Genomic DNA, 265,595 nt, shown 5'->3' on the forward strand with positions numbered 1-265,595 from the left:
TGAAAAGAAGAAAATAACCAATTCAAATCTGATTAAGTTAGAGTAAAGTTTCTTAAACATTTTTACCCACAAACCTATCCACATTCAAAAGAATTCGGTTCAGTTATCGAAGATTATGATGACACTAATGTCGATAGTGAAAAGGAATTGTCTCTTGAACAAAAATTAGAATTAGCGAACTAAATAAGAAAATTTCAACGAACCAAAATACAATACAGAAATCATATATCTAAAACCATCCGACGAGAAATCGATTTATTTGAAGATGAGGGATTTAGAGATAAATACTTGGAAAAACTATATCGCGCATTGCTAACAGTACCACCAACTAGCGTAGATGCCGAAAGACCGTTTCCTACAGCTGGTAATTTTTACACAAAATTACTTTTCAGGCTTAATGACAGTACAATGGATGCATGATGTTTTTTAAGATCACATTTCAAAAATTTGTAATATTACCACAAACTGAATAGAGATATTTATACTTTTTTTGTGATTTAAATAAATAAGATGTTCCTTTACTTTTTTGCGATTCCTTATATACTGTTATAATTTATAAGTTACAAGTTATTTTTTGTGATATTTACACTCTCTAACAAAACTGGCAAATAAAAAAAGAAACACTTATGTTTTCTTTCTTTTTCCAAAATTTCTAATACCGGTATTAAAACCGGTATCCCGTTATTAAGATTTAAAAAATACCGAATACCGGTATTGAAATTTTGGTCCGGTATTGCAATCCCTAGCCGGGATTTACGGTCGCTAAAATTTAATTCAATATTTTACGCAACTCGATAGTTATGGCTTTCTCCTGCAAAATAATTAAGCTTCAAATTTTGATAGTAATAAATCTTATACTATTTTAAAACCTTAAACGTTATGTTGATTGTACTTTACACTTTTTTTTTATCTTCTCCCCTAAAATTATGTACTTATAAATACTCTTTTAATTTGAAAAAAAAGTGATTAAGCTTCAAGCAATTATTTTTTTTTTACTGAAACCAAACATGTTCGTAAAAATTGAGAGTCCAGAAAATAGCATCGTTCAGTTCTGACGTCTTATGTGTATAATAGAATATTTTTTTAAAGCTTATGCAGTTACTCAGAATTTCATAAATCAAATCAGTTTTTGTCACAAGAAGAATGAAGCTTTTATTACAACCTCAAGAATATTTTATTAATTATAACTCGTAAAACCGAGGGTTCGTATTAAAAAAAAATTGAAATTCTGTAATTCATCGGAGCATTTATCGAATCAAACTACAAAAAAAGTATTGTTTACATCATTTAAACCTTTATTTTTAGATGTGCATCCCTAACAATCCAGAAATTAGTTGTTGATTGCTAATTAATATGAATATCTTGTATACATTATAATACCATGTTTGCCTTAAACAATTTTAAATTATTGAATTTTAATACAATTATTTTAAGTTACAGTAACCGTTTTCTTCTATTTATTTTTCCAAACATTATGTTTCATATTTATTTTTTAATATAGGCACGTACTAAAAATGAACCTTTTCTAGACTTAGTTTACAATGAGAATTCACTTCATCTTTTACTTTGCCTTTGTCAGCATGATGGCAACGAATTCTAATTTTTTTCTATGCTTGCGTAATGTATTCGTGCAAGTCGCATTTTATTTTGTGTGAAATATATTATCAGGAACAATGCTTAAAATTTTTAATTAATGAAAATTTAAAAACAAATTATGATGCAACATAATAGTTTAAATAATTTTCGAATTTTAATGCGATGTAAAAATAATTCTATAAATTATAATTTATGTATAGCATCATTTTCGAAAGTTGTAGAAAAACGCCAAAATTTCAATTTTTAACTAAAATTTCAAAGTCAAGAAGGTATAGTTTACAGAGCACCAAAAGACATGCATTCATTTTTATTATAAGATTACTATGGCTGTAAGTGTACTGAAATCTTAAATATGTGCTTGTGCGCGTGTGTGGGTGCGTGCGTGCGTGCGCGTGCATGCGACGCAGAAAAGAATGATTTAAAAGAGCGGATATCATCGGAAATTCTGGAGCTTTTGATAATATTTGTAATATTCCTTAAGCAAGTGCTACATACAAGGTTCTAATTATTTCAAGTTTGGTTATATATACTTCCCATTTCAACGCAATACCACGACTATTTTGGAACAAACCTAACAATATTGAAACCTGGTCAGATGAAAACGCGCTTGAGCCAGTACCCACACTTTAAACTTCCGCTCCACATTAACGGAAGGATGCACTGATTTAGCGTGCACCAGAACTGCTTCAATAGCGGATCTTGTTCGATGTAATTGGATTTCGAATCTGGTCAAATTTGGCGGCCTGGAACCCTTCGACGCCGAAGTCATGACTTTACTACCAAGACAGATTCATGAATTTCACAATTCTACAGCACACTAGGTAGGATTTGCAGATCATTAACGCGTAATGTTGAATAAATATATCTCATGGATACAGAATAAATACATATCACGTAATGTTTGCCTTAGTTTTAAATAAATATTTTATATATCGATTACCGTCTACACTGAAATAACTCAAAACAATTTTCTTTAAATATTTATTAATTTTATGTTGGATATTTCTCGTATCATGAGAAAAAAAATCATTTTAACAAAGTATCTATCAATTTTCAATCCAGTTAAAATTTTCTTCCAGTTTGGAACAACTTGTAAAAAAGTTACAAACGATTTTTAAAAAATCTTTGCGACACGATTAAACTCACAAAATTTCATTATCTTCAGAACTGCATAGGAAACATCAGATTCACCTGAGATCATTTTACTAAAGCATCGTTAAAAAACACCCAATATAATACATTACTTACCTTCAAAGGGAAAAAAAAATGTTAATGCACCAATTAAATTTCACAATTAATAAACAAAGAATTTGTACAGAATCACATTCACAAGCATACACTCAAACAGAATCACATTCTCAAATATACACATGCAAACATGAGTTTTTAACACGGTTACTGAACTGCACATGTGTAAGCATAAGGATAATTCTGCTTCTAAACAATGCCACGATCCTACCGGAATCGCTCCCGCGTTCCTCTCGTGCCGTTGGGTTGGATTCATTCGACGCGACGTTCATCGGGCAGAGAAGCACCGATCCCGCACTGTTTGTCGAGCAAGGACTTCTATTCCTGCAACACGGTTTGCCGAGTGGGGAAGGTTGAAAATTTGATATTGCATAAAAGGTGAAAATTTGAATGATTTAGATTTTTTAAGCAACCTACTTGCTATGTTGCGTTACATAGCAGCTTGCTTTAGCTATTGGTATGCATGTAAAAATATTCGATACCCATCGCTGACGAAGCCAACATCGGCAAGTTTAAGGCAAGACGTAGAAGTCTTGCAGATTTCCAAAAGGGATTAAAAAGGTCACTGAACAGCATTCGACCTGACAATGAATTTTTTCGTGTGGGCTCTCTCCTCAGGTATATTACAGCTGTGGGGTGGAGGGAAAGGCAACTGATTTTATTCACCTCTTAGAAATTTGAAATTTATTAGGAGAGGTTGATATGAAATTTTAAAAATCCTTTTCAGCGGTTTATTATTCCTTCAGTTTCGTCATAAAAATCCCCTCCACCATGAAAGAATGTGAAACATGAAACCTCGTCACTAATAGGTTAATAACCACTAATGGTCCCACTAGTTCCTAAACACAGAAATGAAAGAGCCCAGTTATAATGACAAAAGCATTGGATTTAGAAAGCAACTCACTATATTCTTTTATATCAATTTTGTTTAAAATTTACTAACTATTAAAATTAAAATTTATCAATTTGTATATTAAATCCAGAAATATAATTTCTCACATTCGTTCAGTCACATTCTTATCTATTTAAACACGATTCTCAATCAAGAAATAGCGGAACTTATTGGAAATTGGCAAAATTTGTGCCATTAATCAGTTCCCTGAACTTTATTTTTTAAAAATATAATAGGGCTCCAGTATAACAAAATTGGATGAATTTGAAAAGCACTGACCAAACCGGTACAGGAAATCACATATCCAGTACTCATTTCTTTCGCTTGTCTTGTCCCCCCCCCCCACCGGCCAATACGTTTCAGTAAAACGGCGTCTATATTGTTAACAATCAGTTAAAAGCAGTTCCATCAAAAAACGAATATTTTGATGTATTCCCATATAAGTCAATACAAAGTAAACCTAAGAAAGTTGATTTTCTATTTTCCATTATAATTTTATTAATTCTAGAATCATTTTCGTAGATTAAAAAAATAACTATGAAAATAAGAGAAACTGTCATAAGATAATTTACGACACCATAGTTAAGAAATGCGTCGATAAATCCCAATTTCGAAATATTTTTCCATATTTCCAATGCCTACCGTGCTTTTTGTATCTCCGTTTCTAAACCGATAGCTATTTCCCTTGTAAACACTACTACAATTCTAAATCTGACGATAAAAAAAAAAAAAGGTAAATTAAACAGCCTTTTTCGATGTAATATTTTCATCTGACTTTTAAACGAATTTATTATTCAACACAATTAAAAATTCGTTCCTTTGTAGGAATTCGAAAAAAAAATTTAATCAAAATTTAATTAAATTTTTAATTAAAATTTAATTCAACAGATTTTATTTTTATAAGGTATACATGATTAAAATTTAATTTCTGGAAACCAACAGAATTAATCTTTCTTTGTACTGATAAAAAGTGCGACTTAAAGAACCAACTAAAAATTTTGAAGATCTAAAAATTAAACGAAATCATGTTTTTGTTTGAATTGCTGAGATAATTCGATGACTTTTTGATTTCAGTGGAGAAATTATACCTGATATGACACTATTTAGTTTAGAGGGCAACACTTGAAGACCGATTCGAAGTTCAATTTCAACTTCGTATAAATTTTCGTAAAAGACGGAATTCAATTTTTAATGTTTACGCTCGTAGTTATTTTTTCCGCTCATGCTAAATCAAATCAGCTTTATACGTTTCTCAATGATATTGAAGTAATGAAAATGATTCAAAACCCAAATAAATGTCTTCATATATTGATGGAATCGCGCTTTTAACTGTTTTGTCTCAATCAGTAAAAACTGTTTATAAAATCTATGAGGAAACAGCACAAATTACGTGATCTTTTCACTAACGCGAAAGCATCATTCTTCAGCTAAAGAAAAGGGGAGTGTTAATTCACTGCATATGTGCCGAAATGATGGCCGGCGATGACAAACCGTCTGCAGGTGTTTATTCACCGACACAGGGCCGCGAATACGAAACTATTTGGGGAGGTGTTTGTTTCGAAAGATGAAAGCCAGATGGAGTTTGGGGGATGCGAAACAAGAAGTCTAGGAGAGCACAGTTTAATCGAGTTTGTATTGAGGATTTTGAAAAGAATAAGGGCAGGAGGACTGGTCCTTTATTTCCTTCCATAGTCTAGGGATTTTTAACTGAATTAGATAATAGTAAATCGCTATTCTTCAAATCCTTGTCAGAAAATAATTTTGGTAGCATGTACCTATATTGATCACAGAACAAGAACTTCCACAACATAGTATAAATTATTTTCTTCTAGGTGCCAGTTGTGCATATTTATGTAAATCAAAACTCGCTGTCAATACTTGACACATGTCTACGAGAAACGATTTTCACTGATTTATTACTTATTGCGGGATTATACTTTACATCATGGAATTAAAAATAGTGGAAATCTGTTCTATTTCTTATCATTAATTTTCATAAGAATTTGCAGATATCCAGAACTTATGAAATTATCTCATCGGAAACTGAAATATCAAGAAAGCGACGTTAAAAACTTAAGCAAATTATTAAAATTTGAGTATTTCCATGGCCCAAAAAGACAATTTAATATGAAAAAAGATGAAAATACCGATTTTTAATTTGAATTCTTAACTATTATTTTTCTAACAAAAGTAAATGAATTACGTATTTCAGCGAAAAAAATATGCATTTGCGAATGACGTATGCCACGCAACGTACGAGAAAGTTCATTTTTGTCCATATGGAAAAGATTAATGCTACATAATAAAAGTAAAGTAAAAAATGGCTTACATCACTATTTCCGAGATTAAATGTTGCAAATACTTTTTAAAATTCAGCTTACATGAACATCACAAAAAACATGGAAAGGAAGAATGCACCTGAATTGCCAAATAAGAATTTATTGCTTTTCTCAAAAAAGCTCCATGACAACCAACGAGCTATCATAAATTTAAAAATGCTGAAGTCATGTCGTTTTTGAAATAAAAAATTTGAAATTTTAATATATGCCAATTTAAAAATCATACGAAAATCAATGCAAAAAAAAATCATGAATCAATCTTGAGCTCAAAAGTATTCGGTTTTTCTTACTATTACAGCCAAGTTTCCAATTCAAACAATAAAATTTAATAAACAATAAAATTTCCTACACTAATTTGACTTTAAAAGATATGCTCATATTTACTTTTCATATTGCGAAAGAATTTCTGTACAAAGAAATGTTCTCAACTAATTTTTTCATCCAACTTTCTCATTTGTCGTTATAGCAAAATCGACGATATCTGCTGACATAAAAAAGGCAGCACCTACAAAGACAAGGAATCGTTGGAAGTATAAATTTTTCTGATAGTTGAAGGCATTGTGACTGCTGAATGTATCAGAGTACGACATATTTCTAAAGTTAAAAAACGCAAAGAATACACTACAATGAGCAAAGTACACAATGAAGAGGTTATTAATACGCTCTTAGCTGGAAGAAATGCTAACAGCATTAGACACAATTTAATGAGAATGACAGTTTCAAGAAAATATTGGAGTTTTCGATTTTTACAAAAGGTGCAAAAAGGATTTTTATTAAATCTTTATAAAGCAGAATTGTGGGCTTTTCTTTACACTTTGGGGTACGTATTAGTTTTTTTCCTCTCCTTGTTTTGTTAACGAAGTTATTTAACGAATTTTCTTTTCAACGAAGTCTTTAAGAGAAACGATGAGATCTCTTTAAATACAGAGACGAGTTTAAAGATTGAATCAGAATATAAACTGCCTTCCATGGAATGACTTAACACCACCACCTTTAATGCCAAAGACCTATCTGATCTCATCTAACTCATAGCAAAACAATACTCTTTCAATATCTGAGGGGGCAAAATTACTTCTTTTAAAGCAACATCAAAAGAAAAGCCTCCGCATTTTTCTTCCGCTTAATTTAAAGTTCGTAAAGAAGTAAATGGTTATTGACAATGACCTAAATATTTTTCCTTCATTGCTATGAGAAACTAAGGTTAGAAGCCAGTCATCAAATGTTAATTTCATTGATAATTTTTCTTCGCGAATTTTATAAAATTACACGAGTTTTTTTTTTTTTTAATTTAACAAGTTTTCTAAATGCTAACACAAATAAATGTACACTTTCGTCTGAACATGGTATGGTCGACGGAATATAAGTTTTATTATGTCACAGAAAAACTTATAATCTTCTGCTTGTGAGATAAACAAAGGCAAGTTCAACAAATTTGAACCTTCAAATTTGGTTTTTAAACAAGAAAAATACGACATTCTAAAAATGGTGACAATTTAATTCTACAGACAATTTTAATTTTGAAAAATTTTTATTTAAAAAATCAGAAACTGCTTGCTTTGATAAATAAAAGTTAATTTGCAAAAAAAAGAAATTAACTTGAGCCTGGTTTTCCGACTACATATACATCTTCGTACCGTTAGGAATTAAAGCTTCAAAAAATATGTGGTGGACTCTAAAAACAAGAAACTTATAAAATATTCTTCTAATCTACATTTTACGTAAAATTTCTAGATCTCTAAAACCGAAGAAACTACATAAAGAATTTTTTTTAAAAAATATCAATATAAAACAAACATAATTGAAATCAAGTGTGCCTTAAGCAAAATCTTGAAACGGAAATCTTTGGGCCAAGCCATCAGAAATTCTGCTTGACTATTTGTGTATTTTATTTCCTCAAAAATTTTAGGAGTGATTAATTTATTAACCTAGAGAATGTTCAAGTTATGCGTGTAACGATTGGGCAAAATCATGCACTCGTATCAAAACCTCCAGTTTCAACGCAACCTGCTTCACAGAATTGAAGGGTAAAAGGGCATTTTTCTTTTTGTGCAGAGAAATTTTTTTAAGGTTTCCTCAACTATTCATCCAATATGTTATTTTGTTGCACCTATTTTACACGTTTCAAAGGAAGGCTTCTATACCTCTACGGCTAAATAAAAAAGAAGAATGTCTTATTAAATTTTTTCTCAATTTCTTTTAAATTTTTTCCATAATTTTTGTTTTAAAGCGCTTTTTTAGTACAAAAGCTGGTCGCATCTTCAGTAGAATTCAGTTTGCTTTACAGTGCCGAAGCTAATAAAACTGCAGAGTGACAATTTTATCATTCTCGTTGCTTTTTTTTTTTTGTTGTTGTTTCTCCTAACACGGAAAATATTAGCACACATTTTCTTTTATTCAAGTATTACTAAAGCAAAGATACAAATATTACATACAAAATAATGTCTTAGTGCCAAAATTTACAAACAAAATATGCTTATATAAAAGAATACAATCATTTACTAATTGAGAAATCTTTTTTAAATATCTCCATTATTTTTGAATTTTTATCTGTTTATGGGTGTTTTAAAATATTAGATACTAAATGTTCAAATTAAATGAAATCGTTAATTTTTCATTTTCTTCCTGTGAACAAGTTAAAGGCGAGAAGTGCTGCTAAATGCATATAAAATTTATCACCTTACAGGTTACATAAGAAAAACATCAGCCAGTTAAATAATCTTAAAAATTTTTTTCCTCCTCTTTTTTTCTAATATAAAAGAATATTTTTTTCTACTTTTATCTTTGAAATTCTGAACTCCCCTGTAAAAATAACGTTTAGATTTACAACTCAAATAGGATGCAATTGTTTCAAAAATATATAGAACATATTTTTATTACGTTTTGGGGGAAATAAATGCGTAGAGCTACACTCACAACCTCACATCAGACGACCTGAACTGAGCAAAGAAACGCTAAATCGAAGATGTAACCCATCTATTCTTTCATTTTGGTTTTCATACCAAAATGAAAGAATAGATGTGTGTGTTTTTTTTTTCTGTATTTGAGTAGAATAAAATTTAATCTTTCAAAAATTGGCTAACTGCTTCGCAACTCAGAAGGCTATATGCCGTACTACTTTGCTTAAAAGTTATTCTCATATTAAAGCACAAATAACGCAAGAATTCACTTGCTACAAAGCAACCGCATTTAAAATAACACTTTTCCAATGAGCATGGTATAGAGAAAGGTAAGTAGTAAATAAAAAAACCGGCTGAACTATTATTCTTCGAATAACACAAGTACAATAAAAGTGAAAGTGAAGTTCATAATTGTGCTGGAAATACTAGATTAGCTTTATTCCAAACATTAAAGATTTTTTTTTTCTTTTCTGCATTTTAATTCAAATGTTAATGAACTGCTAAATTATACAGAATATTTTTTTTAAAAAAACTTTCATTCTGACCAAAAGAATATTTGCTTACATGTTTCAAATTCCTAGTAAGAATTTCAGGTAGCTTTAAAAGCATACATGAAATTTGAAAATTACATATGACATATTTTATCCCTATAAATGTCCATATTATATTATATATATAATCCCTATTAAGAAAAAGGAATGATATTTACTTTAGCCATTTTAAAAATTATCGTTTAGAAAAACAGCCCTAGAAATATTTCAGAAAGCAAATACATTTTTTCCAAAAAAAATTTCTTTCATGTTTAACATATTTCAATATTAGACAATAAGGTTAAGGAAAATTTTCAATATATTTTATTCTTCGAAAAGCAATACATAATGAATATTTCTATTAGAAAAGTAGATTGGAAATCTGGTACAAGTTATAAAAAACTGATCCATTTAACGTTATGTAGTCCGACAACAGTTTAATCATCTGCAAATGAATCATTAAATTGTTCTGTATAGTTTTCCCCCAGATTATGGCAAAAGTTAATATTTTTAATATCAATTGCTTCTTCATAGCATAAGTGAAAGTCATTCTCATTTAACTGGTTCGCGCAACAAGTTCAAACAAGATTTATGTTAAAGTGTCAGAAGTGGTGCATCAAAAATAATGAATTTAGACATTAATAAATTTCTAAAGAATCTGGACAAAGGAGCGGAAGTCTAGAAATTTTTTTTACGAAGCTGAATTTCAAACTTTCAGCATGGAAAACCATTTTCAATCATAGCACAAATTATATTTTATTCGAAGCATTCTTTTAATAAAGCTTTGTACCATCTAAAAAGAGATGCAATTATAACTTCATTTTGCAACCTTTGAATTTATTAGAGCAAGAATATATAAACATAGGTAGAACTCAAACAGTAGCAAACTGTTGAATTTTCATTTGATGAAATTTGTCGCAAATTCATAAGCTCATTTTATGAAACTATTGATACAAAACATTAATCTGTTTAATACAAATGCATGTTTAATGAGTAATTTAGAGCAATATGCAATTATAATTAATGCATTCTTCTCTTTTTATAACTGCACATGGCGATTAATCCTTAATTCAGAGCCGTTCATTATGAATTCAACAGAATTCATTGCTTAAAAATTAAATAAGTTTCTCATGAACTAATTTTTTCATGAACAAAGTCGATTCAGTTTACTGAGAAACAGAATGAAGCATTTATACAATAGCGAGAGATGACAACCATTCTAAATGTTTTCACGATTCGAATGGCTTGAAAACTAGTATCGAATCCGGTTTCTACGAAGAAAGAATTTAAAAATCGCAATTTAGTATAGTAATATTTTTTAGTTTATTGAATCCAACTGATTTAGCAGTGAATTAGATGAATAACAAATCAAAGACCTCACAGAAAATTTGCCTTGCAGATAAATGCTGTTCAACATGCATGTATTCACAGGACAATTGAAGGTCCGATAAACTTCAATAATTTAGAGCGAGAAAAATGTTTCCTTCAAAATACACTAATTCCAAATATTTTCCTTTCAGCAACAGTTCGTTCAAGTGCAGTTGTTGCAAAAATAAGTTTATTTTTGCAGTGCTTTAAAGAACGGATACAGGCAGCTATCTCAGTTTTTTTCATGTATATATAAAAATTGCATTTCGAATTTAAGAAATGATCAGGTTGCTCAAGTAGTTATGAGAAATAAATCTGAATATTACCATTATAAAAATTACTTCAGAAAGTTGCTTGTTAATTTAAGTTAATATTACAAAATAGCTTTTTTTATTCAAATGAACAGAAATATAAGATTCATAATGAAAATGAATAAAATACTTTTTAATTCAATTATTTTTCTTAGGAGTTCTATCGCTACATTTCACACTTTGTGCAACTGTTAAAGAAATTAATTTACAAGATTTTTAAATATACTAAAGTAAGGAATATATTCAAATTTGTTATTATTCTTTTTCTTAAATACATGTTTGAACATTATGTTCAAATAATTGATAAATTAAGACTACAAAATTTTTTTTTCAATGAAAAAAAAATTGACTGCCATCACACAGATCTAGGCTCAATATATTCTGAATTTTCATTCTCTTAGATATGATAAAAATAGCGAATTTTTTAAAGGAAAATTTAAGATATTACTTATATTATAAGAATGTATTACTAAAATGACATTGATAAATGTAATATGAATTAAATTTTTAAAAACAAAGTAATCAAATATTAGTTTTCAATTACTACAATAAATTCTCTAACTTCTAGTTACCGAAAGGAAATCTATTCTTTTAGTTACTTTTTAATAAGCTTTAAAAATTATCTTAATTTATATTGTCTCTTGGAAGATTTTCAGACAGTCAATTTTTTTAAGAGTTAAATTTTTAACTTCTGTACACAAAACAAATTTTTCTTAGTATTGAACATATTACAAATAAAGTTTTTGAATTCCAAAATTGTACAATAAATAACATCAAAAAATTTATAACAAAATTCTTGTAACAAAATTTTTAAATACAAAATAAATACAAAAATTTTTGTATTTATCACTTATTTTTTTTTTCTCGTTTTTTTATATTTTTTTTTTCTTTCAATTTTTTTTTTCATTTTTTTTTATATTTCATTTTTTTTTTTATATTTCATTTTTTTTTTATATTTCATTTTTTTTTATATTTCATTTTTTTTTATATTTCATTTTTTTTTATATTTCATTTTTTTTTATATTTCATTTTTTTTTATATTTCATTTTTTTTTATATTTCATTTTTTTTTATATTTCATTTTTTCATGCAGTATTTTTTCCATTACTTTTTTTCATTTTCTTTTTTTCATTCTTTTTTTAATTACTTCTTTTCATTTTCTTTTTTTCATTCTTTTTTTAATTACTTCTTTTCATTTTCTTTTTTTCATTCTTTTTTTAATTACTTCTTTTCATTTTCTTTTTTTCATTCTTTTTTAATTACTTCTTTTCTTTTTTATTATTTCCATTTTTTTTTTTTTTAATTTTTCTTATTTAACAGACAAAACAGTAATATGCAATTATACAATTATTATGAACTCTTCTCCAGCACAATATTTAACAACATAATTACATAAATTTAATTCCTTACAAACAATATTTTTTTTCAATTTCAAAAATATATAACAAAAATATATAGCAAGTTATATAACAAACAGTTTTAAAGCAATCTATTCTTAAGCCTATATATAGTTCTGGCAAACATTTTGGTTGCCAGAACTATATGTAAGCTTTTAATTTGACCTTCATGAAATAAGAAAACTTGCATTTTCAAATTTGGTGCGAGTATACGTCTAAGTATTTCATTTTAAATGCTTTTCAAGAATTTAACAAAATGCAAATTAAAAATACATTCAATTATTTCGGATTATGCAGAAATATTTCTCGAAATAAAGGCTCGACAAGTTCTTATTTCGCAATAATGTCGGATCTTGCCCAGATTTGAAATTGGAGTGGTTATTCACTTTCTGGGAAGCTCGGTACATGCAATGAATCTCAAGCAATCAGATTCAGATTTTACGCAATATTTAACTTCGTTATCAATAAACTATAATTACAAACTGGGACACCAAAATGCAACCGCCTTTTATTTAAACAATTTGTAAATGATTTCATGTTTTTTCCCACGGTTAAAATACCTTATTTGCTTTTGAAATCAGCACGAATAATTTTTTTAAATGTATTTTAATATTCTTTCATGATAGTTTAAATAAAATTGCATTTCTACCGTTTAATAAAAAAAATCAATATTATCAATTGAAAACGCGCACAGAAATTTTACTGAAATATGCCGATTTCTTTTACAAACATAAATCTTAAATTTTTTTGCACCAATGCATATTTTTCAATAAAACAATGTTCAATAATCATATGAACAAATTTTAAAATTTCCTTCTGGGCGTTTTTTTTTTTTCAGGGTGAATAGTTTTAGAATTTCTTCAACATCATTACCAATTTATAAATGTTATATTCAGCAGAAAATACCATTTTTTGGAAAGCTGCATCACCATAAAATCGTTTCACAATAGAAAATGAGTAAAGGTCATTATACATTCTCTATTCAAATACTTCATATTAAACAGCTCTGCATCTTCTGAACACATTTTAGTCTTCAATATCAGTCACTAGGCATTCATCTCAGCACAATAAACACCAAGTTGAAGCATCCAAATGGAACGAATGAATCACCACATGAAGAGTCGATGAAAGTTCATTAGCATTTGTTGATAGATGACTTGATGGCAGATAAATAATCGTTTAAAGTCATTTTCAAAAGACGAAGCCGGTGAGTGTAGTAAGCACAGAGAGTTGATCTCTGAAGTGTCAACATTACTTTTTTTTTTTTTTTTTTTGAACTTCAGCAATGTTTCAGATTTGCATCTGGTGAGCATAATTTTTGTACAACATAAATTAGAATATCAGTCAGTTATAGTACATCAATACGCCTTCAACCCATTCATTACATAGGTGGAGAACAGGGCCACGTGTCAACGGAGGGAATGCATCAGTAACAGTCTAGAACAGTCGAAACAAGGCTATTCTATATCCAGCAAACTTGAGATGGACGACACAATGGACTAAGTTTGCTTACTTTTACTTGTCTTCCAAAACTGTCTTTGAAATATACTCTGCGAGATCGGCAATTCAAGTCGTTTTAATCTGCATGTACCAGTCACATCATAGGCAGGCAGACTATGGTTTGAAGAAGTAATTTCTTCAGCTCGATCTGTAAATATATTTTATCGATGCATGAATGGCAGACTTCTGATCCATTCAGAGCATACTGTTGAAAACGGTTTTCAACGCAGTAAATTTCTATGGCATAAAATCTCTCCACTTAAAGTTTTTCTCAATGGCAAACTTATTAGTTCCCACTCGGACGCTTTTGGTCTTAATTTCTGGAAAGACAAGAGAGATTTTCTTTGAAAGTATATTCAACTAAGAATTTACATTGGTAGACTGATGTATTCAACACCTTCCCAGCTGCCTTTGCGACTGCTGAGGCTCCAATTCTACAAGAACCTCATATCGTACGTTAAGCAGTCTATGAAATTTGTCCATTGTTCTGTAAATTTTCCAAACAGCCATGACGTCATCGAAAGATGCTAGTTAGTTTCATGGAATCTTCTTGCGGTTCAGGCTTTTTTTTTTTTTTTTTTTTTTTGCGCGCCTAAACACAAACCATGATCTAAACAGTTTTCGATGACATTAGAAATAAGAACAGGATCCAGTTATAGATTCTTGTAAGGCAATTGTTCCGATTTGGTTCGCGAATAGTGGGATCTCGATGTTAAGTTCTGTTAACAGTTTAACAGTCTTCACGTGAGAGATCAACACAATGCAGTATCTTTGCAGCTCTTCAGCAGCAGTGAATCCCTTCCAAGCAATTACAGCAAGAATGATAGAAAGTGTTTTGGCAAAGCACACAGAATATATCAACAGTCTTTCCTTCATGTTTTAAGAATTTTACAAGCAAATAAACTTTTGATGCTGCAGCTCTCGAAAAAAATAGTTGTTATAATTAAAAGCTGTCATATTTCAAGTTAATGGAAGACAACTTTCTATCAAATACTTGTGTGCGTATAAATTACACACTTAAAAAAACCGATTTAAAAAAGATTTTAGGATTTACAAAAATATTTTTAAGACTTTCTCCTTCTACACCATGTATTACGTAAAAGGAATATCTTCAAACATTCTTATAACATAATATCAATTATTTTTTGTAAATATATGAATCATATAATAAGATTTTAAGGAAACAGCCTAATTATAATACATAAAGTCTCTACTTAATTTTATAACATTGAGTTTAAAATTTCATACAATTTTTATTAATGTTAGACACGTTAAAAATTTATAGTAAGAAAATTTCAATACTGTACAAAATACGCATCTTCACACTTAGAAAATATACTGCTGACAAAATGAGCGTTTCTACATTATATTGCAATACAAATGTCATGTTCAACTTATTAAATAGTTTACTACTTACTTAAGCTTTTAAAACTTTAATAAGCTTACTAATTTCAAGCTCGGGATTTTCTTTTATTCGAGCTTTTTTTTTTTTTTTAATTCGAGCTCGGTTTTTTTTTTTTTTAATTCGAGCTCGGTTTTTTTTTTTTTTAATTCGAGCTCGGTTTTTTTTTTTTTTAATTCGAGCTCGGTTTTTTTTTTTTTTTAATTCGAGCTCGGTTTTTTTTTTTTTTTAATTCGAGCTCGGTTTTTTTTTTTTTTTTAAATTCGAGCTCGGTTTTTTTTTTTTTTTTTAAATTCGAGCTCGGTTTTTTTTTTTTTTAATTCGAGCTCGGTTTTTTTTTTTTAATTCGAGCTCGGTTTTTTTTTTTTTTAATTCGAGCTCGGTTTTTTTTTTTTTAATTCGAGCTCGGTTTTTTTTTTCTTTATTCGAGCTCGGTTTTTTTTTTCCTTTATTCGAGCTCGGTTTTTTTTTTTCTTCTTTATTCGAGCTCGGTTTTTTTTTTTTTTTTTCTTCTTTATTCGAGCTCGGTTTTTTTTTTTTTTTTTTTACTTTAATTGAGATTTTCAGAATCAATAAAAATTATTCGAATTTATAATAATTTCTGGGAATTTAATGCAATAATGCTTTCAAAACTTCACGGAAACGCTCAGTCTGCAAGCAACAGATAAAAATACCGAAGTTGAAACTACACATTGGTGCAAAAACTAGACTCAATTTTCAAAATTTCAAATATTGCATTTTGGATTCTCAGTCTTCAGAAAATTATACAGGCAATATTAATACACTTTTTAATAAAATTCTACAGTCATAAAATCTACCATCCTTAAAAAAAATTTTGGAGTCATTTCGTGGTTTGAAATAATTTTTAAGTTTCAAAAAATTTCTATCGCTTAAGATATCAAAATTATACATAATGTAGAATGGATTATAAAACGATTTTAATCGAAAATAAATATTATATATATAGATACATACTTAAATATGTAATATATAAAAATATATTTTATGATATAAAATTAAATACGTTAAAAACAGAAAAAAGTGAAAAGCAAAACTTATTGGGATCATGTAAATCAAATATAATTTATCAACAAATTTAAAAAGACTTATTAGCAAACTGATTGAACAGTGTATATTTGAAACAATGGTGTTACCGTTATATCAGTTCACAAACTAAATGAGCAACCTTGATAAGCATTTACCGAACAATAAACTGATCAAAATAGGCAATATTTATAATTATGATGCATTGATAGAATTGATACATGCTTCAATTATAAACAACTCAATTTTCAAGAAGGAAAGTCGAAAGATTTTCAAATACAGCAATTGCCTTTGAAATGGGACGATGCTTTTGTTCCCATGACAACGTTCAACCATTCATCCGATTACCATGTCATATTAATGCACTCATTAACAGTGAAATATATGATGCTAAGAACAGCTCAATTGATTTTTTTTAATTCTGTATTTTATACTGAAAATGAAATTACAAAATTCATCGCCATTATATTACTACTACATAAGATTAACAGTTTTTCTTAGTCTAAAATTTAGAGATTTAGTGGCAGCAAACAAATTTAACCGAGTTCGATAATACTACTTTTTAGAAATATTCTCGGAAATTTGGTTTGTCAGAATTAATAATTTTTCTCTTCACTAAACAAGAATTAAAAATGCAATAACGTATTAAAGCGCTTTTAAAAGAAAAATATCCGTATAATTCGAATATTATGTATATATCCCCATGGGTAAAGTGATGAAGTTAATTTTGCTAAAGATACTAAAATTTCAAATTTAAATACAATTCACTGCTAAATTAGTCTAAATTATCTTCAAATTACTTATTTTTATTAAAGAAATTACAACGAAATCGGTTATAGAGCATGAAAATTAAAATTCTGCTCTTCTAAAAAATGAAACTTTTATCCTAATGAAGAAAAAAAAAATGTGCTTATATAAAATTCAACGAAATTTCACGAAATTAATGATCTACCCTATTGTGCAAATATCAGTTTGTCCTGAATGAAGTGTTATATAAGAATTTCAAGGATCAGAATCAAAAACGCAGATTGTAACATGGGAAAATTTCACCTCAATGCTGATATGTTTTGAGTGAAATTGCATTTTCATATCTAACTACTTCAGCAAACTCTACAAATATTTTTACTTTTCATTCACAATTTAAACACGTTTTGAGTTATGGTTTAAAATTATATCAATTTAAAAAGAAGCTTCCACGTATTTTTTGCAACAAAACTTTAATAACGTAAATTACATTTAATGCAGTAGATATTTTCCCTAAAGACGACCGGTTAATCGAATAATTCGAAAGAGAAGAATGCATCGATATCATTCATAAATATTTTACGATTATAATATAGCGTCAGATTACTTTTACAAAAATGCAAAAACGTCCTTAACATATTTGTGATAAACCTGCATTTGAACTTAAAAGTTTGCTAGGGTAAATAAAATTATTTTGATCAAATGTAAACACCGATTTCCCTCCTTCGGGCTTCGGGATTTCATTGCTGGAACTCGGTTTAAATTAAACAGATTTCCGTTAAAACAATTTTGAAAACAAACTAAAAAATTGGATCTTTTGGAAGTTTAATAAAGAATGGAGAAATAAATGACTTTTCCATTAATACATTAAAAAACTGAAATGAAACCTTCAAGGAAGTATCAAAATTATAACATTTAAAGTAATTTAGATCCAAAGGCAGATGACAAATATTTGATTCAACTGTTGACGAAAACGGCCGTTTCCAAATGAATGCCTTTTTTTCAAAGGTTAAACATGTTTCTTATCTGCAAATGCAATAAAATTATTTGATTTAAATAAAATGTGGGAATATGCCTTTTTCCACCTTCTTTCAATCTAAAATGCATTGAGCATTTACAAGAAACCAAGGAAGAATTCAAATAAATGCATAAAATTTATTAAGTATTGCAATAATATTGACACAAAAGACAATGTTTATAATCTGAATATGAAGTTTCTGACATGGAGTAAAACAGAAACGAAGAATTTTAATTCATCAAAGGAATTTGAAACATGTTTCGCATCAGCTTTTTTTTTTTCCATTAAGGAGAGGATGCATTTTCCTTCATTAAATTGCAAATTAGATTTATTCAAAACTCATCTCTGCATTCAATTTAAAAAAGATTTTTGGCAGCATTTAACAGTTGCCGAGTCGGATTGGGATTTGGAACCGCCCGTTTTAATTCCAAAGAAGACTGGTTTCGCTGAAAATTTAATATTTCCCCCTATTTTATAATCTGAGAAAATTAGTTTTTGTATGCTTTTTAGAAATTATTCTTTAAAAGCAATTATTCAATTCTTTTAAAAATATTGCGATTAAGTAATAATTTATTGTTTTTACATCTCATGTATAAAATGCATTTTGAATCAATAAAATTGAAATTTGTTCAAAAAGCATAAGCAGCACTTCGCCCCTCCCCCTTTTTTTTTTTTTTTTTGAAAATCACTTATAAACAGCATATAATATTTCCATAATATTTTTAGTGTCAAACATTTTATAATACTGTAAGTTTATATAAAAATTTTAAAAGAATTTAAAAAATGAATTTTTAATTTTAAATGTAATTTTTAATTTTAAATGCAATTTTTGATTTAGAAGAAAACATTTTAATAACTTGCATATTTTTATAAACGAATGTTTTTGCTTTAAACTTTATTTGTAGGTTTACTGAAATATTAAAAGTGGTGCACGGATTCTAAAGGCACATTTAAATTTAAATTTACGATAATATTTTTCAGTACAGTAAAAATATTGCTTTCAGTAACAAATGAGAATGAGCAATGCCTCAATTTCTAGCTCGATCTATATATAAAAAAATCTATAAGCAACTGAATGCTCACTTTTTTTCCAATATTAAACAAGAACAAAAAAATTAACTTTTTTTAAAGCTTGAAATAAAGTAAAACCTAAAACAGGTGAATAAGCCATTTAAAATTCCATTTGCAAATGCATGCTATTTCTAAAGGTCTAAACTTCTGAATTATTAAAAGATGCATTTAATAAAATAAAAATCCAATTAGCCAATAAAAAGTCAATATTTGGTCGTTTCTAAATACGGGTTCCCTTAAATCTGCAGCAGAAGATAGGTTACATTAAGGGCAATCGATAACAGGAGGCGATGCTATCCTTTAGTTATTGTGTAGCGCACTATTTCACTTCCAACCACTTATCGTAATGCAATATATAGATTTAAATTTGAAAAGAAAACTATAGTTAGTTAAATCTCTTATTAGAGAAAATAAAAGAAGCATATCAATACTTTATACGAAAGAAAACAAGAGCATTTTGAAATTCAAGACTTGATGATTGGCCAGCATCTCACTTAAAACTGCATAAGACAAGTTTCTATAACACGTTTTGTATATTCTTGCATTGAATTTGCTTTTAAACTGGCGTTTTACTTTTTCCGAAAAGTTAGTTTTGTTAAAAATGTTTCAATCTGAATTTCATATTTTTCTTGTTAAATGTCAAAAAATTCAAAATTTATAAGCTATAAATTCTTTAAACAATATTCTAGATTTGTTAGAGAATCAATTCTATTTTAGTCAAGCTTATAGGATAATGCATTAAATTCCACGCTTGTGAATTCTTTACCTTTCCTAGATCGTGGAAAAGTTTCTTTCATTTCTTTAACCCATCATTTTTCATATTTATATAGTTGACATCTTTAATAACTTTCTGAACTGAAGAAATTTTCCGAAATCGGAATTTAAGAAAATTACTGTGTCGCGTACATGGCATTTTATTCCATTTAACTGTCCAACGACAGCTGCATTTGATCTCGTTCTATTCGAATAAAAGACTCCATTATTTTTATATCAAAGAATGTATTCCACTGTCCATGAAAAAAAGTATCTAAAGTGCAAAAACATTCAACTTTTTTTGCTACCGGTGAACTCTTATATAAAAGGAAGGGTCACATATTTAAGAGAGATACCTTCATAGATGGCAAAATGTTTCTCTTGAAGCTTTTCAGAAAGTTTAAAAAAATAGAACAAAACTTGATTCCGGATGCCTGACGTTTAAATCGTTTTGAGAGGAAAAGTTTTGAGCAGAACGATTTTGCATCATTGCAAAAATGCTAGAAGTTCTCTACAATGAAATAAAAACAAGTCGCACTTTTCTCCCATCAATTTATATATATATATATATATATATATATATATATATATATATATATATATATATATATATATATATATATATATATATATATATATATATATATATATATATATATATATATATATATAATTGGATCTACAGGACTATTGTGATAAGAAAAGCTAGAAAAGTTTCAACATTGTCCTCTGAAAGCGATCTTTTACCATAAATTATCCTGAGTGTCGGAAATAAAACGGAAATGATAGTACAACGTTCAATTTTAGATTTTTACGAAAGCATTCAAAAGAACAAATTCATTATTTTAACTGAAACAATAATCTTTTGCATAAAATAATGATTATTTTTTAAAATAAAGTTTTTGAAGCTACTGGAAACCGAAAGTTTAAGATTATTCTTCTGATATTTCCTCGGAAAATCTCTACAACAGTATTCAACGAAGAAATTTATTCTTACATTTAATAAACGGATACAACAAAAAATCCTTTAAATAAGCGAAAAACCTTTGTTTTGGGGTAAAATTCACAGGAATATGCTTTTGAGCTCAAGATGTTTTGCAAAGCAGTGAACAGACAATAGGAATGGAAATATGGAAAACAAAAAACATCGGAATAGAATCAACTTTGAAATATAACTGATTAATATGTAAAATAAAAATCTCGACTCAAAATATTAAAAAATTAGAGAAGGCTGTTTTTCCTTAAAATTCGAAGTTACTGGATTATCAATTTCAAGATTACGAAAAATATAAGAAGTTGGACAAAATAACATAACTGTCCAAAACGAGAGAAACAGAAAACATGACAATTTAAAAATATAGCATTTAAAAAATGATTCATAGTAGATTAGACTCATTACGTTAAGTTGTTTAATTTAAACACAAACGACGGATAATTTTGAAATTCTTCAAATGGTGGATAAAAAGTGATCAAATAGTGACTAACAAAATCATCGAAGCTAATCTAAATATGTTACGGGCCATATTTAAGCAAAGCGAATGATCTTTTCGATATTATTTTAAGAAAATGAATAGTCAGTGAAAATTACTTCAAAAGGAAAATTTTTCTTCAGCAATTTCTGGATTATAAAGTGTAATATATAAAATAACCCAATTTTGCAAGCCATTTGTAAAAAAAATTCATTGATTATCACATTAATGGAAATTAGTGTCGAAAGGCATTAGTTAAATAATCAGAAATAAAAGTGCGTCTGCTTTTTCCTTAATGGTCTAACTGTGCAAATATTCCACTGTACAATTTCGCCTTATTTGGACGAATTTTCTACGATGCTGATGCCTACGGAAAAACAATATATCAAGATTTTTTTTATATATAAATGTTTTTGAATTATTTAATTTCAATACGATTTTAACCATTAATACCAGCCATTGTCAACCATTAGTTTTTTTAAAAAAATGCCTTTCTCTAATACGTGGGCTGCGAAGTCCTGATAATTTTTACAACTAAGGAAAAATTCCGCCATATGTAACTCCTCTCCAGTCTTGTTGCACATTTGATTACTAACCCCATTTCTTTTTACCATTATTTGTTATTAATATCTTAGCCCATTATATATTTCGTAGGGAATCCAACTTTCGGGGGGAACGGGCAACATTTAGCACTGGACCTTGGTGGAACTACAGAAGGGGGAAACTACTTTGAACGAAAATACTCGATGGTTCATAAGATCTTTGAACATAGTTATCCTTAGAGCGTCGTTTTTTTTTTTTTGTTGAAAAATTTAATGCACTTCTAGCACTTTCGAAATGGAAAAATTTAGTATGGATTTCATTAATTACGAATCTTAAAATTATTATAAGACAAAACAAAAGCGCTAATTCCCTCTCTTGGAACTTGAAAATTGATTTATGCGAGATTTCCTAGTAGACAAAGGTTTTTGCATAATTAAATATTCTAGAAACTTTGCACCCTTCCTCTATAAAATCGGCGAGATAAATTCTTTATTACATTACATTTTTTGAATTACTCACGTCACCCAACGGCGATACTTCATTTTGTCTTGAAAGAAATGAGTACTCATATTTCCCTGCAAATTATTTCAAAATTTTAATCTTAAAACTTGCTTAAAATAATAAACCAACAAAAATATTTTTTTACGGAACTGTAGCAAAAAGGATAAGTATTATTAAAAAGGATCGTAATCGTGATTCTAAGCTAAAAAATTAATCAAATGGATTATAAATTGTTAAATATTTTTAAGCGGAATAATTGAAATCAATAAATTCAACAAAATTTCGGGGGACCATTTCTTTGATTTCACGGCGGACTTGCAAATGCTTTCAAGATTTCTTTCAAACCGAAATTTCTGGAAGATTCTCAGCCTTCAACAGCATTTATTGCAGCTTCGGTATTATTGCGAAAAAACTGAGTTGAAGAGCGAATCTCCTCTGTGTACGAAGCCAAATCAAATAAAAACTGTTAAACAACCACTAAAGCAAGCAATGTTTATGAATTACAGTCATGAGCAGAATGTACATTTCACCTCTCAATTCCAAACATTCAGATCTCTAAAAGGATATAGGAAAGAAATGGCTCAATTCCTTTAATGAAACGAATTTCAATGCATTGCCCTTTTACAAGAAATTCCAGGGTCTTGTATGATTTAGATTTTAAATTCAGGGAGAACTTTCAAAATAATGATCAATATTAGGCAAACTGATCTTATTTAAAGGTACGGCAAAGTAATGCTAATTCTTCACTTTAGTAAATCTCAAATTTCAAGAATGAGTTTTTTTTTTTAAATTCTGAATTTACTAACAACACGCGTTCTCTATGCACAAACTCCAGTAACTATTGAAGCTTATATAGATCTACTCGTAATATTCAAAGTTACTTCAGAGTAGTTCAGACAGAATTACATGGCATTAACCTCGATTTTTAAAATTTCACTTGCAATTTGTCAAACATTTTCACAATTTACAAAAAAAGTCCATTTTAATTCTGCATTTCCTCGATCTACGTTCATTAATCTTATAAGCAAATAGCTGATATTCATCCAGTACGATCCCGTCAGAGTTAAACTGAAAAAATTAAATTGGGCATGTGTTAAGTCTGTACCATAGGTTCCCAAAGTGGTCCATAGGAGACCACACGGGGGTCCACGTAGACGTGGAAAGAAAACAAGGGTTCACACGTTGTAAGTGGGGGTCCACGAAAAATTCTGGTTTTCATAATAAAGAACAAAAATTTTGGCTTGGATTTACCTATCAACGTAGGCAGGTAGCATCATTCACTAGGTAGGTACTCAAAAATATTCGAGACTCAGTTCAAACACAGAATTGAATAGAACAATAGATAATAGTACAAGTGGGGAATAGTAGGAAATTGCGAGAAAATTTTTGATAGCGTTTCCCTCGTCATAACTTGTCGAAAGAAGTTTTAGTGCCGTTACCAACCTGTTAAAAAAAAAAAGGAGCAGATTGAACATCACAGAACGGGGAGATTTGAGATTACTTCTTACAAAACTGAAGCCAAATATTGATAATTTGCTGTCAATTCATCAAGTACATCTGTCTCATTAAAAGTATGACTATTTTTTATTGTTGATTTACATTTCAGAGCTCATTGTTGATTTTTTTGTCAATTGATTGTTTGTAATGATAAATGTTTATAATTTTGTATAACCACAAGTATTATTTTAATAAATAGGACACAAAATGTGCTACTTTCTTTTCTTCTTAACAGCCCCAAATTAGGGTGATATTTTTTAGGAGTTTTGGGAATACAGTAGAAATGTAGCAGCAAGGGGCCTACCGAAAATAGAAAAACTTTGAAAGTGGTCCACGAGAAAAAAAAGTTTGGGAACCTTTGGTCTGTACAAACCCAAGCGCCCATTTCGATCATGCTGAAAAAATGCTTTGCCTTCAATAAATTGTTAAATATGAAAATAACCGATATCGGGACACAAATTATCTTAAAAGAAATATGCATCTTCATACAAGGTTCGGAAAGGTTCATCTTCATACAAGGTCTTACATCGGAAAGTTCAAAAATCTAAATGAATTGAGGAAATGAAAGACAAATCTAACGTTTTTAATATATAAGAATTAACGGTGCCTAATTTTTGATGTTTGTTTGCAAGACCTGATGTACTTTAGGGCACAATAATGATCAATGTTTTGATTAAAAACAAAGTTTAGCCACTATGCAGCGGAATTCAAACTTGACAGAAGTATCGATAATTTGTCATCTAATCTTAAGAAATTAATGCTTTTGATTTACAAACCAACAGCTTTTACAAAAGCGGTCCATTCCACAACTAAAATTGCCCATTTGTGGTATTTATATGCTTACATCATTCTAAGCAATTACGCACATAAGAAACTCCAAGTTTAACTCATTCACTGCCAGCTATCAGATCGATGACATTTCGTAGTATTTTCGCTTTTTGCCTGAGAAAAGTAATCTTAATGCAATATGCGTACAAAAAGATAATAGAACACTGCCATGCTGAAGGATCTATATTTTTATTACCGATATTAGCCAAAGAACTTAAACTCTGTGATGAATTCTCCTTCCAACTTTTCAGAAAATTTACCTGTATATTACTGCATGGACGAGATGAAATTTGCTCTTAAGATTAGTTTAAATACTTTAAAATATTACGCACATAGAGTGGTGGATATATTTTTTTTTTCAATTCAAAAGGAGGCGGTGGGAATCTTTTGCACCTCTTCTTCTAACACCTTTTGCTTCATAGCAGTACCTGTTACGTAATTTCCTTTCAATGCACCCATGGTTCTCGTTTAATCAAAAACTGCTGATATGCGTATAAAAACATGAAACGGAGGAACGATTTCGCGATAAACCTATTCGTTAAAAATTCATTTTAAATTTTTAAAAAGCCTTCAGATTCTTTCAAGTAATTAAAGTGAAATTTTTAAAAAATCAAATACATATTTCAAAACGTCATTCCTCTATTTTTGTTAATTTTCAGATGCGTAATAAAACTTACAGACTGAGAACAGCTAAGGACAATCAAGCAGAAATCTTTCCGATTCGAGTACTGCTTAAGTTCGCTCAAATCTCCCGCCTGGTTGGATTAGCCTTTCAAGGCCAAGCATTGCTCGATTATTTTCGCTATTTATCCTTAAAATAAATTCGAAACACAGAACGAAATGTGTTTCTAATAAAGATCTTAATTATTTTAGCGGATTAATCCATTCTTTTTTTTATCATCCATCTCTAGTTTTAATAAAATTAACTAAGAAGATTTCCAAAAATATTTATTCCGTTCAACAAAAACCTTCAGTAAAACCTTCAGGGACATACTGGGGGATGGGGTTGTATTGTTACACTTTATGTTTTTATATATGTTAGATATTGTGTCTTCATCACAAATTGTTTTTTCCTTATCCCCCCCCCAAATTTTGAAGTTCGTAAGGGGAGAAAATAGAGTCAGTGATCCTTAACCACGTCCAATTCCCCGGTTATTTTTGCATTATAAACATGTTTCGTAAATGAATAACTCAGTTAAACCTTAAACAGATTACCATATGGCTTAAAAATGAAACCATAACCGAGGCATCACAGAATTCGTATGTAAGGGATTCATATTTTTCTGTCAACTGCAACCGAATTTATTCACTTCATTTGAACTACCCAGTATGATCACCTCATGTGTCATAAATGGCGACACGTTCTTGATTTTTGATACAAATAAAACCCAAGTGAAACCAGAACTGCAGAATGCATTACTTTCTAAACTTAGCGAATGATTGCACACTTGTTAATGCATTCTCGCTATTACTGGCAGTGAATGAGTTAAAAATGTTTTAAAAATTCTGCTCTATGACTGCAGTCCGTCCTTTTAAAAATATATCGTTCAAATTTCCACCTTTTGTACAATATCAAATTCTCGACCTTCCCCACTCGGCAAACCGTGTTGCAAGGAATAGAAATCCTTGCTTGACCAACAGTGCGGGATCGGTGCGTCTCCCCCCGAGGAATGTCGTGTCGAATGAATCCCCCCCAACGGCACGAGAAGAACGAGGGAGCGACACAAGTAGGATCGTGACACTGATTAGAAGGAGAATTATCCGTATGCTTACTCATGCGCAGTTAAATAACTGCATTAAAAACTCACATCAGCATTATATATATATATATATATATGTTTGAATGAGATTCCATGACACACACATCAAGCACACAAAACTGAAAAGAAAAACCCTTTGCATTCCGATGGCCACTAGATATTAAGCGTATCCTATACAGCTGTAAAATAAAATACAAGGATTCTTAAATGCTTTCGGAAAAAGTTTTTGCATATAGGATTTCACATGTAATGCGACTGATTTACAACTACTCACTAATCACGTATTTATTCAACTATTCTATAAGTAGATAATGAATGCATGTGTACAGGAATTTTTTTGCCCATGTGCGTGTGTGTGTGTGTGTTTCTACCATACAATGATTATTTTGAGCTTGAAAGCAATTCTATACATTTAAATATTTCCTCCGATGAGGACCAATGATTTCATTTCAACTATTTTTTTTCTACCGCTGCTAATCATACAAATATCAACAAACGATATTTCTCGCAAAAAATCGTGGGCAGCGCGTTTCTTTTTAATATGGCGGTAAATAGTTCGTTTTCCGATTCCCCCGTTCATTAAAGAGATTAATCATTTTTTCCAGCTTAAATAAAAATGTCGACGAAAATCTGATTATACTTGCCTATTTTTCAACGGCTGTTCCCTAATATATACCAACATACCTTTCTGACTAAGACTGGTGTCACAAAAATATGAATTTGGTCATAACTAACCTCTCACAGCTCATCTATGCCGATATTTAATCACCCTCTAGATTTGTTTTCCACTGCATTAGCACAGTTTGTAGAAATCGGAAAATGAATTAACTCCCAGAGAGAATAAAAGTTCAAGCCTTTCTTCAGATGCCATGAAAGCAGGAAATGAGCATTTTCTTCGTTTTAAGCGCATGAAATCCGTTTTCAGAGAATATTCCAGATTTCTCTTATGATTTAAAAATGCACCGAGTAATTTTGTCTCCGTGACAGATTTCAAAATGGCAAAACAATCAAATCGGAAGCAGATACATTTCAAGAGTAATTTTATTGCTAAAACTAATTCACTAATAACTCATTTCAAGAGTAATTCAATTGAAGCTAATTCACTAATTCGCCAAAATTTGAACATACGATATGCTTTGTTAAAGACATAAGCTTACACAATCGCTTCATGAAAAGTGGGAGATAGATTTCAAATTACTCATTTTTGTAGTATGCTATGAATGAATTTACCTAACGCAGCAATAGACTGAACCTGGCAACGTGAATTTAAATTGAAAAAGCACAAGAAAAAGCCTAAACAGTGTTCCAGAATACTTTATTTCAAGATTTAATGAACTATCTCTGATAGCAATTCATTTATGTGATAAACTCATTTTTTATAAATAAGAATGGATTTAGAGACAGTGCGAAGTACTGAAAAATGTTCAAAATTATTAAAGAAATATTATGAGAATTATTACTGCAAAATATTTTGGGTTTCTGACCGTTAAAATAGCAAATTACTTTTTAATCATCCCAATACAAGATGTAAAATTTGTTAATTTTTCCAGTATTAAAAAATTTATACGTTTTTAATTTTAAAAGACAGCCAATTCTTCACCTTAATTTATTTTAGAACAAAAAATAAAGTTCGGGCTGCTACACAATTTCTGACGAATAGAAAGCAGGTCACATTCTAATAGATATTAGAATATGTTGCGAACACTTCTTGCAACACATTCGAATATGTTGCCTTTCACTTCTTGTGATATATGTACTTGAAAGCATAAAAATTTTTGAAAATGGATTAGGGAAAATATTGTAAAGTCTAAACTGAAGACATTAAAATAAATGTCTTAAAAACTTATGAAAAATTATCAACATATATTGAATGAACCTTGAAACAATATTCCAACGTGGTTGTCTTTTTGCATAATTAAGACTTAAACATGAAATTTAATTTTTAAAAACTCTAGAATTAAAATCATAAATGGCCGATTAAAATACATTCATCTAAACAGCCAAAGGAGGATTAAGTGAAAATATCGAAATATTGAAAATTAAGGAGGTTTTTAAAGTTATAATCCCTTTATTTAAAAAGTTAGGCGAAACTCGATTTAGCAGTCATTTTAAAAAGGGAATTAATATCTCATCTTTCAATCAACACCATATCAATTTGAAGACGATAAATGTACCAGGCAAACAAATGCAGGCCACCTAGGATAGAATTGAATCTAACTTGCAGCTCAATCCTGATGCGAAACCTTATAAGCATTCCAATGTTCACATTTCGGTGATATATTAGGTAATAAATCGATGTAAACTACAGTAACCAGAAGTTATTTCGGCGATATATTAGGTAATAAATCGGTGCAACTAGATGTGTTGTATGAACCACGTCAGTCCTAAATTTAGACTCAGATCAAAAGTTGTACATGTGTCCACGATTTGTCCCGACATTAAATCAAGATCTACGTTTCCTCCTTTTATTTAACGGTGATAATTCATATTAAACATCGACTTCCATTTTAAGGAAGTTAGTTCCACAAAAATTCAATTTTTCAACTTTTATTCAACACGGAATATTATCACCACGTTATGAGTAGTGCAGATGAACTAGATTGAAAAAATATTGCAAAATGGCAAAATATATCACGATTTTCTGTTCAAAATATCGATGTTTCTGTTCAATTTTATTATAATTTGTTCACTGCCTTCAACTTGGACCCTAAATCAAGGTACCGAATTAATGTTTAGAAAATTTAATTACACTAATATGAGCTATTTTCAATTCTCTTCGGATATAATTAACTTCAGAAATGTATTTTTGAGACCGTGTACTAATCATTACCGACAGACACTCCGTTTACCATTTCACAGTAGCTCTCGAATAAACAGAAACGGCTTTCAGAATTTTGTTCCGATTTCTAGCTTAAATGCAGTGTGAACATAACTTTTAAAAAGTGGATCATCAAATTGCTGTGTGCTTTAAATAAGAAAGACCGACATACAGTCTAAAATGTGCAACTTTAAAAAAACACCATTCTTTAATCCAATATTGTTCGAGGTTTATAGAAAAATTAATGAAAATATGTAGAAATTTTAAGGAATTATCATTAACTACATATCAAGCTATATTAATGCAATTTGGAAGTTTCGCATTAATTTCTTAAAAAGTAAAGCTCAAAAATTTTACATCAAAAATGCAAGACCCTTCAAACCGAGGACAAATAATGCATACAAGTTATTTTATATTATTATATTTGGTTTTAGAATATACTTTTAAATTTAATGCAAAATAAAAACATGCATCTTGTAATACCACATTATCATAGTGACCACAGAAATGCAAAGGGCATTAAAAATTCATCATATTACATATACGTAATCAAAGGTGTAATTCAAAATACTCACCTGATACCATAAACTACATTTCATATGGTTTTGTAGCATTTGCACATTATAGTACTCACCTTCACCAATTTCCTAAACTACATTTTATTTAATATCAATTCTTGAAATTCCTTACCAAATAAACGTTTCAGAAACATTTCAATAAATACTAAAATTACGTCAGACTTAAATCATAAAATTGATGTTACAAATTATGAAAAAATGTATTTAAGTTTCCCAACAAAAGTATTTTAATACGACTAGATTCATCAAAAAAATTTCACTAAATTTATTGAAAATATTTATTACTTTAACAAGTCATAAATGTTTCATTCAACTAAACTAACTTGTTAACTTTGGAAAGGTACTACAGGTAACATTTTTTAAAATGATGCGAAATTTGCAGTAAACACATTCGCGACTTTCAAAGCATAAAAACTACAGCTTTCATTATTTCATCTAGCCGTTAGTTAATATGCTTTCAAGAGCTTCTTCAAAATAACGAATAAGCTGTATTTTTTTCCTCATTCGTAATCTAAATTAAGAATTAGTGAAGATGAACCACATTATTACCAAAACTCGGTGAAACGGAAAAGTTAATACTTTACGCTTTCAAACTTTGTACATTACACAATTTTTTTCTTGAGTATATTTGGCCATCAAGTCAGAATGGCCAATTCGACAGATTTTACTTCGAACCTACTATATCTCTTCCTATACAGCTAAAAAGAATGTCTTCCCTAAACTTTCACACATTCTCTAAGGTATTAACCCCCCCCCCCAACACACACAAATGGGTGTAGTATTCTGATTTTTATATCCCGAGTCCTCACATGACCTTTTTGTGCTTCGTATTAAAGAGAATCAAGAATGTATTTTAGACTCTTTTTGACCGATAGTGAAAACAAAATTTATCAGAACTACATTTTTAATAGCAAATTCACATACGAAATTTATTTTTGATGTTGCGGTTTTTTTTAGTTATTACATTAATATGCAAGTTGCTGAGCAGATCGAACAGACGAAGAGGGATTTTATAAAAATCTTAAAATTCAGTTGCCACTTTGGTTCACCTACAAAATTTCATCCATCTAGCTCATATTACATGTTAATAGTTAACGTGCTTATTTGGACTCAGAGGCATATCCAATGAATGAATTGACTTCAAAATTCATCAAATCCAAAAATTTAGTGTAGAGACCACATACCAAATTTCATTCGTTTATGGTTTAGAACATTTATTAATTATCCAGTTCATGCAGACAACCAAAATGTGTTTTTCGGATTAGTGGAAATTAAAGCATGGAGACTGAAAATCCCGAGTTCAATTTTTTTTTCGGTTACAATGTTTTCTTTTTGCGTACTCCGTGTATGAAAAAGCGAAAAAGATCTTGCAACTCACTAGACAATAGCTACTCCAGGTAGGTTTGGCCCACCTGTCAGCCCTCCAGGTTCGAAGGTTTTTACCCTTGCGTAAAACTTTCCAAAACAAAGCCTGACATCTCCCCCTCGGTATTAGATTATTGTATTTAAAGCAAGCGATCACTCAAAATAAACACGCTTCACTGAAGCAAAAATAAAACGGATACATTTAACCAACTTCATACGGAATAATCAAAATAAATTTTGTAAAAAGAAATTGGAATAGTACTCACACTGGTGCAGAGATGAAATGGCGACAAAGAAATGATGAGCGAGCGAGCAGGAATGATGATGCCGTAACTCCCAAGTCTGAAACAATGAATTTCATAAATAAGAAGTAATATAAAAAAAAAATTTGAAGTCAATTCCTACTTAGGTCAACGAAGAAAAAAATTTATTTTAGTTACTTTTTATTAAATAATTACAATTAATATAAATATGTATATGTACAGAATCACAATATTAAATGGCAAAAGAGAAAGCGAATTTCCTTGCAATTGTCCATTTTCTTTTCTATATATATGGTGTTGGACTATTATTTTTGTTTGTTACTATTTATTCGCTTTCTATTTGTTTTCGTTTCTAATTTATGAAGCTGATGGTGGTCTATAATTTCTCATTCTATCCATCTCTTGTAATGCTTCATTATGGCAAGGAACCTTCCCAGCGAGTTTCGAGCAGTCCAGTTTTTCAATTAATAGTCCATCTAATGATTTCACACAACTGACGGTGACATATGCTTGACCTGCTGCGAAGAGTTTTCGTCCTAGATATATTACAACATAATCTACAGTGCACCTTGCATTTTATGTATTGTTGATGGCCATGATAGTATTGATGGTAGCATTCTTCGTTCAGAAGTACCATAGCTGCGTTTGGCGGGGAATTGCACTGACGGCTCGATTCTAATCTAGTTTAATTTATTGTTATCATTGAACTAAATTTAATTAATATTTGAAAGAAACTGTATTAACATCAAGTGTCATCCACTACAAGTTTAAAAAATGTATTTGAACTTGAGTAAAGAAATGAAAAGTATTTTGTTAACGATTGAAAATTTGAACAAGATATATAAATGTAAGCATTATTTTATGTGAAGTAGAATGCAGTTTGAAGACAGTGAAGATACTTTTAATTTCGTTTAATTTTTGAAGAAGCAGGCATATGTACAAGCGATGAGCACACAGAACGACACAGAAAAGGAATGAGGAAAAAGCTCTTGATAGGGAAAATATTTCTTTACAGTGCTAAGTATTATGAGATTTCGATAGGGATTTTCGTTACACGCGTGGACAGGTTAAAAAAATTTTATAGCGATCACTTAGACTTGAAGACGCATGTTGTCATTTATGGGGTTTATTGGTAACATCAACAACAAAAGGCACATGATTACGCCAAAGTGTAGAAGGCCTAGAGAACTACACAAAATTTCTCTATGGAGAGAGAGAGAGCCGAGATCACACTCCCCCTAGTACAGGAGTACAGTTCGCTTCTGCTGGAAAAAATATACTAAACAGGGAGACCACGTGATACATGATTGGCAGCTAGCTCCGCCCAGGAAGATCACGTGGTTAATTGAATTCTTAACAAATGATTTTAATTGAAGTTTTTACTTATCAAATATATGCTACATTTTTCACATCCTTACTAACAAACAGAGAATGAAAAAATCGTTAAAACTTATCTCCAGTTTTAACTTCGGCATATCAGCGAGAGGACATTTGATCTTTCGACATCAAAATTAAAGTGCGCTATATCCTCGTGAACATTGAATATTTCACGTAATATGGTTTCGAACCTGAAATTTTCGACTTTCGAAACCGAGACTACACCAATCTAACAGTATTAATAAAATATAATCAAAATACAATTCTAATAGTGCCTACGATTATTTCGCATATTGTTTTACTGCATTGCATTGCTGCGTATGTGTAAAAAATTAACCTATAGAATCCACACATACTTCTTAAAGCAAAGTTTAGATGATTTGAATAAAACAGATATTTAACTTTTCGCGCTTTAAAAAGTAACTCGATGCACAATTATACACTTCATTAAGAACTTAATTTCTCTGAAGATGTGTTGGGTTGAATTCCCCCCTCCCCTCCCCGAAAAATGAATCTACATTTTAACACATTAAGTATTTTTAACAACCAAAATTTAAAATAAATAAAACGTCGAAATGATGCGCAGTCGAATGGTGATCGAGAGGAAATATCAGAGTTCAAAGGGTTAAACAGTGGTGTAATTCCAATGCCATCAAAAACATAACTTGTAAAAAAAAAAAAGTCTCGCAACTCGGTTCTTCTATCGTAAAAAGTTGCGAGATCCATTTAGTACCAATTCGGTCCATTTATTCAGTCCCTACTTAAGGGTCCTTCTGTCTTAAGTTATTACGTAATTAGCTAACCTAACGACATCTTATAGTGACCATATCAATATTAAAAATCTTTTATGGTTTAAATAAATAGATTGACTTGGCCATCGCATAGATTGACTTGGCTTCTCGGTGAACTTCGGGATGAGACCCCATCGCATGAAATCACAATGTATCTTTACATTAAATTAGATTACATTAACATATTATATTAAATTAGATTGTTTAGTGCGATTGCCAAGTCAATCTATTTATTTTAACCATAAAAGATTTTTAATATTGATATGGTTACTATAAGATGTTGTTAAGTTAGCTAATTACGTAATAACTTAAGACAGAAGGACCCTTAAGTAGGGACAGAATAAATTGACCGCATTGGTACTAAATGGATCTCACAACTTTTTACGATAGAAGAACTGAGTTGCGAGACTTGGTTTTTTTACAAGTTATGTTTTTGATGGCATCTCATTTCTTTTTGTATGTAGTCTTCCTCTTTTTCTTTTCCGGTACTACTTCTTGAGCTTCAGCTACATTTTTTCTTAAAGCCCACTCCCTGTCTCTATGGGTTTTTCTCGTAAGCTTTGATGTTACAATTTTTGACAAGTCTGGACGGTACATGCTTCTTAGTCTGTTGTATTCACAAATTGAGGATTCCTGCGCTTTAATACTTCCAAAGTCGACATTAATTAGATGTAAGCCATCCAGACTTGTAACTCTCGAAAGTGCTACGTAAGCTTGACCGGATGTTAACACTGCAGAACCTATATCCATCAGTGCATTATTTAGACTTAGGCCTTGACTTTTGTGTATGATTATAGCATAGGCTATACATATGGAAAACTGTTCGCGATGAACATAAGCTCTATTAATAATTTCAAATTTAGTTTTGACCGGACTAAGCTCGTAAACATGTTCTTTATTAAATGTGATGTATATTTTCTTAATTATTTTTGTATTTTCCGGATCAACCTTTACTCTTTGCACTATACCGATAGAACCATTAACTAAACCAAGACTCACGTTAATATTTCGCCTTAACAGAATTTTTGCTCCTATTTTTATAATTATGTTCTCTTCGAGGCCTGCAGTCATAGAAGCATCGTCTTCATATTTTTTATGCATTCACGAGCTCTTTTTGTTAAGTATCTGGGGCAATCTATGCTATCTACAGCTGTAAGTTTAATTTCGGGATGTGGAAGAGATTTAGGCATTGCAGTATTTAATTGTTAACACATGTTTTTTGTAGATAATAAGCAAACGGTATCATCAGGAAGTTTCGAGAGGTGTTCAATTATTTCAATTAATATGTTTTCTTTTGAATTGGATTTGAGAGTTATTAATCTAATCGAGAGTAAGTCGCGGTCTTTCTGTAGTCACACCTAATCTTATTCTATTTAGCATTTCAACGAAGTTAGAATCATTGAGCTGTCGCATGTTAATTTTAAGTTCATCGTATATGAACAGTTCAATCGACAGATTCGGTATACTGAGGGAACCTAACAATTTGTTAGTTTCAGCAGTTGATAGTTTTTTAAAAGGTGACTTTTCTCTTACCGGCGGAAGCTGTAAGAAATCTCCGAAAAGTACAAGATGTTTTTTTCCAAACCACCCATTCTGATCATCACTTGTGTCGAATATTTCAGATAAGCGTAAATGAATATATGTTAAAGTAACATTGGATATCATCGACACTTCGTCTATGATAAACAACACTACTTCTTTCAAATCTGATCTCAGAACTTGGAGCACTTTATCAGAAAGTGGCTTGTACTTCGGTGTTTGCTTGTGTTCTACAGGCAGCTGCAATATTCTATGTATAGTCAATCCATTCACATTGAATGCAACTATTCCTGTTGGAGCACTAACTGCCACTTTTTTGTTTAAATACGTCTTAACCCAAACTTTCAGAGTTTTTATTAAAAAACTATTTCCAGTGCCCCCAGTTCCACTCACAAAACAGCGTAAAACGTCAGCGTTATTATCAGTTGTGTCCATTTTATTTGTGATCATATAGAAGACTCTTTTGATCGGCATTAAGTTTTGCGATCATACTTTGAAGATCAGTTTACTTTTCTTCTACCAGATTGATTCTCTGAAAATACCCCATTGCGTTTGCAGCTTCCACAGCTTCAAATTGAATTATTTCAAATTAGATATTGTTACAAGCCTGTAATTTTGCTTCCCAGCGAGAATAGTGTCATCATAAGAAAGATCGTTTAACAGGGATCTATCTGTATTGGATGCAGTCGGATGCCGAGCCAGTGATCCCAGAGCTTGGTGACAAACTTGGTGACCATTTGGCGACTTGGCGACGAATTTGCCGACAAAATGGATAATAGTCGAAACTTCGAGAAATTTATCGATCCAACCATTATTACACGCATATTTTAGTTTTTCCTTGATTTATACACTAAACACTAATTGTATTCTAAATTTGAAGCTTCTATGTCTGCTAGAAGTGCCTTAGAGTTTTGATGATCGGTCAGTCAGTGACAAAATTCACTAACTTTGGCTAGTTATAACTCTTAAACTACTGGTTCAAATTTAATGAAATTTGAAACATACTGTATTTATATAATGCCTGCTTGGATTCTGAAAATTCAGGCTTCTAGTTTTATTCACAACGAAGTTATAGGGGCTCAAAAATGGCCTGAACTGCTTCGAGAAAAGGATGTTACGGCGTGTCGCTTGTTTTTGCTCGACTTGGCGGGGGCACTGCCGTGCCCCCAGATAAGGTAAACTAGACAGTTGCCTAAGGTGGCTAAGCTGAAGGACCGGGTGCAAAGTATGTCGATTTAAAAACTATTTTTCTAATTGCTAAATAAGTTTATAAAAATTCAGGAATAATAAGACATTTCAGCAGAATTAATACTTAATAAAGTATAACTGATCAATTTTCTAAATATCACATTCACTTAATTATTCGATTTTATCTGCTTGAATAATATTGTGCACAAACGTGAACGCCAGTCCACATAAAAATAAACTTATTCAAGCTTAGTAAACAAAATTTTAAATATTATCCTGAAACAAATCATTAGTATGTTAAAAATAAGCTGAAGTGTGAAATTAAATTGACCATCTTAAAAGAAGGGTCCCCCAGTATACATTTCCTGCGGTCACAATATGCCCAAATCCGCCACTTGATACAATAGACGAAAATGTGAAAAATCTCGACTAAAATTGCGATTTTTGTATTTTTATCTTGATGAATGGTTAGAATGCGAGTATTCGCTTGAAAAAAAATATCTTCATTCGCTTATTTAATATTAGGCAGCTTTTTAATTATTAAGATTTAGATGCCATTCCCATTTGTTTACATTTCAACAGCTGTAGTATGACAGTTTCGTTTTCCTTCAAATGCTGGAGTTTTAACCCTTTCTAGGGCCGGGAGAAGTATGCTTCCCACCAAATTTATCAATCTTTGTATGAAATTATGTAGGTTGGCATACGTTCTGAGAAATTTTTTTAGAAAGACAGAAACTTAGATGCTTCAGTTCTTTAATTTGCACAAAATGATGTATCTTGATTTGTTACTTGATTATTAATTAACCAAATTAATTAATCAAATTAAATTTATCTAATAAGCTAAATGAACCCCTTTTTTTATTCTAATTTCAAGCCTAAAAATATTTTAACATAATATGACTAGAAAAAAATGGCCCTTTAAAGGGTTAAAGTATTTTAAAATCACACATCATACTTTTAGTTACAACCCTGAAATTTTCCTGTTAAACTGTATGAACATATGATATAATTTTGTAAAGATCTTAAAAAAAAAACAAATTTTATTGAAGATCTGGAGCAATATTAATACAATGATTTTTTTTTAGAAAATTCAAGAACTGAATTATTTCACATTTAAGTAAAAATTGTATTTTCAATAAAGTTAACCATTCAAAATATTGTGTAAAATTAAAATTTGTAATTAAAAAAATCTGAAAAATTTCGTAATACTTATTCTTTATTCTTTACCAAAAACTCAGTGAATTTTGATGAAAAAATTTTTACATCATTAGATATGATAAATGACATGAAAATTTCAGAACAATATCTTGGAATGAGAATTTTGGCTTCAACGTCCATTGTACCCTTACCACATCATTTAATACAAATGCCTTTAAGGTATCCAACTAGTTTCAGATGGGATTTTTCAAAAAACAAATATTTCAATGTTTATGATATTTTTTTATTAATCTATACTTATAATAAAGCTCAATGTGTGTGTGTGTGTGTGTGTGTGTGCGCGCGCTCTATAGGCCAGGTCATTTGACATACAGCTATCAAATTTGGTACATGTATAGCTTAGAGGTCGGGAATGTGCACCTGGGGTCCCTTTTTTTTGAAATTTTAATTATTAATTAAAAACTAACTTTCCCGCCAAAAAAATCTTCCATTTTCCCCTCCGCCAACTTTTCCGCCAAAAAAAATCTTCCATTTTCCCCACCGCCAAATGAGTAAAGCTTCAGTTTCTTCTTTCTTCCAACAGTAATGAGGCTAGGGTTAACATTTTTCGACGGATTATTTTAAACGATTCTGTTTATTTTCTTAATGTTTTATGAATTTAAAATTAAACATTGTTAATTAATCCATGTTTCAGATTCATTCTGAAGTACTTTTGAATTAAAATAACACAGAATAAAGGAAATTAAAAATGTATAATCTGCATAGCGTTACCCCAACTGGCGTAGAAAAAGTAACGCATTTGAGTTACCTAACTGGCGAAGAAAATTCACGCATGCGCATTGTTCTGATTGTTGTCATGACAACCACTTTCAACGGATGATTTAAATTATTTTTAGGTTAGTCGCATGCTTTTGTAATTAAATTGTATTTATGTTAGTTATATATTTTTTTGTATATGCTTATAGTTTTAAGTACATCGTTTTTAAAGTAGTTTTTTTAAACCTGTTTTCGACCGATTATTTTAAACGATTCATTTCATTTCCTTAGTGTTTAATGCATTTAAAATGAAACATTGTTCATTAATCGATCTGTTCATGATGAATCGGAGAAAATTTTGTTGACAAATTCTTGAGATATTACATAAATTAAGAAAGATATTGTTTAGTGCCCATAAAGTTTAAACGCTCAGTGACTATTATCAGTAATCATATTATTAAAAAAATGCTTTGTTTCAGTACAAAATATTATTAATTGTAGATTAATCATTTACACTTTAATTTAAAGTATAAATTCTACGAGGGGTAACAGAAAATTAGAGAGATACATATCACGTTATGACTGAAGGCCTTTATAATATTATGAGTGAATTATATGACTATCAAAATGTGAAGTTTTAAAATATTTTGCTGAAGAATCTATTAAAGTTGGAATTGCATAAAATATTTAATTATTAAAATTTTAACGAACATTAAGATTGGCGAACTGGCTGGTCGCCAAAGGCGGCTAGTATAAGGATAAAATGTTGAATAAAAGTGAAATTATTCAAACATCTATGTAGATTTTGAAAAAGGCCTATTTTGATGCAAATTGTAGCATTTAGAATAAAATAGGATTGTTCTACAGAAAAAATTTAGTTTTTCCATTTTTCTTTGTAACATTACATATGTAACATTTTAGAATATAACTTATCTAAGAATTATATTCAAAAATAAAATTTGCGTGTAATATGAAATTATCTATGAAGTTTAGGAATTTATTTCAACAATCATAAATCCACTTCTACAGCATTCAACATCAAATCCATAATTCATCACTTTCTGCATAATATAACGAGGACTAATTATAAATTTCATTAAGATATCTTGATTATTGTTAGATATGACAATACTCGTACAGTAGAATTATGAAAAAATTCTTTTCAGAAAATGCATTTAAAGTTTTTAAATGTTTATAAATAAGCATCACTTACACGTTAGTAGTTCGCTGTAACTTAGTTTTAATTGACAAAGACAAAATAAAGATATCACTGGAAATAGAAATATACCTTTTTTAATTGCAAAAAAATGCGAATTTTTATCTAAATTTATGTTTTTAACCTAGTTGGATATCTATTAGAAATGCGGACATGAAAAGAAAAATAAAATCTAAGAATATGGATTAAAGAACCAGATGTTGCGAATTTGCCGAAACTGACCCGAGTTCTGGCTAACTGGGATATAAAAAGTTCACCGAATTTGAATGAAATGTACTGCTTTTTAATTAGTGGCAGTTCATACTAAAAGAACTGATTTTATGCTAACATCTTATTCACTGTTCATAAGATTTATGTTTTTTCCCATCGAATTAAGTCTAGAGAGAATTAATAATAGAAATATAATCAGAAAATCCAAGCGTTTATAAAAAATTAGAACAAAAAGATGAATTAGAAAGAATCTCAAGCCTTCAAAAGAAAAAAATATTCTTGGCTGAAGGGTGTAAAATTATTGAAGTGACTCGTACACAATAGTTTTGGCTTCATTATAAAAAAACAATTTCAATGTGCAACCCAAAAAGTAAACTTGATCGCTTTCAAAAGTTACTTTTGAATATTAAACAGACTCTCCAACATTGCCCAGCTGTTTTGTTATTCCAACTTTAGAAACACTGCAGCTGTACTCTGACCCATCTGCAACTCAACTGAAATCAGGAGTTAAAACGAGCAATAAAAACAATGCAATGTCAGAAGTATAGCTATTGTTTATAACAGCACAGGGCACTCTCAGCCCTTCACGTCTGTTCGATGCAACAGTCATCATACAAGCGGTCCGAGAAATTAATTCGAATTTCATATTAACTTAAGGGGGTGTTAATCTAGTTCAGCGAAATGGCGCTTATCAAGCATTTTACAGAAAACAAGCTAAAACTGAATTTGAAATTTGATTTAAAATTCACAAGTGATTTGAAGTCACAAATAAAATGCAGTGATATTTGGGAAAATTTGTTTCTCTCCAGCAAGTGAAAATGCTTAAAAAATTTCATACGAAATTTTTACTATAGTTGAAATTATTTTAGAAGTTCGTAAAAAAAAAATCTAACTAATGACGTTCACCTAATTAGTTCAAAAAGTAATCAGCACAAACAACATTAGTTCAGAAAAGTTTGATGAAGAACAGACCCCAAAATTACAAGAAATAAATCCAATTTAATCTTCACTTTCTTTTATCTTCCAAGTATAATTTTAAGAAAGGTTTCATTTAGTATGTATTGTTTCAGTATCGCGCGGTATTTTGCAGTAAATATATAGAACTTTCGTATACAGCAACATAGCTAAAAAAGTAATGAAATTGAATATTTTAAAATATTTTCATACATTTCACCATTTAAATAACTCAATAATAGTTCCTTTATTAGAAACATGTAATTGTAACCTTAGCATTTAATTTCAAACTAATCTTAAGGTGCAAAAACAATTTTATAAGAAAAAAATTAGAAAAAGCTTATTTTTTATTTTATTCTTATTAAAATTCATATAAATCGTTTTAATTTGAATTTTTGGAAAGCATTATAAATGAAAAAATTGATGAATAACAAATATATTCAGCTTCCAGTATTATTAATTTATTGAAAATTATTTTAATGCTTCTACATTTTTATTTACATATTTTTTCAATAAATTACCTATTTTTCGGTTAAGCGCGATTCAATTCTAAAACTTTCTGGGTGGAATAAATAAAATTTAACGGAAGGTTGGGGGCTATATCACTCTAGACCCCCAACTTTTATTAACTCTACTTGGAAAACAATTCTTGCACTGTTCTTTATTTCTAATGTATTAATGCTACAGATAACGAAACATTAACAAGATACACTGCTTTGCTTTAAATGTGAAGGGAATTTCAACTAGCCAATGAAATGCAAATTTTCCAAATTAAAATGAAATGTTTTTCATTGCCAGAATCTGGCGCTTATTTGTTTATATATGAATCATCAGAACAGAAGGTTACAGGAGGCCAGACCACAGCTGCTGTGCATCAATAATTCGGACTTGAGCAGATGGAACGTCATTTTACAAAAATGCTGCTTCGAACAGTTTATATATTCAAAACTAAATAAATAAGAGTCCGAAACTTCAGCAGATTTCCCTCCAAGAAATGTGCCTAAATCCATTAGACATAACATCGTGATACGATGCAGCTGCACTGAACTATGCACAGAAACACTGAATTGATACCATATTTGGGATACTTTTATCTAGGAATGAAATAAATGGCTTAAAATGATGGATGAGTAAACAGGCTGAACTTTTTTTCTCTTTGGGAAAAGTTAATTTAGTATAGATCAACATTATTCTAGCCTGGAAACAAAGTTAAAAAGTTTATCTGCCTTTTGTAGCAGTTAATTGAGTTTAAACATCAACCGGAAATTTAACATATTCTGCATATGAGCAGTTTATTTTGAAAATGAGGCAAGTCCATTTTTTGTTATTGCGAGATATTTAAAGATTTGCTTTTCAATAAGTTTACAAATATTGGTAAGTATTAATAGATATATTTTTTGTATTTTGTGGTACCAGATAATGTAGGTTTAAAATCCAATAGTGTTTACAGTGCTGACTAAAAAATAAGAGTTCCATTATAACTAAATGAACTTGCCTCACTTTCAAAATTAATGAATTATTGCAATCATTCATTTAATTTTAAAATAATATTTCAATTGCATCAGCCTTTTTTTAAGAATAAAAACAAAATACTATTCAGATTTTTATAAATATTTATTCATTTGATAAAAAGGGAAACAAAACCAAGAATATTCTAGTAGAAAATATAACATAATAACAATCAATTCAGTTTTATTAAGAATTTCCATGAAATTATACATTTCAGTTTATACGTAGGTATAATCAATTTGAATTTTATTCAAGATTTAACATTTTTAAAAAATTCATGATGAACGGGAGGTATATGGTAATAAATCCATCATATCCTTGTATTTTTCAGATGTAATAAATCTTTTTTTCTTACATAAAAGATGATTTTATATTTCTGAAATTACTTGAAATTATTTACCTCCCTCGTTGTGTTGACAAATCGATAATTTTAAATTCAAAATCTCGTTCTATCGAAGTTTTGTTGAACATTTTGTATGTGCATCCCTTGTAAATCTGATCTAGCATATATAGTTAATCAATTCACGGTTTCTCCATCGGTATTTTTTTTTTCTTTTTAAAATTGCTTTTTAATAAGGTTGGGTTGAAAATAAATTTCCATGTTTAATTTCATGTACTAAAAATGTATTATATTTTCGACCATTTTGTATTACTTTAAAGTAATCCTGGGGAATATGCACGGAACTGGTTTCTGGATATATAGTTCCACTCCAAAATCACGATCGTTCGGTAGAAATGAATGTCCTGACAATAAAAATTTGTGATCAATGATATTTATTTCGTTGTCACTGGACTGAATAATCGGTGATAGAAGTAAACATTTTTATCGACTCACAAAATTAAGGTATACTTTTTATTTATAAAATATTGTACAACCACCGATTTTCAATATCAAAAATAGAAACACCCTAGATTTCAGACATGATGTCAAACGGCCACAAACGCCACATATGGTGAACATAAAGCAACCGGAGCTAAATTTTGTCGTAATATATTCGGTCAAATATATTACGGCAATCTAAGAGTGACTTGCACCACTTTCAAAATAAACAGATTTTCAATACTGTTAACAGCTAAAACTTCCATCTCCCAAATACTAGAATCTAAATATTTTACTATAAATATTTTATTCATAAAAAGATCATAACAAGTTTTATCTATAACTGCCATTATCTCCATTTTTTTCAAAAATGAACTTGCCCCACTTTCAAAATAAATGCAGAAAAAACTAGCGGGTGTTTCTCGCATGCACTCTAAAATAAAGGTTATCCCAGAAAAAGCCTTGCATAACATTAGCGTACACTAGTTACAAAATATGAACCTTTGGCGTGAGTTTAGCATTTTTACTCAATCTATCGTCATCTTTGGGGAGTAATTTGATGATCAATCCATGGCCAACAATTAATAGTATCCGAAAACCATACTTTCGCGTTTTTACCTGAGACATAATTTGATTACAACTGTAGTCACAAAATTAGAAACCAGATTTGATGCATTTAAATCACTGCGTCTTCGAGTTTTCGCATTTATGTTTATAAAAGTACAGACTAATTCTTTGTTGGATTTAATTCAGAAGTTGACAGGTGTCTATACTATAGATGTTAATTCTGTGTATCGAATTTTATCTGGCCCTCTTCGTTTTGTAATTACTCTGTTAACATATATTCGAACAGCTGGACAGACTTCTCAGAGCAGATTTTGCTCAAAGTTTTATAGAAATGCGCAAATTTGGTATAAAAATAGTATACAAAATTTCATCTGTCTAGATCAAAGCGTTTTTCTGTTATCTTTGTCAGACACATTTTCTAAAAAGAATTTCGAACTTAGGGAGGTCTAAAACGAAGATTCGTTAAAATGTAGAGTTTTAATTTTTTGACGATTACAATCTATCGTTTGTCTATACTTCATAAACGAGAGAGTAAAAAATGAGATGGAGAATTCTTCAGAAATCAATTTTTTTAAACTTAATTTGTTGGAAAACTTATATTTATTATCCACTTGTGTTAAAAATATAGGTAATTACATTCAAATCTCTAGACAAAAAGAAAACTGAAGTAATTAACGATATGCTGTTCAATTTACATTTTGCCTTTTAATCAGTAAATCATTAATCAAGAATTTAAATATGCTTAAAATTTTAGAACTAAAAGGGTCAACCTTTTAATAGATTATTCAATAAATTCCGAAAGTTTTTTTTAATCGCATCTAACTTCACAAAGAGTTCTCCTTTATATCTCACCCCTGCTATCAATTGCCCCTTAAATATCAAAATGATTCAGTTCATGGCGCAAATAAAATTGAAAAAATTACATTTATTCAGAATTGCAATTGAAATTTACATTTTAAAGACTAATACATATTTATTCAACATTAAACAAAATTATGTCGAGCGGTTTAGAACGTAGCCATTAGGCATGATTTGAGTCCACACTATGCATTTATGATAATTTTAGATAAAACCAAATTCAAGATGCACAGCATTTCTGCTGTTTAAATTTCCATGATAATTACTGGTTTTTGAAGAATTTTCCTTGGTTTTTTTTCCAGATAAATTTAATATCTTCAGAATGTCACTTTATTTTCTTTAATTACTGCATAACATGTTTTTAAATTTATTTGAAAAAATTATTCTAGTCATTTAACTAAAATCAATGCAAAATAAAATTTAATGATCAGGAAAAGAATCATTTTCACTTATTAAAATTTCAGATAAGCTTAAATTACATAAAATACTTTTTTTACAAATATATGAGCCAAAACCAGAAGATACAAGTTCATCTAGACTGGCTTTGAGCCAACAAATCATTTCAGAACTATGCCAAATTTACTTACGTATGATGCAGTACAAAAAAAAATATACACTATCAATACTTAAGAAAGGATTCATTTCCTTCCACTGTTTTCTTCCCTATTCATTTTGTTTACTAAATGCAAATCACAACTAAATAAAAATTCTAAAAAACTTACAAATAAAAAATGAAATTACTACATTAAAATAAGAACTTCTATAACAATATCAAAACCGCATTGACCTTTAGCGCATCAACTACAGTTAAAAATCGCCTGCTTATTAAGCCGTAAAGTGGAGGGAAAAAAGTGGGAAATTGATACTTATCAATTTTTCTGGGCATAAACATTTTCTGGGCATAAACATTTTCTGGGCATTCTCTATACATAAGAAAAATGTTATAGAGGTATAAGTTTCAGAAAAGATAGCATGAATGAATTGTGTAAATTTTTGTTGAAATCGGTTTCTATATACATCAAAAATATATAAAAAATGCTGCTCTTCTCTTTTTAAAAAGTTTTGAAAAATGTTAAAGAGAATATTAGCAATAACGTCCATTCCATGCCGTTCATAACATGCGTCCATATTAAGAATTTAGTAAATCCATACTCGTAAAGTTTAAAAATAAACAAAAAATGTTTATGAAAGAATGTTGTACAAATTAGCAAATGTACCCAATATTTCATAATTTAACAAAAAGATCTCTCAGAAATGGAAAGAAAATTGTAAAATACTAAATTAAAATAAATTACTTCGGAATTATAACAAATTTAAACAATTTTGAATATAATACTCAAAATTCATACTCTCGCTGTCATTACACGTGGCATAATTGATTTGACGTTTGAAGGAAGAAAAGGACAAAAACGGCAAGCTGGAAGGCAAAGGTAGATTCCTTTACATTAAGTTACTATGTGGCAACAAATGTTTGATGTTAGAAATAGTCAAAATTAGGACTTGAAAATACCTTTTCAGCTTATAACTTTCAAGTTATAGCAGTTTTCAAAAACCTTTAAACACAAAAGTTGTTTATCTTATGAGACTAATTTGATTAATTGAATTCATTTTTCGATTAAAGAGAGAAAGTTATAGCGAAAATGAGAATTTCACTCCCTCCCCACCATTTTCCACCCCCTTCGAGCTAGACGGGCCATTTAAGAACTCGTCCGAGATTTTGCATTTCTAATAACATTTCAAGTCAATTAAAATTTAAACAAAATTGCTAGTCATCCTATTCACAAGGTAGCAAGAGAAAGCGTTCTACGCATGTATATATGTAAACATTTGATCGAAGGGTGGTTTTGGGTTTCCCCAAACTGAAAGAACTGAAAAATTTTTCCCCGAAGTCTTGTCATAAGAACCATTGCAATAGGTAATCTGCCTATACCATAGGTTCCCAAAGTGGTCCAGATGGACCCCCAAGGGTCCATAAGAGACCACACGGGGGTCCACGTAGACGTGAAAAGAAAACGGGGGGTTCACAAGTTGTAAGTGGGGGGGGGGTCCATGAAAAATTCTGGTTTTCATAATAAAGAACAAAAATTTTGGCTTCGATTTACCTATCAACGTAGGTAGGTAGCATCATTCACTAGGTAGGTACTCAGAAATATTCGAGACTCAGTTCAAACACAGAAATGAATAGAACAATCGATAATAGTACACCACATGTCGGAACTTGCAAAGTGCCGCCCGTGCGCCCGGGATGCTTTTTTAGACCTGCAAAGGGATGAAATGCGACTTACGCTGTGCTACTTTTTTGAAACTGAAAATGTGCTACTTTTTTTTTTCTTCTTAACACCCCAAATTTTGGGTGATATATTTTAGGAGTTTTGGGAATACAGTAGAAATGTAGCAGCAGGGGGTCTACCGAAAATAGTAAAACTTTAAAAGTGGTCCACAAGAAAAAAAAAGTTTGGGAACCTCTGACCTATACGAATATAAAATTGCTTCATATATATATAACCTTTTAAATATAAGAGAACCATTAAAACATAAAATCATAACAGTAATAGAAGAGTTCTTCACAACTGAAGGCACTTGTATTATCGTCAATGATACATTTGACGATAATACATACGCGAAATTAAATATAAAATTTAAATATAAATCTTCCGCAGATATGGGGGGGGCAGGAAACAGCTACTGTTTTTGACTATCAGAAAATGTGATTTTTATTAGTTGCCAACGATGTCTCGTTTTACTTACGAAAAAATATCAACGCATCATCATGTTCGATAAGAATTACCGAATTTTAAAAAAATCGAGTTTCATAATAAATTTTCCGATCTCCCGGAATTCACTAACGATTTCCGGTCAGCTGTCCACCTTGAAATATCATCGAGCTACATTACAAGTCAGAGCACAACAAGAACGGATTTATAATTCGCTAAAAACATAGTACAGAAAAAACATTTTCCTTGAAATGCACATTAAGTATTCATACAAACAAATTAGAATATTTGATTTTAGACATTGTACATTAGAATTATTTCATTACTAAATTGTATTTGACACCAAATAATTTCCGACAAAAAACATTTTATAATTTCTTTTTACACGTAAAAATGAATCAATACGAATGCGTGATACAGGTTTTCTTGACAACTTTTACGGAAAAGTGATTTTAAAATTTTAAATTTTCCTCACAGCGCAATGAATTAACCGGCAGAACTGAAGAAAGAACAAGGTTTTACGTCAATCTGCCATATACTAAACAGAATACTCGTCAAGTATGAACTAAAAAATACAGTTAAATTGCCATATTTGGCAGATTATTTGGCTTTAAAAAATATACAGTCAGGTAGTTGTATCGTATTTTTAAGTTTAGACAATTCACTTTTTATAAAAATAGATATCGATTAAATTCAACCCGCAAAATCGTTAGGAATAGCAATAAAATTGCTTGATTCTAGTGTATGCCCTTTCGATTGGCGACAAATTTCAGCGATGAACTACTTCTGGTTTTCATAATGTTTTATTTTCATTGACGTTACTGTTGGGTTACCGATCTTGGCATTAAAAAAAAATCAAGGGGCACCCAATTGTAAACTTTTACCAATTGCTTCCAAGTGGATAACATTTATACAATTAGAAACAAACTCCGATGAGTACCTATGATTTTTTCGAAAACATTACAAACAATTCATACTCTTAGTGTTCCAAAATTACTGCATGGTCGGCATCTGTAGAAGGCACCGGGCAGAATTTTTTAACTTTAAAAAACATCCCACTGTTTCGCTAGCGGCGGGAGCGGGAACCTAGTAGCTTCGTTTACACAATGAACACAAGGACTGTGTGGATAACAGGAACAGTACATAACCAAAAGAAAAGAAAGAACGGAGGACGTTATAGGGACAGATTTCAGAGGGAATTTTAAAGAATTAATGCACTTGATTTATTTAAGACACTTAGAGGCAATCAAACCATTCTCCATACAAAATTTCAAACAAGCATCCTTTCCTTTCATCAAATCGTAAAAAATATACTATATATTCCACTCGCCCTTCATCCATTCTGCAGGTTCGAAATACTATTTTCCATTACATTTACCCGACATCCATTCTTGCACAATTGCCGACATAAATTATCAAGGGAACCAACCGTTAGAACACCAAAAGAATTACGAGAACTGCGAAGAATTCCATCGCAAAAGATTTTTAAAGTAAGAATGCAGACGATTTTTTTAAAGCGCATACTGACAATTAAAAATTGCAAAAAAATAAATATTTTCTGTTTGTATTCACTTTATAAATAAAATTGCAGTGTCTTATTAGTTGTAAAAAATTTAATTATAATAAAGAACAAAATTAATGTCTTTAATCGATATTTTTTTTTATTATTTTTAAGTTAACATTTTTCTTAAAATAGTTGTAGTTCATGTGCAACTCAACCATTGTAAAAAGTAGTAAACAAAACAGCATTAGGGTTGCTAAAAGAACGTTCCGTTGGGTTGCCATATTGGCGACAAACTCGGGGGGCACACTAATCTTCACTTCTATTAAACTACTATTAGGTGGAAGTTTAATTTCATATAGAATAAACACATTTCAGTGCAATTCAAAAATGTTCGGTAAAACAGGAGAATCTACTACAAAAAAATTTAGAAAAAGATTTAAACATTTCTCAACTTATTGTCTTAAAATTATAATTTAGCGCCATTCAAAGCCTACATGGCTAAACGGTGATTAACGGCAACCAAAAAATTTAATTCCAAAATAATTTAATTACAGAAATGACGACATTGATAAAAAACCATCGTCGATTTTATATTTCATTTGCACTTCATAAAGAGAATCAAAATTTGTGCTGAAAAAATTACGAATTCAGCTGCATTAATGAATTTTAAAATTGAAACAATTTTTTTTTAAGCATAAAGCAATTGCTTGGAAAAAAAAGTTACACGAGAGATCAGTAATAGAGTTAGAAGTTATTTATAAAAGACCAAAGAACAATTGTTTGATGTTAATTTAATAAATGAATAATTCAAGGAAGTATTCTTCCTTTTAAAGAAATAGTGGGCTTCAACAAAAAACTTCGAATTGTTTTTATTTCTATAACACTACAGAAAAACGATTCAAAAAAATTGGATCGATTCATAAAGTTGTACTTAACCACTAACAATCGGCATATCAGATCACAAATTTCAATCGCCAAATTATATAATAGCATGTGATTCGCATATGATCTATATTTATGCACATATTTATTGTGTGTGTGTGTGTGTGTGTGTGTGTGTGTGTGTGTGTGTGTGTGTGTGTATAAACACTAGAGTTTATTTTTATAATTTGGCGAAATTTTTTTCTTAGGGCTCTTTTTGGTAGCCGTTAAAAACCAACAAATACCTCACAATTAAATATTTAACTATGCATGCACATACAGTACGAAATAAAATATTTGGCACTTAAAAACTGCAATGAAATAGATTCATATTTAATATATTTTTATTGTGCTTTTACTTTACGTTTTTAATACTATATAAAAATGTACTTTTACTATCTGAAAATATTTTCAAATACCTTTTCATTATACAAGATTTAAAATAATTAAAGTACAATCGAAAAATTTATAAACATTCCCTGCATCTATAAGTCGCGTAATGTCCATCTTTTTAAAAAGGAACCTTCAAGAGGCACTCAATTGTACACTTTTACCAAAAGAATAACCAGTGTTTTGCTATATTATAAAGATTACTTTATCTTCAGTGCCAATGAACTAAAAATAAGGTTTAAATCCAGAATCGCCCACTGCTTGGCGTGATTTTTTGGGTGCGTTTTTGAATAGTCATAACTGCGATAATCAAAACACTAGAAGATGCGAGATCAACCATATTAACAATTTTGAAAATTACGCCAAGCAGTGGGCGTTTCTGTATTTTTAACGAAAATTACACATTTAATAAAATTTATTTCCTGGATAAAAAAACTAATAAATACACAAGCAAAATACTCATTTTGCGTTTGATACTTAAAAGTCACAAAATAAGACGTATTACTTCCATTAGCAGAGAACTTGGCAATAATAATATCGCTTAAATAAGTAAATATGAACTTACCGGAAACATATAGCAGAAAAGTCCAAATACACAGCAGTTCAGAAGTAGTTGTAGCTCGATTATAGGTGCGAATTCGATATTTATGTTGTTTCTTTCATAGCATCTCTTTTCTTTATAAATTTTCATTTTTCCTATCATTACTTTGGAGATACAAACGGGAGACTCGTAAAGCTCCGTTGAAATCCTTTAACAGAATAAGTTTGTAAATATATTCTTTTACTTGCATTTTAACAAGTTCAAAAATGTAAGAAAGAAGCAGCGGAATCCAATATTCACAGAAAGAATAAGTCTAAATCATTTTTTATTAAAGTGACGTCACAATCATCACCAATAAGCCTAATTTCACAGCCATATCTCCCACTCAAAGACAAAAACCAAATGAAAAACGACGCCAGAGAATAGGTGAAAGTGGAATGCGCGAGCATTGATGACGTCAAAATACTGATTAGCATAATATTTTCAAAAAATTAGCAAATGACTTTCAAGGATTAGAAAACGTAGTACATGTTTAACGCTTACAACCAATCAGGAACGATTCGTGTCTTTAAAGAATAATTTATAATTATTTTCGCCAACTTGAGTATTGAAAATCTCGCCAGTTGGCAAAGCTTATTTGCATTTAAGAGGTTTTCACATTTGATGATAAATATATTTTAGGCTCATGGCATTTAAAATTTATTAGTATGTTTAATGCGATAAAATCTTTATTAAAATCTCCATTAATACGAATTCTTAATTCTGGCCTTTTTATATCCAATTTTTTAGAAGAAGAAAAAAAAAAGGAAAGATGTGATTGAAATATGGAAGTTATGCATTAGCAATTGAGAAACGGTATTCGATTAGTATTAAATTAAAAAAGCGAATCATTGTATTTTTTCGGTATGATATCTTTTATAGTGTTTTCAAGCACAATTTATTTAAATTTTACACTGAGTATTCATATCAAATAATGCTAAAAGTAAATTCGTTATATATAGCCAATTATTTATTTAGAATACCAGATGAATCACGTCTCGGCTAAACCAAACTTATTCTTCCAAATATTTATTGTAATCGATGATCGTCCATATGAATGATTTTTTATGAGATTAGGTTCGAATTTTAAAACTTCGCAGGAACCAATAGGAGAGGTGAATTTGATAAAATTATATCAGTTTAGCCGGCGTCCTGGCATACGGGTAGCGCGTATTCCCCGTGATCTGGTCGTCCTGGGTTCGAGTCCCGGTTCGGGCATGGCTGTTCTTCATCTGTTCTATCTGTGAGATGTGTGAATGTGCCCCCTGTAAGAAGGGGTTGTGCAAGCGAGTGTGATGCGTGAGTATAAGACGTATTCTTGGCCCTAGTTGGCGCTATTAAAACAAGAGACGCTCCCTTGGCTTAAAATCCCATGTCCATGGCAAGTGCCATTATAAACAACAACAATATCAGTATAATTTTGGTTTGGTTTAGTTTAGTTTAGTTATATTAACGATCGATTCGGGAGTAGCGCATAAGGGCTATTTTGGAACGGACCTCATAATTTTGAATCCCATCAAATGACGAAACCTACATCATACCGTATACACGGCGGATCTTTTGTGGAATCTAGTTTCGAATCCGAAACTTTCCAACTCAACAATCGAAATTTTATCATTAGACTGTCGCAGCTGTTAAATTTGTACCGAGGTCACTTGACGAGGATGATACCACGGAAACATTTCATTTCCAAATTTTTAGCTTATAACAATGTTAAGACAAGATGTTTTCAATAGCAGGAACATATTCCACCAAAAATGCACTGTTCATGATTTTGAGGATGATGATGTATGATGAAGTCTCAAAAAAAATCATTCATAAAAATGACAAAAAGAACCGGTGAAAGAACACTGCTCTGAGGAAAGGCTTTATGAAGAGGACTTGTGTTTGAAATAGTATTTCGCCATCTAATCCTAAATATTCAGTCTTGAAGAAAGTTGTGCACCTATTTAGTGTTGTTGCCTGTGATACCAAGCTGGAGACATTTATAAATCCGATCATCAATAGGAACCGAGTCATAGTCGCCTTTCAAATCAAGGCTAATCCCAATAAAAAAATTTTTTTTGCTTTATGTGATTCAGAAATTGCTGAATAATTTTCGTATGTTGTTGTTTGGTTATCTCTCAATGGGATAAAACTGTGTTGGTAAGGATTGATTTTTTTTTTTTTTTTTACTACGAGTTAGACATTGAGTAATTCATTGGGCTAAGATGCGTTCAAATATTTGGAAAAAAACTAAAGTAAGAGCTATTGATCTATAAGAGGTAATTTTTGTTTTATCTTTGGTTTTGGAATTGGAACAATGACAACATGCTTTTAATTCATTAGCATAAAAGGAGAAAATTAATTATTGTTGAAAGATATCAAGGATTTTGTAGATAGCTGTTTCATCAAGTTTTTTGTACCAAACTGCACGGATTTTATATGCACTTGGTTTTCGAATGGCTTCTTTGATATATTTATACTATTATTTAATTAATTAATTTAATTTATTTATTAATTTAATTTATTTATTAATTTAATTTATTTATTAATTTATTTATTAATTTAATTTGTTTATTTATTAATTTAATTTGTTTATTTATTAATTTAATTTGTTTATTTATTAATTTAATTTATTTAATCTATTTATTATTAATATGTATACTATTATTTAAAAGTTCATTACTATTACTATAGTCCATAGGAATAAGTTCAAGTTGATAATCGTGCGCTGCAAAATGTTTTACAAAAAGCTTACTTTGAATTTTAGAACTGCTTACGTATCTATGTTATGAAAAATGATTCCATTGGTCATAACATTTGGATTAGTATGATTGGATAATTTATTAAGCATTTTAAACAGTCTAGGGTTGCGAGAATTTTGACACAAGTTTCTATCTTTAGATTTTTTTGACGTGAAATTTCAATTTGTTTCTGTATTTTTTTATAGTTAATCCTGACTATTCTTCTTCTCTACATGTGTTTCTTCAAACGATTGAAATTGTTGCAAAATGCATTCCACCACGGAGGATAATCCTTACTAGGTAAGATTTTATTTGTTGTATATTTAATATTGATTTCTGAAACTTTATTAGTAACAATGTTGATCGTCGGTTGTGTAACGGTGTTAACAATTTCGCTCGTTCCTTTTATTTTTTTTATTCCAAAGCACATTTTTAAGGTATTTAGATGCAGCATTGAGTTCCGACCATGAAGCGACTATAGGCCAATGATCACTCTCAAAGGAACAGTCAAAAGCAGAACAATCGATCTCTTCCTAAAAGTGAGTAGAGGATAATGTGAGATCGAGAATCGAATATGTGCTCGAATAGGGGAAGACGTGTTGAGAAGTATAAAATTAGAACTGTAGAGCCATTTAAGAAAATCATCGCTATGAGTAGAATGATGGTCTTCGCTCCATAAAGGGTGATGGAGGTTCAAATCGCCAAAGATGAAGGTTCGCGAAAATTTTGATCACGTTAATATTGAAACCGTAAGGAGCGTAAATATTCATTAGTGTGAAAATTTGGCTACAGATCTGGGTTTCTACAGCAAGGATTTCAAGATTTGGGTCATTTTTTTCTAACAATAATATCATACATATCAAGTTCACTTATATAGTATGTTTACTGGGACATATAGCCATTATCAACATGTGTAGGATAAAACATACACAATCGGTAACATTGAAAAGTCTAATTATAATTTTTCGAGATGCTTCCAAAATATCGCCAGGGAAAAAATTCATCGCATTTTGCAATAAAAAACAGACTCGCCTATCCAACAATCGGGAGCTTTCGCACCCTATGTTTTTTTTCTCCTTGCATTCAAGTTGAAGATTCATTACGGAAACTTCGTTTATCCTATACGTAAGTCTTTTTCGCCTCTTTTTGATGGAAACATTTTAGTGAAATTGTACAAGATATAAAGACTATTTTAGAATTTTCACTCATTTACACTGGATTTGGAAGCAAGTAGTGAAGTTTGAAAGAACTGATGTTCTATAAGATTAAAATAAAATAAAAAGACTACTATTTTTCATATTACTTTCAGATAGAAATAATAACAGAATATTTAGTTATTATCTATAACGCTTTTTTAAATGTTAATATCTACTTGAATATTTTTATTACATTATGATAACTTATTGAGTATAGTTAATAATGCATCCTTTAACTAATTTCAAATATAAAATCGCTGCATTATAGTCTCTTCAGAATTTCTGACTCTTTCTATTAAAATGATAATAGAAAATAGAGTAAATTTAGCTTAATTTATTGAGATTATTTTACTTATTATGATTCATTAACAATAAATTAATGAACAAAATACGAAATTATAAAAATTAATGAAAAGCATATCTCTACAATCATTCTCAACTCACATTTAATGATTTCTAAATGTCTCACTTAATTATTTTATTCATAATTAAAGACTAATAGCCAATCGGTTGCGAGAAAACAGCCTTTAAATGTTTACCAAGGCTTATAATAATAGCAACTTGTCTTGCGCCTTAAGCATCATTCATCGTTCAATCTTGGATGGGTCTTTTCAATTTTTTCAAAATTGTTTAATTTACATTAACAATGTATAAACAGTTTGAAGTATAGTGTTTTTCATTTTTTTTATACAAAAATAGATGTTTACTTTTGTAATTCTTGAATTATAATTTTATTTTTTTAAAAATATAAATATAGATCTGTTTTCTTAAAAGAATTTTCGAAATTGTTTAATTAAAAAAATTACAGATAATTTTAGCTCATATTTTATTTATTTTTTATGCATAAATGATTATTTCCCTTATTATTTGAATTACTATTTAATTTTTAAGAGAAATTTAAGATTAGTATTGAACATCAGTATTACCCTACAGATCATATTTAATTAACTGAAGGGCGATACGAGACACAACAAAAAGCTTTACATCCCCATTCTTCGCTCGAGTTCGAATGATCACTGAAGTTTTGGACCATCTGCTTACGCATTCAATAATATAACACCTGCTTTCTGCTTTTCTTTTCGATAATAATATCAGGAACATGTTTGCCTATATATTACATAGCAGTTGATGATTGATTATCAGCTGCCTTCATCAATATATAATATAAATTCGTTTCGTTGAATTAGAATAAATAATTTATCGCTTATTTTAGCTAAAAAAAAAAAGCTTGCTTTAAAAATCTAAAACTTATATGAATCTATAAACTTTTTAATTGTTTTAAAGATAAATTAAAAATTTAAATTACTTGTAACATAATTTGTACATTTATATTTAATTTTTTCTTTTAAAAATCCAATTATAATTCAAATATTAGAATAATAAATATTTCTTTGCATAAAAACTGGAAAACATATTTATCTATATCTATACTTATAAATAAAGCTCAATGTGTGTGTGTGTGTGTTGGCGCTCTACAGGCCAAGTCATTTGACCTACAGCTACCAAATTTGGTACATGTATGTATACCTTAGAGGTCGGGAATGTGCACCTTTCGTTCCTTTTTTGAATTTTTAATTAGAATTTTAATTATTAATTAAAAACTAACTTTCCCGCCAAAACAATCTTCCATTTTCCCCACCGTTAAATGAGTAAGGCTTCAGTTTTTTTTCCGAACAGTAATGAGGCTAGAGTTAACATTTTTCGGCCGATTATTTCAAGCGATTCTGTTTATTTTCTTAATGTTTGATGCATTTAAAATTAATCATTGTTAATTAATCGATCTTTCAGATTCATTCTGAAGTACTTTTGAATTAAAATAACGCAGAACAAAGGAAATTAAAAATGTCTATTCTCCGTAGCGTTACCCCAACTGGCGTAGAAAAATCCACGCATTTGCGTTATCGTAACTGGCTTTGAAAATGCACGCATGCGCATTGTGTTCTGATTGTTGTCATGACAACCATTACCAACGGATGCGGATTTGATTTAAATTATTTTTAGGTTAGTTGCATGCTTTTGTAATTAAATTGTATTTATGTTAGTTATATATTTTTTTGTATATGCTTATAGTTTTAAGTACATCGTTTTTTAAGTAGTTTTTTTAAACCTGTTTTCGTCCGATTATTTTAAACGATTCATTTAATTTTCTTAGTGATTGATGCATTTAAAATGAAACATTGTTAATGAATCGATCTGTTCATGATGAATCTGTGAAAACTTTGTTGACAAATTTTTGAGATATTACATAAATTAAGAAAGATATTATTTAGTGCCCATAATGTTTAAACGCTCAGTGACTCGGTTATCAGTAATCATATTATAAAAAAATGCTTTGTGTCAGTAAAAAATATTATTATATTAATTGCAGATTAATTCTTTCCACTTTAATTTAAAGCATAAATTCTACGGGAGCTAACAGAAAATTAGAGAGATACATCTTTATAATATTATGAGGGAATTATATGACTATCAAAATTTGAAGTTTTAAAATATTTTGATGAAGAATCTATTAAAGTAGGAAATGCGTAAAGTATTTAATTATTAAAATTTAAACGAACATTAAGATTGGCGAACCAGCTGGTCGCCAAAGGCGGCTAGTTAAAAATATTTGTAAATAATTTAATTTGAATAATTTTGAAAACAATTAAATGGAAAAATAAAAAGATGCACCCAGGGTTGAATTCAGTGTTCCCTCATACGAATTGATTAGTTTAATAACCACGTCGTTGGTGTACAGAACACGGGAGACAATTTTCTAGTATAAAAACTATGCCGAAAGTTTGTAGACTATTTTCTCAGAAATTGCTGGTTACTGCATTTTAATATTTTTTATGAATTAACATTCAACCATCATGCTACATTTCACTCGAAATTGAATTTTCCAGCCTATATCCCATCTTAAAGTACTCTTGTCAAACAGACATATAAATTGAACAGAAATTTATTTATCTATTTTTAAGTGCATCTCGGGGAAAATATCAAATTACACTTTTATTATCATACCAGATTTAAAAAAAAAAAAAATGGGGGACAGTTTAACGTGATAAAATGGCAAATTCTGGTGTGTAAAACAAGTTTTAACTTATTTGCACCGATACCACATTTTTCGATATATCTCGTCGTCAGTTCACCGAAATAGGATACTTCACAATTTTCTGTTTAAAGATGACGTCGAAACAACATAATATGATGAAGTGGGAAATATTTATTTTTCGCCTATTTATAACTGAGATCACAATATAACGAAACACTGAAAAAAATATATGCATTACATATTCATCATATTAAAACTTATTCTAATGAATGTCAGGGAATTTTAGGATTTAACAAATATATTTCTAGTAAATTAAAAGAAATTGTACAGTTCTTCTATAATTACATTTTACCGAAACTTTGAGCAAATTTCGCCATAGAGTTACATTGCTGAATAAGAAAACAGATTGTTAAATGTAAAAAAATACTTCTCAGTAACTATGAAAAAATAGTATTAACTTTATTTTTATGACACATTCGTTCAATGATGGAAATTTAGAAAGTATTTTTAGCCATCCATTTCGAAACACATAAGTTTTGATAAACTTATTTACAGACAAAATCGTTTTTAATTTTATAGCTAGATACTAAAAATCCTATGCTGTATGGTCAGAGTAACCCGGAAAGTTTAAGAATACGAGTAATGTTTCTACAAATATTATTTAGAGCAGAGATTTACAAACTTTTATACTGAGTGATTCATTTTTTACGAACTGATTCTATTGAAAACTACTTCCTTCGTTCTCAGTGCATTTAATTTTTTTAGGTTCCGTTCTTTTCCAGTCGGATGGGCCAAAAAAGGGACTTTAGCAAAAATAAATAACTATTTACTGTTAAATATAATAAACGTTCATGCGTAACGAACTGAAATTAATTCTTACGAAAGACTGATTAGAGCGCTCATAGTGCAAAATAATTTCCCATTGGATGGACGGATTCTGCACGGAAATATAACTTTAGCCATGGTGTCGAGTAAGAAGCAACGTGATAAATGTATCATTTATTCTTTATATATGTCACCCGCAAGCTAAAAAGACATTTGTTTTGTTACTTCATCATTCGACACGAGTAACTTATTCACGTATTGCGCTCTTTTTTCTTTTGCCATGTTATATTGTAACGTAAAAGCATAAATATTGAAGAACTTGATACGACCCACAGTGTGGGAATAGAGTTGGATTAGAGAAATCAAGTATGTTTAATATGAGACTATATGCCTCTATTACACGTTCAACAAAAAAAGAATTGAATTCTGTAAGCATTAAAGCAGTTTATTTGCTTTTTTATTTATAAAATTAATCATTGAGACATGTAGAAAGAAGTCTGAATTACAATAGAAGAATGAAGAAAAGAGGTTTGGCATTACAATATTCATATCTGCAAGAGATGTCCATGTGGGAGCCGAGCTGGTTTACAGGTTTTCCAACATTCCTTTTTACCCCATTCACATCTTTCGCACAGTTCTTTAGGATGGGGACCTTTCGACCCAATCTGGTACAATCCAAGATCAAGGTCCATGAACAGTTCGTATAGATACCTGTAAAAAAAATAGTGATTTTCATGGAAAGTTCATTTACACACTTTATTGCAACAAAAAGTTCAGATGTGAAGCGTTAAGGGGTTCAGAAAGTGAAAGAAGTGTGCGAAGCAAGTCCGTCAACTTCGGTACGACAGGTGACACGACAATTCGACTTGTCCTAAAGCACGGTGCATCTGTTAATGAGAAGGGATGCAGTTCTGTTCCCTTACGAAATTCAAATCAATCAATCAATGACCCCACGCGTTATATATCAAAATACTCTTCTTGACATGTTCTGTAAATATTAGACGCTGCATACCTTGTTGGACAACCTGTATGTTCCCATCGTTTATTTTACTTTTTACTGGAGGTTTCAGATTAAATTAACTTCTCTTTTTGAGAAACAGAAAATCCTCCACGCCTTTTTGCATTTGCAAATCAACTTAGATTTTTACCAAAACAAGTATGAGAAGTTTCTGCTTGTGCGTGCGTGCATGCATGCATGAATGTGACAATAATTTAGCAGTAGCAATGTAAAATCTACATAATATTCCGTACCAGTACGTCCAACCGTACGGAGTTGAAATTCCTTTATTTGATCTTCAGTGATTAGATTGCAGGTGATTTTATTCAAAGGTATTGAAATATAACATCAGGTCATCATATTCACTGCAGAGGGGGCATCACGTAATCAGGGAGGGGCTGGAAACCACGCCAATGCGTGCATCATTTAGCAATTTTCTCATCTGAAAGGAGATTCCGTCGCCGTCAGCGCGGGGAGTCCCAAGAGTAATTTAAACTGAATCTCGGGAAGTTAAAGTTACAATTAATTATGGACAAGAGCTTAGTAAAAATAATGATTTAAATTTGGAATGGCGTCCTATACTTAAAATTAGAAAAATGTTAATTATTACATTTTAAATAAAATTAGAAAAAAGTTTGATTCATTTTTTGAATCAGGAAATATTTATTTTTATAAGTTAGTTTCATAGATTCTGCTTTAATTCTATGGTTTGTAGTTTCTTATACATGCACATTGCGGGAACTGAACTACATTTGCGCTTTTCCACTAATTGCAAATGTTTAAAACAATTTAGAATTTTTTTCTTTTTTGGATTGGAACCGAGGATTCTGGGTTGTTGAAGTTAAAAGATTTTTTTTAATTGAATGAATTACTCAAAGCTTGATAAAAGAATTTCTCACAGCGATGGCCCGTCGCGCGCTTTACCGATGGGCACTGTAGATAGCTTTTTGCTTGGAAAACAAAATGTTACTTGCATAACTGTTTTGTACAAAAAAAAAATTATAAAAGTACAAAAAAAATAGTGGATTTGCGGTAACAAAAAGTGTAAAACTTGCCCTCTAACTGGCAAAGAACAAAATAAAAATGAAAAATCAAATCTAGAAGTGTTTTGTAAAATTGGAAAATCTTATTTATTTTATACAATGTAAAGAATATGAATTGAATTATACAGGACAAGCCAGTCCTGAATTTAACAAGAGTAAATAGCCATAAATCTGCTATTAAAAACTTTACGATAAGATTTAAGTTAAAGACTTGTTCTTTAAATGATCCTTATTTATTCCCAACAGTCAAATTCCATTTAAAAAAAAACTTTAAAATTTAGATTCGTAACATGTAGCACTGGTATTTATTATTCCCATATGGCAACACATTTCTTTAATATCTAAAAATTATCCTGAATAAACTTTTTTAAAAAATGAGAAAAACTTTAATTATTTTACTATGGCAACAAATAATTTCTGAAATTTCTAAAAGATAACAATGCTAATAAACTTATGATTTTGAAAATGTGTACATAAACCTACCCACGAGAAATTAATAGATGTTCGTCGTGTATTATTATATACGACTAACATTTTAATAGAGATTTTATTACAAAAAGTAATTGATTTGCATTATATAAATTTAATATTTCCGAAAATTATATTTTTAACTGGATTAGTTTTTAAAAATAAGTGACGGAAATTCCAATGAAACAGATTTTTCAAGGACTTTAATATTTTTTAGGAAAGTAATATTTTTCTACATTAATAGGAGAAAAAAGAAATTAGACACAATTTAGTAAAGGATTTTAGATATATTGATGATTTACTTTTGTTAAACATAGATAATTCTAATGTTGATATTGTATTTAAAGGAATTAAGTTTAACTGAAACGAAGGAAAATCAATGCAAAGCTACTTATATGGATTTAAAAATAGAAATTTCTAATGGAAAAACTTTGGTAGGTATTTACGATAAAAGGGATGAGTTTGACTTCAAAATAATTCAACTTAGTAATTATTATTCTAATTTTAAGTCTAAAGTTTTCAAAAATTTGATTTTCTCTCAATTTAACAGGATAAAAAAAAATTTGTAATAACAAAATTTCTTACATACTGAAGCAACAAACAATCTTTTTAAAAATTTACTTTCAATGATTTTCCCCAAAACGATTGCAATATAGAAGTTTCAATAAGAGAGAGAGTTTATCTATTTTCTAACCTACATTCTAATATTTTCATAACCGAAGATATGCTTTCTAGTTTATTCTCATAGATTTTTATTTCAAATAAATAGATGGCACTGAGATCGTTCACTTTATTTCATATGAGGACGAGGCACTATGACCAAGCGTTGCAGGAGTTTTCAGCTTTAAGCGCGGGAACGTTGAATTTAGATAAGTATAATTGTCTGCAGGAATAAGTTTAATTTTCTTCATAAAAAGCTATTAAATTGTTTTCAAATGGTATGTTCTTTGCTTTTATTGATGTTTTTTTGGTTTTATAGTTTGATAATTGCCTTATAGTGGTTTGATTTGATTTCGATTTTTGGGGGGTTTTGCTTGGATTTGAATTTGGAAATAACTTGTCAACTAAATAAATATTTTGTTTATAATTGTCTAATTTTAATGTTATTGTTTTGTTTATATTAATTCTTGTCTTCAAAAAAAACTCCTCAATTTTTTGAGATTTTTGAGTCAAGAGGGGTCAATACTTGGACAAAAGATCTCGCATAGAAAAAATCATTGGTTTGAATCCCTTCAGGAGGGTGACCCTTGATAAAGTCTTCAGGCCGAATTCATCATTTTCATTTTTTATTCCATTGTTATTTCAATTTAAATTTATTTTTCTAATTTGGTTAAATGCATTCGTGTTTTCATATGTAGCAACATTGGTGCGCTCTAAATACAATGCACCTTCTTTGTAATAGTTTTTGACTGGGGAAATATTTACTTTATTGAAAATTTCTGAAACAAACTTATAATTTTATGGTTTGTAGTTTATTACATTTTACTAATTTTAAGTAAACATTATATATATATATATATATATATATATATATATATATATATATATATATATATATATATATATATATATATATAATGCAAACAGTATATTTTAGCAGTTGCGTGGCGGAAGAGAAGAAACTTTTGGAATTTTAAAACGCTGATTTATTTCATCGTGACACAAGTGCAGAAGAGACCACAATTTTTCCCTTCAGTGGTTTCACCATGAGATTTTGATAGGGATTTCTTTGACACATGTCGACTTAGGAAAAGGATTCATAGGTATTTTTAAAAGATTGTTGTAAGCATTAAGGATTTTCATCCCTTCAACTAGGAGCGTGAGAAAATTCTGAGACTAGTAGTTTTATAGAACGCGTGTAGCATTCATTAAATAAAAAGTAGGAATCGGATCGGCAAATAAGGGAGCATACTAGAATGACGCTAATATCATCTAAATTAAGATAAAAATTAGGAAATTAATTAAGATTTAGATTTTAAAATATCATAACATATATATTGCTATGCTTTTAAACCTGAATTATTTTTAAAAAGTTAATATTTTTCTCTGTGTGTGAATATTAAAGTCGGGATATTAATAAAGTGCTTTTTTGCATATCATTCTATATAGTAATAAACCTTCAAGCATGAAAGGTGTGGCTTTCTGAAGTGAACGGCAAACTCAATTGATTAATTTTCTGAATTATCTAATTAAATGAAATATTTGAATTTTGGGAATGTTTTGTGGTTGTGATTCAAACGAGAATCCAGATAATACTTGGCATATTGTGTATTTCAAGTAATTTTTGCATTGAACTATAACTTTTATGAGATTTACACCATTCATGCATATAACAATGGCTTAGCTGTTGTGAGCTTAAATGAGGAAAATCCGATTCATATATAACTTGTGGCCAAACCAGTTAAAAGGTTAATACAGGTATTTCCCATGACTGATGTTTCTTTCCTACTGGTTTGCACTACTATAACTCTGGTCCCTCAGAAAATGAAAAAGGAGAATAATATGGTGTGTTTGATTTTGGCATCAGTTAGGGCCTGTTCTAGTCAGTTAAAAGCGATATTATTGTTCTTTGAAGTTTGAAAGAATGAAAGATTATTTTCATGTATCACGGCCTGTCTTATGAAGTGCTTACTTATTCAATAATTGCATCTATTAGTGAGGCAGCTATTGATAACCACTGGCAGGATAATAGAAAGCTGAACTACTCACAAGTTGATGGCCTTCTTGGTGAGGTTCTTAATTTCTTCTACGGCGAAGACTGGCGTGACCCCAGCATGTTTCTCATGAAAGCAGCAGTACTTGCACTTCATCTTCCACCTGTAGCTGATATTCGGCTTCCTCAAGTCCACCACCACCCATGCGTAGGCACATCGCCAGTAATTGTAGCAGATATCGCATCTATAGTAGCCGATTCCGGGCACGGCGAATTCGCTTCTGTTAGGTGCAAAGTCATATGAGTGCATGTTTCGCTTTCTCATCTCAAGTGACATAGGGATAGACACATCTTCAGGTTCTACAGCTCGGGGATGAGGGCACAATGACAGATGAGCAAGATATTTGAACATGGCTTTAGGCGTTTCTGAAAAAAAAAAAAAGGGGAGGTGGGGGTGAGAGAAACAATTGTTTCATTCTATCAATGATATAAAGATTAGAAATTTAACAGTGACAACCTTAAAATTAGAATCGACAACATAACACTGGCATAAACTTTAAATAAGTCGGTGTTCTAGCCTAGGGGTAGTGCGTCTTCCCCGTGATCTGGGTGTCCCGAGTTCAAGTCCTGGTTCCGGCAATGGTTGTTCTTCCCCTGTGTTCTATCTTTGAGGTGTGTGAAAGAGCCCCCCTCCCCTGTAAAAAGGAGTTGTGCAAGCGAGTGTGTGAGTGCTATTTTCATATGAGCTAGAAGTCAGACTTCTGCTCTCGGGTGCTTTACCCTCAGAAGCTACTGCACCTCCTTTCTGAGGTAACGCGGACACGACATCAACATCATAAGTTTGAAATGTTTATAACCTATTTACATTGGTACAATCAAAAGCAAAGTATTTTGTGACCTTAGGCAGAGAATATCATGAGATCCTCGATTTCTTATTTTCTCGTATACGAAGTACAGAGAAAATGCTGTAATAGTAAAAAAAAAAAAAAATCGATTTGACTTATCTCTTTGAACTCGAAAAACGCATTTTTGGCATCAAGTCTGTGTGTTAGTCCGTGAGCACGATAACTGAAAACCACCTTGAGGAACATGGTTGAAATTTGGCATATGGAACTTAATTTGTAGATTTCTATCAAATTTTGAACGAAATCCATTCATAGGAAGTCTTAATTTTATGGCTGTTCGAATACAAGTGAACTTAATAGCTGCAGAACGCAAGAAGGTCCTTAGATAATTTGGTACATACGGTATCTAAAGAAAATAAATCTGAAATAATTGATCAAATTTTGAACTAAATCCATCGAACAGCTGACCGTGTGTCAGTCTGCACTTTCGCAAGCATCTAAACGCAATAACTTAAATCAATGAAATTATGTTTATTTTGTGACTACAATTGTAGTTTTGTGTCGAATTTTGATATTAATAGGCCTACAAAAATGCTTCCACAATACAGGGTGGTCATAAAATATCTTTTCTTACTTGGAGGTATCTGCAGCTAAAACGAATGAATGAAATGAAATTATATTTCATATACAGACTGTAAAAGGCATGAGAAGATGAACTCGGCGAAAAAAAAAATTTGTACTGAAAGTTACCGATAGGGAAAATACTGGCTCTGTGGAAGTACAGTTATGAATGAATTCATAAAACACTCAGAAAATAATCTATTATTCATCAACATTAAGATCCCCTGGACGTCGTTCGGCATTTTCAGTATTCTGACCTTCCCTGTGTACAACATACAGCGAACAGTGTATGATGTTCTCCACTGCTGCATGTAAATTATCAGTTTCGATGTTCATAACAACTTTTCATATGTTCTGTTTCAAGACATGCAGGTTTGCTTAAGAGTAGCCATGGCATTACACTGTCTAGTGTAGAACAGTCTTACCAGTAAAGGTAGGGTAGGTAGGTACCAGTGAGGTAAGGTAGGGCACACTACCTTCAACAGTCAATCAAACTTTGTGAAATAAAGGATTTGCACAAACTTGTGACTTCAACAGTCAAACTTTGTGCAAATCCTATTTTAGGATATTTTGATTTAACTGTATATTTGATTTTCAAACTGCTTCTTGCTTATTACGGCGAAGGTATCTGGGACATAGATAATATCTGCATTTATAACGAGTTTAATGTTTTCAAAAAAAATTTGGATGAAGAAAAGTACAGATTTATAAAAAATCGAGATTTAAAAGAGGTAAAGAAATAGGTGGAGATTATGATATTATTTTTGAGGAATTTCTCAAATATTGAAATCTGGAACATAACATTATTATAATTAAAAAATTTTTTTTGGCCAAATCTATACTTATAATAAAGCTCAGTGTGCGTGTGTGTTGGCGCTCTACAGGCCAGACAGTTTGACCTACAGCTACCAAATTTAGCACATGCATACCTTGGAGTTCGGGAATGTGCATCTCTGAGCTATTTCTTTAAATTTTAATTTGAAAGGATGATGTATAATCTAATGTGACATTTAAAATGGACAATGTGCCTTTTCTATTTAGATGACATTGTGGTATTCTCAGAAACATTCGATGAACATCTTCAGAGGTTGAATACCGTCCTTCAGTGTATACAGAACGCAGGCCTTGTCCTTAATCCAAAGAAATGTCGCTTTGGAGCACAAGAAATAAAGATCTTGGGACACCTAGTATCCAGTGATGGCGTACGATTGGACCCAGAAAAAGTAAAGGCCGTGAGTGACTTTCCCGTGCCTAGGAATATCCATGACATCAGAAGCTTTCTGGGACTTTGCTCTTACTATCGCCGATTTATCAAAGACTTTTGCCATAAAGCCGAACCTCTACAGTTGTTACTGAAGGGGGACACAAAATTCTGTTGGGGACCTGAACAACTGGAAGCTTTTAATATCTTGAAGAATAATCTTACCTCCGATCCAGTCTTAGGCCTTTATGACGAAATTGCACCAACGGAACTTCACACTGACGCGAGTGGATACGGAATCGGCGCAGTATTAGTCCAAATCCAAGATGGGAAGGAAAAATTAATAGCTTATGCCTCGCGCACTCTGACGAAGGCTGAGAGAAACTATTCCACAACTGAAAGAGAATGCCTTGCGGCCATATGGGCTATAACTAAGTTTCGATCATATCTCTTTGGAAAGGCTTTCAAGATCGTCACTGACCATCATTCCCTGTGTTGGCTGACAGGACTGAAAGATCCCTCTGGAAGACTCGCTAGATGGGCGCTGCGATTCCAAGAATACGACGTATCAGTGGTGTACAAAAGTAGAAGGAAACAGACGTTGATAGTCTGTCCAGAAACCCATTAAAAGTCGATGTTTCATGGTCTGGGGACTCCATAGGTGTCAATTTATTCACTAATCTCTCAGAAGAGCAGATGAACGATCCGGAATTGGCAAAAATAATAAGAGACCAACAAAGTACCGAAGCAAGCAAGCTGAGAAACTTTGAATTAGTCGAAGGAGTCCTCTATAAGAAGAATTTGTATCCTTTCGGAAGGAAATTCCTACCAGTGATCCCGAAGCATTTACGGCTCAGTATTTATTTATTTAAAAGCTGAAGTGTCAAGAATATTTCGCAGAAAATGATTCCTTAGGACCAATGGAATGTATAAAATTTAGACTTAGAAAAATTAGACTTTAAATTTTTGAAGTATATTTATCGACCGAAACAAAGTAAAATATTATTATTCACGTCATTTAAATCCGTTTGAAAGTAAAACTAAAAACTAAATCTTATGATGAATCTGAGAAATTTTTGTTGAATAATTCTTGAGATATTACATAAATTATGAATGATATTCTGTAATGCACATAAGATTTAAACTGTGACTCAGTTTTCAGTACACATATTTTTAAAAAAGGCTTCGTTTCAATAAAAGATGTTTTTATAATAATTTCAGTTTAATCATTTCCACTTTCATTTAAAATAGAAATTTTAAGGGAGCAGACATAAAATTAGAGAGATATATAGTACATTATGCCGTAAGGTCTTTATAATAGCATGAATGAATCATATGACTATCAAAACTTGAAGCTAAAAAATATTTTGATGAAGAAGCTATTAAAAGATAAGTTACATAAAATATTTAATTGAGAATTTGAAAGAGGATTAAGACTGACGAAACCGGCTGGTCGCCAAAGGCGGCTAGTTAAGAATAAAATTAAACATTTATTAATAATAAATTTGGGGATTTAGGATTTCTGAGAGAGTCATTAAGACATATTTTTACAAAATATTAAATATAAATTTTCATTAATCTTTAATTTTAACAAATCAATTCGTCTCCAAAGGCTACTATTACAGCAAATAATTCGATGCAAATCTAATGAAATTTACTCCAGTTATCGCACTAATAAGATTTGTTTTTAAACAGCTATCTCCTTCTAGAGAGGGTATTTCTATATTCGAATTTTTTTTTCCATCTAAATATATTCTTTCAAATTTTTCACTTTAGAATTTATTTAACAGATGGCACTAAGGTCATTTAATTTAATTATTGTCATAAAAATGTCTTTTGACGAAGTGCTGTAGGAGTTTTCAATTTTCAGCGTGGGAGAGTTCCGATTGGATACTTACACCTGCATTCAGGCGTAAGTTTAGTTTTTCTCCTTGAAATTTTGTGCAAATCTTATTTTATGATCTTTTGATTCAACTGGCATGCTTTCTTTGCAATTTTATTTGATTTTCAAACTTATTAGTGTTTAATATGGCGAATTGTCAGTATTTATTTCTGTGACTTAGATAACATCCGTATTTATAATCACTTTAGTGTTTATAAAGCATTTTTGGGTAAAGAAAACTCTCGATATATAAAAATAAGATATTTCAGAGCTATAAAAGAAGGGATGGCATAATATTATTTAAACTATTTCTCAAATATTTCAATCTGGAACACAAGGGTGATAACATTCTTAAAATTAAAAATGTTCTTTTCGTTCTTAGAAAAAATAAAATTAATACGGTTCATTAATAATAAATTTGGAGATTTAAAATTTGAAAACTCCTTCATTACATTTAAAATAACAAATTTAATAAAATTTAAACTCAAATTAGGAAATAAACAATTTACTATATAAATATAAAAATATTTAAATGAAATGTATTGTTTAGTCAGATTTTTAACTATTAATTTCGAAAACCTGGAAATACCAAAAATTATGCATAACAGTAAAGATGTTTTTTCCTTAATAGTGCAATACAGATGAGTCAATAGCTTTTGGTTATCTACCAATATGAAGAAAACGAATTTTTATGTATAAGTACTTGAGCAAAAATTAAGTAAAATAGATAAAGCAGATTGTGACTGTAATAATGAAAATTATAAAGATTGATAAAAGATATATTATATTAGGAATTTAAGGATTACTGAACCAAGTACTTTATTATAATTAATGGAGTGTAGATAAAACATAGATTGGAAAAAAAGTTAAATATTAAACTGGCAAATTAACTAGTCGCCAAAGGTGGCTAATACAATGAATAATTCGATCCAAATTCTATGATACTTTCTTCTGTTATCGCGCTATGTTTATTTGTATCGTGCTATCAATTGTTTCTTAACAATAATATATGGGTGTTACACTATACTTTCCAGTGTTAACAAATTATTGAGATATTGTGACTAGTAACAGTATTACTGTGTTAATTAATAAAATGAGAATCCTTAGCCCATGCGCACAAAGTATCTTAAAAAATATATTTCAGTATCGGCAATATGGCCGACAAATCCACCTCATGATTGATGATGATGATGTCGTGTGCGCATTACCACGGAAAGGGAGTGCAGTAGCTTCTGAGGATAAAGTCCCCTGAGCACCCGAGGGCAGAAGTCTGACTTCTAGCTTATATGAAGATGAAACTCACACATTCGCTTGCACAACCCCTTTTTACAGGGGGGCACATTCACACACCTCACAAATACAACACAGATGAAGAACAACCATGCCCGAACCGGGATTCGAACCCGGGACGCCCAGATCACGGGGAAGATGTGCTACCCCTATGCAAGGACGCCGGCACCTAATGATTGATGTACCCTTCATATAAAGCTTATCACTGTACCAGTAAAATATTTGTTTATCTGGTAACATCTTATTTACATAAATAAGGTTATCCTTCTGTCACTGAATGGTTGTTAGGTATATATCATAGGCAAGGCGCCACATACACACACAACCACACATTTACACGCACGCAGACACACACATTTTCACATCAAATTTCTCAGTAATGAAATCTCGCAACTAATTTATTAGCAATTTGAACTAGATTAAGAAAAAAAAATATTCTAAGAATTTCTTGTTGCATGTTTAATTATTTAACTGATTAGTAGAATTTTTAAAAATTTTTAATGAAAATTTTTTTCACTTAGAAAAATTGCCTTAATGTTTAGCTACGATTGTTGGGGTAAATAGAACAATGAGAATGAACATTATCACTTTCCATAACAATGTTAATATTTTGTTCTAATTTAAATAGAAGAAAATTTTTGTGATGTCATTGATTCTGCAGCAAATGCCTGAGCTGAGTATTGTTTCACACAACACAGCATTAACACTGTTATAGGTAATAAACATCGCACGTCATTATTTTAAAGACGTATCTTGGTGAGTGATCTTTTGCGTTTCTTACTTGAAAAAAGCTCTTGATATTTTAAAAATGAATCGAAGACTTTTTTTCAAAAGGCTTCGAAGGTTTTTCCGCAGGTACATTTGCTGTACCAGAGCGGACGACTTCTGCTCTAACATTTACGTAGGGGAAGATCTTTATTACTTTCCAGTTCCTCAGCCACCCATTCAACCCTGGTACTACGAACTAATAACTTTGTATAAGGCACCCTCAGACTTACAACTTGAACCAATACCATTTGAAATAGTATCCACCTCATCCTCTGAATATTTTACCTGCCCCGAAGATAATAGTTCAACTTCATCTTAAAACAAATATATCTCTCATATTCAAAAACAATAGTACTTGAAATAGCCCATAATGACGATCTTCCCCAACATAAATGCTAGAGCAGAAATGTTTGTTTAAAATGTTAAAACAAGCCAGTCTGATTGAGAACTGACAAGGGACTGGATGGCTATGCTTCCAAAAAGGCAAAAGAACATCATCAGTTTCTTGACTGGTCTGCTGAAAATCATGTTGATTTCTGGAAGATAATGGATTATTTCGACTACAAGTGCAATTCTGATGCGATAGTACTTTTCCTACCGACCTTCTCTGAATATATATAAACAAGGGATAGAAAATCAGTGCTGATAACATTGATCTTTTGATTGCAACACAAATATACATTTCTGAAACGCAAACTTTCAGCGAGCAAGCCTTAAGGCAAATCTATTTCAGAGTCGGACAAAGGAGTAGAGAAATCTGCTTTCCATCAAATGGAAGAACTTCATCAACAGTTTCCGTTGATGAAGATGTTGAGTACGATTCTTGAAGATTAAACTGCATTATAAATGCATCGCTTCGCGACTTTAAACTCACCAAGAAAGTGATAAACATGAAGAAATACTAAACATTTATGATGAATGTATGATGAAATGGAAACAAACTGTATTAACTGGGAATCATGTTATGTATCTTTAGACGAGAGAAAGAGTATGAACTTCATTGGTTCCCGAATTAATATGAAGTTACATACTGTCTTTTTCGTTTGGCTTTCATCGATTGAAAAGTGTCAAGGTGTCCACAGTGACAATCGGTATATTTAACTGAACTCAATTAGGTGTCCTTCACTCATCACGAGACACTTCCATGTACGATCGCTCTGACGCGCATGATTTCTACGCGCATGAAGACAGCTAAAGAATCTTCAAAAATCTTGTATACAAACTGAAAAATATGTATTCTAAATTTTAAATAAATATCATCATCTGGAAAATATTAGTTTAAATTGTGAATAAATATATTCATACTGACTAGATTTTTTATTTTTTTTAAAAAAGCAATTGTCTTTACAATTTTACTTTTTCACAATTTCAAGTGTGAGGATTTAGTGGCTTGAAATGGTTTAGTATTCCCGACTTTTTAGTATTACGGTCATTTGCGAAACCTGTCGAATAGCCCTGTTCTATTTTATATCATGAATGATTTTTTTTTAACTTGTAAGGAAGAAAAACAAATTTAGTGTCTAAATTACTTAACTATACAAATGAAATTTAATTGTTTTAATAAACTATTCTTTAATAAATTATTCTGATATTGCTATGCATAAACTATTATTTATTTGCTCCAAGAAATTTTCATTTTTTTTATTAACTTTTTTTATGTAAAAAAGAGATCATGAAAAACATGGCTGTGCTAGTCTTTCATAATTAAAAGCCATTATAAGTTGGAATGTTTTAGTTTCTCTTATACGAAGTATAGAGAATGTATTATAATCGTCAAAAATTCCTACTTGAGATTTTGAAGACTCGATATGTTTTAGATCTCTGTGAGTTCGAAAAACACGGGGTTTTTTTTGTTGTTGTTGTTGGCAATTTGCCTGTTTGTAACTAAGATAACTCAAACCACTAGATGTGGTAATTCGAAAAATAAATTCATAAAATTTCGAAATAAAAAAATTCGAAAATAAATTCAAAATATTTTCATAAAATTCGAAATACAGGCTTTACATTTAATTTGTAGATTCTAATAATCTTCGAGCAAAGTGTATTCAGATGAATTCTGTCTGTCCGGCTGTACGAATATAAGTTAACACTATAATTATAAAACTAGGATAGCTAGATGTGAAAAATACTGTATATAGTTTTAATTTGTACATTATTTTGATATCTTTTAAATTTTGAGCCAAGTACAGTAAGTAGCTCATGAGCTAGTCTCTTTTCTTGCAAATAGTTTCTGTAGTATGAGGTGTAAACTTTAATAGGGGATTGCGTTTATTATTCTGGTGTTCTACAGTTCTATTATTCTGGTGTTAATTTACTACACTTTTAATTTCTTTCTTAGTTATGTCAGCATATCAGAGATGTCCTTCTTTATTTTGGAATTTAAAATACTTTTTACATAATTTCAAGCTGCTATATACTTCTTTTGTAATTGCAGTTAATACAAACTGGTTCTTTCACCTTTTTTTAAATTCACCATCGAAAATGCATAAGCATTGAAAAAGTAATTGTAATTTTTCTGAAGTAATTAATAACAAAAATAAAATCACGCATTAAATAAACATGCAATAGTATTATATGTTCGTGTTTGTATGTTTTTTTCTTGTTTTTTTTTTTTACAAAAAATTTAGTGCCCCAAATAGATTCTTACACTCTGGCCCCTTTAAAGAGAACCCAGCTGTGGACTTCGTGGAGTCACTTTGGATATACAAACGTAATACATATTTAAATACATTTACTACAGAAAAATTAATTTGATAGCCGGAAATAATGCAAATTCTAAGAAATAGGTTACGAAAAACACCATAGAGATTTCATTGAAATACTGGCTTTGGACTCATGTCTATTTCTATAACGTATCTAAGTCTCATGCACTGATTCTATGAATACCATTATCCGAAATCAATAAATTAGATAATTTTTCTTTTTAGGATGTTTATTTGAGTGAAAACTCGTAAGTCACTTATGTTCAATAAAATAGACATCCTTCATGCAAAAGCACGAGAAATAATTTTTTCCAAACATACAAGATGGCCATAAAATTACTTTTTTCTTCTTTGGCGGCATCTGCAGCTAAAACGAATGAACGAAATGAAAACATATTTCATATACACACTATGGAAGGCGTGGGAAGTTCCGCAGAAAAAAAAATAATACCAAAAATTGCTGATAAATTTTGTAATAAATTACGAATATATACATTTTTTTTAATTTTAGGAATACATTTTGTACCACGCTGTGTGTTTTGATATAACCAAGCGGACGTTATGAAACTGATGGGAACCAGACTAATTATATTTGACAAAGTATTAATATAATTTTAATATTTTAAAATTTATTGAATTTTTATTTACAAATTTATGTATTCAACAATTTGACTAATTATATATTTTTACTCAACCTGCTGTGGTCCTCCTCAGATCGTCGCCTCTAAGGTAGTTTCCTAGTTTGATATCCACCATTAGTGAAAACAGAATAAAGAAATACAGAACTGGTACTTACTAATAATAAAATAATCCTGGCTTTTAATTCAAATGTAAGGCAAATTCGGCAAAAGGACTCAAAAATCGAGACTGATCTGGCTGATCTGGAACGTCTGCTAACATGAACCAATCTATGAGTTTCGTAGAAATCAAAAGAAATGTCTCAATTTTCCCATTTTATACCAAGAGAAATAATCAGCATCGGCTTAGTAATAAATTTCGGATTCAAATTTTAGATTATTTATTAGTAGAAACGAATACGCCGTAATATCAATCTCTAAACAGTGAGAATACTTTATTTCTAGGAAAGGTTTTTTTTTTATTATTATTATGATTCATTTGTCTGGGTTTTTTTTTGTTTTGTTTTTTTGTTTTTTCAGAAGTTTATTCCACTGTTTTGGAATAGCGATTTTTGCTTCTTTCCTCTTTTTTTAATTTTTGTTTTGTAATGGAGAGATAGAGCATTCATAGAGAGAGAACATTTCATAGAAGTAAAAAATTGTAATTTTCTTTATCTAAATGTGTTTTCTGATTATCCTAAATTTAAAAATAAATAAGTATTTTTTCTAAGTAAAAAAAAATAAATAAACTGTTGAGAAACATAGAATAATGTATTCGAACTCAAAAAGCTGTGCTAATAGTTTACAATATAAATTATTTTGAGTAAAAAACAAATTATTTTGCTGTTGCTTTTATGATTGGGAAAACAACACAAGAATATCAGAACACGGAAAAAGTACTGAGCACAGAGACAGCTTATAAACCTTTAGATTGAGAGATAATTCAATACAACAAATTTACACAAAACAAGTTGAGTATTCCGAATTTGATGAGAATTTTGTACAAGATACTTACATTATAGATGACCGAAACAGAGAAAAGAGTGACTTTCTTGTACGAACTTATCAAAATGATTTATGGAATGCTTAGTGCATTAATTTCGAACAGTTTCCGCTTGCAGTTGAATCGGAAGAAAAGCTCACATATTCCTGGGAAATTCTTAAATAAATTCTTGAAGAACAACCATTCAGTCTTTACATCAACTGCTAATGCATCTGGAATATACATGTAATATCCGTAAAAGAATAAAGAATTACCAAAGAAATTCTTTTACAGAAGAAAGATTTTCAAGTGTAACGTAACGTGTTTTGTTTCAAACTCTGAAAAATTGTTAAAAGAGCTGAATTCGAAGATACAACTAAAAATTTTGTTGCTTTTAAAACATGTCGAATTGAACTGTTAGATGAACCTTATGATTTATTATTTATTTATAATGTATTGGAATATTAACTAGTCATTTATTTGGCGTTATACATCACTTTTCAGATTTTGTAAAATAATAATTTGTATAAATCATATGAATTTCTAATTGCAACTATTAAAATTATATTCCAGCAAACATAATAAATTATATTTGCTTGCTATATTATTATCTTTATATTAACAAATGCAATGATTAAATTCTTTTGATTTTTATCTTATATATAAAGTTATATATGAAGTCGGCGTTCCGAGCATGCGCGTTTACTGGCTCTCAACTGACGCCATTTTGGTTCCCTTACGTTATGTTTTCGGTTTGCTGTACACATTTAACTTGTTTAAGAACAATTACTCATCCCACCGACTGTGAGATTCGTGCTGTAATTCGATTTTTGAACTCAAAGAATGTGAAATTGGTTGAAATCTATCATCAAATTAAAGATATTTATGGTGAAGACACGATGAGTGATGGAATGGTGAGCAAATGGTTTAGAATGTTTAATGAAGGTCAAATAAATGTCCACGATGAGGCGCGGAGTGGTCGGTCTTCTGTTGTCAACGATGATTTGGTAAGGAAAGTTGATGAAAATATCCATGAGAATAGACGTTTTACAATGATTACGCTTTCAGACGAATTCCCTTACTGTTTTGTACGAAATTGTTACAAATTGCCCAGCTTATTAAAGGTGGGCTTCGTGATGTGCATTCAGTAGATCCGCAAAATATCTAAATTCTCCCCCTGAAAAGGAGGCAATTATATTCTGTACAAAATGTATCAGAATTAATAAATATACATTTTTACAACGCAAAAAAATGTATAATACATTTTTTACCAGCTGTACATCCCTTTTTTTACTTGTAAAAAATGGAACAATTATGGGGTGGGTAAAGTATTCAAATGCTGAACAAATATTTAAAACGAACGTATCCTCCTGATCACTAAAATTATATAATTTACCGGCTTTAAGTTCGCCATTTTTGGCGTATTTCCAAATAGGCAAATGCCTAAGGCTGCTAGGAGGCTGCGTATTGGTCTATTACAAAATTTGATTTTCCTAGTTGCCAAACAAATAAGTTTGTTAAACAATGCAAATTCAATTAGTTATAAAATATTAGCATGAAGTTAACAATTTATCAAACATAATTTATTAGGTTCTTATATGTTTCACTTCTTTATTTTGTTATTAGAATATTTAAAAACGCCGAACGCCTGCTTCAGTACTATTTTATATGTTCATGGATACAGGGCGGTCTAGAATCATAATGAATAAACGAAAACAAATATATTATCACAAAATTATTCTAAAGATAAATCATTATCAATTATAGAATGCGTTGAAGTGTGAGAGTAAATTGTTCAGTTTATTAAAATAAAAGCCTTACAATGTACATTGCATAGGAATGTAAAATACTTAAATTCAGGATTGTAATTTTATTGACTAGCTATGAATTTTTCAAGCGTGCAGGAAGAAACAACTTAAAGAAAATATTATAAGCGGCCCTGACTTTGACCGTTGTAACCTTTAATTAAAAGAAATAAATATTCACAGTATTCTGATAAGAAATAAACAACAAAAATATATTTAAAAAAAATAGGCGCCAATAAGATGATGTGATAAAGTATACTTTTTCACATCATTGGGAAAAGAACATAAAAAAAGAAGGAAAAAAAATCAAAACACATTAAAGAATATGTTTAATAAAAGAATGGCCTTGGATGATTCACTTTACTTGTGATCTTTTTTTTATTTAATTATTTACTGTTTCGATTCTGTTTCGTTCTGACGAGTGAGTATAAGTGGAGTTCAAACTTCGAGCTCTACAATTCGAATCGTATCTTTGCGAATGTTGTTGTTGTTACAGTTTCTATAGAATGCTACCGAGAAATGAATGCAAAATAAAATCGTAACAGGATAACAGGTAATAAAAATTCGGAACCCCTGAGAATGGAATGGATTTCCATTTCCGAAAATCTACGAAATTTTTATTGAAAAGTTGCCTAGACATATTTATGAAGAAGAATTAGTAAAACAGTGTTCACTAATCGTCGACTCTTTGATCTGATCGACATTTTAATTATACGAGGTGGATGGTTTATCAGAGCGTGAGTCATCAATGGACGGATTCTCTACTTTGTTTACGTATTTCAATCCACTCTAATATTCTTGTTTTTGATGAGCAATTGTCCTTAAAGGTTTTTCGCAACATTTCAACTATTCTTGTTGCAAGAATTACTCTGAACTGGCATATTTGAATGCATATTCTCTACTCAATTACGTGCGCCATTTTGGAAAAATTGATAAAGTAAAAATTCGTATCCGATTAAAACCCTTTGTTATCAGATGAAATTAATTCCTGATTGTTGCCAGATGTCGCTAAAATGTTTCGTGCAGACGATAAATCCTAGATATATCATGCAGTTTACTGACGATATCTACTGAAGTTTTAAATGAAATATTCTTTTTCATTACTTTACAGATACTTTTTGATCACAGTACCATTAAGATATTTAAAAAGACCATAACAAAGGATTAGACCGATTTTGAAACTGAAGTTGGTGAAAAGAGTTTGAAAGAGGTAAGATTCTTAATTAATTTTAAACTGTCATTTGGTAATATTGTATATAAGGGAAAAGGATTTAGCAGTTTTCAAATCTTTAATCCAAATGTGGGATTATTATTGACTATTCCACCGCTATTACTTTAAATGTTCGAATTCCGAACAAGCATCAGTCTAGAACAGTGATTCTCAACCTTTTTTTGGCGCGGCAGATTTTTAATGATTTCAAAATTTGGTAACACACAAAGAAAAAGATAAGTTTAAAAGTTGTTTACGTACCTATAATAAATACACTGTATAAAATATCGAAGATAAAAACAGTTAAAAACTGTTTTTCTAGAAAACAGATTTCTTTTACAGTGTACTTTTCTTTAATTTAAACAAACTTTTCTCGTAATAATAAAAAAGCATTGTAATTTTTACTATATATATTTCTAAAATTTGGCTGCACACAAAAGTGCCGCGGCACAGTTTTTGAGAATAATTGATCTAGAGCCTCATCATTTCGAGCACAATGTGTTTTGTTTATAGATTAGAGATGTTTACAAAGCATTCTCTAGAGGTATCCAACAAATGTCTTCAGGAAAGAATGCTACGCCAATAAATAAAATAAATACGCAATAAAAGAGAAAAGTACTATCTTGGGTAAAATTAAATGCTTTTGATTTGCGTAAAGAGAATATCCTTTTTTTCCTATGCTTTTGCAATGGTGAATTTCCGGTTAAGTAAACTAAATTGTCTTAGTCACTGGCTTTAGAGGAGGGAACAGGCAAGTAGATTAAAAAACAATATGTTGCTGAATATTTAAATTTGGAAAAAGTACATGAATTATAAGATATAGTATGCGTTTGCATTGAATTATTAAAATCATTACTATCTCTCGTGCGTCACAAGGACATTGAATGATTGGATCTCATATTTATGAGCAGAAATTAAATATTTATAAAACGCTATAATTCAATAAAAAAACTCACATAGGCTTTTAACAAAATATTTAATGATTCTTATTTGAATCAGTAAGATAGCACATTTCTGAAACAGATTATGCCATCAGATTCGGTTATAAATTATGCAAAATTGCTGAGAATTTTAATAAAGTATAAATAATATATATATTGGAGTATTTTTTATTGAATATTCATTTAACTCTGTATGTTATTTTTTACTTAATGGATTCTGTAAAAGAATAATTTTTTGAAATTCATTATTCCGGTATAATTCTTTTTAATGAAACATTTCTTTAATTTGTAAATAAGAAAATCGTTAATTATTAATTACAGATCATTTTTCAACAATTTTATTACTTAAGTCATATTTTTCTTAATTCTAATTAAAATTAATGAATCGTGGTGTATTGACCAATTGTCAATATAGAGGTTTCATAATTTTTCACGGCCTTGTGCCCCAAAAGGCCAATATCTGCTTCTGACCTGTTAGTGAAAATTAACCGTTCAAGTAATTTTTTTTTGTGTGTGTGTGATGATATCTCTTAATTTAATTTAAATCCTAATTAATTTCTTAATTTAGCACATATTAACCACATTCTTATTCTCTTATTTTCTGATCCAATTCCTGCCTTTTATTTAATTTACATACCGTCTGTAAAACTGCTGGATTCAATAGGCTCTCACACTCCGAGTAAGGGTTTAAAAATCCTTAGTGTTTACCACATTTTTTTTTTTTTAAGTTACCTGGATTTCCTTTTCCTAAGACCACACGTGTCTAAGAAATCCCTATCAAAATCTCATTATAAAATCACTGAGGAAAAAGTTTTGGTCTCTTTTTGCTCTTCTACTCTTGTGTCGCGATGTAGTCTGACGCGCCTTTTGATCATCGTTTCTTCTTTGTACATAATATGGCTCCCTTGTTAAAATAAATCAGTTACAAAATTTCATAAATTTCTTCAATTCGGCCACACAACTGCTAAAATATGTATATAATATAGCTTTATTTTGTAATTCTTCATATACACTGGACAAATAATAAGTAGAACTTTTCTTGGGTTTTTGAATTATGGAAGAAACTAACATTTGATGAAATAACATATCAGTTTGAATTGCTTTTCTACAATGGAAGATATTGTTGAAAATCACGTAGAAGTACTTATTTAAAGAGTTGTGGAATTTCAGAATAAAATTGCTCGACAAATAAAATGGAATCATTAAAATAACAATTTTTTGAATTTTTAAATGGTGTAAGAATTATTTTTGTGAAATTTTATTTCCAAAATTAATGGAGGAAATGTGCCAAATCCTCGCTTAATTCTTCCATCAATAAAACTTGAAATTATTATATAGATTCGAGGCATATTCCAACCTCGAAGATATATTTGAGCCAGATTAAGTAACACTGCCTCAAACGGCATAGCTTAAAGAACGCTAACACACACAAGCAGATACACATTCCCCTTTATTATTTGTAGAAATGTTTTAAACGAGGTGATTAAGAATGGATAGAAATAGCATTGCTTCAGAAGCCCGCAACTGATGATCATTTGTTTACTTTATTGGATTTTGGCATTCCTATCTTGACTCTACGTTCTTCAACTCGTCCTAAAATGAAAAGAAAGTTACAGTTTGTAAGGCTGGAGGATTACAGCTTGTAAGAAAAGAAGATATATTATGCTTTAAGTTAGAGCAAATATTTCTTTAATGGCACTGTTTCTCAATCTTTTACGCATATCTTATATTGGATCCAAGTTGAGTTGATTATTGAATCCAAGTTGATTGTTTTGAGTGGGCATTTAACTCCTGATCAGATACTATTTTTTGTACAGTTGAAACAAAGACCTGAAATAAACATTTTCACAGTGACGGGTTTTTGATTCAGCAAGCTGTGCAGTTGGCTTGGCAACAAAGGATCGAAACAGCGAGGCCTATTAATAAATAGTTATTAGCCTAACTAAGAAATAGTAAAAAAATATTTAATTTTTATTTATGAATTATAAAATATTAGAATCCTATTAACCTTTTTTCAAATGGAATTGGACAAGTTCATATCTTTTTTATTATGTTCTCTTAATGATTGCAAATTTTGGAAAAATATTGTTTACAATCGCAGTCATGAATCGTAATGTGATCCAGATAAATTCAAATATATTTTTTACCAATTTACAAAAAAAAAAAAAAAAAAAAAAAAAAAAAATCCTTAACATTTTGTTAAGTTTAAAATGCACAGAAATGTAGAACTAAATTTACTGATTTTTTTTTAATGAAGGACCTCATATTCTTTAGACTTGGTACTTAAGCTCTCTTATGTAATTTATACTTTGAATTGAGATTTTTTTCATTAATTATTTCAATCCTTTTTATTTTTATAAAAATAAAACCAATAAAGTGCAAATAAGACCAATTATTTGGGAATTTCTGAAGGATTTAAATCCATAAGCAAGGAACTTGTTGGATTTTTTTTTTTGGGGGGGGGGTACCGGGTATAAATAATTTTAAAAAAATGATTTTTGTATAAAGCATTATAATTATTATATATTTTGAAATATTATTTATAATATCCAATTAGAATCTAAAAATCTGCAATGCTCGCCATTAGATAAATACTAGCACATTTGGATCGAAAAATTTTCTGTAAACAATGGATTTTGTTGACCAAACAGGTTGCGCCATCTAGGTGACTAATTATGAAATATATGCGGCTAAACTTGTTCTACACTCGTAGTACATCGCAATGAGTTTCAAAGTAATTTTTATCCTAGTTATAAATTTTAAATGGTAATGGAAAATATATTTCATGCTTGTAGTCAAAGGTTAGACTAAAAGTCGGGAACTGAAAATATTCGGTCTGTAAAAAATAAATCTAATTAATATTTTTTTAAGTAAATAGTTTGTGAAAAGACAAAGGTACTCAGAAGCATTCTTTCAGATTTGGAACACTTTTTGACTCCCAGCCAAAAGGAATAAAAAATTCAATTATCCTGGCTGGAATCTGGACCCCATATTTTTTATTTATTTGGCATGTGGCACAGTCTGAAAAATTTGCTAATTCTTTATTTTACATAACGTTTTAAAATAAATCTATTTTTTAAATAAATAAGTAATAAATTTATTTATTTTTAATATGAATTATCTTAGTAAAATATAATTCCAATCAGGGTATTCTATTCATTTAGAAGCAATTTAAGGTACGCACTAAATTATTATAATTTCCAACTGCCTAGTCTAATCTGAGATGAGGAGAAGAAAAAAAAGAAAGAGCTGAGGAAGTTTGTTTTTATTATTTTTTGCAAATGTATTCGGGCCTAATAAAGTAGTGCTAATTTTGATTAATCACGAATTCATATTTTTATTATTAATTATTTTTTTTTCCTTTTTAATTCTGTTGTCGAATGTTAGCATTCTTAATGTCATAAATTATTCAATCGGTGCTAATTCCAACTTAGAAGCAAAATTTTATATTTACGATATTTTTTTTTTCTTTTTTTATAGTACATTTTACCTAAAGCAATAATAAATATTCAAAAATTAACGATAGGATATTTTTTTTTTCTTTTTTTATAGTACATTTTACCTAAAGCAATAATAAATATTCAAAAATTAACGATAGGAATGAGAAAAAGAATTTCCTATCGATAGTAGAACTATTTTCTTGATTATTGAAAATGGCTTATTGTGTAATTCATCTTTTTGTGCGCTGAATCTTTAATCTTAATTTTCGCGATGATTTTGCTCTAAATTCAAAAATTTCCCTCTTTTATACTTTTTTCTACTTTTTGAAATTTTACCATTAAGAATAGTAAGAATTAGTTGGTATAAAATTTCAAAATATTATGTTATGTTTAGAAAGTTATTTTCATAAGCTAGAATTGTATTTTGAAATTATTTAATAGGCAATTACGGGCAAATTTTAGTGTGTATAAAGGGTATTTAAATTCTATTATTCACATGATCATCCTAAAGACCGCATCACTTGATTATAAGGAAATAATTTTGTTAGATAATGTTAAGCATTACTAGTTTTAAAAAAATACCGCCCCCGGGTGGGCTCGAACCACCAACCTTTCGGTTAACAGCCGAACGCGCTAGCCGATTGCGCCACGGAGGCTGCGAAGTACAGTTATGTTATATCTATATAAAGAAGTTCAAATTTCTAAAATTGTTTTCCTATTTAATTTATTTATTAATTTGCTAAATGTCCTATAAATGGTAATGTATCCTTAGTTATTTTACATAAATAAGCCTCGTAAAACATTTGCAATTGTCTTGTCTTTTCACTTCTATCGGAACAAAAATTGCCGTAAAACTCCCATAAAAACTTTTTTTTCCCTCCTAGTGCTAAAGTTATTAATGTGTCACAGTTTTATTTAAATAGGTAACTTATTAAACTTCTAGCATTATATAAAATGAAATGACAACTTTGCTTTAAAAAAACTAAAATGCATTTAGCAGATAGCATTCAATTCACTTATGTGCAATTTAAAGGATTTATTTTGCTCTTGATGTTTAATTCCCGGACCATTCTTTTCAATTTTTTTCATTTGTAATTGAATTACTTTACTAATATAACAACCTCAGAAACTTCTGGGAATAAAATTTATTTTCATCATTACATGTCACACCATTGTTGAAAATAATTCTTTGCGAAACACTTCCCTAGATGGCAGCATGTCCGACTCCAGAAACATCGATTGCTGAGACGTCAATTTCCTTGTTGCATCATTCGACCTTCACAGGAGCTATTTCCGGAGAAGAAGAAAAAAAAAAAAACTGCGCGTCTTGCTCTGCGCATAGAAAGATACGTAGTAAATACAAACATATTGCCTCCGTGTTTCATCATGCCGCCACTAATCCTCATTGATTGCTATTCCCTGTAAAGAGAAATATTGTATAAGATACAGACGATGCAATAGATTTCTTCTCTTTCTAAGATATGTTACAACATTATGTTAAAGATGTAATAAGTTAGTTCGATAAAATGTTTGATTTTTGATTAAATATACACAACTGTGCAACGCACTGCATTAATTATTTAGAAAAGGTGGAATGAAATTTGTAAATAATTAAATATCTGAACATGCTTCCCTTTGAATATCATGTTGAATTTCTTACATAATTCCCACATGGAGACCGATCTTTACCCGATTCGACGTGAATTATAACTTGTTTGTGAAGAGGAAATCTATTTCAAAAAATTAATACGTAAATTCTTTAATTCAAAATCCAAAAATCAAGTCATTAGAACAAAATGTTTATGTAATTAAGAATAAATATTCTAATTACAAGAAAAAGACTGAATCAACGAATATTAGAATTATAAATATATATTAAGGAAATTGAATGTCAACTTCTGAATTACAAAACAGTTGAAATTTAATTTACTAACATATATTTTATTTATAGTAGATGAAAAAGGAAATTTATGAATTTTTATTGGAATCATTATAGAAAAATAAATAAAATTTTAGAATTTTATGTATAAATTTGTATGGAAAATTTTATTTTATTATGAAAATAATTTTTTAAGTTTCTTAATAATGAAGATGAAAATTATTAGGGAAATTGGTCGACAGATAAAACGACTTATTTCCAATATTGAATTATATATGAAGAAAGACATAAAAAAGTATACGGTCGTAATTTGATCTAGGCATATGTCTTGTCTAAGCTCCAATAATCTAAATTTCTTGTGCTTTTTGCTGTTAAAGGCTTACTTAGTTTTTTTGTTAACAAAACAAATGTGATAGCTAGTTCATTATTTATTTAAAAAATAATTCATAAAATCAAAAAAATTAAAATAATTGAACACATAATTATTGTGTAAGTTCATAATCGTTTGATACTGAAATGGTTTTTAAATTATTTTATTTATTATTATTGAAAATTCAATCATTCTGCTTCAAATGTACGTTTTTCAATCTAATGACCTAACTTGTGAGCTGTAAAGTCGTGATGCAAATTATTACTTTTTTTTTTCTTCTATTGCCTGTGTAATTGCGTAATTTTTACCAACAGATTAAGATTCGCTTATTTTCTGTGGTTGTTAAATAGAAATGCGTTGATAATTGTTTTATAGAGATATATACTGAGAAAGAATATTTCATGTTTCTTAATTATTATATTACTAAAATTAAGTAATGTTTTTATCATTCTTCCATCTTATTCCATTGAAAAATGTAACTTATTTTTAATGATGATATAAAAAATTATTAACCGAATTCATCTGATCTTTTTAAGCTAAGTTTAGTAATGTATTCTTATTTTTTCGCGTTTGTTTATTTATTTATTGCAAGTTTTAAATCGTTTTTAGTTAAATCACAACTGAAACAATTCTGGAATTTGGTGTCTTTTTTAATAAGTTTTAAACTATTTTATTTTTAAAATAGTTGTTAAAAAGTACACAAATCGTTAAAATCCAATTAAATTATTACTTTATTTATAACTTTATTTTGTGATATTTATCAAATTGGGGATTTAAGCTATCTTTCATAACTCCTGATTATTTTTTTTCCCCTTGGTTTTTTTTTTTTTTTTTCGTTCTTTAAATTGAGCTGTAATAAAGTGGACATTTCTAGAACTTCTGGCGTTTATTGTGTCTAAAAGAGACAATAATAAGTTTAGTTAATGGTATTTTTTTTCTAGACAAATCATTAATTTTTTTTACACAGTGGAAAAAAAGTAATTTGCTTTTTTCCTCCCCTTTTTCTCTTGTCTCTGCTTCGCCGAGTGAGCATTGTATACAAATGATCCTCTACTTAAATTGACAAAGGAATAGAGAAGTGACGTCACCACTTTGAACTATGCAGTTGTTGAGCGTTGGTTTTTTTACCATGTTGCCAAGAGATATAATATCTCTTGGCAACTTATTATTTTGCTTTTCGTTGTTGTGAGTATTACAAAAAATAAAGGTATTGATAAATTTTTATTCTTAAAATTTACTTGTTTTTAAATAAAAATAAACTATAAAAAATATTCCATCTTTTTTAAATATAAAAGGGAATATTTAATTGAATTCTCAATAATTTTTTTTAATGTTTAATATTAAGAGAAATGCAAAGGGTTGCTCTCATTACTAAGAGTTCCTAATGTCAGTATTATTAAAAGCATCCTTTTGAATAACTTTAAAAAAGCAACAAAAAATATTGCCATGAAAATTATTATAAAAGAGATTTGAAATTAGCTCCAAATGAATTTTATATAATATCTAGCACATACTTTATATTAAATTTTAAACCTTAAACGGTTAATTTGAATTATTATTATTATTATTATTATTTTACATACATAAGACAAATATTTTCATAACGTTTAAGGCATGAGAAATTTTAGACAAATTTCAAATTTAAATCCCGACATGCAGTCTGAAATTTACAATGGAGCTTTAGTGTCGAATTTATAATTTTTATTGCATAAATTCTCGGAAACTATTAACACCACTCTCGCTTGAAAATTGCGGATATTGAACAAGGCTAGAATCGTCATGAGTGTTCAAATTTTTATTATTCGCGAAATCGAATATCAAGACAATGCGGAATCTTTGATGACACAAACATGAAATCTTACTACTTACCATACATATAATGATACAATATGACGACTTTCACCTTTAATATGAATAAAACCTAAAATATATTTTGAAAGCTTTCTTTTCGATGAACTAGCTCCGAAATTTGCTATGACGTGCAGTTTCGATTATGAGACCACATACTACATTTCATTTATGTGAATAGTGAATTTTACAGTTATTGCATTCATATGATAGATTGTGCCTCAAATTTTATCCATCTTATTGTTTCCACTTTAAAGTTATCGTAATTCACATGTACATGGTTGCGTAGACAGACAAAACTACTTTGTCTGCCAAACTTCTAAAATTCGATGAAAATCAGCAAATTTGATACAAAGATCAAATACCAATTTTCATTCATCTAGCTCAATGTGTTTATGAACTACCGCATTTACAATTATATTTGCCAGAACAGCTTTCTCTATTTAGAAGTACCGAATCTGTGAAAATCCATTAAAATCAGGCTGTCGAATTTTTTAATGATTACATAACTCTACCTTAGTATAATTTCTATGTGAGGAAACAAAAAGGAGCTTGTAAAAAATCTATATTGTCATGATTATAATAATAATTTTGTATTTCGATGTTTTTTTTTTCCCTCTCCTAATTCTCATATATTAACAGATATAATCTAATCACAGCAGATGAACTAATTAACAAACACGTGCCAATATTTGATTATAAAAAATTGAAATTTTTTAAGAAAAAATATTGCTTATTATTATTATTTGTGAAATTCAGGGCAATTGCAGTGCTAGTCCCCTTAAATATAGCATTAAAGGTGGGTAAAACTGGCTTATTAAACTAATGCAGAATAAAAACACAGTTCGTTTACACCCAGATACCAGCAGACAGGGCCCTGTAGATGAACAAGAATTTAATTGGCCCGCCACGGGGGTTGCAGAACCTGTTTTTCATTCCCAGAGAAAACTTTTTTTTTTTTTTTGCCTCTCCCTCCCTTTGGAAACAGTCATTTGATCGTCACGTTACTTTCCAAAGTCGAATTTTCTTTACTTTGTACCGTTGTCATTCGAAGATATATGTTGGTTTAATTTTGTAAAGGTTAATAAATAAAAGAATTTGAAATATATTTTTTATACGATAAAATTATATATCGGTGTGAAAGCATAAAAAAATAATAATTAAAAAATATCTATAATCGAACATAAATAAGATTCTTTATTAGCACAGTAGCAAACGATTTTCTACTCGCCTTCAATTTAATACAAGAACTTTTTATTTCTTTTTTATTTCATTTCTCAATAGTCGTTGCTTTAACAATTTAAATGGCAGTTTTTTTTTTTTCTGGTCATGGTATACTGATACGTTTTTAGGATTGGAATTGGTTTAAAAATTATTCATTTAGCCTTTTAGATAAAGTTAATTTGACTTATTAATTAATTTTATTAGTTAATAATTAAATAACAAATCAAGACACAACTTTTTGTGCGAGATAAGGAACTGAAGCATCTAAGTTTCTGTCTTATTGAAAAATTTGTTATGAACTTTATATCAACTTGTGTCACCCTACATGACTTCATATAAAGATTGATGAATTTGGTGATAAACATTCTTCCCACGGCCTCAGAAAGGGTTAAAAAAATCTCATCTGTCAATTATTAAAACAAAAATAATTCATATTACCATTTAGTGTTGACTCTATTTAGAATTAAGGGAAAAAAAAAAATACGTATCCTCTAACATTAGCTTATTTAGCGACTCAAAAAAACGCGTTTATTTCTGAGATTATTCGCTCTTAAATTTAGAATACAATTTTCAAGGATTTGATGCTCTCATCTCAACTAATCACTAGGTAATTTTTTAGAAATTTCTAAATAATCCGCTTTGGTGAATTTTTTAAGAATAAAACATTAATTATTTTTTGAAAAATACTTTGAATGAATTTTTTTTGATTGTGTATTGCTTAATTTTGAAGTCAATTTGTTGTTAAAAATCTTATTAATTTTTTTTAAAGACATTTCAAAATTAAGGAGAACTAATTTATAAAAATCGACTACCAACTTATTAATAAACTTCTTGATAAACCTAAATGCCCTTTATATAATAAAATGGGAAATTATTTTTATGAAAAATCAAGCTCTAATAATTTTTAACATGTAGCACTTGTTAAAAGTGTCCTTTATAATATCAAAATTGTGTTACTGCGTTCACATCAGGACAGTAGCACGTAGATTCTTTTTTGATCTTTCAAGTAAACTTCTTGTTAAGCTAAATTTGGTGTTTTTTTTTAAAAATCGATTGTGCTAGGATCCGCATCTTTTTTTAAATGCATCTTTTAGTGGAAACTTTAGCTCAAATACGTTATGTGTAGAAATGAATATTTTTGTTCTTGGACCGGTATATTCATTAATGAAGTCCACCCTATGCAGTGTATTTCTATTTGCAGCACTAGCATTTCTTATTTTTTTAAAAATTAATTTTGATTAATTTAATAACTGTTTGAAAACGTTATTTTTTACAAGATTTTTGACTAGAAGAAGTAGTGTACTAGGAAAGGATTTAAATAATTGATGATTTTTAATGGAATTAATCATGTGACGCCTCCAGGGGTGGAGACGTCACATAATTTAGTCTCGATCTACGGTCACTCTTGTCTTTTAGTAAGAGATGACTGTCTAGGGCCATCTCTATTAAAGGTAGACGATCGTCTCTAAGACAGTAAAACCCTTTTTTTTTGTTTTATTCGAATGAAACTATCATTCGTTGATTGGTTTTCCGCTTCGCATAATAAATATAAAATTGCAAAATGTATCTAACTGTAACTATAAATATATTACTAAGTATATTTGACAATTATAGATACTTAAAATGAAGTATTAATTTCGAAAATCGATTTGCCGGTTTCCACAATCTGTATGTTCCGTTAATTTAAAAGAAATAGCTATATATATATATAGCTATACAGCCTTGCACGCTATGTTGACGTCGCACTTATGGGACAATAATAAACCTGTCTATTATGTAATTTTTAATTATTATTGTTTTTCCCTAAGTTGGGAGCATAATGCCACAAGCGGCAAAATACAAAAAGAACGATGAATTAAAAAAGAACAATTGGGGTCTTTTGATGTGTGTCATGTAAATTAAATGCCTAAATGCACATATAAAAGGTACGTGACAACTACAAAACGGAAAAAGCTAGATGCATAAATTTGGTTTAAGCATCTAAATTGCAGACTCGTATCACATTTTCACTCTAATCCGTCAAAGGATTTAACAGTTTGTTAATCTGCGTTTTTTGCAAACATGTAAATTCCATAACTCAAAAACACAACGATTTAGATAAATGAAATTTGGTATATGATCAAGTTACTCAAATTGTAGTTTTGTTTCAAAATTTGATTTGAATCGTTCGAGGAGGAAAAAACATCCAAACTGTTCATTTGGTTTTCTTACTAAACAATAAAGTATAAAACGCTCAAATGTAGGATTCTGTAAATACAAATCTGAGCATTTGTGGTTTTTATAGCTTTGGCTAAAATCTGCAGTTTTTCTGCAGGCGAAAGGGAGAATTATTATTTATTCATTTGGAAATTTGCGAAAAATATTCGGGAAACCCTGCACCTTTTAATACTCCCCATTTTAAACATGAAGTGTTTTCCATCTGTATCGGAATTGGGCATTTTGTGGCCCTAGACCGTGAAAACTTTATGAGTGTCTATTAATATGGTAGACATTTTAACACATTTTTAACAAGTTAATACTTATATATATCTGTTTTTTATTTATCTGTTGCCCTGCTTCCAGATTTGCATATTAACATTAACATTATTCCAACATTAATGAGACAGATAATTGGTTTTATAAATATTCTAATAATTAAGCGAACGTAATATAAGGGAACCTGACTAATTAATATTTGATGAAGTGTCCATAATTATTCTAATATTTTATCATTTATAGAATTTGCATTCTTCACAAATTTGATTGTCATTGGCAACTAGAGTGATGATGATTTTTAATCAATCTACTTATGACTGCTTCTTTTCCTAGCGATCCTAGGCAGTTGCCTAGTTGAAAAATCTGCCACTGTTTTGCTTTACAGTAAAAACTGTACAATGTTCCAGAAATGTAAATCAAATTATGATCTCAAACGGTCAAAAAATTGTCTCTTTGCTATAGCATCATTAAAGATCTCTGTTAATTCTATGAATTAAATAAATATGTGTAAGAGCTCTACTTTGTTATAAATGTACCACCAGGTGGCGCTGTTGTTACCTTTTATTCTGATGAAAATTGATTGATATGCAAATAAAAATTAAATAAAAAGATCTCCCGTAATGAGTCCTTACGACACATGATCCTGGACGGAGTTTGTGACTAAACACTCCCTCCTTCCCTCTGATTAGGAGAGTAGTCGAATTACCACTAGTTCGTAGCGCATGACATCATCGGTGTTTGGTAACTCTGTGCCCGCGCGCAGGTTCATGAACTTGTGGGTATACCGGTTCTAGACTGTTCATTGATTTTAAATTTTAATTTAGCAGGTTGTTGAAATGGATGAAGGTCTGTGAGAGAAAGTAAGGCTGTGTATGAGGAGGAAGTTTTGAAACTGTCGTCAAAGCTGATTTTTGAAATGATAATAAATGAAATGAATTTTTTAATAATAATGAAATAGATAATGTATTTGAATAAATGTATATTAATAAGTTTCGGATTGAATATTTATGAATTCTTCATGTCACTGGAAGTTATTTATTTATTCGAGCAATTATTTAATTTTTCTAAATTTATTTTACTGTCAAATTGCTTTCATTATTCTTAAATTGCAGTTGGAAAACTTTTTGCCTTGCTTTACATTATTAATTAATTATATTGATTTTAAATATATTTTTTGCCGTGAGATGTCAATATTTTATTTATTTATTTGTTAAATTAAAAGATGGTATATTACAGTTTATTTATTAATGATTCTGGGCGACAAGATTCAGCTTCGTAGAATATGTTAAGTTTGATATCAAATTCTGTTTAAGATTGATTCAACGTGATGTATTATATATGAGGCATTTTAAGCCTATCATCGTGTCCAAATGTCTCCTTGTTAATGTAAAAAGGAATTTAGGGAATTACTAAGCTGGTACAAGAATCATCTTGATCACATGACTACTATTTAGAAGAGTTAAGATGATACTCCGGGATCTTTGTATAGCTGCAAATCAGAACTCTGATAAAACTAATCAGTTATTTCTTTTTAATTATTATCACTAATATATTATTCTAAAGGTCTAAAATATAAAAAATGAAATAGAAAAAGAGTCATAATTACTAATAAAATATCCACTAATGAAATACATATAAGTGTTTTCAATGTTTATAAAGTTTATTTGCTTCATTTTAAAATTATTTCTTTATTCTGCATTTGCTAATATTATGGAGTAGAAGTTAATATTTTTATGTAGATAGTTATTGATTTTAGTAAAAGTAATTTTTTCTTAGTGCTGTCTTACTTTTTTGCTTTAAAGTTCTTTCTGTTATTTTTAAAGGATTTTACTTTAAGACGAATAACATTTTTTTTTCTAGAGATGAAAAAAATTTTGATATAATGTTGCCATACACATTTAAAAAATATCGAAATCAGAATACTGAGGAATTTTAATTGGTTGCGATAATTATCGACTCGTATTACCAATAAATATTGTAAAGCAGGAAGATTTATAAGTCTAATAATCGTAAAAAGCGATTTGCAAAAAATTTTTATTCAGTTTTTATTTTATAGTTGTGAAATGAGCGTTAAAAAATGATTATAAATTTCACCATAACGATAATATTTGGATTTTAGAAGTAAATCTGATTATAAACGAATCTTTTGCTTATAGTATATAGAATAATTGTTTATTTTTCTGTGTACTGTGTGCTGTTTAAAAAAAAAAAGATGAATAAATGAAATAAAAAATTAGAAAAAAAAATCATATGTATCCTTTTTAGCTATCTGCTTTTTATTCAATTAAGTATTCAAAAGTTAGCAAATAAGTGAAATATTTAATAATTCCGCAACATTATACATAAATAGTGATTCTAAAGTAATGTTACGTTTAAACAATGTTTTTAAAGAATTCTTTTGATATTTAAGACTTTGCATATTCTTATTAAATCAAGAAATATTCTGCTTTTTATCCTCTTTTTCAAAGAAGAATTGGACCCAGAAACATCATATTTATCGTCATTTTTGCATCAAATCGTTTGGTATTTATTCAGCATTGCCAAAAATGGGAAATAATTGACAAACGATAATTTAAAATTTAGTAACAGCACCAATAAAATACTTTCAGCTCATTTAAATAAAATGAACGACAAATTATTTTAAATATAATCTCTGTAATCAAATTACAAGAATTTAGCCTCTCTGCTTCAAATGTACATAAACAGTTTTTAAATCTAATTTATTCAATAAAATCATTTTGTAATATAATAAGGAGAAAAAACAACTTCTGAATAAGAAGAAAAAAATTTAGTAGCCGTTTTGCAGTTTATGCTGGTTTTTTTCAAAAAGAAGGCTGTAAGAGGCTTTATTGCTTTTCCAAAAACAACTTACTATTCTTTTTCATCTGATTGCTTCATCAAAATATCAGAGGTCATGTAGTTGCACTTAAATCCCGCATTTAAACATTTTGAAGAGTAACTGAAAAAATAAAGAAAAGGAAATAAATATGTATGAGATGAATAAGGTCAAATGCAAAAGATAGAAATTCATTAAGTGTGTATTTTATGAGTGTGGGTGTATAAAAGACACTATTTTTACTTATGCAAATAGGTTTAATTTAAAAACGAATATTATAAACACAATAAAAAAACTTATGCTTTACATTTTGAAAATTTTGCGTTCCGAATAATTTTGTATAGTGACAGTTTATCAGAATAGTTAAATAAAAATAATTGATAGAAATGCATAATAAATTGTGGAAAAAAAGAATACATTTTTTTTTTTTTTTTTTTTTTTGTTTATATATGTATATAAAATACTATGAAGTTTTTTCCTGTTCCTTTTTTGGTTTTAGTTTGAATAAGAAATAATTTTTAGTTGCAATTCCGTAACTATTTCGTTTCGTTTTCAAACTATTTCTTACTTTAGATTGGTTACTTATATATATGTATATAAATTTTTTTTTGAAGCAGAGTCGTGGCCGATTACCAAGAAGACACTTTGAATTTTTAACTTCGTTTTCTTTGCATCCCGGGAGGCACAAGCAGCACGGACAAACATGTCCGCTCACAGTGCGGCACAAGAGCAGAAGTAAGCGAAAAAAGGGCAAGAGAGAGAAAATAATTTTCCCAGTGCTTATATACAATAAGATTTTGATAGGAATTTCTTACATGCGTCGAATTAGGTAAAGGAATCATAGAGATCTTTTAGAAGAATTTGTTTATGTCAGCAATTTTTATTCCTTCACTCGGAGCGTGGGAACCGCAGACTAAAGCATTTTAGAAAGTTTCTCTTGAATTAATTAAATATAAAAAGTGGAATGGGATAAGGAAATAAGAGAATATTTTTGAATGAAGTTAATATTGGTAGAATTATGATATACTTTGGACTGAAATTTGAAATTAGAGTTTTAAATATCATTACACACACACACACACACACACATATATATATATATATATATATATATATATATATATATATATATATATATATATATATATATATATATATATATATATATATATATATATATATAATATTGTTTTTGCATATTGTAATTGAAACATATTAAATTTTCAGTTTCTAATTTCTTTACCCACGAAAAATGTTTTAAAATCTTTTTAATTGAATAGTATTTTCTCTTATCAATTATTGTAAGATTTGAGATTCTGCAGACGTGAAAGAAACGTTATTAAAAATAAACATTTTAATATGTTAAAGTATAAAAATTGGCATTCTATTTGTAAATTGCGAAATGTCCGATGAAGAAATTGGTCACAATGCTTAAGAATAGTAATTCCCAAACTTTTAAACATTGCAACCCACTTCATCCTTAGGACGTTGAATGTTTCTTGAGACGAACGGCGCGCGTTTTCTTTCTTTCTTTATACGAAGTATAGAAAATTTATTGTAACCATCAAAAAATTCAAACTCCAAATCCACGTTTATAATCCCCCTGAGTATAGATTTTTAAACAATGTCTGTATGTGACGTCTTGAATTTGACTGGTGAAATTCGGTATATGGTATTTGCGTCAAATTTTTAAGTTTCTATCAAATTTTGAGCACGAAAGTCTGTCTGTCCGACTGTTCGAATATAAGTTAATTTGATAATTATAGAACTAAGTGAGCTTGACGGATAAAGTTTGGGAACATCGATTTAATATCTGTATTGTAGATATTTATCAAATTTTCAGCTTAATCCAACAAAGGGTTGAACATCTGTTGGTCTAAACTTTCAGAAGCACTTTAACGCTATAACTCAAAAATGCAGTGACTTAAATACATCAAATTTAATAAGTGCTTCTGTGACTACAATTGTCAAATTTTTCTTTTATCATTTTCAGTCGATTTTCGGATCTATTAACCGTATGCAAGGATTAATTGCCAAAACCCTCACCAAGAATTGCATGATAGGTTCAATAAAAAGGCTAAATTCATGCCAAAGCTTAAAATTTCATAAACACTGTACACCAACGTCATGTAAGGCGTTTTCTGCCTTACCCAGGCTGCACAATTTTTGGCGCGTATGACGAATTACATGTTTATTAGAGATTAAGCGAGAAAGTTTTGGGGGGATCACTTCCGCAAGACCTAAGAGACATTCCGTTACCTAAAGAGATTTTATGGACATCACAAAAAAGGGGGAAAAACACAAACATTTATTTTAAAACATAATTTTTACAAAAAAATATTTCTAACATCTAACTTGTTAAAGCTTTTATGTCTATTTCACATTTTTGCAAATTGAAAAAAGATTCAAAATCTTGTCTCAATCAACCAGTGAGTAGCTACTTTCATTTGGAACCCTTGTTCTGGACAGCAAACGAGTAGTTGCGAGTAGAGCCGTAGTTAATTCTTGGGTACTAAGTTATTAAGTATTTACTAAGAAACAATTTTCAAAATTTTTGTTAAATTTTAAAATAAAAATTAATCAAAATGATAACGATTTTTCTTTATAAATTCGGAACGCAAAATCAGACAAACTTTTTTACAACTCCTTAAAGTTTCAAAAATAAACTTTGTAATGATACTAATTGTATATCCGTACATTTTTTTTTGAAATTTTAATTAATTAAAAATAGTATAAAGCATTTTTCATTACATTTAAGTATTATTCAAAGCATTCATTACTGGGAATGCACACATGCTTGTTGTTACAGTTTTAAATACATTTTTTGATGTGCGAACTATTGTTGCTATATAATTAAGAGCAACTTTTATAAATAATATATAGACAAATAAACCGAAAACACATATGCCACAATGTTTCCCCCCCCCCTCCCTTTTTTTATCTCTCTTTCTAATTTTTACAATGATAAATAAACTCCTATTAAAATTACTCAAAAAAAAAGTATTAAACATCAGGAGTAAATGTAAAAAAAAAGCAGATTCACATTGAATTATTTTAGGCTATTTATGTTTGAATTTTGAAATGATTTGCCGATGATTTGAATTTGTTTTAAGGATGAAAGAAAGGCTTTCATGGCCTATAATGTATTAGTAACATCTAGTCTTAAATTAGTTTTTCATTCATTTATAATTTTTTTATAATAGTATTTTTTGTCACGCATAAATGTGGTACTGTTTTGAGAATGAGGTTAATGCTCTTCACAGAGAGAAGACATATCACTCCTTGCCATCTTTCACCAGAGATTAGTTTTTTAAAGATATCTGCTTTCATCAGTTTTGTTTCTAATTTACTTTATCGTGCTGTGTACAATTTTTTTTATTCCTTATTTTTCAATTGCAGTTGAGCTAAATCAGAATAAAAAATAATTAGAAAAAACAAACAAACAATGATTTAAAAGATTAAATTTAGATTTAATTTTTTTCATTTATAGTAAATAGTTAAAAACTGTGACAAATTTTGCAATTAAAAACTGTTCATGCTTTGAATCAGAGTGTAGTAAATAAATAAATTCACTTTTAGATGATTAAATTTATTTAATTTTAATTTTTAAATAAAATATAATTGAAGCATTTACTTAGTAAATTGTTGCGCTTTATAGAGTTAATTGACATTAAAAACATCTTGTAGCTTAAATACTTTGATGTAAAATTTTTCTTTTAGAAATTCTTTACAAAATTAAGAAACTAAATTTGTTCTCTTAGTTTAATTTTATAAAATGTTGGAAGAAAGGGTTTTCGGTCTTAGGAAGGTTAGAATTATGCGTTTGTGCCTTTCAGATTTTTTGTTTAATTTAAAAGCGTTACTGCAACTACTACATTTTTTTTAATTCACTCATTTTACCAACTTTTTCTAATAGCTAGCGAAATGTGAATTTTGTAAACTAGCGAAATGTGAATTTTGTAAATTCTATTGCGATAATCGCCAGATTTTTCTTAATAAAATATTTAGATTTAAAAAATATTTTTTGTTTTGTTTGCTACATTGCAATAGTGTAATGATTTCAAATGCGTCAGAATTGCAAGATTTATTGATTTCTGAATATGTAAAGCACCTAAATGTAGTAGAATAGAAAAATATTTTGAGTCGTGAAAGTTGCAATTCCCAATATACTGGAAAACATTAATTTTTCCAAATTTGTTTAGAATTTTTCTTCTAGAAATTTAACCCATTATTAATGGTCTTATCACTCAGAGAATAGAACGCTATCGCCGAGTAGAATAGAACGTTATCGCAGAGTAGAATAGAACGCTCTTCTATCATATTTTGGAATTTTGGAACTTCCGAGAAAAATTGTGCAATTCTGAAAAAAAAAAAAAAAAAAAAAAAAAGAAAGAAAGAAAGAAAGAAAGAAATTCAGGAATCTCTAGTATTTTCTACTTTATCTACTAGAATATTAAAATGCCCGTTCTTCGGCTCGTTCGACATGTTTTCTCCTTTCTTGAAATGCAACTTTTAGTGTCGTAATTCCGTTAAAAATTACATTACACGTATCGACATATTATTGCAAAAAATATTAAACCTGTTTTAAGATTTAATATTTTATATATTGCGATTGATTGTAAAAAACATTGATTTTTAGTAAGGAAATATTTTGCAAAGTAAATTATAGCAATAATTCAGCAAAAAACAAAAACAAACAAACAAAAATCATTTCTATGAAATTATTGTTATTAAAGACAGACAAAAATCGTGTGGCGTGTTTTTGTCGATTATTATAAAGACAAATTAAGCTTAAAACATCATCATGCCACGATGTTTTGGGTTTATAGATGGAATTTACAAAGAGGCATATATATTTAATATGTATATACATTTCATTTTCTAATAAGCAATTTTGTCTACCTTGGGCTACTGTAATTTAGGATTTTGTTAGAATCATAAGTAGGAGTTTAAATGGTTGCAGTCAAAATACATATTAAATAAAATAATTGAGGAGCAAAATGATTAAGTAAATAAAAATAAATAAAAGTTAATTGTTCGCTAATCCTCGGCTTATAAACTTGCAAATTGGTATATTTTCAACATATAATTTCATTTGCATTCCGTGATTACACACAAACAATTTTAGTGGTTAGGTAAGAAAAAAAAATTATTTTTTAAATTCTATTCTATCCATTTATTTATACAAAAATACAACACTAGACATGGTATTTAAATCAATGTAATAAAACATATATCAATTGTAACTTGTTTTCAACAAACAGCTAAAGCAATATAAATATATTTATATTACATTTGCTTTTATATTAAAATATAACGTAAGCATATATTTACTTTTTAATATTTTTAAAATTATATATTAATTGATTCAAAAAATAAAAAATTTTAATTTATAATATTAAAAATGTTACATGTTTAAATGATAAACATGTAAACAGTAAACAGTGAACATGTAAACAGTGTATTTTTATATGTATAAAAATACACTTCTTATTTCACAATTTTACACAGCGATAAATTAATACATGTATGAATAATTTTGATTTGATCTGCAGGTTCTGATTACCAATGTTCTGCGCATAAAGTATTTAACCAATTCAATTAAATTGTTCGTATGATGATTTTGTTCTGAAAGACGACGAGATTTTTTTTATGTCTTATGTAAAAAGATTATTACAGTTTGAATCAAGATTCGATTGTACGTCTTCTTGTTAGTATGCAATTATGAAATGAGTCCTTGTATGACGTATTAACGAGATTTTAATATATATATATATATATATATATATATATATATATATATATACATAATGGACGTTTAAACCTTTTATTTTACTCCCCTCACTTCATATTGACAATAATACAAATGGTATTAGTATGATACCGCATGTACATTCTAAATTGTATTTATAAATCTTATATTATTATATATTAGTATTAAGTTAATACAGGAAAAAAAATTTTTTGTAATTTTTTGAATTTTTGAAATTTTTTTTTCTTCTTTTTTTTATTTTTATGATGATTTTAAAACTAGATGCCACATATAGTAAACTATGTGGAGCGGTATTTTTAATGTGCTAATCAAGGATTATCTCTGTTATTTTTTAAAAACCATGTCTGCCTTAGAATTGATTTAGAGATAATAAAGCGAAAAGAAGAAAAAATATGTTTATGTATAAGATAAGGAAGAAATTTTATTTTTGTGTTTTGATATTGTTATTTCTTCCTTCCTCTCTCTCTCTCTTTAATTTTTTTACTAACGTTTTGCTTTTAAAAAAGTAACTTTTTTCCTTTTCTTACTTTTAGAAGTATGCAAATTTATAAATTAAACGCAATCACTCAAAATTCTCACTTTTTTCGTGATTTAAATGCACAGAACAAAAATTACTTTTTTGCCTTTCTTCAAAATAAAATAAAAATTTGTAGTAATAATAAACCGCCTACTTTAAGTTTAATCCTCTTTTTTTGTTTTTCAGTACATTGCAGGGAAAAAGAAGTTCAAAAAAATACACGATTAACCCGTTTCTCTATCCAAAATAGATTATTCTTATCCATGCGTTATTCGTTTTGTTTCAGAATTTTACCGCGAGAGGTCGCAAAAATCGGAGGCAAACGACACTCGGACGAGGAATTTGCATGTAGGTTCGCGCTCTTCGTGTAGAAGTCACGGTTACAAGTAAGAGAGCGAAAGTTCTTGCACGTGTTCCTTTTGTTTGCCATTTTCGGCTGTTTATTCTTTGTTCGCTTCTTCCTTGCAGTTTGTTTTCTGATTGTCTGCTCCTCGTCTTAACCATTGTTTGCTTTCTTCGTAACCCTAATTCCTATTTCCGTTGCATTTTTTCTTCTTTATCTCTTCTAATTTCGATGTTTTATTTTTTGTTCCAAATTATGTATTTTAAATTTCGAATAGTTTGAATTTTTCTTGAGGATTTTTTTTTATTATTATTATTGAATTTTCGTAATATATTAACACTGGAGTTGTACGATTAATTCTTAAAAAAGATAATGAAAAAAAAAAGAATTAAAAAAAAGATTTTTAATATTCATTTCACCGTATATAGCACACAAAAATATTAATTTCTGCTTTAGTAAAATTTTAAATATGTCTCTTTTTTCTTTTCTTTTCTTTCTTTCTTTTTTTTTTTTTTTTTGTCACTTTTAGAATGTCTGTGCCATGATAATTGCACTGCCAGCTCGAAAATATATTTACACTTTGTAAAATATTATATTGTCAATAATAAATATCAAATTTCATAATTCAGATAATTATCAAATAATTGTTTTCGTAATGTGAGGAAGCCTCTTGATGCAGTGTTGCTAAACAAATGATTATGATACAGGGTTACTTCTCTAAATCTTATTCCTGTGGATTTATATGGACCGAATGGTGAAATGTACTATACTACTCGTGCATTAAAAGCAGAATCATTACTTGTGCATTAAAAGCAGGATCATTTACCATCAGCATTTTGAGAATGACCATTGCAAGAGAATGTGAGAATTCTATTCGATACATTCATCAGAATTATCACCAATGTTATATAAAAATGACAGACACTGTTGATAACTGAAAAAATTAATACATTGGTATTTTAATTTATAAAACGTGGGTGTATGTTATTACTTGGAAATATAATAGCACCATTGTGACAAATTATTTTGCTCATTTTGAGAGAAAGTGTAATTGTAGAAAATTATCAAAAGCAGATGACAGCTTTCATTTTGCCAATAAATGAATTTGTGTCACTGCTGTAAAATGTAAGTAATCTTACTTCGGCTTAAAGCTACTACGTTCTACGCCCACAAAAGTGACATTTTTTTTTATCCTTACAGGAAGTTCAGAATGGCATTCCCGGATATTACGGATGTCATAAAATCAGAGCGGATGGCATTCTTTATGTCACTTGGGATTTGATTTACTATATAGGACGATTACTCGCGACATGTGAGTAAAGGTAATCCTGGCGACTGCGTAATTTCTAAATTTATTAATATGACTATACCTGGGTCAGTCAGAATAGTTACAGCTTTTAAATGCTTGTCTCCCGATGTTGATAAGTGCCGCGGAAGTGTTCCATTTTTGAATTACTTAGAAGTTTTCAAATAAATAAAAAAAATTAATTATATGAAAATTTTTTAAAAAAAATTAAATTGTGAAAAATTAATCTTTAAATTTTAAATATATGTAGAATATGGTTACTCTGATACAACTAATGTGGACAAATCAGTTCGAAAGAAAGAAAACGATAAAAGAAAAATATAATAATTTAGCTTCTTTATCTCTTCTTACTTTCATTTTTGTAAGTTTTTTTTTTCAGTATAATTTTTTCCCTTGTTCTTTATTATTATTTTTTGTTTGTTTCATATAGAAAACAAATTTAATGTAAGAACTTAACAATGCTTGTAGCACAAGTATAGCTCTATCAATTTGAAGGTAAAATAAACTAAAAAACATTTTTTTTGCAAAAGAAAAGAATATTGGTAAAAATTTATTCTATTTAAAAAAATAGTTAACTAAAAAATTCAACTTTAAATTTTTAATACACAAACAATGTTTTAGTATATACATATTCTGTTCGTTCTGATATAATCCATTTGGATGAACCAATCGGATGAAAAATAATAATAAAGGAAAAAAAAATGTATTCATTTTGTTTCTTTTTCTCTTTTATTCTCTTCTTTTTCATAGTTTTTTTTTCAAATAATTTAATTTATTCTTGTTCTTTATTATTATTATTATTATAGAAAAATAAAAAAAAATTCCACGTTGAAACTAAAGTACGTTTTCTAGGAAAAAGTAACATTATAAATATAAAGATAATAATTTCCTAAAAATAGGCTTAAGAAAACGTATGTTTTATAAAATTAAGTATGTTCGTAAAGGGGAAAAAAATCCCACAGTGTTAGTTTAACGAAAGAAAAAAGAATAAGCAGTCATATAATAATGAATGCTAACTTGATTCATAAAACATACGTTTGTCATCAGTTTTGTATTCAGATACATATATACTTTTTAATTGGTTCTTTTTACTTTAATTTTTATTGCCTTTTTATTTTATGATATAGAATATGATTCAACATTTTGATGAAATCATAGCCATTTTCTGTGTATGAAGTGATCTCTAAAAAAAACGGTGACCTTCGAATATGACCTCCTGTCTTAGATCACCGTGTCGCACAGATGGTTTTTCAGTGAGGAGTCCGCCTAATCTCTTACCTGCTTCGCTTTTTGTGCCGTAATTACGATGCAAGTCAAGGCCGGTTGCGCCTATGTTTAGCTCGCTTTTTGGAGGGAGGCCTCCTTCTTTGAGGGGGCTGTTCACTCAACTCTTGCTATTTATACGGCGTAGTGCACAATCTAGTGATGTGCTAGTTTTTTTTTATCCGGACAAGGCCTTTTCGGATTACCAAATATTTTATATGTCTGGCATTCATTCGTAAACTATCAAAGCTATAAAATCATTAAAGGTTAATAGTAATGGTATGTTTTTAGTTTTTCGTGTGTGAAATATATGAAAAGAAATTGTCAAAAAATTCAATCCCTGCATTTTAACGATTCTCCGCGTTTCAGATATGTTATATATTATTGAATGATAATGTTTAATATTATTGAAGTAATCAAATCGCCAATCGAAGAGCTAAAAGTAAGAGCTCTAAGGCATATTCTGAATCAAAAATGAATCTAAGACTGCAATCTGTTTTCAAGAAATGTTTGAATGAAAAAAAGCAGTCGATTAGATATTGTTTAATATTGCCGAAGCAATCAAAAAGCCAATTTTGATCCTCAATATTTTCAAAAACAGTTACCAAACTTTTATTCAGATGAACTGAATATTATAATTTAAATGTATCATACTCTCCCTTGTAATTCAACATTTTTAAATTCTTGCTTGTAAATAAAAAGAAATGAAATATGTTTGAGTGTGCTTAGTTATGTTAACGTCCCTTTTTAAAGCAACACTATGGCTATTTTGGAACGGGCCTTGTAATTTTGGACCGCGGTTAGATGACGAGGACGATACCCGAGTTGGCACGACACCTGAGCTTTAATCAAGGTGCATAACTTTTTGTAGGCGAGATGGGATAAGACCTTATTGGAGAGTATGAGGGTAAATCTATTTCTAGGAAATTTGTATATATGACTGTTCGAGTACAAGTTCAGTAAAAATGTTAAAAAAAAAATGCTAAAAGTTAAAATTTCGTAACTATTTTTCGCTACTGCTGTGCAAACAGTTTGTAGCTTTAACAAAGGTCCATAACTTTTTGTTGGCGAGGGGATAAGACTTTTATTGGAGAATATGAGAGTAAATCTATTCTTAGGAAATCTATATATATGTGATTCTTCAAGTAATAGTTTACTCTGTAACTACAAAACAAAAAGAGCTAGGTAAATAAAATTTGATGCTATATGTGACATCTAAAATATAGAACCTTATCAAATTTTATACCAAATTTATCAGGCAGATTGACCATCTGTCGATCCCTCCTTTCCGCATGCATGTCAACGTAATAACACATAAATGCAGTGGCTAAAATCAATGAAATTTAGTTTATTTTATGACTACAACTGTATTTTGTTGTCAGTCGGTCTGAAAAAAAAAGAAAAAGAAAAGCCCCCAAAATATGCATTTTGGCGATCGATGCAGTAAAAATGGCAGATTCACGCCAAAGTCTATATTTCGTATGCATGCCACTCATTAAATGGCATGCAAGTTATTCGCGGCTTGCTGAAGGTCCGCAATTTTATGCGGTAGAAGGGGGATAAGATCTTTATTGGAGGGTATGAGATAACGTTTCTGTGTGACCACCCCCACTGGTTTAATTAAATGGATGATTAATTAAATGGATTAATTTGATTAAATGACTGGTTAAATTAAATGGATAATAGATTAAAAAAGCAAATTATTGATTATAATTCAGAAATATCGAGTCTAATCATAAATTAATTTTTAAATAACAGTGATTGGTTGGTGAAAAAATTATTTCATCATGATAAATTTTATAAATTGGATATTATTACTAAACTGCGTATAATTATTTATAAATTGTGTATAATTGCATAGTATAAAAATTATTTCAAATATTCTATTCGAGAGACCATTAGAACCCAACGTACTTGAATGCATTACTCGTGCAAATTAAATCAATACATGAAAAGACACAGCAGCGATTTTTGAGGCAGCAAACACGAATGCAAGATCACTACAGAACGCTCTCCCCCCCCCAAATGAAATGGCTAATACTCTTTTTTTTATAAAAACGCAAAAAAATCTCAAATTAATTTAATCGATGTATTAAAGTGTCATATTTTAACATTTTGAATTGAACAGATTTTTTTTAAAGTTTGTTGTTACTCATTTTTTTTTCTTTTAATAGATTCAATGATTTTTTTAAAGAACTGTTTGCAAATGACACGAAATAACCTAAAAATTAGATTCAGTGTTTGATACAGTATAATGGATTCATAATTTTAGAAAGAAAAAAAAATGATAATTATTTTAGAAAATTTAGATAGACGAATTTTCTAAAATAATAAACGAAATGTATATTTCGTGAATTTAAACTTTTTCTTAAGAATTCGTTGAAAAAAGTACAGTTCATTAAATGTTCTATTAATAAACATAAGAAAATATCGTTTCTGTCAGTAGGAGGAAAATCAATACGGAAATACTAAACGCAACATATTCTTAGGAGATGCTTTTAAATTATAGAATTTCGAAGAAGTCGTTTGAAACAAAATTGAGATGAGAGATATTCTGAAATAGTTTCTCCCTTTCAAGTACAGAATATCATCATCCAATAATATTTTCACCTTTCGGGAAGATGAACCGAAAGCGAAGAATCCGCCTACATCCCTCTTCAGCTGTGCAACCAAAACGATGTGCAGAGAGCGTCCAAAGATGGCGCTTTCGCTGAAAAGTTCAGCCGATCAATAAATTTGATTTTGTTTCTCCGGAACCTGGTTTCCCTTGAAGCGCTCTTAAATGAAGGATGATACCTTTCAGTTTAAAAGAACTAAAATAAAGCTGAACGGTGACATTTCGCATTTAATAACGTATTTTTCTGCAAATCGAATGCGTTCACTTTTTTTTTTTTCCCCTTCATCTAACTTCGATGTTAGAATGCTTTCAGAATTTTAAAATCTTCGTGATTTCTGACAGAAAAGAAACTTTTTATTTCGTAATAAAGTGGATATGATTAACAAGAAGCTCTTGATGAAATGTGTGTTTTTTTTTCCTTCTCCTCTTTAAAACAGATGTGTAGGACATTCTTTTCAAATTCATTCGAAGATGTTTTGAAATGCATTTAATTATTTTATTCCGAAGAAAAGATTCTCCAATAAAAAAAATGTAATTGGTATTAAATAAAATCAAAGTAATTTTCAAATTTCTTTTTTAAAAAAATTAACAGCGTGGCCTTAAAAAGACAATAAGAGAGAAACAGAGAATGGATGTTGCAAGGCATGTGATACCTATGTAATATAAAGCAGACGATATACGACTGAAAGTCTTGCTATTACATAAAGAAAAATATTTTTAATTTACTTTGCACTTTTACGTTTATTTACTCATATTTACTCATATGTAAAGTAAAATAACTTGACAAAACATTTTTTGATGAATTCATTCCCACATTTTAGACGTTGAATCCAAAAAATGCATTTTTTGCAATTATGTCTCTGTGCATTTACACAATAACGTTGTGTGCTAGACGGATAAAATTTGGTACTTGGTATTTTTTCAAATTTCTATCAGATTTTGAAACGAATCCATTTATAGTAAGTCTGTCTGTTTGAGTACAAATGAACAATATAACTACAAAAAGTAAAAAAAACTAAAGGCATGAAATTTAATACATAGTTTTCGTAACAAAAGTCTAGATAGATTCATATGAAAATGTGAACTACATCCATAGTAGGCTAGACCATCTGTCGGTCTGCTCATTCGCTTGATTGTAAATGTTGTAACCCAAAAATGCAATGACTTAGATAAATGAAATTTGATCTGCAATTTTGTTACTAAATTTGTAGTTCTGTTTACCGGATTTTAATTTTAATCGGATGAAATAAAAGCGTACTAAATGGATAGTTGATTTCTTCTTCTATATTACGAAGCAGAAAACACTCATTTACGCGAGTCTGAAAATGAAAATTCTTGGCGTGCTCGGCCTTGCCTTTGATCCTCACTTTTTTAGGCAGGAGGAAGGCAACATTACTCTTATTAAGTTTTATGCGGGAAAATTTCAAGGAGACCGCTTAATCTGGCTTTGCATAATTTTTAGCGCTATTAATTGATTGTCTATAATAATTCTCAAAGCTTAAAAGCTTGTTATAGAAGAAATAATCAGTTAGCTTCCTTAATGATTGGTTTTTTCCCACCTTAAGCTTCTGACTATAAATTGTGGTTGTATGACAGATGCGTACAACCATTTGCGTGCAGCTCATAAAAAAGCCAATAAATCACGCGTAGCTCTTTGAAAAAAGGGGGTAGGGAGTAATTAGTCTAGGTTTGCTAAAACATATGTTATCTGTTGGCAAGAGTATTTGGCGAGAAAATGTATTGGTATTTTAACTAAATTTTGATGCTTAAACACAGGGGAAAATCTTTTGTCTCTATGTGTATATGCTGGCTCAGTACACACCAGGCCGTCTGCCTATCAAATTTGGCAAATATATATTTTGGAGGGTAGGAAAGTGATTTTTTGAATTTTTAATCAGAATTTTAATTTATCAAAAAATAAGAGAATTATTTGATAACTTTCTAAAAATTTACAGTAAAAAATAGTTTTTACTTTCAAATCATATCCATTCTCTGCATTATTCATTCACAGTCAAAGTATGCTAAATATAGTTCTCAAATGAAAATAAATAAAGTTTAAAAGAAAATCTGGAACAGGAACACCTGAACTTAACTATTACCATCACAAGCGATTCCAATTGTTTTAATATAAGTGGATTATTTAAATGTGCATTTCAGCTAATTAATAACACACAAGTCAATAAGAGAATTTAACAGTTGATAAATTTGCTACTATTTGAAATTAAATTTGTTCAAAACTTTTGATAAATCTGGTAATCAAATAAATAATTCATATACACATGAAATAAATAACTTAAGAAGCCCGATATAGTTATAAAAATACATTTTATCTTATATTTAAAAATCTAGTTTTCTCGTTTATATGAAAACTTTATCTTTTCATACGTAAATACAAACGGAAGATCTTGACTATAAAACATACATGCTATCTAAGATCTGTATTCTTTTTACAGAATAAAAATACGCAAGGACTGATAAACCAATAAAATGAATGTTGTTTAAAAAATTTTAAGATAATTTACATTAGAGATAACATTTTTTGTATTAATATTTTTAAATGCACAGAATTGCATATTTCTTTCTCCCAAACATACGTGTGTTAAATTTAGTATCTCTAAATCCAATGGTCGATATTTTAAATAGATTGATAGACGCATATATATACATTCACTTTTATTCTTGGAAGAAAATCTTATTTTGTTAATTAAAACTTCTAGATTAAAGTCTGAATATTCCACACTTTAATTTTTGAATAATTTTAAACGAAAAATTTGGAAATACCTGTGAAATTTAAAGTATATGCTTCCTTGTTTAAAGTCAATTTTTTCCATTCCCTCCCCTTCCCCCTCCTTTGTGTGTGTGTGTGTGCGCGCGCGCGCGTATGTTATCAGGTATTTTGTTATTTAAGTTCTTAAATCAGTCCTTATTTTATTTTATGAATTAAAAATAAAATTCGGGATATTTTAATGGAACATTACAACTGAAAATGGAATAATAATACGTAAGAAAGCATTTTTTAAACTTTTCCCGAATTTACTATTTATTTGATTTTTATAATACCGCAATGTATTGAATATTATTTTAAAATATTCTTAGTATGATTTCTTTTATCTTTAGTGACATTGTTACAAATTTAGATAATTTTTAAACGCTGTATTCTCTTATTTTTCCATTGATGATGTAAATTTTGAAAGTAGAATGCATAAGAAGCTTATAAAGAATACTTATGATAAATATTAATCGCAAAATGCATATGCAGGTAAGTTAACATAATATTCTAATTGGATGAAAAAGTATTTAAATATGACAAGTCTGATTAAATGACAAATCTTAACTAAGAGTGATTAGTTAAAAAAAGCAACAAAGAAAACTAAACTCAGCTCTTGATAATTTTTAGTAGTTGTAGAAAGGTATTTTGTTTTATACTTTCATTTATGAAAGACGGCCCTGCAGTCAATTTATTCAAGTCATAATCAAGTATTTATTAAATTAATTTTAGAATTTTATTCTAGTTATATTCCTAATTACCATTTACAAGTTATTCGTTATGCTGTTTTATAATTCTAAAAAATTTGGATCTTTACAGTTTAAAAAAATATATTTCATATTTCCTCCTTTTACAATATTGTTTAGAGTGTTATATAAAGTTGTCTTTTGTTTTCGAAATTTTGCTTAAAATTAATTTTACGTTTTGACTGTGCACTTTTTTTATTTGCACAATATTGAAATGGACTTTTTAGAAAGGGACATAATATTGCGACTTCAGTTTTCAAAATTTACTACTTAAAATTGCTGAATAAAAATTAAATTAAAATCAATTAAAAAATTTGGAGAGAAAAAGGGCTTTGAGATTTGCATTATCTCAGGACCCCTGGAAGGTTTAAAACGGCTATAAATTCTTCTGAAATAAGAAATAATTATATTGATTAAAATATGGATAAAACGCATAGCTAATCAGCAAACATTTTAATTAAGGTGTAGATGTATATTGTTGAAGAGTGTATTACCAGAACTTCATTCAAAACTATTTTTAATGATTTATTGTAAATATAAGAACGATCTTCAATAAAATTAAAGTTACTGAAGAACATATACTACATATATTAATGTAAAAATCATTTTTCTTAATTCTATTTTATTTTTTAACAGTAGATTTGTATTATGGTTTAATAAATAGTGCAACTAGAAGAAAATTAAATTTGAATTCAGCTAATATCTCCTACAAATTTTCGCAGATACAAATGATCAGTTAGCAAAATATTAATATACTTCTGATTTAGTAAGTTGCTTATTTTATACACCGTATACTTACAATATTTCATATACAAAACGCAAAGTCATACAATGAACAAATAATTTATCTTTATCAGAGTACAGATTTTTAAAAAAATGTAACAATATTTAAATTATATCTACGATGACAAACAGAAAATTTTAAATTTGTAATGGCTTTCTACTCTGGAAACTGATTTTTTTAAAATTGATATAGCGTGAAAACTTAACATCCGTAATTGGAAGCTTTTCTTACTACTTACGAAATTTCCAGAATTTCTTTTGCAAGTTTTCCCTCTTTACAAATCATTCCAATACCACTAACCTCATTTAATTGTACTTTAAATTTAAGAAACAACTTTTTTAAGTGCCTATATTTAAATAACATATTTTAATGTTCGAAATTATTGAATTAAATAAACGAATGAAGAAGAAATAAATCAAAAATTAATGAAACGCAAACTTTTTCGTTTAATGCAAAACGTTATATTGATGTAAAGTAATGCATTTATATCTGAAATCTAGAAAAAATGATTATTATTTTGAAGAGGGTACACTATTTATACGAGCAAAAATATCATTCCTCAATGTTTTTATCTTACATTTTTAAATAAATACATGGAAAAGCAATCCATCTTTCATAAAAAGCAAAGTGGAAATTACTCCTATAGTATTAAAACGCATGAAATTATATTAATGAACGTATCGTTAAGTATTCGAAATTGTGTCAAACATCAGGCTAACTCTCGCCAAATATGACACTTTTAGATAACGTTTAAGATGTTGTAACCTCTTCTAGAACTGAACCTTCTCAGTAACACAACCGCATTGTAAACGAGACAACTGATTGACAGTTTTATGATCCGTACTCAAATGGTTGTACGCATCTGTCCCACTACCATAAATTGTCACCTCACATTTAATTTTATCGTTCAAAAATTATTAAAAGATTATTCAAAAATTATTATTAAATTATTCAAAAATTAAATTTATTGATTATTAAAAAAGATAATCGTTATTAACTCACAATTTATAGCATAATCAACTGTTTATCGGTTGCAACATCACCATCAGTAATATAAATTGTGGCTTGCTTTTGCCGTGATTCTTACACAGTAGTGTTTTTGTCACGTGCCCTTTCTAAAATGTAATTCTTTCAGGAAATAAGCAAATAATTAATAGTATTCTTTCCCGCGGGCCTCCTCAACATCAATACTATTTCAAAAATTGAGGTACTTAGTGACGTTTGTTTATCAAAATTTGCAAAAATTGCGTTATTGTACAGTTAAAAAAAATCGAATTGTCCGGTGGATGGATATTTGGTATATCCATCTAATGGAATGTAAGCCATCAAAGTGAACAACTAAAAATGACATCTTTTTTTTATGAATTTTTTTTTATAAACAAAAAGAAACTCAGAATGCATATTATAAAACCTAAGCCAAGATGTACTCAAAGAACAACGCTTATAGATATTAAAAATGCAAGTAGATTATAAAAAAAACTAATTAAATAGTAATAACAACGCTCAGCGTATACAATTCCCCCAACTTGGAATTTTTAACATCATCTAGAAAGTGAGACTAGCTTGTTTGAGCGCTTTGAGTTTATATAGTTTCCTGACTGAGTGTGACTTCACATGTTCTTATAAGAATCTTCAGATTTCCGTTCTTAAGAAAGAAAGAAAGCTACTTTTCTTGTATTTTCCAGAACTTTTATTTCTGTGGCTAAAGTCGCCAGATAATTGCCAAGGTCAGACGTCAATTTGCATCTTTGCACCTTTATGAATCTTTTTAAATCTTTTTTTCCTTCCACCAAAATGGCTGAGAAATGGTATAATAGGTTTATAATACTGATTTTGTAGCAAAGTAAATCAAAATTTATAAAAAAAAGTAAAGCTGATTACATTTTTCATTAAAACTGGAATACTTTTGAAAGAGATTGCAAATTTCTTTCCCCTGCATTTAGCATTTTCGCTGATACAAATTGTTGTTAGGCACATCCCTTTTGTTTCAAAAATATATAAAGGAAAGTGTTGATAAAATTGTATTCATTTTCAAAACTCTATGACCGGCGGATAATTGATTCGCCGGGATTAATAGTAATTAAAAAATGTGGGTTTAACTTTTTTTTTTTTGTGGTTTGATTCCTCAGAAAAATATTTTTAACCAAATTTTGATAGATATGTAACTCATAACATTTTAGTATCCTTATAACATTTTGTTTTTTTTACTTAGCATTTCTCTAATTTACTGCATCTTTAGATATCCTAATATATCACAGAAAAAAAGTAGCAATGCTTAAAAATAGTCATATTTCAAAAATACTTCACTATTGCACAGTTCTAAAATTATATATTATATCAAGTACAACAATATTTCACATTTTTTTTTAACAACATACCTTATACATGCTCAAACATGGGGGGGGGGAATTATATATTATATCAAATGCAACAATATTTCACATTTTTTTAACAACATACCTTATGCATGCTCAAATATGGGGGGGGGGGAGCCGAATCTTCGCATCTCTGAATATCAACAATGAAAAAAAAAATGAGACAGAATATTTATAATAACAATAAAAAACAATTTCAGTTTGTTTGTTTTTTTGTAACAGCGATATATATTGTAAAATAAACTTAAAAAATATTTTCAAAAATAATTAAAAGTAAACACAAAAATAGACTTTTAAAATTTTAATATGGTGTTAAAATTTTTTGCGCTGCAATATTTTCAGAAGCCATAATGAAAAGAACATCAAAATTTCACTTAATTTTTAATTAAAATTCTATTTAAAAATTTTTAAATTTATCCGAAAAGCATATTTTTACTTTCCAAAGTATATCTACACCAAATTTGGTAGCTGTAGGTCTAACGGTCTGTCATGTTGAGCAACACGTTCATGCATGGACAGACACACGATCTCTTTAATTATATATTTTTTAAAAGGAAGTGGTCATATCATGCGCAGTGTTTATCAGCTGAAACATAGCCATTTTTACTGCATAATTACTGGCGAAATTTACCAACTCAATTTTTTCATAAGTTTGAGTAAATTTATTTGAATAAATTTAGTTACTAATATATTTAATATTGTATTTAATATTTAAATACATGAACAATCTAATATAAATTTCCTTCCAACGCTTTCTATCTGTAAAAAACGAAAGCAAATAATAATAATAATTTTCTACTTGTCTTTAAAGTTTGTTTTGCTGAGGGGGGCTGAGACGCTTGTAAAACTGCTTTCGCCATTTTTTTCCTTCAGCATGTATGGCAACAAAGCACTGGTTTTTTTGTGTGTGTGTGTGTGCGCGTGTGTGAGTGTGTGTACGATGGCTTTTCAATTAAATAGGATTATAAATGAATGTAATCCACGTGAGGGGAAACACTTGTTTCGCATTTTAATCTGAAAACCAAAAAAAGAAAGTGAACGAGAGTTAAGAATAAGTAGCAATTAATTTTAAATAGTTTTTTTATTGTATCTAAATTCGGAAGACATTTTTTCATTACTCGAATTATTTCTTTCTTAGAAATTATTTCGATAGATACACTCACACATACAGGGATAAAAAGTCACATATCCCTGTATGTGTGAGTGTATCTATCACATGCATTCATTTTGGTTGTTAGTGGAGATGAAGACTTCAGCTGCCTAGCTGCCATGTGTTTACAGAATACTTTTGAAGCAGATGTTCGGTGTTTATAAATATAAATAAACATATAAGAGCCTGACTTATTGTGTGTCATAGAGTGTTAACATTTCTTAATATATTATAATTAATTGAATTTGCATTTTTTGCAGTCTTATTTATTTAACAATTAAGAAAATAATGTTTGTAATCGGGGCCCCTTCCCAAGCTAGCGGCCCTAGTCCCTTTCCTAGCCTGCTTAGGCAACTGATCCGCGACTGATTATCATTGCTGTGTAGTTAATAATAAATTTCAAAACAAAGATTGGCGAATTCAACCTGTAACCTCATCTTGCTGTTTTTAAATATTCGAATCTTGTTCAAATTTTTTTAATGATTTTTCTACCAATTCTTTTAATTAGATAAAAAAATATTTTTCAAAATTTTGGGAATGAAGTTTTATCCCTTTAACCCTTTCTAGGGCCGTGGGAAGTATGCTTCCCACCAAATTTATCAATATTTGTATGAAATTATGTAGGTTGACATAAGTTCTGACAATTTTTTTTAAAAAAGACAGAAATTTAGATGCTCCAGTTCTTTATCTTACACAAAATGATGTGCCTTGATTTGTTACTTAATTAACCAAATTAATTAATTAATCAAATTAAATTTATCTAATAAGTTAAATGAATCTCTTTTCTTATTCTAATTTCAAGCCTAAAAATATTTTAACATAATATGACTAGGAAAAAATGACCCGTTAAAGGGGTTAAACATCATTTACTTGATGATCTTTAAACGCAATTAAAAAATTTTTTACTGAAATTTATTGTTTTAATTCAGTTAGACGTTAAAGATTCATAGGTAAGATATATAAGTAGTGTTAATATTAATCACTGAGAATCGAAAAATTATAAGAAACCGTTTCCCCATAGTTAAATTGCATGATTTGGTTCTGCTGATAAGAATTCTTATTTGATTCTATTGTAACAAAAAGAATAATTAGAAGAAGAAAATTTAATTTCTTGGTTAAGGTAACACTAAAATATGGATCCAAAAGAAAAAGAGTCAAAATTCCCGCAGAAAGCTGCTCTCTTCAAACGAGGCTTAATTAAGCCTAATCTGACGATCAAAGACCGGATGCAATGTGATTAAGACTGCGCGTAATTCTGTCGAAAAGGAAGCTGGCTGCTGCGTTTGTTGCTCAGGATTCAGCCGATGAGATCGAATAATCGTAAAAAGCTGGGTTCAATGTGTTCCTTGTGACGGAAACAATGTGATGTAATATCCGAAAAGATTTCTCGCACGCTGCTTATGGAACAATGAGTTCTCATTAAAGAAACTGCTGTCCGTCTATTTTTAAAACTTCAAAGTCTTGTTACTCTGTCAGAAGATTTTTATGTTCAAATATTTTATTCAATACAATAAATACAAAATGACAAACAGTCATTCTCAGATTTCTCATAGTAGTTATGTTTTGCAATTCAATAAATTATTCCATTTTATTACTGCTTTCTCGTGTCGATGGAAGAATCGATAGTAAAAAACTCTGTGATCGTCAAAAAAATTCGAACTCGAGAAAAAAATCAGCGGAAACAGATTTTAATTGCATCGTTCCATCAGAAAGTATTGTTACTTGATGTAATTAAATAAAAAAACTTTTTAATTAACTACAAAAAGCTGGATAAGCAAGCTTCAAAAAGGCTGTGTAATATTTGTATAGTTTGCAAGAGAAACCAGTGAGAGTGGTCTTCCCAAAACTTTCTCGCATACTCTCTAATAAAGGTATTATCCCAGAGAAATACCTTGCATGGCACTGGTGTACAATAGTTACGAAATATTAACGTTTGGCGTCAATATAGCATCTGCACTGAATCTATCGTGTTATCCTTGGCGAGTTATTTGGCGATTAATCCTTGGCATGCGTTTAATGTCATCCGAAAATTGAATTTCTGTTTTAGACGCGTTTTTCCCAACCGATTGAAAAAAAACTTCATTTGAGGTCACAAAATCCCATACCAAATTTGTTATATTTAAATCATTGTGTCTTTGAGTTATCACGTCCACATGTTTCTGAACGTATAGACCGATAGACGGTCAATCCTTTCTTGGATTTGGCCCAAAATTTGAAAAGTGTTGAGACTATAGATGTTAATTCTGTGTACTGAATTTTATCTATCTAGCTCTCTTCGTTTTGTATTATCCTATTAAATTATATTCGAACAGCCAGACAGACTTCCTCTGATCAGATTTTGCACAAAATTTGATAGAAAACTTTAAATGTCATGTAAAGACCGTATACCGAATTTCATCTGTCTAGCTCAAAGCGTTTTTGAGTTACCTTTGTCACAGATAGACAAACAGACGGCCATTTTCTAAAAGTGTTTTTCGAACTCGGAGAGGTCTAAAACATAGAGAATCGTTGAAATCTCGAGTTCGAATTTTTTTGGCGGTTACTGTTCTTTCTCTATACTATGTATGCGAGGAAGTAATGAAAAAGAGAAGTTACAATGTCGCAAAATTTAGATGAAGCTGATGTTATGAGACTGTCTCTATAAAGGTTCATGCACGCGGTAACTAGAACTTGAACAATTAAAATACTATAGTTTTAATATCAGACAATTTGGCGGTAGATTTGGCGATTTATCTAAAATCAAATATTACCAATATTCCCGATGTACCAGCTGGTCGCCTGAGATGACCAGTATTCAATAAATTATTTTAAATCTACATTTCGAAAATTTATGTTTCTTAATTTAAGATTCTGATTTGCAAATCTGTAATTAATATTTGATGATTATAAAAATGGTTCGTTATGAAAAAGAATTTGCCCAACTCCCATTATTAAAAAAAGTAAAAATTTGTTGATCTGTCATCTGTAGCGACTGTAAAGGGAAATTTGATTTATTTTTCAAAGTTAATGGCATAAACCAAGTTTCAAAAACCAAACAAATAATTCATTGCAGCCAACTAGAAATAAATAATTAATCGAAACGTTTTTATTTATAAAATTTCATATACATCTAATTATTATTTTAGAATGGCAGCGTCGTAAAACCGTGGAGCGTGATATCGTCTGTTCTATACATGATTGATTAGTTTTTTTCCGCTTACTGCATACATCGATTTTCATTCAAAAATAAATGGAGAAACAAAAGGAACGAAAACTGTTTGAGATCGATTTATTTATTCCATACTGGGAGAAAAAAAATAATAGGAATTTCAGGTATTTGTTATGGAAGGAATTGTAGTCTTTTAAGGTTAAACATCTTTCTGATAAATAAACCAGCTAAATTAATAATGAAAAGTTCCTCATCTTTAGATAATGGAATAAAATTGTACCGTAGTTAGGAGAGCAAAATCTTCTGAAACCAAAATGATTTCTATGAATTTTGACCGGCATTGGAGTTCTTGGGTTCGAAGCCCACTTCTAAATAAGTATAAGGGCTATTAATACTGTCTTCACCGGTCAAAATATATTCAGTGCATTCAATGTGCATTCAATGACGGATTTCGACATTTTGCAGTCCATTTTGCTTACTCAATGAATGACTTATTTTAAAGCAGTTTTAAAGTTCATTTGAAACTGTCCTCGTAATTTTGAATCGTTTCCAGATATCAATGACGACGCCTGAACTGATATCTTATTTCCAAACTTCCACACCACACTAGCGGGATGGCAGTTGGACCAGATGAATTTAGCAAGTACCAGACTTACTTACAGAGCAGTTAGAACCATTTCATTCCGTAGTCGAGATCTTACCAGCAAATCACTACGATTGTAGAGTGCGTGTACCATGAGGACTTTTTTTTAATATATTGATCAATTTAATTTTACATTGCAACAGGTTTTTAATTTAATTAATACGTTAATGCTTTATTTTATATTAAAATTCTATTTTTATTTATGTATGTATTATGACTCTGTGGCATCCATTTTCTACACTATTATATTTAAGAAGATGCTTGATGTTTATAAGTAAAATAATAAATATATTAATGTGATAATACACATATGAATCTGACCAATATGATTTACAGAATGTAAATATTAGTATATTAGTCGCCTCTGGAAACTAGCTGGAATATTGGTCGCTTAGAATATTGGTTAGGTTTTGTTTCATATAAATCGTTTAGATATAATTTTATATCTATGAATTTTTGAAATAGTGTGACATCAAAGCCTTGCAATTTTAACTGTCTTACTTTAATTCTATTCTTGGAAATTAAGCAAAAAATATTTTTAAAAAATCGCCGAAATTTGGAAATAATTTGTACGAATATTAAATTGGTGCCATTTAAAAGGTAATTTTTTTAATTTTGGATGAATGTAAAAACCATTTTTTGTGCAATAATATTTTCATAAGTTATTGCTGAAAAATGCCAAAATTTCGCCAAATTTTTTATTAAAATTTCAAGAAAATTGCACCGAGGTGCATATTTCTGCCCCTCAAAGTATTTGTGTGCCAAATTTAATATTCTAGGACAAATTGTTCGATTTTCAGATTATATCAAAACCGTTTCCCATAGCTCTATTATACATAAGATGCCAAAATGGCTGCTTTATCGGGTTTATTTGACAATTTTCTGATAATTACGCCAAAATAATGGGTTTATATGACGTATTTCAGATTACTCTAAGATCTTGAAACTCCATTTCTACTAATAATAAAGATATACTTTGGAAGGTGGGAATGTGCATCTAAAAGAAATTTTAATTAAAATTTTTATTTCAGATTAAACTAAATTTTGGCAGTTTACTGTGATAATTTCAGAAAAATATTGCTCAAAAATGAATTTTACACCATTTCAAAATTTTAAAAATGGTCTTTGTAATTATATTATTTTAATAGTAGTACGACTTTTTTGGTGGGTTTAGTCAAATTATTAAAAATATTTAATTTGTCTCTTGTCCATGAATAGATTACTTTCTTGCCTTAAAAAACAGACTGTTTTCATTGTTTCATTAATTATCTGATCGCGCGATTTTGTTCTATTGTTGAAAGCTAAGAAGAAGAAAGCCTTAAAAAGAAAGCAGAAGAAAATCTAAAGAACAAAGGATTTTATTTGGTATCTGTATAGTTTTCGAGACGGATAAGTAAGTGAAATTACAATATCGCGAAATTTATAAGATAAATGAGCTACACATTTGTATTTTTAATCGCGCCATCATGTCATGGAACTCGTCTCTATTAGAAAGTTTCATGTGCACATTGAACAGTAACACAATCTTGAATGTCGAATAATTTCTCGATATCACGGTTATGAAGTTATATTTAAATGATTTCACTGAAATTAAAGATAATCAATATCCCCAGCTAACCAATTGGTCGCCAAAGGCGGCTAGTTATATATAAAATGCAATGATTTCGCCAAGATGATTGCATTCCCGAGTTTACTTGACGAATTACGACAAAATTATTTTTAAATTGCAAGATCGAGGTGACATGCTTATGTAGTAATTTTCAGGTTACACAAAGGAAGTGAATGTCCATTCGCCAGTTGGCGATGGTTTGAAATTTTTGATGATTTATCGTGGAAGCCGAAAAAATAAGCCATTACTAAACTTTTTGCTAAATGGGGGGGGGGAGCTAAAAATAACTAATATTGTTTTTATTTCATATGAATAGGCCTAGCCATAATTATATAATTGCTTGAATATTTAGAAAGAATTAATTGATCAAGTTTCTGTAAAATTTATGGCAAGTCGATGGTCGTGTAACAATCAGTTTTAATTTATTAGGAAGATTACATAGTTAAAAAAAGCTCTGAAAGAAGTGAATATTTGACATTTTCTTTGTCTATTTACTGAAACTAAATTTAAAGAGTACATAAAAGACATTTACAAATATTTCATCATCTGTCTCGAAAACAGTTTTAGTTATTAAAAGCGATATAAATGTCAGTTGCAGAAGTCAGTTTCATGCGAAACGAAGGAATCCGTTTATCTGGATGAAAAGATAAATTTATGTGTCAGCTGTAAATGACAAAGCTTCTTTTACATTTGCGTCAGAGCCTGTCGCATGTTTTCCAGAATGCCGGCCGCCTTCTTAAGAAAGTCTTATTATAAAGCCCTAATTCGTTTTTTAATCCTTTTTTTTATTTGCCATTTCTCTCTTAAAGAATCATTTTTAAAAGAAACGTTTTATTTTTAAAAGAAACGCTCTTTATACGAATCAATCATTATTGTTTGACTTTTAAATTCCTTTGGAAAAATCTGGCAAATGTTATTTTTTATTTATTCTGTAAGATAAATTAGATTAAATTATTCTGAAAAATAAATTAGAATAAAGCATTTCTGAGTTAGTCTTGGAATATTATTGATTAAAAATAATTATAGAAAAAGTAGAATTAGAAGTACATTGTTAGAAGTTTTATTATCTCAGTTATTAAGTTTATTGATTGTCTTAGACTTGATAATGCTGTGACATAAATTATAAATATTTCATTTAAAAGTAACTGATGAATAGTTTAATAATTATAAATATTATTTTGTAAATAGTTGTTAATTCCGATTGGCAACAATGATATGTGATTTAATTTTTTGAGTTTGTTGTTTCAAAAGATACTAAAATTTAAATAAAGTAAAAAAAATTTTAAAAAATGCCAAAAATCCCATTTTAATTAATAAATTTAAATAAAAGTAAGTTGATGTTAATTTGATAATATTATTTATAATGTAGTAAGATTTCATTTAATAGCAAGTTTGTCTGCATTCCATCTTTGTTCATACACGAATGCAACAATAATTTAAGCAATAACAGTTTATGAGTATCTACTTTATTGAACATATATAAATAATCAGGCATTAATTATATCTCCAGATTGGAAAAAAAGTGTCTCTGTTATTTTCCTCGATTTCCATTAGATTTAATATCTATATTTTTTAAAAATAACTCTTGTGGAAAATTTTGCAAAATTTGTTTTCTTTCACTTAATTTTTTAAAATCACATCTTAAGCAAAAACTGAAACTGTGATGAAAAATAAATAACATACGAACTTATTTAATCAATGTTTGTATTTTTAAAGTTGCTGTAATTATGAACATTAAAGTATCTTATTTACAGGTAAGAAGAAGAATTTAAAAATTATTCATTTAAAGAATTTATTAATGAAAAAATTCTCGTTTTAAATTAATTCTTTAACGAAAATTAATTTTAAGAGGCATATTTTCAAAGGATGTATGTAAAAAAAAAAAAAAATTACGTATTAATGTGATTTTTATTTTTATCTCTTCCATACGTAGTTTTGTAACAAATAGAAGGATAGCCCTCTAGCGGTGGTAGAGAGAAACAGATAGGCAACCGCTTGCCGTCAGAAATGTAGCGTCACTAGGATTTGTCTAAATTGTTTAATGTGTTAATTATGCTTTATCTAAATGTTTGTGACTGTAGCTCATTTGATCTTATTTTAGATAGTCTCTCATTCTTAAATCATTCAGTTACAAATTTCTATCTATTACGGTATTGAATTAATTTTTTTACTAAATTTTATAATTTATCAGTGAAATTAATTACTTACTATATTTTTTGCTTGAAAAAATGTTTTAAATTAGTTCATTTTTAAAATTGTAATTAAAAATGAATTTTTAAAAATTATTTTTCCGCATTCATTACATTTATTAAATATATTTACATTCAAAACATTTATTGAAAAATAAAATAAAAAATGTTTATAGTATAAGAATAAATAAGTTTTCTTAACGAATTTCGCTGCAGATTCTGGTGATGGTCTTGAGTGAAAATATCAAGCTAAAATGGAAAAAATTATCGTTTGTATCTTCTGCTGCCAGAAAATATTCGGGTTCGGTTAAAAGGAAGTAGAGCTGCCCAGAAAGTCGACGCAAATAAATAAGAAAAAGAGTGCCACGCTGCATCCTGCCGTATCCTAGCAACGTGGCGCACAGCGATTTAATTTTTACGGTTCTCGCTCGTGATCGGCGTTCACGTGAGGCGGGCGTTTTTCTTTTCAAACGTGCTGCGGTGCTTGTCACGCTGGAAAGTAATGATTTTGAAACGAGTTGAGTGCGGGATGAGTCGAAGAACAGGTTCTGTGGAAAATATGAAAGAAATTCTAATCTGCACTATTTGTTTACATCCAGTTTTGTATGCATTATCTCTATCTTTATACGGTGTTGCTCTGTTGATTAATACGCATCTTTTACGTGGGCGGTGAATAGATAAAAGAACGGAAAGTGTCCGACTATTACTAACTTTATTCTATGTTTTGCTTCTTATAGTATTCGTTATTCTTTTCGTTGTTTTTTTATATAGTTTTTATTGCATCATTTCTTTTGTGTAAATTTTCAGTTTTTTTTTTTTTTTAACTTTTTCTTATAACAAAGTATTTATTGAGTGAATCGAATTAATATATTCATGTTGAGAGAACTGTTGACGGGGGCGGACGCAGAAAACTTGCTCTATGAGAAATTAACCAATGTGTTTCTGTTTTTCCACATAAACTTTGGATGACATTATTCTGTAAAAATTTATGCCATTATAAAATTAAAATTTTTGTGCAATTTTTTTTTGTTTCAGTTGTTTTTAATTCTGTAGAAAAATTAACGCATATGATTTTGAAATAAGAAAATTTATTCCTGTAATGGACAACGTCAAGACTTGGAAATATTTTGCCATTATATTTTTAACTTTCTCTCTTGTTTCGATATTTATATCTTGAAAGAGGTTTTGTGAATTATAATATTCTACACAAAACAGTTTTATTTTAAATTATTATTCGTGAAAGGATTTTAATTCCGAAAAGTGTCGGATATATAAGTTTACCTTCGTTTTTTTTTTTTTTTTTTTTTTTTTTAATTTTCTTTTATTTCAACAGGGCCGGCCATGTGGGGGGGGGGTGCAACGGATGCAGTGCACCTGGGCCCTGCGATTGAGGGGCCCCCAACATGATCAAGGACTAAAATAATGTTCTGAACAGTAATAGCAATATGGAAAGAAGAGAGGAAGAAATTTAATTGGAACAATCGACAGGTTTGGAAATATACGAAGTTTACAGATATTTACAGTCTGGTGTAAGTGCGCAACGTATTATACACATAAAATAAGTAGATTTACAGTCATTTTCCTCAACTTCTAGATTAGATTGCATATAAATATTGATAATTCATCGATATTGTTAGTAAGATGTTTAATATTGTTAGGTTTAATCATGTCCATGCCAACAAACTATCCTTCTGGGTGTCAAAAAAGAAAATTAACAGGAAAGGGAGAAGTTGTTCTGTGTTTTTGTCTATGAAATAATTTTGGCAATGATATTGCTTCGACTTCAGAAGTTACAATTCAAGCTCCAACTGGAGAAGAAAGTTCCATACAAACTGTATAATCTTGCAATGAAAATGTAGAAACACGCTTAAATGTACTTGCTATTCTAAGCATCGAAAATAAAACAAAAAATTGTAATTTATCTAATGTAATTAATAGCAAAAACAAAATCACTTAATAAATAAACACGCAATAGTATTATATATTCTGTCTGTAATTTTTCTTTACTTTATAAAAAATTTAGGGTCCCAAATGGTTTCTTGCACCCATGTCTCTTTATAGAGAAGACTGGCTCAGTATTTCAACATTTATATTTTGAAAAGAGTTTCGAATATCATAATATTTGGTATGAAATAGCTTCTGTGTTGACATTATTATTCACAAAAGGATTTTAATCTCGAAATGCGCCGGATATTTATCTGCTGGCAAATAACCTGGAAAGGAAATTAAAAGCTTTTTGTAAAAAAAAGTGATTTATATTTTTGCTCTTAGTTTTAATGCTTTTTTTTTCCTTAATCGATTGACTATTCATTTTATTTAAAGTCGCATAGTTTAATGTTATTTTATTCACACACAAGTATATATTTTGATGATAAGATACTAAAAAGGAAATTTCCTTTGACCGTAAATTTTCTGCCAGTTTTGAAATTTAGATTTTCCTTTAGCTCTATTATACGACAAAATTTCGTTATGTAAAATGCTATTTTTTTCAGCTTACAACATTCTATCTTTCACAAAACGCAAGCAGGATAATAAAAACACATCTCGAGTAGAACACGCATAACCGATTTCGATTCGAGTGTTCCTTTATTTCCTCAAAAATCGTAAAAATCTCTTTTTTTTATGTTCCTAGAACGTGGGGAATAATCAACTTGGTTGGAAACCATTTTTAAAAAATCGTCTGACGGAACATTATTCTGCCACATGGTTTCTCGACACCTGCTTCCGTTTCTGGGAGATCACCTGCTCGCCATATCCCCTAATGCGGAAGGCGAGGTTCAATAGGTTTATAGAACTAGTGTTAACAGAGTTACAACAGGATTTATTTTGGGAAAGAAAAAGTGAATCTCAAATTCTGTTTTAACCCTGCAGTTGGGTCGATGTGACTCAATAACACATGGGAAGCACTTCTTTTTTTCCACGTTCTCACTTCTAGGTTAAAAAGCAAACGAAAAAAATATAAAGGCTATAAGACACTAAGAAATTTTATTTTCTAATTATAATGTTGCGAATTCAATTTAAAACTTTGTAAATACATCAGTGCTAGTTTCGCAAAGCTAATTTTTTGTATACTTATGCCGCTTTTTATTTTCTAGTATACGAAATAAAGAAATGAATATTAATCAAAATATTTGAACTCTCCCCGTTTAAGACCATCCTCAGTTCGAAAAACACATTTTTGGAAAATGTCTATTTATCCATCTATTTGTGACAAACGGATAGACAGACATTTTGGCTAGACAGATGAAATTTAGTATATGATCTTTACACAACATTTGTAGATTTCTATTAAATTTTGCTCAAAATTCGTTTTAAGGCTGGCTGGCTGTCTGTCTGGTTGTTCGAATGTAAATTAGCGCGATAACTACCTAATGGAGAGAGCTAGATGGGCAAAATTGTACATAGATTAACAACTATATTGTAGACACCTATCAAATTTTGAGCCAAATGCAACAAGGAGTTGACCGTCTGTCGGTCTGTATTTTCAAGAGTTTGTAAGCGCGATAACTCAAAAACGCAGTGACTTAAAGATATCAAATTTGATATGTGATTTCGTGAATACAAATGTACTTCTGAGCCAAATTTTGGTTTCAATTAGTTGGGTAAAACGCATCTAAAAAATTCGATTTTTGGATGCTATTAACTGCATGCCAGGGATTAATCACCAAAAAAATTCGCCAAGGATACAATAGAAATGCAAAATTTATATCAAAGGTTAATATTTTGTAACTATTGTACGTCAAACTATTGTAAGCATTCTTTGTCTTAATTTGGCCATAATTTTTTATAACAAACATATCAGAACAACTCTATTTTATTAGGTGTATTTTAGATATTTTTATTAATATATTTATTTAGGAATAACAACTTTATTAGAAAGAATGCGAGAAAGCTTAGGGGAAACCACTTCGGGAAGAGGGTTTTTTTTTTAATAATTTATAATTAAATGTTTTTATCTAATAGAATATTTTCTTCTCGATAATGCATAGTAATTTCGTCTTTTGTGTTTTGATATTTTTTTCCCTCAAAAAAAATTAGAAAATGGCTTGGTAAAGCAAGAAGCGGGAGCATCTTCATATAAGTTAATGAAGTAATTAGTTTAAATTGTTAATAAGAAGCTTCAGTATTTTCATTATTAAATCCTTTTTTTATTTTCAGAGCTTTGGCCTCATTTTTGAAAAATAATTACCAGTTGGTAATAATTTCGAAATGCTACACAGTCAGAGAAAGGAACTAATGATTTAATTTATACAGTGGAACATCACTTAATAAGCATAATACTTCCCCGAATTTTGCTCTTGTGAAACATTTATTAAGAAAAACAATTTTTTTTTCTATAGGATCAATATAAAATAGGATAATGGATTCCATTTCTAAAAAAATAACTCTAACAAATTTGTGATGATGTAATTTGTTACTTATAATACATGCGTTTTTTTTAAAAAAAATGTTTAAAGATATTTATTTTTTCCCTTTCCTGTGTTTCAAATTTGTCGAAAATGCGACACAGTATTATCGCCAAATAAATTTGTGGCACTCATAACCATGGCTTTATTAGATAATGCTTCTCAGCATGTTTCGTATGCTACCAGCATTTCCCTCATGTCTCTGGAAGATTGTTGCTCTGTTGAGACTGTTATCTCTAACTCTTCTTATGAAATCCTCCTTATTACTTCTTATGAACCTCCTTCTTTCTGTGACGTAGAATCTATAAACTCTTCTATAAGAATCTAAAACAGTTCTATAAACTCTTCAGTAGTCAATTTAGGTGTATCTTCTTCTCTAGAGTATCGATGTCATTTCTATAAACCTCTAACCCTCCCATAATCTTGATCAGATATAAAATCTCGTCAATTACAAGCTCCGCAGGCACTTTCCTCAGACTCTCGGTATTGCATTCGACAACGGTTTCTGGCGAAAGCCTTTCCATGCATAAATATGGACTCTATTGATTGTTTCGTTCCATGCTCAAGGTGTGAAAGTTGTCTTTCCACAATTTTCTGAGAGTGATATTGTTTCAGTTACCTCAAAGCAGTAACTCAAAGATTACTTTAGTGTAGCATTTTTTTAAAATTTGAAATGACCTGCTAATCTATGGGCTACATTAAAGAAGTGGTATTGGAAAGCAAGAATTGAATCTTAATGAATTTAAATTATTCAAAGAGGACATATTTTAGACTTGCAGGGTTTGCAGAACGGTTGTCCATTACAAGCAAAGCACGGAGTGATAAATTCATCGCAAGTAAATATATATATTGTTAAATATTAGAACATTTTATTGATCAAATCTGTAAAAAGATAACGTACCATTCAGGCATGAGTCTGTTCTTCTCGGATTTATACTTTTTAAAAGCTTGTGAATTCTTCGAATTGTAACCTAAACATCTACTTCGAAGACATGCAGATAAATCTAATCACCAGACGTTGCGACAGCATAAATAGGAACTAAGATTGACTAATAACGATCATCGCCGGCTACAGTACAACCTTTCCCCTAGGAGGCACGTCCCGCCATCGGTAGGGAGTAGCTATCCCCATACCATTTCTGTACCACCAAGGTGGCGAGAATCAACTACTGTACCGGAAACTTCTCATTCCTATGCCTGAGGTGCCTCTCGGGGGAATTTTCCAAATTGTAAATGGGCAGCGGTTTCATTTTCAAAACACCATTTACCCCAATATGGCGAGAACCAAACACTATATCGGAATCTTCTCATCTCTATGTCCAATGTGCCCCTCGTGGGTTGTTGTCCGAATCATAAATGAGCAGCTGTTTAATGTTCAAATCGCTACTTGCATTTACACTAAACAACAGCTTAAAATGGTTTTTCACTGTTTTGTGACTCGACAATGCCTTCCTCTCTGTTGCAAAAAATGTTTTTCCAAAAGAGAACCGTCTCGTCACAGTTAAAAGCTTGCTTAAGCGGATAACTCTCAGAATTCACAAGCTTCTTGAATATATTGATGAAGTTCTCGGCTGTCATTTTATTTCGGCTTGTTGCTTCACCATGCCGGTTCTTTTCTCAAACTTTTCAAGCCCACCGACGGTTTGCCTTTTAATTCTTCTCCGTCCGTTGACCGGATTCCTGACATTTTCTTAACGAGAGCGGCCAAAATTGGTTTCTCTTGACAAATGATGTGTTTTCATTAATAGTGTCACCTTGCATTTGTTTCTCGGTAAATAAATGTGATATATAATCTTTCATTATCGTCGAAAGTGCGTGGCCGTTGCGTAGACATTTTGGTGACGCCCTTTGAAATATCCGTCTGCTTAATCTTATCTCTGTTTTTTACTTTCTCGTATACGAAGTTTAGAGAATTAGTCAATGAATTCGTACTCAAGATTTTGACAATTTTTTACTTCTTAGACCTCCCTGAGTCCGAAAAATATTTTTGACATCATGTCGCTGCGTTTGTCTATTACAAAGCAATTATTGGTAACAGCGACGCTATTAATATTTGTTGTTTCTGTTTCGCTTAATGATATAGGTACATTGCTTTAAAAAATAAGGCCAAACAATCCGTACTGGCTATTTTATACTTTACTGGAATCAACAAAGTATACGCCAACTTTTGGATGTCCAATGGACTTATTTCATAAAATTGCCTGACTAATTTCAGAGCATATTAAATGAATTATTCTTTCTTGGGAAATTGAGAACGTCGCCTTCCGTTCAAAACTATTTTAGACAGGTAGGATTGTATAATTATCTCTAAGATGTATTGAGGGATTGAAAAAAAATTCCTATTTTCTTAATTTATTGGCCACCTTGTAGAACAATTTCATTTCAGTAACTGCTTTCAATCGAGCCCAAGATTTTTTTTTAATACATCGTGTGTAACTTTGAAGCATCAATAAGATTAACACAATACCCATTAGGTAAAGGACATTTTTATATTGCTTAATTCTGCGCATCACTTGTATCGTTGCGCGAAATTAAACCATACAGAATTTTCCCATTAATGGCACTTGTTTGATCCTATCCTTACAGCCTATCCTATGAAAAACACGTGGTGTGACTATATTAGCTGATAGAACTTTTATATTTTAGCATTCAAAGCTAGCCTCTGAAAACCGGATTTTTAAGGAAAGCACCAATGTTTTTTAATGTCCGAGAATTTAATAATAGTGATGAAAAAAGAAGATGGGTATCTATTCTGATTCAAATATCATTTCCAATCTTCAGGTTGGAGGTCCAAAACCCCCTACTCGTAACAACTGAAACTAATTTTATATGATATTCTCCCTAAGCAACCCGTTATTTTCTTTTATTTATGTTTTGCTTGTAAAGATTAAACCTTTTAAGTGATTAAAAGTAGAAGAACGTGCTGAACTCTAAAGCAATTTTATTTCTTAACTAATTTTATTCCTGATATCATCTGAAAACTTGAAAAAGGAGAAATGCAGCTACGGATGAGCTTCGCTTTTGGTGAAAAGGGCCTTGATCTCCAATAGGGACGTAAAGAACGGGGGAAAAAAAATACTGCACTTGTGGAACCGGGCCCCCAACCTGCCTACAAAGAACGGGAAACGAGAACTGCGCCTTCCGAACAAAGGACAGGTTTCAGCTTCCCGCCTTTCATCTTTCTCCTCCCCACGTTCGATTTGCAATTTTTTTTTCGAGAGACGGATCTCTGATGTGTGTTGCATCTGAAACATATGTGATGCTTTTTTACATTTTCTTTTCTTTCTTTTTTATTCTCTTTCCACGTAGCATAAACAAGCCTTCATTGCAACTTTGCTATTATAATTCTTTGTATTTTCTACAGGGATGCTGCAGTGTCCGTGATTTCAAAAGAAAATGGAGTAATGAAAAATGCCTTTGTTGAAGGGAACGGATTTTGTTACATTGCAGTTTTGGAATGGATGTGATGTTGAAGTTTCGTGACGGCGAATCAGCGAATAATTATTTATTTCGATGTATAGATTCATGAAAACATTTTAAGTCACAGTAGTAATCACAGTAGTCACTATAGAGAAAATACAGTAATCGTCAAAAAAATTCGAACACGAGATTTTGACGAATCTACACGTTATAGACCACCCTGAGTTCGAAAAACACATTTTTGAAAAATGTCTGTCCTGTCTGTGAAAAAGATAACTCAAAAATGCTTTAATCTCTAGACGAATGTATTCATAGGAAATCTGATTGTCCGGCTGTTATAAAACGAAGAGTGCTAGATGGATAAACTTCAGTACTCAGATTTAAAAAATTTATTGTAGACACCTATCAAATTTTGTGCCAAATCCGCCAAAGGCTTGACCGTCTGTCGATCTGTACTTTCAGAAACATGTAAACGCGATAGTTCAAAAATACAATGATTTAAATATATCAAATTTCGTATGTGATTTTTGTGACTACAAGTGTACCTTTTTGTTTCAAAACGTCGACCGAAATTCGATTTTCGGTCGCTATTCATCGCATGTCAGGAATTAATCGCCAAAGAATTCGCCAAGCATTAGGTGAATGGTGGCACCGTAGATTCAGTAAAAATTCTAAATTCAAGTGAAATATTAATATTGCGTAACTATTGTACACCAATGCCATGCAAAGCGTTCTCTGGGATATATCGCCGTTACTAACGAGCATGACAGAAAGTTTTGGGGAGACGAAACCCTGGTTTAAATTTACCTTTTATTAAATCATTCTTCTTTTATTTACCTCTTTGTTACGACCGGCATCAGCATATAACTTTCCTCTCTCTACGAGTTTATGCCATTGTTTTGTCGCCAAATCATAGTTTCTTTAATCACAGGACAGAACCTGCGGGTCACATTGCATAAATTGGGGGCTCGCATGCATATATTGGGGAGGGGGCGCATGCATAAATTGGGTTACAAGAAAGCACTGAATACATCTACTTTTTTCTATACATTCAAAAAGGTTGATTTGTGTATAGGGATTGCGTAATAGCAGTACTTCCAGATTCTTTCTATAGACAAATTTAATCACACTTTTTAGTATATGATATATAGATCCACAACAATAATGTTTTGATGTTCCTGTCTTCACCCAAAAAGCAAAGAAAAAGAAAAACGAGGTTACTTGAGAGAATTACTTGAAAGAAGCTTTGCTTTTCTCAGAATATTGTCTGGCCCAATTTCATTCTACCGAGTATGCGCATTTATTAGGCGCGTCCTAGTGTTCTTTTTCCCGAATAAGCCTTTAAGGAAGGTATAAAAGATCCTCCTTTAATCCGACCTCTTTTATAATCCGGCGTAATCAGGAAAGCCGTGTACGACATATATGATCTGTGTACATATACGTCGTGTATAAGCCGTGTCCCTCCGTGTTAAGTCGTTGTGTGATTTGAAACGAACATTAAAAAATTATTTTTTCGTTTTTTTTCACTCGAAAAAACCTCTCACGATAAGACTCCCGTCTTATCGGGGACGGGAAGGGGTTATTACATATTTCTTTGTGGGTATTTGATAAAATTATGGTCAATAAATTAAGTAAATTAAGAAGGTAATAAAATTAAAATCAATTCCGCTGTTATTTAATAATACTTTTATACTTACAAGTGCATTTATTTCAATTTACGAATTTTAATGAATTTCTTTTGTGTTGAGCGTTCAACTTCTAAATACTTGCACAACAAGAGTAACAGAAGTAGAAAAAAAAAATGAAAACATTTGTAGACAATTAAAGGTTCATTAAAATCCGGAATTTCTAAATGAAAAAATAGAAAATTATATGAAAAATAGCTGCCATCTGGTCGATTATCTTAATTATTTTACAGTGTATATAAAATTGTGTCTGTTTTCTTGAATTGTATATACAATTCCACACCCCTTGACAAGATCGAATAAAACTTAACACGCCTGCTTTTAGCACCTTAAAGAGTTAACTGCGACATTAAAGAATTTCTGCGGCACCCGAAAGGAGGTGAAATGGAATTAGAATTATTTTTTGTTTTACCGCCTAATATTGAAACATATCACTGCATAAAACTTATTTTTATACCATCATAAAATTTAAAAAAAGAAAAAAACTTTTCAGTAACATTTTTTCAATTCTATACAACCATTTTGCTAATTTTAATAATTTTTTCAATGTTACTATTTAAATGAGGGTTGAGATTTATAAAACATCTTAAGGGGTTGAATATTAGAATTCAAAAAGTGTACGACTTAAAATTGTAATTTAATTTTTTTTTTCTCTTTCTCTCTCACACATTCACAAACACGTGTTAAATTATAACATTTAAAATTTATTTTGAACTAGTCTCTGCAGCCATGACTCCATCTGCCTTTATTTTCTCTCTTTAAATTGAATAATTGAACTAAAATAGCTTAAACTTAATAACCATATCGTTGCAGTAACTGAAAATCGTATTCTGCGTATTACCATTTTTGTATAACTTAACTTTTTGCTTAACTAACATTTTCAGTTTGGTTATTTAGTTCAATTATCTGTCTAAAATTAATCATAGAATCCTTTGCAGTTTGAATTTATGTTACTGGCATACACAATATATTAATAAAATTCCAAAAGTAATTTATTTCGAATTAGGGTACTGTCGAAAAAGACAATATTGTAAAAAATCTCGATGTTAAATATTTTGATAATCTTGATATGAAATATATATATATATATATAATCGGTAAAACTAAAATGAAACAAAAATGTGGGGTAAAAAACATCTCTTTCTCATCTTATTATGCATTTTTCATGAAATAAAATTACTTTGTAAACAATTTGATGGGTTATATTGTAAAAAAGTTAATGGAGAATTATCTGATGTAAAAAGAAAGGGTCGAAACGCTTGAGAAGTAGAGATTACTATTATATTAAGTGTACTTTTTTTTTACCCTATGCGTTTATGTGACCTTGAGCAAAGAGCTTGTATTCCGAGTTCAATTCACTGTGTAACAGGTAGTTTTCGCCAAAGGGCTGTAGTGATCCATCAAGGACAAACAGCCTTTCTATCAGTATCGGATTATGTCACATACATTGGGCTTTTGTTTGTCTATTGTAAACAAAAGAGGATTGCATTGGCTAATATAGAAGTCGACTAATATGTGCAATCTGATCCAGGAGGAAGGTCCCGCATGTGATTTGATTTTTCTGTCTGGGAGTTATTAAAATATTAAAAAAAAATGAATATTTAATGTTAGATTACTTTTAATGCACTTTTATAAAATTAATTAATGCCCTTTTCTAATTGTGAAAGATTATTTTTAATGCACTGTTATAAAATTAGTTAATGCCTTTGTCCAATTTTGGAAGATTATTTTTAATGCACTATTATAAAATTAGTTAATGCTATTTCCCAATTGTGAAGGATTATTTTTAATGCACTGTTATAAAATTAGTTAATGCTATTTCCCAATTGTGAAGGATTATTTTTAATGCACTGTTATAAAATTAGTTAATGCCTTTGTCCAATTGTGAAGGATTATTTTTAATGCACTGTTATAAAATTAGTTAATGCCTTTGTCCAATTGTGAAGGATTATTTTTAATGCACTGTTATAAAATTAGTTAATGCCTTTTTCCAATTGTGGAAGATTATTTTTAATGCACTGTTATAAAATTAGTTAATGCCATTTACCAATTCATTATTTATTTCTCAATATGAAGTTGATTTAATTTACCTGATTTTTTTATTTGATAACTTTACTCTGAAGACAGTGAAAAAAATATAAACAATCCTACTATAATAGCGATTATTAAATATCTGTCAGAACCTGAAATTCAAAAAATATAATCTTCTGGGAACTATGAATATTAAATTATGCAAAAGTGGTTCAGTTGAAATGAAATCTAGTCACTATTAATGCCAGACAAGCCGTCGCCAATGACGACTAGTTAATAACATAGTGGTCTAATAGTCTTCGAAGCTATAACATCATATATATATGTATTGAAACCGTAGCTGAATTATATATATATATATATATATATATATATATATATATATGCTTGAAATCAGATTCCTTTTTTTTTTGCTTTGTTTTTATTTATCATGTTGATGTAATAATAATGATGTAACTTTAAAGAATATCGATAGCATTATTTATTTTGCTATCAAAAATAAAATCATTCTTTTGAAATCTGAAAACATCCATACTCTTCCAAGTATTTATTTTCATTAAAAAAAATAAAAATTGATAAATTGTGCAGCATTTTTAGGATTTCCCGTTTCTTTTTTTATCTGTAAGTAAATAAAAAAAGGAGAAGGATATTGTAAGAGAAAACTTGTAAACTATTTCAACAACGCCTCGGACATTTAAGTGGTTTCCCAGGTTTTGCTCCGTTGCCTATTTTCCAAAAGATAGCGCTGTTTGCGAGTTTCAGCAATGCGGATGATGAAGTGTCATTTCTATAGTGTCATTTAACAGAGATAATAAAAAAATGACTCATCTTAAAAAAAAAAAAAAAAAAAAAAAAAAAAAAAACATTGTGCATGTTGAAAAAATACTGTTTCTAGCTTTCAGTTTCACCTTCCTGTACAATAGGCATTTCATATTTACTCGTATGTTATTTAACTCCTTATGAAAGATTTTTTTAAAATTACATATTACTAGGTAAATATATTAGTTTTTAGCAAATAATAAACACAAATTTCTCGAATATCCCCAATTTTATAAATGAAAGCAGGAAACAATAGAAATATCAGCTGCAACATTTATATCACATTGAATTACAAAGTGCGAAATACTTATTCATACTCTTTTATTTTGTATTGTATATTTTATAAAAGCCGAATAAAAATATTGTGATTTAAACACTTAAAAGGAATATTAAAAAGTCCGTTTCATAACAATTTATTAATTACATTAAATAATTAAAAATACAAAAATGGATCCGAATTGGGCTATTTAAAGACAAGCGAACTAAGAAATTAAAAATTTTAGAAAAGCATTAGGATAAATTTAAAAGTGTAGCGGTTACATAACTTTACTGCCTACTGTTTTGATACAATAAATGGCGCTAACTTATTAACCACAAGATATATTACCCATGATCCTTCTTGTGGGGTTATTATTAGATTGTACTTTAAGTGAGTGTCGTGTATTTTCGTGTTCGTGTCTGTTTTGTCTTGAGAAATGCGGATCATAGAAAAAAATTCGTCTGTTATTTTCATCTACCTCATAATGAAGTTACAAAGAGTCTCGTCCCTCAACAAAAGGCAAATTACATACTGCTTATAATTGTGAAATAATATGTGCTAGAAAATAGAAGAGGAAATGGAAATCTACTTTGAAGTTCAAATAAAACTTTTTTTTTAACCATAGCTAAGTGACAGACAGGTTTGATAAAATAATAAAACTGGAATGAATTTCGTTACTCTAATGCATCGGTAAATTCATTTTCATTTCAATTAAAATATATATTTGTCTCTTTATTTAGTTCCATTTTTCTCAGCCTAAGTGTTAAAAAAGTATTTGTTTGTAATCCGAAGTTATAATCGATAAACGATAGAGTTCATTTGCACTTAACCAAAATTGCTAATTATTGGTTAGACAGTCCTTTCTGCACAATGTCAACAAACAGATAAATATTTTATTTTTATTATTGTAAACCGACTTATTGTATCCAGAAAATTGTCGTGAAATATTGTCAAGTACATAACACTAAAGTAATGTAGTGAATTATTTTTGAAAACTTATGGCTTAAAATATTCGATGACTTTTAGCGCAGCAGAGCCAAATCAGTATAATAAAAATATTTTCAAGTTCGAAACAGTAGAATTCGAAAATAAGATTATATTTAAAATCAATTCTGAATATGTGTAAAAATACTTTTAGTTTCTTCTATAGCAAATAAATTTATATTGTTGTTGTTTATAATGACACTTGCCATGGACAAGCTCGCTGACGAAGTCAGCGATTTTAAGTCAAGGGAGTTTCTCTTGTTTTAGTAGCGCCAACTAAGGACAAGAGTACGTCTTAGGGAAACACATTCACACATCTCATAGATAGAACAGATGAAGAACAACCATACCCGTACCGGGACTCGAACACAGGACGCCCAGATCACGGGGAAGACGCGCTTCTCCTATGCCAGGACGCCGACTAAATAAATTTATATAAAATGATAAAATGAAATATAAAATTTATTATATAAATAATAATGAATAAACAATAATTTACATAAAAATAAATTTATATAAAATAAATAAATATTAATAATAAAAATAAAATAATTTATATAAAAATAATTATATAATATAATTCTATATAATAAATTCGATAATAATAAAAAAATTTACTATCCAATTATTAATAACATAAATTAATAATCCGACAGCATATAACTAAAAATAATTAAAATATTTTATTTTAATTATATAAAAATAAAATAATAATATAATTTTATATTATTTATGTAATAAAATTTTTTATGTAATATTAAATTTATTTAAATAAATGATTAAATTTATTTAAATAAATGATTAAATTTTATATAAATAAAAACCACTCAAATTTTGAAATGGTTCTCTCTGAGTTGGTATAAAAGTTTTCTTAAGGTTTAAAAAATCTGGATATTTCCATAAAATAGAATAACCACTTACTGCCAATATATAATAAACTCAGAGTTATTTATTTATTTTTCTTTAAAATTACTGTTTGAACATTTTCTAGAAAACTTCTTTCAAATATGAATAATATTACATTGTTTATTACTCATTTTTATTCCAAAATGACAGGCAGGAATATTTATCATAGAGAAAATAAAAGGACGATTTAATCGGTTCATCAAAATTCAGCCATGCTACATTCTTTTTCCATTAGAACAAAGACCCAATAAATTACCGTCTGTGGAATTTGTTGCATGAATCCGGCACTATAACTGCACAGTACGCAATAATCTCGATGCAGTTGATTCTTAGGATTATTATTATTATTAAAAAAAAAAAACGAATAACTAACGATCTTACATCAAAATTTTACTTTTTTTAAAAAGATATATAATTTTAAAGATTGTTAATCTTCATAACTTTAAATACATCATTACAGTTTGCGTGTCTAATTAAACTTTAAAAAATTAAAATAAAGAATGGCACTGAAATAAAATGCATGCCATTATAAAGATAATCTTTTGAGTTTTAATGCAAATGAGTTTTTTGAGTTTTCATTTTTGTGAGATTATAATTTTGGTCGATGTGGTCATCAATTTCCATAAGTAAGTCATTGCGATTACCAATAGTTAAGTCTAATTTCCCGCTCTTAAATGTTTCTAACAACTATCTCTTGATTTTATTACATTTTTTCCTCTCTAATTGAACTTTTGAAGATATGGTGAACTGTTTCCAGAACAGTCCTGATAATATTTTGCAGCCCAAAGTATTGAATTAAGAGCAGCTATAAAAACATTCATTCAAGTAGTCTGAAGATTTGTTTACATTTGATTGTTGCTATTTAGCAATAATTAACAAGAAAGAGTTTTGTAGCACGTATATGTTAGCGTTTTATATATAGAGAGAGATCTTTGTTTTTATATATTCATTTTTCTGTTGAATGTTAATTTGCAATTTCATATTCCTTTTTTTTTATAATTTAAATTCTTAAAATATATACTGATGGTTATTTAATGGTAAGGGATAGATTAATAGTTGATTTTTAATATTCTATTGTCAAATTTATTTTGCTGTAGGCTATATATATATTACGCTAAATGCACCTTTTATATTTCAAATTTATATACCAGCAAGTTTTATATTTTATTCTCCCATCATTAGATATGTTTTCGTATAAAAATTGCCCAAATGATTTCATGAATTAGATTTATATTTTTAAATTCTGCCTTCATTGCTTATTTTCGGAACTCTTTGTATTTTTGCGTGTACGTGCATGAAAAAACGAATATGTATGAAGTGAAGTAATGAAAGCAATACTTTTCAAGTAATATCGTTATCAAGTAATATCGTAGTATAAATTATAATTATGTATTTAAAATATATATAACTATATTATATGTATAATAAAACTATATAAATTTTAATTATAAATGATTATTATTCTAATTAATTATTATTTTAATTATTAATTCATGCAGTAAATTCATGTTGTCTACTTGAAAAATCTGTTGCATTTTTATGGATTGCGAATTTTTTAAACATAGCGACATTTGTTGAGCAAAACTTTATAGATATGTCTCAGTGTGTACAGAATATTTCAAATTTAGCGACAATTCCTGAAAAAATGATTTATTTATATAGTGAAAACAAATTTTTATTTCTAGAAAAAATATTTCTGTTTTTGTGGAGAAATTTAAGATTTTTTTAATTTCTATATTTTTGTTTATATGATTCATTCTATTGCATAAAAATATAACCCATCCATTTTCTTTTGATCAGAATAGTACGAATAAATTTTTTTGATATATATGTAAATAAAAATGTTTAGCTAAAGAAAATTTGGAACAAACAAAAAGGAATTATATCAATAGTCTTTCTTTCTATTTTTTTTTTCCTTTCATAGAAAATAATATAATTTTTTTTATCATCTGCATGAAAAATAAAAATAAAAATATCTACTTGAAGTGCAGAAAGCGAGAGGTCGAGAAATGATTTTATAGCACTAAATTAATTTTTTTTTATATTAATTGTTTGATTTTAACGTGAACATAAAAATTGATGATTGGAATGATTAGAAAATTTAATGATTAGAAAAAAATAGCATCTTAGTACTCTAAAAAAAAAAGACAAAAAACAAATTGATTCTTTTTTTTATTTTGTTTCGAACTCTTCAAATAAATAAAATTCTCTGTTTAAGTGTGTTCACTTGTAAGAAATCTTTTTAACTCCATAAAACGAAAGAAATTTAATTTCGCCGGGAGATATATTTCGAAGAAAGTGTAACACCGGTGAAAGCAGGTTCAAAGCGTGATGAGTGAAAGTATTTTAAGTAACGGTCCACTGCATCTTGGAAAAACAACACCTTCCATAAATCCAAACTGGTTTCGTTTTTCTAAAGCCCAGACGGTGAGAATGGATGTTTATTGAAGTTATCTGGATTTATTTATTTTCTTTTTTGTTCCAAACGATATAAATGATAAATATTTTCACACGATTGAGATGAAAATTCCAATCAAAGAATTGGTATTTTGCAAACAAAAAATTTCAAACCAAATATTTGATGTTTTTTGTTATTTTTATTGAACTAATTTAAAATGAATTTGTGAAAGTGAAATTTAAAAAAAAATGGAGAGAGAAACGAGATTAAAACGGAGGTAGTAAACAGATAAGCGTCTCTTAATAAAAATGTTTTCATATAAGTAGAAAATTTTAAATTGGAGATAGGTGTTATTTGAGATTGATTTGGTAAACATTGTAAACTTCTAGGAAGCGAAAGGGAAAATATGTTTTTAATCAGGGCAAAGGACATTCTTTCATACACAAAATACTTTACGCGAAATTTATTGAAGATTAGCAAAGCATGCCGTTTCCATTGACTTGATGAATGTTGGAAATATCAAAACTGCAATAATATAAATTGAAATCAACGAATAAGGACGAACTTAAAACAAACAAAACAAAATTGTTATAGATGGTGCGATCGATAACAATTTTCTCTACAAAAATATGGTGTACGAAACAGTAGACGATGAAAATCGAAACAAATAACCGAAAAGGAGAACACGTTTGATTAAAAAAAGAAAGAGATTGAAGATAAAAAATATACTACAAATAATTTTATTAGAATTTAAATTGCTTAAAAATAATTTTCAGAATTCTTGGAGCATTAATTCTTATTTGACTTCTACCAAGTCAAGAATTTGAAGACAATAATATGTTAAGCCAATAATAACTCATTGAAGATGAACGGTCCACCCTCTCTCCTTTTTTCTGACAATGAACCACCTTTGCGTCGCCATCTCTTCTGTGCATTTCCACGTCACACCAGTCACAGGGCGATAAACCCTAATTAATTTAACATTCTTCAGGTCACCTTCAGGGATGATCTTTTAAGATCAAGTCTCAAAACAGGGACAATCTCTTCTGGAAGTTCATGCTTAGCCTCTTGGCTCTAAAAAAAATCTCCATTATAATCATGGATTTTCCAAATTCTCGCATCGTACTAGTTTCCATTAATTTTTGAAGAAAACTTTAGAAATATGATGATCAGTTGGTGTTGATTCTTCTGCAGTAACCTATTTATTGGAGTCAAAGAAGTATGAATGCTTTGTGAGACCCAATTTACTAACAAGCTTTCCCTGAGTAAAAACCACTTAAATGATTACAGTTGTGGTCGCTTTTCCAATTGCAAGAAGCTTAGTTCTCTTACCTCGAAATTGTAGAGAAGAGTAAGATACTGCTCATTAACGGATTCGAAAACCCTCCGCGCTTTTGCACATGCATCAGGGTGTGTTTATTTAATCAAAACAGTGGTGAAATGAAGGGTAAAAGGAGGAGATATATGCATTTAATGATAGGGTGAACTTACCCGCGAAATTGGGAGGCATAAAACTCCAGATAACTTGTAATATTGTCGAAAAAAATGCTATTTCGCAATAGAGTAACTTTTATTTACTGTAAGGGCTGCAAACATTGAATTATGATGAATAAATGGAAGATTTATGTTTTCAAAATTCGATAATTCGCTTTTTAAAATATAACAATATATATATATATATATATTTTGTTAAGCCTTTTTTTTTTCTGTTTTTGAATTTTTTGATACTGTTTTGGTATTAACAATTGTAGATAATCTCGGTCACATTTAATGATATTGCGGTGCGGTGTGGTGTGGTGTGGTGTAGAGAGGGGAGTGCCAGCTCAGGGGTCGTCCTCGTCATCTGACCAGGGTTCAAAATTACGAGGTCCGTCTCAAAATAGCCCTTGTGTTGCTTCAAACGGGACGTTAATATAACTAAACTAAACTAAAAAAACTTAATGATATTGCGTAAAATATTTTTCGTGCACTTCTGAAAGCTTATTTGCTTCTTGAACTAGCCATATAAGCAATCAATACGCAATTTTGAGTTAAAATAAAATAGTAGAATAAGAAACAACACAACTCATATATGTGTGGGGGAAAAAATTGAACGGCAAAATATCTAAATAGAGATCGAGTAAAAATCAAAGTCGAGGAATTCCGGAAAAGCGCTCAACCTTTCGTATGTCACCCCTTAGTGATGTAGAATCGTCGAAAAGTGGTAGTCTTGGGATACGGAAACGAACAGCAATTAGCTTTATTCGCATACCGATAAATCAGTCACTTTAAGCATAAAAAAATCACTTTAAAATGCTTGACGTCAAAACAGAAATTAGGACTTGTAAATCCGATAAATGGTGCGAGTAAAAGAGACGGGGATATTTTTAAGCTCCGCCCAGCGTTCACTTGCTTATTCTTAAAATATGCCCCTGATTTTAAATCCTATCACTTGGCACCCAAATCGGGCATCATGAGTACGTGAAATAGAAGCTGCGTTACGATTATAACCCTCCCCTCAATTTTCTTAGAGGGGAGGGTTAAATTAATGATGTGGGGTCGAATTTTATCCGTTTCGAGGAGGGAATCAATTTTTTGTATGAGAGGCTTAGCCCGTAACCGATTATTTCTCCTAGGATTACACCTGTACTTCCCTTGTTTTTTGTCACGATGACTATATTTGAATTAAATAGGTACAGGTGGGTCGAGGATTTTTTTACAGTATCTGCTTATACAGAACTTGATGCTTATTTGTAAACCCTATCAGTGTCATAATATATATATATATATATATATATATATATATATATATATATATATATATATATATATTCTTGGTCGACCAGAGCTCAAACAAAGGCTGACTGACCTGACAATAATACAAACTGAACTCGAAATTGTTGTTAAACTTAATATTGATACATTCAACAAAATATTTGCACGAGTAAAAACATGAAAAAAAATCACATTTTCATGATGAGTATTAAGTAGGAATGTATATTTAACCAATGGGTATCTCTTAGAAAACCTTTAAAGTTTGAAGTATGACTTGAAGATTGTTTTTAAGAATGTTTTTTTTTTTTGTGTGTGTGTGTGTGTGTGTGTATACTATAAATATTCATGTGTTGGACTTAATTTGCCTAGAAACATTTTGTGCTGTTTGATTGGTTCTGATGCCTAGGGCAGCTCAGTTAATGGGTGTCAATGGAAAGAAATATTACTGCATATTCATTCATTATATCAAAATATATGTAATTTGCCGAAACATATTATTGATCAAAATTGTGCAGATTATCTACATTTATTCTCAAATTACTGTGTGAATGATATACGATTGTTGTATGTCGCCATAAAATGCTATACGTTTGTTTTTAATATTTGCGACACGCCAAATATATGTTTTTGTTTCTGTGTAGAATTTGAACTGCGGCATTTTTATATAACAGCAACGATTTGTCGACGTTTTAGGTTAAATGCGACGGAAGAGCCTGACTGTTGAGAGTGTAACGCTCCCCGTTTCTCACACCTGATAAGTGGTCTTCCAGCAAGATGTAATGCCACGTGTTACCCCCCTCCCTCCACTTATACACACACATTGATAAGTGCCTCCGGACTACCAGAAGGGGGATTTTCTTAACCAGTAGGGTCATTGTGTCTGGTCATTAGCTGTATCCAGAATAAAGAACCACATGTGCATGTTTCGTCGTTTCAGGGAAATCTATCGTATCGTCAAGGAAGAAGAACGTCAAACCATCCAGATGCTACGCTTTTTTTCCATTATGAAGGGACTGTAATTAACATTTGTTCGGGAAGAGTCAACTACAAAGATGAATCATTAACGGACATTCCCACGATCGACTAGAGACTATTGTAGAAACATTGCTGAACTTGCTCTTGGGTGATGAAGAGCTCAAGTGCACCAATGAGAAAATGGGAGGCGGAGATTTGACGGAAATAAAATACGGTATTTTTTTAAGAGAAGGAGGATAGCGGTGAGAGTCGTTTTAATGAGGATTCGGTGAGGCATGAGTGCTGGAAGGTGTTCTTGTTTTTGTGTGAAGCTCCGTGTGATTCGGGGTTCTAGGTTCTACCGATAAAGATCCGTGGATCCGTAAGATCTACCCGATAAAGATCCGTGGATTTCTAGAGCTATCCCTGGAGTAGCCGTTTGAGCTTACAGCCTGTTAGCGTTTTATGTGGTGTTTATTTCCCGAATGGATCGAGGAGCTATTTCATGATTAACTTTCAACTGTTGTGTAAATTTTGTAAATAATATTAACCTAGATGAGAACAAGTTGTTTTTGTGTACATATAAGGCTGTAAATAAAAGAATTGTTTGTTACGCTATTCTCTTATTTGATCGGTCAGGATCAAGACATTACAAGAGCATGACGCGTCGTAAATCTTGGACGCCACTTACTCCTTTAAGCCACTGCTGTGCTGCTAAACAGTGGCATATTGCGGGGAAAGGTATAGATGCCGCTTACACCTCTCATCGGAAGCGCTATAGAGATAATATTTTGGAGATATTTTTAAAGCTGAATGTGATAAAACGAAAATATAATTTTACTTCTCGAAACTGTTTGTATTTTCTAAGCCTCTAATGACGACAAGACAGAAAAATCATGTTATTCCGTAGACCCCGGTTGCCCTAGCTACGCCACCGCTGCTAATCCTGCACGAATCACCATTTTTAAAGGCGGAGAAATGCAACTTTCAGAAGATAACAAAATGTGCGAATGTTTATGTTCCAGTGTTTCAGAATGGGGCATCTTTTAAGACAGCATTTCTTAGGTGAGTTGTTTATGGTCGATTCAGTCCGTTGCAAATGCCGCAATCTCTCTCGCTTTTCCTTTGTGGCCGGGCGGAAAGGGAAGTATCGTTGCCCCGATTATCTTGACAAATAGCTCCTCTTTGGTCCATTGTTAGCGAAGTAATCGCTACCAGTGATCCGCAAAGGAAACGCGGTTTTTTTAAAGAGGCCTTTTTTCCTCCCGTCCTCTACTTCTTTTCTATTTCTCTATAAAAAAAAAAGATCAGAATCTTTTTTTTATATATAGAAACATTAATCAACGTTCATTTTAGTATAAACCTGGCGCTACGCGATCTGTGAACAACTTTCAACTTTGAACCTTATGAAGTTTGTAGCAAGCACCGTGTAGCGGTTGAAGAGTTTTGTGAAGATGTCTTTTTGGAGTGGTATGATAACAGCAGACGAGTTGAAAATAAAAATTCGGTCATTCTATTATAATGTGGAGTATAGCAGTAGTTATTATTGACATATTATACATCGAAGGCGGGTTGCGCACAACAAATGTTTATGCATAAATCCAGAATGATGCTACTAACACTTACCAGCATTACGTGCTAGATTGTTTGTAGCTCCGTGAGGCGGGTGGGACGCTCCACGAAGATGTCTTTTGAGTGGTTCGTGATGAATGAAGACAGTAGATGAGTTTGGAATAAAAATTCTGTTATTAATGTAATATTTAAAATGTAGAAGATAAACAATAGATGTTGATATGCTGTGCATTGAAGAGCAGGTTCCGAACAACAAATGCTTATACATAACGCAGAATGATGCTACAAACACTTTCAAACATTCGACGCTAAAAAGTTTGTTTGATCCATGTGACGGATGGGGAGCTCTGTGAAGTATATCTTTTAAATTCGTTTTTGATAAATGAAAGGAACAGATGAGTTGAGAATAAAAATTCTGGCATTCTGCTAAAATATGGAGGATCAGTAATAGATATTGACATATTGTACATCGAAGGGTGGGTTTCGAACAACAAATGCTTATAAATAACGTCAGAATGATGCTACGAACACTTTCAAACATTCGACGCTAAAAAGTTTGTATCACCATGTGACGGATGGGGAGCTCTGTGAAGTATATCTTTTAAATTCGTTTTTGATAAATGAAAGAAACAGATGAGTTGAGAATAAAAATTCTGGCGTTCTGCTAAAATGTGGAGGATCAGTAGTAGATATTGACATATTGTACATCGAAGGGTGGGTTCTGAACAACAAATGTTTACTCATAAACCTAGAATGGAGCTATGAACACTCCAACATTACATGCTAGATAGTTTGTAGCACCATTTGGTGAATGAGGAGCTCTGTGAAGACATCTTTTAGAATGATACGTGCTGATGAGTTCAGAATAAAAATTCTGGCATTTTATTAGAATGTGGAGGAGCGACAGTGGGTATTGGCATCGAAGGCCGGGTTCTGAACAAGAAATGCTTATACAAAAACAAACAAAAAAACAGAATGGTGCTTCCAACATTGGATGCTATATGGTATGTAACAGCATGTGGCGGAGCTATCGCTTTACCAGCTTTCAATATCAAGCATCGAACATTCGCGCTTTAAGACGATTTGAGGATTGTCGGTCGTGCACTTGGATCAAAGGAATTCTCAAAATTCGTCGCACATATCTCGCATGTGTGAGTGTACAGCTACATGACAGGAACCGCCTTTAAGAAAGTAAATAATTTTTACATTTCATTTGCTTTCATTATAACAGAAATATTTGCCTTTATTATTGAACAAATCATTTTGACAGAAATGTTGGTTTAAACATTTTAATCAAGGTTCAACGTATCATGTAGCACAGTTTAAGTGAAGGCAGTGTTCACATTTGTTAGATATGGAACAAGTGTGAACCACTGCCTTATATGATAATGAACATTGACTAATGCGTCTTATAAAAATATATTGCGAGCAATCAGTTTCAGGTACACAGAAGTAATATTGATAATGACCAGTGGTGAATTTGCGATCCCGGTCGAGGAAAATAGCTAAGGGTTTAAAAATTCTAGAATTTTGTAGAAGTGAACGAAGTTTCTGCTACTATAAAAAAATGGAATAAAATTTAAAAACTAAAATAAACTCTGAAAATATTTTTTTTATTAATTTGAGTCCTTTTGACTTGGGACGAATCAAAATAAGTGCTGCGAAATTGCAGCGCCCTAATTTTTTGTAATTGTATAATGGAATTAATAGAATTTCACACACAAACACAAAAATACATCTGTAACTCAACACGAAAAAAGGGGAACACACTACATATTCACTATGGACGAGAGTCTTTGTTACTACTTTAATGCTAGGAGGAAATAATAAATAAACATGTAAAACCAAATAAACCTGTTCGATGAATATTATTGGGAACGTAGAATAAGGGGATATGCTATACGAAGAATAAAGGGATGTGGGCGTCAACATATAAATTTAATTACTAAATTATTTTATTTCGCTAAATGATTTTGTCTTATTTTATTATTATTTGTGGTAGGGTTCATGGAGTGCATGTACTCCATGGTTCTTAATCTCTGGAGATTAAGCTATTGTTTCGAGAAAGTGGCATAACAATTCATATGTGATAATGCTTTTAAAAATGTAAATGAATACTTAAAAAGATGTCAGCAGACGTAATGCAATGATATTTTATTTTACATTTAATATTCAAATGTATTCAACGGTCTAATGCAAGGTTACATTAAATAATCGCGCTTTTGAGATGCAAGGAGAAACAGACTATGCTGAATGCTAGAAAACTAAGTTCCCTTATCCGTTCCCCTATATAAAAAGTTGCGTTTGTCACTAACTGAAGGTTATGCCTTTCTGGGAAGGAGAGGAAATAACTACTCGAACGAACTGTGCTTCCTTCCGGTATCAAATTCGCCCCAACCAAGGGTCTAGTTACAGTGCGTAGGTTTCTCTTACCTTTCTCCGCCATGTTTTTAAGTTAATTGAGCGAAGGCGGAGAGTATCAAATATGCTAAAAACGGAGTTTTAATTGAAGATTTTCAAACATCAGAGTTTTGAGATTTGGAGGGGAAACGAAGTATAATTTGTATATATAAAACAAAGTCGTAAATCGTGTTAGTTACATCATTTATAAATCAAGAACGGCTGTGCCGATTTTAATGATATTTGTGTTTTTGGATTCGTCTCAGCCCCGAATAGCAGAATAACGGTTAAAATATCGTAAAAGTTCACGAGAAAAAATTAAGGGTGCATCGTAGGGTTAACGGTAACATGTAACTGCAAAACCTTGTAACAGATTCGAAACAGTCCGCAATGCCAAAATATTAGTAGCATCTAAAATCATCATATGGGACGAATGCACGATGGCGCACAAACGCATATTGGAAGACTGTCTGGCGATTTCCGCCAAACACTGCCAGTCATTTCAAGATCGACTGCTGCTTGCTGCAATAAACGCTTGCCTCAAATCATCAAATCTGTAGCGCTATGTGAAGAAACTTCAACTAACAACAAACATGAGAGTTGCATTGCTGAACGATCCATCTGCTGAAGATTTCTCCAAGCAATTGTTGACTATCGGTAATGAGCGTGTTCCTGTTGACGAATCGAGCGGATTGATTTCATTTTCTCGGAATTTTTTAAATTTCATTATATCGGAAGATGAGCTCATCAACAACGTGTTTCCGAACATCACAAATGGTTGAGTGAGCGAGCAGTTTTGGCGGCTAAGAACAAAGATGTGGATGACTTAAACTTCGTAATTCAGAATCAAATCGTTCGTACTCTGCAATAATTCAAATCCATTGATTGTGTAACAAAAGAAGACACTATTCATCTGAATTTTTAAACTCCTTGGATGTGCCTGGCTTACCACCACACAATTTACAGCTGAAGGTTGGCTCGGTTGTCATGATGCTTCGAAACCTAAACCAACCAAAACGATGCAATGGAACGCGTTTGATGATTAAAGAAACTAATGATCATTGTGATTCACGCGACTATACTCAAAGGAAAATTCAAAGATGAGGATTTTCTCTTTCCGAGGATTCCCATGATCCCAAGCGATATGCCCTTTGAGCTTAAACGAATTCAATTTCCATTTCATGTTGCATTCGCGATGACGATTAACAAATCACAAGGCCAATCGTTGAGTATTTGTGATCTGAATCTAGAAAACCCATATTTTTCTCATGGTCAATTATATGTGGCATGTTCACGTATTGGTACACCATCCGCTTTATTTGCTCTTGCGCCTGATAACAAAACAAAATATCAGAAGGCGCTTGACTCAAGAGAATAAACCCGAATGTATATATAGATTGGGTAAAGAAAATGTCCTTCTGACAAGCCATTTTAATGCTTATTTCTGTAGTTTTACTGAATTTGTTTTCCGTTATATTATTATAACAAGTTAAATATGATTAAAATCGGAACAGCCGTTCTTGAGTTATAAATGGTGTAACTAAACTGTTCAATGATTCTTACTCGGTACGAAGTTCGCCGGGTCAGCTAGTTAATGATAAATGAAAGCCGAGATAAAAATAGTTTTTTATGGCGATAAAATTTGAATATAACTTTCTTTCAATATACTTGGTCTCCCTCCCCCCTTCTCGATAATGTTTACATATAAATATTGATGTATATGAAAGAAAAGATTTTAAAAATTTCTAGAAACTCAATATTATTTTGAATGATCCTATTTGGGATAGTGATTCATTGCTTTTAATAAGTCTCGATTTCAAATAAAACACGTTTAAACAAGAAAAAAGAATTTATAGTCTCCTTTAATAAGTGCCATTGTTTTCCTGCTGATAGGCGTACCAGAACTGCAATTTACGTAACAAGTTCATATACCAAATTTCATTTATCTAAGATGTTGCGTTTTTGAGTTGTATCATTTGCATGTATGCGAATGTGCAAACGAACAGATCTTTAACTCCATTTACTGATTTTATTCCAAATTTGTTTGGACCTGCACTTAAGATGCGAAAACTGCATACCAAATTTCATTCATCTTACTCAAATACTAATTCATCTAACTATCGTGTTCACAGACAGACAAATATATTTCCCCACAATGGCCTCCCCAAGACTTTCTCTATTAAAAGTGCCTCAGAGAACCCTTTGCCTGACTTTGTCGTACAATAATTAGAAATATGTTGTTGTTTCTGATGGCACTTGCCATGGACAAACCCGCTGTTACGAAGACAGCGATTTTAAGCCGAAGGGGGAGCGTCTCTTGTTTTTATAGAAGCGCCAGCTAGGGCCATGAGTACGACTTTACTACTCACGCACCACTCATTCGCTTGCACAACCCTATTTTACAGGAGGGCACATTCACGCATCTCACAGATAGAACAACGATAGAATAACCATGCCCAAACCGGGACTCGAAACCGAGACGCCCACATCACGGGGAAGACGCGCTACCTCTATGCCAGGACGCCGGCAGTTAGAAATATAAACCTTAGACGTTAATTTAGCAATTTTATTGAATTTATCGCATGATCCTTGGCGAGGTTTTTTGGCGATTCATTCCTCGCAGACGGTTTATAGTATTCTGAAAATCATATTTGTGTTTTAGACGCATTTTTTTCAACCAAATGAAATTAAAATTTGAACAAAACTACACTTGTAGTCACAAAATCCCATACCAAATTTGATATATTAAAATTGTAACGTTTTTGAATTATCGCATTTACATGTTTCTAAAAGTATACACCGACAGGCGATTAACTCCTTGTTGGATTTGGATCACAATTCTGTTAGTGTTTACACTATAGATGTGCAAACACTAACCTGTACTGTATTGTATCCATCTAGCTCTCTTCGTTTTGTAATTGTCGTGTTAACTTATTTTCGAACAGTCCGACAGATAGATTTCATCTGAGTGGATTTTGTTCACAATTTGGTAGATGTACGCAAATTTGATGTAAAGACTGTGTACCAAATTGTATCAGTCTAGCCCAAAGCATTTTTGAGTTACCACAGACGGACATTTTCTAAAAATGTGTTTTTCGAACTTAGGGAGGTCTGAAGCGTGGAGATTCGTCAAAATCTAGAGTTCGAATTTTTTGACGATTATTATACTTACTCTATACTTCGTGTATGGGAAAGTAAAAATGCGTTCTTTTGAATCAAGATCTGAAAGCCAAAGATTCGACAAAATCTCAATTTCGTTTTTTTTTTTTTAATTATTGCTATACTCTCTCTTTATACACTTCGCATACGAAAAAATAATACAAGCGCTGAATGTTTCTCTTTTGTCGATGGCAGCGCATCGAACCCTTCCCAATCATCGATTGATCGGGGCGCCCCGGTAATCCGGTTCCTTCGAGAAAGCTGGCTCCCATTCAACTCACGTGAAGAGCGCAAACGATCGGCAACTGTGTCCTGAGATGCAGCGTGTGTTCGAAGAAAAGAGAGAGAGAGGGGGGGGGGGATCTCCGAGCGAGTTGGCGGAGAGCCCACTGGGAAAATAATTAGAAAACTGTTGGATATACCTTTCTTGATTCCTGTATTGCTGCTTATTGTTGTGGGAACGGGAATTGTGCTGCAAATAGGCCGTATTAAGTGCCACAGAAGTACATAGAATAGAAATCGAGAAATGTTCCCTCTCCACCATAAGGAACTTTTTTTAGAGTTAGATTTACCTAAATAAGATAGAGCCTCAAATTAGGAGTGAATTATTCACATTCAGCAGGAGTTGAATTTCTGAAAACTCAATTTTTTTTAATGTTTAAAATGAGTTTGATTGAGTTTAAGTTAAAATGATTTTTTTTTTTGGTTTAAAATGTTTTTGTTTTATTTTGTTGTGCTTTGCTTAAGCATTTTTGTGATAAAATGTAGTGAAATAGAATATAATTATTTTTGTTAGTGCTATTAATTATAAGATATAATTATCTGTAAAAAAATAAGTGATTGTAAATATTTTTTAAACATTTATTTTCATTTTTCTTCCTTCAAATAATATTTAATGTTTACAAATTTTTTTTCAATATACAATAAAACACTGTTTATATCTCTTTCAATGGATTAGCAAAAAGCGACGTATAAATGTGAAAACATATATTCGAAATTTTAATGAGCAACTTTGATTTTTACTAGTTTAATACTATTGATGTGAATTCATTTACCTGCAATAATTGTAAAGACAATAGTATATCACTAATAGCATTAAAAAAGTTTCAAAATTTAAAATTCAATACATTAAAAATATCATAACTTTATTGTCTGTCTTGTGTACTTATTATACAACTCTCATTTTATATGATTAATGTGTATGGAGTCGGACATAAAAAGTGCTTAATCGGCTTTTACTGTGTTGATTGTCTGTGAACATTACATACAGCACTATGAAACAAATTAAATTCATTGAATGTTTTTAATTAACATTTTAATAAATAAAATAAGTCCACTGCATCTTTAGAGGAAGATGTAATAACTTCTTAATTCTCAAATTTTTCTCTTAATTTAGCCCATAGTAACTTACTTCATTCTAAAATATTCTCTTATTTCCTGATCCCATTCCACTTTTTCTATTTAATTAATGCAACAAAAGTTCTATGAAAATGCTTTCGTCAGCGTTCCGAGGAAAGGATAGCGAGTGTGAAAGGATAGAAAATTGTCCAGCAAGCACATTCTTTTAAAAAAGATCCCTGTGTTTCCCTTATCAAAATTTACATGCGTCAGAAATCCCTATCGGAATCTTAATAATATATTAGCACTGTGAAAAAATATTTTCCCTATCAATATCTAATGTTATATAAGGCGAGGGATAATTAATTTCTCTCTCTTCCCCACTTCTTGCCTAATCTGTTGCTGTGAGCGGACGTGCCTTGTCCGCGCCTTCTTGTAAATAAATCGTCCTGCCTCCTAGGACAGAATAAAACGAAAACTTAAAAATAAAAAGTCTCTTCACTGTATCCGCTATTGACTTCTGATTAAAAAATTATATGCTTACATTATATATATATATATATATATATATATATATATATATATATATATATATATATATATATATATATATATATATATGAATGTGTGTTATTGTATATTAACGTTCGACAAGCATACCTGTACCTAGAACTACTAGACGTCATATATATATATATATATATATATATATATACATATATATTGTGCATGTTTTCTTAGAGTGATTTTTTGAAACTTTAATTAGAATTTTAATTAATTAAAAATTAAGCGAAATTTTGGAACATTATAGTTAAAAAATAATTTTTATATTACAGTTTACTTACCAAAAATATTACAGTTTTAAATTAATTTTTACATCGTCTTAAAATTTAAAAAATTATCTTTTCAATTATACAATTTTTTTGTCATAATTTTTTCTTTATTTTTAATCAATTTTTAAATAAGATTTGAGGCGTATTTTACAGCAATGTATTTCGTTGTTGAATTTTATTGAAGCATTCATAATTAAGAATGGTGAATTAAGTTGAAGTTCACTATTATTAATGATGAAAATACGAATTTACGGTTGATTTTTCCACAACGTGCAAGTTTCTATGTAAAATATGCTTTATATATAAATCTTAAAATTTGTTAATCTTTGAAATCTTTTTAAAGTATGTTTATTTTTAAACAATGCTACTCTTGAATGTAAGCAAACTACACAAAATATTTATTTGAAAATTTTAGCATTGATGTAATTCCGACGAACCAGTTCATCGCCAAAGGTGGCTGGTACTTCATAAGAGTTATGTAGTTTCTAATATGGAGTGATTACAAAGGAATATCCCAATTTTGCAGCGCTATTAGAAGAAAGCAAAACAAAGTATAACTTTATCATTTAATCGAAATCACAAATAACAGTTGAGAATTTATATTTAACACAGTTATAAGTGTTTATTATAAGCACCTCCGAAAATATGGATGATATCATGGTGATACGATATCCAATTCCATACTCTTTCAACATTTCTGATGTGATGAAATCCTGTTTATAAGCATGTCTTCAGTTCATCAACGTCAATTGATAGCGGGGGAACAAACACCTGCTGTTTGATGCAGCTTCAGAAATAAAATCTTATATCGCCATGCTCGCATATCTGCTCCTTTTTAAAACTTCACACCAGGCATGCAGAAAAAATTGTGGAATGAATTATCACACCGTTTCGATATAATTCGTATTTCTGGAGGGGCTCATATTGAAGTTTTAAAACTGAAATGGAATTAAATTTTGAACTGTTATTTTTTGTTTCCAGTGAGAAGACAAGAAGGCTATTCCTTATTTTTTTTTTTTTTAACAGACCTGTAAAATTGGGATATTCATTTATGACACCCTGTACAATTTGTGTTGTTGAACTACTACGAACTTGCGCACTGAAAGAACTACATGGAAACCCGGTTTACCGGCACTTGCCATAAGAATCAGATGGCTCCTTTTTTCCTCCCTTACTTATCAAACCAGATATTTTTTTTTTTGTTAATTTAATTGAAGTAATAATAATCTATGTAAGCATCTCTTAAGCAACACATCACAGAGATAGAAATTTAAAAAAACATTAATTTACGGTCCACGTTCAAGTTAGATTCAGTATATCAACAGATGTAGAGATAATTTCTTTTAACAGACCTGTAAAATTGGGATATTCATTTATGACACCCTGTACAATTTGTGTTGTTGAACTACTACGAACTTGCGCACTGAAAGAACTACATGGAAACCCGGTTTACCGGCACTTGCCATAAGAATCAGATGGCTCCTTTTTTCCTCCCTTACTTATCAAACCAGATATTTTTTTTTTGTTAATTTAATTGAAGTAATAATAATCTATGTAAGCATCTCTTAAGCAACACATCACAGAGATAGAAATTTAAAAAAACATTAATTTACGGTCCACGTTCAAGTTAGATTCAGTATATCAACAGATGTAGAGATAATTTCTTTTAACAGACCTGTAAAATTGGGATATTCATTTATGACACCCTGTACAATTTGTGTTGTTGAACTACTACGAACTTGCGCACTGAAAGAACTACATGGAAACCCGGTTTACCGGCACTTGCCATAAGAATCAGATGGCTCCTTTTTTCCTCCCTTACTTATCAAACCAGATATTTTTTTTTTGTTAATTTAATTGAAGTAATAATAATCTATGTAAGCATCTCTTAAGCAACACATCACAGAGATAGAAATTTAAAAAAACATTAATTTACGGTCCACGTTCAAGTTAGATTCAGTATATCAACAGATGTAGAGATAATTTCTTTTAACAGACCTGTAAAATTGGGATATTCATTTATGATCTCCCTGTACAATTTGTGTTGTTGAACTACTACGAACTTGCGCACTGAAAGAACTACATGGAAACCCGGTTTACCGGCACTTGCCATAAGAATCAGATGGCTCCTTTTTTCCTCCCTTACTTATCAAACCAGATAATTTTTTTTTGTTAATTTAATTGAAGTAATAATAATCTATGTAAGCATCTCTTAAGCAACACATCACAGAGATAGAAATTTAAAAAAACATTAATTTACGGTCCACGTTTAAGTTAGATTCAGTATATCAACAGATGTAGAGATAATTTCTTTTAACAGACCTGTAAAATTGGGATATTCATTTATGACACCCTGTACAATTTGTGTTGTTGAACTACTACGAACTTGCGCACTGAAAGAACTACATGGAAACCCGGTTTACCGGCACTTGCCATAAGAATCAGATGGCTCCTTTTTTCCTCCCTTACTTATCAAACCAGATATTTTTTTTTGTTAATTTAATTGAAGTAATAATAATCTATGTAAGCATCTCTTAAGCAACACATCACAGAGATAGAAATTTAAAAAAACATTAATTTACGGTCCACGTTCAAGTTAGATTCAGTATATCAACAGATGTAGAGATAATTTCTTTTAACAGACCTGTAAAATTGGGATATTCATTTATGATCTCCCTGTACAATTTGTGTTGTTGAACTACTACGAACTTGCGCACTGAAAGAACTACATGGAAACCCGGTTTACCGGCACTTGCCATAAGAATCAGATGGCTCCTTTTTTCCTCCCTTACTTATCAAACCAGATAATTTTTTTTTGTTAATTTAATTGAAGTAATAATAATCTATGTAAGCATCTCTTAAGCAACACATCACAGAGATAGAAATTTAAAAAAACATTAATTTACGGTCCACGTTTAAGTTAGATTCAGTATATCAACAGATGTAGAGATAATTTCTTTTAACAGACCTGTAAAATTGGGATATTCATTTATGACACCCTGTACAATTTGTGTTGTTGAACTACTACGAACTTGCGCACTGAAAGAACTACATGGAAACCCGGTTTACCGGCACTTGCCATAAGAATCAGATGGCTCCTTTTTTCCTCCCTTACTTATCAAACCAGATATTTTTTTTTGTTAATTTAATTGAAGTAATAATAATCTATGTAAGCATCTCTTAAGCAACACATCACAGAGATAGAAATTTAAAAAAACATTAATTTACGGTCCACGTTCAAGTTAGATTCAGTATATCAACAGATGTAGAGATAATTTCTTTTAACAGACCTGTAAAATTGGGATATTCATTTATGACACCCTGTACAATTTGTGTTGTTGAACTACTACGAACTTGCGCACTGAAAGAACTACATGGAAACCCGGTTTACCGGCACTTGCCATAAGAATCAGATGGCTCCTTTTTTCCTCCCTTACTTATCAAACCAGATATTTTTTTTTTTGTTAATTTAATTGAAGTAATAATAATCTATGTAAGCATCTCTTAAGCAACACATCACAGAGATAGAAATTTAAAAAAACATTAATTTACGGTCCACGTTCAAGTTAGATTCAGTATATCAACAGATGTAGAGATAATTTCTTTTAACAGACCTGTAAAATTGGGATATTCATTTATGACACCCTGTACAATTTGTGTTGTTGAACTACTACGAACTTGCGCACTGAAAGAACTACATGGAAACCCGGTTTACCGGCACTTGCCATAAGAATCAGATGGCTCCTTTTTTCCTCCCTTACTTATCAAACCAGATATTTTTTTTTTTGTTAATTTAATTGAAGTAATAATAATCTATGTAAGCATCTCTTAAGCAACACATCACAGAGATAGAAATTTAAAAAAACATTAATTTACGGTCCACGTTCAAGTTAGATTCAGTATATCAACAGATGTAGAGATAATTTCTTTTAACAGACCTGTAAAATTGGGATATTCATTTATGATCTCCCTGTACAATTTGTGTTGTTGAACTACTACGAACTTGCGCACTGAAAGAACTACATGGAAACCCGGTTTACCGGCACTTGCCATAAGAATCAGATGGCTCCTTTTTTCCTCCCTTACTTATCAAACCAGATAATTTTTTTTTTTGTTAATTTAATTGAAGTAATAATAATCTATGTAAGCATCTCTTAAGCAACACATCACAGAGATAGAAATTTAAAAAAACATTAATTTACGGTCCACGTTTAAGTTAGATTCAGTATATCAACAGATGTAGAGATAATTTCTTTTAACAGACCTGTAAAATTGGGATATTCATTTATGACACCCTGTACAATTTGTGTTGTTGAACTACTACGAACTTGCGCACTGAAAGAACTACATGGAAACCCGGTTTACCGGCACTTGCCATAAGAATCAGATGGCTCCTTTTTTCCTCCCTTACTTATCAAACCAGATATTTTTTTTTTGTTAATTTAATTGAAGTAATAATAATCTATGTAAGCATCTCTTAAGCAACACATCACAGAGATAGAAATTTAAAAAAACATTAATTTACGGTCCACGTTCAAGTTAGATTCAGTATATCAACAGATGTAGAGATAATTTCTTTTAACAGACCTGTAAAATTGGGATATTCATTTATGATCTCCCTGTACAATTTGTGTTGTTGAACTACTACGAACTTGCGCACTGAAAGAACTACATGGAAACCCGGTTTACCGGCACTTGCCATAAGAATCAGATGGCTCCTTTTTTCCTCCCTTACTTATCAAACCAGATAATTTTTTTTTGTTAATTTAATTGAAGTAATAATAATCTATGTAAGCATCTCTTAAGCAACACATCACAGAGATAGAAATTTAAAAAAACATTAATTTACGGTCCACGTTTAAGTTAGATTCAGTATATCAACAGATGTAGAGATAATTTCTTTTAACAGACCTGTAAAATTGGGATATTCATTTATGACACCCTGTACAATTTGTGTTGTTGAACTACTACGAACTTGCGCACTGAAAGAACTACATGGAAACCCGGTTTACCGGCACTTGCCATAAGAATCAGATGGCTCCTTTTTTCCTCCCTTACTTATCAAACCAGATATTTTTTTTTGTTAATTTAATTGAAGTAATAATAATCTATGTAAGCATCTCTTAAGCAACACATCACAGAGATAGAAATTTAAAAAAACATTAATTTACGGTCCACGTTCAAGTTAGATTCAGTATATCAACAGATGTAGAGATAATTTCTTTTAACAGACCTGTAAAATTGGGATATTCATTTATGACACCCTGTACAATTTGTGTTGTTGAACTACTACGAACTTGCGCACTGAAAGAACTACATGGAAACCCGGTTTACCGGCACTTGCCATAAGAATCAGATAGCTCCTTTTTTCCTCCCTTACTTATCAAACCAGATATTTTTTTTTGTTAATTTAATTGAAGTAATAATAATCTATGTAAGCATCTCTTAAGCAACACATCACAGAGATAGAAATTTAAAAAAACATTAATTTACGGTCCACGTTCAAGTTAGATTCAGTATATCAACAGATGTAGAGATAATTTCTTTTAACAGACCTGTAAAATTGGGATATTCATTTATGATCTCCCTGTACAATTTGTGTTGTTGAACTACTACGAACTTGCGCACTGAAAGAACTACATGGAAACCCGGTTCACCGGCACTTGCCATAAGAATCAGATGGCTCCTTTTTTCCTCCCTTACTTATCAAACCAGATAATTTTTTTTGTTAATTTAATTGAAGTAATAATAATCTATGTAAGCATCTCTTAAGCAACACATCACAGAGATAGAAATTTAAAAAAACATTAATTTACGGTCCACGTTCAAGTTAGATTCAGTATATCAACAGATGTAGAGATAATTTCTTTTAACAGACCTGTAAAATTGGGATATTCATTTATGACACCCTGTACAATTTGTGTTGTTGAACTACTACGAACTTGCGCACTGAAAGAACTACATGGAAACCCGGTTTACCGGCACTTGCCATAAGAATCAGATGGCTCCTTTTTTCCTCCCTTACTTATCAAACCAGATATTTTTTTTTTGTTAATTTAATTGAAGTAATAATAATCTATGTAAGCATCTCTTAAGCAACACATCACAGAGATAGAAATTTAAAAAAACATTAATTTACGGTCCACGTTCAAGTTAGATTCAGTATATCAACAGATGTAGAGATAATTTCTTTTAACAGACCTGTAAAATTGGGATATTCATTTATGACACCCTGTACAATTTGTGTTGTTGAACTACTACGAACTTGTGCACTGAAAGAACTACATGGAAACCCGGTTTACCGGCACTTGCCATAAGAATCAGATGGCTCCTTTTTTCCTCCCTTACTTATCAAACCAGATTTTTTTTTTGTTAATTTAATTGAAGTAATAATAATCTATGTAAGCATCTCTTAAGCAACACATCACAGAGATAGAAATTTAAAAAAACATTAATTTACGGTCCACGTTCAAGTCAGATTCAGTATATCAAAAGATGTAGAGATAATTTCTTTTAACAGACCTGTAAAATTGGGATATTCATTTATGACACCCTGTACAATTTGTGTTGTTGAACTACTACGAACTTGCGCACTGAAAGAACTACATGGAAACCCGGTTTACCGGCACTTGCCATAAGAATCAGATGGCTCCTTTTTTCCTCCCTTACTTATCAAACCAGATATTTTTTTTTTTTTTTTGTTAATTTAATTGAAGTAATAATAATCTATGTAAGCATCTCTTAAGCAACACATCACAGAGATAGAAATTTAAAAAAACATTAATTTACGGTCCACGTTCAAGTTAGATTCAGTATATCAACAGATGTAGAGATAATTTCTTTTAACAGACCTGTAAAATTGGGATATTCATTTATGATCTCCCTGTACAATTTGTGTTGTTGAACTACTACGAACTTGCGCACTGAAAGAACTACATGGAAACCCGGTTTACCGGCACTTGCCATAAGAATCAGATGGCTCCTTTTTTCCTCCCTTACTTATCAAACCAGATATTTTTTGTTAATTTTAATTGGAAGTAATAATAATCTATGTAAGCATCTGTTAAGCAACACATCACAGAGATAGAAATTTAAAAAAACATTAAATTTCGGTCCACGTTCAAGATAGATTCAGTATATCAACAGATGTAGAGATAATTTCTTTTAACAGACCTGTAAAATTGGGATATTCATTTATGATCTCCCTGTACAATTTGTGTTGTTGAACTACTACGAACTTGCGCACTGAAAGAACTACATGGAAACCCGGTTTACCGGCACTTGCCATAAGAATCAGATGGCTCCTTTTTTCCTCCCTTACTTATCAAACCAGATATTTTTTTTTGTTAATTTAATTGAAGTAATAATAATCTATGTAAGCATCTCTTAAGCAACACATCACAGAGATAGAAATTTAAAAAAACATTAATTTACGGTCCACGTTCAAGTTAGATTCAGTATATCAACAGATGTAGAGATAATTTCTTTTAACAGACCTGTAAAATTGGGATATTCATTTATGATCTCCCTGTACAATTTGTGTTGTTGAACTACTACGAACTTGCGCACTGAAAGAACTACATGGAAACCCGGTTTACCGGCACTTGCCATAAGAATCAGATGGCTCCTTTTTTCCTCCCTTACTTATCAAACCAGATATTTTTTTTTTGTTAATTTAATTGAAGTAATAATAATCTATGTAAGCATCTCTTAAGCAACACATCACAGAGATAGAAATTTAAAAAAACATTAATTTACGGTCCACGTTCAAGTTAGATTCAGTATATCAACAGATGTAGAGATAATTTCTTTTAACAGACCTGTAAAATTGGGATATTCATTTATGATCTCCCTGTACAATTTGTGTTGTTGAACTACTACGAACTTGCGCACTGAAAGAACTACATGGAAACCCGCTTTACCGGCACTTGCCATAAGAATCAGATGGCTCCTTTTTTCCTCCCTTACTTATCAAACCAGATATTTTTTTTTTGTTAATTTAATTGAAGTAATAATAATCTATGTAAGCATCTCTTAAGCAACACTTTACAGAGATAGAAATAAAAAAACATTAATTTACGGTCCACGTTCAAGTTAGATTCAGTATATCAACAGATGTAGAGATAATTTCTTTTAACAGACCTGTAAAATTGGGATATTCATTTATGATCTCCCTGTACAATTTGCGTTGTTGAACTACTACGAACTTGTGCACTCAAAGCCGACACTTGCCATAAGAATTGAATGGCTCCTTTCTTCCTCCCTTACTTATCAAACCAGATATTTTTTGTTAATTTTAATTGGAAGTAATAATAATCTATGTAAGCATCTCTTAAGCAACACATCACAGAGATAGAAATTTAAAAAAACATTAAATTACGGTCCACGTTCAAGTTAGATTCAGTATATCAACAGATGTAGAGATAATTTCTTTTAACAGACCTGTAAAATTGGGATATTCATTTATGATCTCCCTGTACAATTTGTGTTGTTGAACTACTACGAACTTGCGCACTGAAAGAACTACATGGAAACCAGGTTTACCGGCACTTGCCATAAGAATCAGATGGCTCCTTTTTTCCTCCCTTACTTATCAAACCAGATATTTTTGTTTTGTTAATTTAATTGAAGTAATAATAATCTATGTAAGCATCTCTTAAGCAACACATCACAGAGATAGAAATTTAAAAAAACATTAATTTACGGTCCACGTTCAAGTTAGATTCAGTATATCAACAGATGTAGAGATAATTTCTTTTAACAGACCTGTAAAATTGGGATATTCATTTATGATCTCCCTGTACAATTTGTGTTGTTGAACTACTACGAACTTGCGCACTGAAAGAACTACATGGAAACCCGGTTTACCGGCACTTGCCATAAGAATCAGATGGCTCCTTTTTTCCTCCCTTACTTATCAAACCAGATATTTTTTTTTGTTAATTTAATTGAAGTAATAATAATCTATGTAAGCATCTCTTAAGCAACACTTTACAGAGATAGAAATAAAAAAACATTAATTTACGGTCCACGTTCAAGTTAGATTCAGTATATCAACAGATGTAGAGATAATTTCTTTTAACAGACCTTTAAAATTGGGATATTCATTTATGATCTCCCTGTACAATTTGTGTTGTTGAACTACTACGAACTTGTGCACTCAAAGCCGACACTTGCCATAAGAATTGAATGGCTCCTTTCTTCCTCCCTTACTTATCAAACCAGATATTTTTTTTTTGTTAATTTAATTGAAGTAATAATAATCTATGTAAGCATCTCTTAAGCAACACTTTACAGAGATAGAAATAAAAAAACATTAATTTACGGTCCACGTTCAAGTTAGATTCAGTATATCAACAGATGTAGAGATAATTTCTTTTAACAGACCTGTAAAATTGGGATATTCATTTATGATCTCCCTGTACAATTTGCGTTGTTGAACTACTACGAACTTGTGCACTCAAAGCCGACACTTGCCATAAGAATTGAATGGCTCCTTTCTTCCTCCCTTACTTATCAAACCAGATATTTTTTTTTGTTAATTTAATTGAAGTAATAATAATCTATGTAAGCATCTCTTAAGCAACACTTTACAGAGATAGAAATAAAAAAACATTAATTTACGGTCCACGTTCAAGTTAGATTCAGTATATCAACAGATGTAGAGATAATTTCTTTTAACAGACCTGTAAAATTGGGATATTCATTTATGATCTCCCTGTACAATTTGCGTTGTTGAACTACTACGAACTTGTGCACTCAAAGCCGACACTTGCCATAAGAATTGAATGGCTCCTTTCTTCCTCCCTTACTTATCAAACCAGATATTTTTTTTTTTGTTAATTTAATTGAAGTAATAATAATCTATGTAAGCATCTCTTAAGCAACACTTTACAGAGATAGAAATAAAAAAACATTAATTTACGGTCCACGTTCAAGTTAGATTCAGTATATCAACAGATGTAGAGATAATTTCTTTTAACAGACCTGTAAAATTGGGATATTCATTTATGATCTCCCTGTACAATTTGCGTTGTTGAACTACTACGAACTTGTGCACTCAAAGCCGACACTTGCCATAAGAATTGAATGGCTCCTTTTTTCCTCCCTTACTTATCAAACCAGATATTTTTTTTTTTTGTTAATTTAATTGAAGTAATAATAATCTATGTAAGCATCTCTTAAGCAACACTTTACAGAGATAGAAATAAAAAAACATTAATTTACGGTCCACGTTCAAGTTAGATTCAGTATATCAACAGATGTAGAGATAATTTCTTTTAACAGACCTGTAAAATTGGGATATTCATTTATGATCTCCCTGTACAATTTGCGTTGTTGAACTACTACGAACTTGTGCACTCAAAGCCGACACTTGCCATAAGAATTGAATGGCTCCTTTCTTCCTCCCTTACTTATCAAACCAGATATTTTTTGTTAATTTTAATTGGAAGTAATAATAATCTATGTAAGCATCTCTTAAGCAACACATCACAGAGATAGAAATTTAAAAAAACATTAAATTACGGTCCACGTTCAAGTTAGATTCAGTATATCAACAGATGTAGAGATAATTTCTTTTAACAGACCTGTAAAATTGGGATATTCATTTATGATCTCCCTGTACAATTTGCGTTGTTGAACTACTACGAACTTGTGCACTCAAAGCCGACACTTGCCATAAGAATTGAATGGCTCCTTTTTTCCTCCCTTACTTATCAAACCAGATATTTTTTTTTGTTAATTTAATTGAAGTAATAATAATCTATGTAAGCATCTCTTAAGCAACACTTTACAGAGATAGAAATAAAAAAACATTAATTTACGGTCCACGTTCAAGTTAGATTCAGTATATCAACAGATGTAGAGATAATTTCTTTTAACAGACCTGTAAAATTGGGATATTCATTTATGATCTCCCTGTACAATTTGCGTTGTTGAACTACTACGAACTTGTGCACTCAAAGCCGACACTTGCCATAAGAATTGAATGGCTCCTTTCTTCCTCCCTTACTTATCAAACCAGATATTTTTTGTTAATTTTAATTGGAAGTAATAATAATCTATGTAAGCATCTGTTAAGCAACACATCACAGAGATAGAAATTTAAAAAAACATTAAATTACGGTCCACGTTCAAGATAGATTCAGTATATCAACAGATGTAGAGATAATTTCTTTTAACAGACCTGTAAAATTGGGATATTCATTTATGATCTCCCTGTACAATTTGTGTTGTTGAACTACTACGAACTTGCGCACTGAAAGAACTACATGGAAACCCGGTTTACCGGCACTTGCCATAAGAATCAGATGGCTCCTTTTTTCCTCCCTTACTTATCAAACCAGATATTTTTTTTTTTTGTTAATTTAATTGAAGTAATAATAATCTATGTAAGCATCTCTTAAGCAACACATCACAGAGATAGAAATTTAAAAAAACATTAATTTACGGTCCACGTTCAAGTTAGATTCAGTATATCAACAGATGTAGAGATAATTTCTTTTAACAGACCTGTAAAATTGGGATATTCATTTATGATCTCCCTGTACAATTTGTGTTGTTGAACTACTACGAACTTGCGCACTGAAAGAACTACATGGAAACCCGGTTTACCGGCACTTGCCATAAGAATCAGATGGCTCCTTTTTTCCTCCCTTACTTATCAAACCAGATATTTTTTTTTTGTTAATTTAATTGAAGTAATAATAATCTATGTAAGCATCTCTTAAGCAACACATCACAGAGATAGAAATTTAAAAAAACATTAATTTACGGTCCACGTTCAAGTTAGATTCAGTATATCAACAGATGTAGAGATAATTTCTTTTAACAGACCTGTAAAATTGGGATATTCATTTATGATCTCCCTGTACAATTTGTGTTGTTGAACTACTACGAACTTGCGCACTGAAAGAACTACATGGAAACCCGGTTTACCGGCACTTGCCATAAGAATCAGATGGCTCCTTTTTTCCTCCCTTACTTATCAAACCAGATATTTTTTTTTTGTTAATTTAATTGAAGTAATAATAATCTATGTAAGCATCTCTTAAGCAACACTTTACAGAGATAGAAATAAAAAAACATTAATTTACGGTCCACGTTCAAGTTAGATTCAGTATATCAACAGATGTAGAGATAATTTCTTTTAACAGACCTGTAAAATTGGGATATTCATTTATGATCTCCCTGTACAATTTGCGTTGTTGAACTACTACGAACTTGTGCACTCAAAGCCGACACTTGCCATAAGAATTGAATGGCTCCTTTCTTCCTCCCTTACTTATCAAACCAGATATTTTTTTTTTTGTTAATTTAATTGAAGTAATAATAATCTATGTAAGCATCTCTTAAGCAACACTTTACAGAGATAGAAATAAAAAAACATTAATTTACGGTCCACGTTCAAGTTAGATTCAGTATATCAACAGATGTAGAGATAATTTCTTTTAACAGACCTGTAAAATTGGGATATTCATTTATGATCTCCCTGTACAATTTGCGTTGTTGAACTACTACGAACTTGTGCACTCAAAGCCGACACTTGCCATAAGAATTGAATGGCTCCTTTCTTCCTCCCTTACTTATCAAACCAGATATTTTTTTTTTTGTTAATTTAATTGAAGTAATAATAATCTATGTAAGCATCTCTTAAGCAACACTTTACAGAGATAGAAATAAAAAAACATTAATTTACGGTCCACGTTCAAGTTAGATTCAGTATATCAACAGATGTAGAGATAATTTCTTTTAACAGACCTGTAAAATTGGGATATTCATTTATGATCTCCCTGTACAATTTGCGTTGTTGAACTACTACGAACTTGTGCACTCAAAGCCGACACTTGCCATAAGAATTGAATGGCTCCTTTCTTCCTCCCTTACTTATCAAACCAGATATTTTTTTTTTTGTTAATTTAATTGAAGTAATAATAATCTATGTAAGCATCTCTTAAGCAACACTTTACAGAGATAGAAATAAAAAAACATTAATTTACGGTCCACGTTCAAGTTAGATTCAGTATATCAACAGATGTAGAGATAATTTCTTTTAACAGACCTGTAAAATTGGGATATTCATTTATGATCTCCCTGTACAATTTGCGTTGTTGAACTACTACGAACTTGTGCACTCAAAGCCGACACTTGCCATAAGAATTGAATGGCTCCTTTTTTCCTCCCTTACTTATCAAACCAGATATTTTTTTTTTTGTTAATTTAATTGAAGTAATAATAATCTATGTAAGCATCTCTTAAGCAACACTTTACAGAGATAGAAATAAAAAAACATTAATTTACGGTCCACGTTCAAGTTAGATTCAGTATATCAACAGATGTAGAGATAATTTCTTTTAACAGACCTGTAAAATTGGGATATTCATTTATGATCTCCCTGTACAATTTGCGTTGTTGAACTACTACGAACTTGTGCACTCAAAGCCGACACTTGCCATAAGAATTGAATGGCTCCTTTCTTCCTCCCTTACTTATCAAACCAGATATTTTTTGTTAATTTTAATTGGAAGTAATAATAATCTATGTAAGCATCTCTTAAGCAACACATCACAGAGATAGAAATTTAAAAAAACATTAAATTACGGTCCACGTTCAAGTTAGATTCAGTATATCAACAGATGTAGAGATAATTTCTTTTAACAGACCTGTAAAATTGGGATATTCATTTATGATCTCCCTGTACAATTTGCGTTGTTGAACTACTACGAACTTGTGCACTCAAAGCCGACACTTGCCATAAGAATTGAATGGCTCCTTTTTTCCTCCCTTACTTATCAAACCAGATATTTTTTTTTGTTAATTTAATTGAAGTAATAATAATCTATGTAAGCATCTCTTAAGCAACACTTTACAGAGATAGAAATAAAAAAACATTAATTTACGGTCCACGTTCAAGTTAGATTCAGTATATCAACAGATGTAGAGATAATTTCTTTTAACAGACCTGTAAAATTGGGATATTCATTTATGATCTCCCTGTACAATTTGCGTTGTTGAACTACTACGAACTTGTGCACTCAAAGCCGACACTTGCCATAAGAATTGAATGGCTCCTTTCTTCCTCCCTTACTTATCAAACCAGATATTTTTTGTTAATTTTAATTGGAAGTAATAATAATCTATGTAAGCATCTGTTAAGCAACACATCACAGAGATAGAAATTTAAAAAAACATTAAATTACGGTCCACGTTCAAGATAGATTCAGTATATCAACAGATGTAGAGATAATTTCTTTTAACAGACCTGTAAAATTGGGATATTCATTTATGATCTCCCTGTACAATTTGTGTTGTTGAACTACTACGAACTTGCGCACTGAAAGAACTACATGGAAACCCGGTTTACCGGCACTTGCCATAAGAATCAGATGGCTCCTTTTTTCCTCCCTTACTTATCAAACCAGATATTTTTTTTTTTGTTAATTTAATTGAAGTAATAATAATCTATGTAAGCATCTCTTAAGCAACACATCACAGAGATAGAAATTTAAAAAAACATTAATTTACGGTCCACGTTCAAGTTAGATTCAGTATATCAACAGATGTAGAGATAATTTCTTTTAACAGACCTGTAAAATTGGGATATTCATTTATGATCTCCCTGTACAATTTGTGTTGTTGAACTACTACGAACTTGCGCACTGAAAGAACTACATGGAAACCCGGTTTACCGGCACTTGCCATAAGAATCAGATGGCTCCTTTTTTCCTCCCTTACTTATCAAACCAGATATTTTTTTTTTTGTTAATTTAATTGAAGTAATAATAATCTATGTAAGCATCTCTTAAGCAACACTTTACAGAGATAGAAATAAAAAAACATTAATTTACGGTCCACGTTCAAGTTAGATTCAGTATATCAACAGATGTAGAGATAATTTCTTTTAACAGACCTGTAAAATTGGGATATTCATTTATGATCTCCCTGTACAATTTGCGTTGTTGAACTACTACGAACTTGTGCACTCAAAGCCGACACTTGCCATAAGAATTGAATGGCTCCTTTTTTCCTCCCTTACTTATCAAACCAGATATTTTTTTTTTTGTTAATTTAATTGAAGTAATAATAATCTATGTAAGCATCTCTTAAGCAACACTTTACAGAGATAGAAATAAAAAAACATTAATTTACGGTCCACGTTCAAGTTAGATTCAGTATATCAACAGATGTAGAGATAATTTCTTTTAACAGACCTGTAAAATTGGGATATTCATTTATGATCTCCCTGTACAATTTGCGTTGTTGAACTACTACGAACTTGTGCACTCAAAGCCGACACTTGCCATAAGAATTGAATGGCTCCTTTCTTCCTCCCTTACTTATCAAACCAGATATTTTTTGTTAATTTTAATTGGAAGTAATAATAATCTATGTAAGCATCTCTTAAGCAACACATCACAGAGATAGAAATTTAAAAAAACATTAAATTACGGTCCACGTTCAAGTTAGATTCAGTATATCAACAGATGTAGAGATAATTTCTTTTAACAGACCTGTAAAATTGGGATATTCATTTATGATCTCCCTGTACAATTTGCGTTGTTGAACTACTACGAACTTGTGCACTCAAAGCCGACACTTGCCATAAGAATTGAATGGCTCCTTTTTTCCTCCCTTACTTATCAAACCAGATATTTTTTTTTGTTAATTTAATTGAAGTAATAATAATCTATGTAAGCATCTCTTAAGCAACACTTTACAGAGATAGAAATAAAAAAACATTAATTTACGGTCCACGTTCAAGTTAGATTCAGTATATCAACAGATGTAGAGATAATTTCTTTTAACAGACCTGTAAAATTGGGATATTCATTTATGATCTCCCTGTACAATTTGCGTTGTTGAACTACTACGAACTTGTGCACTCAAAGCCGACACTTGCCATAAGAATTGAATGGCTCCTTTCTTCCTCCCTTACTTATCAAACCAGATATTTTTTGTTAATTTTAATTGGAAGTAATAATAATCTATGTAAGCATCTGTTAAGCAACACATCACAGAGATAGAAATTTAAAAAAACATTAAATTACGGTCCACGTTCAAGATAGATTCAGTATATCAACAGATGTAGAGATAATTTCTTTTAACAGACCTGTAAAATTGGGATATTCATTTATGATCTCCCTGTACAATTTGTGTTGTTGAACTACTACGAACTTGCGCACTGAAAGAACTACATGGAAACCCGGTTTACCGGCACTTGCCATAAGAATCAGATGGCTCCTTTTTTCCTCCCTTACTTATCAAACCAGATATTTTTTTTTTTGTTAATTTAATTGAAGTAATAATAATCTATGTAAGCATCTCTTAAGCAACACATCACAGAGATAGAAATTTAAAAAAACATTAATTTACGGTCCACGTTCAAGTTAGATTCAGTATATCAACAGATGTAGAGATAATTTCTTTTAACAGACCTGTAAAATTGGGATATTCATTTATGATCTCCCTGTACAATTTGTGTTGTTGAACTACTACGAACTTGCGCACTGAAAGAACTACATGGAAACCCGGTTTACCGGCACTTGCCATAAGAATCAGATGGCTCCTTTTTTCCTCCCTTACTTATCAAACCAGATATTTTTTTTTTTGTTAATTTAATTGAAGTAATAATAATCTATGTAAGCATCTCTTAAGCAACACATCACAGAGATAGAAATTTAAAAAAACATTAATTTACGGTCCACGTTCAAGTTAGATTCAGTATATCAACAGATGTAGAGATAATTTCTTTTAACAGACCTGTAAAATTGGGATATTCATTTATGATCTCCCTGTACAATTTGTGTTGTTGAACTACTACGAACTTGCGCACTGAAAGAACTACATGGAAACCCGGTTTACCGGCACTTGCCATAAGAATCAGATGGCTCCTTTTTTCCTCCCTTACTTATCAAACCAGATATTTTTTTTTGTTAATTTAATTGAAGTAATAATAATCTATGTAAGCATCTCTTAAGCAACACTTTACAGAGATAGAAATAAAAAAACATTAATTTACGGTCCACGTTCAAGTTAGATTCAGTATATCAACAGATGTAGAGATAATTTCTTTTAACAGACCTGTAAAATTGGGATATTCATTTATGATCTCCCTGTACAATTTGCGTTGTTGAACTACTACGAACTTGTGCACTCAAAGCCGACACTTGCCATAAGAATTGAATGGCTCCTTTCTTCCTCCCTTACTTATCAAACCAGATATTTTTTGTTAATTTTAATTGGAAGTAATAATAATCTATGTAAGCATCTCTTAAGCAACACATCACAGAGATAGAAATTTAAAAAAACATTAAATTACGGTCCACGTTCAAGTTAGATTCAGTATATCAACAGATGTAGAGATAATTTCTTTTAACAGACCTGTAAAATTGGGATATTCATTTATGATCTCCCTGTACAATTTGTGTTGTTGAACTACTACGAACTTGCGCACTGAAAGAACTACATGGAAACCCGGTTTACCGGCACTTGCCATAAGAATCAGATGGCTCCTTTTTTCCTCCCTTACTTATCAAACCAGATATTTTTGTTTTGCTAATTTAATTGAAGTAATAATAATCTATGTAAGCATCTCTTAAGCAACACATCACAGAGATAGAAATTTAAAAAAACATTAATTTACGGTCCACGTTCAAGTTAGATTCAGTATATCAACAGATGTAGAGATAATTTCTTTTAACAGACCTGTAAAATTGGGATATTCATTTATGATCTCCCTGTACAATTTGTGTTGTTGAACTACTACGAACTTGCGCACTGAAAGAACTACATGGAAACCCGGTTTACCGGCACTTGCCATAAGAATCAGATGGCTCCTTTTTTCCTCCCTTACTTATCAAACCAGATATTTTTTTTTGTTAATTTAATTGAAGTAATAATAATCTATGTAAGCATCTCTTAAGCAACACATCACAGAGATAGAAATTTAAAAAAACATTAATTTACGGTCCACGTTCAAGTTAGATTCAGTATATCAACAGATGTAGAGATAATTTCTTTTAACAGACCTGTAAAATTGGGATATTCATTTATGATCTCCCTGTACAATTTGTGTTGTTGAACTACTACGAACTTGCGCACTGAAAGAACTACATGGAAACCCGGTTTACCGGCACTTGCCATAAGAATCAGATGGCTCCTTTTTTCCTCCCTTACTTATCAAACCAGATATTTTTTTTTGTTAATTTAATTGAAGTAATAATAATCTATGTAAGCATCTCTTAAGCAACACTTTACAGAGATAGAAATAAAAAAACATTAATTTACGGTCCACGTTCAAGTTAGATTCAGTATATCAACAGATGTAGAGATAATTTCTTTTAACAGACCTGTAAAATTGGGATATTCATTTATGATCTCCCTGTACAATTTGTGTTGTTGAACTACTACGAACTTGTGCACTCAAAGCCGACACTTGCCATAAGAATTGAATGGCTCCTTTCTTCCTCCCTTACTTATCAAACCAGATATTTTTTTTTTGTTAATTTAATTGAAGTAATAATAATCTATGTAAGCATCTCTTAAGCAACACTTTACAGAGATAGAAATAAAAAAACATTAATTTACGGTCCACGTTCAAGTTAGATTCAGTATATCAACAGATGTAGAGATAATTTCTTTTAACAGACCTGTAAAATTGGGATATTCATTTATGATCTCCCTGTACAATTTGCGTTGTTGAACTACTACGAACTTGTGCACTCAAAGCCGACACTTGCCATAAGAATTGAATGGCTCCTTTCTTCCTCCCTTACTTATCAAACCAGATATTTTTTTTTGTTAATTTAATTGAAGTAATAATAATCTATGTAAGCATCTCTTAAGCAACACTTTACAGAGATAGAAATAAAAAAACATTAATTTACGGTCCACGTTCAAGTTAGATTCAGTATATCAACAGATGTAGAGATAATTTCTTTTAACAGACCTGTAAAATTGGGATATTCATTTATGATCTCCCTGTACAATTTGCGTTGTTGAACTACTACGAACTTGTGCACTCAAAGCCGACACTTGCCATAAGAATTGAATGGCTCCTTTCTTCCTCCCTTACTTATCAAACCAGATATTTTTTTTTTTTGTTAATTTAATTGAAGTAATAATAATCTATGTAAGCATCTCTTAAGCAACACTTTACAGAGATAGAAATAAAAAAACATTAATTTACGGTCCACGTTCAAGTTAGATTCAGTATATCAACAGATGTAGAGATAATTTCTTTTAACAGACCTGTAAAATTGGGATATTCATTTATGATCTCCCTGTACAATTTGCGTTGTTGAACTACTACGAACTTGTGCACTCAAAGCCGACACTTGCCATAAGAATTGAATGGCTCCTTTTTTCCTCCCTTACTTATCAAACCAGATATTTTTTTTTTGTTAATTTAATTGAAGTAATAATAATCTATGTAAGCATCTCTTAAGCAACACTTTACAGAGATAGAAATAAAAAAACATTAATTTACGGTCCACGTTCAAGTTAGATTCAGTATATCAACAGATGTAGAGATAATTTCTTTTAACAGACCTGTAAAATTGGGATATTCATTTATGATCTCCCTGTACAATTTGCGTTGTTGAACTACTACGAACTTGTGCACTCAAAGCCGACACTTGCCATAAGAATTGAATGGCTCCTTTCTTCCTCCCTTACTTATCAAACCAGATATTTTTTGTTAATTTTAATTGGAAGTAATAATAATCTATGTAAGCATCTCTTAAGCAACACATCACAGAGATAGAAATTTAAAAAAACATTAAATTACGGTCCACGTTCAAGTTAGATTCAGTATATCAACAGATGTAGAGATAATTTCTTTTAACAGACCTGTAAAATTGGGATATTCATTTATGATCTCCCTGTACAATTTGCGTTGTTGAACTACTACGAACTTGTGCACTCAAAGCCGACACTTGCCATAAGAATTGAATGGCTCCTTTTTTCCTCCCTTACTTATCAAACCAGATTTTTTTTTTGTTAATTTAATTGAAGTAATAATAATCTATGTAAGCATCTCTTAAGCAACACATCACAGAGATAGAAATTTAAAAAAACATTAATTTACGGTCCACGTTCAAGTTAGATTCAGTATATCAACAGATGTAGAGATAATTTCTTTTAACAGACCTGTAAAATTGGGATATTCATTTATGATCTCCCTGTACAATTTGCGTTGTTGAACTACTACGAACTTGTGCACTCAAAGCCGACACTTGCCATAAGAATTGAATGGCTCCTTTTTTCCTCCCTTACTTATCAAACCAGATATTTTTTTTTTGTTAATTTAATTGAAGTAATAATAATCTATGTAAGCATCTCTTAAGCAACACATCACAGAGATAGAAATTTAAAAAAACATTAATTTACGGTCCACGTTCAAGTTAGATTCAGTATATCAACAGATGTAGAGATAATTTCTTTTAACAGACCTGTAAAATTGGGATATTCATTTATGATCTCCCTGTACAATTTGCGTTGTTGAACTACTACGAACTTGTGCATTCAAAGCCGACACTTGCCATAAGAATTGAATGGCTCCTTTCTTCCTCCCTTACTTATCAAACCAGATATTTTTTGTTAATTTTAATTGGAAGTAATAATAATCTATGTAAGCATCTCTTAAGCAACACATCACAGAGATAGAAATTTAAAAAAACATTAAATTACGTAGTCAAATTCTAGTTAATTTCAATGCATCCCATATTTAATAGATATAAAGATAATTTTAATCAAAATGAAAAAAAAAATAATTTTTTTTTACTCAATATTAATATTGTAAATAAAGTTTCTACTAGAATTCTTGATTTTTAAATCAATCAGGCAACATTAAATAAAAATTCCTTTTCTATAAACAGAGAGAAAGACAGGATTTATGAAATTCATCAGTTATCGTTTCCGCTGAATTCATGTTGATGTAAAATTAATAAGATATTATTAAATTAAAAAATTAAAGGAGATTCGAAAATTTAATTGAAACCATTGTAGTACGATGATATTTTTTAATAATTACCGCTTAATCACGGCGACACCCTCATAAAATATAATATCGTTACAATTAGTGAAGATTTTATTCCTCCAGGTTTGACAACTGAATTATATTATTGCAAAACACACTTAAAATATTTTTAAAAAACTATAAATAGAATAAATATTTACGAAAATAAAATTGGCATCACTAAGAAGCTAATTCTTGGAATTTTAAAATTGGCTTTTGTTTAGTCGGATTTTTTTTGAATTACAAATTGGTATACTATGGAATGCGAGTCTCTGATTTAATGAATCTTTGATTCAATTCATTTTTCTATTGTTTACATTTTGTCCCTTCCTCTAATTTTTTTTAAAAAAATTATCTTATAAAATTTAGAGTCCTGAAGGAAAAAATTGTTTAAGAAACCCATCTTAGTAAAATTGATCCATCAAAATGTCGCTGCAAGATGATCTGACGTAAAATTCAATTGATAATGGTTTCGATGTTAAAAGTCCGCTCCAGTTTCAGAATCATATCTTTCAATGGCATTGCAGCGTATTTTTTTATTCATGAAGAGATGAAATTCAAGAAAAAAAATAGTTATGACTTTTTGAACATGAAAATTTCCAAAATAAAAATAAAAATATTCCGAATGCACCTATGACTAGTCATTCGGCATTTGCCTGCAATCCATTGTGTCGACGTTTCCCGCCTTTTCGCACAGCACGGGAGTGGGAAAAGTGAGAAAAAAACATACAGTTGGTTCGACGGACTTCCCATTTTTCGGGCTGTCTGCCAGCTGCATACTTTTTTGCTTGCTTTCGTTCTTTAATAAGAATGAACGACATTTGTTCCTTCGCATTTATTTTGGTCTGTTCGTAATCGAAATCTACTCTTGGAATATTCACCCTTCTGCCAACGTTTGGAACGAAATTTCTGGACGAGCAGCTGAAATTTATAGAGTGGCAGAATCAAAAAATACGAAAACAGTAAAGGGGTTAAGAGCACAGTTTAGATACGAATGGCTGTTTAAGTGTTCCAGAGATATTTTTATGCAAATTTTTTTATTGATTTGTGATACAGATTGCCCCTTTTGATGAGAAATCAATTTTTTATATTTATCATGGCAATTCGAGTCTTTGGTTCTATTTTAAGCTATCACTTCTCGATTTAAAAGAGAGATTATTACTTTTATTACACTGAGTCTATTTCATTGGTGGGAGAGGGGCATTTTATCATTTTGTTAGCAAATGTCTGACTGCAAAGACAAAGATTTAACTACTTTATCTAAACGATTAACGTGTACAAAAAAAAAAAAAAAAAATTCTAACATGATAAAATAAAACTTTATTAAATCATGCTATTAATTGTGTATTAAAGGATCGAAAAGGTTGATATTAAAACAATAAAAGCTTCTTAAATGGAGAATCAAGGAATAAAACATTTTCAATTTGTAATATATAATTCTGTTCATTTCTGTTCGTAAATATAAATCCAGAATTCTCTAACTTAAAAAAAACAAAATCAGGAATATATGTACCAACACAAAAGAATTTTGCGGTGGAAAAGAAATTAATTCTTCGTAAGGTACCCGACTAGGTTGAAAACATGAATTTGGAGGAAATTTCACTTTTTTTCCCAATTAAAAAAAAAAAAAAAAGCACATTTCAGTTTCTAGTGATATCTTTATTTTGTCTCTATATGAGTTAGTAGCAGTTATAGCAATTGAAATATAAGTGATGTTTATTTTTACACATTTGGAATCTTTAAATGCATTTTCTGAAGAACGAGAATTTTTCATAATATTAATATATGAGTATCATCATATCTCAAACAATAATCAAGATATTTTAGTGAAATTTATAATTAGTGCTCATTATGTTAAGCAGAATGTGATGAATTATGGATTTGATGTTGAATGCTGTAGAAGTGGATTTATGATTGTTGAATGTAAATATTGATGGGAAAGATTCCTAAATTTCATAGATTATTTCATATACTACACTTAAAAATTTAATTTTTGTTTACAATTCTTACATAATAGTTAGTTACACTCTAAGATATGCTGCACATGTAATGTTACAAAGAAAAATGAAAAACTGTGAAAATGTTTTTTTCTTTGAAACAATCCTAGTTTTTGTGAGTAAATACTAAAATTTACATCAAAATATGCTTTTTCACATATATTAAATAATTTCACCTTTATTCATCATTTTATCCTTATTTTAATAAAAAAACATCTTGTAAACATTAAAATATTTGTTTTTTTAAATACCCTCAGAAATACCGGAGGTATCTTAGCCGGATTCCTGAAGTGGAATATAAACGAATAAAACATTTTAAATTTATAATATTCAATTCTGTTCGTAAATGTAACTGCAGGGTTCAAAAAATCATTAAATATTTTATCACATAAATAAGAAGAACGATTATATGTACCATCATAATAGAACTTTGCAGTCAAAGAATAAAAGCGTCTTAAATGGAGAATCAAAGAATAAAACATTTTTAATTTATAATATTCAATTCTGTTCGTAATTGTAAGTCCAGGGTACAAAAAAATCATTAAATATTTTATCACATAAATAAGAAGAACGATTATATGTACCATCATAATAGAACTTTGCAGTCAAAGAATAAAAGCGTCTTAAATGGAGAATCAAAGAATAAAACATTTTTAATTTATAATATTCAATTCTGTTCGTAATTGTAAGTCCAGGGTACAAAAAAATCATTAAATATTTTATCACATAAATAAGAAGAACGATTATATGTACCATCATAATAGAACTTTGCAGTCAAAGAATAAAAGCGTCTTAAATGGAGAATCAAAGAATAAAACATTTTTAATTTATAATATTCAATTCTGTTCGTAATTGTAAGTCCAGGGTACAAAAAAATCATTAAATATTTTATCACATAAATAAGAAGAACGATTATATGTACCATCATAATAGAACTTTGCAGTCAAAGAATAAAAGCGTCTTAAATGGAGAATCAAAGAATAAAACATTTTTAATTTATAATATTCAATTCTGTTCGTAATTGTAAGTCCAGGGTACAAAAAAATCATTAAATATTTTATCACATAAATAAGAAGAACGATTATATGTACCATCATAATAGAACTTTGCAGTCAAAGAATAAAAGCGTCTTAAATGGAGAATCAAAGAATAAAACATTTTTAATTTATAATATTCAATTCTGTTCGTAATTGTAAGTCCAGGGTACAAAAAAATCATTAAATATTTTATCACATAAATAAGAAGAACGATTATATGTACCATCATAATAGAACTTTGCAGTCAAAGAATAAAAGCGTCTTAAATGGAGAATCAAAGAATAAAACATTTTTAATTTATAATATTCAATTCTGTTCGTAATTGTAAGTCCAGGGTACAAAAAAATCATTAAATATTTTATCACATAAATAAGAAGAACGATTATATGTACCATCATAATAGAACTTTGCAGTCAAAGAATAAAAGCGTCTTAAATGGAGAATCAAAGAATAAAACATTTTTAATTTATAATATTCAATTCTGTTCGTAATTGTAAGTCCAGGGTACAAAAAAATCATTAAATATTTTATCACATAAATAAGAAGAACGATTATATGTACCATCATAATAGAACTTTGCAGTCAAAGAATAAAAGCGTCTTAAATGGAGAATCAAAGAATAAAACATTTTTAATTTATAATATTCAATTCTGTTCGTAATTGTAAGTCCAGGGTACAAAAAAATCATTAAATATTTTATCACATAAATAAGAAGAACGATTATATGTACCATCATAATAGAACTTTGCAGTCAAAGAATAAAAGCGTCTTAAATGGAGAATCAAAGAATAAAACATTTTTAATTTATAATATTCAATTCTGTTCGTAATTGTAAGTCCAGGGTACAAAAAAATCATTAAATATTTTATCACATAAATAAGAAGAACGATTATATGTACCATCATAATAGAACTTTGCAGTCAAAGAATAAAAGCGTCTTAAATGGAGAATCAAAGAATAAAACATTTTTAATTTATAATATTCAATTCTGTTCGTAATTGTAAGTCCAGGGTACAAAAAAATCATTAAATATTTTATCACATAAATAAGAAGAACGATTATATGTACCATCATAATAGAACTTTGCAGTCAAAGAATAAAAGCGTCTTAAATGGAGAATCAAAGAATAAAACATTTTTAATTTATAATATTCAATTCTGTTCGTAATTGTAAGTCCAGGGTACAAAAAAATCATTAAATATTTTATCACATAAATAAGAAGAACGATTATATGTACCATCATAATAGAACTTTGCAGTCAAAGAATAAAAGCGTCTTAAATGGAGAATCAAAGAATAAAACATTTTTAATTTATAATATTCAATTCTGTTCGTAATTGTAAGTCCAGGGTACAAAAAAATCATTAAATATTTTATCACATAAATAAGAAGAACGATTATATGTACCATCATAATAGAACTTTGCAGTCAAAGAATAAAAGCGTCTTAAATGGAGAATCAAAGAATAAAACATTTTTAATTTATAATATTCAATTCTGTTCGTAATTGTAAGTCCAGGGTACAAAAAAATCATTAAATATTTTATCACATAAATAAGAAGAACGATTATATGTACCATCATAATAGAACTTTGCAGTCAAAGAATAAAAGCGTCTTAAATGGAGAATCAAAGAATAAAACATTTTTAATTTATAATATTCAATTCTGTTCGTAATTGTAAGTCCAGGGTACAAAAAAATCATTAAATATTTTATCACATAAATAAGAAGAACGATTATATGTACCATCATAATAGAACTTTGCAGTCAAAGAATAAAAGCGTCTTAAATGGAGAATCAAAGAATAAAACATTTTTAATTTATAATATTCAATTCTGTTCGTAATTGTAAGTCCAGGGTACAAAAAAATCATTAAATATTTTATCACATAAATAAGAAGAACGATTATATGTACCATCATAATAGAACTTTGCAGTCAAAGAATAAAAGCGTCTTAAATGGAGAATCAAAGAATAAAACATTTTTAATTTATAATATTCAATTCTGTTCGTAATTGTAAGTCCAGGGTACAAAAAAATCATTAAATATTTTATCACATAAATAAGAAGAACGATTATATGTACCATCATAATAGAACTTTGCAGTCAAAGAATAAAAGCGTCTTAAATGGAGAATCAAAGAATAAAACATTTTTAATTTATAATATTCAATTCTGTTCGTAATTGTAAGTCCAGGGTACAAAAAAATCATTAAATATTTTATCACATAAATAAGAAGAACGATTATATGTACCATCATAATAGAACTTTGCAGTCAAAGAATAAAAGCGTCTTAAATGGAGAATCAAAGAATAAAACATTTTTAATTTATAATATTCAATTCTGTTCGTAAATGTAACTGCAGGGTACAAAAAAATCATTAAATATTTTATCACATAAATAAGAAGAACGATTATATGTACCATCATAATAGAACTTTGCAGTCAAAGAATAAAAGCGTCTTAAATGGAGAATCAAAGAATAAAACATTTTTAATTTATAATATTCAATTCTGTTCGTAATTGTAAGTCCAGGGTACAAAAAAATCATTAAATATTTTATCACATAAATAAGAAGAACGATTATATGTACCATCATAATAGAACTTTGCAGTCAAAGAATAAAAGCGTCTTAAATGGAGAATCAAAGAATAAAACATTTTTAATTTATAATATTCAATTCTGTTCGTAATTGTAAGTCCAGGGTACAAAAAAAATCATTAAATATTTTATCACATAAATAAGAAGAACGATTATATGTACCATCATAATAGAACTTTGCAGTCAAAGAATAAAAGCGTCTTAAATGGAGAATCAAAGAATAAAACATTTTTAATTTATAATATTCAATTCTGTTCGTAATTGTAAGTCCAGGGTACAAAAAAATCATTAAATATTTTATCACATAAATAAGAAGAACGATTATATGTACCATCATAATAGAACTTTGCAGTCAAAGAATAAAAGCGTCTTAAATGGAGAATCAAAGAATAAAACATTTTTAATTTATAATATTCAATTCTGTTCGTAATTGTAAGTCCAGGGTACAAAAAAATCATTAAATATTTTATCACATAAATAAGAAGAACGATTATATGTACCATCATAATAGAACTTTGCAGTCAAAGAATAAAAGCGTCTTAAATGGAGAATCAAAGAATAAAACATTTTTAATTTATAATATTCAATTCTGTTCGTAATTGTAAGTCCAGGGTACAAAAAAATCATTAAATATTTTATCACATAAATAAGAAGAACGATTATATGTACCATCATAATAGAACTTTGCAGTCAAAGAATAAAAGCGTCTTAAATGGAGAATCAAAGAATAAAACATTTTTAATTTATAATATTCAATTCTGTTCGTAATTGTAAGTCCAGGGTACAAAAAAATCATTAAATATTTTATCACATAAATAAGAAGAACGATTATATGTACCATCATAATAGAACTTTGCAGTCAAAGAATAAAAGCGTCTTAAATGGAGAATCAAAGAATAAAACATTTTAAATTTATAATATTCAATTCTGTTCGTAAATGTAACTGCAGGGTTCAAAAAATCATTAAATATTTTATCACATAAATAAGAAGAACGATTATATGTACCATCATAATAGAACTTTGCAGTCAAAGAATAAAAGCGTCTTAAATGGAGAATCAAAGAATAAAACATTTTTAATTTATAATATTCAATTCTGTTCGTAATTGTAAGTCCAGGGTACAAAAAAATCATTAAATATTTTATCACATAAATAAGAAGAACGATTATATGTACCATCATAATAGAACTTTGCAGTCAAAGAATAAAAGCGTCTTAAATGGAGAATCAAAGAATAAAACATTTTTAATTTATAATATTCAATTCTGTTCGTAATTGTAAGTCCAGGGTACAAAAAAATCATTAAATATTTTATCACATAAATAAGAAGAACGATTATATGTACCATCATAATAGAACTTTGCAGTCAAAGAATAAAAGCGTCTTAAATGGAGAATCAAAGAATAAAACATTTTTAATTTATAATATTGAATTCTGTTCGTAATTGTAAGTCCAGGGTACAAAAAAATCATTAAATATTTTATCACATAAATAAGAAGAACGATTATATGTACCATCATAATAGAACTTTGCAGTCAAAGAATAAAAGCGTCTTAAATGGAGAATCAAAGAATAAAACATTTTTAATTTATAATATTCAATTCTGTTCGTAATTGTAAGTCCAGGGTACAAAAAAATCATTAAATATTTTATCACATAAATAAGAAGAACGATTATATGTACCATCATAATAGAACTTTGCAGTCAAAGAATAAAAGCGTCTTAAATGGAGAATCAAAGAATAAAACATTTTTAATTTATAATATTCAATTCTGTTCGTAATTGTAAGTCCAGGGTACAAAAAAATCATTAAATATTTTATCACATAAATAAGAAGAACGATTATATGTACCATCATAATAGAACTTTGCAGTCAAAGAATAAAAGCGTCTTAAATGGAGAATCAAAGAATAAAACATTTTTAATTTATAATATTCAATTCTGTTCGTAATTGTAAGTCCAGGGTACAAAAAAATCATTAAATATTTTATCACATAAATAACAAGAACGATTATATGTACCATCATAATAGAACTTTACAGTCAAAGAATAAAAGCGTCTTAAATGGAGAATCAAAGAATAAAACATTTTTTAATTTATAATATTCAATTCTGTTCGTAATTGTAAGTCCAGGGTTCAAAAAAATCATTAAATATTTTATCACATAAATAAGAAGAACGATTATATGTACCATCATAATAGAACTTTACAGTCAAAGAATAAAAGCGTCTTAAATGGAGAATCAAAGAATAAAACATTTTTAATTATTAATATTTAATTCTGTTAGTAAATATATGTCCAGAATTTTCTAACTTTTAAAATATTCTATTAGATAATTAAGAAGCAGGATTATATGTATTATCACTAAAGAATTTTGCAGTAAAAAAAATCAATACTTTAGTGAAAATTCAAAGGGGGGGGGGAAAAAAGTCTTTTGGTTTAGGATGAAATAGGTCGCTCTAGATTCGGTTTTTAAAAATTGGTACCCCGTGCTTAAACTTTTGAGAACCTCTAGTTAAAGGATGAAAGAGAAGTTTATATCTAATCCCTTATAAAAAAAATATATCTTTCATCCCAAAAAATTATGTAAAAGACACATTACAATTTTAGTTTTTATTTTGAAATAGCCAAAATGAGTTCTAATTATAGGCGGTATATTAACATTTATTCTAAAAGTATTCGGGAGATCAGAGAAAAATTCTGTATTATATATGATTTCAGAATGAGAAAGTATGAATTAACTAACTTTCATTGCATATATAATGATATTTATAAGGATAGCTTTGCCAAAAGTAAGTCATTCTAAAATAACTTTTTTTAGCAAAAAATATCGATTAGTATCCAAGATAACGCGGAAGAATTTCAGAAATGAAGATGAGTTGTCGAAAAGGAAACGCCCTTGATGAAGGACAGCGAAAAAATCATATATTAATACATAATGTTTCGGATGGCAATTTATTTTTAAAAAATAACAATAGTACTAAGCCGAAAATAGTATACTTAAATGCCTAAGAATGGGTCATTTTGATCCCATTGGCATTTATAATGTTTAGGCCTAAAAACCAATCTGGAAAAATAAAATACTGGCGATCAGTACTTATTATATTGTTATTTTCACGACGTTATGAACAAATAAAATAGTACTAAAACTCAAGAAAAGAAAATAATGTTTTTTGAGAATGAGTGTAATAATATATTATAACTACTGCTCAGAGTTCTGGCAGTTCAGTTGGTCCATTAAAAAAAATTCATAAAATTGAACTGAAAATATGAGGCTTTTAAGAATAATTATGTGCGTTTTTGTGGGTTTATACTACAGATTTGTTGATCTGTAGTACAAAGCTCATCCCCTCCCCCTATTTTGTTGCCAATAAAAATAAATAAGAATAAGAATAATAAAGAGACTCCAGAAGTTTATTAAGATAGCAAAAGTATAAAAGAGAGCTTTGCGAAAAAACCCAGAAATCTTAGAAAATGTGTTCAATATGCATTTTTACTTCGAAGTATAGAGAAAATATTGTAACCGTCAAAAAATTCGAACTCGAAATTTCGATGAATCTTCACATTTTAGATATTTCCTAGTTCGCGAAACACAATTTTGGCATTATGTCTATCTACCTGTCTGTGACAAAGATAACTCTAAAGCGCTATGAGCTAGATGGACGAAATTCGGTATGTGCTCTTTGCATGAAATTTGCAGATTTCTGTCAGATTTTGAGCAAAATGTATTCAGTGGAAGTCTGTCTGTCGGACTGTTCGAATATAAGCGAATGCGTTAATTACAAAACAAAGTGAGCTACATATATAAGACAGATTTAACATCTATATTGTAGACACGTATCATATAATCATATCATGAGCCAAATCCAACGAGGCGTTGAACGTCTGTCTGCCTGTACTTTCAGAAGCATGTAAACTCCATAACTTAAATATGTCATATTTGGTATTGAGATTTTGTGACTGTAGCTCTGGGTCAATATTCAAAACGTTTCTGAAACACGAATTCAAATGTATTAGAGACGGTGCGAGAAAGTTTTGAAGAGACCACTTCCGCTGATTTAAATGCAGAAAAAACATTGCAAAATCTCCAAATGAGGTTAAATTGGCCATATTTGGAGGAGCAATTATAGAAATATAATATTATTTTTTGTATAATTTTTATCTGCCATATTTTTGTACCAATCTCTTGTTTCACGTAATACGGCAATCTATCAATCATACGTGTTATTTAAGAATTGTTTGTAGCAAAATTATTACTGTCTTAAAGCGGAATTGAAAAATAAAAAAGTAATGAAATTATAGACATGTTTTCTTTCTTTCTGATAATTTTGTGTTCTTTTAATATCATTTGGAATTAAAAAAAATGACACTGTTATGTTGCCGAAGTGAAGTTATCGGTATCTGTCCTGTTATCTCCACACAGCGGTGGATCAAAGGCACGACGTCGGCTTCAGCATTTGCCAGCCCCCGCATGCACGGTATATTTTTAAGAGAATCGGGTTTCGAACTTGGGCCTCTTTCTGTGCAACATTGATACTTTACTACTAGATCCCTGTAATCCTTTCTTTCATCTCAAAACATATATAAAGTTACATTTTGTTATAAAAAAACGTTAATTGCACAAAACAGAAATGATATTTTCAGACAAATATTTCTTCTAAATTGCGAGATTTAAAAGTATTTAGTCGTATGGATTTTAAAAATGACTGAACAATACAAGACATATGGTGAATTGAATTTATATTGAATTGATAACAAAAAAAGGTTCCATTTCTAAAATCGGTATAAAATACAGTTGCGACCTTCTTTTAAACAATCTAATTCTGAAACGCGAGCGCGCCGATCGGGCTTCAGAGGTCAGAACACCTGTTTTTTTGAGATAAGAAATGGAGTAAATTTTCGAAATACCGATTCAATTTTCAATTGCCTTGAATGCAACTATTGTGAAACTATACTTTTTCCACTGAAAAATTTATTTTCTGTGATATGAGTGTAGGCGGCCCGATGCGTGTCTTCCCGGATTAAATTTTTCGCTGAAATCTTGATGGTTCTGATTGTCTAATTTTCTGTTGATGGTTCTGACACTATCTTCATCATCCTATAACGATTCTAAATGTTGAGATCCGTACAAAAATAAATCTGTGTTACTTCAAAATAGGATGCCAATAAAGCTAAATTAATTAGTTATAAGCTACTTATTGTAGCATATTTTTTATCTCTGTATCATTGGTAACCTAATAAGCATGAATTTCCATCCATATATTTCAGAATGAGTTTCTGCCACAGAAAATTCATGAAAATAAAAAGTGATGCTCATAAACATGTTATTTAGTTACTAGTTTAGTTATGTAGTTACAAAAAAAGAAAGATAAAAATATCAAAAATCGTCATGTAAACTGAGTATTTAAAAAAAGAAAACTTTACCATACTCGATTTGAAACTAACAATATTTTCTTGGTTATTGAGAAATAAGAGATATCATTTCCGAATGTAAATTTTTCCGCTGAGACAAGAACATAACGCGTTAATTATTTCCCTTCTTTGAAATAACTTAGATTAACCAAAACTCTTTCGAAAGTGCAAAGGAAATCCTGTCACTTTGCAGCGCTACTACAGCTTCATGAGTTGGCAAAAATAGTTTACCTTTTGTTGTGTCTAAGTCTTGCCTCTGTGTATGGAACGGTTTCTACTGTAATTTCGAAACAATTTGTATTGTTTTCCTTGTGAATTAAACATAATCGGATTTGAAAGGAGTTTCTTCGGAATTACTTTTGTTATCTTTTCTGTGAGCTTTTAACCCTGCCTTGGTTGCAATATCTTTAACAGATGCATATGCTAGCTGTAACTGCTATTAAATATGAATTTTTCTTATAAAAATTTCGGTTGAAATTTACTTTAATGTGCTCTTGCGTTTCTCTCCAATACGATAATCCAAATAATCAAGTGTAGTAGTTCTTCAAGAGCAACTCTGTTGCGAATTCGTTTACTAATATTATACTTTGTGGAGTTGTACCCTTGTTACTTTGGCTATTTGTCACTGTTTGCACTCTTGGCCAAGTGAAGGGGCATATTAACGTAGATTTCAACTCAAAATAATTTTCATTCTTATATTCCTATTTGGACCCTACTATTATGGTTGTAAAGCAAAACTAATTGAAATCTACTTTAATCTGTGCCTTCATATCGTCAAAGATCCCAAGCCGCATAAATCAAAAATCAATATGACTGACAAGTAACTAATACTATGAAAAAGGATTACTCCGCCTTCTTGTGTTGCCACATTATCGACAAACTCTAAGGGCACATTAGATTTCAACCGAGAAGGAAATTATTGCTAATGGAGGGTAACTTAATTCAGTTCATCTTCTTTAATTGGCTTATATGCCCCCTCTTTTAAGTCGAACAGCCCTAGGCAGATGCCTAATAAAATACTTACATAAGCCTTTAACACCTAAAAGTTTCGTCCTTTTACATCAATCCTTCATCTTAACAACAATCAACGTCAAATCCTTAAACATCAAAATCGTTTGTTGTAACTCGAGTCGTTTTCTTTCCTTTCGCGATACTATTAATAGATCCAGGTCTACAACGTGGCCCTTGAGTTTTTCACTAATATGATTACCCCACCAGGTAAGCAGAATAGTTCCTCTAGCAACCTTATGCACATTAATGTTTACCTTGTCAACCATCTTGATCAAGTAGATTTTCATATAGATTCCAAAATTAATTTGGTTCAATTTATCCAAATGAATGCATTGCATTACATGAGTGTAAAATTAGTACTACTCTGAAATGAGGTGTTAGTGAGGAAAAGAATCTTGATAGATTCACGGTGGAACTTATCCGGTTTCGTGTTATTGTGACTAAAAAACGGAAAGTAAATATTTAAGAAGAAGGAGGATGATATTCATAATTATTATAAATCATCATCTTTCTGAAGATAAGAATTCTGGACATCACACATCGATAAAGATTATTTAAAGAAAATATCGATGAAACAGAATCATTTTTGTTGTTATTATTAAGGGAAAATTCAATAATCATTTCAATAGTTTGCTCGAAAGAATAACTTGTTTAATAATCGGCAAACTGAGCCAAGTAGGGGGAGAAAAAAACCACTTGACAGTTTTTTTTATTTGTTCACTTAGTAAAAATACCCATAAATTCTCTTTATTGTATTTGCAGAAGACCAAGACAAAGGGCAGAGTGGAATCTATGTCAAAGAGCGTGAATGAAACGTTCTACTTTCCGATTGCGCGAGTGCTGAAGCCTATCCGGAACACCTGCTCCACCCCTGGAGTCAGTGACATCTGATTATGAAGATGCACAAGGTGAATCCAACAAAAGAAATACAAAATGAAATGATTATTCGATTGACTCGAGCATTGGTATCTTTTTAATTTATTGTCTTATCTAAAAATTTTTTATTTAACTTACCAAGAAATTGAATCTTATAATTCAAGAGCTCGTTTTGGACTAGACTATATTATATTCGAGCACATAAAGCATTCGGAGAGTTTTATGCGGAATCAGGTCCCGAGTTGGTGACCCTCCGGCTCTTCATCGACTGTCACCAGGCTAAAGAATCTAATCTGTACTAGAGATATAGTGTCCTAATTTAGTATCTTTAGTCCAAACTTCTCGTTTTGAAACTATAAGAATTATTTTGAGAAGGACTTCGCAAATTTTAACTTCTTTTCCAAAGGTAACTTTGGCTTATGCTATCTCTTTCCAAACTTCTCCCTCACGACAGCTTGAGAACTTTCATATGCATTTAGCATGAACTAGACTCATGAAGTCAGAGAATTTTATGTGGAATCCGGTCTCGAGTTTGCAACCTTCCGGCATCCCATCGACTGCCACCTGTCTAAACAATCCAGTCTACACCAGGAATGTAGTGGAGCCAGAACATTGTTCCAGTACTTGTTATTGTTGTTATTTTTTTATTATTACAATGGAAGGGAACGTTAGTATAACATAGCTTAACGAGCGCAATTCGTCCTTGAATCTCATTCGTAATGTGAACCACTCATTAAGGGTCGCATTTTTTTTTCATAGGAATCAATGTATAATAGGACAATGCATACCATTCTTAAAAATACATTCAAACAAATGTGCACCAATGCAATTTATTATTTATAATGCGTGCTTTATTTCACAGGAAAGTAATCTGAAGACATTTGTCTCTGTCTACGTTTTAAAATTAGACACAGCCCTATCATTAAACAAATTACATAGTATTATGAATAGCTATTGCCTTATTAGTTTGATGCTTTTCAACGTACGATACAATAATTCAACTTATTGCAATTTCAGCACACTCTTTTTCGTTGGAAAGTTGTTGAATATTTCCTCCTCTATTCACAAAATCTCCTCCGCAGCTTTTTACTGTGACACAGAATACAGCTCTATAGTTCTAGCTTCGGTAATTGCTATGTTCTTCCACCAGTTCATCGATATCTTTGCGAAGTATGGTTACAAATACTAAATGAGACGTTTTAAAAAGTTTTTTAGTTTGCTGTTTAAATTATAATGCGTTTTGACTGCTGCTCTCAGTTGAAATTGTGCAAGAGATTAATTCCTTTTTCTTCTCAAAAAAAAAAAAGAAGTTTATTTTCAACCTTGGCATGATAGATTATTAATGGGAACAAAACAGTTCAGGAATTAGTCTTTAAAAAACTTAATTTATAAGAATAATTATTAAAACTATTTCATTACAATGAAACAATAGGTTTAAAATATTAACCATTTTTCATGAAATTTAAAAATAACTAGTTAATTTGACAACATTATTAAAAATTATTACTGTACTAAAATATAAAATAGTGATGAAAATGAACACGGAGAATGACTATTTTGAGCAAATTTATTGAAATTTAGCTTTGTAACAGTTTATAAATTGTTTCTCTACAACTCTATTTTCAGGAAAGAATTCAAATGCCGTTTTTATATTGGCGGGAAACTCTCAACAGCCGAAATTCCTTTTGAGTTTATCAATAAAGTATCATTAATATTGATTTGAAGACTATTTTAGAATTCACAAAAGTGTCAGGAGAAAAAAAAATCTATGATTGCTGTTTTTATAAATTCCTTTTTCATACAACCAACAAAGGGACAGTTCTGGCGGTACCATATTCACATAACAAAAGTTGCTGCATACATTGTATAATATTTAATGGCATGTTGCTTTACACATTTTCTCCAATGAGATGTTCATTACACTCTAACATTGTATTAGCATTATGTATTTCACGTGAATATCCATATGATATCGAAAAAGACATTAATTAATTCATAGGGCATGGGGTTTATTAAAAATATGCATTTTCTTTAATTTAAAGCTAGATAAATGAATCCAGTTAAGAAATTTTTTTTTTTCATGATACACCTATACCATAGCAAATTAACTGCAAATAAAGAAACAAACAAAATGCTGCGAAATATGCAGCGCATAACACTGATGAATTTATTTTACTATAAGATATCTAAATAAAATGCCTTGATTTTCGATATTTTAAAAAACAAATGTCAAGTAGTTCCAATATTTTTTGCTGTATTAATCTGTCTCATTTATTTATTTTTATCTATCTGTCTATTTAATCGATATTATATATGCTTGTGTGTGTGTATTTTTGTTCTGCATTTTAACATTTGATTTTATGTTTTATTTTTATTTCATATAATATTTGGCAATAAGTAGGTTTAGTTTGATGTTTATGTTATATTTTTCTTCCCTTATCACAATTTTAATTTTAATAATTTCATTACTTTTTCCCCTTAATGCTGTTTTTCGTAAAATTCAATTTTTTTTTCCTGAATGTTATTGTTATTTGAAAAGCATTTGCTATATGCTATATTATTATATTTGTTGTGCTTATTATATTTTCTATATTTTAAAAATCGTATAACTCTTTTAAATTCAAAGTATTTCAAAAATTTTTTTTCTTCGTTTCCTTCTAGAATTTATAGATTCTCTGCAATATTGCAACCTTCTTTTCACTCCATTGTGTCTTTTGACCTTTTTCTTGTTATAGTTTTCCCTCTGGGAGAATCAATTAATGCTCCTAAAATCAAAAAAACTCAGCTGCCTTTCTTTGAATGAATGAATAACGAGATTTTCTGAGCTAAAATTCGAAATGTTCAAAATACTTGTTGAAGAGAAAAGCTCTTTTTACAGTCCTGGACAAAAACTAAGATCTTGCTGGTTAATTTTGATCGAAAGATCACTTAATCAATTGCTGCTTCTCATTTTTCCTATACCCCAAATATTTAATTATCGAAAATTCTTTTAAAGCTCAATCGATAAGAGTGCTTGTGCAGATCACTATAGCTTATTGCTATTAAAATTTAATGCTATTCCAAATTATGATATTGAACCTCAATTATTAATTAAAGTAGGATGATCGTTTAGCCCAGTCAAATTGTCATAAAAACAATTAAAATCTGGGAAAAAAATACATAACAGCAATTTTATTGCTTTAAGTTGTTGATTTGGCAATCCAAAACAGACCTTTAATTTTGCTTCCGGATTATGTTGCCATATAAAGGAGAAGAAAGGTAGTTGAAACACAAGTTTTTCAATAATAATAATATAAAATAAATAAAAAGTTTGTTTAATAACTAGTGGAGAGTTGGGAGGAAAGAGACAGCTGCTTTTTTGTCTAAATAAAAGATTAGAATCTATTTCTAATTTATCCATTAGATAGAGCATCTATAATCTTTTGCATGATTCTAATTGTTACACCAGCTGCAATATCGTTTGTGTTTAAAACGGAATTTAAATGTATATATAAACTCCAAAATGTATCGTTTGCAAACAAACAGTCAAATTAAACTGAAATGTAACATAGTTTATGTGATATGCATTTTAAAAGAAAATTCTACAGTGGGAAGAATGGGGCAACATCAATTAGAGTTGGTTGGTTGGTTGTTCGGTTTTTTTTGGCGCAAGAGCCACGTTTGGCTATGCTGCGCCAAGCAGATGGTAAGAAACATAAAAATAATTTATATAAACACACATGTTAAGATATAAAAGCCAAATGTATCAAAAAATGGGAAAAATGAAAGTGCAGAAATATATAAGGTTAATGAATTTATAAATGAAATACTAATTCGAAAAACGAACGTTACAATGAATTGATGTGAATTGTCGAATGTGAACAGAAGTTAAAAAATGCTAAATACAACTATAAAAACCAATGGTTTTTAAACATTTAAAAATGTTTGGGTGGAAATTTTCACCCACCAGGTCTTGTAAAGTTAATGACGATGATTTAAAGAAGTGTAAACGAAAGGAATTAAAAGATGCGCACTCTATTAAAATATGTTTAATGGTAAAATCTACACAACATGTGGAGCACTTTGGTGTTGCCTGGCCAAAAAGGAGATGTTTGTGTGTAAAACGACTATGTCCTATACGGAGGCGAGGGGAGGAATGGGACATATACTCTATTACATTTAAATACACTTTCTAAATAGCTAGATATGCAAACAATTCAAGTTTTTAATTTTTTTTAATTGTTGTTTCAAAAAATTAGTTGTTGGAGTGTAACAATGCAATACTAAATTGATGATTTTAAATTTACTAAATATATAAGGTAGTGTTACATTATAATGTTATATGATATATAGTTTAAATAATATAAAGGAGTAATGTACAACAATAAACAACAACAAAATTTTGAGTTAAATTGGAGAGTAATAATTATACATGTTTATATGTACGAATATAACATGCACGTCTTCAAATGATGCATTATAGCAGAGTATATGAAAATTATATTCCATTTTTGCTTTTTTACGATAGCATCATCTGAATAAATGAATAATAAATTCAATTATCTTGTGAATGTTATATTTATTTTTCATAAAAGGTATAATATATTTATTTGATTTAAAAAGCTGAAAAAGAATAACCAAGAAAACATTTTACACCAATTTTCAAAATAATATTAACAAAATAATTTCTTGAAATATTTCGTTTCATTTTCACTACCGTTTTGATCTGTTAACGTTATAGCTGAACCAATAAAATATTGAAGCTTTCTGAAAATTTGACTCCTCTTTTCTGGAATTTTTCAGATTGTAAATATGTTTACGTTTCTATTCGCTGATTTTTTTTCTTTCTTTTTTTGAATGAAAGTTTTATTGGGTCGAAAATACAATAAAAACAAATATAAAATATCCATCACAGATTTCGTCGCAAATACGCTATATCGTAAAATTGTTCATTCGAAACAAAGAAAAGTAAACTGGAATAAATCGATTCGAAAGTTCCCTTTTCGAAAATCAAAAACCCCTCTCACATGCAGCCAATGGAGTAGGCGGAATTCGCCCGTTCTAAAAGGAAATGCAACGATTACTTCCTCTCTGTTTGAGGAGCATTCTAGAGGCATCAGCATCGACGTCACAACCGCCACGTGGAGATATTTTCCCGCCGAAATGAATCACGGGAGATGCGGGAACTTGGCGAGCATCTCATTTGGCGCGATGGACCTTCCGACTTCCTGATGCGAAAGTCGGAACGAGTTCGCTACGAGTTAGAAGTGAAAAAGGATGGAAGAGGATTCCGACATTTATTTGTCATCAATTTTATTTACTGAAACCTAGCGCGAAAAATTGGGATTTTTATTTTTTATTTTTATTCCCTTCTGCTTCTAGGTTACTGTAAGTTCTACATTAATAAGTCCGTAGATTAAATTTGATTTGGGAACATTATTTCATCTGCTGTGCATGATAAACAATGATTTTCTTTTTTACACTTTTTTTGTTTGCGAATTGTATAGCAGATTCTTTTTTTTTTTTTTTTTTTTTTCGCTGAATAAAGTTTGCTTCGGCTTTATTTATTTTGATTCAGAGACGAACTAATTATTTTCATGGGCTTTCTGAAGTAAAGAGAGAAATAGTAAAAAAAATTATGAGATAATGTATCTTACATAACGGCAAAATATTTATAAAAACATTATATAATCAAATTTATCTCTTTTCAAATATCTTCCCAAACGGTAGAATTCATTTTTTTTATTCATTTTATTCGCAATATATTGAGATGGATTACCAAATAGGCAAAATGGATAATTATTTTAATGTTATTTTTTTAAAAGTATTTGATCTTATTAATTAATAGGGCAACGCACTCGAATTTATGGAAATTAAAATCAATATAAGAGAATTAATTCTTATTGGTTTTTTTTTTTTTTTTCATGCTTATTTCTTGGTCAGTGTCACCTTTTTTTCTCCTACAATCATTATATTATATCATTTGATCACGTTAAAAACTTTTATACCGATTTTTTTCAAAATTACTTTTAATTTAATTTTTTATACTTGAAATGATAAAATTAATTCTCATAAAGGTGATATGCAGTCATATTCTATATATTATTTAATATATAGCTTATAATACATTAGCAACATTATTACTTAAAAGTTGCTAGATTAAATATTGCATTACAATTAATAAAGCTATCTAGTTTTAAAAATTAACTAGAGTTAAGGATGATTCTGAAACTCGCATTACCTTAGAGGCCTTGCAGAGTATAGTCCAACCTGGTAATTTAACTCAGAATGCCTGAAAGAATTGTGCTTTGGGGTGGGTTGAAAGATATGCATGTTTCTCTTTGCATAATTTCCCTTCGTAAGGTTGGCTCATATATAGGCATTGCGAAATTGCATTAAAAACCCAACTTACACATTGTATTAATAAATGTTGTTATAAACTATGTAATTTAACCGTAAAATAATTCATCAATGTTTTAAAACTCTTTCCCACTAAGGGAGGGAAATAGTGGAAAAAATTGATGCCTTTCATAGTAGAGGTACCATGTTCGGAACTCAGAAGTTCTGCTTACTAAATCAGAAGGTAGAACTGCCACGTATCACGTCATCCATTTTCTTGCTGTTGCGCATGCGCATTAACTAAGTTTATTCGCTTTTACTACGTAGTTTATGAAAGGAAAAAAATGCAGAAGACAACACAGTATCACAAATGTTAGAATTGTAAATTGATTTCTTCACTATTTCAACAGCCTAAAAAATAAAAATATTCATAAAAAAAGCAACAAAATTTTTTTAAAGGATTGTACTTTTAAATAAATATGAAAGTAACTCACCTAATGTAGTTGTTAACATATATGTTTTAATCTTGTGCTTTCGTTAATATTTTGTATTGAGCAATTGTATTTGCAATGCATTTTATAAACGGAATTGAAGTTGTTGAAGGTATACGCTTTTCACAAGCTTGACATTGGAAAACAATAAAACGAAAGATAATTAATAAAAGTATAATTCAATTAAAGATATTGCATTATAAAATCCTTAAATAAGTATGAAAATGGCATTAATACGTTTGTATTTATTTTAACAGGTCGCTTTTAAGATCTTTTATTGATTTGCCGCAGTTGAGAAATTTTTATAAACGAGAGTAAGACTTGCCTTATCTTTATAAATCGAATAGTTTCATAAAAAATAATGGTTAACGTTTATTTCAATTAAAATGAATTCTCTGCTAGTATTGCTTTATTATATTTTTTTAACCAATTTAACCTTTATAAAAAATATAATTAATTTTAATGCCTAGTAAGTAAATCATTTAAACTTATTTAGAAAAGTTAAAATTTAAAGCTGAAGATATTAATGTGAGATGTAACACTCTCAACGCTATATTTCACAAACCGCTTTCATCCCGCCTTATCACGTAAAATTATGCAAGTATTTTCAATTCATTCAAAAGTAAGCTATAATCGATGACATCTTTATAACCCATTACAAAGATAAGGTCAAACACCAAAAAGGAAAAACCGTCATGATAAGAAAAAAAACGAAAGAATAGAAGAGTCAGAGAACTCGGAAATCATCACATTTTGCGTGTTCTTTTTTCCTGACCGATCCTTTTCCTTATCAGATGTATGAGGGGAAAGGAAAGAGAGAAAAAAAAATCACTGTCTTGTCGTAGCATGCTTATATAAACTGCGCTTATTTTAAGAGCATTCATATCTTTTGTTTCGTAACGACTGAGTTATATTTGTTGTTGCTTTTTACGTAATCACTCTGAACGGGGGGTGGGGAGGAATTCTGAAAGTATATGCATACTTACGTCATAAATACGAACGTTTAATACTAGAATACATTATACGGAAGAATATTAAAGTCAAATCTAAAAATTATCTTGTATTTTAATATTTTATGTCTGTAAAAAGAAAATAGATCAACTGTGACAAATTGTAAATTTTAAAACTAGCATTGTAACATAATCCCTTATAGATTGAATGTTATCCGTAAATTGCATTATATAACATGTGAAAAATCGTTCAAACTCTCTACATAGCAGACTGTTGGATCTACAGCTATCAAATTTGGCACCAAAGTTATTGTTTTGGTACTTGATTTTTCTCTAAGAAAGTTTTTTGTAATAATTTAGTGAGATTTTTAATTAAAAATCAATAATTATCAATGAAATTTTTGTTCATTTATTTTTGGATCTAATAGTGAACAAATGCCGTTTTTGCGTCACTTTTAAATTTAAAAGAAACTTCAGTGTTATCATTCACTTCAGTTTTAATAAATTAAAAAAAAAATTGAAAAATTCTACGATGTTTCTGAGAATCAAATTTCCGTTTATGATTTTTAAAATTCTTTTCGTTTAATTTCAAAACTTATTGAAAGCAAGCTTATTGATTATTGTGGACTGGCGAAGTTAAATCTGTATTTCCTAAAACACATTTTTTACTGTTTTTATCTACGGTTTCATGGGAATATGGCACAGAGCTTCCTTTTAATAATTTAATTGTATCAGTATTTTTTTTCTCACATATTAAGTATGGAGTTTAGTATTGTAATCGTTAAAAAATTCGAACTCGAGATTTTGACGAATCTCCACGTTTCAGACCTCTCTGAGTTAGAAAAACACGTTTGTCCATCTGTCTGTGACAAAGATAACTCAAAAACGCTTTGAGCTACACAATTGAAATTCGGTATACGGCCTTCACACCAAATTTTTAAGATTTCTATCAAATTTTGAGCAATAACTGATGAGAGGAATTCCATCTGTCCGGATATAAGTTAACACAATAATTACAAAACGAAGAGAGCTGGATAGATAAAATTTGGTACACAGATTTAACATCCATTGTGTAAATACAAATTTTGAGCCACATCCATCAAGGGGTGGAGTATTTGTCGAGCATGCTTTTCATAAGAACTTTCATAAGCATGCAAACGCGGTAACTCAAAAAGGCAATGACTTAATTATATCAAATTATGGTAGGAGATTTTGTAACTGCTTTGTTCTGTGTTAAATCTTGGTTTGAGTTTTGTAGTTCTGTATTAACGTTTAGTTTCAAATGATTGGGAAAAACTGTATCTGAAACACAAATTCATGTTTATTAGAGATTATGCGAGATAGTTTTGAGGAGACCATTCCTGCTGGTTCTCGCATACAGCAAGATTAGCTCTGAGTTTGCGTGTTTTGTCTTGACTATTCTGAAATTCTGTTCAAAACTGTTTATTCCCTTATTTTAAACTGTTTATTATTTATTCTGTTATCAGCAATTCTGTTTATTCTAAATTTAATTATATTAAATGGTTTACTTGATATAAATTTTGTTAGACTTTTCACAGGATCTCTGGGGAACTTGACATTCATCATACGACGCTTAGCGGTTTTAAAGCGACTTGTTCTGAATTTTTATGTACTTGACCTTACTTTGTTTTTCCAATTTATTATTTTTTTAATCCTGTAACTGTTTTATTTTCTTTACTATCTAATAAGATGACACCTTCTATTTTGGGAATATTTTCTTATTTTGATTCAAATGGAAATCCATTGAATACTTGACTCATTTATGTATTCGAAGTCATTTTAATATTGAATTATAATCGTTATGAATGGTCTATTTTTTGCTTACAACTATCAAAATTCGATAAATCAATGTATGTATGGCACTCGGGCAAAGCAGTTAAGCGGTTAATACTTGACTGCACACTTTTTTTTAACTATACTATATATTGCAATATTTATGTGCACTCATGCGTTGGTAAATGCTTTTTTTTTTTTTTTTAACTTTTTGACTTTTGCTAGCCGTTTACATTTTTATACATACACGGTTTAGAAAACTTTGGAATTCTTTATTCTTTGCTGTTCTTTTTTTTATGTGTGTTTTTATTAGGAGCGCGGTTTGCGCTCCTTCTGTGTTTTTGATTTATTCACTCTATAAATGGAGTCAATCTCTGTAATCTGCTTATTTAAAATAAATAAATAAAAGAAACTATTTAACATAAAGTACCGCTCTTTCACAAGCAATTAACTTAATTTGCTTTCTTTTAAGTTGCAGGAGTTTGTCTTCAGTTTGATTCTGTTGAGGAAGTTCTTGAATTGAAACAGCACTCAGCAACGAGAACATACTTTCTCTCTTTTCATGACTACGTTGAAAAATCTTTTTCTTGAGAAAATGTGAATTTCTGTTATTTAATATTTTTAATATTTAACAGATTTCTTTATAAAACCCGTTTGAATTTTTTTCTATTTTTTGGGAAATTGCATTGATTTTTGTATTTACGTTTATATACGCTTTCATGCTATTTTATTTCTTCAGATGCTGTTTTCTCAATTCCCAATCTTTGGTCTAGTTTTCTTACGAGAAACCTCATAAATTAAAACCTAATGCATTTATTTCTCAATATATTCTGCCGCTCCTGACTTACAGTTCAAGTAACCTATTAGTTCTAAATATATTGTATAGTTTTTTAAATGCTTCACATTGTGGAAAAAATTAGAAATGTTATGTTATTTATCATTCTAACACCAATATTTAAAGAATGGATAGAAATATAGCTTATTTTTTAATTCAGGAATCAGATAATATATTTCTTAAACTATTTGCAAAATGTTAAGCAAATCATTTAATAAACCTCTAAGCTAAAAATTTTCTTCTTTAGATTTTTTTAAATGCATTTTTTTTCTACATTAAAAAAACATTTGTTCACTTCACTGCTATATTTTGTCTTCGTAGATGTTTTTTTTTTCAATCTTTTTTATCCAAAAATTCAAAAAATAACTATTTTTGAGCGTTTTTTAAAAATATTCATAAATCACATACCTTAATTAAGATCTGCTTTTAACAAAGAGTGTTAAGAGAAATTCGAATCTCTAGGATGAAGTAAAACAGCATGATAATGTTTTATAGTCTTTTGTTCATCGGATTTGATTGCATTAGCAATAGCATTCTGTGTGTAACAATTTTTTTGCTACGCAATTTACAGAAAGAAAAAAATGCAATGTAACAAACTTTGTAAAAGTAATAAAACCTTAATTGTTTTGAAACATCTTAAAGTTTCATTTATTATTTAACAGTTATGGACAGTTTTTAAAATTAATCTAAAAATTAATTTTTCTCAGTTTGACGAGAACTATTATATAAGAGAAAATATTAAGATATTATATAAGAGAGATTATATAAAAGAAAACATTGCCCAAAATTTTATTTAAAAACCTTTGATAAATTGATTCGGATAAAAAAATATATTGTTCAGAAATAAAATTAATATCACAGAAAATTTTAAATTTCACTATTTTAAATTAGAATAAAAATATTTTTGTAAGATAATATACTTCGAAGTTTTTGAGAAACTTTAAAAAATTTCGATAATTTTGTAATTAATTAAAAAACGAAATCAAATTTGTGAAAATCCTTTGTCAGTGAGCACATGCTAAGCCTGCCAAATTTGACATCTTTAGGTGCAGCTGTTTGTTCTGTTTAGCACTTTGGCTGATTTTTGCAGCATGCTATTTATAGAAAATATACTAGCATTTTATTTTTAAAAAAAAGCAATTATAATGGAACTAATTTTTGACTGCTTGCGTTTTGAAACTCATTGTCTAATTCTAATTCCGCCAAAATTTTAATTCATTATTTGAATCATTTGATCATTTTTTTTCCAAACAGCATCGCGTGTATTTATGTATCCCTAAAATCGTATAAAATACAAACGTTTGTCAAAGTGACATTTTACCCGAACTTCAAATGCTCCATATTGGAAAGAATGAACTGTTTCAGCCACGCCTGTCGCCATAAGGGGGATTTATCTATATATCTGGTAACCCCGCAAGGTTTCGAGAGTGTTCACTGCACTATTATTGCTTTGGAGGGAAATAATGCCGTGTGCGCATGCTCAATCCTGTTTACCTTTGACTGTGCCGCTGCGGCATCGGACATTCAGTTTCTGTCGTGGGAGCACTATTCCGGGGTGGCGGGAAATGGTGCATTTGTGAAATTTTTGTTTGAGTTAGAACACCTCGTAACTATATTTACTTTTGGGTAGGAAATAATATTGATGTATTAAATTCTGTTGAACGGCGTTTTTCTCTCTCTGAGTTGCGAGCTTACGGGTCGTTAGAATAAATCATATCTGATGCAATGGCGTAGCGACCAGGGTCAAAGTGATGTAGCGCCTGTCTTAAGGGACGCCATTACGGCATTTATGCTAATTTTTGAATTCGAATATGATGGGGAGGCAGAAAATAATATTTTATCCCCTTTCATGACATTGTACAACATTCAGAATAGTGAAAAAATCTTGAAGATATTTTGTGCTAACAGGGTGAGGGCTATTTACACATTTTAAGTGCATGATGACAACGGGTAAGGGGCGGAATCATCATGTCATCATCACGAAATCCCATATCATGGGTGCTACTTACCCTCGTTATAGGTGCTATTACGGCTGAAACATAACCAAGCTTATCTGTGTAGAGGCCCATAGGTGCTATAAATTTCATGTGCAGCCTTTCTGATTTAACTTCTCCCCAAACCAAATTTTTTTATTTATTTATTTTAATTTAATCTGTATTATTTATTTTAATTTAATCTTTTTAACTTACAAATATTAAGACAACCTGAAATAGCGAAGTTTTTAATAACGGGTCAACTTCGAAAAATTTCCAGCAGTTGCAGTAGTTTCCCCATAATTTTCTCGCGAAGTTTCTCACCAAATGTTGTGGATCTTCAAAAAAGCAATGAACTCCACGAGTGCTCAACTTTTTGATTTCAAACTCCCGCTGATTAGAGCTTTCGGCCTCATAGTATAATAAAGCAGGAGATGCATTTTGGATGTCCCTTTTCGAACGATGGAAACCAAAATTGTATGCAGAAAACTATAATTTTAATTAATAGGATCACATGCCAAATTTCATTTATCTTGCGCATTTTGCGAAAGTACAACCCATTAATTAATTTGCTTCAGAATTTGATATGGATCTGCAATTTAAATGCTGAAATTTTGTATCAAAATCGATCTATCTATTTCTACGAATTTTATAGTTGCCTAGTTCACTTGTAGTTGGGCATATAGACAAATTTCCTATAACGAGCTTTATTTAAAATTTAAATGAAATCTATGAATTTGGTATTAAGAATAGATACAGATTTCATCTATTTAGCTCAAATGTTTTTGAATAATCATGGTCACAAACAGATAGATATAATTCAAAAATATATTCTAACAACAAGACATACAGGCTTCTGAATGGATTGGACTCAGATTTTGATGAAATCTACAAATTTGGTCTTAAGACCAGATATCAAATTATATCCTTCGAGCTGAAAGCATTTTGGAGTCGCAGACATTTTCTAAAAACGCAACGCACAGACATTTTCTAAAAATATTTTTTTGGAACTCAGGGTGGTCTGAAAAACGTGGAAAATTGTAAAAATCTCGAAGTCGGAGTTTCTTCTCTTTGTATACCATGTTTACGAGGAAGTAAAAATATTTAAAGCAATTTAAAAAACAAGATCGTACAAAAAAAAAAAAAAAATGCTAACCCTTTCTAAAAACTCAAATGCTAAATTTGTCTAATTTGTATTTCGGTGTCTTTATTTGGAAAGGATTTAAAGAGGGGGGGGGGCGACGTCCTGGCTTAGGGGTAGCGTGTCTTCTCCGCGATCTGGGCGTCCCTGGTTCGGGCATGGATGTTCTTTACCCTGTGTTCCATGTGTGAGGTGTGTGAAAGAACCCCCCTGTAAAAAGGGGTTGTGCAAGCGAGTGTGTGAGTGTCATCCTCATTTGAGCTAGAAATCAGACTTGTGTCCTTGGGTGCTCAGGAGTCTTTACCCTCTGAAGCTACTGCACTCCCTTTCCGTAGTTTCGCAGACAGACATCATCACCATTAAAAAAAAAGAAAGAAAGAAAAAAAAAACATTATCGGCAAACGGTTTTAAAAAGGTTAAAAAAAGATTAAATTCTGTGTTTCTCCTGCTTTTCTCCCAATCTCCTTTTCAAGCCCAAGTATAACAATATTTTTTCAGCTCTCTTATCGTGTTTTCCTTTCCAAGATAAAATCAACGCACTATCTTTTTATCTTGGCGATGCAACCTCCCTCCCAACCTACGTCTTAGAATCATCTGATTGTTTCTACTCATGTCAGTACTCTATTGCATGCCAAATTGTTGAATGTAATAATTTATTGTATTTATAAATTTTGGTTACACATATACACACATTTTTCAGTTAACCCTCATTATTTTCTTTTGTGCAAAAAATAATGTTTTATAATCGTGAATAAATTCTATCTTCAGATTTAAAAAATTTCCAAGTTTCAGATCGCCTGAATTAAAAAAAAAAATGAATTTGTCTGTGAATAAGTTCAAATGAAATTTAAAAGATAGATGGACTAGATATTTACATTTTTAATAGCATTATGGTGTTATAGGACTTCCCCGTTAGAAAATTTCATACACACAATGAACTCTCAAGACAAGATAATTAAAGTAACACATCTTTAATGGCTGGCAGTTCCACAGGATCACGCATACGAACTTCTATCTAAACGATTTACCTGAAATGAAAGGTAATCATTACCTCTGTGAACCAGCTGGTTGTCAAAGCGACTAGTTGATTAATAAAAATAAATATATTTTCAGGAACATAATCAAGTATAAAAATTAACTCAAATAAATACATTAACTTTACTAAACATTAACTTTTAGCACTGAAATGTGAAACTAAAGTGACTAGTTTATTAAAAGAAAGGCCGTCATAATGTTTACCCCTTAGGGTCGCTAAATAAATCCGCCTCAGTGTTTTTATACATCTATCTGTCCATGTGCATGGAAAGGAATAAAAATAAATGTAATTGAATAATGATAATAACTCAAAGAAAACAGATAAAATTAGATGCCTAATTGTATCGTCAGAAATATAAATCCATATCAAACTCTGTACTATATCAGTTCATTGACATCTTTGTAATTCGATCACTCAGATAAACACTATTTTTAGACCAATGAAATTTGATATGTGATCTTTTAATTACAATTATAAGCCTGCATCAAATTTTGTACTCATCTCTCAATCGATAGAAAGGAAAGCAAGCATGTTCGGTTTTCACCATTATCTTATGAACCATTATCTTTCACCATTATCTTATGCACCGAGCATGGAGTATTTTGTTGCACATCCGGAAATTGACAAAGAGGAATATGCCGTAACCCTATATGCCTGCTCTTCCCCCAACCCTCGTGTTGCATTCAAGGGATGCAGGCACTGAACTGAAAGGACGATGCTTGGTTAAATTGCGAAAATGTACGATATAGCCGATTTCCTTTGTGTCTGTTTGTGTGTGTGAGAAAGAGAGAGGGAGAGGGATTTTGGAGGTCAAGAGACTTAAGAAGGACGCACCATTTAAAATGATGTGGGGATTTTCATCAGAAAATTGAATCCTAGTAGAGAAGATTCAATTTTCTGAGGAAGACGCATTTAATGTTTTAAAATGTTCTGTCTTTTATCAATCGTCTCTGGCTAACTTTCTGGGAATATTAGTTATAGTTAATTTCAGATAAATTGTTTAGATATACTTTCATGCCCGTGATTCATCCGAAATCTCTAAAATTAAAGCTTGTGTTATTTTAATTGATTTAGTTGAGTTCTGGTAAATGTGTACGCATGAATTTTTCTAATTCAGACCAATCCCCAATCGTCGTAGCACCGCTTTTAAAAACGTTATGATGAGGTTCATTTATCCTCTCAGTATATCTATCAAGTTTTGTAAACTTCGTCGAAAAGAGCTAGTCTCGGCATCCAGTACTTGTAAAAAACGCTTCATCAGTAAGATATGTCACTGTTGTTGTTTTTTAATCACAAATGCCATATTATAGGATAGTCGTGAAATAAGTTCCCTTATTTTGGGCCATCTACAATTAAAAGTTGTTTGTTTGTTTGTTTCTTATGGCACTTGCCACTGACAATCCCGCTGTTACGAAGACAGCGATTTAAGCCTGAGGGGGAACGTCTCTTATTTTTTTATAGCAGCGCCAACTAGGGCCAAGAGTACGACTTTGCCACTCACGCATCATTCATTCGCTTGCACAACCCCTTTTTACAGGAGGGCACCGGATTTACAGAACCCATTTACAATCGCTATGATAGGCAAGAGACAAGAATAACATTTTAGGACATTGCTGCTGGAGCGAGTGGTCATTTATGATAAAAATGACAGTTCAAATGATGGTCACCACCTGATCGGAAGCGTACAGACCAATGCGGGTGGTTGTTGAAAATTAGAATAGTGAGTGGCTTTTCTTTCCAGTTTGGTCCGTTTCTTATAATATATGTTTACATTTCTCAGCAGCATTTACTTTTTTTTTCAATTGCCAAGGAAATTATACCTGATTTAGGGTATCTTGAGGCTGTTGATTTCAAAACTGATGTAACTTTGCTAAATTGGCTCTAATGCTTTTTTAAAAAAATAAGATACATTATTAATATTTTAGTGGTGCCTGTAGTCTCTAGATCTACATTTAATTTTTGTTTTCCTTGTTGCATTCATTTTATTATTTTACTTTGGGGTTCGTCAGGAATATTAATTTGATTTCAGATAAATCTTTAAATATAAATTTATGTCCATGATTGCGTCAAAGTGTGAGATATGACCACGTTATTTTAGTTCTGTTACATATGTTCTGTTCATTGTACATAAGGACATTTTTAATGATGACCGATCCCAAGATGCAACAGAGTTATTAAAAACAAACATATCTGATTCATCTGTCTTCTAACATTCGTGAAATTGTAACTTTTCTTTTTCATATTCGCTTTGTAAATTCTATAGATATTAAGCAGAATCGTTCTTTAGCTTTCAACAATGGAAAAAAAATCACACGATTAAATACTTGTTGAAACAATGAAATCCTTTTGAGTTTCAGGGACATAGTATAATCTGTTATTGCAAACGAGGCAAAAAAAAAAAATATTTTTAAAAAATTGCCAAAATTCAGGAAAAACTTGCACGATTATTAAATGGGTATTATTAAGACAGTTTTTTTTTTTAACTTACAAAATTTTATTTTTGTACAGTAATATTTTTGGAAATTATCTCCAAAAAACGCTAAAATTCAACTTAATTTTTAATTGAATAAAGTTCTAATTAAAATAAAACAAAAAACTGTTTTGAAGTGCACATCAGTTGCTTCCAAAATATGTAGCTGCCAAATTTGTTACTTGAAAATCAAACAGTTTGCCTTTTAGAGCACCAATACGAGTATATACGCGCATGCACATCTTAATTATTAGTAGAGGTTTATATTTTTATTATTGCAACAGAAATTTTATAAGCCGCTTTTAGCATTTAGAGTAAAGGGAAAACATGTTTTAAAAAAGGAGAAAAAAAAATTAGGTTAAAGGGAAAAAAATATCAAGATCTAAAGCCTAGTCCATACAGAACCATAAAAAGAGAAATTTTTGCCTTATGCTATTAAAGATAGACAGTTTGTACATTGCAGTCATTTTCCTTAGCTTCTTTTTCTCATAGGAATAGAATTTGAACAAAAAGACTGGAAACGTTTTATAGACAGTTTGACTCGTGTTAATGTCAATGATAATCACTATCCTTTCCTACTACGAAGGTGCATTTTTGGCATTGCCACATGGACAAATTTTCAATCTGTGTTATTTTAATAAGGAGCTATGAAAGAAGCCCCGATGGAATATCAAAATAATGGAGCAAAGTTTTTAAAGCATGGGACATGATGCAGATGGCCTACTATACATTAGGCATAAACGGAAATCATGTAAGAAGTACATATCTATGAATTAATGGTACCAATTTATTTAGTTTCCTTTTTATTCGATTTAATGCGACATCTTCATGTAATTTCCAGCGAGCCGTCCGTCACTAGTTTAGTGTTCTATCAATGCGTTTTGACAAATATTAATTTCTCTGCTTCATTCAAATGTTGTTTTGATTTTTATTCTTTAAATTTCTCTTGATATAGATTTCATGTGATTTCTGTATTGATTTATCTTTTGATTTATACACTGATTATTATCTATGATTAATTTGATATATTGTATTGATTTTGATTTACCTTTATTGTTGATTTATATTTGTTACAATTTAAATGAAATTCGTGTGTTTGCACATTATGTTAAAATTTAATTTCCTATTTATCTTATTTAACTAAAACCAACCTGGCTAAAACAATACCAGATTAGGAATCAGCACCAGAAAATTATCCTAAAGTCACAAGAACATCATTAGTAATCGAATAACTGTTGAGTAGTTTTATGTTAGTATCGCTGTAGCTGGTGCTAGATATGCATGTTATCTATCATTTTCTATTAATAGCGACTTGCAAAATGTGGGAAGAAACGTTCTGTAGGCGGATCATTGGGACCTAGAACTGCCAGATTTTGCACACGGTTATTTCTTGGGTAAAAAGGAAGGAGTTTTCAAAACTTTAATTAAGAAAAGTAAATCGAAATGTAACACTTTCTTTTATTTCTTAAAAACCTCGGAACATACCATTCTTGAAATTCGTAGCCATTCTTAAATTTAAAATGTGATACCAGTTTGATTTTCGTTTAATTTTTTTCTTTTAATAAATAATTTTTTTCTTTTATTTTCAAAATATATTATACAAAGGCTGTTGCAATCGATTTTAGGTGATGATACTTTTTAGGTTGCCACACTAAATGGAAACTGCATGATGTGAAACTCGATCGTAGAGGGGAAAAAAAGAGTATGAAATTTGTGGGAAAGCTTGTTGCAAGTTGACAGTGTTAACAGTTGACCATTTCTAATAAATTCAGTTTTTGAGACAAATTGTTTTTATTTGTATTTATTGTTAGAATGATCTTTTACTGCATTTCATTTCACTGCATAAATTTTTATTTTGATATAATCAGTCATTTTGGAAAGATAAAGCAAAAGCGACATCTTGACTCGATAGATAAGATGTCAGTCCTGATAAAAGTTGAAAATTTATTTTATCCTTAGAGGATATTAGATAATGTACTAATTAATTAAACATTATTAAGTGCTTGTATTGTACATAGCTGAATAAATGATTTTGGATTTATCAATATAATTTTGTTGTTTTGTAAAGATAATGCCGAAACGTCATCTTGACTCGGTATTGGGATAAGATGATTTTGACAAGATGACTTGCTAAAAGTTAAATGCATTGTCTTTTTTTTAGAGGATATTAGATAGTTCACTGATTGCTTAAGCATTCTTAAGTATTTTGTCTTGAATATTATATAATGAAAGGGTTATTGTACTTAAAATTTTATAAATTAATAATAAATTAATACAATTCAAAATCGGTGTTTTATTAGAATCAAAAATTAAACACAAATTTACCTTTCTCTAAGGTTGAGCATCCCTCGTGCTTTTATGTGTAGCTTTTGTAACATTCTAACCCAGTTTTACTTTCTTCGGATTAATTTAGTTATATTAACGTCCCGTTTTAAAGTAACACTAGGGCTGTTTTGGGACGGACCTCATAATATTAAACTGGAACGACACTTGAGCTGGCATCCCTCTCTCCAAACTTCTCACCACACCAGCGATAGGACATTTGGTCTCGACAGATTTGACATGCACCAGCTCCGCCTACACGACGGTTATTCGATGGAATCGAGCCTCGAATTGTTGCCCAGTTGGCATAAATATTTGCCATTGTTTCGATATTGTTATTTCAGTTGTTTACTTTAGAACAATTCTAGGACAACAGCAGAGGGACAGTATTGCTCGCAACAATTGGATTCCTTGATGAATGCACATTTGTAGTTCCTTTGTTTTTGCATCCTGGGTCTTTTGCCTCAGTTGTTTTAAATGTTCCTGCTGTGCTTTATGTGTTTCCTTTTGAGCTAATGTATCTTTTAATTGTTAAAAGGTTATCTGTGTGTCTACGCACATTTTAATATGGTACGAAAGAGTTTGTGAATCACGTAGCTCAAGAAAATCACGCCAAATAAAGAAAAATGCATTTAAATCTTTAACAGAAAAAAAAATTAAAAATGTTTGAGAGGGATGACGAAATCATCACCTTTCTTCAATCCAAAACATTAAAAAAAATCCTTCATTTCTTTGGCAGGATTAATAAGAGTATAATATGATTGTGAAAAGTGTATTGTCTTTGATTGTCATTAGGGATTGCAATACCGGACCAACATTTCAATACCAGTATTCGGTATTTTTTAGATCTTAATACCGGGATACCGGTTTTAATACCGGTATTAGAAATTTTAGAAAAAGAAAGAAAACAAGGTGTTTCTTTGTTTTATTTGCCAGTTTTATAAGAGAGTGTAAATATCACAAAAAATAATATGGAACTTATAAATTATAACAGTATATAAAGAATCACAAAAAAGTAAAGGAACAACTTATTTATTTAAATCACAAAAAAAGTGTACATATCACTATTCAGTCTGTGGTACTATTACAAATTTTTGAAATGTGATCTTAAAAAACATAATGCATCCATTGTACTGTCATTAAGCCTGAAAAGTAATTTTGTGTAAAAATTACCAGCTGTAGGAAACGCTCTTTTGGCATCTACGTTAGTTGGTGATACTGTTAGCAATACGCGATATACTTTTTCAAGTATTTACCTCTAAATCCCTCATCTTCAAATGAATCCATTTCTCGTCGGATGGTTTTGGATATAGCTGATTTTTGTATTGTATTTTGGTTCGTTAAATTTTTTTTTATTTATCGCTAATTCTAATTTTTGTTCAAGAGACAATTCCTTTTCACTATCGACATTAGTGTCATCAAAATCTTCGTTAACTGAACCGAATTCTTCTGAATGTGGATAGGTTTGTGGGTAAAAAATTGTAAGAAAATTTACTATAAACTTAATCAGATTTGAATTGATTATTTTCTTTTCACCTTTTTCATTTTCATTTTTAAAATCATTATAATTATGTAAATACCATAAGACATTTTCTATTTCGGTATGCCTTTCTTCTGTGCGATTTTTCAATGTAATATATAATTCTTCAGATAGTGATGTGTGCTGTTCTTTCATGATTGCAACATGAAATTTATTGTTGCATTAGCTGTTAATAAATTAAAATCTCTCCGACATAATGCCTCTATAGTCAGTTTTATTGGAAGTAGAGCTGATATAGTTCTGGATATTAAGTCGAATTCACTGTCTGAAAAATTAATTTGCAGGTTTAAGTCGATTATTGCTTTTTAGATTGGATTTCTAAATTTCAAAAACCGTTCCATCATTAGGAGTAAACTGTTCCAACGTGTCTTAGAATCTATTATTAACATATATTCTGTTTTATTTTCAGTTAGTATATATTTTTGTAATATGGCATTTTTTGTAGGGGAAAGTTTAAATATCTTAACAATTTTTTGAACTTTATAAATTATATGAAGCAGTTCTTGATGGGTTACTATTTCATCCTCATTAGCAATATCTTCTTCAACAATTATATTGTCATTATCTTCATTGTCAATATCACTCTCACTCTTACTCTCTTCAATGTCGGAATCCGAAGTTTCTATATCCACAATATTTGGATTCTTCTGTTCTTTATTTTTTTGGTATAATATATCTATTACTCCTACTTGAATTCCATGAGCATAGCACAATTGCTGATTTGCACCAATCAACTTTCCAAATTTTTTCATAACTGTTGCACCATTAGTCGTTATGGATACTATATCTTCTTTCATCGATAATCCATGTTTCGCTAATTTAGATTTAAGCAATTAATTAAGCCATTAATTCGCTAATTAATTTCGCCCACATAGGGAGACATAAAAACAAAAACGTTTACTATTTTGCTATATTGGCGATCCCTGAACATATAGTGGAGACAATTTAAAAAATTTCTAGTAAATACCGAAAAACCCGTATTTAAACTTGTGAATACCGGTATTACAAAATTGTAAAATGGCTCAAAATACCGGTATTCGGTATCCCGGTATATAGGTATTGCAATCCCTAATTGTCATGATTAACCAAATATCTATCGTTCTAATGTTGGAGCATCATCTTGTCCGCATCGTCAATTTGTCTCGGTTTCCGTTATTAGAAAAAAATGCTATTATACAGGCAAATAAATATTCTTTTGGTAAATTGATTGATATAAAAATCAGTATTCACTAAATGTAAAGGCTGGGGCAATCAAACCAAACGAAAACTAGATAAACTAAAAACTTTATAGTGCGGAAGTGTTTTGGATTAGATGTTTGAAATCGTTTTATCGTATTCATTTGCTATTGAAATACACAATAGTCTTTTTAATTGTGGAGTCGACTTACGCATTTTATTAATTTGTTAACTTGATTTTTAAAAGAAGACGAAGTAATATTATAAACAGCAATAAAATAAATAATGTTTTTTTAATGATAATATTATTATACTTATTTTACGATATTTTAAACAAGAAATTCAAATTTCTTTGATTTTTTTTATAATTAAATATTTTAATAACAAATTAGTGGCTCGAACACTTCAACTGATTCGAAAACTGAAAAAGAATTAGTTCTTTCAAAAGTATCGAAAAGGTTACTTTTATTGATAATGTTCTTAATAATTTTTTTATTTGCTCTTTAAGGAGCGCGGTTTATTATTTTTATTTTGAGAGTTGAATGAAAAATTCCAGATTTTTAATTTAACTAAGAAGTTTTCAAATTTACGATTTTATTTTTTCCCATCCTCTTAAAGATTTACGTTTTATTGCTGAAAAATTTTGAATTACTAATCCATAAATCTATTTTTCTGGGAAAGTGCGACATTGAAAATAAACTGAATTTTCATGGAAAGCAGTAATTTTATTCGTAAAAGATCATAAAATTAGCTTTTTTTTTATTACTGTGCTGTAAATGTTGAAAGGATTCCCTCTTCACTTATTACCATATGCTAATGCAATGTTGCTTTATAAAAGGAGCGCGCTTCTTCGTAGGTTGCACTTTTAAGATGTTGACACACAAGTAAACTTTTCGATGTAGGTGTAAAGAGGCAAAAAATGACGAAAATGGCGACAGATTTAAACTTATCACATTTGCTAAATTTATATTTGTTATTTTTGAAAATTTTTTAAAGCATATTATTTGTACGAATATGCACGAATAAGTTTATTTTTGTTTCCTTATTTTTCGTTTTCTCTCAATTATATAAAACATTTTTATGTAAACATTGCGTTTTAGTCGCTTTGTGATTGGTAGATAGCGAGTCACCTGATCCATGACATTTAAGGTTTGCTTTGCCAGTATTGTTTGAAATATTTAATGAAAATTATCATTACCTCGCAGCAAATATTTATATCGGCCTTGACAATGAAATGGTGACAATAATGGAAAAGTAGCTTTAATTAATTCCAAATTAAACAGCAAATGAGTTAAAAACGATATTATTTTTTAATTCTATTTTTAGACACATCATTCGTGACAGTACTAATACATAGCCTTCCGTTATTTTTTTTTTTAAACCTTGGAAAATTGGAAATGGAAATGGAATTTTTTTGTCTTTCGGCTAGAAATCGTCTGAATACTTAAGCAATACACGTGTCAACCTGCATTTTTTTTAAAAATACAAGCGTTAGCGTCCATCGATATCAGATGAAAAAAAATACGAAGAAAATCCGTGCAAGAATCTGCTAATTTGAAAAGAAAAGTTAAAAAGGCTACAATTTCCAAAACATTTTAGAAATCATCTACTATTATTATTAGTAGATATATATATATACAAGCTATTCACTCTGATTATGGCTTAGTAGGTAATTTCTGAACCAGTAGATAATTTCTAAAATTTTCTTCTAATTTTTTAAACAAGAAAAAAAAAAAAATCATTGATCACCTCTGCGACTGAAACTCATCGAGTTATGAGACTTTGAATATCATTATTCGAAATGCTACTGTGCAGTTTCGATAGCCGTTTCAAGAAACAACTGACGTTTTCTATCGGATGTGGTGCATTTGTCTGAAGTAATGAAATTATAGCCTCATAACTCTCTCAGTTTTGGTTACAAAAAAGTAGAATTTCCTCTTATTTAAAATGTGAATGCGACAAGATTATTTTACTAAATATGACTAATAAAAGAAGAAGTAACTAACAATTTCCTAATTTTTTCAGTAGCACATTTATTGACAATATTAGCAAAATATAAACAACACAATATATTTAAAAATCATTTTACCAATTGGAAGTATCTGCCTATTTTTGACGGTTTAGGGAGTAACTGTAGGACCACGATATGTAAATAGTACATTTTTGCAATTACATGAAGTACTAAGCTCTAGAACTACTCCTTAAATTATATCTATTACCGTAAGAAGTAAAAATTTCCTGACTCCTTACTTCGCGCTTTTTCTTTTTCTTTTCTATTTTAAATTTTGTAAGTAAAGGCCTTGTGAAGTTTCTTTTATACAGTCACTGATAAAAAAAATAAATCTACGATTTCCATTTTGAAGATTTTTTTTAATGGCAGAGCTATCAATGAATTGAAAGATTCAGAAAATGAATAATTAAAATAAAACCTCGTCTTAATTACTTTTAAAGCTTTTCATCTCATTTAAATTTTTTTGCATTTAAAAAAAAACTTATTTTTCTGCAAAGTTTGCTACTTGTGTTAAAGAATTTTATCTATTGCTAATATGGATAAATGGGGACCAAATTTAATCCTAAACGAGATATTAAACGTTTTATTTATTAGAATGAAAAAATGTAAATGAATTTGTTTTATTTAGAAATAAAATTAGCTTTAATTCTATAAATGTAAGACTTATGTTCAATTCCAGTGCTTATTTTAATGCCTATTCAGTTTTATTGCTTGAAATTTTTTTATATTACTTTAGAAAAATAAGAAACATATTTGTAATTCAATCGTATGGTAAATTTAATGGTTCTCCTTTAATTTTTAAGAAAAATGAGGAAAGGAATTATTTGAAGAAAATGCAAATTGGAAAAACTGATGACTTTAATAACATAAGTAAAATATTTTATTATTTTTTCCCAAGTGTTTCATACCATTCGTTATTTATGATGATCTTATATCAGAATGTAATTAATTAATTAATGTAGATCTAAAGCATTATTATACATTCGGTTGATGAATATGTGTGTCATCTTTAATTATTTGTCAATGTAGTTACATACACGGGAAATTTTGCTCTTGTAAATTTCATTAACTTATAAAAAGAGGTTTTTTTTTCTGTTCTTAAACTGTATTTTATTTTTAAATACATGGAATGCTGAGATCTTCGTGAAGATAGGTATGTGATGAACCATTTATTTTTCTTGGATTTATTTTAATACATTTCAGAATATTTATGTTAATAATCTGTGTCAATACATCTACACAGAATTCATATTTAAGAAATTTGTAACCTTTATTTATAAAATTGTAAATTGAAGTTTGTACATTTGTCACAAATATTTAATTATAAGACCTTTCCGAAATAGTAGCACGTACATATATCATTACCACGGATATAAGTTCGACAAAGAAAGAAAAATCCGTTCTTTAAGAACACATAAATTCTTGACAAATACATTTTCGCAACGGTTTTTTTTTTTTTTTTTTTTTTTTCAAATTAGAGCAGACGATTTCCATTTTCCTTTAGGAATACTTGTCTTTTGCATCTGCTTAGACTTGCTTAAGCCTCTATCATACTTGGATGCATGGTTATTACGTAATTGGTGGTGAGTTATATTTAATCCAATATATTCATTTTCTTACTTTCAGTTGTCGTAATTATACTTCTGATGTGAAATGTTCAATATGGTTTCCTCAAATCATTTTATTGAAAATTGTAACTCCAATATCATGGAATCAGCCTTTTCCTATATGCATATTTCCTTTGTACATATAGTATATATAATGCAATGCTTATCGCGATAAATATCTTATTTGTGGCTACCATTGAGAAAATTAAGAAATTTTATTTTAAGATATACTTACTAATAAGTACATAGTAAGTACATCTATTACATTTTACTTCTTGATTATGTTTTAAAGTGTAAATGCCATCGAACGAATACAGGAATCGAGATTGACACTAAGTTTTATCTGAACCAACCAATGCAGTACTTACTACAAGAACGGCAGTTCATTTTTTATTTTTCCGTACAATTTCAGAATGATTATTTTATTATATTTTTTACAGCACGTTTATATTATCATTATAAATGCTGTATTCAAATAGGCTGTTTTAAAAATAAGATTTTTTTATTTATTTATTAAGGAATTCGAAAATAAAGTGTTTTATTCTCTTCGAATAAAAATGTTTAGTGCCAGATACGCGGATTAATTTAACTAAACTGTTAACGGAAAATATTGCTTGGAATAATTCTATGGAATGATTCATTCCATATAGTATTCATCCATAAAATATTCCATATTCCAGTTGCATGATTTTATCAGCTGTATGAGCAGATGTCTTTTCATTTTAAAATGAGTTTACTGTAAGAGAGTTGACATCCATCTTTCAATAACAGGGTGTGAAAGTGGAGAGTATTTGAGTTGACTGAAGGGCGTGGGGGTGACCCTCATCAGGATGGATGAGAACGAGTGACACCTGGCAGTGTCCTGCCTGAGGGTGCTTAACATTCATGAGTGATGTATTGCTGAATAACACATTTTGATGATGTCAGTAGTTTTGATGATGTCAATGCAAGAGTAGGGTTAAATTAACTTTTAACGAAGGCAGACTGTCGATTCAAAGGAAAAAAGATAAATTTATTTAAATCTAAATCGAAATGAATGGCTAAATGTATAGGAAAATCCACTAACAGCAAGTCGATATAAATAAATAAATAATATGCTGAGAAACAGGTACAAGATCGAAATGTTACTTTTATTAGTTTCAGATATTCAAAATAACTTTCAACACGCATTTAACTCTCAGCAAGCATACTGCGCCAAGACTTATCGCCTGACATTTTATAAATTCATTAACTGCAACACTAATTGGTGTCTTCACAAAAACTAGAAAAAAATCATTATTATTGCAAAATTTCCTTAAAACAATAGACTCTGAGTATCTCAATAAAGACTGTTTCTTCCTATGCTCATTATTATTGTTCACAGAAAAAATAAAGTGATTAAGTAAAACACATCAGAGTGAATATGTGTCTCTAACAATAATAAAAATGAATGTGTGAGTGTTGGCGCTTTACAGTCCAGAATATTTAACTCAGAGCTACTAAATTTGGCACATATATATTTAGAAGCGTACAAATGTGCACCTCGAAGATATATATATATATTTTAAAAATTTTAGTTAGAATTTCATTTAATTAAAAATAATCGTTTTCCCCGATAGCTTCCCAAAATATTGCAGCACAAAAATGATTTTTACATCATCTTAAAAATTAAAAAAATTTATCTCTTTTATACATACAAAAAATTCAAAACATCTCATACATAAAAATAATTGAGATAATAATATATAAAAATAATTCATATGTAAAATTCAAAATGATTCTCTTTATTCATTTTGACCGTATGATATTTTTTTTCTCTATTTTTAATCAGTTTTTCAAAATAAATAAATAAAAATAAAACAATAGTATTTTATATTTATTTCATTGCTGAAGTGAAATTCAAATCATTTTCGTTGTTGCTACTAATAATTCTTTCTGGTTTTAAGCGTTTAGTCAAATTTTTGAAATTTCGTTGGTTATAAATACCAGGCTATTAGATTGTTTCAATTTGGCCTTTTCTAACTTGAATGAAACATTTTTATAATTCCTTTTGTATACATTTGAATTATTTAAAAAAAATAATTTTAGTCTTAAAAGTTAATCTGGTTAATATATATTTATTGTTTCTAAGAAAGATTAGAGCAGACGTTGTCAAACCTTTCAATTCTCATACCAGATACATCGATATAAAATAAATATGTATCGTAACTAATAAGAGCCATTGATTGCAAGCCTTATGTGTTTGTGCGCATGCGTTAGGCTCTCGGAGAAGGAGGTAAATGAAAGTGCAAATTGAAGTGACATTTTGATTCATTTAGATAAATTCTTGAGAAATTATTTTACGTCTAACCTCAGACTTGTAGTGAACATATGGTCACCAATGAAATCTTTACTATATTCTCCAATTTAAACATAGCAACGGCAAAAAAAAGGAAATAATTACTTAAATTTTAAAGATTAAACTTTTTTAATAGTGCCATTTTACATTTATTTATATCTTTGTACAGAAACCGTATCACCAAAAATAATGCAATTTACCATTACCCGAGAAACATAAATAAACATGAAATAAATTAAGTTAGACAGGAAATTCCCAAATTGTGTTTAGCGACAAGAACTTGAATGTATCTTTCCTCTAATTGCAAAATTATGTAAAGGGCGTAAAATCTTCAACAATCCACACATAAAAGATATTCTTTTATAAAAATTATATTTAATAATTAAATGCTTTATTCTTTCTAAAAGCTTTGTTTCGGTTCATAACTCCTTTGTCTGAAAGAACATGTGTTATTCATTTCCGGAAAAATTGAATATGTTGAGAATTAAATGAATCGCCTTAGATTCGGCTTCTTAAAAGAGGGTCGCAATTTTTAAAAAGTTAGGGAATTCCTAGACTTGATTGCATTTGAAAAGTTTTCTCACCCCCCCCCCCCATTTCTCCTTTGTCGTTATTCTTTGATCATAAATTTTAATTAATATAATGCCCTTACCAAAAATCTGATGAGCAGTTGTATGAATCATGAATTGTTTTGGAAGATTTGTCGTCTGTTAATGATTAATTTAATTTTATATTTTTAAATTCTAATATTAGCATTTTATTTTAGAACTTAGCATGAATATGTATAAGCCTATCGAATGCATACCATTTCCATTTCCGAAAATATTACTCAATTCGGTTCCTTTTTTTCCATTGATAAATTTTCGAATTCATTTAAGCTGATTCTGTTCTTTCTGGTAATCATATAAAACATTTCTTATCAGCTTATTATGCCGAATAGATGTTTTTTTTTATCTATCTAGTGTGGTGATAAATGCTTTATCAAAAATGGTTACATAGTTTTGGATGATAAAAATAATGCGATCACAGCAAAGTATACTGTGACATATGCTTGATTCAACTTCTTAGTTTGAATGTCATTAGCCTATAACATTATCAGCAAACGATTTTAAATTTCAATTAGATTGTTGCATTTTCTTTAGATTAATTTTAATTATTATTATGCCGTATAATATTTTACTCAATAAACTACTGATTGATTGCCCTTGATCCAAATTATTATCTTTGTACAAGTTAATCTTGATACATATTTATATTCATCAGTTATTAAAAGAACATTTATTTATTGTCTATTAAATAGAAATTTACCAGATTTACTTTGAAACATATTTTTTAATAACTAGTAATTTTAACAAAAAAAAGCAGATTTTTTTGTAATTTATTTATTTTCAAAAATTGTTTTTAATTTTTTAAGAAATACACTTTAAAGTAGGGGGGGGATAGAAAAACACATTTTGACATCGGATAAATTAAAGAAACGAAGTGTACTATTAGGCATTCTTGCAAGAAATTTATTCACCTAGTTATGAATTTTTTTATGTCTATTTATTAGACTGTAAATATATATAAATATATTTTTAAAAACTCTTTAAAACAAAATATATTATTTTTTTAAGAATTAAAAAAAATATTAAGATTGTATTTATTATACTATTAAATAATTGTTATTGTTTGTTTATAATTATAATTTAATGTGTATTATTATATGTTATTTATAATTGTAATTTAATTAATTAATATTAAAATATTCCAGGCAATGTAACTTTCTTCTTATTTTTTTCTATATTATCATTTAAAAAGTAGGCATTATTTTTGCAGTTTAATTTAAAAATTAATTTTTTAAAAGTATTTCTTTTTTTTTATGTACACTTCCTTAATTTTTATAAGAATTTCATTTTTTTTCTGAATTAAAATGAATTATTTTTCCTCCTTTAACAATCTGAAAGAACTTGAAACATGTAATTCGTACCCAGCTTCATTTTAACGTTTATCAAAAATATTTCCTGAAAATATTATGTAATTTCCTCAAAAATTAAGGTGTCTTGAACATTTCATAAATATTTAAATTAGATGAAAATATCATTTGAGAAAAAACATTTTTAATGTATTTATTCTTCTGAATTCGTAGAATATTGATTTAACTTCAATTTTGTGTTAGCCATATGTTAACATGTATTTTGGAGATGAAAATATTAAAAAATAAATTTCACATTCTAGTCACGTTTTTGTTAATTTCGAATTTTGTCATCCCGTATGGAAATTATTCTCCAGATTCAACTATTGGTTTTCGAATTTGGACCTCCAATTTCTTTAAGCTCAATTAAGCATAAGTACCTTTTTGATTCTCAAATTCTTTTATCAACACATAATCTGTGAATCCAAGTAGGACATTTTATATCCTGCATCATTTTTCTTTTTATATTTCCCTCCTTTGTTTTATATGATGCAATATTACGTAGCCTTTGCTTTTGTTATTCTTTAACTGATATTTGATGTCACGAATGCTTTACTTTATTTTATTTATTTATTTTGTTGGTTCCACTCCCAATATATAAGAATTTCTAGGGATTATACTGCTTTCTGGGCGTATTCCTCTAGTTGTCCGTAATTTGCAGATCTGTCTATAAATTTTATAGGCATAATTTAAATTATTTTTAAGATACTCAATTTTGAATACAACACGTCTAGATAAATAACTTGCTTATGCGGAGAATATTCTTGTGGAAACTTGTTCATTCACCGAAAACCGTCGTCATTCTTGGAGAAGCTAGACAAGACAACAATAGACAATGGAATTGCTGATTCATCTTTTGCGGGGCTTAGGTGTTCTATGACTTCAGGTACTGAAATAAAAATTAATAGTGAAACTTAATAACAAGAGTGATCATCCTTCTTTGTTTCTCGCGATGTTTCGCTCATTCATGAATTCGTGAATGTTGTATTTGTCTTCGTCCCGATTCTTGCATCCCGGCTTAAGAATTTAATGTTAGTTCAGCTTTTGTAAATTTCAGTGAATCAAGGATTTGATCGATTTGAATAAGCAAGTTGAAGATTCAGTTACTTAGATTAAGAGTGTATTTAAAATGTTTCCAAAAAAAATAAAAGCACTCAAATATTTAATTTTACTCTTAAAGAAATACTTCTTAAATGTTTGTAAAGTAATAACCTTGACTGATAGGCTCTTTTGTACTACTAAAAAAGATGAATGTGTGTTTGTGCATGTGTATTGGAGCTCTACATGCCAAACCGTTTGACCTAGAGTTATCAAACTTGGTACTATATACTTTTAGGGTAGAAATAGACACCTCGTAGCGACTTTAAATTTTTTAATTTATTAAAAATTAAGCAAAAATTTGACATTTTGTCCATTATAACTTCTGAAAATATTGCAGCGCAAAAATGATTTTTTTTTTGTCATTTTAATATTCTGTATTCGTTCTTTTAATTTAATATTTGCTAAACATTATATATATATATATATATATATATATATATATATATATATATATTCAATAATAGGTAACATTGTTATCCTGAAATTCAAACCGTTTTTTTTTATTCATCAAATGTTTAATCGCTTAATGTTTTCTTATTGACTCTAAAGAACTCTATCTGTGCTGTGTACGAAACGAAGTAAAAAAAAATCGGGATCGATTTGATCAAAATCGAGATTACAGTACCGCACATTTACGTTTTCATAAATGCTGTGATGTTATGAAACTGGTTTCCATTAGAGAAGTTCACAATAACCTGATCAGAACTTATGTAAGACTATTAAATTATCAGCTCGGCATTGATGTTTGACTGTATGACGAGATCATGGATATGAAGATGTATCTAAAAATTAATTATAATCTATATCACCGGCAATTAGTAACTAAATAACTAATGGTTGATTGTAGTAAAAATATTTTTTTTACTTTCCCGTGTATGTCGTAATATAGAGAAAGTATAGGATTGTTAAAAAAAGTCCTACTCGTGATTTTTGCGAATCTTCACATTTTGGATATTCCCGAGTTCGAAAAACACGTTTTTTTTTTTTTTTTTTTTTTTTTTTTTTTTTTTTTTTTTGGAAAATGACCATCTGTCTATCTGACAATGATAACATCAAAACGATTTGAACTAGACATTTGAAACTTGGTATGCGGCCTTAACACCACAGTTTTTATTAAATTTTGTGTAAAAATTTGTTCAGTGAATGTCCATCTGTTCGGCTGTTCGAATATAATTTAACACGATAGCTACAAAACGTATAATGGTAAAGTAATGAAGCAAAACATTAGATGGATAAGTTTCACCACACAGATTTATCATCTATAGAGTCCTGTATCTATAGTATCCTATCTACCTATCAAAGTCTGAGTCAAAACTGACAACGGGTTGACTGTCTGTCGGTCTGTATATTCAAAAAACATGTAAACGCTATATTTCAAAAACGCAACTGCTTAAATATATAAAATTAGGTGCGGGATTTTGTGACTACAAGTGTAGTTTTGTGTCAAATCTTTATTTCAATCGAATGAGAAAAACGCGTCTAAAGCATAATTCGATTTTCGGATACTGTTAATCGCATACCAAAAAACTCGCCTAGGATGACACGATAGGTTCAATAAAAATGCTAAATTCACTCCAAAAGTTAATATTTCGTAATTATTGTACGCCAATGCGTTCTCTGGCGTGGCAAATTTGTTAGAGAGTATGCCAGAAATTTTTGGGTAGCCCACATCTGCTGGTTTGTTGAATTCTTCAAAAGTTAACTTTTCATTATGAATCAATGAGTTAAACGTTTTGCTCACCATCCGTTCAGGTATCTTCCATACAAGTTTTCCAACTTATCTTGGTAAAATGTATAAAAAAATCCTTACATCTAATTCTTTACACACATACGTACTGTCTCACTGTCTGTGAATCTGATAGCTCAAAAACGTTTTGAGCTAGATGGATGAAATTTGTTATATGATCTTCACACCATATTTGTAGATCTCTATCAATCCAGTCGTCTTTGGCTACCTAATTGTTCGGCCAGATTATTGGCAGTTTAGGCTGTGAACGATTTTTGTGGAATGCATTTTTTATAACTGCACCTTGTTATTTGATGCAACTGAAAAGCATGAATTGAATCAATCTGCTACTGTTAATGCAATTATTATTATATGTATTATTATTGTTGTTGTACGCAAATCAAAAGTGTCTATGCTGCGAAATAAAAGTGGAAGGGAAAAAAACAACTGTTTTGAAAGTTAATATCCAAACAAGTAATATATAAAAAATTTTTTAACTCAATTCCTACTTAGGTCAAATTTTTTTTATTTTAGTTACTTTTTATTAAATAACTACAATTAATATAAATATGTATATACATATGACAGAATTACAATATTAAATGGCAAAATGGAGCTTGGCGACAAATTTGGCTACCATTTGGCAAAATGGTGACGAATTTGGTGACCAAATAGAAATTACTGGCCAAATTTAATTAATTAATTAATATTTGAAAAAAATTGTATTAACATCAAATGTCATCACTACAAATTTAAAAAATGTATTTGAACTTGAGTGGATGAATAAAAAGTATTTTATTAACGATTGAAAATTTGAACAAGATATATATAGAGAGAGTGTGAGCTAATAGGAATTGAAAATAGCAATTTTTATACCTTCATTTAAACATTAGCAAAAACACGCGATTGATTATTTTAACAGGAGAATGAAATTAGTTTTAATTTCATTTTAACAGTAAAAACATTTTGCAGACCGAGTATCAAGTTAAATTTTAAAAATTTATAAAAATAATTGTTCAGAAATGAATTTATATCAGGGAAAATGTAAACTTTTTGATTTTAAGATAATATAAAAACCATTTTTGCGAAATGATGGTTTTGGACGATGTAGCCATTAGTTGCCGTAATTAAGTCGTAACGATTATCCCATTGACGACAGTTTGAGCTTATTTTCCCTCTTGATTAAACTATTGTTTACTCTGACTAAAATGAATTTTGGGCGAGCTCTCTTCAGAACATTTCTAGGAACATTTTGAATCTCCTTTAATTAGGGAAGTATTGAATTGAGTACAGCTGTAAAAGCGTTCTTTGATGCAGTCTGAAAGATTCGTATAAAGATTTGTTTACATTTGATTGCTGCCATTCAGCAATAAGAAATTTGAGCGATTTTTATGCCACTGTGTTACAATTTTATGAATATAGATTTTGCGCGAAATTTATTCAGAGGCTATCTATCTGGCTAGATATGCATATATAAATTAACAGGATAACTACAAAATGGTGAGACCTAGATGGATAAAATTTGGTATACAGATTTAATATCTAAATTGTAAATATCTATCAAATTTGGAGCCAGATTGTCTTAGGGGTTGACCGTCTGTCGATCTGTGTTTTCACAAATATTTAAGAGAGATAACTCAAGAACATGAAATATAATGAATATATGAAATATATGAAATTTGTTAAGTAATTTATGTTATAATTGTAATTCTGTGACAGTTCAATTTTTTCATTTCTGTAGGTTACATGACAGAAGGCTAAAACATTAATTAGATTTTCAAGTACTGTTAACCAGCGATTAATCGCCAGAGATGGGCGATAGATTCAGTAAAAATGATGAATTCGGCGCCAAAGATTTAATGTTTCATAATTATTGTCCGCCAATGCCATGTAAAACATTCGTGACCTTTTTCATGGTCCACAGTTTTGTAAGGGGGGGGGGGAGGGCGATAACACTTTTATTAGATAGTATGTTCGAAAGTTTGGAGAGACCACTCCTGCTGGTTTATAGCAGTGATAATGTAATGAATTGGCGAAAAAAAATTATATTATTTCCCAGAGCTCATTTCTACTTGTTAACTTCCGAGGTTTACTTCGCCTTAAAAAAATTGTATTACTTCCCAGACGCCCCCTACCCTTGTTATATCATTGACGAGATAAAATGCATTTATGGATCTGGGAGTAATCTTAAAATTGTTGTTTTGGAGAGATCTGATTTTGTGTCGTTGATGTTTAACTGATCTAGGAAGATCATCAGGAATTTAGAGAATAAGAGGTCATTTAAAAAGGGGAAAAGAAGCCATTTCTGTCTTTTCCCTAATTCTAAATTCTGTGCAGTCACAAATTAATGAGGGATGACTGGATGTGACGGAACTGCACAAGCAAACCCGATCGATAACTTCGTCAATTGCAGGACGACAAACAAAATCGACTCCTTTCTTCCCTCGAGGAAACTGTTCTCCATCTCAGAGGAAGACGAATTCAATCCGAGATGCTGGACCAGTTGGGGCATGAGGAACGGGTGAATTACGTTTGACCTTGACTCTCCTTTCTCTCGGTCGAATTGTCCGGAGTATTGAAGCGCGAGATGGCCGTTGCAGATGACATCGCCGGAAAATGAAGCCATTGTTGTGCCATTCAGAAACTTTCAAGTGTTGCACTGTGGCAGTCTTAGAATTGGCACCGAAACATCATTTTATTTGTGTTTTCCATCCCACTTTTTATTTTTGACATTTTAAAAATATGTCAGTGATTCTTAACTTGTAAAATGGGGTATTGTTTTTTGGGAAGATACGAAGGATGAAACAACGTAAAGAGAGAAGAAATTTGGAAGTTAATCATTGAATTTATTAATGATATCAGTTTGATGCCAATATGATACATATGAGATCTACGGGATCAAATAAGTATAGGAATAAATTGCATAATGTACAGGTCAGTGATTTGTTACACTGATTTAATATGTGTATTATAGACGCCTACAAAGTTTTAACAAATCCAACAAGGGGTTGAACGTTTTTCGGTCTATACTTTCAGAACTATGTAAATGCGATAATTCAAAAAAAGCTGCCACTTAAATATGGCAAATTTGTTACGTGATTTGATGATCATAGTTGTAGTTTTGTATCAAATTTTGGTTACAATAGGTTGAGGAAAAACGCATCTAAAACACAAATTCATCTTTATTATAGAGTATGGAGAAGGTTTTGGACAGATCACACCTTCTTGTTTCCATAATAAGTTGTGCAATTCTTACAGAGAGCCTTAGTAGGGACTTTTTTGTAGATAGCTTAGAATTCTGTTTGTGTGTCAACCTAACATTAAGAGTTTAATGAATGGATGATAAATATGCTTTTAAACAATAAGATTCACTTTTTAAAAACAAATATATAGCGACCCATTTCAACTTCGAACATGAAATTCTTTTGAAGACGAACTGTGCACATTCTTTCAGTAAACGGTTTTATGGGACAACGAAGGAAATTCCAAGCAAAGGAAAGAAACTTTTATTATTAGATATAACAAATGTTCATACATATGGTAAAGAATAGTATAACGTCTAAATGAATGCGTAACCTAACTGAATTACACCTTCATAAAGAAATTGGTTTCTAATGAGATGGTCTTAGCTTGAAGTATAACATGGAAGCATAACTTGAATGAAATCGCAAATTACAGCAACAGGTGGGGTAGATGTATTGTTTTTAAATATATGTATATACATCATTCGCACGTTGAAAAAACACCTGCATTTTTTTGCATTTCTTGTTATTCGACATGCGTCGCTTGTTTGTGTATTGAGCTGTTTTCTTGTCATGTTTCTACCATGTAGTTGATGAAGACTTTAAGCCCACATTTCAGTTTCATAAAAATTTAAAAAAAAATTATTGCAAGGTCTTTTCACGACTTGCAGTTGGTAAACCTCTATCTTTAAAGAAAATATGTGTGATTTATTATTAGGAATAATCTTTTTTGTACATAATTTACAGCAGTATTATCACAACTGTGATAAATGTAAAATTTACAACATTATTTTCACAACATTGCTCAATGTAGAATTTCCAATGTGAATTTTCTTAATATTATGCAATATTCCACTTACGTGAAAAATTTTCTACCTAATTTCTTGGAATAAAATCTGAAATGACATAAACTATTAAACTATAATTAATATTTCTGTACCAAAATTTTACTGTATGAATACTTTTATGAATTTCAGTGCCTTTTGATTATTTTTTACATATTATACTATGTTGTTTATTCAGCTTTCCTTGGTATTTGCAATATTGTACAGTTTAGTTGCTTTTAGATTCAATAGGATCATAGTTAGGATAATTTCACTAAGTGTAATAATAAAGGGGTATCTTTTCCTTGTATTATCAACTTATATATTTGTTCTTCCAATATAAGAGAAATATGTTATTTTATTACCAGCGTATCGTTTCTCGAGTCCCACGTGGTCTAGTGGTTAGGATACCTGGCTCTCACCCAGGAGGCCCGGGTTCGATTCCCGGCGTGGGAAGTATCTTTTGCTTCCCTTGCGATTTGTTGGAAAATGTTTGTTTGTTTACCTAAGCTTTAAATTCTGTAAATAAATTATTATCTTTCAACTTAATGAGACTTTTTGTACTGATATGTTCTCATGAATATTGTTTGAACTCTGTTGTCTTGAGAACGACTACGGGGTGGCTGTCTGATGATCATTTCATTTGCATTCATGTGAACGTGGTGATTCAAACCAGTGTGCACACTCCCTAAAAAATATGTCCCCCCCCCCTTTTCTACCCCATTAAAATTGTGCTTGAGCAAAACCGTCAATGCTACGAGTGCTCAGATTTTCATTTCAGAGTCCTGCACATAAGCATTTTCTGCCTCGCAATACATTGAAGGAAACCGAGTATACATTTTGGATATTTTTTTAACGATTTATTGAGACGAAAATTTAATGCAAGACGACCATTTTAATAATGTGACAAATTTTATCTGCCTGATTCGTTACGTTTTATTATTATCGTATTCATTTATATTCGGACAGACAAATAAATTCCTGTGTGTAAATTTCGTTCGAAATTTGATAGAAATTTACAGATTTGATGTAAAAAAATCACTTTTCAAATTTCATCCATCTTGTTTAAAATGTTTTTGAATTATCTAGTTCACAGACAGACACACATAAATCCAAAAAAAAAAAAAAAAAAAAAAATGTTTTTCAGACTTATGGACATCAAAATTTCAAGTTCGAAATTTTCGATGATTATAGTATTTTATATTTATATACTTCGTATACAAGAAAGTAAAAATGCGACTTCCTTAATAAATAAAATTTGGTATATAATTTTAATATAAAAATTGTAGATTTTTGTTGATTTTTGAACCAATGGATCAAAATAAGGATGCACAAAATGTATAATCGATTTTTTTCATTACACTATGAAGCACAAAACACGCTCCATTGTGCCACTGCACTCGGTTAATTAACCACAACAGAAAAAAAGAATTAAAGTTTTTAACTCTGCAAGAATTGGAATTTTCTTGCATTTTCTTATTTGAATCTCTTTGCTCGCTTTAAATGAAAATGCTAACGCTGCATTCCTCCATATTTCTTAAAACGTGCGAAGTCGAAATGGCACCATTTGAGGCCACGAAAAAGAACTTTCTCTCAGCATTTCGTTTGATGATGCATTGGTCAATAATTAGTCAATATGACATTTTAGATGACAGTACTTAACTGCTTATTTTTCATATTCCCTCATCTGTCTTTAAAAAGCGTTTTTGATTTATTTCAGTACACAAAATTTAGAAGTTAATCAGCATCTTGAAAATATGACATGCAATAAAGAGTATGTAAATATCTGTTTCAAAAAGCTCGAACTAAAGAAAGAAATAACTAAAACTTTGCATAAAAACTTTAAGAGAACATATTAAACAGCATTTAAATTTTCATTCAAATGAAACCGCGATTCAAGTGTTTAAAATTCACATCTGAAGAATTCTTTTCATAGAATTTCTTTCTGAAGAGAAAAAAATTAATTCTTTATTATTCAGAAGCAACGTAAATCCACTCGAAAGATGAAATTTCGTTTGTGTGAGAACAGAATTCTAAACCCCAAGGCGCATTCAAATGTAATTTTTCTTCTGCTGTATCTAAAAGTATTTTCCCAGTTCTGATTCTGATGTCAAATAGAATTCTGTTTGGAATAGAATTTCCGTTGAAATTACAGTTCTCTCCGAATAAAATATTTGATATATAGCAATCGAATTTCCACTTTATTGTGTAAATGGAATTCTTTTAGATTCTTCCATGAAAGTTTAGTGAACAAATCGCATTTTTCCTCCCGAAACATTTTTTTTTTGGGGGGGGGGAATTTTTGGAACATTTCTTGGGAATGAAAATAAAAATCAGCTACGCTTATAAATTAATTATTTTAATAATTTAAAGACACTCTATGGTTAAATTATCTTACATTTTGCTTTTAAATATTTGCAGAACAACTCAAAATGTTGTGATGTATTGATAAATTTGAATATATCTTTCAAATATTTTTTCATTATTTTTGTTTTTGTCTGATAATTTATTTTAATCTTTAAAAGTTTAAAAATTAATTTATTCTTTAAAAATTGGAATGTCTCAGCTATGTGCTAAGTAAAGGATTTTAATTTTAAATTTTGATGCAATGCGAGGAATACTTTGAGATATTATTCGTAGTAGTTATTCGTGTAGTTAAAAAATGTTGACGCCAATCAGTCCTAAAAATTCTCACTTCAAATTTCTTAACAGTATGAAAGGGATAACATTTAACATTGACAGACGCATAGAATTTAATTATCACCGTTATAATTTCAATAAAATTCTATCATTGCTTGTCTCAAATATATAAATGCCATTTTTTTATACTTCCACCTACAATAACGTGTATTGAATTAAAAAAAATTTGATTTTTGAATTTGCTACCAACAAGTAATATATGAAAAAAAAATTTTAAGTCAATTCCTACTTAGGTTTAAAAAAATTATTTTAGTTACTCTTTATTAAATGATTACAATTAATATAACTATGTATATACATATGACAGAATTACAATATTAAGTGGCAATATAGAGTTTGCCGACCATTTAGCGACATGATGACGGATTTGGCGATCAAATAGAAATTACTAGACAAATTTAATTGATTAATTAATATTTGAAAAAATCTGTATTAACATCAAGTGACATCCACTGCAAGTTTAGAAAAATATATTTGAACTTGAGTGGATGAATAAGAAGTATTTTATTAACAATTGAAAATTAGAGCAAGATGTATACAGAGAGAGTGTGAGCTAATAGTAGGAACTGAAAAATACCAATCTCTATCTCTTCTAATAATGCATACCTATATTTTTTGTGTCTGTCGGTGCGTATATTCTCTCTATATAGGCTACACTGTTTTGTTTAAAGCTCCAAATTTGATTCAGATGTACTTTTGGGGATAGAAATGTGTATCTAGGACCAATTTAAAAAAATTAATTAGAATTCAAATTAATTAAAAAGTAAGCAAAATTTCGATCAGGTTTTTCTTTTATAATTACCGAAGATTTTTCAGTTTTATTTCAAAAATGTAAGTAGGTTTTATATAAGCTTTTATTATTATAGTACAAAAACTAAGTGTGCACTATTTTGAAATAAAAAAAAATGTATTTTCAGTGATACTGATTTTATTGCTGTGCAGTTTTTTTTTCTTCTATTTTTAATTAGATTTTAAAAATTGTTGAGGCTTATTTTACAACAATATATTTAGTTTTCATCGTTTTAACGAAACTCAAATTGTTTCCATTGTTTCTACAAGTTTTTATCTTTGATTTTTCTTCCTTTGTTGAAATGAAAGACATCCAAAATAAAGAAATGCCTATCGATCAAGAGTGGTGTGTAATAAAGATACGATTTATTATTCCATGATAAAATATACTTATTATAATATTTGCAATATTTTTATAATGTAATATATAATGCCAGCAAACAAATTTTTGTATTGGTTGAAGTTTATTCATTTGCGTTTCAAATCAAAGTTCAAATCAAATTTTAGATGAAATGGTAGAAAATTAAAAAGACGCGTAGCACTATAAATGGAATGGAGGAAACATTTTCAAATGATGGTATTACATGTCTATTAATATTTGAAATTTCAAAATACTTGATCGACAAATCCCTTAAAAACAAGCCATGCAAAATATTTAATTGAAACTTATAGCAACTATCAGTTCTAGCGAAACAATGGATCGCCAAAGGATCCTTAATCTATACGATAAAAAAGAAAAAAGTGTTATCACCTAAGGCTTAATAACATTCTACCGTATGGTTTTTTTAATCATATGGATTCAAATTACAATAAAGGCCTCAAATAGGATCTCACGTCTTATTTGGAGCTTTGAAATCGGGACGTTCGCCAAACACGGGATTAATAATTTTTTGATAAAGAAATTAATTGATTTGAACGGAAACAAAATAGAAATTACCAAGTCTGCTAAAATTTGAATTTTCTTGTTTTTTCTTGATTTGTTGTCTTTAATCTTATGAAATTGAAATGCAAAACTGTGTAAATAAAAGTTTTCCCTCATATATTGATACATGTTAAACCGAAATCGTACTGTTTAATGCTACTTGAAGACAGCTTCAATTGAGTATTGAAGTCCATTATTCGGTATATGATAAACTTTTAACATTGGTCAAAAATTAATCAAAATAACCATTTTAGAGGAAATTAAAATGCATTTTCCAATTCCTAGCTACTGGCAAACAATTAATATGAAAAGTTAAAATGGTGCAATCTGTCGGGATTAGTTCCTTTTCCTAACCCCAGATGGAAGCGCATTTCCGTTGTCTTGAAAATTATGCAGAAAAGATTTCTTGTTTGCTTGGCAGTCAAGAAAAGTAGACGTTCACGTGATGTGAGCGATCAGTAACTCACGAGGAAAAATAGAGCAAATTTATTTTGACGATCAGGCGGAAACCCAGCGAGTTTCTTGCGAAATTAATAGTTAATGAAGAAAATAATTTTTATCGGAAATTGTATAAAATAAAATGTGGCTCAATGTGAATAAAATGGATGACTAGTCAAATAAACAGTTTCCTGATTACTTGCATAGATTTTTCTATTTTTTGCAAACAAGAGTGCAGTGTATGTGCAGAAATACTTCGTTTCTTGTTCACGAATAGTGCAGAAATACTTCGTTAGGGAAATGTCCCCTATATTCGACACAATCTAAATGTGTTTTTTTTTTTTTTTAACCCTTGAATATATCTTCCTGGTGCAGTTTGTGTGTTTTAAATGTTACAGTGTTGTTGCTCAGCAACTAGAAATGTTGGTTTGCTCTTTAAATTGAAAGTAACAAGGTAACAGTTCTGTGCTTTCGTGCTTGGAGTAGGAAATGACTTTTTAAATTAACCGTCAGTAAGGCACGAACGAAGCTAAATATGTACGCATATGTATAAACAATTGGACTCTTAAGTTACATAATTCAGTTAAAATTCTCAATAGTGGCAATTACGACAAAACTACTGGTTACTGAAAATTTTGCTCACCTAATTTAATTATTTAGAGCAAAGATTACTGATATTTTTCCAGTTATTATTTCTTATATTACTCTATTTACTTTATCTTATTCTTTTCTTATTTGTTCGAAACATTTTTGAGACCCAGTTTCCAAACGGAAAATTATTCCAAAGTCAAAGTTTTAATTTGAAAAAAAAAAAAAAAAAAAAAAGAACGTAAGAAAATAATGATGTTCTATTTGATGATGAAAATAAAAATCATTCGAATGTCCGTTCATTTCATTTCTCTATTTCTACAATAATAAAGAAGAATGTGTGTCAGTGTTCCTCTCTTTTTCCCCTACCAAAAAGGGGGTTAGGGGGAGCATTACAGAACATCTTATCGTTATCTGAGAAATGTCCACCTCTAAGATATTTAAAAAAAATAGTAATCAGAATTTAAGTAATTAAAAATTAAGAAGATTTTTGCCATTTTTTCGTGACATCTCTCAAAAATATAATTGCACAGAATTTAGATTTACACCGTTTCAGTTACCTTTTTAATGAAACGAATTTAATTGTCGTCCTGTTTTTCCCGAATTTTAGCGATTTTTTTTAAATTAATTAGTTTATTCTTTAGTACTACCGTGATTTCATGATCCAATTCCACTGTCTCTATTTAATTAATTCAAGAGAAGCTTTGTTAAATTGTTGAATCAGCTAAAATCTAACTTTCCCACACTACGCGTGAAGAGATAACATACCGCTGATCAAGCAAATTCTGTTTTAAAATCTCCCTGTGTTTCCCCTACCTTGTCCACCTGTGTAATGAAAATCCCTATCGAAATCTCATAATACATTAGCACTGTAAAGAAGTATTTTCCCTATCAAAATCATTGGTTATATAAGACCAGGGATAAAATGTCCAAGAGCTCTTCCCTCATTCCTTTCTGTGTCGTTCTGTGTGCTCGTCGCTTGTACATATGCTTGCTTCTTCAAAATGAAATAAAACGACGTCACGAAATTAAAAGTATCTTCATTGTCTTCAAACTGCATTCTACTTCACAAAAATAATATTACATATATATATGTAATGATATTTTAACTCTAATTTCAATTTAATTAATTTCCAAGATTTTATCTTAATTTAGCCCATAGTAACTTCATTCTAAAATATTCTCTTATTTCGTGATCCAATTCCACTGTCTCTACTTAATTAATTCAAGAGAAGCTTTGTTAAATCGTTGAATCAGCTAAAATCTAACTTTCCCACACTGCTCGTGAAGAGATAAAATACCGCTGAGCAGGCAAATTCTTTTTTAGAATCTCCCTGTGTTTCCCCTACCTTCTCCGCGTGTGTAATGGAAATCCCTATCAGAATCTTATTAATATGTTAGCACAATGAAGAAATATTTTCCCTATCAAAATCTAAGGTTATATAAGACCAGGGATAAAATGTCCAAGAGTTTTTTTCTCATTCCTTTCTGTGTCGTTCTGTGTGCTCATCGCTTGTACATCTGCTTGCTTCTTCAAAATAAAACGACGTCACAAAATTAAAAGTCTCTTCACTGTCTTCAAACTGCATCATGCTTCACAACAAATAATGTTACATATTAAAAAAGCCGACAGGATTCGAAATTATTATACACACACACACACACACACACATTTTCTCAATGAGCACCTGACATTTATGTAATAAATTTCAATAATATGTTTTATATGTAGATGGTTCTCTTAATATTTCTCCTGATAAATCTTAAAGATCAGAATATTATGTCCTATGAATATATGTCTGTCTGTGACAAGTTGACCGTTGATCTTCAACATCAGCCAGACAAGCGCAGTGTTAAAATGGAGTAAAGTATGAAACAGATAGCGGGCAGTGGGAAACTGATAGAATTGTAATAAATATGATTTCGTAGAATTTGCTGCATTTTCCCCAGTTTCTTATTATTGATATATTCTCAGTCGCGCATTTTGAAGGAGAAAAACATATTTGGGACTGTCAAAATTTTTATCCACTGCTGTCTCTTAATTTATCAAAATAATTTCGTCTGATATAGTGCAATGCTTACGACACCCTCGCCAACTCGTCAGAGCCAGGCTATAATATATTCTTTTATGAAATCACTTCACCCGAGGTGACAGTTACAAGACATAGTAACTGTACATGCTATCAAACTTGATAACTTTTGCTGTGCTATTATATCATATCCTTATTCCTCTTACATAATGCGCTATTGGTAAAACAATTATATTGGCAAGGCGCATTTGCCATGCTTCATTTGAACATGAATTATTTCCAGTTATTTTAGGATCATATTACCATAGAAAGGCCTTTAGAACGATATAATTCTCTTTAAATGAGAGCTGCCATATATTTCTGTACACTCGCATGTATATAAGGGCAGTAACTTTAAAGATGAAACGCTTTTGATAAATGAATTTTGTTATGTGATCTTGTTACCAAAAATTCTAGTTGTGTGTAAATTTTGACTTCAATCTGTCGAAAAAATGGTGCCCAAAATGTATTTCTTCATTATATTACGAAGCACATAACGCTTAAATTCAGGACTTTGAAAATAAAAATCTGAGTGCTAATGGTGCTCACGGCAGTCCTTCAGGTCTACAGTATTGATGTGGGAGAAGGGGGGGGGGTAGTTTTTTTTAATAGATAGTTTGCCAGAAAGTTTCATTGAAACCATTTTCGTTGAGTATATACGGTTTGCTGAAAAATTTCTATGTATGTTTCCATAATAATCATGAAGATACGAGACTATAATTATATTTAGATAACTGCTTTGTAAATATAAAAGAACCAATATAAAGTGGTATTCAACATTAAAAAAGACCACTCTATTGTGGATGGTATAGAGTGATGTATGATTTACAAGACATTTTAGAAATTTTGATATTTTCTTCACATTAAAAGAAGTACTATATACAATTTCAGGAACCTGTTGCTAACTGTAAATTACATTTTGCATTGAAACTACAACTGGTAAGACACTGTATATAGACACTGCAAATAATTCATTCATTAAAAATTACATTCTCTATTTTATATAAACCAAAAATTTAAATCAGTTGCTATTGCATTGTGCTCAGTCATTTTTTTGTGCATCAATTTAACTTTGAAACGCATAGTTCAAATCAGTATAGGAACTAGCTAGAGTGGTCTTCCCAAAACTTTCTCGCATTCTGTCTTATGAACTTGTTACGTCAAAGAATGCCTTGCAAGGTATTGGCGTGCAATAGTTACGAAATATTAATCTTTGACGTGAATTTAGCATTTTTACTGAATCTATATTATCAAACGTAACTAGTATTTTAGCTATTAGTAGTCCCTGGCATCAGCTTAATAATATACGAAAATCGAATGTGTGTTTTAAGCGCGTTTTTTTCTAAAGATTTGACACAAAACTGCACTGGTAGCCACAAAATATAATAAACAAATATAATAAATTAAATATAATAAGTAAATTTGATATATTTAAGCAAATCTGATATATTGAATTATCGCGTTTACATGTCTCTGAAAGTATAGGCCGACTGACAATCAACTCGTTGTTGGTTTTTGGCTCACAATTTGGCTGGTGTCTACACTATAGGGGTTAAATCTGTGTACCGAAACATATATCATGTTCTCTTCGGTTTGTATTTATCGTGTTAACTTATATTCGAACAGACGGACTTCCTCTGAACGGAGTTTGCTCAAAATTTGATAGAAATCTATAAATTTGGTGTAAAGATCGTATATCAAATTTCAACCGTTTATCTCAAAGCGTTTTTGTGTCATCTTCGTTAAAACAAGCAATATATATAAAAAAATTGTCAATACCTTCGTAGGTCAACAAATTTTGTTTTTATTTTAGTTGCCTTTTATTAAATAATTACAATTAATATAAGTATATATATGCATATGACAGAATTACAATATTAAGTGGCAAAATAGAGCTTGGCGACAAACTTGGCGACCATTTGGCTACTAAATAGAAATTACTGGACAAATTTAATTAATATTTGTAAAAAAATGTATTAATATCAAGTATCATCCACTGCAAGTTTAAAGAAATGTATTTGAACTTGAGTGGATGAATAAAAAGTATTTTATTAACGATTGAAAATTTGAACAAGATATATATAGAGAGAGTGTGAGCTAATAGTATGAATTGAAAAATAGATAGACATTTTCTAAAAATTTGTTTTTCGATCTAAGGTCTAACGTAAAAATCTCCAGTTCGAATTTTTTTTTTCAGGATTACTATACTTTCTTTATACTATGTATAGGAGAATGTAAAAGGACGTAATTGAACGATTAATTGTTCTATGACATATGCAATTATGTCGGTCACATGATTACGACATCATTAGAACGCATTCCGTTTGAAGATTATAGCAGAAACTGCGTTAATGAAGTCATTTTCCCTTAAAGCATCCCGCGCTAATTTAATTCTGAGATCCAGAGGGAAAAGATGTGATGTCAGAACGAAGTGCAAGACAAATGAACAGTTAAATAATAAATAACATGCACACTTACAACATATGCACAGTAACAAGAGACCGGAGCATATCATAATCATTTTACTCTTTATTATTATGAGGGAACTTCTGTAGCATTTTTCACTTTTCAGTCACTTTTTAAAATTTTAAATAGAAGTATAAGTGCAATGGATTTTATTTTTCTCTTTATACAGGTGTTCAGGGTACCCTATCCCCACTTCTTTTACCTTATTCTACAGAACAGTTACGCTTTCATATACCTGTAACATGTGCTTAATTTATATTTTTGAATATACAGCGTTTCATAGTTAATTTGTTATTATGGACACGCCATAATTTTGTCGTATGACTCACCTTTCACATAAAAATGGATACTTACAACATTTTATTGGTCCAAGAATTACTACTCACGCAGTAAAGTGTCTCTTTTATTAGTTCTTTTCTCTATTACTGAATGAATTTAGTTGATGTCTCGCTGGCTTATGATGATATTTCACTTTTCATTGTCGTTTTATAGATTCTGAAATCTAATATCTGCAAGAATGAATAAAGCATGTACAACTTTTTATGCCTGTTTTGAATGAAAATTTCTTGTGTACAATGTGTACAAAGAAAAATTATTACAATCGTTGAAAAATTTATTTTCGAAAATCTGATGAATCTTAATGTTTTAAACCTCTCTGAGATTTAAAAAAAATTATGCTTAGAATTATGTTAGTCGTAACTTAATAGTACAAAAACCTGATACGCTAGTCAGAAGAATTTTTATATAGTCTTTATACAAAAATTTCAGATTTTTATAAAATTTTGGACGAAATCTATCTTTAAAAAACTGTTTATTCATCTTTCTGTATTCACATAAACAGGATAATTGAAATTTGGCACATGATTTTTAGCCATTTTGTTCGAAATCCCTCAAAAGATCGGTTGTCTTTTATTTGTGTGAAGAACTCAAAAATTTAAGAGTTAGATAATTAGTTCATGCATTTTGGTGTAATACACACACACACACACACACACACACACACACACACACACACACACACACACACCAAAAATTTAAATCTCCATGTAATCTTGGATTATATTAGCCAAATGATTGACTAACGGTCTGTTTGTTTCTTCTTATGCATATGATTCAAAATGCAATGTTATAAGCAGCTAGGACTTTGAGTTCAAAAATACAATAAGCGAGGATTTTGAAATTTGATATAAGTCTTGACATCAGAATTGAAGATTATATCAAAATTTGGGGATAATGGGTCAATACGAAGAGATCAAAATTTGAACCCAATTTATCTACAAAAGGAGCTCAAAATTTGAATTCAACCTATTTAAGGATGAGCTCAAAATTTGAACCAAATTATATACTGGAAGAATTCAAAAGTTGGACTAAGTTATCTACAGGATGAATTCAAAATTTGGCAATCGTTCAACAAGAAGTGATCAAAATTTGGACTCAATCTGTTTACAGAAAGAGTTCAAAATTTGAACCGAATTGGTCAACAGAAAGCGATCAAAATTTGGACCCAATTCGGAAATAATTCAAAATTTGAACCGAATTGCTGAACAGGAAGCGATCAAAATTTGGACCCAATCTGTCTACAGAAAGAGTCCAAAATTTGAACCGAATCGGTCATCAGGAAAATATCATTTATCTGAAGGAAGAATTTAAAATTTGAACCCTAATCGGTCAAGGGGAGGAGACCCTGTTCCTATATTCGATTCTCCAATATTCAAAAAAGTTAAATACAAAAGGTGGTATATTATGTAAATATACTATTCTGGCAAGTTATTTTATGTAATTTTCATATTACCTTTTATTATTATAGAGATGGCATTTATAAAGTCATGACAAGAGAAGTGTTCATAGAATACTAGCCTTGTTCCTTCCTCTTATGTAATTATCCTTTCTCCGGAAGTTTAAAAATATCTCCAGACACTATGCGCATTGTTTCCATTCAAGCTTTTATTTTAACTGTTCCTTAGCGTTTTTTTTCTCCTTTTTCTTTTAGCATTTCTTCTCCTCGTACAACAGACGTTTTGTGTATTAATTTCCACGCTTTATCAGAAAAAAATCCATGCATCTTTAATTTAATTATATATTTGGTAAATGCATTGCATGAAAATAAATTGTTGAAAATACGTCTACTATTGTATTCGTTTGAACATGGCTATTCTGAACAGGAATTAGCAATTTTTTTAAGTGCCACTTAAAATGACTTCTCGATTTGCAGGTATATTTTTTTCTTCAATTATGCCAAGTAAACTGAAATTATACAATTCCTATTTTATTTTAAAATCTATCGATTTAAAACCATAAAAGATTAAAAAAAATCTGAAAATAGACGCATTTGAAGAGAAAATGGGAAATCTTTATTCAAAATAGCTACAAACCAAAGACTTCAAGTCTTTTCATATTAGAAACGGCTTGCTAAAGCATTGGCGTCTAGAAAACCGTTCTTAAAATCTCTGAATACATTAATTGCTCTTTACTCTGCGAATTTAAAATTTACAAAAGAAGGAACTTGAAGAATAAAAATTTTGTATACACTTTAAGATAAATTTTATAAAGTCTAATTTAATTACGGGAAACACAAATTTATGTACATTGAGCAATATAAAGGCATACACTTTTGAAATAATAAAATTGAGCATTAATTCTTGCCAAAATAATGTTTGTTCATTTTGCTATTTGTTGATACATTACCATGAAAATATACTCAGAAGTGAGCAAAGCTACAGCTTTAAATTTCAGGGGGGGAAAATCCTTCACCGATAACTGCTTTTTATTTTATACTTTTTTCCGCGACATAGTGCTCTTCCCTTGAAGTAGGTGATAATTTATTCCTTATTTTATTACGGTCAACAATTTTGGCACGATAATGTTTACAGGTTTAATACTGTAAATTGCGACTTGTTTGATGCGAATGTTGTCTAAAATGTGGATTTTAGAGCTCTCAAATTTCACGCTTATTTACTTCTTAAAAAAAACGATGCTCACTAGAAAAAATGATTTTTAAAATTTTAATTACATTTTTAAATAAATATTAACTTAATTTCAATATTTTTCTTTGGTCACTTCAGAGCATGCTGTCGTACAAAAGCCATCTTTTACACCACTTCAAAATTCGGAGTTTTATCTTTCCAGTTAAGCAATTTTTAATTCCAGATATTTTTCTTTAATTTAAATGAATTAAAAAATATTTTTAAGCATGTTTCACATTGATATTTTTTATTGTTTCAGTTATTGGATTTTATTATCCATTGATAATAATCACATTAACTATGCAAATAAAGATCTAAGATCAAAGAAGGAGAAATTTAGTGGGGAAAAATTCGTCATCGGTAACTGCTTTTCCCTCTATACCCCTTTCCGATGCGATGGTATTCGTTTTTTTGGGGGGGTTGGGGGGTGAATTTATCCTTGCCATATTATTAAGAATTATTTTTTTAAAAAAAAAATTCTGCATTTTATTTTTTTTAAAATAATTCTAACACAGACACAAACCTAAAACATTATGCCACGATATTTCGTAGCTCTTTAATGTTTGCTTTTTTCGTTACAGAAAGAGAGTATTTTTATCGTTGAAAAGTATTAAAGTAATTTTGTTTGAACTCGAGATTTTGAAGAATTTCTGCTTTTTAGACCACCCTGAGTTTGAAAAATACATTTTTAGAAAATGTCTGTCTGACCGCCTATGTCTGAGATAAAGATTTGACTCGAAGGATGAAATTTGGTAAACGGTTTTTAGTCCAAATTTGTAGATTTCTATCAAAATTTTAACAAATCCAATCAGAAGAAGTCTGTCTGTCCGAGTATTCGGATATAAGTTAACTCCAAATTACAAATGAAAATAGTTAAATAGATAAAATTCTACATACAGATTTAACATCTATCTTATAGACACTATCAAATTTTGATCCTAATCCAAAGAGGGGTTGACTATCTGTCGGTTTATTTTTTCAGAAGCATGTAAATGTGACAGCTCAAAAACGTAATGACTCAAATATATTTAATTTGGTATGATAATTTTGATTTTCTGATATCAGTTGTAGTTCTATGTCAAGTTTTGGTATCAAGCGGTTGGAAAAAACGCGTTTAGAACACAGATTCGATTTTCGGGTACTATTAGCGACGTTAGAAATGAATCGCCGAAAAAATCGCCAAGGATTTCGTAGTGAATAGAGTAAAAATGTTTCAATGCCAAAGTTCAATGTTTCGTAACTATTGTTTGCGAATGCCATGCAAGGTATTTCCATGGCGAAGGTCCAAAATTCTCATGTGGTTTAGAGACAGTAACTTTATTACAGATTTAGCGAGAAAGTTTTACGGAGACTATTCCCACTGTTTGGAATTATGCCAATCTATTTGTAAATTGAGATAGGTGGATTAAATTTAATAAATGATTTTTTCCCCAAACTATTATCAAATTTTCGATTCAGAGGAAATAGTCTCTCCATCTATCCTAGTACAAGTGAACATGATAACAACAAAACGAATAGAGCTAGATGGATAAAACTTGGCACCCAGATTTAGTATCTAAAGAGCAGATTCGTATCATATTTTGTTCTAAATTGGCATTTGTATGCGTTTAAACGTGATAATGGGATGTAAAATGGGAAAAGCATTCAGAGTGCATCATTCAAACGCTCATCTACGAGACTCTGAAAATAAAAATCTGAGTAATCCTTGTGTCCACATCTTACCGATGTTCAGCAGTTTTTATGCTAGAAGAAGAGAGGTGAAACCTTTATTAGTGTGTGTGCGGGATGTAAATGTTTGGAATGTCGGAGAGTTCACTCTCTCTCTGGATTTAAAATATATATTTATATATCTTAATTCGATAGACACATGCCAGATGTATTGTATATATTTATTAATTTTTTAATAAAGTGTCTTAGATAATGATCCCGAAATAAAATCCCTTTATTTATAAATGTTTAAGGCATAAAAATTAGTATTGTATCAGTATTTTCGTTTCTCGAAATTCATATATGCGATCTCATTTCATGCCGAGACCTTGAGGGTAAGAGGTGCGGGGCCAACAGGCTTTAAAAACCAGTCAGTGCTGGTGAAATAATATTAAAGAACAAGCAGATTTTTTAATATGCCATTTTAAATTCATCCATCATATTGATTGCTGTAGCAAAATGCTGAATGTCTCATCATTTGCATCATTTATTAATGAATGGAAATATCATTCATCGTATTATCTTCTACTTCTATGTTGAAATTATCATTCCGTGCTCCTCGATGATATTTTAATATATCATTTAAGATGATTGCATTAACATATTTTTTAGAAATCTTGATTTCTCTTCATTTTAGCTTTAATAACGAACATTATGAAATCTTAGTGTATTTTCCAAAAAAAAAAAAAAAAAAAAAAAAAAAACTTTTTGCTTTTTTATGTAAAAGAAGCTGATCGATTTCTGAGAAAGCAAAGAATTATGCAAGAAATAGCGAATGACAAAAATCTTCTAACTATATTTGAGACCTATGATACAAAAAATAGTTATAATATATGAACCTTGTTTAGCAGGTAGCAGAGTGGAAATGAATGGTCATAAAAAACGTCTCGATTGTATTTATTTTTTGAGCATAAGGAAAGGAATTTCGCCAAAAGAGAGAAAAATCAGTGTATATAATCAGCCATCGTCGTTTGTAATGCTGGGGGGGGGGGATTAAAAATATCCCACTCTTTATTTTGCGTAACTACAAGATGCGCAAATCCCGTTTTACATCTAGCAATTGAAACTGTGGTTTTGGCATCTAGGTACTGAGACTGTTTTTTTTTTAAATATTTAAATCGACTGATTCATTTGTTTCGGAATAAAGCTAAACATGATTAAATGAGATGAGGTCTGTAGTTTTATGCTAATACATTATATTCTCCATCTACGGACTAAATTAAAGGTAACTGTTAATATTTTCTTTGAGCATTTTTAGAATTTTGTATTTAACATAGCTTCCTATTTTAATGGAGATCTATGATATTGGATGTTCGTGAACAATTGGATAAAAAAAATCCCACTGACAAAAAAAAACACGATATTTTTTAATGTTACTATATATTTAAACCAAAAATATTTAATATATATATATATATATATATATATATATATATATATATATATATATATATATATATATATATATATATATATATATATATATATATATATATATATATATATATATATATATATATATTATATATATATGTATATAAACTTCAATAATTTCTTAAGCACTCTGGAAACTTTTTTCTATAACTTTCCCTAGTTAATTTTTGACAGTCATATTCGATATAATAGGATAACAGCCCTTCTAGACGGTCACACCTTCTAATTAAGATAAGAAACATCTTATGATAATAACAATAGTTTACATCAGAAATTGTTATTATTTCTTCAGGAATTAAATTGATGTTTAGATATTCAAGATATTTCTTTATTTGAATTTACTATAACTTTATAATACTTATAATTACAAGGAATACAACTCCTCCCAATTTTTACTAATATTAAAGGAGGGTGTGTGTGCGTATCTGTGTGTTTGTGTTGGGTTTCTGAAGGACAGACCCTTTGATTTAGAGGGAAGAAATTTGGCATATATATATTCTTTTGAGAATGAGAATGTGCACCTATCAATTGTTTTATTAATTTTTAATTAAAATAATAAAATAAAATTTAATAGAAATAAATTGAAATTTTGACGTTCATTTCCCTATTCCTTCCGAAAATATTATAGCTCAAAAATGAATTTAACATCATCTTCAAATACAAATTATTTTTTCAATAATATGAATTTTATTGATGTAATTTTTTTTCTATTTTTAATTAGTTTTATAGTTATTTTAAGCACACTTTACAACAAAATAATTCATTGTTGAAGTGAGACTGAAATCGTTTTCATCGTTGCTTCTTATATTTCATCCTGGCTTTTTCTCCATTGTTAATGATCGAGATTTGAAGAACCATGTTGAGTTATTTTCAGTATAAGGAATATTTTAATAAAATTTTTGAAATTTTGTTTGTATAAAGTTGAAATTTAAATTCAAAATCAAGCAATAATGAAAAAATGTTTGTTCTTTCATTTTTAAGTATTTCTGCTCTTTCCAGTGACGTATTACTGGATGTGTAAAGATATTATTAATGATTAGATTGATAGAATGATTAGATTGATGTAAAACTTCTGAAATAGTATGAATTATATGCTAGTCAAATACTTTGTTGAGCAAGACATTAAAAACCAAGCAACACAAAATATTTAATAATGAATAATTTACATTTTTGTATTAGCTTTCGTATGAGGTCGCGGCATTTTAACTAGTATAATTGCTACCAAAAATTCTACATAAATTAGTGTATTAACCTGCTATTTAATATAACATGCAAATACAGTGAAACCACGGTTATCCGAAATGCCTCTGAAATCGTAAATATTTTAACCCATTCACTGCCATTTACGAGTAATCTCGTAGGAAACTGCAGTAAAAGTAAGCGTTTATAAATTTCGTTGGCAGTGAATGTGTTAAAAGCACGTACTACATACACTGTATGGAAAAATCGTGCTTATTCCTTGAAATTCCGAAATTAATGAGAATTTTCATATATTATAAACTATCATTGTGTATGTATTTATGCGCCTATTATAATCCTAAAAATGTAATTTTAACTTTAATAAAGAATGTAAGTGTAGTCTACAAATAAGAGTTTTGAATTTGTTTAGCACTCAAAACGTTTCAAAATTGCTTATTATATTTAGATATGAAATCGTTGTGTGAAATTTCCTTTCCTCTTGGACCATTACTCATAACGGTAATCTTTAAACTTTTTTTAAACAAGTTTTAATATACAAATTGTTCAAATAGACACTTACTTATATTGTGTCCTATATTCCTGTATTAAATCTGAACAATACTTCTTGAAATTTAAGTAATATTTCTTTTAATCTGGGAAGGGGAACAGAAAAAATGCATCAATTTCTTATAATTATAATTATGATTCAGTAATATTTAATAATTTCGTCTTCATTAAAGTTCAAAGAAATGTGAGCTCACTCAGAAATTTAGCCTCGCGCCTTGAATTTTTTTCCCCCTTAAATCCTATTTTTAAAAAACTTTTTTAGATTGTCAATGAAATTATTTAAAAAAAAAACGTTTGCTTTTATTTGAAGCGCTTAAATATTTCTAATAAATATATTTACCTGGTTACCATGGCGATATTCATGCTCACTCATTTTGATCTTCATTTGTTATTACGTTTAATTTTTAATAATGGCATCATCATTTTTGTTCTTCCATATTTCAGTATGCTTATTTTCTGCATTCTCTCTTGGTAAGTTTTATTTAAAGATTTGCTTTTCTAGCATAAAATAATTAATAATATTTTGTACATTTTTCAAGGCTACTTACTTTAGACTCGTGGTAGTCACAAAAAAATATTTGCATGGAATACTAAATATTTCATTAGCACATTTATAGTCAACGTGCCTTAACAATGAATTAAGTAATTTAATTTCATAAACCATGTGTTTAAAACTATTCTACACACAAATGCATATTTTTTATCACCTATAATTTTGCTTTCTTAAACTAATTTTGAATAATTATGTTATTAATTAAAAATAGTTTACTTATTATATTTTTTTGTCTTTGTGTAAAAATTTTTGGTGTAGAAATTAGAATTTAAATTGTTAAAATTTTTAACTAATTAATTTGAATAAAAATAATTTTTTGAAATTGTTTTTCCTATATTACGTACACTTAATTATTTAAAGATGAAACACTTATTATATGAATATTTACACAAAACAAAGAATAATCCAGTTTTAGGTTAAGTATAATTGAATACAAACTTTAATTTAATATTTACTGCAAGAATGAAATTGCATTAAAATATTTTTTAAATGTAGAATAATAAGACAAAAAAGTTATGTCCTTTAAAAGTGGTTTTCAAAGAAATGCTGGTTTCTAGCATGATTTGAATGGTTTTTGTAAATGATTCAACAAAGAGGAAGTAATTATTTTGGAGACGCAGAGTTTCCTGCTGAGAATGCACGAATTCTAAGATTTGTTCAATATTTTCATTTAATTTCTTTTAGAATTATTTTTATCTTGATGGAAAACAACTTGTTAAATTTGACCTTTAAAAGTAAACATAAATGCATGATTTCATATGTTTTAGATCATTATGTTTCTTTGTAAAATTGATTTTATACTGAACAAATGTTAGCAATATATATATAAAGAAGGTTAGTTATTTTTTATTTCATATACTTTTATTTTTATAACCGTGGATTATAGATTGCCTAGTTGCTTAAATTTATAATCATCCTAATAATAAAGTTTTCCAAATGTATAATCCTAATAGAACTATAAAAAATTTCAGAGTAAATTGAATTTTTAATTCATATTTTGTTAATTAATATTTAATTTTTTTTATTCTGTTGAAGAGTTGACGAATTCGTCCTTCATCGAATTATCACAGAATATTCAAAAGCGTTCTGAAAAGTTGCAATATTCTGAAATAAACTGATACATTTGTCTGTGCCAGATATAAAAAACTGTAATTCTTACTTAAAATTCTTCTGTTCTTGTTTGTTCATTCCTATGGAATTTACAGCCAAGACGAATTTGTAAAACAAATTTCAACTATAAGATTTTCTCTATAAGGTAAATTTTCAGCTATAAGATAAATTGTTATCTTAAAAAAATGAATAATCCAAACAATTCATTGTCATTTGTCTCGTTTAAGACATAATCAAAAATATACAATCATCTTTTTGTTAAAAAAGATAATTTAGCCATAAGATTTTCTCATTTAAATTGTTATCTTAAAAATTGAAATAATTGAAACACTTCATAGTTATTTTTCTCATTGTTTGAGATTTTATAGATATAATTAAAAATATACAACTATCTTTTTGTTAAAAAAGAAACTTTAGCCATAAGATTTTCTTATTGAAATTGTTTTCTTAAAAGAAATGAATAATTGAAACACTTCATAGCTATTTTTCTCATTGTTTGAGATTTTATAGACATAATCAAAAATATACAATCATCTTAGGGCCGAACACCTCCTGCTCTACAATGCGGAACGACCTTGACTATAATCCATTTGTGCATTGAAGGATATCAATAAACGGTAACTTCAATTTCATAATAAATTATTTATCCTCATTCATATTAGCAGGTTTATTGGAATCATTTGAAAATTTTGTACTTTTACCATGAAATTGCTAGTTAAAATAACATTTAACATTTATCTTTTTAAAAAAGAATCGGGCAAATCTAATAGTTAGAATTAATATTACAACTGATATTGCAATAACAGAGATTTATTCCTTTATTGTGATTAGAAGTAAAATGTATGGGCAATTCCATATTATTCTTCGGCTTCTTCGATATCTGTGTAATCGAGGTCCCTTTTTTTTATTTTTTATTACACAGATGAAAAGTTTATGACTGGTTATTGGACTTATGGTTGCAGTTTGTTGTACAGTAAATGCACTGATTAATGATTCTTTCTCCTGATACATGTCATGTCTCTTTAAAAGAGGCATGTCTGCATTCGGTATCTATAAATGGAATTTGCTTTGCATGAAGGTATAACTTGTCTTTTGCGATGCCTTCTATTTGGCCAGTCCTTCTATGCAAAAAAATATGTGCTTAGAACGGGATATTTTATAGATATTCTTTATTCTGAGAAGATTTAGTTCTAAGCTGAGGGCAAAGAGGCATATTTCGACCATCTCGTCTTATCCAGGATCCCCTGTCATTTTGCATTGATATTAAGATAATATGAGCCTGCGTATGAAGGTAATTAATAACGTTCCAAGGAATCACAATTCCGAACTGCCGTTATACCCTAAAATAGAGTGATTTTATTTTATGCATAACAAAATTTGAGAATAGATTAAACAGCGATTCTTTCTAAATTCTTCATTTAAGCCGTTGACTTAAATTTGGTTTTAAGCATAGTTAAGTCACTACTTTACGACCAACAAAAGAGTTGTCAACAGACATATTAAAATAACAATTTAAAAAACTAATTAGAATAATAATCGAAGAGTTCACGGAGTAAAAAAACAAAACAAATTTTTTGTTTAATTTCCTATTAGTTGAATATTTAAATGATTTTTCAAAAGTAGTGTTTAAATACTTTTAATCATTTTAATAGTATTTTTTTTTCTTTTTATCCTATATAAATAAGTGTGCAATATTTGGTTGAATTCAACCCAGTTGTTTAGGATGAACAACTGTGAAATATACATGGATATGTATCTCTATATATATCCTCAATGACTTTTAGTTAAATTAAAATGAAAATCGTTTAATATTTACCTTTCCTTGCTATGTGACATTTTTATTAATTTGACATCGGCATTTCCTTTAATGTCCAAAAATTGAGACTCAGCTGTTCGCATAATAGACCAACGCAAGACATTTCGTTCGAATTTGAGATTCAGAGCTAAAACTCAGGATTGCCTGGTGATCTAAAGTTTAACTAATACGGCATGTGTAAAAAGTTAAAGTTTTATTTTAAAAATGTTAGTTAATCTAAAAAAAAGTTTTGTTAAAACACCACAATAAATGAAGTATTTTGTTTCGTGCTCCCAATATATCTAGAAAAAAATATCTAATAAAATAGAGCCTTTTTTTTATAAAAAAAAAAAAAAATAGTTGCACACAAAAAATTAGACTGGCGTGTATATTTAATTAGTTATGTAGGTTTTAAACTGAAAAAATAAATTATAATTTTGTTAAATATTTAACGTTTGAATGACTTTTGCAACTCTAAAGCTAAAGTATCGGAGCCAAAGTGATAAATTTTTCTAGATATTGGGCTTGAAAAGAGCATCAAGTGAGGATAAAGTATAAAAAAATCTGATGGAACGGCCGGTCACTTTAATTAGCGTCCACTTTTGTGAATAAATTTCAGATAAGAGTATAGCTCTGACCTAAATACCGAATATTTTTTAAACAAAATTAATCGCATTTATGAGAGCGAAAAACTATACCGGCTGGAAATAAATTGTCACAGCGTAAAGTGGCAATTTGTTTCAAAAAAGTGCCGCGAATGCAAAACAGGCAATTAAATCGTTATCGATACAGGAACTTCAGAAGAGTTCTCTTAGAACCTGCGGAATGACGAAGCAGAAGTCATTTTCACTTCCTTAAAAAATATTTAGGAAGCATTTGGATATGATAATAAGATTGTGACTTACGCAGAATTAGTATTTTTACTACTTTCGGATAAAATGGATGGCTAAGCTGAAAATAATGAGGATTGCAGTCATTAATTATCTGAATACTTTGAAGTAAAAAAAAGAAATCTTTATCTTTTTTCAGATAGAACTTATTGCTGTAGATCCTGCAATAAAATATTTCATCTAAACTCACATTTATCCCAGACGAAAACTTAAGGTTGGTTTAGAATATGCAACTCACTAGCGGCTCAGTTACCTTCCATTTATCTCAGAATATTTCCATTATCTGAATGTTTTTAATATAACCTCTTCGAAATCGGAAATGGGAAGTATCGAGAACCACGTGATGGAGAAATTTGAATTAAAATGTAAAATTATATGTTAAAAGAATGTTGGAAAAACGTGTAAGCTTTTTGTGGAATTTTTTTAGTCATATTTTTATGGTGATAAAAATTAGTCAAAATGAAATAATAATAATAATAATAATTACCATATCATCACTATACTTATCTCTATCTTTCTTAATAATATCTTTTTTAATAAATTTGTGTGTGTGTGTGTGTGCTGGCTCTCTGCAGAACGGGCCGTTTAACAGAGAGTTCTGAAGCACAAATATGCTTTGGAAAGTGAAAATGTGTACCTGGATTCAAATTTTTGAAATTTTGATTAGAACATTAATTACTTAAAAATTAAGTGACATTTTGACATTGTTGCTCTACAACATTGAATATATTTTAAGTATATTTTACAACAATATACTTCATTGTTGAAGTATCATTTTCAACTCAAATAGCTTTTATAACTGTTAAAAATATTTATCATGAATTGTTTTCCATTGTTGATGATGAAGATTATGAATTTACGGCTTACTATTCCATAAAAAGTAGATTTCTATTCAAACTACACTTATAATAGGATTTTTGAAATTTGTGCTTTCAGATACGGTTTAATTTCTGAAACGATGCTGAAATTTTTTTAATGTGTCCATTTTTGCACTGCTATTCTTTAATTAATATAATTGAATGTATAAAAGTATATTATTCTTTTTATCACTTGAAAATTGCTTTTTATATTGTAGTGCACTGAATCTTTTTTTGAAACAAAAAAATTTTTACTAAACAATCCTAATAAATCAATACATAAATTATGAAAAATATTCTGTAGCTTACATAAACGCTGAACGATTGTACTTTCTGTTCTCAAGTTTTATATAAAAATGTTTAATTTCAGAAGCAAAGTTTTTTTAGTTGAATTTTTAATCACTTAGTGTTTCAAATTACAGTTCAAATTTGAAATGAGATGATTAAAAATAAATTACTTGAATGCAGTGCACAATGAATGGAATTATGTAATGAAAATGGAAAATTTGAGCTACCATTAATCCCGACGAACTTGCTAATTGTCAAATATGGCTAGTTTGAAATATATATATAATATTTTAAAAGTTTTTTGATGAATACAGAGATGCCAGATTTTATTTGAAATTTTTCATTGCATGTCTTGATTGCAAATGATACTTTTTTTATTCAATTTTTGTACCTGCAGCTTTAAAGTTAAGGCAGATGTAATAACTTTTATTCATTTTCATCTTTATCATTACTTCAATTAGTTCTAGATTATTTGTTTCGTATTAATTCAACAAATGCGAATAATTCAGAAATTATGAAAGGAGTATCATAGCTCACTTACTTTTAAAAAGTGATTTTTCCTATTAAGAAATTCCAGTCTTCTTCAACTCTCTAATTAATGTATGGCAGAGATTTTGCAATTTGGTGTCTTAGAAACGAGATATTTCTTATGTTTACTACTAAATACTGTGATAAAACAACATGTAAATGATATAAACAATATTTTATTATATTAAATCCATTCTTAAAACAGACTCGCTGCTTAAAAAGAAAAATTATAATTTCCATACCTTGAGAATATTGGAAGAAATCGGAAGCTGAAACATTTGTAGTAGCAATAAAAATGACTTGAATTTTATTGCATCAATAAAATGTATTGTTGTAAAATATATTTAAAATATGCTTTAAAATTTATTAAAATTCGTGAATAAATTGTATTGCAATTAAATTGAATCACAGAGAAAATATTTTTTTAAAATTTGCAGATGGTATGAAAATAATTTTTGTGCTATATTTTCCGATATTATCAAGGAAGAACGTCAAAATTCACATAATTATTAATTAAATAAAGTTAAGATTAAAATTAAAAAATAGTTACTAGATGTAGATATTCCTACCTTATAAAGTACGATTGTGCCAAATTTTGTGACTGCAAATTCGGCGGTCTGCCCTTAAGAAAGTGCCAATGCACACGCACGTACCTTTATTATAGACAGAAATATAATTTATAATAATACTTTCTACTTTTAATAAAGTTGCATAAATTCAATAAAGCTAAAAAATGTTTCAATAAAGTTGAAAAATTGTTTTTTCAAGCATTTAATCATGACTTTTCTTTTGTTCGTTAACATAAAAGTATGGAAGTCAAGTTAGTTTTTGTGTCAATTGAATTTAAAGCAATTTATTGAATTAATTAAAAAGAAGATAAATTTGTTTCAAAAAATAATTGAAAAAAAATTCAAATAATTGAAAAATTGTCTATTTTTCCACTTCTGCGCTGATTATTGATTGTATAACATTACATTACTCGAATCCATGCTGATGAATACATTATCGAAAATACATGCGATTCGAAATATTTGTTTTTAACTTCCGCTGTATTATTCAGTCCATTCTCATCGTTTTGTTAACTAATTAGTTATCTGATAACAAGATGAATGCACCAGTCGTTGTCACTGTATCTGTAACTGGCATCAAAAAGTACTTTAATTTTACGAATATGCCGTAATGGTATAGTCTGAGAAGTTGGAATGTTATCTATTGTTAGAGAGAATATGCTATGATTTTTCTAAAACTACTTTATAGATAAAGCGATGTTTATTACTTGTTGTAACTAATTGAACAACTATGGTTGATAGAAGTTTGCTTTTAAAAATTTGGTTGTTTTTGTCATTATTCGTATTTAATACGACTTGTTTTATTTTCCGATGAAAAAGATAAGAAAATGTTTAAGCTTCATTAATGTTTTCAGTAACAGATTTTGATATTCAATTAGCCATGCTTTGAATGCCATCTAATAACAAATAAAGTCTTGTAAATTTTTTAAATTTATTAAAAATGGGGGTTAAGATTTTGTATTATTAAAGGTTAACTTTTTAAAATTTTAAAAAAGCATAAAACTGCTTTTTTGCAATAATATGCGAATTGCAGAGGGAAGACATTAACATTTCAATTAATTTCAAATTAAAATTCTAATTGTAATTAAAATATTTTCTTAATGAGTATATACTTCCCCAAAACTAATATATATATATATATATATATATATATATATATATATATATATATATATATATATATATATATATATATATATATATATATATATATATATATATATATATATATATATATATATATATATATATATATGTGTAATGATATTTTAAACTTTTAATTTCAATTTAATTAATTTCCAAGACTTCATCTTAATTTAGCTCATAGTAACTTCATTCTAAAAATATTCTCTTATTTCGTGATCCAATTCAACAGTCTCTACTTAATTAATTCAAGAGAAGCTTTGTTAAATTGTTGAATCAGCTAAAATCTAACTTTCCCACACCGCGCGTGAAGAGATAAAATACCGCTGATCATGCAAATTCTTTTTTAAAATCTCCCTGTGTTTCCCTTACCTTCTCCGCGCCTGTAATGAAAATCCCTATCGAAATCTCATAATACATTAGCACTGTGAAGAAGTATTTTCCCTATCAAAATCATTGGTTATATAAGACCAGGGATAAAATGTCCAAGAGCTCTTCCCTCATTCCTTTTTGTGTCGTTCTGTGTGCTCGTCGCTTGTACATATGCTTGCTTCTTCAAACTTCAAAATGAAATAAAACGACGTCACGAAATTAAAAGTATCTTCATTGTCTTCAAACTGCATTCTACTTCACAAAAATAATATTACATATATATATATATATATATATATAATTTGTCAGCGGCGTATAAAGAATGGCAGCGGCGTTGGGAAATGTCATTAAATTCGGTGTTTTGGTGCTTCTTTTACTGTTTTGGTAAAAGATTGAGTGATTGATGGATGGATATTGATGTTTTGGAAACTTTTTATATCATTCAGATATTGGTTAAACATGGACGTTTCCCAGAATAACAGCATACATATTGAAATCTGAAAATTGTGAATATGAATTTTATATTAGGACAGTCATACATTATTTTTATGAATGTCCCAAATATAAAGAAATAAAAAAAAAAAGGTATTTCCAATTTTATATAAAAGAAAGAATTTGGGCTTGAATGTAAATTTAAAAATTTATTAGAAAACTGTCTTAGAATGAGCTAAATGTATTTGTACTTTAAAGTGAGTATGCGATGAACAGGGGCCTACCAGTTGGTGGCTGCTGTATCGATTTTTTTAATCATTTCTATTGGTTTACAGTTGGAATTTTACATGTTTGTCTGTTTTCTTCGGCAGAGCAATTTATATCTTGATTCATCACCAGTAAAAATCCCAAGTCTGCACTGCGATCATCGTCTCTGGTTACCCAAATTTAACTGTATGCCAGAATTTTTGACTCTAGACCCAACAAACCGTTTTATGGGGTTGTTGTATCATTCGAGTTACATCACGCAGTTTATGATTAATTTCCAACTTATAAATATTATCAAGCTGAGTGGCAAGTTTATGTAATAACTGCAGGTTGCTGCAGACCAGCAGCTGCCATTTTCAGACGAAAACGAGCGACTCCTATGTTGGTAATACGTCATTCTAAATTTCACCTGCATGAATATTGGACCACTTCAGCCACGATCACACTGAACGTGCTACACGTTTCCATCTCTTTCAACAGTGCTTCGATCACGGAGGTTGAATTGCGATTAAAATTAATGAAAATAAATTTTAGCGAAATGCAACGGAAACGAATCGCCCTCCGAATCTAGCTGAAAAGGATGGCATATGTCTGTGCTTACTTCTCGGGGAGGGGGAAGCTAATGTAGAATTGAGAAAATAGTTAAAATATAATTTGGAATTATTAAGCTAACTTATTTTTATCTCATCTTCAAGACAATATGGATTTATTAGCTGGTAGCCGCTTCTGGCGTCAGTGTAATCGCTAGGAATATTTTGTTTGTTAATCTGATGTTCATAATTTCCAAATAAAATATTTTAAAGCATCCAAATTATGAGAGTCAACAAATCCATGTTATTTTATTAATCTTTTATTGTGTACATGAACCTTCCTATAGAGTTTTAGCCTGTTAGGAAGACGTGTACATTACCAGCCTGCCTTTAAAACCTTAAGTGTCTGTATAATACAATTAAATGTGTTAAGTTTTATGGCAATGTAATTTCATTTTTCGATTCTTCGTGTAAACTGAGCAATAAATTAAACTTTTTTTTCTTAGCTTTCAATAATGGGAGAAAAGCACATTATTATAAGATGAAACAACCAAATAGTTTGAATTTCATTGCAGCAATTAGATCTGTTGTTGAAAGTTATGCAAATGAAGATTTTAAAAAATTGTCTAAATTTCGGATAAATGATGACATTTCAGAAAAATGACGCATGGAAATTTAATTGATATCATTGAAACTGTTTTTGAAATTTTAAGATGATATAAAAATAACTTTTATACTATATTCTTTTCGACAGTTATAGCGATAAAACATCAAGATTCTGTTTAATTTTTAAATTTTTCTAATAATTTTTCATTTTGCTTTATTAGAAAATTCTAATTAAAACTAAAAAAAATGCTTTGAGGGGTATATTTCCAACTTCTAAAGAATACTTGTGCCAAATTTGTCCAAAGGATCTGTGTCTAATGTCCTGGCATGTAGAGGACTGACACGCATACGTATTTACCTTTTACAAATATAAATTTCGTTTACAAATATAGATGGAGATCTTGTAAAAGATTTCACAATCTCGGTGTTTTATATGCAATCCCATTCGTGTTCGCAATTTCCATTTTAAGGAGCTCTAACGTCTAGGCTTCTAAATTATCTACTGTTTTTTCTCCTGATTGTGAATTTAAATGCCACGTTTCATAAATAAAGAAAAGTTTAGAACGTTTTTGATTTATTTTGTTCACAGACAGACATAATTTCAAAAAATTTCTTGAATTTCTAAAAGATAGAAATTCATCAAAAGTCGAGTTGAAATCTTTTGGCCATTACGATTCTTTCTCTTTATTTATTTAAACGAGAAAGTGAAAACGAGGTCTGTTATGTAAAGACTTATGTAACCTCGAAGCGTGATTTTGATTCAACAGATTGAATTTACATTTCACTTTTCCCCCCAAATTGCATAGTATGCTTATTTAATGAGAGTGGGAAAAATGAATTATATAATGTAAAAGTGATGAATGCCAAACTGATGAATGAACGTGGATGAATTAAAAATGTCACGTTAAAAACGAAAAACAATGATCAGGAATCCAGTCATATAGCCGCTTATAATGCTATTGCCGAGATAATGCAGTTGGAATGCGAAAGCTAGTCACATTGCTTAATGTAAACTATAAATTTAGAATTGTTTGGTTCATTTATCATTTCCTTTCGATTATATGATGAATGAAACTATGCGTTCTTTGATCACATGTCTTTTTTTTAAGCAGTGCTGTATCATTTCCAAAACTTTACTGAATTAATTAAAATTTTTTGGCCTTGCATCTGTATATTATTCTGTCTTGTTTATCTCCCAGAAAGAGTGTACATTAAATTTTGCACCACCCTGTATTTTTATATGTTTCTCCTTGATAATAGATTCCATATCTTATCAATGATCCCGTTTCGAAATATATTTTATTTTTAATTTTGAAATCCATAGCAAAAAAAAGGAAATTAAAATTTTTTTTATTTTTATCTTTTCATATCAACTACTGATAGTCTCGTCCCATTTATTGCATTTGTTATACAAAAACATTACTCTATTTTTCACCGATGTTTTTTTTTTTTTCTATCGTGTTGGTATCACACAAACAAACATTTTCAATTATATAAAAAAAAAAAATGTGAATTATTGTCAATATGTTATTGTTTTAAGCACATTTATCAATATAATATGAAGATATTACGGAAAGAAAATTATTCTTTGTATTGCATGACGATCTCTTACCATTGATTAAAAAATTAAAAACGTTAAATTATCAATGCAAGTCTTTAATTTTATAAAATAAATATCAGTTTTAAAGTTTATTGTGCATTGTAAATATTGCTTTAAATAACGCAAATAATTAATGTTATTTTAAATAAATTAAAAATGCATGTGGAAGTGGTCACCCCGAATCTTTCTCGCATGTTTATTAATAAAGTGTTAACTCTTTCCTCTAGCATGCAATTGTGAGCCTTAATTGTGTGATGCACGAGTGCTCAGATTTTTATTTTCAGATTTGAGTGCTGCGTAGACTGAAAGGTATGTGCTATGTAGTATAGTAAAGGAAGCCAGTAATTGTATTATATACTATCATTATTTATTATTATATTTAGATAAATTGCATAGCATCGGCGAACCGCGATTATGAAATATCGTTTTGGTGTGAATCTAATGTCTTTATTGAATCCAACATGCAATTTTTGGCCACTTTTTTTTGGATGATTTATTGTCCGCATGCGGTTAATACACAAGTACCGGAAGATCGAATATGTATTTTGGACGTCTTGTTTTCGATCGATTTAAATAAAAATTTGACATAGAACTACTAATGTAATCACACGATCACATACCAAATTACATTTATCTAAACCATTGCCTTTTTACTTTCTCGAATACGAAGTATTAAGAAGGTATTGTATTCATCAAAAAATTCTAACTCGAGATTTCGACGAATATCCATATTTTAGACATCTGTGTGTTTGGAAAAAAGTTTTTGTCATTACCATCCATCTGTCTGTCTGTGTCAAAAATAAGTCAAAAACACTTTGAGTGTAACGGATGAAATTGTCTGTAGATTTCTACAAAGTTTTGAGCAAACTCGATACAGAGGAAGTATCATTAAATAATGCATAGTCAGAGAGATATAACTAAAAAAATGTGCTTTTCGGTTTCTATGTAATCTGAAACGTGCTAATTCGTTAAAATCTCAGGACCGACTTTTTTTTTTTTTGGCGATTACTTTCTCTTTTTCGCATAGAAGAAATTAAAAATTGAATATAGCAATCTAACGGATGCAGAAACAAAAAATGAATGCGGATCAGTGGAATGAAATGATACTCAATTATCTATATTTTATTGCTTATTTCTGAGAATATTTTATACATGAGTATAAATTGAAATATATTCATTTATGCCAGGCGCATTCAATATTTTACATGTATATATTTGGTATTAATTTTTTCAGAATTTATTCAATTGTAATGCTCTACTATTTAATTTCTACTGCATTATAAAATTAGAAAATAGTAACACTTAACTTTTTTTTTGTATCTCATCTACTGTTGGCAGAGCAATCTAATGATAATATTTGTCTAATTTTGCCTTATTTTAGTTGAATATTTCATTCTATCATCATTTTGCTTTCAGACTTTTTTTATTGTGGCATTTCGACTACAATTTTTTATGTTTAATTAAATAATAAGATGAAATGATAATTTTAGACACATTTCTGAGTCGCGCTGAAGTTATAATGATTTATTTCTCTTTACGGCATAACTTTTTTTTAATTTAGCAGGTTTGATGGCAAAATTATGAAATCAGTTTACTGCGAAGCTGCATGTCATTGAGGGTCTTTGATTGGTTTTGTATTAATATAGTTAGTCATTTTCTTTTCTAATTTGAAACCACATATACCAGTTTTATAATTGTGCTTGCTAAGCATTATGTAAGCTTTCGTGCTTGTTACATAAATGATTGAAATATAAATCTGATTCAGCAATAAACGTGTTCGATATCCATTTTTATGCGGTAAAATAACTGTAGAATCTTACCAAAATTACAAAGCATTAAATATGCATGTCTCATTCATAGTACTCTCATATTCAGTGATGTGGACTGTACAATTACAATAGTTCATACAATTATTTCAAAGACACTTCATATTCTTAAAAAAAAATTTTTTTTAGCTTTTCTTTATTCAGAATTTGATTATCTTATTTCAAACAACAATTATTGCAATCAGCATCGCCTCTAAACGCTTTTTTTAGAGGAGGATACAGAAAAAAGTAAAACTTCGTGTATTAGCCTCTTCAGATATATAAAACGCTAACGAACGTAGCACATAAATCACCTGTTATTTATTGTTGCAAGAATTTAATAGAAACAAATCATCATTCGAATTTCAGACTGCATCACTGGACATTTTCACACCTGTATTGAATTAAAAATTTCGCTTAGCTAATTAATGCTGCAAAATGTATTCAATATTTTCTGGAGATGGTTCGCCATGTCGCCAAAAACTGCATTAAAAAAATATATAAAAGAAATTGAGAAATAGGCTTCAAACAGAAAGTTTAATCGAGCTTAAAAATAGAATTAACCGTTGCCAGATGGTAATATTTATGACTTGGCTCCGGAAATAGATATTCTTTACTTCCAAACAATTATATTACAAAAACGGTTTTTGTATTATCTTAAGATTTAAAATATTACCTACATGATATTAATTTTATTTCTATTGATTTTTTTTCCTCTTACTTTTAATAATATTTTTAATTCAATTCTATAAACTCTATGTAAATGTTTTAAATGCCGTGATAGAATCCAAATTCATTCATAAAAATATTCAATCGCGTATTTTTGCCATCCATTATCCCTGTAGTAGGATTTTTACTTTCACTTTTGTTTCGTAATGTATAAATTTTTTAATTTGAAGTGAGTGTAGTTGATTGAATTCGTGTTTTTCATTCATGTCAAATAACAAGTTTAAATGTTTTTGTAAAGTGCATTCCATAGATCATTTGTCTATGAAGTTAATAATCTGGAGAAACAAATTGGTCACCAAAGGCAGCTAATTATCGACATGTGATTTGACTGAGAAATCAAGTTAAAAGATTTAATTTCTTATTAAAAGTACTCTTAACTCTTTAGTAGAATTCCTCTCGAGTTGCATTTTGTAATTGTATTTTTGGCATAAGAACTATACTTTCTTTCGTAAATATAAAGACAAATGAAAAATTAGAGCATTAATTACGCATTAAACAGTTACAACACATAATAATAAATGTGCTGAAAACTGGTGTGATGGTAAAATGATGATAATTAAAAGAAAGGCGTAGTTTCAATATCTTTAGGGGATCTATATTCCTTTTACAAATAAAGTCACGAGATTGACATTCGTCCAATTTTTTCCTCCTTTCTCTCTCTCTCTTTTCTCCTTCTTTTTGTTCCGAATTAGTTTTCTTTGGTTTTATTTTTCTTAAAAAATTGTTTTTATTTATTATGAGTGTGAAGGAAGCACATCGTGCTTTTTTTTAATAATTAATTTTTTCTTTCATTTTTCTTCTTTTTATAAATCAATTATGCAACGGATAATAATTTTTAGTTTAATTAGTTTACCGTTGTGTTTTGAAGCAAGTTGAGTGCTGCTCTCTGGCACTCTTTATACTTATGAACCGTGATCAGATGACGAAGACGATGCATGAATGGGTATCTACATCTGCACACTTCCGAGCTACACCGGCAAAAGGATGCCTGGCACGCGACTCCAAATTTAGCATGCACAAGGCACTCATACATGGCAGATCTTTGGTAAAATTCGCAACCTCGCCATCTCGAAGATGAGACTTAACCACCAGCAATATGCGGACATAATCCAACCTCCAAAATTCAATATCTAAATATATATTTTTTGTTATTATTTGCCTTTTACGATCAACTGATTTGCCGGCAATATTGGTTGTGTTTATTTAAAATATGCATCATTTTATGTTTATGATGGCAAAGGGATTTTAAGTATCAAATTGTGATAGATTTAAAAGTCATTTGATTTTAATAGCCTTGCGTTTGTTCTGCTCATTGTGTATTTGAACATTTCTAGTGGAATCAAGTTCAATAATATAACACAGTTAAAAATGTTTAATTTATTCTAAGAACAATCCGAATTGTAACTGAGCGTTATCTCCTCCTTACTATAACTTCACCTTCAGATTCCGCATGCAAACTGCGCAGATAATAAACACAATATTTCTTTCTCAGTTTTTCAACAATGGGAGAAATTACGCAATCATTTATTTGGCTAATATTTGAAAGCAGTTTGAGTTTCTTTACAACACTTGAAAGTGTCGTGGAAAATTATGTAAAAAATATTTTTATTGATTGTCAAAATTTAGAAAAGTATTATTTCAGCAAGCTAAATTACACTAAAATGGTATAATTTAAAAGACAATTTTTGATTTTTTTTAAAAAAATGACATAAAAATCATTTTGGACAATAACAGTCAGGGAAATTAGCATGAAAAAAACTCCAGAATCATGTTTAATTTTTAATTAATTAACATTCGAGATAAAATTTTTAAAAAATCCATTCCCCATTAAAACATTTCAGACATTCTCACCCTTTGATAGCTTCAGGCCAAACGATCTGATTTGTGGAGCGTCAACGAATACCGACACAGATTTCCCTTTGCTATTAGTAGAAAAAGTTTGGAAAAGTATTTAATACGTCTCAGTTAGGCTTAATTAAATGTCATTTTTAATTCAGTGTTGCATATTATCTATTTATTGTTTTTGTCATTGCATGATCGAAATCAAGTGGGTATTGTGATCGGACTCCTAATATGTCACGATAAAACCAGGGCCTGACTTAGCTTAATGGGGCCCTGGGCAAAAACTTCTTTGCAGCCTCCCCCCCCTCTGCTTCACTACTTTAGTAATGAAGAACCGAACTTTATGGAGGTATTTAAATTTTTCAAATCATTATAGATATATAACAATAGATATTTCTCGTTAATTAATTCAAAATGCTGTGTAAACTTAAAACTAAAATTCCTCTTAGTCTTAACTCGAAATACCACATTTAACCATTGAATTTAAAATGCAATCTGACAAAATGCCAAGGCAAGATTTATATTAGAACGCTTTCTACAACTATCTTAAGCATCTGTCTATAAGAGAAACTCCTAAATCTCATAAATAATTAGTACATTTTAAAATGAAAACTATACAAATTTCTCAACAGCTATTTTCATATGTGGGAGTATATAATTATTTCTTGCATTTATTGCATACGAACAAACAATTTCTAGCGCTTCAGCTTCACATTTCTCAAATTCATTTCGAACAGACTGCACAAAATCTATTAAAGATTCAAATAATGGTGATACTATATCTAATTGTGCCATAGAATTCTGGAGAACTTTACTTATTTGATTTAATCTTTGTAAAATAGTATCCCACACAACTGTATTTAGTGCAGTTTTTTGATTGTTAACTAGCTTATCTAGCTGTGAAAAATTCATATCCTTGCTAACATTAGGGCGGAATTCAGCTAAATGTTCGCAATTACGATGGCTGAATTAAGCCAATCAAAATCCGTATTTTTGTAAACATATCGGGTTTGATTAGCTTTAGTTTGTGATATGTAAAAATATAGGTTTTTGATTGGTCAAATTTGTCCATCGTAATTGCGGAAATTTAGCTGAATTCCGCACTAGAAAGTCATGGATTTATGAAATATAGAATTTTTTTTGGTTCATACGATAGATTAATGAAGAAGCTAACATAAAATTGACAAATTTTACACTGTACTGATATTCTTTCCATTCGATTTGCCCCCTCCCCCCCCTGATGTGGGGGCTCGGTGCAACTGCCCCGTATGCCCCTGCCTTAGTCAGGCTCTGTTTTATCATAAAACTGACATTTCAATATACTATATAGAATAAAAATGATAGTGTACTTCTATTTTCTAGATCTTAATCTCAATTTTTGACTACCATTTTAATTTAGCAATATTTATTTCAATAATGAGTTAATTTTTATGATATAGTGTTTAAAACTACTAATTTGTAATGCTTAGTTAAAATGGGGTTTAATGAAATGAAATTGTTTAATTAAACACAAACGCCATTCATTAATTTATGTGATGCATATATATAAATTCGTTGGGATTTTGTTTGTCGGGATTATAATCCATATCCAACACTAGGCCACTATGGTTTAGGAGTAGAACGCCGGAATACATATTAGGGAACTTTTGAAGTACATATTGAAATACGTATTTTAACAAATGCACCAATATTGACTGGGAACGAACAAATTAACCATTTGCATTGAATGCTAGCATTATAATTTAACAAATATTGGAAGATAATTTTTTGGAAGGATGAAATTTTATCGTCCGAGTAATAGCTTTTGCATCATTGCTCTTTTCGGAATTGATATTCGTAAATCTTTAGCCAATTGTGAATTGAGAGAACTAAATTTTATTTTAACTGTAAATTTTAACAAAAGAAATAAATAAAATCGGAACGGCAGAATCATGAACAATTATACATTTTCTCGGTTTCTCTGCAACAGTCATGTTTGATTTAAAGTCATATCATTTCACCTGCTCTTCGAATTCAAGATATTTTTAACATTCGTTTCAAAGCAAGAATAGACATCTACGGGCATTGCCGTGAGCTTTGTCTTTCTTTCATTCAGAGGGTTTTCTTTGATATTTTGATTATCACTATCATTTTCTTGTTTTTGATAAATATTTTTTTCTTTTCTGTATGGGATAAAAATGGAATCAGCAGACAAAAGTATGTTTCGCACGTACACAGATACGAATATTATCAGTTGTACTGATAAACAAAGAATCTGAATTGTATACTCTATATCTCATAATTTTTATTAGTTTTTTTTAGGGTAAAAAAAGAATAATTTCCTATTTATGTAATATTTTTCGAAAAATCATGAAAGATCAACCTGTAATCATTGGAAGGTGTTTTCGTGATAAATAATACTATGATGTCTTTAGTCTAAGTAACTCATAATAAATAAGAAAGTAATTTCTAAAAAATCAAATTAAAATTTCCTATTTAAGCTACAAAATGAAATGGTGTTTTGAATTTATAAAATACTTTTAGAAAGAGCCAATGAATCATATTATTTCAATTCAAATTCATGCTAATTGCACATCAGCCAACATCTCCCTTGAATTTTATATTTATTTATTTATTTATATATTAATTTATATGAACTTATATTTTCTTGTATTTCTTTAATTAATTCATTAATTTTTCACTTTATACAATCTCAAGTTGGTGTTTTCCTCATTACTGGCCTTATTTAAAATAAAAATGTATAGTACTAATATATTTACTTATTTAATACTTGAAATGAAATTAATCCAAAAAACAGTTCACATAATAGAGGAAAAATAGTAATAATCATATATTTACAATTTTATTTCGAATCTTCACTTCATCAAAATTGTTTTAGTCTCTATTCAAAATCATATTTTGATGTCTGTTCTATAATTTATTTATAAAGCAGATGAAAGTATGAAATCCATTTACAATGGCTTACGTCTTTGTAACTCAAATACTATTTTTATTGAAATTTTAAGCGAAAAGTATATGTTTTTTTTAATCAACCCCTAATAATTTGTCTTAGGCAAGTATTTTTTCTATTTAAATAATGTGAAGTCAGATCAATAGCGTTTCTTAACCTCAAGCGCCCCCTCGTCATATTTTCATCTTAATCAATAAAATTCTAAAATAGCTTTCTCGTTATTCTTCTCATCTCACGAAACCTTCATTTATAAAGGTTATAAGCCAATGAAAACAACAATTTCTCTCTTCTGACTGTCTCTATGCTTAATTAGTTTTATTTATTAACTGAATTCTGAAGCATAATATAATATAATCTTTAAAAGATAAAATTTGCTAGGGGAAAAAACACTTTCAAACAATTTAAAGCAGTTTTAAGCTTTTTCAAAAAATCGATAAAATCTGTCGAACTGTAATGTAGAACAAATGTATATTTGAATCAAATCTATTTATTAAAATTCATTATTGGTAACGTCGTGATATTTCGGAGTTCCGTGGTGTGACAAAGGGGTCACCAGCACCTCCACATCATAATTTGGAATAGTTATAATTTGTAAGTTTAGGGAAAGATTAAAATGAATTGAAACTAGTTTAAACAAGCGCATAAAGCTCTAATGTCACGAAATTTGGAAGAATTGTTAGATTAATTTTTTTATGATATAATAATTAATATAAAATAATATTTTGATAATTTATGGAGAAAACAGAATTTTCATAGAATTACGTTGCACGTTCCTTTTTACTATAGGGACTGATTTAACTATTTTGATTAGTTATTTTGAAAAAAAATCGAGAAATTCACGCGTGTGGCTAAACGTAACTATCTAAGGCTGAAACAGGAATAATTTTGAGAGATTTTAATCCACCAGATTGACAAAAGTGTTAGTAAATTCTCAGTCTTAAATTCGTTATTAATAATAGAAACTAATCTCCTTCACTCACATTTTTTCCATATCCTCTGTCTTATATCATACTGAGAACTTTTCTTTTCTTGAAGTGCTTGATTATTGGTGAAACTGTATTAATAAGTTTCATCAGAATCATTCACTTTTGAACGAATGATATATATTAGCTGGTCACTTTGTCATTCTTTCCTTTATTGACATTTATTCGTTTAATAAACAGCCGCGTCTATTTCAGTTTTCCAAATTTTATAAAAGAGAGAAAAATGTAAACTTTTCGGAAGTAATTTCTACTAATAATAAGAGGAATGTGTGTGTTGGGGCTCTACAGGCCTAACCGTTTGACCTACAACTACCAAATTTGGCACATGTGCACCTTGAGGTGAGAATGTGAATTTCGGAGTTAATTTTGAAATTCTAATTAGGGTTTATTTAATTAAAAATTAATCTGAATTTTCGTGTTTTTCCGATGTTAACAATTAACATATTATCGCACAAAAATAAATTTCACATTGTTTCAAAATTTCAAAAAGTGTTTATTTAAGGATATTAATTTAATAGTCATGCTAATTTTTGCTGAGTTTTAGTAATTAAAAAGAATTTTTTTTTTAAATTTTATTTCTTGTAATAGAGTTCATTCCGAGAAATACAAATCGTTTTTTCATTGATTCATCAAATTTTTAGTCACGCGATTTCCTTCTATTGATGAAAGCTTAAAAAAAACTTCGAAAAACTTCTATTTAATATCTGTAAAAAAAAGTGAATTTACAATATCGCGAAAGTTAGAAGATGGATTTATTGGATGTTTACGTTTTTACTAACGCTATGATGTGGAATGTCATGGAATTCATGCACACAATAAACGGAAGGTTCATGTACATAATAAACAGAAAGTTCATGCACACAATAAACAGAAAGTTCATGCACACAATAAACAGACGGTCCATGTATACAATAAACGGAATGTAACACGTATATGTAAGACAGTTAAAATGACAGAGCTTTAATATCAGACCGTATGTGGGAATCATGAACATGAAATTATTTCTAACGATCTTTTAACGAATCGTTAGAATAACTAGCTAATTATTCTAAAGATTTTATATCTGAGATCAGGTATAACCAGTATTACCAGCTAATCAGCTTATGAGGAATAAAAATAGCGAAATTATATTTCCAGAAAAGATTATTTTAAAAGCTAATTTTTAAAAGTTATATGATGTCATGGAGTTTGATTCTATTAGGATATACAATAAACATCTGGTTATTAAAGTTGCACAACTGAGATGTCTGTCATAATTTGATGCTTTAAAATATTTTCTTGGAGAAATCCACAGCATTAAGTTATACATAAGAGATTTAATTGAAAATACGAACTACAAATTCTCCAGGCGAACCAACTGGTCGCCAAAGGCAGATTGTAATGATTAAGGAACATTTTTTTTCCATCTGGCATAAACATGTGACTGTATTCTGTTTCAGTATGGAGAAAATATCCACCATATTCGTTTATGTTGCAAAAATTTGTTCTTAATTAATTTATTTTCTTTTAGAAAATTCACGTATGTGTTGCGTGTTAAGGAAGCTATTTTTTCTTTTCTAGTTAATGTCATGTTCTTCTTACAAGATAATAAATCTATAAAATATTTTGTTGACACATTATTAATTCTTAGACGAAGTCGTTTTGATATAGATAATTATTCTTTAAAGAACATGTTACGAGGTTCTCTTCGAATAGAATGATTTAAATTGCATTTTAACTACTCCTTAATTTATTAGATTACATCTTTGATTCCTCGTATAAATCTATACTTATATATAAAGCTCAATGTGTGTGTGTGTGTGTGTTGGCGCTCTACAGAAAAAACCATTTGACCTACAGCTACCAAATTTGGTACGCGTATACCTTGGAGGTCGGGAATGTGCACCTGGGGTCCCTTTTTTTGAAATTTTAATTAGAATTTTAAATATTAATTAAAAACTAACTTTCCCGCCAAAAAAATCCTTTCATTTTCCCCACCGCCAAATGAGTAAGGCTTCAGTTTTTTTTTCCCAACAGTAATGAGGCTAGGGCTAATATTTTTCGGCCGATTATTTCAAACGGTTCTGTTTATTTTCTTAATGTTTGATGCATTTAAAATTAAACGTTGTTAATGAATCGATCTTTCAGATTCATTCTGAAGTACTTTTGAATTAAAATAAAACAGATTAAAGGAAATTAAAAATTTCTAATCTACATAGCGTTACCCCAACTGACGTAGAAAATTAACGCATGCGCATTGTATTCTGATTGTTTACATTTCAACGGAAGCGGACTCGATTTAAATTATTTTTAGGTTAGTTGTATGCTTTTGTAATTAAATTGTATTTATGTTAGTTTAAGTTCATCGTTTTTTAAGTAATTTTTTTTATCTGTTTTCGACCGATTATTTTAAACGATTCTATTTATTTTCTTAGTGTTTGATGCATTTAAAATTAAGCATTGTTAATTAATATACCTGCTCAAGATGAATCTGAAAAAATTTTGTTGACAAATTCTTGTGATATTACATAAATTAAGAAAGCTATTCTTTAGTGCCCATAAGGTTTAAATGCTCAGTGACTCTGTTTTCAGTAATCATATTACAAAAAAAAAAAAAAAAAAAAGCTTTGTTTCAGTAAAAAATATTATTATATTAATTACAGATTAATCATTTCCACTTTAATTTAAAGCATAAATTCTACGGGAGCTAACAGAAAATTGGAGAGATACAGATTACGTTATGACTGAAGGCCTTTATAATATTCTGAGTGAATTGAAATTTGAAGTTTTAAAACATTTTAATGAAGAAGCTATTAAAGTAGGAATTACATAAAATAGTTAATTATTAAAATTTTAACGAGCATTAAGATTGGCGAACCGGCTGGTCACCAAAGGCAGCTAGTTATAAATAAAATAAAGATAGTATTCAGATTACGAAATATCTTTTTATTGCTAATTTTTACCATACGCAGTAGTTACCTTTCATCTGAATTGAACAAAACATAAGATGATGCTTCACAGCTGAAAACTGACAACAAATACAGTGGAACAATCTTTACCATAAGAACCATGTTAAATATGAAAATTGGTTCCATACTGGGGAGAAAAGGCCTAAAAAAATTAAATCTGAAGATAAATTTTGGCTCCGTAACAAAATTTGGCGAAAATGAGACACAGCATTATTTTTAAATAAATTTGTAGATGAGCTTTGCTATTGCCTTATCTAGATGCTGCTTCGCAAAACAGGATGCAATAATTTCTCATTCTTTCAATATACCCTCATTTTATTGAAAGATTGTTGCTCTGTTGCATCTATTATTTCTTCTTCTGACCAAGTCTCTTCCAGAACTTTTTGTTCTGATACAGAAGCTCCATAAGTTCTTCGGTAGTTTTGGCTATGTTCTTCTACCAGCTCATCGATGTCATTTCTATCCACCTGTAGCATCATAATTTTGGTCAGAGGTGCAATCTTGTCGATTAAAGCTCCATAAGCACTTGTTCAAAACCCTTGGAGTCGCATTTGATAATGCTATCCAGGCAAAACTTCTTGCGTGAAAATATAAAGGTTCTCTTCAAATAGGCACTCAACGCAGGCTGGTACACCAATCCGGCATGTGACGTTACAATATCTCTTCCCTTCTCGTTCTACGAAACATCGCTCGTTAAGCGAGTCATTTTTTAAAAATTTTGTTTTGCTCTTTATTCGAATCGCTCGTTAAGCGAAATTTGACTTTATTCATCAACCAACAGATGAATTGTCCTTTTCTTTCTTTTTAAAGCTATGTGTAGACAGCGTTTAAAGTAGACAATCCCGATGATTCTTTGACGAGAAAAATAAAAGCGCCTATTATTTTAATTTACTACTAATTTCTTGCTCTGAGTTAAGGTATATTTATTACTCTAGGCAACAAATAAATGTTTTTAACTTTTTATTGACGTAATGCGTATGATATGTATCACAAAGTGGACTCATTATATTTGGAATTTTCATTAGTATTTCTTCTAAGAATTTCATCCTTTTTCAAGATATTTTTTTTTTTCCCCCGAAACGCTTAGCTACGAACTTTTTGTTAAGGCAGGGAGGAAAGAAGAAAAGACTTTTCCAAATACTTTTGCAAAAATGTTTTCAAAATAAAATACTTTGGAGGTCAGTATTTTGTTTCGAAAGTAATGGCGTAGCCTGAGTAAATGGCGACTGCGGCCCATCTTCTTTCTAATCGTCGTATTCTTTGATGTAACGGCAATAAACGCAAAACATTTTAAGTATCTGCGCCTTCCCTAAAATTCCCTTTCTCCTTTCCTAAATTTTCGCGATGTAAGATGGGATTCTGATCATTGATATCTTCTTTATCTTTCTCATCAACAATGTTTTGTTTGAGCACAAAAAGTGCAGTTCTAAATTCAAAGTATTCATTTATCAAATATTCATATATCAAATATTTTGCAAAAGATTAAATAAAGAAATATATTGCTTATTTTTTCTAAAGAAATCGTGAATAATTTTTTATTTATTTATTTATATTATACTTAAGGTTAATTATTAACGCTTACCGTTATATTTTTCTACTTTTAAAAAAATCAGCTTATTTATAATTATGAACCCTCGTAACGTTTTTCGTTCAGTGCAGTTGTAAAGTAAACGGAAGAGAACAGAAAAAGAATAATCTAAAGAAAACATTTAAATATATAGTATAATATTTTTCATTATATACTACGATGGGTGTTGATTAAATTGAGCGTTTTGAATATGAATTCATGGGCAAATCGAATTGTTTTCTCTGATTTCTTGAGCTTTTTGTTAAAATATCATCTATAATTCGATTTTTTTATAAATCTAATTCGGAATCTAATTTAAAGGTTGTACAAAATTATTTTTATTTCCGAATTTTTTCCTTTTGTTGAAAACATCCATTACTTGTGCCTACCGTGTCTTTTATTTTGCGTTGCAATGCATTCTATCAAAAAGCAATAAAAAAACTTCTCACTGATTAAAAAAAATTCGAACTCATTAAATTTCAATTTTACTATTTTTTTAAAACTGTCTTTCACACAATTTAATAATTTTAATTGCGTGCATTAAAGCGTGTTCACAAAAAATGTCAGTGTACTGTATATAAATTACTGTATGCTGTTCGTTTATTAAAATTGTTTTGAAATTATAGAATTTTTAATTATGATTTTCACTGCTTCATTTATTAAAAACATTTACTGTTTATTAATTAATTTTTTTAAAGTTGTTAACCATTAGAATTAAATCTTTGTTGGTATTTTTGTTTTAAAAATTATCACATTCGTTTTGAGACGCTATATTTCCTAATTTGAATTTTTACTTTAGTCAGATTGTTGTGGTTCTCCCTCCAGTTTCGAAGTAACGAATTTCCACTGTAATAATTTCCTCTAAAGCTAAAATAAAAACAATTTATAAAATAAATCATGAGCGGAAAGAAAAAGAGCTTTTAAAAGATTTTTCTAATTAAAACTTGGCTTGTTCAGCGGTTTTTAATGTTTTGCATGTAATTCAAGTATTTTTATTTTTATCATAAATGGGGTGGTGGAACCGTTCACATACATATTGTAAGATAAGAATTTTCTTTTTGAAAATTTGCTTTAAATTCATTTCATTCTTTTTATAAATTTAAGTTCGCACGTTTATTCATCCATACTCTACAAAACGCTTTCGTTTCATACTTTACATTTTTTTTATAAAATAATATTGTGTTTTTAATTTGAGGATTTAACATAATATTTTGAATTGAATATTTAGTATGAAGGTGGATTCTTTACTTGCTCCTGATGAATTAAAATCTAATTAGGTCTTTTTTTACACATTTAGTTTTGAAAGGAATGAAGCTATGAATATTTGATTAGTCTGTAATTATATTAAATTCATAACCTTTTTTTTCTCTGTCTCAGTTACAAAGTTTTTTTTAGTTAAAAAATCTATTTAAATTTTTGCATTTTTTTCTTCTTTACAATGTTGCAACTTATTGTCTTGCAAAAATAATTCTTTGTAGCATATTAAAATAAAAATAATAACTTCTTGAACTATGACAATTATATTATTTATCAATTTTATTATTTAATAAATTTTTCACCAATTTTTAAACACAATTTGTACCATTTTATTTTACTTTTGTTATAAAATTCAAACCAATATCATTATTTTTCCAGACCAGTCATGTATTTTTATCTCTGTTATTGCTGTGATAAAAAACACATATTTTTTGGACTTCAAAATAGGGAGTTTCTTTTGTTTCTTTTGCTTTTTAATTCTTTGTTTTTTATCATGTGTCAAAAATTCATGCTCATTTTTATTTATTTTGAATAAAATTTTTTTGATATAGAAAGTTTTGTTAAAAAATGTAAACAAGACAAATTCACTCGTTGAAGACAAATACAAATTTAAATGAAACAAATTGTTGTCCTTAAAAAAAAAAGTTGGATCAACATTCAGTCTACTATTTTTTCATTTGTTTTTCAAAAAAAAATTGTATTTGTAATCATGTTCGTTTTTACGATGATTAACGGTAACTTACTATATTTCTGGAAATTTATATTTTTATGTCTTCTAGGAACGTCAGTAGATACTTTCGTTTTTGCTGTTAAAATTTTAAATTTTAATACCAGATCTTATATTTATTCAGCACGCTGTAAATAAAGAATTACATGGAATTAAATGCTTAAAAAATTTTATATTAATAAAAAATGAGTGACAAACATCTGCTTATAAAAAAGGTAAATGTAATTTTTAGAATTTTCCGATTAATGAATCTTTTATAAACTGAAACATTGTAAGGGATATTCCTGTGTAATTTATGCTCTACATTATATAAATAAAAAATTGCTTTTCATCTTTTTTACGCTAAGTTTGTTTTTGATTTGGATTAATTGGAACACATGAAACTATGCTCGATCAGGCTCGAAATGAACCCCATCAATGCCGATGTATAATTTATATTTTTCAATGTTATTTCGAGGATTCAGTTACTAATCTTAAGAATCAAGTTTCTAAACAAGCGCAACGATGAAACTTCAAAAGGCATTTGATCTCAAACAATTTTTAAAGAATTTTCAAATAATATAACTAAAAAATGATAAAAATCTGTGTATAACTTAAATGTTTTATTTATATTGCTAAAAGTTGTGCCTATCTATATGAGATCTTGTTAACAATACCACCGATATGATTGTTTCAGATTAAGTAACGAAAGTTGTAGTGGAAATTATACGTATACATTGAAAGATTAAAAATAAATGTAATAAATAAATATTACTTGCAGCACACTTTAAATGTAAATCTAAAGCAATATTACAAATTTCGTTTCTTTTTAATAATATTTTTTCTATCCATATTCTGCAA

General features: G+C 29.8%; 1 protein-coding gene, 1 long non-coding RNA gene and 2 other non-coding genes across 4 annotated transcripts; 1 reads left to right on the forward strand and 3 right to left on the reverse strand.

The window, feature by feature from the left end:
- Positions 1 to 59,059: 59,059 nt before the first annotated feature.
- Positions 59,060 to 73,858, reverse strand: LOC129976643 (uncharacterized). Its single transcript, XM_056090324.1, has 3 exons — positions 73,831 to 73,858; positions 63,782 to 64,151; positions 59,060 to 59,275 (listed from the first exon to the last, which is right to left on the reverse strand). The coding sequence occupies exons 2-3, from the start codon at positions 64,135 to 64,137 to the stop codon at positions 59,110 to 59,112; spliced, it is 522 nt and encodes a 173-aa protein (XP_055946299.1). The 5' UTR covers positions 64,138 to 64,151; positions 73,831 to 73,858; the 3' UTR covers positions 59,060 to 59,109.
- Positions 73,859 to 82,611: 8,753 nt separating this feature from the next.
- On the reverse strand, positions 82,612 to 82,685 carry Trnan-guu (transfer RNA asparagine (anticodon GUU)). The gene has a single exon. It is a non-coding gene; the product is annotated as a tRNA-Asn (tRNA).
- Positions 82,686 to 83,241: 556 nt separating this feature from the next.
- On the reverse strand, positions 83,242 to 190,171 carry LOC129974857 (uncharacterized). Its single transcript, XR_008784984.1, has 3 exons — positions 189,978 to 190,171; positions 92,698 to 92,784; positions 83,242 to 83,448 (listed from the first exon to the last, which is right to left on the reverse strand). It is a non-coding gene; the product is annotated as an uncharacterized LOC129974857 (long non-coding RNA).
- A 30,798-nt stretch (positions 190,172 to 220,969) lies between these two features.
- Trnae-cuc (transfer RNA glutamic acid (anticodon CUC)) lies at positions 220,970 to 221,041 on the forward strand. Its single transcript has one exon. It is a non-coding gene; the product is annotated as a tRNA-Glu (tRNA).
- The last annotated feature ends 44,554 nt before the right edge of the window (positions 221,042 to 265,595 follow it).

Source organism: Argiope bruennichi, chromosome 7, assembly GCF_947563725.1.
Source record: "Argiope bruennichi chromosome 7, qqArgBrue1.1, whole genome shotgun sequence".
Lineage (NCBI taxonomy): Eukaryota > Metazoa > Arthropoda > Arachnida > Araneae > Araneidae > Argiope > Argiope bruennichi.

Bases quoted from the DNA above. Each gene is read 5' to 3' on its own strand.
- LOC129976643 (XM_056090324.1), bottom strand. From the start codon at position 64,137: ATGTTCAAATATCTTGCTCATCTGTCATTGTGCCCTCATCCCCGAGCT. The intron at 59,276-63,781 runs GTGAGTAGTTCA...TTTTTTTTACAG, and splicing joins ACCAAGAAGGCCATCAACTT to GTATCTATACGAACTGTTCA.